The sequence below is a fragment of the Hyperolius riggenbachi genome, chromosome 1, assembly GCF_040937935.1.
Source record: "Hyperolius riggenbachi isolate aHypRig1 chromosome 1, aHypRig1.pri, whole genome shotgun sequence".
NCBI lineage: Eukaryota > Metazoa > Chordata > Amphibia > Anura > Hyperoliidae > Hyperolius > Hyperolius riggenbachi.
Window position 1 is genome coordinate 419,596,921 of NC_090646.1, and position 217,069 is coordinate 419,813,989.

The following is a 217,069-nucleotide window of genomic DNA, read 5'->3' on the forward strand; positions in this document are numbered from 1 at the left end:
AACAGAGTTATTAGACGGCGATATCGGTGTCTAACAGTCTCCTAGCGGTGGTCACCGCTGGGAGACTGATGACGGAGTGGAGCTCAGTCATCCAAGCAGAGATGTGCGCTCATTGGCACTCGCAATTTCCTGCAAAACACGCCCCCAGGACTGCACACCGATTGACGTTAGGCGGTCCTAGGGCTGCCACCATGTCCACGCCAATTGGCGTGGAGCTGTCCTAGAAAGGTTAAGTGGGATATCCTGGTGATGGAATAACAGTATTTTTGCCTATTGGATTCATGGATGATGCTCCTCTAGTTCTTCGTATGGTATATTGCACTTCAATAGGACACACCCCACTCAGGGCCGGGCCGAGGCATAGCCTGGAGAGGCTCCAGCCTCAGGGCGCAGTGTAGGAGGGGGCGCACAATTCATTCAGCTGTCATTCCTAATTGTGTTTGAAGCAGAAAGAAATAAGAAAAGGTGATACATAGCAGTGACTGCAAGCCAGATAACTAGATATTAAGGTGTTGGGGAGGTTGTGGGCCCTGTGGCACCTCTTAGTCTAATAGCAATCAGTGTGTGACGGCTGGGGTGGCAGAGATGGAGGGGCGCACTTTGGTGTCTCAGCCTTGGGTGCTGGAGGACCTTGTCCCGCCTCTGACTCCACTGTAAGAAGTTAGGGGTTAGAGCACTCTCTCCACTTTGTCTACAGATATATAAATTTGCAAATATTTTTGAAAATGTATGCAGCTTGAAAATTGACCAATCACATGCTTCTAGGATTGAATTGGCCCATTTATAAGCTGCAAAGGTTCTCATCATAATTATGATGCTTATGTATCAAATCTCAATTACAATCCCTACTGGCAAATGTGGAGCTTTTTTAAAAGTGACAGGCTAAGGGTTAAAAAATATTTTTTTCCTTGGAAGCCTTTTATATTTAAGTTTTTATTTACAATGCTAAGGTTCCTATTCGATTAACTTTTCTTCTGTGTTTTCTAAGGGCCTGTACACACTGCTGCGCTTGCGCTGCGCTTTTCAAATCGCATGCGCTTTTTAATCGCAAGGTCTTTTGAAAAATAATGAAAATCGTGGAGACCTGTACACACTGGTGTGATGCGCTTTTCCTACTCTCATGAAGGCTTGTGATTTAAAAATCGCATGCGATTTTAAAAGCGCAGCAGTGTGTACAGGCCCTATCAGGAGATGTGTTAACACCTTATTTATAAAATTCCTATTAAGCACCCAGCAAGCAAGGAAATAATCAAAATAAGTTTGATATGCTTCCCCTCTTTTTGGTTGAGTATAATAACAGAGCAAAGGAAAATTAAAAAAGCAGCAATGCACAATCCTTGTCAATTAACCTGCCTGGCGTTCTGATTCCCACGGCCTAGCGCTAGCTACATGATTCCCCCCTCCCTGCGGCGTCCCTCCCACCCCTCCGATCCCCGCCGGCGCAATCACCCATCCGGGATTTCCAGGAGGGCTTCCCCTGTCGCCATGACGACGCACGTCGTGACGTCATCGACGTCGTGACGTCACAGGGAGACCCGATCCACCCCTCAGCGCTGCCTGGCACTGATTGGCCAGGCAGCGCACGGGGTCTCGCCTGGGGGGGCCCTGCATCGCGCCGGGTAGCGGCGGATCTGCGGCGGGCGATCGGACACAACACGCAGCAAGCAAAGTGCTTGCTGCGTGTTTTAAAAAAAAAAATATTTAAATCGGCCCAGCGGGGCCTGAGCGGTGACCTCCGGCGTCTCTGGACGAGCCTAGCTCGTCCAGAATGCTAGGGAGGTTAATGCAGTGTATACGTACCAATTTTCTATCCCCTTTGAAGTATTATCTGTGGGAGAGACAAAGAGGCATCTTCCTAGTTGAGTGGTGTGTATAAATTCCATCCCCATAAAACCTCAAATACGTTGAAAAAGTCCCCAGTAACACTTGTATAAATTTGTTCCATTCAAGTTCACTATGTGGTCTTTTCTTCTTTTGACCATTCTTTGTCAATCCCCCCACACTTTCAACCTTCCCATCCATCTGCTAATTTCTCACTTGATGCTTATGTCAGTCACCTCACTCCACTCCCTCAGTGCTGTCTCACTTTATTACACTTTCTCATTCAAAAAGGGAAAAAATCCACACTATGCCTTAAAAGCAGAGCCACAACAGAGTTATCTGACATTTCAGACCTACACTGGACCTTAGTCATAGAGTAAGTCTGGCAAATGTCAGCTAAACTCAATATACAATGGACAATAACAACCCCAGCCTAGCAGAGGAACTTAACAACTTCTTTGCTAGATTTGAAAAAGACAACAATCGGCCTCCAGTCAACTTTGGGCCCACTACAGACTCACAGCCTTTAATCCTACACACACAATTGCAGCAAGCACTCACAAATATCAACACCAGGAAAGCTGCAGGTCCTGATAGTGTGCAAGGACGTGTGCTCCAGGCCTGTGCTAGTCAACTAGCGAAAATTTTTACACAAATCGTCAACCTCTCTCTGTTCTCGGGTGTAGTCTCCTCATGCCTTAAATCCACAACCATTGTGTCAGTTCCAAAAAATCCTAGGATAACCTGTCTTAATGATTACCAACTAGTTGCTCTAACCCCGGTCATCGCCAAGTGCTTTGAACGACTGGTAGCCACACACATCAAGGCCTCCATCCCAGCAACTTTAGATCAACACCAGTTTGCTTACCGAACAAATAGATCGACTGAGGATGCCATCTGTGTAGCTCTCCATGCTGCCCTCTCACACCTAGAAAAACCCAACTCCTATGTTAGGATGCTCTTTGTTGACTACAGCTCAGCATTTAACACCATCGTACCTAGCCAGCTGACCAACAAACTCCATGCACTTGGTTATTGGACTTCCTTACTAATCGCCCTCAAACTGCCAGACTAGGAAAACAGACATCGTCCACCCTTACCCTGAGCACTGGCGTGCCACAGGGCTGTGTATTAAGCCCTCTCCTCTATGCACTTTTCACCCATGACTGCCAGCCTATCCATAGCTCAAACATAATTGTTAAGTTTGCAGATGATACGACTGTCATTGGGCTTATATCAGACAATGAGGAAGCTGCATACAGAGAAGACGTTAGGAACCTGACAGCATGGTGCGACATTAACAACCTGTTATTAAATACAAAGAAGACCAAAGAAATTATTCTGGACTTTAGGACCACCAAAAAGACCACTCACCTACCGCTAATGATCAATGCAGAGGCTGTGGAGAGAGTTTCCAGCTTAAAATTTTTGGGAGTCACCATCGCAGAGAACCTGTCCTAGGCTGACAATGCTTTAGCTCTAACTGGCAAAGCACAACAACATCTCTACTTTTTGAGGAAACTAAGGAGCGCTAACCTCCCACAGAAGCTGCTGGTTAATTTCTACAGATGCACTATAGAAAGCGTTCTGACCAATTGCATGGCGGCCTGGTACAACAGCTGCACGAAGGCTACTAGAGAAGCCCTGCAGCGAGTTGTTAAAACAGCAGGAGCCATTATCGGCACTGAACTACCATTACTGGAACTTTTGTATAATACTCGCAGCGTGGGAAGGGCCAAAAACATTATCAAGGACAACACTCACCCTGGAAATGCCTTGTTTGAGCTCCTTCCATCAGGTAAACGTTTTAGATCAATCCGCACACACACAAACAGACTGAAAAACAGCTTTTTCCCATCCGCCATAAACTTGATGAACTCTGAATCCTCTCTGAAGTAATTAACACTGTGTACAAATTGTTAAAATATCTGTAGTACCTGGCATACTTGTATAATTTCTTCTCTTCCTTGTTACTATCACTATGCTCCCTATATGCACCGTGGGGTTGTCATGAAAAGTAATTTCGTTGTGTTACACAATGACAATAAAGTGCTTGAATTGAATTGAAATAAATTGCATTTTATAGGCATTGTGCGGATTTTTCCTTTTTTTGAATTAGTGCTCACAGATCAGCATAGCTGCTATTCAGCATTGTCTATCAAGGGGTCTAAGCAAAATATATTGTGTTCCTATCAACTTATTTCATCTCTTTAACCACTTAAGGACAAGCTGACTAATAAAAACGTCCTGCTACAGCTCTTAATGGCTCCAGGACGTTTTTACAAGTCAGACAGTGCTGCTGCCGCTGTGCATGTGCATGCGAAAATAGTGGAAAAAAAACCACCAAAGAAAAAATACACCTTTATTTCCAAATACTATATTGTCACCATACTTTGTACTAGGGACATAATTAAAATCTTGTGATAACCACAACAAATAGGCAGATAAAATGTGTGGGTTTTATGCACAGTAGCAGTGTTTATATTAAAACTATAAGGGATGAAATTGGAGAAATAGTATATTTTTTCATTTTCTCCTTGTTTTTCCCTTTAAAATGCATGGAAAATAAAGTAATTACTGAAAACAAATATCAACCTCAAAAAGCCCAATTGGTGGTTAAAAAAACAAGATATAGATCATTTCATTGTGATTAGTAGTGATTAAGCTATTGGCAAATGAAAGGGATGAGCACTGAAAGGTGAAAATCACTCTTGTCCGTTAGGGTAAAAACCCCTTTGGGGTGAAGTGGTTAATCTACTTGGGTTCCATCTATCCCCTTGCACTGTTACCCTAGAGCCTCAGCCCCCCCCCCCCCCCCCCACCCCACCCACACACACTTCCTTTCCTCCCATATGTCCCTGTCTCTCAAATTCATGCTGTGCACCATCACATTATCATTATGAAGCTGCCTGGAGGAAAGAAAGACGCATCAGGCCAGGCAATTGTTATTAGCAAATAATATATGTGTAATTTTTTTATTTTAGGTGTATTATCTACCCCACTGCTCCTATGTGAAATCATATAAACATCTGGCATTTCATACAGTAGGTACATTTTGTTAACTGTTTTTTTTTATTTTATAAACCCCATCATTGCTTATCTGATTTGTATGAGATTGGATGACTTAGGCCTGGTGCACACCGAGCGGTTGTTGAAGCGATCCGCAAACCGCTGCCACCTTGGAAAACGCTTGGCTTATGTATTTCAAAGGGCTGGTGCACACTGGCGGTTTGCAGTTTTTAGCAAACCGCAAACGTGGGTCCTGCAGCACTTTTGCGGTTTGCAGAAGCGTTCCTGCCTCAATGTAAAGTATAGCAAAACCTCAAACCGCTCTGGAAAACGCTAGATCAGAGCATTTTTCCAGGCGTTTTTGTTACAGAAGCTGTTCAGTAACTTTTACTGTAACAATATTTGTAATCTGCTACACAAAAACACTCCCAAAAACGCTAGGCATGTTTAGAAAACGTCTCTAAATGTGCCTAGAATGGCTCTGAAATCTGCTCCAAAAACCTCTAGCGTTTTGAGGATCTGTTAGCGGTTTTGGTGTGCACTGGGCCTTAGGTAGTATACCAGTCACTGTCCACTACTTAAGACACTTCGCTGTCTGATATTTGAAATAAATGGTATTCAACAAACTCACATTTAACACTGACAGTCATAACTAACTGTTGAAATAGATAAAAACCTGTATTTACCTCTAGAAATGTGGACTTTAGACCTGACATATACTGATTATTTACAAATCACAGTTCATTGTACAGATGAACTGAAAATCTTTGCATCCAAATACAGCATATGACAGGCAAGTAAGGTAGATAATAGCAATACTTAAATGCAAAACAACTTATTTTGAGTGAACTTTTCAGCATATTCTATGCAAAATGGAGTTGAAAAGGGTAGAGGCTTTTCTACAGTTTTTACTGCTGTTTGTGGCTGTGTTGTGCAGATTCTCACACTTCCTGTCTTGTGCTTAGGCATGTAACTAGCACAGGTATTAAAAAAAAACACTTCTCATGATGGCCTCACAGGAATTGTGCAAGTATGGGAAGTGGGGATGTTAGGGGCACATTTTTAATCTTAGGTGATTAAAAAAAACTACATTTTTGCCTGCATGAACTTTAACAAACTCACTAAAATTAAAACACAAGATCAAGACAGTCATGACTGTAGCTGTATTGTTTTTTATTTGAAGAAAAAACTGTAAACAATTTGCGCTAACCACTGTACAGCAGACTCAGAGTTACCAACAGTTTCAAATTAACAAAAAAGTGTGTGTGTGTGCGCGTGCGTGTGTGTGCACGTGCGTGCATGCGTGTGTGTGCGTGCCAGGAGGTGGGAAGGGGGGCTATCCACTTACACTTGCTGTGTGTGTGTGTGTGTGTGTGTGCGTGCGAGCGTGCATGCATGCGTGCGTGTGCGTGCGTGCGTGCGTGCGTGCAATGTTTTTCCTTATTTGACCTATATCAAAATCAATGGCATCACTATTCCTTTTGGGTTTTAATTCAACCATAGAACTAGACAGTATGAAAATAAAATATACTGCATATCTTACCATACTTGTCTCGTAAATATGTTATTCTAATATTTGTTTTCTAGAGCATAGTTTTAACAAATTTGACATATTTTATACAGCTTTGTATTTTCCTGATTATGCCTTTTTTTAAGATATCTTTTTTTACTGTTTAGTAACAGTGCAGTGCCGTAGTACTGACCAAGTCAACGGCGAGATAAGTACATTACTGCTTCCAAATTGATCCTAAACACTGATGTGTAATAACCATTCCATCGGAAAGCTTTAATGCCATATTTGTATGCACACAATACCTATGCAGAAACACATTGCTGGACTGTTCTCGTACGGAACCTGGTTCTTACACGGCAATGATTATTCTCCTCTGTGGTAAGCATAGGTCAGCATGAAGCCTGTAGATAAGTGCCACAGGGCATCTTAGAAGGCAGCATCTGTCCACAACAGTCTGTGCTCACCAAAGAGGTGAACAGGGGTCACCACACAAGTGCCAACATGTATCAAGCAGTGCCTAGGAAGATGTATTCAGCAATGTTTTTAAGAATCAAAGAAAAGCCATTTACAGTGCTGAGGTTATTAAATCACTAGCGCATTATAAAGAGGATTCCTTTTAATTCTTCCAAGCATTTATCTAAACATTGCAGAGACAAATATTTCAATGTAAAACATTTTTATTGTCTTTCTTAACTCCTTATTTTGTCTGAAAACGCTTGGATAGAACACATATTTTTAGTGTAATTTTAAAATTCTTGTTCTTGCTTCTATAACAACCACATAACTGTGCCTAGAGATAAGGAGTGGCTTCTACTGCTAGGAAGGCAGGAACTGATCCACTGGGGGATTCACTAAGGGTGATCTATGAAAGTAAAAATGTGAAATACAATGAGTTTCCCTTACACTGCTTCAAACATGTTCAGGTCAAATTTTTCCTTTCTTTTTAAATATGAAATAGATGTTTGGATTAAGCAGATAACGATGTTGCTGTCCTCTTTTGCATATCTGCATTAGTAGATTTCCGTTAAGATAAACTTAGGATAGGATTAGGGACACCTACTTAAAAGAGAACTCTATAAAGTGTAATTGGATGAAGCACTCAATAGAAAATCATTTTACATTTTGTCCTTATCTATTATGCTTACACTTTAAATAACAAATGTTTCTCTTGAACTTTTTTATTGGTTTTATGTTACTCCTTTCTCCATTAAAGCTACAACCCCAATCTACTTGGGATCTGGAAGAATAACCTTCTGCACACTTTATTTAAATGCATAGTCAACCCACTGTCCATAAACATGAATTGGATCATAGGTAGCTACCGCCACTGTATAAATATGGCTGAGTCACAGTATAAAAGATTGTCAAGAAGTCAAAAGACAGATGAAATTCTGGCTTCTGGATAGGGATGATTGAAACATTAACTAAACATTGCTATTTTGTTTCCACTGGGAGGGATTGGTGGTGCTAGCAAATCACTAACACATCTGATGGTCAACTGTATCAGCTGCTGGAAGCTTTGAATTGCTAATCCTAACTTCTGCCTCTTGGGTTTGAGGAGAGATCTTCTGTATGGCCTTGAACTGAGTATCCACTTCTGTAAAGATGCAGGCAAAGAACTTACAACTGAAAAATGTAATATTGCATTGTTCTGATAACTTAAGTATCTTTTGTGAATGGTTAATATAGGTGAATGCCCACCACTGATCTTAAATAAATATCAGAAATTCCTTCTTTCTTTGCTGGTGATGTAAGTTCTTCCACATTACACAAACTCACAGGCTGCAAGGATGAAATTATAGTTGGCCAGTAATGTTGTATTACAGTCTTGTGTCACATTCCACAATATCGACATCTACGTCTGTTTCTCCAAATTCAAACCCTAGGTTGACTCTCCCAGGTGAGAAGTTGTTCCTTTTCAAGTCTGTAGATAAAACAGATAAAACATTTTAGAAAAAAATTGTGTAATCATGAGAAATCTGATAAAGAATGAGAAGGTGTGTACGCAGCAGATTTAGATTGTTAGCAAAGCAATTATAGTTTTTACGTATTTCAGTATAATACCACAGTGCATGGAAGCCTGGGAATTCCATTACTGTACCATAAACTGATGCAAACAATACAAAAATAAACACTGATGCCGGGATCACATGACGCAATTTCCTGATCGACGGGAATCCGGCAATTATTTTCAACATGCCTGATCTGTTTTTGATTGAGAAAGGGATCGATTTTGTGAAGTTATTTTTCAGAAAATCAATTCCTTTATTGATCGGGAGCAGTTTGGACAGGTACACACTTACCATCTGATCACCTGTCAATCGGCCGCGAAATTGCATTGTGTGTTTCCAGCATTTCCACTAGGAGCTGTGGCTGTTTACGATTCAGCCTCTGCTCCCATTCATGGCTATAGGGATTAAGCTGTGTGCTGCAGAAATCTTCAGCATGCCATCCAGATTCACTGTACAATGCAATCTAGACAGCCAGTCACTTGTTGTGTTTCCCGCCCCACTCGTCTGCAGGGAAATGCTGCAGATTCAGGCCGGATTCGGGCGTGGTGGAAATAGGTTCTTATAGTTCTTTTTTGTTGTGTTACCTGGAGCATAGATACAGCACTGAGAAAGGATTAGGAAAGGACTCTGATTTACTAAGCTAAAAGTGAGCAATTTTGCAGGAGTTGCAATGCTCTGAATCAGCAACGCATGCAACTGTCCACTGGAATGAATAGGTAAAGAGTGCTTGCACATGAATGTTTCCCTATCCATCACAAGGACTCACACGGCCTAGAAGGCAGAACCTTGGCATCATTTATCAAATAAATTATGGGACACAAAATGCCCAGCAATCTCTACTATTTATGTTGCAGTTGCCTGCGTTTCACCTGTGCTTTGATGGACATAGATGATCGGTGATATCTCTGCAAACATCTAACTGATGGCCACTCTGACTATACTGTATATACCTAGTGAGAAGTGATTCTACCAAAACATCATTATTTATTGAGTAGGAGGAAATGAAATGTATATGAATTCTTGCCTGTGTAGCGAGCTAGGTGTAATCTACACATTTCAGGATCACTTTTTAATTTATTTTCAATAAAATTGTGATAGACCTTTCAATTGCTTTACCAATGAATTGTTATCTCACACAAGATTTGTATGAAACAATGAATTGCTAATAATTTATAATGCTAAAAGAATCCAATACGTGATTATGCTGCTTCATGCAGGTGACATACAACTATATCAGCAAATTGGAAGTTTGCTCAATACTGTATATGCAATAGTGGGGTGTACCAGGAGAGCTTAGTGTCCTGGACAGCTTTTTACCTTCCTTTTTGTTGTTTGCACCCACTTGATTGCAAATCTCTATTGCAATTGCTTAGTATTTTGCTAACTTTTGTAAATCAATTTTTAGAGTGATTTATCGGCGCTTTCAGGAGCAATTGTTTTCTTCTTTTCTAGTACTTGTCTTTGCAGATCTATGGCAAATAGTGATTTTTTTTTTTTTGCTCAAACACATCTCAAATAAAATAATCTCGACTAAAATGGTCCACACACAAAAAAAATCTCCCCATTAAGGCCTTAAAAATAAAAATTAAACTGAACCATAACATCAAATTTCATACCACATCAACCTGGAGCAAATGTTACATAATTAGATATACAACCCAGCAAGTTATGAGTTGGAAATCATAGCTAGATTTGTACAGGTATGAACAACAACAAAACAATTAGTAGTGCTTCCCTCCCATAAGACCCAAAGCGCATAAGGTTGTCTCAGATCGGTACAAAGTTGCGGTTTATGATGCATATTAATATCGAAATTCTGAGTAAAAAAAATAGGAATGGTGGTTTACTGAGCTGTAAGGTCATTTAGCCAAATTGTGGAAGGTTCCCTAATGTATTGTTTGGAACAACTTAAGGGTGATGAGAGCATTAACTGTGCGCATTTAGGGCAATTGGAAAGTTATTTTGTTCCAAGCCTGAAGACATTATTGGTAAAAAAGTAAATCTAAAAAATGAAGATACCCTCTTTAATTAATAGCAATCTCAAAATGTAAAATAGATGCAGAAACTCCTTTATAAGTGTCTATGCATGAACACAATAATGATGCACAAAGCATCTGCAAAAGCACCTAAATGATTCATTAGTTTACAGAACGTACTCATGAAAGAAGCAAGCTGATTAACCTCAACCTACTCAACTCTATTTAAAGCAACACATATTTTACAAATGATCCCACGAGGGCCACATTTCCATGCTGTATGAAACTCTGAACTGGTTTCATTGTTGTTTAAAATAGATATACCAGTAATTAGAACATCATCAACCAAGGCTTTGTATGCTGCACTTTCATCTTGACCAGAGCAGCAGATTTCTTAGAATCAAATATTACATCCAGTGAGCCAGCTACTCTAAGAATACATTACCCTGATTACATGGTTATTACATAAATACATTTTCTCAGCTGGAATAGAGTTCATATCACCACAGTAAAGTAAACATGTTATGACAACAAAAAGGGAACAATCACTACTCTTTTCAGAAGTTTCTAACTGTCTTTCCCACTCAGTAAAGCCATAGGTTAAGCCTAAAAGCCAGAAGAATGTTAGGCTCATTACACCTCTTGCTAGCAAACCATAGCTTTCTAGTTAGCTTAATTTAACAGTACTACATGAATACAGCTTTCAAAAATGCCCAGCACTACTTTTTGCTGAAAGTTATAAAATCACAGGGATTCTGGCATTAAAATTGTGGGTTTTTTATATAATACAAGTGATATCCACATCTGAAGGATACAATAATATGTGTGTGTATAGTTTGGTTTGAGAAGAAACTGAACTGGTACTTTAGAACATTACAGTCACCTATTCAACTAACTACATTATTTACCTACTCAGCCCCTTGATATCAATACTCAGTTGGACTCCTAATCAATTTCTTTGCAGTAGTCCACATTGGGTATCATTCATAAAAGTGTTGTCAGCAATGAGAATCAGCGCGGGAAAGTACCGCTGTTGGTATTTTAGACTTCTGTGTGATCATTCATGAAAAAGTGTACAGGTGCGATAGCACTGCGGTATTTTCCCGAACTAGGCTGTAGGTAGGCAGGCGCTAGGCTTGCGGAGACACAGGAAGTGGCCAAGTTGATACATTTCTCCGTGTTCCGCTCTTACTGCAGCTGCCTGGGAGGTCTGTCTCCATTAACTTAGCATGGTTATCGCCACATCCGAGGGAGCGGTATTTCCCGTCCTCATACCGCATGCGGAAATGCTTTATGAATGATACCCAAAGTGACCTTCTCTCACCCCCTTAAACCTTAGAATGCCAGCTACACACCAGTGTCAGCTACGTTTGAATTGTGTTAATTTAATGTCTTCCCCAACTCTACATGTACCAAAGTTCACATTATTCAGTAGGGATTGTCATTGAGATGCAAATACATTTGAGGTAATTGAGAATAATGCAAATTATCTTGATACAAAATTATGCTAATTATTATGAAAAACTAAAATCAAATTGGACTAATCAGATCTTGCAGTGAAAGTATTTGTTTGGTCCATGTTCAAGCTGCATAGATTTGCAGTAATAGTTGCATAATCAAACAAAGAATTATTTGCATATTCTACTAACAAATTAACTCAAGTCCCTTTTTATTTTTCTGCACTGCAGGTTATAAAAAACTAGAGCTGTTATCTACGCAAATGAGCTTGTCAAACAGCTTGTCAAGTATAGCTGGATAAGTAAATAAGACCTCATGAGTAAATAGAAGGAAATTTGGGGGTGGCACTAGCTACTTAAAGGACTTACGAGGCCAAGAATTTAGAAAAAAAATAAAAAAAGTTAGCTACCTGCATCAGCTTGTCAGGCACGGAGGACGCCGTCCGCGCCCTCCGTGCCGTTCTGCCGGATCCCCGCCACTCAATAGCCCCCCGAACGGTCCCCGACCACGCGGCCCGGGTCGGGCTCTCCAGCCTGTACAAAGATGGCGGCCGGAACTGGCCGCGCAGTACGCATAGCCGCGAGTGAGGCTGCGCAGCTCTAAGGCCAACCCCCCGATCCACGCTACTGTTATGTGGATCAGGGGGTTGGCCTTAGAGCTGCGCAGCCGCACTCGCGGCTATGCGTACTGCTCAGCCGCGGCCAGCTCTGGCCGCCATCTTTGTACAGGCTGGAGAGCCCGACCCGGGTCGCGCGGTTGGGGACCGTTCGGGGGGCTATTGAGCGGCGGGGACCCGGCGGAACAGCACGGAGGGCGCGGACGGCGTCCTCCGTGCCTGACAAGCTGACGCAGGTAGCTAACTTTTTTTTATTTTTTTTCTAAAATCTTGGCCTCGTAAGTCCTTTAAAGTAAATGTAAAGGCACTAGAAACCAAAAAGTCAAACACTTACCTATGGACAAGGAAGGCTCTGGATCCTATAGAGCCTTCCTTGTCCTGTCTTGTTCCCCTCGTTCCAATGCCCTCACCCCAGTTTAAATTTGCTGCCTCTGGAGGCTTTGGAAGCACTCAAGTCCAGAGTACCTCCAAAGACGGGTGGCTCCATACTGCACACCCGCGAACACGTGTGCTTCTGAAGCCTCCCAAGAGCTCACGGATGTGTATTTGATCAATTGGTCAAATACACATAGCATGGGTGACAATGCTGGAACGAGGGGAGCATGAGAAGACAGGGAAGGCTCTATAGGATCCCCAGCCTTCCCTGTCCATAGGTAGGTATCTGCCTTTTTTTATAGCTCACCTAACATTTATTTTAATACATTAATGTGATGCTTATATGAGAGCTCAGAGTCAAATATTACTCTCCGGGCAGCGAGCTTGATGGGTTAGTATTATTGTGGTGTCATGTACATTTATAACATGTATTGCCCTGGAAGAACAAAGAGGTGGTAGAAATGATAAGTTCTCTTTTTACTCATGTTGTTTGAGGAATCTTGACAAGCCACGAAAGACAAGGACAAGATAAAGTAGGATTTCAAAAACATTGCTTAACCACTTCGGGACCGGCCGCCTAACCCCCCTTAAGGACCAGGGCATTTTGCGGTGGAGGGGGGTGCGCGCGTTTGGGGGGGTCAGGCGGCCGGATCCCCTCTGTGGCTGGCTGGGCAGTGCCCCCCCCATGGTGGCAAGTGTCCCCCCTGTAGCTGGCAGCCATCACTTACCTTCCAGGCTCCAGGGGGCAGTAGCCCCCTTCTTCTCCGGCCGACATCTCCGTTCCAAATGATGCTCAGGTCGGGTCGCGGCTTGATGATGTCATCAAGCCGGGACCCGGCGCTGACGTCAGACGGAGCAGAGATGCCGGCCAGAGCAGAGGGGGGCGCTGATCGTCGCTGGAAGGGCAGGGAGGTGAGTGGATCCTCTTCTTTTCCCCCCCCCACCGTCAAAGTGATCACTATGATCTGACGGCGATCGTAGTGATCACGTGATCAGCAGCCATACGCAATGGCTGCTGATCACTAGGGGAGAAGCCAGCTGTCACATTACAGCTTAATCCCCCCCCCCCCCCGGGTGCGCACGATCACGTCGGGAGCGGTTCTTTAGCGCGGACGTTGAATCAACGTCCAGGCAGATGGTACCACCACCTGCCGGACGTTGATTCAACCTGCGGCGGTCCCCAATAGGTTAAATAAACAGAGATGGTTAAAAACAAACAAATAATTTTGAAATTTATTTAGATTTCATGAAAATTATATGCAACTTGAAACTCTATATCAAAAGGATGTTTTTTTGATTGGTCCTATTTCAAGCTGCATACAATTTATAGTATATAACATTTGAATGTAAGTCTACGTGACCTGCATCTCATTGTCAATCTCTGATGATCAATTTACTTCAAATAATACTGGTAGTTAATGACAGAATGGATTTCATATTACTTTAATTGCTTTTGAAAAAGCATTAGACTAAGTAAGTAGAAAATAAAAAAGTTACATAAGGAATATAGTATGCCAGTAGGGATCATACATCTAATTCAGAAAATGTTCAAAGCTTTGCATGTGAAGCTTTACATGAAGAAAAGCTCAGTAACCCATTCACTGTAAATTCAGAATTTCAACTGGGCTGCACTGTCTCACCAACTTTATTTCTGCTGCTGATCAGGTTATGAACAAAATGGCAAGTAAAAGAGGATTGCAATAGGGCTGGACTAGTGGCTCATAGATTTGCACTTGACATTGTTTTGCTTGCACAGTGTTTCGGACAGATATAAGAAAAGTTGCTAAATTAGAAGAAAAAAGCATCTGCCAGGGTCTTAAAGATTAACGACAGAAAGACAATAAATACATAAATGTAAATATAGATACTGTGAATACATATCCCTAACGGGAAAGGTCCCTTGGCACACTGAAGGTTAAAAATTAACTTTTCTTCAGTTCAATGCAGCGCAATATACATATGACATGACAGTGCTGTACATTCATGTCTTCAAGTATAATGACACACAATATATATCATATGTGAGCGAGGAGCTCGCAGGTGTTGTGTAAGCAAACCTGTTACCCTTCCTTTGTTGCAGGTGTCCACACAGGCCCAAAGCTGCCAGCATAACTGCCCCTGTCAGAATTCTGACAGGGGCTGTTATGCTGGCAGTTTTTTGATTTATGGTGGGGGTTTTTGTTATTTTTTACTAGATATCACTGTATATATGTATATTTTCTCCTGATGAAGCTCATTTTCTTTTACGGGTGAAACATGTTGATTTGTGTGCGGTGTAGAGGGTGATGCACCCATCTCACCTAACTGCCTGAAGTGTATGTGAGCATTTCTGGTGTCCCAGACAGGCTAGGTGTATTTACCCCTTTTGATAGGGAGTGGATAGTCTTGTATCCTCCCAGTGTGATATAGATTGGGCCTGTGTGGACACCTGCAACCAAGGAAGGGTAGCAGGTCTACTTACACAACACCTGCGTGCCTCTCGCTCACATATAATATATATTCATGAACACGTGAATGTACAGTACTGTCATGTTATATGTGTATTGCACTGCTATTTATATTTTAATTGAACTGAATAAAAGTTAATTATTGACCCTCAGTGCGCCAAGGGGCGTTTTCCTGCTAGGGATACGTATTCCTACCATATTTTCAAGAGTACTTTCATTCGTAATTGAAATACCTTGAAAAGGTCAGGAAGAAGATACAGAGTGTGAACTCCTTCACTTACTTGAGATGTAAGATAACCAAGACAGAAGGAGTTGAAAAAAATGTTCATGGTAGAATAACGAAAGCACTGTGAGTTATGCTATTTGCGTGACCTGTGGTACTTGGGAACCACAGGTGTTGCTATGGTAACATGTGTTACTACCCGAACTACAGCGATGGATGAGTGACAACTGGCTGAGACTAAATTCAGATAAAACTGAAGTCCTTATGATCGGAGGGCAGCGCATGACAACAAAACAACTTCACCTGCAGTCTTCACCACTGGGAATAGGAGGCACAGATCTACACAGCTCTGATCATGTGCGTAGCCTGGGAGTTCTAATTGATGGGTATTTAAACTTCAGAACTCACATCTCTGCTGTGGTGAAATCATCCCATTTCCACCTGAAGAACATCGCAAAAATCAAGCACCTCATTCCCCAGAAGATTTGCCAACCTTAGTCCATGCTTTCATTACATCCCGACTGGACTATTGTAATGCTCTCTACACCGGCCTTCCATAGAAAGGACATGTACCGCCTACAGCTGATAGAAAATACTGCTGCCAGATTGTTAACCAACCAACCCCGTCACTGCCACATAACACCAGAACTGCACTCCCTTCACTGGCTACCTATAAAATGGAGGATCCTATTCAAGATTGGCCTACTGACATTTAAATCACTACATAATCTGGGCCCTGGAAACATGAAAGAAATGTTGCAGCTGTGTAGCAGTCCCCGCAATCTCAGATCCACAGGTTCTAATGATCTAGTCATACCCAGAGTCCACCTGGAAACTTTTGGCCCCAGAGCCTTCTGTCATGCTGCTCCTACATTATGGAACTCTCTACCAAAGCAGATCAGGACAGCTCCATCTCTGGACATGTTTAAATTCAGACTGAAAACCCACCTGTTCAGTTTGGCATTTGCAGAAGTATAATTTTTGTTGTGTTAATACTTCATCATACAACCAATTTCTGAATCTGAGAAAACCTAAGTGCTTTGAGTCCTATGGGAGAAAAGCGCTATAGAAATGTTATTGTTACTAACAAGCATTACCATAGCAACACACACTACTCGAGTACTGCGTGTTGCGCTAAAAGCGTAACTTGCAGCACAATGTTGCCAGTAGTATTTATTTAAGTATTTATATAGCGCCGCCAAATTATGCAGTGCTGTACAGAGTATATTGTCGTCACTAACAATCCCTCAGAGGGGCTCTCCATCTAGTCCCTACCATAGTCATATGTCTATGTATGTATCGTGTAGTGCATGTATCACAGTCTAGGGCCAATTTAGGGGGAAGCCAATTAACTTACCTGTATGTTTTTGGGATGTGGGAGGAAACCAATGTGCCCAGAGGAAACCCACGCAGACACAGGGAGAACATATAAACTCTTTGCAGATGTTGACCTGGCTGAGATTCGAACCGGGGACCCAACACTGCAAGGCGAGAGCGCTAACCACTACGCCACCGTGCTACAGTAGTAAAGGTAATATTGATGTGTGCTGTGTGCACACAGCAATATTACTGCACTTTTATGCATGAACCCCGATATCCCTACTGAGCAACCTCTGGAGATGTTTTAGTAGATCAGGTCCTGTGAGTGGAAACCCCTCTATAAATGCTAACTGCTACATTTCCATTTCCATTTAAGTGCAGGAGAAAGCTTAGCTGGGTGTTTCTCTCCAGCACTTGGAAAGTGGCTTGCAATGCAGTTCTACCATCTGCTGTTTGTTGGGCAGATGGAACACTCATTAAATTGCTTTCTAAATGCTTAGGCAACAGCCTATCAAATGGCAAGATAAGCTATGGGTGTTTGATAAGCAGTTACCGCAAACATCATTGAGTACCCAGTCTAAAACTTACAGATTCAGTTTTGTACTTCCATAAATAGCTTGCACAATAGACCAGTTACCTAAACATATGTTTTTTTTTCCTACTCATTTTTAAGATGCACTCGTTTAGGCATACAATAAAACTAAATGGAACTATTGAATTTCACACAGTTGAATCTCAGACTGTATATAATTACTGTAAACAGAAATCTCATTTAGTTTGCACTAAGTGTACGCATTAATCACAGCTAACGAGAGAAAACTATTTCCTAATGACGAAATCTCTTCTCCAGCGAAAGGATGTATTTGTTTTCAAGGAAAGGCAGAATTGTTGCTTTTATCAGACTGTACAAGGCATGAGCAGCTCGTAATGAACGCTGCCCCTAGAACCATCTCTTCAGAGGATCATAACACAAAAGATAAAGCATAACAAAAACTAGATTTCTTAGACCCACTTCAAACAGTCTGCAATTACAAGAATGAAAACATACAGCAAACGCCCTTGAGGTTAACAAGCATCTCTGATGAAAAGGTGGGACTGCATGACTCTGGCTCGCAAAGATAAACGGAATATAGCATCCGAATGATCTTAGTAAAACTCCTGAGAGAAGCAGGGACTTAAAATAACAGACGGGGATAAGAGTTTAATAGTGGGATTGTTAACGCTGTGCGAGCCCTTCTGACACGGTAGGGGTCAGTTTAATATAATTTTGCGTTGCTTGGTTGGTTATGGCAGCACCGGTACTAGGCCTCTTCTTAGAAATGATTGACAGGCCAAGGACGGAGAGGTAGGCACACAGCAGCTGTACTTAATAGACTCAGCAGCAATGAAAGACTGTCTCATCATGTGCCTCATTTCATGTAAAAGTGTCAATGTTGTTTAATCTCCTCTCTGAGCGGCTCTTAAGTAAATCCCTTCCTAAACTCCTCACAGAATATTTTTATAATCTTGAAAGCAGAATGTCAGCACTGCACTGAAAATTAAGCAGAAGTTAAATATTTCAACAACATAATGAACGGGTTGGAAAAAGAAAAACGTTAATAAAAAAAAGTCAAACCATTCTGATATGTACCGGGAAGTTTGAGCTTCCTGCAGCAGGAATTGCAGCAGTGTTTGGAGACAAAGTTTGTGAGCGCATCTTCCCCTAAATTGGCTGGTCCAAACACCATGCCTCTTGACCTGTAGACAGAAATGTGAAGTGTTAGAAGAGTCAGCAAATCCCTTAGCAAGAAAGAGTGAAGTTTGTGTTCCTTCACTTCGGGCACTATATATAAGCTCTGAATCTGACAGGAAAGCTGAAAATCCCAGTTATGGTTAATGGGAGATTTTCTACAGGAGCTGAATGTATAAAAGTTACCAACAGTACCGCTTGACGGGCAGCCTGTAAAATATGCTGCTTGGCTTAAAGCGGACCTGAACTCAGAACTTCCTCTCTGTTCTAAAAGATAAGCAACAGCATAATGACCTTTAAAGAAAAACATTGCTTTGCTACAACTGATACAAATCCTGCAATAAATCTGCAGTGTGTCTACATCCTCCTTTCATGGAACCAGACATAGGGTTTACATCCTGTGTTTACCAGTTAGCTGCTATGCTGAGGCAGCCAACTGACACAGCTGAGAGATTAAATTACACTTGTGATTAGTCACAGGGAAGATTAGACAGGCTAAACTCAGAATACAAACAGGGTGGATTTCTCTCAGTTTTCCTTCTGTCCTGTGCAAGGGTTCAGGTCCCCTTTAAAGTGTAACTCTGAGAAAACTGTTGACTTGAATCACATTCATGTGCATAATGTAACCAAGATGTGATATCAGTCAGTCTTGTAATTCACACAACTCTGTAAGATTGCACAATGAGGATTATTCAGTATTACAGGTTCTTGTGTCACTGACCTTACATATGATATCACTTATATCAGTCATGTCTGTCCCTAGATCAGATTTGATAACAGATTCAGAGAACAGATGATGAGATTCAGATCAAAGATATAAACCTTTTGTCCAAGTTTTTTTTTTCAATGTTTTCATTATTTACCATTAAAATCATTTGACAGCCCTCAGCAAAGAAACAAGCACTTGAAATATGTTGTCCCAAATTAACTTAAAGAGAAACTCCAACCAAAAATTTAACTTTATCCCAATCAGTAGCTGATACCCCCTTTTACATGAGAAATCTATTCCTTTTCACAAACAGACCATCAGGGGGCGCTGTATGACAGATATTGTGGTGAAACCCCTCCCAAAAGAAACTCTGAGGACCATGGTACTCCTGGCAGTTTCCTGTCTGTGAACCTTGTTGCATTGTGGGAAATAGCTTGTGTTTACAGCTGTTTCCAACTGCCAAAAAAACATGCAGCAGCTACATCACCTGCCAACAGTAAAAATGTCACCATGTAATAAATGTCAGAATGTAAATCAGGGATTTAAAATATTTTACAGTGCGCAAACACTGACTAAATCATTTATACCTAATTATTGTAAAAATGAAGCACTCTTATTACATTATTTTCACTGGAGTTCCTCTTTGAGGTTGATAGTATGCTTTGTTAAATAGGGACTGTAGTGAAAATAACCTAATTAATAAAATTGTATTGTAGTGACTGTAGTGAAAATAACCTAATTAATAAAATTGTACAATATGTATTTATTAATTATTTAGTAAGTGTTTGGCCATTGCAAAATCTTTCCTTACCCTGTTTTACATTCTAAAATTTACCACAGGTGGCGACATCTCCTGTCAGGTGATCTCTGTGGAATATTTGGTTCTGAGAGTTCCAAAGCCAATGAAAATAATGTCTGTTCTCCCAAAATGATTTAGTAGGAGAATTATGCATAGCTAAACAGCCTAGGTTAAACTTCAAGGGAAAGGTGAGGCTGCATACCATTATACAGCAATAAATAGATATAGGAAGCGTTTCTAATGTTGAAACCAGGAAAATTACCATAAAAGTGGGTATCCTGAATAATTTACTCCATTCTACTATAAATACTACAGTGCCTCTTTAACTACTACACATTAACTTGAAGGAACTGGAGAGCCACCTGTTTTAATTTGTGCTACTAGACTAGGAGCCAGCAACAGACCACCACATAGACTTCTGCAAAATCATACACTGATTGCTGTCTCATGCACATATAAATTTTTATTACTGCCTTAGCTGCTTGATACTGAATCACCACACATTAAAATCACATACATTTAAAATCACTACCTGGCCAGGAGCGCTCTCAATTCATGTGTGGGACCAGACCCATGTATATATGTTGCGTCATCGCCCGGCCTAAGCCTATGCATAAAACGCTTAACACCACATGGGTCAATACGGTCCTCAGCCCACCACCGCTACACCCTGCACACTGTGCGCCGCTGATTCAAACACACTCGCTGCACGGGATATATATCCTCAAAAGGATGGCTCAATACGGAAGTCCGCCTCGGAGGGATTTGACTTGGTATACATATAGAGATCCACCTCGTGGAACACACTGGGGCCTGCTATCCATCTAATCTTGGCTGAACAAGTAGCGTCACAGAAAAGCTTGCGGTACTTGCGCGTTTAGAAGGCGGACTCCAGTCCGCTTGGCTTCCAGACTACAGTGCACTGAGTCACTTGTTCACGTAGATGTCTCCAATGTCACTCTCCTCAGAGGCTGATTATCTCCTGGTTCCTGGCTTATGTCTCTTGCTTGATACAGCTGGGGATCCCGGCGGTGTGGAGTATCGCTCAGCGTGCCGGCATTTGCACGTGGAAGGCCAGCGCGAGCACTCCTGCGGTAGCCACGCCTACCGACGCGTTTCGCCCCGCCCACGGGGCTTTTTCAAGGTAGCGGATAGCGGAAGGTCTAAGCCTCTCTCCTCTTATATTCATTGACTCAAAGCTCCACCTCCAGCTTCTCTTCTCCATGGCAACAAGTGCCTCCATTGATTCACATTTCCTGATAGCGGGGGTGGTAGCTAGCAACAAGGAGAGATATGCTATATCCATGCTCATTCATTATACTCCAATGTCTTTTTTTTGGGGATAGCTTCAGTGGCAATGATGTATAGCAATGATACTCTGATCATTATTTATATATTGATTTTCCAAATTTTTGACATTTCCGCATCAGCACAAAGAAGTGGATCATCACTGCTACAGGAAGTATGCCAGATTTAAATCAGTGTTCAAGCCTCTAGGTGTTAATGTTCCTAGACGATAAATCCAGGTTTGTTCAATCTTGCACAGATCCTTTTCGATATCGCCGCCTCTAAAGGGAATACGTTGTTTAATTATACCCTTAAATGTCAGGCCATCAGGTCTGCCATCATGGTAATCCTTAAAATGTTTCCCAAGGGGGCTGTCTAGGTCTTGATTGCGGATGTTTCCAATATGGTCACCAATAAGCTTGCTTAACCGATTTTTTGTTTTACCTATATATAGGAGATTGCAGGGGCATCTGATAATATAAATTGTAACTCAACCCGGGTCATTTATGCTATCACGTATGTCGAACGACATCGTAGCGTCATAATTGGTAAAGGTTTTTGTCCTCTCCACATACCTGCAATTAACACATGACCCACAGGGGAACATCCCCTCTCTCTCAGGATATCTATCCAACCATGTCGCAGGCTGTGAGGATTGGAACTCTGACCTCACCAAGCGATCTTTTAGATTTTTTGCTTTCCGTGCCGTCATGAAAGGTCTTTCACCCACACGGTTTTTTATTTCATTGTCTAGCATGAGGACATGCCAATGTTTTTGGAAGGATTTCTGTAGATCAAACCAATGAGGCCCAAAGTCTGACACAAACCTTATTACCTCATCCCTTGAACCAGGGATTTTTTTCTTTTTTATCTTTGCCTTAATCAGAGATTCCCTCTCCTTTTCTGCCAAGGCGCCAATTGCCTCTTCAATGATTGGTTCAGGGTATCCCCGCTCTAAGAATCGAGACCTAAGATCATCAGATTCTCTATTGTAATCTTCGCCCAATGAACAATTACGTTTAATTCGTGTGAACTGTCCCTTAGGTATAGCTCTTTTTTGTGAAGGGAGATGAAAACTAGAAAAGTGCAGCAAGGTATTTCCTGCAGTCGGTTTGCGATAAGTGCACGTTGTGAGCACCCCATCTTGTTTTTTAATCATCAAATCGAGGAAAGACAGGGACTCCTTATCATACTGGTAGGTCAGGTGTATATTCCTAGCATTACACTGCAATCTGTCCACAAACTCAGCTAGCTCAGATTCAGTACCTCGCCAGACCAGGAGCACGTCGTCTATGAACCTCAACCAGAGCACCACATGGCTCCGGAAGAGGTCCAGGGGGTACACGTCCTGCCGCTCCCAGAGCCCCAGATGTAAGCAGGCATAAGCTGGGGCACAGGACGCCCCCATCGACGTGCCCCTGATCTGGCGATAGAACCGACCATCAAAAGCGAAACAGTTTAGGCTCAACACCAAGTCTAGGGCATCACAAATAAATTGATTATGTTGGACTGACTCTGGGAAATGTTCTTTGAGAAAGAAGGCCGTGGCTGCAATTCCCACCTCGTTTGGAATAGAGGTGTAGAGAGATTCTACGTCAATACTTGCGATATAATCATTCTCGTGCACCTTAATCGAGCTTAATGCCCGCAGGGCATCACCAGTGTCCCTCACATATGATGGCAGCATTTCAACCATATTCTTAAGTTTGAGGTCTAGGTACTTCCCCAACCCTTCAAGAGGTCCCTCATTTCCAGAAACGATGGGGCGGCCGGGGGGGCGTGTGGAATTTGTATGTACCTTGGGTATCATATAAAACACCGGTATGCGGTAAGTATTCACCCAACAAAAATCATATTCATTTTTTGACACAACGCCCCGATCACGGCCATCATCCATTAATTGGTTTACCCTTAGCTTAATGGCCAGAAAAGGATCAGACCTCAACTTCAAATATGTATTCTCATCGCCCAGTAGCCTCAGGCACTCCTCAACATAGTACTCTGTAGTTAATAGAACAACATTTCCGCCCTTGTCACTGGGTTTGATTGTTACCTCAGGTACATTTCTCAAATATTCAAGAGCCTGCTCCTCCCCCTTAGTGAGATTTTTCTCACGACTGTTGGGGACCCAATGTAATTTGTGGAAATCTCTACAAACTAATTCCTTAAATGTGGATAAGCGATGTGATAGTTGTGGCATCAATTTAGACTTGATTTTAACATTGACTGGTAAAGGATTGAGGATCTCACCCCAGTCGAGGGTCTCAGAAGCCAATGGGCCTGCTTCATCAAATAAGCTTTCAAGGGCCATGAGTGCCTCTCTGTCGCCTATACTATCCAAGAGAGGGGGAACTTCTTCGGGAGTCTGTATTTCATTACCAGTGCCACCATATGTGAGGGAGAGCTGTACGCGTCTCAAAAAGAAACAAAGATCTTTATATACCTAAAAAGGGTCACTTTTTGTTGCTGGGGCAAAGGAGAGTCCACGTGACAGGAGAGAGTACACATCCGGGCTAAAGTCAAGAGAGGTGAGATTCATAACGTTATTTGACTCTATTTGTTTTGTTTCCTGACTGGTTGCACTCTCCTTTCTGTCGCCTCCTTCTTTTGTTTCCCTACCTCCTTCTGGGAGTCCTGCCTCAGAATCCCCTTCACCTTTCCCCTTGGGCTCCCTTCCTCTTCTCCCTGTACCGCGTCTTCCTCGTTTTCTATATCTGTGTCCTGATCTAAAAAAACCACCGTTGTTTTTCCTACAATATCAGCACCTTGGGAGCCAACGGACCCTGCACTTGGATCCCTTGGACGTCGTCTACTCATGGACCGATTTCTAGGTCTTCCTCGATCACACTTAAAAAAATTCCCCCTGATTCCAACTTGTTACGTCTTCCTGAAATTTGGTCTGTTTTTCTCTCTTAATCTTTTTCTGGCTTTTTTCTACCTCTATTTTTAACTGACTGTTTAGTTTCTCAAATTCTTTACATTCACTGAACGGTTCTAGTTTAAGTCTACTTGTTTCAATCTCTGCTTTTAGGTCTTCATTCTGTAGGCTCTCTTCTTCAACTATCATTTTCATTATAATTAATCCTCTCTCTATACATCCTTCTTTCCACACTGTCATGAATCTCTCCGTTCTCAAATGATCAGCCGGGATGATGCGCTCCCTGATGCCCCATGGAACCACCCGTGCCCTTATATAGGATTTCAAAGTGGCTATGTTCCACCTCCTCCGTAGTGATTTTAAAGTTAATCGCTTATGTTCCCTAAACAGGGGACCTAAATCTTTGTTTTTATCAGTACTAGTTCGGACCACTTCCTGTTTACTGTCAGGAATCTCTGCCTGGAAGGCTGAATCAATATCGACCTCAATATCCAGGAGATAATCATCCTCTGAGGAGAGCGACATTGGAGACATCTACGTGAACAAGTGACTCAGTGCACTGTAGTCTGGAAGCCAAGCGGACTGGAGTCCGCCTTCTAAACGCGCAAGTACCGCAAGCTTTTCTGTGACGCTACTTGTTCAGCCAAGATTAGATGGATAGCAGGCCCCAGTGTGTTCCACGAGGTGGATCTCTATATGTATACCAAGTCAAATCCCTCCGAGGCGGACTTCCGTATTGAGCCATCCTTTTGAGGATATATATCCCGTGCAGCGAGTGTGTTGTTTGAATCAGCGGCGCACAGTGTGCAGGGTGTAGCGGTGGTGGGCTGAGGACCATATTGACCCATGTGGTGTTAAGCGTTTTATGCATAGGCTTAGGCCGGGCGATGACGCAACATATATACATGGGTCTGGTCCCACACATGAATTGAGAGCGCTCCTGGCCAGGTAGTGATTTTAAATGTATGTGATTTTAATGTGAGGTGATTCAGTATCAAGCAGCTAAGGCAGTAATAAAAATTTATATGTGCATGAGACAGCAATCAGTGTATGATTTTGCAGATGCCTCTTTAACTACTTTGTCACTTGCTAAGTAGTGAGGTGGTATTTAGATACGATTGGCAAACATCTATAAGAAATCTTTGGAAAAGGTTCAGTTGTTTGGTAGGCAGAATGATCCTATACTAATCCATGGGATCCATTCACATTGCTACATTAGAACTGATCCGTTTGGCCCATTTGGCTAAATGTGCCGCAAGTTTGGGTCTGCAGCGATTTATACTGATCAACGCGTTCGTCTCATTGACCGTGAGCTAATGGAATGGAGGGTCACAGATGGAAAACTGATACCTTTTAACGCAAGTCTGAAGCCTTAATACAAAATAGATAGTCACCTAAGGAGAGGGAAGGCTCTGGGTTCCATAGAAACTTCCTGTCATAGTGTCCTTGTCTTCCTGCAGGCTCCTCCATTTGACTCCCCCACTGCAGGAGACTTCAGAAGCACTAGGGTTACCGAAGACCGGTGCCTCTGTACTGTGCATGTGGCAGTGCACCAGAGAGGGCCGTCGCATGTGTGCAGAAGCCCGAGTGCTTCCGAAGGCTCCGGAAGTCACCCCAACCCAGAAGTAAGCAGTCTACAACCCATGGATCGTAGACTGCCAACAAGGAAGCGGGGGAACATTTCACTTCAGACTTCCTTTAACCTTCTTGGCGGCACCCTCCGGGGTAAGCCGCCGGAGGGTGCCGCTCAGGCCCTGCTGGGCCGATTTGTTTAATTTTTTTTTTGCTGGACGCAGCTAGCACTTTGCTAGCTGCGCCAGCACCCCGATCGCCGCCGCGCGCCCGATCGCCGCTATGCGGTGCGGCGCGCGCCCCCCCCCCCCCAGACCCCGTGCGCTGCCTGGCCAATCAGTGCCAGGCAGCGCCGAGGGGTGGCCCGGGACTCCCAATGACGACCCGACGTCAGTGACGTCGGTGACGTCATCCCGCCCGTCGCCATGGCGACGGGGGAAGCCCTCCAGGAAATCCCGTTCTTTGAACGGGATTTCCTGATCGGAGATCGCCGAAGGCGATCGAAGAGGGCGGGGGGATGCCGCTGAGCAGCGGCTATCATGTAGCGAGCCCTGGGCTCGCTACATGATATAGAAAAAAAAAATTTAAAAAAAACTGCCGCGCTGCCTCCTGGCGTATTTTTTTATACCGCCAGGAGGGTTAAAGCGGTATAGTCATCATAAACATCAAATTTCAACAGCAACTGGTCTGAGTGTATTAAGTGATAAAGATGCTAATTCTGCATTTAAAAAACTTGCAAAACTTTTTTTGCTGTTATGTTTTGGAATTATCACATACTTTAGGAGCACTGGCCCTAGTGCCAAACAGTGCCAAAAAGTTGAATGCTGGGAGTTCTTTTGAATGCTGGGAGTTCTTTGTATCTATAATATATTCCTCCTCTTCCATTTATTTCCCTGCCTAGCTGATCACTTGTGTTTACAAGCAAGGCTGAGGTGACTCAGTGATTGGATGTGTAAATAAAAAAGACTCTGGGAGGAGGGCAGCTAATGAATACACAATGAGCAAGAGAAAGGAGGGGGGAAAACAAGAGACAGGGAGGATATGATGTCAGCATTAGCTTGGAAAGATGTGTGGATTTTCCACTTTTCCTTTGTAAAATTCACAGGAATCATTACGTGGATAGCACAATACATCTGTTATGTAAGTAGAAGTAGTATTTATCTACTTATATATGTGATTTTTATTTCTAGGTTTTAGCATGGGTGTCGCTTGTTCTTTAAAAACTGATTACATGGACCAATTTTTCATCAGTGCAAGTGTGAATCGGGTCTTAGAGGGATTGTTAATTCTGTGCAAGCTTCACACTGAGTACCAAGGGGGGGTGGGTGATCAATACTGGCTGCTCTGATTACCAAGATGATGCTGCACTTGAGGACCACAAGGTGTTAATGGCTGCAATACTAAAAGTGACACTGAAGCGAAAAAAAATGATGCTATAATGAATTGTATGTGTAGTACGGATAACAGGACATTAGTTGCGAAGAAAATATTCTCATATTTTTATTTTCAGTAATATAGTTTTTTCTATAACATTGCATCATTCTCTAATATTTGCAATTTACACACTACACTCAGCATTCTAAATGATTTCAAAGGAGCTTTACTCTGCAGAAAAAAAAATACAGTGACAGACAGTTGAGATAACAGAGCTCCCTGCGACTTTGAAAGTTGGGGAGCTCAGATAAGCATAGATAACAACTGGAGTTTCTTAACTCTTCCTGTACTGGAAACACTATTAGACTCATATCTCTGCTGCTAAAGTTTCTTAGCTGTACTGCACATACAAATCATTATATCATAAGTTTATTTTCACTTCAGATTCCCTTTAATGTAGTGTAGCCCTTAACCCCTCCTGGTTAGCAAGTGAAGTCATTAAGCCCTCCTGGTCCCCAAGTACAGTCAATGACACTCACGGTCCCCATTTGCAACCATTAACTTTCCTTCCTGGGCTGACTTATATTTGAGTCTAAAAAAATGGCACATTATATTTACAGTATATGACATAGAAACAAAATGTCCTGATTCACAAAGGAAACATTTTTACTCTTCTTTTCATGCTTGTTCAGTAAGGTGCTTATCACTGGCAATCCCACAAAGGTTACTTAGTAGCAGAAGGGCACGTGGGGAAACGTTCTCAGGAAGATCTAGCCCTGGAATCATGGCTGGCAAAATATCAAGCAACTAGTGGACTTGGCAAAAAAAGATACACGACTATTGATAGCAGACTTTTCTGCATCATGCAAGCAGGGAAAAGGAAAGGGAGGATGTGGGGGAATACTTTCCAATACTGCTAAAAGGTAAATGGCCAGGGCAACAGAACCAAAGTACACTTGGAGTTGAGCTTGCTCATTGCATACACAGGAGCTGCAGGAGAGACTAGACACCCCTGAAACGGTGTATTGTTTTAGCCATTAAAGGGGAACTGAAGAGAGAGGTGTATGGAGGCTGTCATGTTTATTTCCTTTTAAGCAATACCAGTTGCCTGGCAGCCCTGCTGATCCTCTGCCTCTAATACTATTAGCCATAGCCCCTGAATAAGCATACAGAAGATCAGGTGTTTCAGTGGTTTAGACTTTAAAGTCAGATCTGACAAGACTAGCTGCATGCTTGTTTCTGGTTTTATTCAGATCCTACTGCAGAGAAATAGACCAGCAGGGCTGCCAGGCAACTGGTATTGATTAAAAAGGAAATAAACATGACAGCCTCTATATACCTCTCTCTTCAGTTCCCCTTTAAAGCACATCTAAATATTCTGTGGAACACATTAACGCATATTGTTCTCCTTCCTTCTTATAAAAATGTCTAGTGGGGAAGAGAGAAGTGAAGTTATACTCATTCCTGACCTTTGATGCTGACAGGTTTTAGGGCAATAATGCCTGGAAATTCTCAGATTAAGTAGGAAACGGCAATTCCCCACTGAGGCTTGGATCACAATTCATCAGATTTCTGCCATTCTCGGTGACAGTGGATGTGCTGTCACTGTCCTTGGCACAGAACCCTGGTTACCAAAGACTGTTGTGTCCCATGCATTGGATGCTTGAATTACACGTCTGGTGTCTGGAATTATAGTGTACTGTACAACGGTGTGTTCCACTCACCACAATGGAGACAGCAGATCTGTTCACAATGGACATGTATGAAGCATAATCTAGAAGCCCGCTAACAAGGGCTTGATGATGGAGCTCGGCTGCACTGTGCAGGCACAGACAGCTTGTGCTTGTGCAGAAACACAGAGCCAAAGGGGCTTGGCTTTTTCCACCAAGCCCAAGAGGCGGCTCTGTATTACTGTACAGGTGTAAGCTGTTCTATGCCTGCACAGTGCGGCAGCACTCATTCATGTACGGGAGCATGGCCGCAAACTGCATGGGGTCCAACCACTAAATCAGGAAGGTGGAGGAGCACAAGAGAACAGGTATCTATATTTCTCGTCCTAGAAATGCACAGGTTTGCTTCCACAGCATCTGTACGCATGTCAGTCAATCAGCTGCTCTTGGATGCAGTAATTTTCTGTGTAGTGTAAATCAGGCCTAAAAGGATTACTGCAACAGTGAACACCCTTCTATCACTACTATAGAAGGGTACATTGGAAGTACAGGTCTCCAGGAAACAGATAAAAGCCTGAGTGTTGTTCAGCTTCCTAAGTATACTAAAAATCTGTTCATCCAGATATACTGATGCCTATAAGGTATCATAGATGAAGTTCAGTTCAAGCATGGGCATAGTCGTTTAATAAGGGTATTTCTTCTGCACCAATGCATTCGTCTTAAGATGCAAAACATCCATGTTCTACATGGGCAGACTGCTCAAAATTCATTTCTCCGCCCATTAGTACACAGATCAGTGAACCTATTTAAGTGCCTGTGATCAATGACCACTGGCAACAATGAGATGCCATCGTCATTGACAACCAAAAAGTAAAATCATTCACACATTACTTCCTGTTAGCGTACTAACACTATGCACAGGAAGATTAAGTGGGGGGACATGTAGTGGCCAAATAGTAAAAATACACCATACACACATTAAATTACACACTTATACATAAATATCCATTATACTCAAATTAACCCCTCATCTCCCCCACTCCCCCATAGTTACATCCCAAGATATATATATATAAAATGACATTTTAAAAAAACATAAATAGTTACCATAGGGACTCAACTTTTTTAAGGGCTTGAGGGACGCAAAACTAAAAAAATACACCTTTATTTCCAATTAAAATATTGTACTAGGGATATAAATTAAACATTGTAATAACTGGGACAAATAGGCAGCTTTTATCTACAGTAGCATGTATTTTTTAAAAACTATAATGGCCGAAAAATGAGAATTAATTTTTTAGATTTTTTTCTCATTATTCCCATTAAAATGTATTCAGAATAAAATAAACCTTTGCAAAATGTATCACCCAAAGAAAGCCTAATTAGTGGCAAAAAACCCCAAGATATAGATCATTTCATTGTGCTAAGTAGTGATAAAGTAATAGGCGAATGAATGGGAGGAGCGCTGAAAGGTGAAACTCGCTCTGGATAAAGGGAAAACCCCCTAAGTGGTGAACTGATTAAACAGCCAAGAAACAGAGTCGCACTTAGCAGAATCACATGCGTTTTCCCCATAGCACATAGTGGAAAATGCATGAGATTCTGCCAAGTGGGACCCTGGCCTGAGAGACAGCTTGAGATATGATTTTACTGCAGGTAATTTAGTTCTGCTTTGTTTTATAGCTTAAAAGACAGAGTGTGGTTTCTAAACTGCAAATATGACAGAATGATGCAATGTTATAAAAAAAAAAATCTATATATCTGTAAATAAAAATATGACTCTTCTTTGCCGCTAATGTTCTATTCATTATCTGTACTACACATACAATTCGTAATATACTTTTTTCCGCTTCAGGTTTGCTTTAAAATAACAATAACGCAATGTTATGAAATGTCTCAGTGCAGCCCAGTTGTGCTGTTTGGCTATGGTGATTGAATTTCTAAGCTTTATTAGTGCTACAAAGATTGAAGACACATTGACGCAATAACTGATACATACACTTCTGAACAATGCTGCAAGCTTATGAATGTGCTATTCTTTAGGCAGGATCTGGCACATGAAATGAAATTCTTCTTCTGCTGTCATTCATGTAATGTGCATTGTCTTTAGCTAGAAAGCGCAGACTCTCTGGGAATGTTGTGATTTCACGCAACACAAGTGGAAACTATTTAATTAGTACAGTAACAAAGTGGTATACACAACAACAGCTCATCTCCAGCTCAGAGGGGTCCCGGGGTGCAATCTCATCTCTCCCTCAGATACCAGATGAGAGTTCCCACGAGGCACTGCAATTCCGTTCACTGAGCACAACTTGCTTCTGCTCACAAATAAAACGACACTCATGAAATCAAACAATCTCCGATATAGCAGAATGTGTCTGCTACAGTGCTGGAAAAGAAAAATAACAGCAGTAATTTCACGGCTGCTGTACTAATTTGTGTGTGTGGCTGTGTTATTCTCCCATTCTATAATGTGCAAATATAGATGTTCTGGCTGATTACCCTTTCAATTGTTCCAATTACTCAAACTGGAAAACGCCTTTAAATATATTGGGCTTGTTTAACAATGGATTAAGACGTGCAGTCTCTGATGTGAAAGGCTGCAATCTGCAGAGAAAACCCAGCATGATGAGGACAGATGGACAGACAATCTCCTGAACGCTACATCGGCTTTTGTATTTTCAGAGGAGCAGCTTGTAAATAAGATTTAACTTACTGCTTGTCTTCCGGTTTAATAACAGATGGATCTGTAAGATTTTCCCCAACACCTGTAAGGAAAACCAAGGAAAATATACTCAGTTCATAAAAGTAAAAATCACTCGCTAGTCAGTGATCAATGCAGACCTGTCAATGAATGAAATGTACTGTGAGGCAGTGAAGGGCTCTCACTAGATGAGTACGATGAATATATAGAAGTCTATTTTTAAACCAATGATAAATACTAGCTTATATATTCATCCCTCGGCTGCTAAAAAAAAGTATTTGCAGCGCCACACTCTTTAGTTAAGACGGCTCAGCGCTGTGTGTTTTCACCACTGAAGTGACAGCCTAGCTCCATGCAGTCCAGATGTCAGCAAAAGCAGACAATCACTATTTAACTCACCCCTAAGCCTTAAACTCCCCAACCTTGGCAGTTTAAACTATTCCCACCTCCAAGCCTAACACTACCTTCCTTCCTCTGTCTCTAAATGCTATTCTCCTCCACTAAACCTTACACAACTCCCCGGTGCTTAATAATATTCTGCTCCCTCAGCCTAACTCCCCCCTCTCTGGCCATTGTATTCTCATCCCTATATCTAAAATATAATCTCTGCTCTCCCTGTTGGGTGGTGAAGTCAGTGAGAAGCAGTTTATGCTTATTTATGAACAGATACTGTCACTATCAAACAGTGCCTTTAAAACATAATATAGTGAAAATAGGAATGTAGAATTAATTACATATCTTATGAATTATTACTGGTTTATAAACAGGTAAAAGCAGCTCAAACTTTAAAAACAATTACAGATAACTAAAACAAATTGGGCCAGCCAATTACAAACTTTTTCTGGATTCAATGTATCCAAGACCTCATATGTCATGATACAATGTCCAGAGTGTTCGCTATCAATATAGTTGCAGCAAGGGCATAGCCAGGTGTGTCTGATGTCAGCAGACAGGAAGGAGAAGATACCGGCCGGTATAGCACCAACAAGCAGACCCGCGTCGCTGATTGCGTTGGGGATGGGACGTCGGAGCCACAGGAGAAAAGCAGACATCACTGGGCATTGATCTGATAGGTGCGTTTTTCACCTACATACATGAATGCACTGAAAAGCTTGGGCTGTTTAATCTGATTTTAACATTTTACGCTATGATGGATTTTATGTTTTTATCTTTGTACATGTGGATACTGGAATAAAGCATTGTTGTTCCCTTGGATTGGCAATCAGTTTGGATTACTGGTTAAAGCGCTAGACCCACCTGATGGGGTGGTTAACATCTGGTGAGCTGATACACTGAAGGGGACTAATAGCATGGAAGACACTGAGTGGAGCACATGTGAATCACTTGTCACTGGTGGTGTGCTGTGATTGCCTTGTTACAACAGTAATGCACCATGTGCAGTTATTTCTCCTAGAGGAACAGTGAAGTGGAGGAGCACTGTCATTCTTTATAACATTTAAAAACAATTAAAAAAGATTGTTAAAGCTGTTCTTTCCAAATGTATCATGGTGTTATATATAGGTTTAACTGAGTTAAACAAAAGACAAACTGGAGGACTGCAGCCAGTCTGCACCAAGAAGTCATTGGGCAGGATGGTGGGTGGTGTTCATTAAGCAAACAATAATTACAGTATAGAACAAAAACATATATAGATAAAAAAAAGATTGGAAAATAGACATGGATTCCGATACTCTATTTTAAAATTTTCTAAATATCAAGGGCGTTTAGGTCGCTAAAATATTTTTTTCCCACTGTGTGGGTGTCCTTTTTTAGACATTTAAAAGTACTGTCCACAGTATTAAAAGCCATGTACGATGGTACTGGCCTAAAAGTGGAGCCCCACACTCATTAGCTGTTGCCACCTTGCCACCCTCCCTGTTTGTATAATTAAGGGGTTAATGCGACTTGCAATTTGTAATAATAACAACATTTTAGGAATAAATAATTAAGTATTAATAACATATTTATTTCACATTGCATGGATGTTGCATTGATGTCTTCCAAGTATGTTACCCACCAAAACCATGTTACCAGCCAGATATTTGTTAGTGATCGCTGCAGCCATCGCCTGAAAAGTAATGCACTATAGCGATAGCTGAGCATTGCTTTGTGAATGCCTTGAAGAGGAACTGTAGTAAAAATGAAATGTACCAGGTCTCCCAGAATGCTCTAGGAAGAGAATTTCTAATAGCTAAAAAGCCTAGGCTAACATCACTGGGTTGAGTAGGAGTATAACCAATATACAGAAATAGGAAGTGTTTCTGATGCTGAAACCAGAAAACATTTATGTAAAAGTGCGTATTCAGAATAACTGTCTGCATTTTACTATATATCACTACAGTGCCTCTTTAACTCAGTGCTCGTTTTATGTCATTCCTCATTACACCTTATCCCTCTTTATGTGCCATATATTTCACTATTTTTCAGTCTGCTGTTCCTCATTATTTTCTGTACTACAACACCCATATCAGAAAAACCCCTCTGTGTATCCTTTGTCTCAGTGCACATGAGCCCTTCCTGCACATCATACTTCCTTATACTGCCGGTCTCTTTGAACCTTATACACTCCATCAATTCCCTAAAAACATGACCTCCAAAACAAGAACTCTGCCCCAATGGGCACTGATCTGCTAGATAATTATTATTTTTAATGTTCTGGATGTTGTGTAAGTGGCCAAAAAGAATTTCCATCCCTTTGCTCCCTCATTCAGCAAACTGTACTCAGATTGAAGTTGAGATCACTTTAATCTCATATTACACAATGATTTATTTGTGCACAACAATTGAACATGGAAAGTGTCATCCTCTCATATTGAAGAGAACTGAAGCTGAAGTGTGATATTAGAGCTGGATTATATCTTGGGGAATTCTAAGTGAAGTCTGCAAAGCTCACAAAATGCATTGCAAATGCTTTTAAACGCCAAATGGTGTTTTTGTTCTGATATGTACTTCAAACCATACAGACAATAGACAGCATATAGACGAAAGTCTGAACAGTGTATCATTGTAAAAAGCCACACTGGATTTAAATATGGAAAGCCAGATAAAGCTGCTGTGCTATAAAATCCTTTAAAGAGAGACAGAGACATCTGCTGTATATCTTGGGTACATCCAGTTTACAATTTCTCTTGAGAAAGAGAATATAGAAAAATGAACAGCTTTAAAGTAAACCTGCCACAATCCTTCATAACAGATACTGTACTTTTACATTACTAAATGATAAAAGTAGAAGCACATCAATAATCTCTTGTTCATTTGATCAATGATGTTGTTCAAATGATGAATACATGTATGGAGTATAAAAACACAGCATTCTAACACTTCATATACACAAGCATGCAATATGATCACTTAATTTATTTACAGTAAGTCCCAAAAAAGAGGCATACAGCAAATCAAACAAGGGAGCCAGTATAATTTGCTTGGCAAAAGTATTTATCACCCCTGTGGGCTTGATTCACAAAAGGGTGCTAACTTAGTTAGCACGCCTAAAAGCCCCTTAGCACGCCTAAAGCCCTTTAGGTTGTGCAAAGTTTAGCACTGCGCGCAATACGTCGCACCAAGTGTGATGAAAACGTTGCATTGGGTGCGCCTAAAAGTCACACTGGGTGTGCCCGAAACGTCGCACAGTGCCCGGTGCAACGTTTTAGGCGCACCCAGTGCAATGTTTTCATCGCACCCAGCGCGACGTATCGCACGCAGCGCTAAACTTTGCCCGCGATCGATAAAAGCTTTAGGCGTACTAACTGCTTAGCACCCTAGTTAGCATGGCCAAAGCTTTTAGGTGTGCTAACTGAGTTAGTGGCACCCTTTTGTGAATCGAGCCCAGTGTGTCTTGTATTGTCACATTATAGCCAGGAATGAAAATGAATTTTCAATTTGACTTTATGCAATTAACTTAATACAGTTCAAATTGCTGAAGTGGATAGTAAAATAAAATGCTATGTGTGTGTGCAGGGCAGTTTCTAGGCTAAATTGCACCCAGGAAGAGGGTGTAAAAATTGCGTCAGCCCATGGACTTGCGAACCTATACTCTTTAGGGACAATCACACAGCGACAGGTCACAAGCAGATCTGCCTACTTACTAGTGACCAGCTGCTCATTCAGGAGGAAACAGGGACCAGGAGAACACACAGGCGAAGAGAGCCCGAAAAGCCGACTCCCCCATGGGCACCTTGCACGGACAGCCTGCATGGGCACCGACAGCACTGACAGCCTGCAGTACCGCTACAGGACATCAGGGGCTCGATTCAATAAAGCGTGACGTGCAAAGGCTTTGCACGTGCAAACGTGCGTGTAAAGGCTTTGCACGTGCTAAGTATCATTATCACCTGCTAAGTATAATTATCATGTGCTGAGTATCATTATCACGTGAAGTTACTGCAGATCACGCGAACAGAATGTAGATCATGAATTATTACTGTATACAGTACATAAAGCGACGTGCATTAAACTTTGCGTGCGCCGTATTACATTAACACAAATGTTAATGTTAGCGCCATTGCTGATTTCATTACCAAACTCTATCTTCTGATCGTGGAAAGCATCGTAGTTTTCAATGGCATTCCGCACTTAGCGCGTGAAGCGTAACGCGATAAAATTTAACACGCGAACGGTGGAAACTGTTCCTGCGCACAATGCTTTGCACGCGCATTGGCATGTGCAAAGTCTTTACACGTGATAACTGAGTTATCACGCTTTAATGAATCAAGCCCATTGTGCAGGTGAACAGTTTCCACCATTCGCATGTTAAGTTTTATTGCGTAAACAGTGGTACGCTTCACGCAGTAAGTGCGGAATGCCATTAAAAACTACGACGCTTTGCACGATCAGAAGATAGAGTTTGGTAATGAAATCAGCAGTGGTGCTTACATTAACATGTGAGTTAATGTAATACGGTGCATGCAAACATTAACGTGCGTCGCTTTATGTACTGTATACAGTAATAATTCATGATCTACATTCCGTTCACATGATCTGCAGTGACTTCACGTGATAACGATACTTAGCACATGATATCACGTGCAAAGCGGCTTATCACTGTCGTGCTAAGTGTTAGCATGCTTTAGTGAATCGAGCCCCAGGTGTCATCACGTGGTGGTGACATGATGATGACTTGACGTCGGATGCAGGCAGCCACAGGACGCGCAGGAGAAGTCAAGGAAGGTGATCGCTCTGGTGGTGTTCTTTCTACTTCCATTCGGCAGCACCGCGCCTCACCGGCTCACTACCGCCTAGCGGTTATATCCTTCTGCCTGTGCCATCTTTTTCTACTTGCCGGTCTGCACCCAGGGCGGTCATCCCGCACACACTGCCTAATCCATTTATATTCTGTGAGCCTCCTGGTAAAGATTGGCTCATGATGAAACAGATGTACACAGCAATGGAGCACCATGTGGGGCACTGCTTCTTGGCTGGTCATAGCAGGCTGATGACCACCTTGGTGTGATTTTCTTTTGTTCTCTGATCAACATTCTGGTTCATATATTCTGGTGTAGGCAAGTACTTGGCTACACATGCTCCGATTTTGAGCTGTGCCCACTGTATCATGCAACAATCAACAAAAAACATGTATGATACACACATATTCTCCAAGAAAGGTGAGAAAGGTGAAATGAAACTGTTAACATGCTAACTAAACCTTTTTGCATCAGCCTAAAGGTGGCCACACACTATACAATAAAATTATCCGATTTTACAGCAATTCGATAAAAACGGTCGGATCTCCCGAAAAAAATCGAAAGCTTTTTTTTCCATTCGACTGAAAGATCCGATCGGATTTCCCATTTTTTTCAATTTTTATCTATCCGGAATGCCAGATATTTTTCTTCAATTTCTCTAAAGATTGTATGGTGTGTGTTAGATCAGTGTTTCTCAACATTTTATTAGTGTGTACCCCTTTTAAAACCCTGTACTCACCAAGTACCCCCTAGCATAGTAAACATGATCACAAGTACCCCTTGACAAATATATATTTAATCGTAGTAAATGATAATTGGTTCTAAACAATGTGCAAGCATTTATTATTGCTTTTAATTAGCTAAAATACTAATTTGGTGTTGTTTAAATAAGAATTATAATTTTCTAAATCTCTAAATTTGTTATTCTTGGTTAAGTATATCAAGCCCGAGTACCCCCTGGACCATCAGACGTACCCCCTGGGGTACGCGTACCGCATGTTGAGAACCTATGTGTTAGATTGTCAATTTATTAATATACACGCCCAAGCAATTTTCTCAGAGTTTCCAATCATTTTTATCATAATTGGGGAAAAATTTAACACAGGTGTGTGCTGCATTGGTCAGATTTTTGAAATGTTACAATCAGTCAGAAAAAAATTGATTGCAATTCTTGAATTGAACAGATATTTCAAAAAATTGTATGGTGTGTGGCCACCTTAAGCTAGAGAGTGATACATTCACGAATGCACAAATGTTTCACCTTACATTGTATTTGTTAGGGATCATATCCTGCCACTTTCTGCCTGTTGGTGGCAGTATTGACTCTGGCTGTCCTGGACCTCCATTGTCCTCCAGCAGGAGGCTCTATTCTGTATGGTGCATTCCTTGTGTTTTCATTGCCTGATGGTGTACATGCATCAGGGGTTGGGGGGTGGAAGCCATCTCTATTTAAGAGCTCTACAAGAACTCAACAGTGCCAGAACTTTGTATGCTGCTCACCCTGAATCTCTGGACAATCCTGATTTTTTATCTGCCCCTGTACTTGCTGATCTGTTGCTGAACCTTCCTGTTTTTCCTCGTTGCCTACGTCTGTACTGTACCTGGTTGTATACATTTCCTGTGCATATATTTAGTTAGTTAGTTAGTTGATAGATAGATAGATAGATAGATAGATAGATAGATAGATATATAGATAGAGAGATAGATAGATTTACTGTGCACACTGTATTGTCTTGCATTGCGCTTTCTTCGCATGCTTTTTGTGTATCGAGTGATTGTGCACACTTGTATTATGATTTCCTTGCATGCATGTTGTATGTTAAATGCCTTGCAATAAACATTGTTGCACAATCATGCTTGTTTCAGTCTCAAGCTGGCCACTAACGGTCCAATTTCTAGCGAAAAATCATTCAAGCGATCAGAAATTCTGATCGGATTGGTTGTAAATAATTTCCATTGGTGGACACAATCGATTATGAACGAGTGAAAAAAATGTCGTCCGAATGAATTTTCGTTGAACGAACATTTGGATTTTCTTGATGGTTGTGATAGATATGAAGCAAAGATTGGTTAGTTGATGGTGTAATGAACGATTTTTCGTCCGATCAGAATTTCTGATCGCTCGAACGATTTTTCGCTAGAAATTGGGCAGTTAGTGGCCACCTTCAGTATTTGCAACAAACTGTGATCATCTGCTGGACCTCTGTCAAGTTTTATAACAGTTGTATTTAAAATAGCTACACATTTATTGGTACACTAGGGGCTACATTTGGCATAATAATTTTCTTTTTAACATAACTCTAATTAATCAGCTAAATACACAGCTAAAATATATATTATAAAAGCTGGTTTATCTGACAAAAGATGTGTAACCTTTTCAGCTAATAGTGCAATTAGGAGATCCCTACTAAGAAGCACAACCAGCTCCCAGAACTCACTTTGTTCCACTGCAGATTGGCAGCTGGGTATAGGGCTTTCTATTGGGCAGCAGCGAAGCCTCCAGACCTAAAACTACCATTAGAAACAAACTTATATTTGTAAGCATCTATTTTTAAAGGACAAGACTTTTTTTTAATTTTAATACTGGATATTATAATTATTTTCATATACATGACAGCATATGGTTTTGTTTTATAAAAAATGGAAGTCATTGTGCTTTAAAATCAGATTCAATGCTTGTGTGGGTGGGTATTTGTATTGTACAACTGATGTCTATTTCTGAAGCACTTTAGATGAATCTTAAATGCAGAATTTGAATTCTGAATGGGATCTTATATGCCAATATAAAAAAAAATGTGTTTTAGTTGCACTTAATGTGTTTTGATTTGTGTTCCATGTTTCTGAACACAGCCCGTCTTTCTATCCTGATGTGTTTTGCGGACTGCATTGAATTAAATTTGTTGCTGTGACCAAGCACTATTCAGATGCAATAAAACATAACTTGAATGCAAATTAAACAGCTATTCAAGTGCAAAGTAGATACTACTCAGCCACAAATGAAATAATAATGTATTAATATTTTCTCTGGTACTGAAAAAGTGACAGGGAGCAAACTATTTTAAAAAGATAAACAAAAGGTTCAGGCCTTTCCAATAAAGACCTGCACTGCCTGCAATAAGCACAGAAAGCATCTGCAATGGTTAATTAGCATATTCCAGCAGTGATGCACTGGGAGAAATCTCGGAGCTCACTCCAACCTGAATTATCGCAAATTCTTTCTATTTTAAGAAAGCAAACGTTTGTTTTCAATAGCATTTTAGTGAGGGGACTTTTTGGACCATTGTAGCCCCTCACACACTCCATTGAGTTCTGGTTCACCAAGAGCTAGCTGGTTAGTCTCTACCTCTGGGTGTTTCAAGTCCTACTCCATAGAGACAATCCATGCCATACACTGATGAGGATCAATCAGTCTAAAACAGTCTATATGCATGTTGCATTATTTTGATTCTGTACAATTAACAAGCTGACACATCATTGCATTCCAGCGGATCTGGAGGTGTGTTTAGCTTCTCATGCAGGGAATACATGGCTTGATTCTGAGCTCATAAAATAGTTAGATAGATAATTTCTGACATGCCCAATCACCGTTTGATTGTTTTGCCGCTCGATTTGTCATTGAAGTAACTTGAAAAAATATAAGAAAAATGAGCGAAGATAAGAGAATCGAGTGTGCAAAACGATCGGACGCAGAATCGAGCTCCAAAATCTACCCGTGTATTCCCAGCATCAGGTCAACAATGGTTGATTTGCATATACTCAGCAGTGATGCACTGGGAGACATCTCAAGCTCACTCCCACCTGAATTATCGCAAATACTTTCTGTTTTAAGAAAGCAAACTGTAGTTTTCCTGGGCTAATAACAAACCAACGCCGCCATTGCCACAGAACACCGGATTCTTCACTCACTTCACTAAATGGAGAATCCTCTTCAAGATTGGCCTATTGACATTCAAATCTCTACACAATGGAAAACTGGAGGGTTTGTTGCAACTGCACCACACCTCCCACAATCTCAGATCAAAAGGATGCAATCATTTCCAGATCCAATGAATAGATAAAGCGGGAGCACCAACCTGAAGTTCCATATGCATTTACGGTCTTGTTAAAGATGTGGAAATACAACACAGCCAACGTTGTGATCAAGTGTCACTTTCAGAAAATGGAATAGCGGTTAGCTGTTCGGTGCCACTGTTATCTTCACCTACCTGCCTAGGTTTCTGGTTTTAGGCTGTGTTGCAGGTCCACATCTACTTTGACAAGACATTTGGAACTTCAGGTTGGTGCTCCTACTTCATCTATTCATTGGATCTCCACCACTTTCTTCATCCAACATCATGGTGAGCACACCTGTACTGGTGCAACATACAAATGATCTTCGGGAGATTCAACTATGAGATCTGCCTGCCATCAACCTGGCATTTGGATATCCCTTGAGTACCAGCATCCTCTCTCTCCTCGTATCTAGAGCTAATAACTTGGTCACCCCCAGAGTCTGCTTCTAAACCTTTGGAGCCTCCCCAAATTGCTGGAGGGATTGTGGTAGACAGGAGTCCCTGTTCTATATCCTATGGTAATGCCTTAAAATACTAACCCTGTTGAATGTTGATGAGGTCAAACAGTCTTTCCATCTAAGGTTTCTTATTAAGTATATATTGATTTCAACTAGAAAAACTTCATAATTAAATACTGGAATGCAAAAGAGTTTCTCCACTTAAATGAAATATTCCATAAATCTGAATATAGTTTATCAATGGAAAGGTACATGGCTGGTAGATCCAACTCCCTATCTAAATTCATGGCTAAATGCTCTAGTTGAACAAAACTACACACTCAAACAAGAGCAGTGCCTAATTAACAGTACTTTACTGGATCTGTTATTATATTATTAAGACCCAATAGAAACTACAGATAAACTAATTCAACATTTCACTGCTGAAAGGCTGACAGTCCTATACCCTAGTGATAATTATAGTGGGATACCTTTATGTGGGACAAAATATTATGTCACTACTTTTAAGTGTCCCTACATTGTTGAAGCCCGTCTGTGGCCATTGTAATAGTACGGTACATTATTTTTCCTTAGGAAAGCAAGCCTAAATTCTCTCTGAAGCGGATAGTAGGAACCACGCTCAGTTAATTGATTACTAGTAGAAATCATAGTATAAAATAAGTGCATAACTGCCAGATTTTCTCATTACCTTTACAACTGAGCTACATCAAACAAGAAATGTTAGATATAATTGCACATCTTTAGAGGTTTAGTTACCAAGCTTCAGGTACAGGTTAACGTTACTTTATAGGTTTTTATAAACTCTGGCTTGCCGCTATTTGTAAATGACAGGGTATTAAGTTCTCATGGTTGAAACTGTTGGTCTCTTAAAAATACAGTCATTAATACTTTTTTTTCCAACATGGCTCACTGTTTTGCTTTTTCTTACATCTAAACAAAGGTTGCTCTTGTTACATTTGAAAAGGTTTGCCCATTATATAACACAACACTGTAAATATTGTTAAAAAATAAAGCCAAAGGCTTCTGTCATGCTGCCCCTACATTTTGGAACTCCTTGCCACACTCCATTCCTGGAAGCATTTAAAGTGGACCTGAATACTTGCACAGGACTGAAGAAATACATAGAGAAATGCACCCTGTACGTATTTACAGAGTTTAGTCTGTTTAATTCCCCCCATTTGTGTCTAATCACAAGTTGTAGTCTGATATCCCCCCCTGTGTCACATGACTGCCTATAGCAGAGATGGCAGATAAAGCCACTTGAAAGCACAGGAAGTTAACAATATGTCTGCTTCAATGAATCAGGAAGTAGAGACACTGCAGATTTATTATAAAATATTATGAACAGCGCTAGGATGTAGGGACAGATGAGTCCTATTGTGTTTATAGTCTTAGGTCTTTAAAAACCACACATCAGTTCTATTATTTATAAAGTAAACAGTCTATCAGTGTCTGCGCTCTATTTAGGCTTCAGCAAGTTCCTTCTCAGAGTGTCTTATGTGTTGATAGACATCACACCGATTCTTGACCAATCTCGCAGTGGTCAAACAGGCCGGGTGAGTGTAACTCCTGTGGAGGGGTGTATTGAGACCAATGATAACAAAGCGGAGTGCTGTCTATCAACACATAAGAGACTGCAGATTTATTGCAGAATTTGTATCAGGTGTAACAAAGAAATGTTTTTTGTTTAAAGGTTATTATGCTGTTGCATATCTTTTAGAGCAGAGAGGACATTCTGAGTTCAGGTCCACTTTAAGACCAAACTGAAAAGCCACCTGTTTAGTCTGGCATTTATGAACACCTGACTATTTCCTCTTTAGCCCTGTCCACCCACCTGCAGCTATGTGTTGATCTGAAACATATCTATGTGCTTAGAGTCCTATAGGAGAAAAGCACTTAAAGAGAATCTGTATTGTTAAAATCGCACAAAAGTAAACATACCAGTGCGTTAGGGGACATTTCCTATTACCCTCTGACACAATTTTGCCGCTCCTCGCCGCATTAAAAGTGGTTAAAAACAGTTTTAAAAAGTTTGTTTATAAACAAACAAAATGGCCACCAAAACAGGAAGTAGGTTGATGTGCAGTATGTCTACACATAGAAAATACATCCATACACAAGCAGGCTGTATACAGCCTTCCTTTTGAATCTCAAGAGATCATTTGTGTGTTTCTTTTCTCCTGTTCTCATGCACTGAAGTTTCAGGCTGCTCGTTTCTTCCTGCAAACAGCTTTGCCCTTGTCTGTAATTCTTCAGTATGTGAAAGCCCAGCCAGCTCAGAGGACGATTTATCCAGCTTGTAAAAGATAAGAGAAGAGAGAAGCTGCTCTAATCCTAAATAACACACAGGCAGTGTGCATAGAGGGGCCGGGAAGGTGAAGTTCATAGCAGAACCACAACACTGAAGAACTTGGCAGCCTTCCAGACACAGGCCGACAAGTCTGACAGGGGAAAGATACATTGATTTATTACAGAGACTGTGATAGCAGAAAGTGCTGCAGTAAGCCAGAACACATTAGAATAGCTTTTTGAACTTGTAGGATGATAAAAAACAGGATGCAATTTTTGTTACGGAGTCTCTTTAACAAATCTTATTGTATTGTATTATATTCTTAGTTCAAATCTTCAAAGTCACAAGTTATAACTGTAATCCAAGTGCATAGATTGTAAACTCAGAAGGGCAGGGCTTTCTTACCCTTTTGTGTCTTGGAATTAATTATACATTTTATTCATTGTGTTACTTTTATCACTGTAATTACCAATTCTGTATTTAGTATTTATTCTGTATTTTGTATATTGGTGTATACCATTTGTCTGTATTATGTACCCCATATGTTTGTTTCTTAATTTGTCGAGTGCCACGTTATATATGTTGGTGCTTTATAAATTATTATTAATAATATTAATAATAATAATAAATCAAATTTGGTAAACATTTTGAATCCAATGAAAACCCATTAAAAAGGTGCACTTGATTGATGTTCAAATGTTTATTGATTGGGCATTTATTAAGCAAGGCCATTCTTACTGTGGCTGAGCAGGGAGGGAGCACAGGGTTGCCAAGGTGAGATCTGTGCGTGATTGACAGTTTCATTTCATAGCTTTTGGCTGCATTGAGACATACAATGCTAGCAGCAGCAGTGGTGTGATGGATATTAGATTATCTGACCTAGTATTATGTGGAACCAATTTTGTAAGCAGGTGAAAGATCCATACCAGAAAACCTCAATCATTTACCACTTCTAGTAGTGTTTGGCTACTAGACTAGCACTAAACATTTGAAAAAAAGCAATGCAATAACAAGAGTTCTCTATCTCCCTTTTAGTAAATGGCTCAACCCATGGCATTTACATTACTACAGTGAGCATGGTGACAGGCTGATTTTAGGACGCAGTCTCACAGCTATTACAAAACAAAGGCTTATAGTTGACCACTAACTATCCAGTCACACCAGTGGTCTTTTAAAATGACTGCCTCGGTGCTGCTGCATTTTCAGTAAGGCTGGACACAGATAGTGTTATTGAACTTCCCTGACTGCCTCACCCTCCTTTCACCAGAGGCTGTACCTTGACCCTCTCCTTTGGGCGCTCATTGCCATCAGTTATAGCAGTAACAATTGTGACACTAATTGTGATGCTATAGCACCACGTTATGGGACTGAGCAAGAATTGCAAACAATGCATGATACCTTCCTCTTTAGAGAGAAACATATTCAGGGAAGCAGAAGTGAATCTGCCAAACATTCTACATAATCACAATTTTATGTATATGGTAAGAAAAAAATGAGCACAGAAAGAGTGGTTTTGTGATGCAGATAAAATGTGTACCGGACTTGGGTAAAATTGAAGTCAAAGCCTGTTTTAGATCTCATGTGGTGCTTCCATCTTGTGCAGCCACCCATCTTTTCTGCTCAATAGAGCTGGAATTGATTGAATGACACCACACATAATCCGTCAGGGAGTGAACACATCCCTGCCAGTTCTGGTGTTGTAAATGGCATGCCCTAGTCATCAATGCAGCCTAAAAATATTCTTTGAAAAATGGCAGATACGGCTTTTGACTACTTCAACCACTTCCCCGATGCTAAGATAAACTTACGGAGCACATCATTGTTTAACCACAGGACCACTTTAATGGATTCTGATTACATTTGACCAAATATCATACAGCTTACATCACAACTGGCACATGGGTGGACGTCTGTTTCTGTGAATCATTTGATATATGGGCCTGAAGATTGTTTGTTCTCAGCACTGTCCTTTAAAGGAGTGCACTCCAGGATGGTAACATTAGTGCTTATGCAAGTTGTGCTCATATTCAGCTGGCCACAGTATATTTTATGGGTGAGCTGGTTTTAATAATGTCAGTTTATGCTATTTGTATGATATTTGGTCAATAAGTTAACACATTTCATTAATAGCTCCCACTTAGTTTCCTAGTATTCTATGAGCATTTCAATACAAGCTGAGACGAGCATAAAAATGGTTTTGGTTGATATCTTGTAGTTTCTATTCTATTGATATCTGATTACATTTATTTTTTTACAATATGCGCTCTCATATTTGCCCTTACTGTAACATTAAAAGCACTTCATTTGGAGTTTACGTGTGCCAGTTATGAATTTCTCTTACCTTGTAGGTCAAGGACAAGCAGCTCTCCTCTTGTATACTCATAGGTCCAGTGAGAAAAGGATAATAATGCCTCTTCCAGTAAAGTAGTGGGAGAAATTTCATCCCCATTGTTGTTGTTGTACTTGCGGAATTCTCCCGTCAGGTATTTTTCTATTGTCAGCCATTGGTTAGCAGAATGGCAATAGATAAGAAAGACTTCTAAGAACCTGTAACACCAATAAAGCTGATGAGGCGCAAGCAAGCTGCACAAGTGGCCTTCATGTTATACAATACACAATGTGTACAATGATTTTCATCAACCATTCTTATATACTCAGAGAAGCAAAATATTCTATAAGAGATGTGTTACTTTAATGTGTGGAATTCATTTTTAAAGTACAATCGTTCTGTAGAAATTTACAATAAATATATAAATGAATGTACAGTAACTTCACATGGCTTCTAAAGTCTGTTTCTCAATTGAGTTTGACGGCATGATGATCCTCTGCATCCAGCGTGCAAAGTCTTTAGAGTGTAGATCTAGACACGTAAATAGAACCACTTTCAGTGAACAGTACAGCTTTCAGTGTGGTTGTGCTGTAATCCAGGAGCCTATTATTACAATAAATTACCTTGCTTAGATACATTAGTTGTTGTTCTTTAGTGGAAATAAACTGATGATATAAATAATTGTGTATTCCCCAGTTTTATGAGATGTTTAAAAAATTGGAAAAGTAGATGTATTGTTTTGTCAATGCTCAATGACACAGTCTTCCCTGTCTCAAACCATTGACCTTTTTATCTATCCCTTTCACTCAGAAGTTGTTCTCTGCCATGCAAGAGTTTTATGGCTGTAATTCCTTATCAATGAGGGTTATGGTATAGCCCAACTGAGTGCTGATTGGACAGAAGCTGTAAGTTGCAAACCCGAATGGTTAACTCTTTCAGGCAGAAAAAGAAATGAGAAATACTGCCTAGTTATTTGAATGCTTGATACTGTATGTATACATGTCTGTCTCATCATGTTACTCAAGTTACACTTTAAACTTCTGCGTTACATGGCTACAATCCTATGTTATATTGCACAAGATAATCCAGATGGCTTCCTATAACCTAAGGTCTGTAGAGAGGATGGTATAGATGTAGACAATGCAGCTTTAACTTCAGCAGGTGAAGCTAAATCAAGATTATATATCCAAACAACTGGTACACCTCAGGGTATAGTCAAATTAATAGCAATTTTATTAAACTGTTCTTTATGTAAAAATCAGTAAACACTGTGCTAAACTTCACAATCCATGTTAAATAAGACAACAGACAAAAACCCACTTCAAATACATTGATTCTTTGCAATGTTTGCGACAGAACAAGTCAGTTTCGGATCAGAAAGGCCGTTTGTCAAGCAATTTTCATAAAAGCTCACGTCAGTGAACTGGCACTATTGAGCCTCACTGTTGTGATTATTTATGAAAACTGCTTTACAAAGGGTCTTTCTGACCTGAAACTGACTTGTTCCATTGCAAACATTGCAAGGAAACGATGTAACTGAATTGGCTTTTGTCTGTTGTTTTATTCACTATAGACTGAGGCGTCTGGCACTACGTTTACAATTTTTACATAAAGAACAGATCAATAAAATTGCTGGGTAAAAGGTGTACTACTAGTTCTTTGAATATATATACAAGCTGATGTGGTGATCATCAAGGTACTTTCTCCATCAAGAAAATTTGCCATTTCTTGTTTTAATACAGCTATATCAAGAATGACATTGGATTGTTTTAAAAATTTCAGTTAATGGTAAACTTTTTCTCTGCTTTAGTGAAGGTTCAACTGCAATTAACTTTTAACCAAATGATTCAGGTGGCTTTCTACACTCACCTAAAGGATTATTAGGAACACCTGTTCAATATCTCATTAATGCAGTTATCTAATCAACCAATCACATGGCAGTTGCTTCAATGCATTTAGGGGTGTGGTCCTGATCAAGACAATCTCCTAAACTGCATACTGAATGTCAGAATGGAAAAGAAAGGTAATTTAAGCAATTTTGAGCGTGGCATGGTTGTTGGTGCCAGACAGACCGGTCTGAATATTTCACAATCTGCTCAGTTACTGGGATTTTCACGCACAACCATTTCTAGGGTTTACAAAGAATGGTGTGAAAAGGGAAAATGTCCAGTATGCGGCAGTCCTGTGGGCGAAAATGCCTTGTTGATGCTAGAGGTCAGAGGAGAATGGGCCGACTGATCCAAGCTGATAGAAGAGCAACGTTGACTGAAATAACCACTCGTTGCAGCAAAGCATTTGTGAAGCCACAACACACACAACCTTGAGGCGGATGGGCTACAACAGCAGAAGACTCCACCGGGTACCACTCATCTCCACTACAAATGGTAAAAAGAGGTTACAATTTGCACGAGCTCACCAAAGTCAGTTGAAGACTGGAAAAATGTTGCCTGGTCTGATGAGTCTCAATAGAGTCAGAATTAGGTGTAAACAGAATGAGAACATGGATCCATCATGCCTTGTTACCACTGCGCAGGCTGCTGGGGGTGGTGTAATGGTGAGTGGGATTTTTTGGCACACTTTAGGGCCAATTGGGCATCATTTAAATGCCACGGACTACCTGAGCATTGTTTCTGACCATGTCCATCCCTTCATGACCACCATGTACCCTTCCTCTGATGGTTATTCCAGCAGGATAATGCACCATGTCACAAAGCTCAAATCATTTCAAATTGGTTTCTTGAACATGACAATTAGTTCACTGTACTAAAATGGCCCCCACAGTCACCAGATCTCAACCCAATAGAGCATCTTTGGGATGTAATGGAACAGGATCTTTGTGCCCTGGATGTGCATCCCACAAATCTCCATCAAATGCAAGATGCTATCCTATCAATATGGGTTAACATTTTTAAAGAATGAGGATAGTGAGAGAGGTGAAAAAGAATCCAAGGATCACCACCAATGCCATCCTGGTGAATCTAGGCTATGCTGGTGGCAATGTCCCAAGGCAGACAAACCAACAGACACTGCACACTGCTGGGTTCCACAGGTCCAAGAAGGACACCATTCTCCAGATAAGGCACACAAAAGCTCACTTGGCCTTTTTGAATGCACACCTGGACAAAGAAGAAGACTTTTGGTCTTTTGTGTTATGGTCATATGGAACAAACATTGAATTGTTTGGTCCAAATTATGTTTCCTTCATTTGGCGTAAAAAAGGAGACGCCTTCAACCCAAAGAACACCAATCCCACTGTCAAACATGGTGGTGGGAACCTAATGCTTTGGGGGTGTTTTTCAGCCAATGGACCAGGGAACCTAATCACAGAAAACGGCACCATGAAAAAAGAGAAATGCATGAGGATTTTCAATGACAACATCAAATAGTGTGCAGAGAAACTTGGCTTTGGACACCAGTGGAGATTTCAGCATGGCAATGACCCAAAACACACAGCAAAATTGGTGAAGAAATGGTTAGCAGACAACAATGTTTTGGAGTGCCCCAGCCAGAGTCCTGCCAGAACAATGGAGCTAGGTTGCAATGGAGCTAGATTGCTCTGAGCTTCTAATAACCGCCACAATAAACAGGACACAATGGTTGCTCGGTGCGACTGCAGCACTGAGCATTTGATGTCCAACACACTGAGTAAACAAGAACAGACAACAGACAGACAGAAGGAATGCTTGCCAAACTAATCGCTGCCTCAGCGATAGCAAGCATCTACACTGGCACGGACAAGACAAACAAGTAGGAGCGTAACTAATAGCAACCGCAGCTATAGTTATGTCCACAGGAACAGGACCAGCAGGAACAGACAGACATAAGAATTGTTTGCCAGTCTAATTGCTGCTCCAGCAATAGCAAACTTCTACACAGGTTCAAACAAGACAAACAGGAAGGAACGTATTTAATAGCAACCGCAGCTATAGTTACGTCCACAGGAACACCACTAGCAGAAATACTACCAGTCACCAACGTGGTGAAGGCAGTCTTCAAGCTATCAGGATCGGAAAGACTTCACTGTACCCCCGCGGGTGCAGTGAACGTCCAAGCAAGCAAGGCAAGTGTAATGATCCGCTCAGCTGTCTGCACAGGCAGACAGCTGTTTGACCATTCCTTAAGTCTGTGGGCTGCAGGTCTCCGGATAAGAGACCTGTCTTTGCTTTGCAAGTTTCAGACCTGCTCTGCTGCTGAGGAATTTGCATATACTTGTTATGCAAATTGCTTAGTTGCCTCCTCTGAAGGCTTGCAGTATAAATACCATGTTCTCCCAGAGTCCTTTGCTGGTCATGAAGGTTTGTTCCTGCAAACAGGGCTGGATTTGTGGGGAGGCCACATAGGCTGAGGACTAGGGCGGAGCCTAGGAAGGGGCGGGTTAACAGTGTCCCAATAGCTGTCCATGAGATCTCTCACAATAATGGCAATGTTTGTCAGTGGCCGCCCCATGCTTTGCTCTGCACACAAAGTTACATGCTTGTGTGTGCAGCAGCAGCTATAGACAAGGACAGAGTGAGCATCTTTGCTATTGTGACAGGAACAGTGTCTGCATCATTGCAGCCCTGCCTGCTGTCACTTAATAGTTCCTTCGGGTCCAGAAGCCTGGCTAATAGCAAAAGTGCAACCCATTGTATCCCGCCCTCCTCCTTGTTACTACCAATCGCAAATTCGGAGGGGGGGGGGGGGTACAGGAGATGGTTCACACATGCTTTTTAACCTCCGAAGCTGGTAGGAACTTAGGAAGTGAAAGCTGCAGAGAGGTATGGTCTGCCTAGATGCACGTTCTCTTGTGTCTGGAACAAGTCTGTAATGTGTTGCTACAAACACTCCCCTGCTTTTGTGTGTCTAGTCACACTGGAATTCCTCTTCTCCTGTTATTAACACTGGCAGCTGCACCCCAGCAGCACTTCCTCCTCAGTAATATTGGTGGGGGTGACAAATGGAATCCCAGGGCAGAGGTGCAGACCTCCGTGAAAGAAAAAGTTCCTATGTTTAATCTTCTGGGCAAGAGGGGAGGCTGACAGGACAGCACACTGCTCAGGTGCTGGTAAAAAGTTATATGTCTGCATTAACTTCTGTAAATGTTCTGTTTGATTTTATATATATATATATATATATATATATATATATATATATATATATATATATATATATATATATATATATATATATATATATATATATATATATATATATATATATATATATATTGCACACTACTAGTCCCTCACCACTTGTTAATAACTTTACACTGCCCAGGCTTTTTACTCTTTTTTTCTGAGCCTTTCGCATAACATGTACTGGGCACAAATGCCTTTGAAAACCAGTGTGTGACATGACACCCTCCACCACTGACACCCTCTCCCTACATCAGAATAGCACAGTGCAGCAAGGTATTTTATCTACTCCAGTGGCTGGTCAGATCTAAACTCTCCTGTTCTTCATTGTAGTGAGGCATTTTAATACTGTGTACTTCTGTGCAGCTTCTAGGTGTTCTTGCATGTCATGTGCCATAAAGAGGTATGCTGCAGCATAGCACCCCAGTGCAGTGAAGAGGAGAGGAGTGTGAACCTGACCCACCACTCAGTTATTGAAAATAGCACGCTCTGCCGTGCTACTCAGCAATTTTAACTGAGCTGCAGGGCGGCACTGGAAGAGGATTCCTTGGGATGGGTGAGAGAGGTAATGATCTGCCCCAAACGTTTTAGATAGTTGGACGGAGCAGAAGGAAGGGTTACAAAACAGGTATAATGTAACTATAGACAATAGCAGTGAAGACTAAGGCCCCGTTCACACTTGCGGTTGTTTGCCAAACGGACCGGATGACCTGACTGGATCCGGACCGGATCCGGATCGGAACCGTACGGTTCTGATCCGGATCCGATCCGGATCCGGTCAGGTTGCATCAGGTGTCCATCAGGATGCGATCCGGATCCGTTTGGCAAAAGTAACGTTAAAAACAAAAAAAATGTTGGGGTCTGGGAGGTCAGCAGAAGGGGGACCTGTGGAATCAGGCCCTCTGCTGTTTAGCACTCACCTCAACCTGCGACATGCTGCCAACATCTCCGGATCCGGATCCAGCTGTGCTGCTCCACTCCAAAATGCTTGCCCATGTGTCCCCATCCAATATCGCCGCAACAATCCCCATAGGAAGTGGGGTAGAACATCCGGATTTCTCAGCCAGTGTGTTGTGCGCTCTCCGGTTCCCATTGGTTTGTATTGGCCGGATGGTGCAGTCCGGCTCCGCCCCGGATACGGCTGCCGGAGGAGCCGGATGAAAAAATAGCGCATGTTGGAACGGAGGCCGGAGTCCGGATCCGGCCCGGATCCGGTTCGGCTCCGGTTCGGCAGAACGGACGCATGTGAACGGACGCATAGGCTTTCATTGCTATGCCGTGCGTCCGTTCCGTCCGTTCTGCAAGCGGTGCGGCTCCGGCACGGCGATTCCGGAGGGCCACCGCAAGTGTGAACCGGGCCTTATCTATGTATTTTGCCAGGAGCCCACTGCAAAAATCTAGATTAGCTCATTCACACCAGTGCGCTTCTGTCCGCTTTTTTTCAGCAACATGTATCTTAAAAAAAGCAGACAGAAGCGCACAAAGTGTGAATGAGTTAGCAGAGAAAGGGGGCGGTCGTTGATGCCAGTGGGCCTTGGGCGGTAAAAAGTACAAATCCGGCCCTGCCTGCAAACACTCCTAGAGTGTCAGCCTTGCTGTTGTTTGCAACAGGCTATGCATATGGATAGGTAGGATTTAGTTAGTGTTAGGTCCCCTCCCATGGAGGAAAGACTTCTTCGACAGTGGGAGGGACGAGTACCTAACAAATTGCATGCAAGGTGTTAGTGGAAACTAACATCCTCCAAGTGGTAGACAGGTTGTATGTGTGCTCATTGTGTATTTGTATCCCATGAGTGGGGTCTGCACTTTTTTGCAGGTAAGCATTCATCTGTTTTTAAGTAGCGCTGTTCATTTCTTTGCTATGTTTGATTTAATTCTGGTCAGCTGCTCCCACTTGTTAGTTTTTCTTTGGTGTATATGCAGAGCCTCTGTTTGGGTTCAAGGTGCGTTTGTAGTCTCTGGGGGGGATCAGCGCATCTCTGAGCTGAGGCCATTCAGAGGCGGCCTGGTGATGCGCTGATCCCACTTTTTCTGCGTATTATTTGTATTGCCTTGTTCTCCCTCTCTGTCTCAATTGCCTTGTCGACAGGGAATTGTTCTGTCTGTCTGGGAGTGTAGGCCAGAGCTGCGGTTGCTACTGGCTGCTCCATCTGTCTAGATTGCATTCTCCCTAGTGGTAGTGGCAGTGCTTCCTTCTGTGTTCTGCCTTAGGGGTGCTAGCCAGAGCTGCGGTTGCTACTGGTTACTCCTTCTGTCTGTCTTGCCGTGTGGATCACACTCGCTCTGGCGGAAAGAGCAGTGGATCCTGCTAGGCCTATTCCTGTACTCGAATCACACTTGCTCTGGTGGAAAAGAGCAGTGGATCCTGCTAGCTCTGTTTCAGTACCTGGATCACACTTGCTGTGGTGGAAAAGAGCTGTGGATCCTGCTAGCTCTGTTTCTGCACTTGGATCACATTTGCTCTGGCGGAAAAGAGCAGTGGATCCTGCTAGCTCTGTTTCTGTACTTGGTTCACACTCGCTCTGGCAGAAAGAGCAGTGGATCCTTCCTGTCCTGTCCCTGAATCCGGATCGCACTCGCTCTGGGGGAAGAGAGGTGGATCTTATCTGACCTATTCCTGTTTTCCGTTTGTCTGTCTGTCTGGAGCAAACGCTTGTGGTCATTCGTTAGTCAGGGTGGCCTGTTTGTCTCTGTTGCGCTTATCGTGTGGAGACCGCGCCGTAAACGCGCTTGTCGCTGATGCGCCTAACGCGCGGTGACCGCGTTTAGGTATTGCGTTTGTTATTTTCATTGACATTCTCATTGTATGATATGCTGTGCCTTTTGCTCTGCTCCTATGTTTAACCTTTACTCTGTCGTGTGTCACTGTTGGCAATCGCCACTCTTGCGATTGCGTTCACACTTTGGTTTTCGCTGTTGTATGTCGACTGTCGCCGGGCGGCGACTAGATTGGTAGACATACATACATTCTGTCTCTGTGCTCTCTCCCTCGAGAGAAACTATCCTGCTCCATTTTGCCCCATTACCTACAATCCTTATCTGGCATCTGTGGCTTTGCAGAGGATCTGTTCCTCTGCATTCCACAGCTCCATCTTCCGGTTGGAATTCCTCTCTATGGGTGCATCCGCACCATAGCTGGGTTCTCTTATCCAAACGTTTGTGGAGGATTTCCGTGGTGTCGGCGTGCAGGATATGTGCTGACCACGGAGATAATTCCACAATCGTTACAGCAAGGTAATGCAATACAATGCAAACTTCACATAAGGAACCTTTGTGCTTTGATCTTAAAGGGAAACTGAAGTGAGAAGATATTAAGGCTGCCATATTTCTTTCCTTTGAAACAATGCAGATTTACTGTCTGTCCTGCTGATCCTCTGTCTCTAATACTTTTAGCAATAGACCCTGAACAAGCATGCAGATCAGGTGTTTTTGACTACGTCTGACTAAATTTGCTGCATGCTTGTTTCAGGTGTGTGATTTAGACATTATTGCAGCCAAAAAGATCAGAACTGTCAGGCAACTGGCATTATTTAAAAGGAAATAAATATGGCAGCCTCCATATACCTCACTTAAAGGAATATTATCGATGTATGCATTTATTTTTAAATGCTGTATGTTGTAGCACACATTAGGACAAGTACTAGGAGCAATTTGATTCCTCACACAGCTGTTCCTCTCAGCTGTAAAATCCTCCGTCAGTTTTGGATACAAAATGTATCTAAATACTGACGGCTCCCAGAGGGCTAGACCATGCCTCTGCACAGGGGAGTTGCTATCAACTCCTCAGTTTATAGTGTAATTATCGCCTTGCTGAAAGAATCTTGTTGATATGGTGGTAAGGGGTTAAATATTCTAGCAATGTGTGTTTATTATCTTTGCTTCTCTTGATGCTAATTGTAAACAGTGGTCTGCCCCTCTCAGCAGCTTGTAAAGTGGATGCAGCCTGGAGTCAATCACCACAAGCAGGCAGCCAGGCAACCAGTCTGAGTGTAAACACAGACTAGTGTTATAGCTAGTTATATCCCAGCAATATTACAGCTCATTTAGTTACCTGTTACCACCTCAGATCAGCCTGTTTCTCCTCATGTCTCCTGCATGCTGTGAGTGACACAGTGAAATATATTTGTGAGCTGTGTGAGAAATGAATTTTTAAGCAGAAATAGAGGGAGAGAGACCTGGGTGAATAAATAAAGTGCCCCTAGCACTAGTGGTAATGTGTACACTAATATAGAGTATTAAAAAAAAGTTGTTTCAATCGATAGTATTCCTTTAAGTTTCCGGTTAAGATTTTTGGGTCCCTTAACTCATTCTGTATCTGGCCAAATTCAGGGAGAAAGCAACGGGAAGTCCATTCAATGTAAATAGCCGGTATATAGTATCTTATTATAATATTTTCTAAAGCAGTCTGTGATCACCAATGCTTCGGAGATAGCCTCCACCTAGTCTGATTTTAGATTGCACACACATACACACTAAATGGTAATGGTATAGAAAAACACAGAATAACTGTAAGCAGGTCATACTAAGTAGACAACTATCTAAATCTACACCGTGGCCGCAGCTCCTGTTACCTTATGAGCTGGCTGCCGCTTCCTCTTATATTCCCTGGTGGCTCCTCTCCTCTTTGCAGCATATTCTATAACTGCAGCGCGTCCCACGGCTGCTGAAAGGAAGGAAAGGAAGCGGGACAGCAGTTCCCATGGTAACAGTGATGTATATCGCCACTATAGGAAGCTGCTGTCCCGTTTCCTTCCTCTTTACAGAAGCCATGGGATGCGCTGCAGTTATAGAAGATGGTGCAAAGAGGAGAGGGGCCCAAAGGGAATATAAGAGAGGAAGCAGCCACCAGCTCATGAGGTAACAGGAGCTGCGGCCACGGGAGAAGGGGGCACTCAGAGCACCTATCCTAACTACACTTGGGTAACTACACTAGCTTTACTGGGGTAACTATACCAGCTTAATTGGGCTAACTATACTAGCTTTACTGGGCTTACTATAACTAGCTATACTGGGCTAACTATACTAGCTATACTGGGCTAACTATACTAGCTATACTGGGCTAACTATACTAGCTATAGTGGGCTAACTATACTAGCTTTACTGGGGTAACTATACTAGCTATACTGAGGTAACTATACTAGCTATACTGGGGTAACTATACTAGCTATACTGGGGTAACTATACTAGCTATACTGGGGTAACTATACTAGCTATACTGGGGTAACTATACTAGCTATACTGGGGTAACTATACTAGCTATACTGGGGTAACTATACTAGCTATAGTGGGCTAACTATACTAGCTTTACTGGGGTAACTATACTAGCTATACTGAGGTAACTATACTAGCTATACTGGGGTAACTATACTAGCTATACTGGGGTAACTATACTAGCTATACTGGGGTAACTATACTAGCTATACTGGGCTATCTATACTAGCTATACTGGGGTAACTATACTAGATATACTAGGGTAACTATACTAGCTACACTGGGGTAACTATACTAGGCTATACTGGGCTATCTATACTAGCTATACTGGGGTAACTATACTAGCTATACTGGGGTAACTATACTAGCTATAGTGGGCTAACTATACTAGCTTTACTGGGGTAACTATACTAGCTATACTGAGGTAACTATACTAGCTATACTGGGGTAACTATACTAGCTATACTGGGGTAACTATACTAGCTATACTGGGGTAACTATACTAGCTATACGGGGCTATCTATACTAGCTATACTGGGGTAACTATACTAGATATACTAGGGTAACTATACTAGCTACACTGGGGTAACTATACTAGGCTATACTGGGCTATCTATACTAGCTATACTGGGGTAACTATACTAGCTATACTGGGGTAACTATACTAGCTACACTGGGGTAACTATACTAGCTATACAGGGGTAACTATACTACCTATACTTGGGTAACTATACTGCCTAACTAACTATACTGGGGCAACTATACTCCTTACACAGGGGCAGCTGTATTAGCTACCTATATTGGGGACAACTATACCTAGATACCTACTTACCTATATAATACACTGCAAATCGGGGAAGGGGGGCTACCAACCACTAACCACGCCTTCCCTTCCCTGGTTTTTCAGTGGTCCCCAGGCTAAAAAAGGTTGGGGACCCCTGTCCTACAAGACATAAATTACCAAATTGTGCAATGCCAATTGTTATATTCTATGAGCAAATTTGTTATAAAGACTTCCAGTTGTAATGTTTGTATACTGAAGTTGTAGAGATTACAGTGAGTTCTGCTGTATGCATCTATTTTCTGTTACCTCAGATTGTAAGGAATACTGTGTGGCTTCGCTTGATTGAAGGTGTATATCAGCTTCTGTGCTGCTCTTTGCTGCTGGATTTCCTTTATGATATAAATTGGAAATGTTAAGCATATTAGTCAGTGAGTACAAACCTGTCAAAAACTAGTTCTGATAAAAAAATATAGGTGTACATTGTTACCATTATATTATGCTAAAATATTGGACTTTCTTGCTAAGAGACAGAGGCAGGCAGGGAGGTTCCGCCGGGCCACAGCGGGTCTGGCCTCTCGCCCCTCTAGGAAAGCAGGTAGGGAGTCCAAAATATCATCCGGAATCATATATAGGCGGCAGGGCAAGTAGCAGGGAAGTATATTAGGGTTTATGGGAAGAAGGTTAGGGAAGGAGGTCACACATACAGTTAGGCACCTGTAGACTAGTGTTGGGCGAACAGTGTTCGCCACTGTTCGGGTTCTGCAGAACATCACCCTGTTCGGGTGATGTTCGCGTTCGGGCCTTTTAAGTTCGGGTTCGCCCCGAACTACTAAATGGCTGCCGAACAGGGCCGAACAGGGCCCCTGTTCGGCCGAATACTGCCCCCCTATGGGGTCGCAGGCATAAGGGGGGAGCATGCCCCGATCGCGGGGGGGGGGTCGGAAATTCCCCCACCCCCTCCGCTAGCGCTCCCCCCTCTGCCCGCTTCCCCATACAAAAGTTTCAGGAAGTACCGGTCCGGTGGTAGTGGGTGGCTGGCAGTGGGCGGCACTGTGAAGTGAGTGACTGAGGAGGAGGAGGAGTCCGGAGAGTGACGCGTTGAGGGAGGCCGGGCAGCGGGCGGTTCAGCAGTAGTACCGTACTACTGCTGAACCGCCCGCTGCCCGGCCTCCCTCAACGCGTTTCAGAAATAAAATCTATTTTCTAAATTATAATAATAAATAGCAGCCTTTTTTCAGCTGCATGATGACAAATATAAAATATTTTACATTTATTGGAGGAATCCCTCCCTTTCTTTCAAATTGCCGGGACAAAATTCGGCAAACTGATGGAGTAAGTGGTGTCTGGCAATGGAGGAATTGCTAATGGCTGCCCCAGTATAACCCTAGTATTGCAAAGAGAAGGGTGAAAAGCATGCACTGAAATGATCATAGGTTTTAAGGAGTGTTTATTTATCTTTGTATGTGTCAGAGTGGTGCAATTAAATATTTGTAATTAAAAAAATGTTTTGGTTTGGGTCCGCTTTAATATGTACCGTAGCTTTATTCAGTTCATAGTTTCTAGGCTTTGTAATCATATATTTTTCCTTTAATTTAGCTAGAGAAAGCCCTGTGTGTGGAGGTGTGCATATGCAGCAATGTTTAGTAGCACAATTGTTGTCATCATGTGACTTGTGCAGAGCAATGCCTGTAGACACTCTGGTCAATGCTGTTCATGGAATAGTTAGAAATCAAAAGCGTGTGGATACTAATGGTGACCACATTGAGCACCTAATGTGATAATATGCATAATTCAAACATGACTTACAGCTACTCTTTGATTTTTTTTTTATATTAATCTAGTAATAATATTTGCATGCATATATTTCTAATATTAATGTTCATACATTTTGGGCATATATAGCATTACATCAAGTGTATGATTATTTAATTTATGAGGATTTTAATTGAAGAGTTAGCTTACTCTGAGGCAAAGCTGCAGTACTGTGTCACCATGGAAAACCTTTTGCCACATCTGTACCACTTCAGGAAGAAAGGACTTCACAATGAAAACTTCTCCTGGATCTAAAACATCTTGCTCAGACCATGTACAGACTACTTTTAGAGCTCTGCGCAGACCGCCATCCATCTCCTCAGGTGAGATAATCCGGAGCATTGCTGCCATCCCTCTCTGTGACCAAGAGGACTTGCTCCTGTCCAGGCTGGATGGAAAACTCTCTTCTAGGCGATATACTGTGACTTCCTCTCCAGCTGTAACACAAAGGCACACACAGGGATAGAAATACTTATAAGACATGAAGAAAGCCGCAATCATATTAGTAATAAGAATTCCTATTCTGCATCTATGACTTGGACCAGCTGTATTTTATAAAAAAAATATAAACTGCTATAATGTGTAGAAGTAGTTTGTCATAGTTTATGTTTATTTTCTAGCAAGCAAGTTACACTGGTAACAATAACATTTCTTTAAAGGATACCCGAGGTGAGAGGGATATGGGGGCTGCCATATTTATTACCTTGGCTTAAAGGGACTCCGAGCAGTGCAGAAACTATGGAAAGATGCATATCATTTTAAAGCTCTCTTTCTCCTCTTTCCGATGATATATAAACCGCCACCCTACGCCTTTTAGTTTTCGCTATTTTTGTGATTGAAATTACCGCGGCCGCGATTTTTTTTTTTTTTACTTTTTAAAGCTTTATTGAACAAAAGAAAATTACAATGCTACAACAATTGTCTTGTTTGCATACTTCAATAAAACAGGATATAACATGTACATTCTCCTTTCATTCTTAATATCAAATATAAGCATATTGTGCAAGCCTTGTTTTGTGTTTATCTTTGGCTAATGCTAAATAATCAGTAGGCTGACATCATCAAATATAGTATTCAATTTTAGGTCTCAAGAATAGTAGCAGATGTTAGAAAAAGCGCACGAGCGCTAAGCATGTTAACGATGTCTTTATTAAGGGACACAAGTAACTAAGTGTCTCGTTCAGGAATTACATTGTTGGTGTTAGTATTGGCGCCCTCCAGCTCACTTCACCCCCCCTCTCAGCAAGAGTAGTTCCCCCCCCGGGGAAGAGATTTTCAAATAGGCATTAAGGCTTTATATTCATCGGTATCTTTAAATACAATCCAACAGGCCCATGTTTCAACGTACTTATGGACCTGTTCTCTGGCTGTTAGTGCAATGTCTTCCATCTGTGAAAGGCCCTCAACCCTGGTTAGCCATTGTTGAATCGTAGGTGGGTCTGATTGTTTCCATAGTATTGGTATCGTTGCTTTAGCTGCATTGATTAAATGTACTAGGATACTTCTTTTGTATGTTTTTAGTGAGATATTATTGCTATGTAATAGGAATACTTCAGGAGCCCGTGGGATTTGTAAGCCAGAAATTTTCACACAGAGACTATGTACCTGTTTCCAGAACAAGGATAACTTTGTACAGGACCAAAACACATGCAATAAATCTGCCTGTGGAGCATCACATCGCCAGCAGGTATCTGTGACCCCCTTTACATATTTGCTCAGTATTGCTGGTGTTTTGTACCAATTTGTCAGAATTTTGAAGTTTTGCTCCTGTATTGTAACATTAGGGGACCCTTTGTGTGTCAGTACCCAAATTGTTTGCCAATGGTCTTCCGTTAAATCTTTTCCCAGTGTCTTTTCCCAAAATATCTGATATGGGAGTTTGCGGCCGCGATTTTAATCGCGAAAATAAAGAAAACTAAAAGGCGTAGGGCAACGATTTAGGTGTCGCCAGAAAGAGGAGAAAGAGAGCTTTAAAATGATATCCATCTTTCCATAGTTACATTGTATTACACAGGCCGACTTTTTCTGCTGAATGGAGCTGCTGACACTGGGGAAAGTGTCGTCCTGTGTAATACAAGTAACTATGGAAAGATGGATATCATTTTAAAGCTCTCTTTCTCCTCTTTCTAGTGACACCTAAATCGTCGCTCTACGCCTTTTAGTTTTCTTTATTTTCGCGATTGAAATCGTGGTCGCGGCAATTTCAATTGCAAAAATAGCGAAAACTAAAAGGTGTAGGGCGGTGATTTATATATCATTGGAAAGAGGAGAAAGAGAGCTTTAAAATGATTTGCATATTTCCATAGTTTCTGCACTGCTCGGAGTCCCTTTAATTTGCTACACGCTTGTTCAGTGTCTATAGCTACAAATATTAGAGAACTGGTTTTGTTTAAAAGGAAATAAATATGGCATCCTCCATATAACTCTCACTTCAGTTGTCCTTTAACTACACATTTTCAGGTTTTTTTTTATTTTACTTTCTGCAAAATATATATTGGCACAAAGGCTTGGGTTCACGATTCACAAATGAAGCAGAAAAAATTAAGACTGGTAATATTAATACCATAAAAGCATTGTGCAGTAAACTTTTGTTTCAGACTTTCCTTCCCCACGTTTGAGTTTTCAGACAAGTTTTTGGCAATGCGATATGATCAGCACGGACATTAGAAGTGAATATACCGCACTGTAATGTTTCCACCCATGCATTGCAATTCACAGTGAAATAGTAATGAAAAGTATATTATTACATATTCCAGATAGAGTATGACACTTACATTTTTTGCTTCAATACATATAGAATCAAAGGGTAACTTTACTTTGGGTCGAAAGTTGTTATTCTTTAAAGAATAACTTAATTATTCTTTAAAGGGTGCCTTAGCTAACATGTGACATGACATGTTAGTACAGGGCCAAACATAAAAATAACTAGGCTGTGATCCTTTTATTATTTTATGCCTGAAAAAGTTAAACATTCAGGTATCCAGTCTGAATCTAGTCATACTAGTAACTATCACTGATAAGGAATTACAGCCATGAAACTCTTTCCTGCAGAGAAAAACTTCTGAGTACAAGTGATAGATGAAAAAAGGTAAATAGTTTAGAGATTGTGGCTCTAAACTCTGAAAGGCAGTGTGAAAGATTGACATTTAGACAATGAAACATTAAACCAATTTTTTCAGCTTTTAAACAGAAAATAAAACTGATATGAAACAAAAAATGTCATTTTTAGAAGTAGTAGGGCAGATTATTTTCAGCTCAGGTTTATAAAACACACACACTGCCATGTAGTATAAGGGCCAATAGGTTTTGAATATTAAAGCTGGGTACACAAGATAAATCTTTGAAAAGTGAAAGATCAAAGATAAATCTGCAGATAATCTTTGTAAACAAAGTTCACAAAAGGCCTCCAAGCATCCAGACAAAATATTTTATTTATTTATTTTATTTATTTAAGTATTTATATAACGCTGAGATATTACGCAGCGCTGTACAGAGTATATTGTCTCGTAACTAAATGTCCCCCAGAGGTGCTCACAATCTAGTCCCTACCATAGTCATATGTCTATGTTTGTATAGTGTAGTGCATGTATCATAGTCTAGGGCAATTTTTAGGGGGAAGCCAATTAACTTATCTGTAGGTTTCTGGGATTTGGGAGGAAACTGGAGTGCCCAGGGGGAACCCACGCAGACAAGGGGAGAACATACAAACTCCTTGAAGATGTTCCTGAGGATCCAGCTCTGCAAGGCGAGAACGCTAACCACTATGCCACTGTGCTGCCCATTGAATACAAGTTTAAAGGCTTTTCTGTGTGTGTGTGTGTGTGTGTGTGTGTGTGTGTGTGTGTGTGTGTGTGTGTGTGTGTGTGTGTGTGTGTGTGTGTGTGTGTGTGTGTGTGTGTGTGTGTGTGTGTGTGTGTGTGTGTGTGTGTGTGTGTGTGTGTGTGTGTGTGTGTGTGTGTTAAATATGTATTTATTCTATCCTCCAAATCTTTATTGATCTAGGAAGAGAAATAAACTCATAAAGGCAGAGCTCGTCAATCAATAAAAAGCAGTTTGTTAGTTAACCAGCAACTGCTGTTTTTTATTGGCTATATTCCCACTTCTTTTGAAGTTAGTGGATACTTGCTTCTTATAATTATTTGTTTTTTTTTACTTTTTTACATTGCTCCCCGCTATGCCATTGTGCTGCCTCCATCTTTCAGATCCATTCTGGTGGATTTGATCTGCAGATGACTGTCCGTTAAACAAGGTGTGTATGGAATCTCCAGATATTGCAGGAACTGATCTTTTACAGATACTGTTTTGCATGTGTACAGCATCTTTAGAAAGATCAGTCTTTCAAACTTCCCTGACAAACCTTTGCGACAGATTCATTCCTCAGTTTGCAAATATTTGTCTCTGATGAGTGTACTCAGCTTAACAGAATAGACTGTGTAGAGTATGGCTCTCATCATACTACATGGAAGGGGGTAAAATTGGTCTGTGATCTTTCATTTTCCAAACGCTTTTATCTCATGTGTGTATCTAGCCTCAGACTATGGAGGAAGGGAAGGTTCTCTTTCATCCACATGCCAAATATTAACTAATACACAGTCATAACAACAACATGAGAGAGTAAGACCAGTTTAATACCACATAATTGCTATTGGCGCAAAAATTGATTTTTAACTAATTCCACAATGGCAATCTGTATTTATGGCTTACCTTTAAAACAACGGCACAACTATAATGCTGTTTTCCAGTTAAAAAGTTAGTACTGATAATATTGTTGAAAACTGAGCTTACCAAATAGATGTACAGGTGTAAATGGTATGGTTTGTGCAAGTCTCATCAGATTATTCCTTTCCACTGCTGCAAAAGAAATAGTATTGCTAATGGTATGATTTTTCACCTTTACAAAATAATCAAGTCTGTCTCGTTTTTCCTTTATAAATCATGTCAAATGCTACAGCAACACAGGTTCTACTTTATACAGCTTGAGTGTGTGTTTTCTGCCACTGGCCTTGTAAGGTTATTTAAATGTGTCACATTTAATTTTGTTCTTGTAGTGAGAAACTAAAAAACCTTCAACCTTTCTGTTATAGTGGCTCTTCAAAACCCTCTCCAGGTTAAACTTCGAAGGTCACAAAGAAATTATTTAGAATCACCTGAGTTATGTGGCCATGGATGCTTAGAGTACACAGTACACACTTCAGTCCATACTTCATGTTCATCCTGGAGCACAATGTAATCCTAATATTTCTACAGCAACATCTCTATTACCTGACTAAACCAATCTTTGGGGTTGCTATTCACCTACTCCCTGGCAGCTCCTTGGAAGGCATCACTGTCAAGAAATCAGCGATTCTAACTCAACACAGTTGATACCTTTGCTGACACTAATCCTCCTTATTGCCCTCCTTCTTCCAAAGCCTGTCTGTGATAACTACCCAAATAATCTTGACAGGTGTGGCACTGAAGTAGGTACCTAGATGCACATGTTCAAAGCAACCTTGATTAAAAATTAAAAATTCATGCACATCAAAATCTGTTTCCAAAACAGCAATAATAATAAATAATAATAATAATAAATACTTAACAACCCCTGGTACTGGTTAAGGGCTCTGCATTTGACTTGGGAGATCAGAGTTTGAATCCTGGCTAGGGTCCGTACCTACTCAGTAAGGAGTTCAAGGCAAGACTCCCTAACACTGCAGGGTGGCCCCTTGAGCTTAGTGGCTGCAGCTCGAGTGCTTTGAGTCCAACAAAAGAAAAAAGAGCTATACAAATGTTCGGATTATTATTATTATTATTATAATAAGCATGTTTCAAGTTTAGAATACAATCCCACATAGTTATGATGCATGACATGTCTGATTGCTATGTTATGCATGTTGCACGGTAGTGTAGGGACCATTCTGGCAGCGAATACCTTCAGATAAACAGGCTTCTGCAAAATCATGGATTTTTTTATGCAAGACGCAAGGATCTCCATTTTAAAGTGAACATAAGCAGAAGCTCGGGCACAAAATCAATACTTTCCCAAGAAGGGGGCAAAGCCTGCAAATTCTAATGAGGCTTCCCTCTGTGTGCTCTGGTCCCCTGACGCGGAGCACGGACCCTCCGAAGATTACTGACAAGGGATTGTTGGAAATCTGATCAAAGCTGTGCGCCTCTTCAAGCTCAAGGTTTGGGAGATCTTTAAAGCACACCTGAAGTTAAAAGTAATATGGTGGCTGACCTATTTCTTTCCTTTTAAACAATGCAAATTCCCTGGCTGTCTTGCCGATCCTGTGTCTCTAATACTTTAAGCCATAGACCCTGAACAAGCATGCAGATCAGGTGATCCGACTTAAGTCTGACTGGATTAGCTACATCTTTATTTCAGGTGTGCGATTCAAGCACTTCTACAGCCAAAGAGATCAGCTGGACTGCCAGGAAACTGGTGTTGTTTAAAAGGAAAGCAATATGTCAGCCCCTGTATCCCTCTCACCTAAGGTTTCCTTTAGCAACATCGATGTTTTTTATCCACGTCTCTCTGACAAGTAAATACGTGCATCACTTTTTGAGTGTAAAGGGTTAATATGTGTTGCTTGACTGGGCCACACCCCTTGAGCACCTGCCCTAGTCCAGTTTATTTAAAGTAGGCTGGTCAGCTTCAGAAAAGAACTTCCAGGAACAGTAAAGCTACTTCTGTGTATCTTTATTTAAAAAAAAAAAGAAGTTAACAAAAAATGTGCTTATTTTACTTGACTTAGGTAAAAGTAGTACGAAAGTTGTTTTCCATTCTGAGAGCATAGCATTCTCACTGAAATATACTGATTTCACTTTTTTTTAAATAACCTCTCTCTAACCTGTTGCCTGAAGCAGAAAGGTTCTAGCAAACAAGCTGTAAGACTGGTAATCCCCTTAGTGCCATCAAGTCAAGCTAAGTCTTGAAGACATATGTTAACTTGGCACATAGGCTGCAAAGAGATTTAACAGGAAACTTCTTCTAGCAAAACAACATTTCTCCTTCCTTTGACTTACCTGAGTAATGATTGTTTAAATCTTGAGAGGCTTTTAAAGAAGTAGACATTTCTGCAATAAAATGGATGAAAAGTCATTGTAATGGACTCATAATTTACGTATTGATTTACAGTGATAATGCCCTAGTGCTGTTCTCAGAACAAAATGAATAACTAACATTTCCAAGACAGACATCGAGCATTAAAATCTACTTTCCTGTGACAATTTTATCATCACTAATATTCCATTATCTCAGTGGCAATGGCAACAGAACACAATTATGCATTGTATCCCTTCCCATCCCCTGTAAGGTAATGGTGTTTAAGCCGTTTTTGCAATTAGCAGTAGTGGATGATAAAATAATCCTATGTATGGACATTTTGCTGCACCTCCCATTTGGCTGAAAATTATTTCAGGTCATTCAATGATGAATATATTTGTATGTGACACATTACTCCTTTGTCCTCTTTTAAACATAAAAAATGACATCTCCTTTAAATGGAGATTGTGTAGATAAGGATGCATGCTTGTAAAAACATGCTACAGCATGTATATCCATTGAAGGCATGAGAAAAAAAAATGGGTGACAGGTAATACCTATAGTAGAATATCAATATTTATACCAATATTCTACCAATCCCCTGTAACAGAATTCTCATGCAAACTCTCCCCTATCCCTATCTATGTCTAACACTAACCACCCCCTCCATTTACTCCTAACACTAAACTTAAGCCAGGCTGGTAATCCAATGGCCCCAAATTTGGCTACAATAGAGCAAAAATGGGGTGCACTACTGCTCCCAGTGAGCAGGTGTATAGTCACTCAACCCCCTGCAGCAACCCAGTAATTAAAAAGCCCAGAACTCAGCTACCATGTGGCCAAACTCTGGTGCACTACTGCTCCCAGTGAGCGGGTATATAGGATGACAGTTTGGGAAGCCCTGGCACCGCTCAGATGCATCACTAGGTAACGGCAGAGTGATACATCTGTCCAGCCTTGGGGCCACAAACTGTCACCTTAGAGATCGCATCTGCTACAGCCGCCATTCATAGTCAGAGGGGTGCACACATCTTAAGGCTCAGTACACGTGACATGAGCCTATTTGCAATTTTCTTCTGAGTTTTCTCTTAGGTAATATTTTCAATCCGTATCAATAAAATGCTAAAATGCCCTTTAAGTCACCAGCCAGCACACAAATACTCACAATAATTTTGATAGTACAGTACTTTCAGAACTATTTTTGGTACTTTTCCATTTGCAGGGTGCTGAAAAGTTATTTGAAACAGAAGATGAAAATTGGATAAAACTTAGGAGAAAAGTGAATTGAATAAGGACCATGGGCCTCAAAGCTAGGAAGAGGTTAACACCTAAAAAAAAACAAAAAAAAAACCCAGAAGAAACAACGCTGTATTTTTTACTCTGATGCGATCTTTGGTGGCAAGTAGCGACAGAACATAGATGGCAATTAGTAGTAGGAAATAGTGAGTGACTTAGTGGGTAACACGCAACAGTAAATAGCAGTGGATATTGCTGAGCAGTGGCAAGCAGTAGTGAGCGATGCGGCTGATGTTTCTCCATTGCATAAGTTGCAACGAATACAAAATATTTTTACTATGCTTTCAAGTTGAAATTACATACTTACTTTTTATGGTGTCTGAATTACTGAACCTGCAAGTAAAATATGTGTTTATTAAAATATAACAAAATTAATAATACAAGCAGATAGGTCCATACACTATATTTTTTATACATTTTCAAATAAACTAATATACATCATATTCGTAGCAGACCCTAAGTTAGAAAAAGAAAACCAAAAAACAACCAGTAACATGCAAAATTCCAGCGCAACTAATAAAAACTCAGACTGTTGGAAAAAGATTTCTGTTGCTATATGCAATACACAGCAAACAGTATTAAATGCAGTTGTATACCATGTAGCCACATTAGCCTACGGGCAATGAATTCACTAACAATAACCAGTGGTGCTCAAATACCCCTTTTTAAAATTCGAGTTTGGTCGAATTCGAATAGTAAATTATTCGAGGTCATTCGAATATTCGAGTCGAATAATTTTTACTATTCGATTCGACCTCGGACTTCGAGCTCACTATTCGAGTCGGTATTCGAGCTAACTATTCGAGCTGACTATTCGAATTGGCCTTAAATAGCTTCCAACACTTGTTTTGAGGGTGAATGATGCAAGAAACCTCTTTTTTTCCAAGTAACAACAGCAAGTGATTATGTGGGGATGTTCCTTTAAAAAAAAAAATGTGGAAAGAGAAGTCTTCTTCTTCTTCTCCTTCTCCTTCTCCTTCTCCTTCTCCTTCTCCTTCTCCTTCTCCTTCTCCTTCTCCTTCTCCTTCTCCTTCTCCTTCTCCTTCTCCTTCTCCTTCTCCTTCTCCTTCTCCTTCTCCTTCTTCTTCTCCTTCTTCTTCTTCTTCTTCTTCTTCTTCTTCTTCTTCTTCTTCTTCTTCTTCTTCTTCTTCTTCTTCTCCTTCCTTTTCAATATAGTCTTATTCTTCTTCACGTATTTCTCTTTTCAATTTTTTTTTAAAGAAATGCATCTATTTTTGAGCGTAACAAATAGCTGGTGGGCGCACGCATGTTGGAAGCGCCATTGTATGTGCTCCCTGGCAGTGGAAACACAAAGACAGCAGGAGGTAAATTCAGCAGCAGGAGGAGGAGGATGAGTGTGTGGCAGCAGGCAGTCAATGAGGCAGGCAGCTCGCTGTGACATAATAGCCCTGGTACCTAGCGGTGATACCAGGGCTGTAAATAAACACAACAGGAGGTCCCAGACAGCGGTCGTGCAGCCCACATTGTGTCCAATACACAACTGGGACAACACAGTTTTCAACCCGGGCACCTCAGAAAAATTAAACCTTTTTTTTTTTTTTTATGGTTTTTTGGTTTTTGGTTTTGCAACCAATATAGCTATTGTTTGACGTAATAGCTGGTGGCAGAGTGGCAGCAGAAGGTAAATCATCTGTGTACCCTGGCAGTGGGAAACACAGACAGACAGACAGCAGCAGCAGGAGGAGGAATGGAGGAGTAGGCGAGCAGCTATTGTTTGACGTAATAGCTGGTGGCAGAGTGGCAGCAGAAGGTAAATCATCTGTGTACCCTGGCAGTGGGAAACACAGACAGACAGCAGCAGCAGCAGGAGGAGGTATGGAGGAGCAGTGTGAGTGTGGCAGCAGGTAGGCAGCGTGACATAATAGCCCTGGTACCTAGCGGTGATACCAGGGCTGTAAATAAACACAACAGGAGGTCCCAGACAGCGGTCGTGCAGCCCACATTGTGTCCAATACACAACTGGGACAACACAGTTTTCAACCCGGGCACCTCAGAAAAATTAAACCTTTTTTTTTTTTTTTATGGTTTTTTGGTTTTTGGTTTTGCAACCAATATAGCTATTGTTTGACGTAATAGCTGGTGGCAGAGTGGCAGCAGAAGGTAAATCATCTGTGTACCCTGGCAGTGGGAAACACAGACAGACAGCAGAAGGGCAGTACACAGCAGCCCACTGTAGGTGTAAAATGTGTGGCTGCAGGCGACGTAATAGTCAAAGTGAACCAGGCTGGCTTAGTGAGCAGGAGCCAGGAGGTGGTAAAGGGTGGTAAGGCACATTAACGATGGTTCCGGCAGCCAGTTCATGTCCCCCTCTCGCCGACAACAGGGGCCAGGAACTCGCCTTCCACCCACGCCTGGTTCATCTTGAGAAACGTCAGTCTGTCCACAGACTTGTGAGACAGACGTGAGCGTTTCTCGGTGACCACGCCACCAGCTGCACTGAAGCAGCGCTCGGACAGCACGCTGGAAGGGGGGCAGGACAGCACTTCCAGGGCGTACTGCGCCAGCTCGCTCCAGATCTCCATGCGCTTGACCCAATACTCCATGGGATCAACAGGGGCATCGCTGTCAAGCCCGCTGTACGACCCCATGTAGTCAGCCACCATGCGGGTCAGGCGCTGGCTGTGACCGGAGGAGGATGCTGCTGCATGCATCTCCTCTCTAGTCACTGCTGCCGGAGCCTCTACAGTCCTGTAGAGCTCGTGGCTGAGAGACAGCAGGTCTGTGGGGCGCTTGCTGCTGCTGGATGCAGGCACCTGCTGCTGCCTCTGTGCTGGCTGCTGGACAGTGGGGGTGGAAGGCTGGGGGAAGGCTTCCTCCAAGCGCTCAACAAGGGCCTGCTGCAAGCTCCTTATTTGTTGCGCTGGGTCTCCTCCTGCAGGCGGCAGGAACTGGCTCAACTTCCCCTTGAGGCGTGGGTCCAACATCATGCTGATCCAGATGTCCTCCCTCTGCTTCATCTGGATCACCCTGGGGTCCCTGCGCAGGCACGTCAGCATGTGCGCTGCCATTGGGAAGAGGCGGGCCACGTCTGCTGGCACATCGACGTCAGTGCTGTCCTCATCCTCCTCCTCTGCTGCCTCATCCTCTCTCCACCCCCGCACCAACTCAGCTGCGCTGTGCTGATCCCCCTCATCAGCAGCCAGGTCAGGGACCTCCACCAAGTCCTCCTCCTCCTCCCCCTCAGAGGTGGACTGCGCAGCTGGTTGCCGCTCCTGCTGGTCCAAGGCTGCCGCTCCCTGTTCCAGCAAAGCATCGAGGGCCCTGTTCAGCAGAGAAACCAGGGGCACCCACTCGCAGACCATAGCATGGTCCCTGCTCACCATGTTTGTGGCCTGCAGGAAGGGAGCCAGCACTAAGCACACCTGCTGCATGTGCCTCCAGTCATCATCGGGGACGATGGACGGGAAGTTGCTGGTCTTGTCCCTTCTCAGAGCTGCGGAAACAGTGGCCAGGGCAAGGTACTGTTTGACAGCGTGCCTCTGTTCAACCAGACGCTCCAACATCGCCAGGGTGGAGTTCCAGCGAGTCGGAACGTCAAGGATCAGCCGATGGCGTGGCAGATCCAGCTCCTTTTGCACGTCTTCCAGGCTCGCACAGGCTGCAGCCGAGCGCCGGAAGTGACGCACAACGTTCCTTGCCGTTTCCAGCAGTTCGCCCATCCCCTGGTAGGTGCGCAAGAACTTCTGCACCACCAGGTTCAGCACGTGGGCAAGACAGGGGATGTGGGTCAGGTTTCCCCTGTCTATTGCGGCAACCAGATTGGCCCCATTGTCGGCCACCACCTCTCCGACTCTGAGGCCTCTGGGGGTCAGCCAAATCCTCTCCTGCTCCTGGAGTTTGGCCAACACATGGGTTGCCGTCAGCTTGGTCTTCCCAAGGCTGACCAAGTGCAGCAGCGCTTGGCAGTGGCGGGCCTTCACGCTGCTGCTGAGGCGGGGGGTTTGGCCAGGTGTGCCGGAGGATGGCAGAGGATCGGAGGAACCTGCTGCAGTTCCCCTGACCCTGCGGGGTGGCACCACCCACTGTGTTGCTGCTGCTGCTGTGCCCGCTGCTGCTCTCCCATCCTCACCCCCTTCCACCAAGCTGACCCAGTGGACAGTGAAGGACAGGTAGCGGCCTGTCCCGAAGCGGCTGCTCCAGGAGTCCATGGTGACGTGGACCCTTTCACCAACCGCGTGCTCCAGCCCTCGCTCCACATTGGCCATCACAAAGCGGTGCAGTGCAGGAATGGCCTTGCAGGAGAAAAAGTGTCTGCTGGGGAGCTGCCAGTCTGGGGCTGCGCAAGCAAGCAGCGCACGAATGTCGCTCCCCTCCTGCACGAGCGTGTACGGCAGGAGTTGGGAGCACATGGCCCGTGCCAGCAAGCCGTTCAGCTGCCGCACGCGACGGCTGCTGGGAGGCAGAGCCCTAACCACCCCCTGGAAGGACTCGCTCAAAAGGCTCTGGCGTGGCCTTTTGCTGACACGGGAATCAGCAGACACAGCGGAGGAGGCCACTGAGGACTGGCTGCCAGAACAGGCCTCAGTGTCGGCGGCAGGAGTTGCAGAGGGGGGTGGAGCAGTGCGTTTCCGCACTCCTGCTGGTGCTGCTGGAGGAGCAGGAGGGCGGGTGGCTGCTGTTGCTGCTGCTGAAGGCTGTGCAGTGATGGGTGTGGTGCCACTGCCAGCACCAGATGCCTTCAGCCTCTGGAACTCCTCATGCTGGTGGAAATGTTTAGCCGCAAGGTGGTTGATGAGCGAGCTGGTGCAGAACTTTAAGGGGTCTGCACCTCTGCTCAACTTCCGCTGACAGTGGTTGCAAGTGGCGTACTTGCTGTACACAGTGGGCATGGTGAAATATCGCCAGATTGGTGACTTAAACATCCCCCTACGGCATGGAAGCGCTGCTGCCTGTCTCCCTGTGGTGGTTGGGGGGGGGGCTTGGGTGCGGCTGGTGGTGGTACTGGCTGATGCTGCTGCTGCTGAGCCTGAGACACCAGCAGGGTGTGGGACGCTGCCAATGCTTGCAATGATGCGCCTCCTTGCAAGGCCCACAAGCGCATCCTCCTCCTCCTCCTCAGAGCTGCTGAGGACGACATCCCCTGGAGGTGGTGGCACCCAGTCTCTGTCTGTCACCGGGTCATCATCATCCTCCCCCTCCTGAAACATGTCCTGCTGGGATGAGGACCCCCCAAACTCCTCTCCTGATGCATGGATGGGCTGCTTGACTGTCGCCACAGTCTTGCTGTCCAATCCCTCATCCCCCAAAGTGCCCATCAGCATCTCCTCCTCAAGATCGCCAACAACAGCAGACAATTTACTCATGATGCCTGGGGTCAAAAGACTGCTGAATGACAGGTCGGCGAGTGACGGTGAACTGGCCTCCTCCCCAGACCCTGCTGGGCGGCTGCTGCGAACAGGGGTGGTGGTGGTGGTGAGGGTGGAGGCCTCGGATGCAGAGCTGATGGCGGGCTGCTCATCCTCCGTCATGAGTTGCACCACAGTGTCTGCATCCTTTTCCTCAATGGGACGTTTCCGACCCGGCTGGAGGAAAATGGGAGCAGGTGCTACACGCTGCTGCTGCTGTGTCTCTGCAGCGTGAGTTGCAGATGCTCCTGCTGGGCGGCGCCCAAGGCGTCCACGGCCAGTGGCTATGGGAGGAATGTTAGCCACTGACGCTGCTGCTGCGGAACTGTGCATGGTGGCGCGCCCGCGGCCGCGGCTTGCCACAATACTGCTCCCTCTCCTCCTGATTCCCTTGCTGCCCTTCCCCTTGCCCAAACCGCGCTGGCTGCCACTTCCAGACATCTTCAATGTTTTGGGCGTATAGACAAAAGTTTTTTAAAAGGGCGGGTGAAAAGTGGGGTACTTTAATGGAGTGGGTTGGTTGGTGAGGTGACTGAGTGAGTGTCCCCTAGTACAGTAAGTAAGTAGTAACAGTCAGGAAGTACAACTAGCAGTTACAATAATCAGTAGTAATCACAAGTAAATTTAGTGTGTGTACACTCAGACAGTGAGTGCCCGCACGCAGGAGCTAGTAGCCTATGAACACAGTGACTGAGTGTCCTAGACTCCTAGTACAGTAAGAGTAAGTAGTAACAGTAAGTAGAACTAACTAATTACAATAATCAATCAGCGATCAGAAGGAAATGGAGTGTGGGTGGTGTGTGTACACTCAGACAGTGAGTGCCCGCACGCAGGAGCTAGTAGCCTATGAACACAGTGACTGAGTGTCCTAGACTCCTAGTACAGTAAGAGTAAGTAGTAACAGTAAGTAGAACTAACTAATTACAATAATCAATCAGCGATCAGAAGGAAATGGAGTGTGGGTGGTGTGTGTACACTCAGACAGTGAGTGACCGCACGCAGGAGCTAGTAGCCTATGAACACACAGTGACTGAGTGTCCTAGACTCCTAGTACAGTAAGAGTAAGTAGTAACAGTAAGTAGAACTAACTAATTACAATAATCAATCAGCGATCAGAAGGAAATGGAGTGTGGGTGGTGTGTGTACACTCAGACAGTGAGTGCCCGCACGCAGGAGCTAGTAGCCTATGAACACAGTGACTGAGTGTCCTAGACTCCTAGTACAGTAAGAGTAAGTAGTAACAGTAAGTAGAACTAACTAATTACAATAATCAATCAGCGATCAGAAGGAAATGGAGTGTGGGTGGTGTGTGTACACTCAGACAGTGAGTGACCGCACGCAGGAGCTAGTAGCCTATGAACACACAGTGACTGAGTGTCCTAGACTCCTAGTACAGTAAGAGTAAGTAGTAACAGTAAGTAGAACTAACTAATTACAATAATCAATCAGCGATCAGAAGGAAATGGAGTGTGGGTGGTGTGTGTACACTCAGACAGTGAGTGACCGCACGCAGGAGCTAGTAGCCTATGAACACACAGTGACTGAGTGTCCTAGACTCCTAGTACAGTAAGAGTAAGTAGTAACAGTAAGTAGAACTAACTAATTACAATAATCAATCAGCGATCAGAAGGAAATGGAGTGTGGGTGGTGTGTGTACACTCAGACAGTGAGTGCCCGCACGCAGGAGCTAGTAGCCTATGAACACAGTGACTGAGTGTCCTAGACTCCTAGTACAGTAAGAGTAAGTAGTAACAGTAAGTAGAACTAACTAATTACAATAATCAATCAGCGATCAGAAGGAAATGGAGTGTGGGTGGTGTGTGTACACTCAGACAGTGAGTGACCGCACGCAGGAGCTAGTAGCCTATGAACACACAGTGACTGAGTGTCCTAGACTCCTAGTACAGTAAGAGTAAGTAGTAACAGTAAGTAGAACTAACTAATTACAATAATCAATCAGCGATCAGAAGGAAATGGAGTGTGGGTGGTGTGTGTACACTCAGACAGTGAGTGACCGCACGCAGGAGCTAGTAGCCTATGAACACACAGTGACTGAGTGTCCTAGACTCCTAGTACAGTAAGAGTAAGTAGTAACAGTAAGTAGAACTAACTAATTACAATAATCAATCAGCGATCAGAAGGAAATGGAGTGTGGGTGGTGTGTGTACACTCAGACAGTGAGTGACCGCACGCAGGAGCTAGTAGCCTATGAACACACAGTGACTGAGTGTCCTAGACTCCTAGTACAGTAAGAGTAAGTAGTAACAGTAAGTAGAACTAACTAATTACAATAATCAATCAGCGATCAGAAGGAAATGGAGTGTGGGTGGTGTGTGTACACTCAGACAGTGAGTGCCCGCACGCAGGAGCTAGTAGCCTATGAACACAGTGACTGAGTGTCCTAGACTCCTAGTACAGTAAGAGTAAGTAGTAACAGTAAGTAGAACTAACTAATTACAATAATCAATCAGCGATCAGAAGGAAATGGAGTGTGGGTGGTGTGTGTACACTCAGACAGTGAGTGACCGCACGCAGGAGCTAGTAGCCTATGAACACAGTGACTGAGTGTCCTAGACTCCTAGTACAGTAAGAGTAAGTAGTAACAGTAAGTAGAACTAACTAATTACAATAATCAATCAGCGATCAGAAGGAAATGGAGTGTGGGTGGTGTGTGTACACTCAGACAGTGAGTGACCGCACGCAGGAGCTAGTAGCCTATGAACACACAGTGACTGAGTGTCCTAGACTCCTAGTACAGTAAGAGTAAGTAGTAACAGTAAGTAGAACTAACTAATTACAATAATCAATCAGAGATCAGAAGGAAATGGAGTGTGGGTGGTGTGTGTACACTCAGACAGTGAGTGACCGCACGCAGGAGCTAGTAGCCTATGAACACAGTGACTGTCTGACTGAGTGTCCTAGACTCCTAGTACAGTAAGAGTAAGTAGTAACAGTAAGTACAACTAACTAACAATAATCTATCAGTAATCAGAAGGAAATAGAGTGTGTGTACACACAGACAGTGAGTGAGTGCACACACGCAGGAGCTAGCTAGTAGCCTATAAACAGTGACAGTCAGTGAGTGTCCTACTCCTAGTACAGTATAACTACAATACTATTAGTAAAGGACTGCAGAAATACTGGTATAGATGAGAGAAATAAACAGAGGACAGCTGCCCACAGAGGCAAGGCCCCCCTGAGGCCTAAACCTGTAAGCTTGCAGCAGCTGCCTGTCTCTAATGTAACACACAAGCTACTAACTAAAATACAATGTCTATCTAACTAACAACAATATAGGTGTATATGGCAGGTGTAGGTGAGCAAAAACGCTAGGTAAATGATCACAATAGAGCACTTGCTAAGCCAAAGCACAAAGGAGCAACTCTCTCTCTGTACAAGTCTCAGGCAAGCATGGAGAAACGGAACATGGCGGCCGCTATTTATAGGGTAGGGGCTGGCCAGGGTCCCCCTCTGTGATTGGCTGCCGTCAGAGGGCCTGGGAGCCCTCTGATTGGCTCTAAGGACATCAATCTGGGCTATGACGCTATTCGAGCTCGGTACCGAGCTCGAATAGCGCCGTTTGCTCGAATAGCTCGAATAGTGAATGGGCTATTCGAGTGTACTCGGATAGCCCATTCGAATAGCTACAGCTATTCGGAGCTCGAATACCGAGCTCGGATAGCTGAAAAAGAGCTCGAATATTCGAGCTACTCGAATATTCGAGCTCTGCTGAGCACCACTAACAATAACCACTGCTGCTGTTCCTTCTACATAAGTCATCACACCCCACTATAAATGCCATTCAGGTAAGGAATTTGAAAGTTACTAAGCATGAATGCAGTTTTGAAAAAGTTGAAAAAGACAGAAATTAAACTCAGCCTTGAAAGACTGACAACTAATATGTAAGAGTATAAACAGTACAAACATTCATAAATGTAAACATTATATGCTCCAAAGGATAGAATGCCCTCAAGGTGTTTGTCAGTTTATGGAAACTCGGATGCATGTCAATGCGTGATTCTATTTCAGGTAGAGTTATCATCCTAGGTACACCAAGAATAAGATACAGAGGGCTGCCTCCAGACACCTCTAGGGGTTACAGTGTACATTTTGGATACTATGTTCCAAAGTCAATATGAACAAATATCCTGTGTATCCTAAAAGGACATTTTATATTAAATCTGCACTGCCTGTACACTATGATATGCAATTTCATTGTGTCTTCACAGATGTTCTACACATGTGTCTGCAGTCTAAACGTTTTTTTTTTTCTTCTTTTGTGAAATCTATGCCTGTGGAGTGGTCAAGACTGAAAATTAATTCTTAGCGTGGCAAGTGACCTCCCCGCCTGTCAATGGTCTATCAGGCAGATTGCTATTATTATCTGCGTTCATGTATAAAGCACCGACACATCTTCTGCAGCACTTTAGACTGAATATTGAACAAAGCCAGAGCACACAGAGGAGACCTACGTCACTACAGGGAAAGCATAAAAACTCTGTGACTTGGGATCAGAGCCTGGACTTTAACATTACAAAGCATGGTAACCATGCTGTAAGGATCAATAAGCATAACAATGTGCAATAGACAGTATGTTTTCCTTTTCTGGTTATCAGTCAATTAATATCAATTAATGGCCATAAGTCAGTTATAGTATTATTACGTTAAACATGACCTGAAATAAATATTCCTACATTTTCCTACCATTACTACTTTTCTTCTAAACCCCTACCTATGTGGCTGTCTTCTGATTCCCAGTTTATAAGGCTATTGGTGCTCATTCATGGTACAATTTTTAGTGAACGATCGTTGTTTTAATCACATTATTCAGATCGTATTTCATGAAAACAGAAAAACTGATGGGGCAAATCAATCCTGAATGATCACATTATCAATTGTTTCCTAAAGAAATTATGGTAGCGCTTGGCATGTTTTTCATAGATATGATACTAACTGGTGGAGATATGATCAGATTTTGAATAAGATCATTAAAGCAGTAGGATCAGCCTGTTCCTGGTGGGGGCCATGTCTTTTGCCCACAGTTAAGGCTAACTCGTGATGTCATTTCTGCCCTTTACTTTTTTTCTTGTCTCCTCCAATCGCTGAGTCACCTCAGCCTTGCTTGTAAACACAAGTGAGTAGGGAATTAGGTTTCAGATAAGCAGCTGGCAGGGAAATAAAGGGAAGATGAGGAATAGATTATAGATAAAAAGAACCCCCAGCATGCAATTCTTTGGCAACGACTACTAAAGGGCCAGTTTTACTTAAAGTGAACCTAAAGGCAACAAAAAAAAATGAGATTAACTCACCCGGGGCTTCCCTCAGCCCCCTGCAGACGATCGGTGCCCTCGCAGCTCCGATCCGATGCTTCTGGACCCGCCGGCGACGACTTCCGGTTTAGCCGTCACCGGCCGTCAGGCATGGGAACGTGAGTGATTGTTCGCGTTCCCAGCCTGTATATCGCCCCCTATGCTGCTATTGCGGCCTCCTGGCCGCAATAGCAGCATAGGGGGCGATATACAGGCTGGGAACGCGAACAATCACTCGCGTTCCCATGCCTGTCGGCCGGTGACGGCCAAACCGGAAGTGTTCGCCGGCGGGTCCTGGGCCATCGGAGCGGAGTTGCGAGGGCACCGATCGTCTGCAGGGGGCTGAGGGAAGCCCCAGGTGAGTTAATCTCATTTTTTTTTACTTTAGGTTATCTTTACGTATGTGATAACTCCAAATCATAACAGCAGAAAAAGTTTTGAAAGTTTTAATGCAGGCTTAGCATCTTTATCACTTACTACACTCCGACCAGTTGCTGTTGAAATTTGATTTTTATGGTGACGATACCGCTTTAAGATTGAAAGAAAACATTGTATTGTATACAATGTGATAATTCAAAATAGTCCCAAAGAACAAAAGGAGGGCAGCATGTACCACATAATTGCCTTCGCACTTTGGGGATATCTCACCAGCTCAGCATGCACACCATTCTCTTCCACCTTCTTGACTGCTAAATTGATGTAGTACACAGCTACAGTGGCGTACCTACCGTCGAGCGGCAGGGGCGGCCCGCACCGGGTGTCTTCACAGTAGGGGGTGACACCCGGAGTCCTGTGTTGCCGTCCCTGCCGCTACCCTGTGTTGCAAAATTTTACACCCCCCCCCCCCCCCGCCGCAGCCGCCGCCCGCTGCCCCCCCCCCGCGGCCGTCCCCTCTGACCCCCCCTCCTCCGCCGTACTCGCTGACACCCGCCCAGCAGTCCGCGCTGCCAGGCAGGAGCAGCCAGCCCAACTTCAGACCTCCGACCAGCCGGCGACCACTATGCGGGCGCTAGGACCTAGCGGACACCGCACTGTTATGCGGAAGTGACATCACTTCCGCATATACAGCGTGGTGTACACCGAGATCGGTGCGCCCGCTCTAACTGGTCGCCGGCTGATACTGAGGTCTGAAGTTGGGCTGCTGGTGAGTTAAGGGCACCGGGGGTCCCTGCCGCTATCTAACCTGGGGTCCCTGCCGCTATCTAACCTGGGGCCCCTGTCACTATCTAACCTGGGGGTCGCTGTCTAACCTGGGGGGTCCCTGTCGCTATCTAACCTGGGGGTCACTATCTAACCTGGGGGGGGGTCCCTGTCACTGTCTAACCTGGGGGGTCCCTCCCTGTCACTATCTAACCTGGGGGTCACTATCTAACCAGGGGTCGCTGTCACTATCTAACCTGGGGGGCCCCTGTCACTAACCTGGGGGCACCTGTCGCTATCTAACCTGGGGGGCACCTGTCACTGTCTAACCTGGGGGGTCCCTGTCACTATCTAACCTGGGGGGCACCTGTCGCTATCTAACCAGGGGGGTCGCTGTCACTATCTAACCAGGGGGGTCGCTGTCACTATCTAACCTGGGGGGTCGCTGTCACTATCTAACCTGGGGGGTCGCTGTCACTATCTAACCTGGGGGGTCGCTGTCACTATCTAACCTGGGGGGTCGCTGTCACTATCTAACCTGGGGGGTCACTGTCACTATCTAACCTGGGGGTCGCTGTCGCTATCTAACCCGGAGGTGTCCCTGTCGCTATCTAACCTGGGGGGTCCCTGTCGCTATCTAACCTGGGGGGTCCCTGTCGCTATCTAACCTGGGTGTCACTATCTAACCTGGGGTCCCTGTCACTAACCTGGAGGGGTCACTATCTAACCTGGGGGGGGTCACTGTCTAACCTGGGGGGTCCCTGTCACTATCTAACCTGGGGGGTCGCTGTCACTATCTAACCTGGGGGGTCGCTGTCGCTATCTAACCTGGGGGGTCGCTGTCGCTATCTAACCTGGGGGGCACTATCTAACCTGGGGGTCCCTGTTGCTATCTAACCTGGGGGGTCGCTGTCACTATCTAACCTGGGGGGTTGCTGTCGGTATCTAACCTGGGGGGTTGCTGTCGCTATCTAACCTGGGGGGTTGCTGTCGCTATCTAACCTGGGGGGTCGCTGTCACTATCTAACCTGGGGGTCGCTGTCACTATCTAACCTGGGGGTCACTGTCACTATCTAACCTGGGGGGTCGCTGTCACTATCTAACCTGGGGGGTCGCTGTCACTATCTAACCTGGGGGTCGCTGTCGCTATCTAACCTGGGGGGTCCCTGTCGCTATCTAACCCGGAGGTGTCCCTGTCGCTATCTAACCTGGGGGGTCCCTGTCGCTATCTAACCTGGGGGGTCCCTGTCGCTATCTAACCTGGGTGTCACTATCTAACCTGGGGTCCCTGTCACTAACCTGGAGGGGTCACTATCTAACCTGGGGGGTCCCTGTCACTATCTAACCTGGGGGTCGCTGTCACTATCTAACCTGGGGGGTCGCTGTCGCTATCTAACCTGGGGGGCACTATCTAACCTGGGGGGTCGCTGTCACTATCTAACCTGGGGGGTCGCTGTCGGTATCTAACCTGGGGGGTTGCTGTCGCTATCTAACCTGGGGGGTTGCTGTCGCTATCTAACCTGGGGGGTTGCTGTCGCTATCTAACCTGGGGGGTTGCTGTCGCTATCTAACCTGGGGGGTTGCTGTCGCTATCTAACCTGGGGGTCGCTGTCGCTATCTAACCTGGGGGTCGCTGTCGCTATCTAACCTGGGGGTCGCTGTCACTATCTAACCTGGGGGTCGCTGTCACTATCTAACCTGGGGGTCGCTGTCACTATCTAACCTGGGGGTCGCTGTCACTATCTAACCTGGGGGTCGCTGTCACTATCTAACCTGGGGGTCGCTGTCACTATCTAACCTGGGGGTCACTATCTAACTGGGGGTCCCTGTCACTATCTAACCTGGGGGTCGCTGTCACTATCTAACCTGGGGGTCCTGTCACTATCTAACCTGGGGGTCGCTGTCACTATCTAACCTGGGGGTCGCTGTCACTATCTAACCTGGGGGTCGCTGTCACTATCTAACCTGGGGGTCGCTGTCACTATCTAACCTGGGGGTCACTATCTAACTGGGGGTCCCTGTCACTATCTAACTGGGGGTCCCTGTCACTATCTAACCTGGGGGTCGCTGTCACTATCTAACCTAGGGGTCACTATCTAACCGGGGGTCCCTGTCACTATCTAACCTGGGGGTCGCTGTCACTATCTAACCTGGGGGGTCGCTGTCACCATCTAACCTGGGGGTCGCTGTCACCATCTAACCTGGGGGGTCGCTGTCACTATCTAACCTGGGGGGTCGCTGTCACTATCTAACCTGGGGGGTCGCTGTCACTATCTAACCTGGGGGGTCGCTGTCACTATCTAACCTGGGGGGTCGCTGTCACTATCTAACCTGGGGGGTCGCTGTCACTATCTAACCTGGGGGGTCGCTGTCACTATCTAACCTGGGGGGCACTATCTGACCGGGGGTCCCTGTCGCTATCTAACCTGGGGGGCACCTGTCGCTATCTAACGTGGGGGGCACCTGTCGCTATCTAACCTGGGGGGTCCCTGTCACTATCTAAACTGGGGGTCCCTGTCACTATCTAAACTGGGGGTCGCTGTCACTATCTAACCTGGGGGTCGCTGTCACTATCTAACCTGGGGGTCGCTGTCACTATCTAACCTGGGGGTCGCTGTCACTATCTAACCTGGGGGTCGCTGTCACTATCTAACCTGGGGGTCGCTGTCACTATCTAACCTGGGGGTCACTATCTAACTGGGGGTCCCTGTCACTATCTAACCTGGGGGTCGCTGTCACTATCTAACCTGGGGGTCCTGTCACTATCTAACCTGGGGGTCGCTGTCACTATCTAACCTGGGGGTCGCTGTCACTATCTAACCTGGGGGTCGCTGTCACTATCTAACCTGGGGGTCGCTGTCACTATCTAACCTGGGGGTCGCTGTCACTATCTAACCTGGGGGTCGCTGTCACTATCTAACCTGGGGGTCACTATCTAACTGGGGGTCCCTGTCACTATCTAACTGGGGGTCCCTGTCACTATCTAACCTGGGGGTCGCTGTCACTATCTAACCTAGGGGTCACTATCTAACCGGGGGTCCCTGTCACTATCTAACCTGGGGGTCGCTGTCACCATCTAACCTGGGGGGTCGCTGTCACCATCTAACCTGGGGGTCGCTGTCACTATCTAACCTGGGGGTCGCTGTCACTATCTAACCGGGGGGTCGCTGTCACTATCTAACCTGGGGGGTCGCTGTCACTATCTAACCTGGGGGGTCGCTGTCACTATCTAACCTGGGGGGTCGCTGTCACTATCTAACCTGGGGGGTCGCTGTCACTATCTAACCTGGGGGGTCGCTGTCACTATCTAACCTGGGGGGTCGCTGTCACTATCTAACCTGGGGGGTCGCTGTCACTATCTAACCTGGGGGGCACTATCTGACCGGGGGTCCCTGTCGCTATCTAACCTGGGGGGCACCTGTCGCTATCTAACGTGGGGGGCACCTGTCGCTATCTAACCTGGGGGGCACCTGTCACTATCTAAACTGGGGGTCCCTGTCACTATCTAAACTGGGGGTCCCTGTCACTATCTAAACTGGGGGTCGCTGTCACTATCTAACCTGGGGGTCGCTAGTCACTAACTGAACTGGGAGCTCCTGTGACTACCTGAACTGGGGGGCACCTGTCACTACCTAAACTGGGGGGGCACCTGTCACTACATACACTGGGGGCTCCTGTCACTACCTAAACTGGGGGGTACCTGTCACTAACTGAACTGGGGGGCTCCAGTCACTAATTGAGCTGGGGGGCTCCTGTCACTACCTAAACTGGGGGGCTCCTGTCACTACCTAAACTGGGGGGCTCCTGTCACTACCTAAACTGGAGGGCTCCTGGCACTACCTAAACTAGGTGGCACCTCTCACTACCTAAACTATCTAGGCCAGCCAGCCCAACATAACCAACAGCCAACCTGCCCAGAATAACTGGCAAAAAGGCCACAGCATCACCACCAGTCAGGCTAGCATTTACTTCAACCAGCCAGCCCAGCCACAGCATCACCGCCAGCCAGCCCAGCCACAGCATCACCGCCAGCCAGGCCACAGCATCACTGTCAGGCCTTTCAGCCCACACATCATCCCCAATCCAGACAAAAATAGTATTGCCAGCCAGGCACAGCAGCCAGTAGAGGAGAATTCAGAAGCCAGGTGAGAGGTGTCTACCATATTAAGGGGGCATTCTGCCCATTTATGTGAAATGCTGTCTATTTATGTGCCTCATGACTGCTGAATTTGTCTTGTTGGGGGACTCATGGTTACTGGATTTGTCTTGTTGGTGGCCTCATGATTGCTGAATTTGTCTTGTTGGGGGCCTCATGATTTGTTGGGGGCCTCATGATTTGTTGGGGGCCTCAAGATTGCTGAATTTGTCTTGTTGGTGGCCTCATGATTGCTGAATTTGTCTTGTTGGTGGCCTCATGATTGCTGAATTTGACTTGTTGGGGGCCTCAAGATTGCTGAATTTGTCTTGTTGGGGGCCTCATGATTGCTAACTGCGAGACTATGGGAAAAGCTGAATCATCATCATATGAGACAATAGCATTAAACCTACTTTTTTTTTAGCTTTTTAAAACAGAAAATAAAACTGGGGGGTTCTAAAAAAAAAATACATTTTTCAGGAGTAGGATGGGTGAAATTGTTTATCTTCACAGTTTATTTTCAATTTGGATTTTCCATAATGTTCATGTATGAGTTCAAATGTTTGTATTTAGTTTAAATTGCTGTTGGCACTTTGCGATAGATAAGTGACTTTTCGCCACCACTGTCCAAATCTAATGTCCCACCATTGCTAAGTTCATGTAAACTTGTCTCCACCCGTGACCACACCCACATTTTGGTCTATGACCACACACATTTTGCGCGCAACGTAGCCCCAAGTATGGGGGGTGGGGGGGGGGGGGGGTGACTGTGGATGATCAGCACCGGGTGCCAAATACCCTAGGTACGCCACTGCACAGCTATTTACAATACCAATGAAGTGGAAAAAAATTAAATGTAAAATACATGTATATGCATACATATAAATTGTACATTTGTGCAAAATTAAATCTACTATGAATTGCTTTTTTTCCTGTGTTGCTGTCACTGAGGCTCGTTTCACATCTAACAACGCGTGCAGGAGCCGTTCTCCTGCACGCGTTGACTAGCCTGCGGCTGTCGTCAGGAATCTGTGGTGCTACGCTGAGTAGCGGCGGTAGTATCAATTAACCCTACGGGGAAACGCCGATTCCCGATGATAAAATGTGCCCGGGTGCATCGTACCGCAACGTAGCGAAATGCAGCGTCGGGTGTGAAAGGTAGAATGAAAGCCTATGGACTTTCCTTTTACCCTGGTTAACGCAAAGTATAGACTTTGCGTTAAAATGCTGAAAAAGGGCTCTGGTGTGAAAGAGCCTTACAGTACCTGGTAATAATTTGACAGCTCTAACAAGTTTTGGACTAGTTCAATCCCTTATGGTGCAGTCTCAGTAATTCCTTTATTTTCAAAAGCACTCCATAGATGGCTGTGGCACAATCCAATTGCCAGAACATGCCGGCCGCTATCTTTATATAGACCCTTGCTAGGGAACGTTTTTGAAAAGAAATAACAAAACTTTAAGACTCCCCCATTAAGAGATGTGCTAGTTAAAAACCTGTCCGAACTAGATCAATGATACCTACTGTAAGTGACAACTTCACAAGTCAAAAGTAAGTTATAGAGCACTTTACTCTGGGGCAAATTTAAAGTACCTTATGTGTTTTTTGTTTTTTGTTTTTTTTGTAATGGTGGTCCTTTATGGCCTGTTTCCACTACATGCAGTGCAATCATCGCACACAAACTGCAGTCAATGTTTGTCAATGGAACCATTTCCATTGACGCAAATTTTTGGTCGCAGTGTGGTGCAGCTAAATTTATGGATAGCATGCTGCAGTTTTTCACAGTTCACATCCGGGTCCCATAGGGGTTGTATTGAGCCGCATCACAACGGAAGTGCATGCGGGTGAGTGCGGTACGATGATTGGCCAGTGGAAGCGGGCCCTTAAGGTAATGTACTGAAGAATTTCCACTTATACTGTATGTGTTTTCTCCTTGCCCTGCACCATTTATTTCGTGCAATTTCCTTACCTGTTCACGGACCCTTTCAAGAAGTCGACTTTTGACTTAGAAACCTGTCAGGACTCTTTAAATGAATGTAATATTTGCAGCAGAAGAGTGTGATTTTCTAAAAATTGCCCGCTATATTAGTTTATGTAATATTTGTAACTTGTTATGAGATTGTGGTATACTATTTACATTCTGATGATGGATATTTTGTATACTTGTGCTTATATAGATGTGTTACACATTAACCCATTTTGTTCTCTTAGACCGGGTTTAATTATTTTTAAATAAAATGTTAATTTTACATATTTGCTTTGTCATCCTATACTTTGTTTTACTCCCTATTAAAGCATTACTCATTTGTAAGTAATTGCCCTGTAGTTTCTTGGCACCGTTTTCTGTCATTCATCTGCTTTCACACTTATGACTTATTAACACTTCTTCATAGTGAATTATATAAAATGTTAATTCAGTGTGAGCTCACACATTTTTATTATTATTAGTTAATTGATTAGTCATCAGATCAGCTTAGAATATTGTGGATAAACTAAAAAATAAATGGGAGAGTTTTAGAGGCTACTTTTGCCTCTGGCCGACCTAGAAGAAGGAATAAGTACAGTCAAGAAATCTTTAGCTATGGCCATTGGAAATTTGTTTTAGCTATAGCACCCAATTCAACTACTGTAGACCCTGTAAAGGTGGCCAGACACCATACAATTTTTAAATATCTTTTCAATTCAAGAATAGTAATCATTTTTTCTGACTGATTGTATCATTTCAAAAATTTGACCAATATACCACACACACATATGTACAATTTTTCCCCAGTTATGAAAAAAATGATTGACAACTCTGAGAAAATTGCTTAGGTGTATTGTAACGATTGGTGTAGCAAACAGAAGTCTGGTTATTGTGTGATCTGCAGTATCACCAATAAATCAGACACTATACCTGATTATATGGTGATCTGCAGAATCACCAATAATGCAAGTATAGCTAACAAGGTAATTGCAAGTGTACAGTGCTTGGTGCAACAGTAATACTGATTAGTTTTGGCAGAACCTCACCAGAGGAGCTGGTGGGTACTATCAGTAATGAACCTCACCAGTGACAAGGGCTCACTGGTGAGTGGAGTGGTCAGACAGATCGGTTCGGCAACAGACAGGAGGATACAGTACAAAATCGGCAGGCAGAAGGATAGAGATTATTCAGGCAGAGTCAGCACCAGGATCAGATGAGCGAAAGTACAGAATCGTTTAGCGTAAGAGTAGTCAGAAGAGAGCCAGAGTCATACACAGATAATCAAGCAATAATAACAGTAGTAATAATAATTTCTAGTCTTGTGTGAAATCCCTGGTTCCCTCCCAGATCAAAGCACACCGGAACTATCTAAGGTCTGAGTGCTCACACGAAGCATTCGCAACAGCAGACAGTTTGCAAGTGATTCATGGAGGCTTAAGAAGCGGAGAAGACCCCTTGGCCACGCCCACGCCCATCAGCCAATCAGAACTGCCGAGAGTCTCCTCTGACGTCAGCCGACCGGCAGGTCAGCTGACGCGCCTCCTCCCCGCATAAAGGTCCTGTCTGTGCGCGCGCGCGCGCGACAAAGCCACCCTATGAGCCACTGACAATCCCCTCCTCGGCGTGCTAGATGCCAGAGGGACAGGAGAAATGCCTGACAGGGAAACCGAAGCAGCTGCGGGGGCATCCTGACTGCCTGCAGCTGCATCTCCACAGAATGTTACATGTATATATTAATAAATTGACAATCTGCCACACACCATTCAATTTTCATAAAAATTGATCAATAAAATCCACCACTCCCGAGCGACTTATAGCAAATAAAAACGGGAAATGCGATCGGATTTCTAGCTCAAATAATAAAAAAAAACTTTCGATTTTTCGAAAAATAGGATAATTTTTATTGAATTGCTTTTGGCACTATCAGTTCCTAATAATCCTTATATAGGAGGTTAAACTAATATATGTAGAGTTATTGTGACAGGTTAAAGAAAGTTTTAAGATTAGACACATTTATATGGTTAGGTAAGACTGAGATTTAATTAGGGGTTAATGTTAGCTTTAGGAATAGTATTGAGGGTTATGCTTTGTGTTGAGCCTAGAGGAAAGGTGGAGGTCAAGGTTAAAGATTAAGGCTAATATTAGTGCTAATGTTAAGTTTATTGGGGCATTCATAGTAAATGAAAGGTTAAAGTTAGTGTTACGATGAGAGATTTATGGGGCTAAAAATGAGACTGGCTAATGTCTCTGTGCAAAAAAATGAGCTGCACTGAGTTTACAGCAATAAAAATCACCAGTACAAACGACAAGGGAAGATCCTAACGGGATTGTTTTTTATTAGCTATATTGCAAGTTTGTTGATGGAAATATGAGAAAAAAGTTGAATGAAAGCAAACTGCATTGTATGCTATGGTTACTAACGACACAATGTATGCTATGTGCTAACGACACAATGATACAGGATAAGCATAGTGTCCCTGACAGACATGTTTCGAGATGCACAGCAAATGTCGAATTACCTTACACATTTACTACAATACTGAATGATTGGGGAGGGAGGGGATGGAATAGATCCTTTCAAAATAGATTTAGTAGACTCTTTAGAAAGTAGCAGGATTCATTAATTACGCACAGATGCCATACTGGCTACTTGCTAAATGGTAGCTTAAAGTGTACCTGTACTTATTCTGCTTAGTTCCTTTTTTCAAGTAAGCAGGGTGTCAATAGGTAAAAAACATAAGCCATAGGAAAAATGGATACTTATCAAACATAAATTAATTATTTGGCTTTCTCTGGTTCTGAATACCAATGCTGCGCAGTGGCAAGCAGCCAGGTGCTGTGGTGCATGCCTCCCTACAGCCCCCCAGGGGTTCATGCATGTCAGGTGACGCGGGCAGCACAATGTCCAGCTGCTGTGAGGAGAACAGAGCAACCAGTGCCGGGACATGTAACATACTGTACTCCTTGTGCTACTCTTCAAATGGAGAGCCCTGCTGTCTTCCCTCCACTTTCAAATAGACAGTCATATTTCCATATGACACATAGTATACAACTCACAGAGACATAGCCAGTCATTCAGTCATGCTTTTTGTACTTACAAATAACTCTTCCTTGGCACTGTAGTAAAATTCTGCAAATCCTAAAGCAAAGACACAATACAGGTCATGTTCTCCAACTTGGATTAAAGTCAGGAAGTCATAACATAAAACACTCACCTTTCATGCTGATCATTAAACCTTATGTATCACTTGAAAAATGCCAATACTTTAATTGAATAGCTATACAACAGTGCTTTACTGTAGGGTGCATTAGTCAAATGTGCTTTTCTTGTCATACTTCTTTGCTGGGTTAATTATCACTTATAACAGCGAGAACTGTGCATAAAATAGCTCCAAGAAGGAAGGAACAAAACTATTAGTATTACCCTATTCTGATTGGATAACACTCTAACCTAATAACAGCTAGTTTCACACAGTGCAACTTGTGCATGCTGATTATGCTAGTCTTGCCAATAAGACAACAAAAAATATGGGAGATACATAGGGGTAGACGCACTAAAGTGCAGTAATATCGCTGTGCACACACAGAGAACTGCAATATCACCATTACTACCAGCAGCGCTGTACTGCAAGTTTCACTGTGAGCTTGACCCACGGCACTCAAGTGGCGCAAGCTCTGCTACAGTAACACGCTTTACTAATGGTAGTAACGCACATTACCATAGCAATGCTTGTGCTGATGTTTTGTGAATATAGTTTATAATCATTGAAACCTTATCTTATATTTAACATTCTGGCCAATGTGTTAACTACTATTCTGGCAGCTGGACTGAACTGCTCCTGTTTGGGGAGTGCATTTGAAAATAAAGGAGATAGACTAGTCCAAAACCAGCTAGAATTCTCTGTTTAGGATATGTGTACTATGATCATGTCTGGGCACCTGGTAGTGTGCATGGTGGAAGTCCTGATTGGTTTGTTTTCAAACTATGGATGTCAGCTTCCAACTGTGGGCTGATAGCTTAGCAGGATATTCTTGTGAGGATCTTGCCTCTATTAATATATGTGGTTAAAGCAATTGTTTCTTTTCATGTTGCTATGGTTTTTCTTTTATCTATTTTTTTTCTTGTACTGTACCTCAATTATTGTTTTTAATTTGTTCAATAAACACTTTTTCTGATTCAAAAAAGTATGTCCTGTTTAATGATACCTAATGTAAGTTACAGCTACTAAAAAAAGTGTATTTTACTCTAAGATAAACGTACATTTCCATATATACATAATCATATCATATAATATGCATTATAAAGTAACAATTTAGCACAATAGTGGTTTTTTTTCAGGGGGTCATGAGGGAATAAACCAAGAAGTTGAAAAATGTACATAGGTTTTAAAGTCCAACTTCTATCAAACCTTTATTTTAGCTCTGAATAGAATGAAAAGGAATTAGAGCCCTCTGTTGGTTTTATTGCTGTACTGAAGAGAGTTTCCGTCAAGTCTTTTACATGAAAACAAATGAAGACATACAGGCCCATATGCAATTCACTTTTTCTCCTGAGTTTTCTCCTAGGTGATATTTTTAAATTTGTCATATACAATGCCTTCTAAGCCCCCAGAAAGAAAGAAAATACTCAAAATGATTTTTATAGTACTTTTTCACCTACTTTTTAGTACTTTTTCAGTTTAAAGTGCTGGAAAGTTATTTTAACTAGAAGATGAAAAATGATCACCTAGGAGAAAAGTCAGGAGAAAAAGGGAATTGCATATGGGCCACAGTACCTAAAATAAATCATAAAATTAACGTGGAAAAGATAGAACTTATGCTCTTGCCTGGATGTCTATTTTGTATTCTTTGCATGTGGGGTTTGAATGTCTGGTATGGTGCAGGGTGCATCTACTGCACTCATCACGGTGGTTTTTCTATATTAGCAGGTGTTGGGTACACTCCCGTATTTTCTGGCAGTCAGATTATTTTCTGTTATACATTTAAATCTCTCTAGATTGTGGCTTCATATGGCCCACAGTTGGTAAGATAAGACTTTTTGAGTTACTGGCCGTTATATATCCTAATATGAGCATAGTTCTCAAATGCCTGACTCATACGGTTTATATTGTATGTTTTTTAACAGATGTTGTAAACAGTGTGCCTCGGAGGAAGCGGCTTTTTGGCCGTGAAACACGTCAGGCAATCTTGTATGTGATTTGGAATCCTGTATTGATGTCCATACGTATAGTCCACAACTTTGAAGACATTATTGATTGAAGAATAAATAGAGAACTTGTTCACATAAAACCCTGTCCTCTGTGTTTGGTGGAAATTGCTTACGACCATATTGTGGGGTGGAACAGAACTACTGATCTTATTGTGTACTTAGGGTCAGTACCTACTCAGTAAGGAGTTAAAGGCAAGACTCCCTACCACTGCAGGGTGGCCTCTTTAGCGCACCCCAGTGACTGCAGCTTTTGAGCACTTTGAGTCCAACAGGAGAAAAGCACTATACAAAAGTTTGGGTTATTATATATTATAATTATAAATGAGAGAACTTCTCCCCAATGAGCAAAAGGCAGCACCCTCATTTTCTGCTTTAGTATTACATTTTAACAGAAAGTTATCAGTTTTCGCAAGTACTCCTTTTATTCTTTTTGGTCTCACCTCTCTAGACTGCCTCAGGTATTCATTCGTTTTCATCAGATTTCTTTCAATCTCTTGAGTTTTTAGTTGCTGTCTTGCGTAACTGATATGTTCCAAATCTAAAGAAGAGAAAAAGTTTTAAGAGCGAGCAATACACAGATGGTTTAAGACACAACACAAGTAACTGTCATTTTAAATAGAATATCTCCTCCTTCTTATATATCCTGATCTAATGCTTGATCTAATTTTTTGGTTGATTGAAAGTCCTGAGGAAGTTGTTTGTGGTACTGAGTTGTTATTATTATTTAGTACTGTATTTATATAGCCCCCATCATTAACTGTAAAGCTTTACAGATTACATGTATTTATGCCACTAACTTTGAGATTGGCACCATTTCATAGAAGAAAAAAATTGTGTATTGTGAAAAAGTTAGTTGGATTGAAAGACATATCATGTAATAATCAACTTACAATCTTTTTGATTTTTAATATAAATACTTTTTTTAAATGATGGATTTTTCAATTGTAACATGTCTTCACATCTATCATATTATGCTATCATCATTCCATAACCACTAAATATTACATTGTTACTTAAAAAAGTAATTTAACACACATTTTCACATTACATACCATACAATTTCCATCTATTTTTTTTAATATACATTTTTAAACACACTTTCATAATTCCACCCTTTTTTCTGTTCATACAATCAATAAATAAAGTTTGGTATGTATTGAATAGATTACAAAGCATGCCACACCCTGGTAGGTGGGAGGAGCTACAGGAGGCCGGTCTCGCCCCCTTGCTAAAATATCACATGGCTCGGAACCTGATCCCCGCTACTGCGTTGACACGCTGGTTAAGTGTGGTAGATCAAAGATAACAGCTGCCGCTAACAGGACACTGCAGCTTGTAAGTAACCATAAGGACAGAGCCATTGCATACCTGTGGGGGAACGTAAAACACAGGGGCCTGATGATCCCCCAAGCAAGGTTTAGGATTGCGCTGTTTATGATTGCGCTGCTAATGACTTTATGCTCTGCTTGTGCTATGCAATATTCACTAACGCTATGCAAAGCCTGGTAACCACAACTTATACAAAGGGCTTTACCCAGCTGGTGATGTTGTGCTGTGTACATCAAGGTGGAAATGGCTTATTATTACGGCTAGACTGACTTGCTACCACCAGCTATTGCAAATCTACTATACTGTGGAAGTCATACATCTAAGACTTGGATACAAATGATTGATAATCGCCTGAAGCTATATGATTCTTCCTACTTATGTGTTTGCAACTACTGGAACTGTTAATATAGGTTCAGCCTTATATTGAGGACTGTTAGTGAGCCAATCCAATGAATTAACTATTGCAACACCCAGAGCTCTGTGGTATATCTCAATTGCATGCAATATTTTCCTGTGGAATGAATGTCGTGCATGTATGTATGGAGCAGGTGTGAAAGCGGGGATGTGCCGTGCCATTCCTGGGGTTCACATTAGCATGTTTTATGGAACACGGACATACGGATCAGGCCAGCTGGATCGAGTGAAAATGGTCCGTTTTACAGCCAGTGTGTTGTAAAACGTCTGTTTTCATTGGTTCCTATATGCTGCAAAATCCTCCGGTTCCGTTCCGCTGAGCAAAGTGGTCCGGAAAATTGGGTCCTGCAGCATTTTTTTGTCTGTTCAGCGGAACGGACCACGGATCCGTACGGCCGGTTCCGTTGGCAAACGCTAATGTGAACCGGGCCTAAGGCTGATTGTTCACAATAACGAATTTTTTGATAAGTGACAAGCAAGGCCTGGATTAACTTTTCTTTATAGTGGTTTTTGCAGATTCAAAGTATCTGAGTTTAAAGAGACTCTGTAACAAATTGTTTATCTTTATTTCTTCTATGCTATAAGTTCCTATGCCTTTTCTAATGTGGTCTGGCTTACTGCAGCTTTTCCTAATTGCACAGTAGCTGTGTTATCTCTGTTATATGATCTAATCTTCTCTCTATAGTCGGCACAGTCAGGCTGAGGCAGTCAGACTGGAATGTGCAGGGCTGCTTGTGATTAGCTAGAAGCTGTACACACCCCCTGCAGGCTCTGTGTGACTAACACACTCTGCTTAGCTGAGCCTATTAGAAGCTGGTTAGTTTGTTTGTAAACACTGCCTAAAACTGGCAATTACAAGCCAGGTTTGCAGCAGAGAATGGCAGAAACAGCACAGAGGGGACCAGGAGCACATAATGAATAGAATGGTATGCTTTTTATTGTAAGAATTTCAGAGTACAGATTCTCTTTAAGGAGCGCAGAAAACTGGTATATCTGCTCATGTAGTGCAGGTGACAGTCAGAGCAGTTGGATCTCCAATTGATTTGCCACTAGAAGACCAGTGTGTGGGGTTTTTTTTGTTTTGTTTTTTAATAGTTTACAAATAATATATTCAGGGTGAATACAATATGACAGTCTTTCAAACACCATACAATTATTGGTAAAGTTGGTCTGAATTTTACAACACATGCAACCTCCCAAAGAAAAAAAATTGAAAAAATTTGGGAAATTCGATCAGATCTCTAGGTTGAATAACATACCAAAAATACTTTTTCTGTACAACCGGTCATTTTTATCAATTGCGGTAAAATATAAAAGAAAAATTGTAACGTGTGGTCACCTTTAGTCTTTTGATTTCCCAAGCCTGACACCACTATTGCCTGTAGCAGATACAAGTATTACTACCCAAGCTCACAAGAAGGTAGCTATTGTGCTTGTACTTTAACCATTTAGGGACAATGTAACGCATTAAAACGTCATGTTCGCCGCTATTAATGGCAACAGGACGTTTTAATAAGTTACATTGTAACTCTGCTGCTGTGTGCGAGCGGGCGCGCTCCCGCTGCGCGCGCACGTCGGGTCCCGCGGCTTGGTGATTGGACCAGGGAATCACATGGTCCCTGGGCCAATCAAGTGCCAGTAACAAGGCAGATCATTGTTACAAGCCAGTAACAATGATCTGTCCTGTAGTGTCAGTAAACAAAGTTGCTTTCTCCCTCCCAGCTCATCTGTCACCTCAGACTGCTGTCAATCAGCATTCAGAGGTGACAGGAGCTGTGAGGGAGAAAGACTGTGTTTGTGGTAGGATTTTTATATTTTTAAATAAAATTTTATCCCCATACTTTTTTATTAACCCCTTATCCTCCCCCTCCTTTGCCATTTACTGGTTTTCTGTTTTATTTTAGTACTTTTTAGTACTTCTTAGTACTTTTCTGTACTTTTTCACCCCTCTTTTACCCTTACTCTGATATTTCTATCTATACTTTCTATCTATATTCTTTCTTTTCATCTTCATATAAAAACAAAAAAACAAAAAAACAAAAAAAATCTTTCTGTTATTGATCAATCGCTTGGTTGATCGATCGATCTGTCTGTCTGTCTGTCTATCCCATCCATCCCATCCATCCATCCATCCCATCCATCCATCCCATCCATCCATCCATCCATCCATCTATCTATCTATCTATCCCCTTTGCTTACTATGGCGAGGAGACTGTATTCTGTTGAGGAGGCAGCCGTCTACCTTCAGCAGAGCAGCAGCAGTGGGGACGATTCAGGGAGCGAATGGCACCCAACGAGCAGCAGCTCTGAGTCAGATTCTGACAGTTCAGAGAGCGTTGGGCAGCCGTCTCGCCGCTTCAGGAGGGATGATGAGTCCACTGTTCAGGGCCCTTCAGAATCCACCGCAGGGGGCTCGGTGGGTAGCACAGCTGCAGCTAGCAGCACAGGCCAGAGGGGAACCACTGTCCAGGGCCCTTCAGATGCCACCGCAGGGGGCTCAGTGGGTAGCACTACTGCAGCTAGCAGCAGAGGCCAAAGGGGAGCCAGGCAAAGGCAGGTACGCCCACCGGTACCTGAGGACATAATTCGGGGCACCTGGTCACCCGCTAACCTTGTAGCACCCAACATCCCGCCTTTTACAGGGGCAAGCGAAATATTAGTGCCCACTGACAACTTCGGGCCTGCTGACTTCTTCCAGCTCTTTGTGGGTGATGATTTGCTGCAGCACATTGTGGAGCAAACCAATTTGTTTGCACAGCAGTATATTGCCCAGAAGCCCACCTGCTACTTGGCTGAGAAATGGGAGCCCACCACCATACCTGAGCTAAAGGTGTTTCTGGCCCTAACACTACACATGGGCATACTCCAACAGCCAGAAATAAGACTGTACTGGTCTAAGGACTTTATGCACGCAACACCCCTGTTTCCAGCTTCCATGAGCAGGCAGCGCTATGAGGCTCTTATGAAGTGCCTGCACTTTGCCGACAATTCGGACAATGTCCCCAAAGGTGATCCTGGCCATGACAAGCTTTTTAAGCTGAGGCCCATACTCACCCACCTCAGTACAAAATTTAGCGAGGTGTACACCCCAGAGAGAGAGGTTGCAGTGGATGAATCCCTCCTACCCTTCCATGGCAGATTAGGGATAAAACAATATATCCCAAGTAAGGCTGCCAAGTATGGGATAAAATTTTATAAACTTTGTGAGAGCAGCACTGGCTACACCTATTCTTTTTTTCTGTATGAGGGCAAAGATAGCCATTTGCAACCAGCTGGGTGCCCACCATACATGCCAACCAGTGGGAAAATTGTGGTGGAACTAGCCAACCCACTCCTCCACCAAGGCTATCATCTGTACGTGGATAACTTCTACACCAGCATTCCCCTTTTCAAATTTTTATATTCTGCAGAGACTGGTGCCTGTGGGACAGTGAGGCCAAACCGCAAAGGCCTCCCACCACAGGTGGTTAATAAAAAATTATCGAAAGGGGAAACACACAGTCTCAGAAGTGGTGAGCTCCTGGCTATAAAATTCAGGGACAAGAGAGACGTCATGGTCCTGACTTCAATCCACACTGAAGAAGTGGTTCCTGTCACAACCTCCAGAGAGCGGATCGAGAAGCCAATGGCATTGGTCGACTACACAAAAAATATGGGTGCGGTGGATCTTGCGGACCAAATGCTCTCCTACTACTTTTTTTAAAAAAAAAAAAGAGGGCCTGGTACAAAAAAGTTTTTTTTTACCTCCTGCAGATGGCCATGCACAACGCATTTGTGCTTTATAAAAAGAAATGCCACGGTGACAGCTACCTCCCGTTTATGCGACAAGCTTTAAGATCGCTGATCAATGAAAGCGTACACCTTATGGAGGAATACAATCCAATGCAACTGGATGGAGCAGTTCGCCTAAGGGGAAAACATTTTCCTGCCCTGATCCCCCCGAACCCAATTAAGGCGAAGCCACAGAAGCGATGCCGGGTGTGCACCAAGCACAAGAGGCGGAAAGACAGCAGATACCACTGCCCAAAGTGCCCCTCACAGCCGGGACTCTGCGTTGCCGGCTGCTTTGAGGCATACCATACCCTCAGCAGCTATTAGACTTTATTTTTTATTTTATTTTTTTTTCTTCGTTACCCTAAATTTTCACTGGACTTTTTCCTCTCTACTTTTATTTGCCACTTACTGTCCCTCAAAGGAACTCACAATTACCACTAGTTAACATTACCACCTTTTTTGGGGGTGTGGGAGGAAACCCAGAAGCTTAGAGGAAACCCAAGACTCCTACAACCTGCAAATAGTTTTTTCCCATTTGGACTTGCTGCTGCAAGGCGAGAGTGTTTGCCACAGGACTTTACTCTGCAGACCACCCCCCATCTTCTGACCACTGGCTTTCCTTGGCGTATGACCTCTGGCCTTTCTCCATCCTGCTAGACCTGCAATGGTGAGTTCCAATGTATCTGTCATTCATGTTATGGATAGTGATTTAGGCCTCACCTAAATTATTCTATTTGCAACTGAGTAGGCCTGAGTCTCTAGTTTTCAGAATGGTAACATTTGTGTCTTTTATTGAATGGTCTTACACTCCTGGGGCTTTGAGAAGAAAGAATTACATTGTTGCATTTGGTAAAAAAAGGGCCTTAAAAAATACATTGGCGCTGCTCATGATTAACAGTGTATTATGTGGCCAAAACACTATCTGATGATGTGTATAGGGTATCATTTTAACCGTGACAAGCAAGAGAAAAGAATTTGGGGTGTTTGAGAGATTATGCATATGTCATTTGAATTGTTTTTTCATGCCAAAGTAAAGAAAACTGTAAAAAAAAAACATTTTCAAAGTTACGGTGCAATTTCATCAAAACCGCAAAAGTGCAAATGTTACTCAATATGTATATTTGGGTAGGTCTGGTTCTCTAGTTTTCAGAATGGTATAATTTATGACCTATATCCAATGTTCTGAGACACCAGGGGTTTTGCTAGGAAAGTATGACTGTATTGTTTCTGGTGCAAAAAATGGCCTTGAAAAATACATTGGCGCTGCTCATGATTAACAGTGTATTATGTGGCCAAAACATTATCTGATGATGTGTATAGGGTATCATTTTAACCGTGACAAGCAAGAGAAGAGAATTTGGGGTGTTTGAGAGATTATGCATATGTCATTTGAATTGTTTTTTCATGCCAAAGTAAAGAAAACTGTAAAAAAAAACATTTTTTAAGTTACGGTGCAATTTCATCAAAACCGCAAAAGTGCAAATGTTACAAAATATGTATATTTGGGTAGGTCTGGTTCTCTAGTTTTCAGAATGGTATAATTTATGACCTATATCCAATGTTCTGAGACACCAGGGGTTTTGCTGGGAAAGTATGACTGTATTGTTTCTGGTGCAAAAAATGGCCTTGAAAAATACATTGTGCTGCTCATGATTAACAGTGTATTATGTGGCCAAAACACTATCTGATGATGTGTATAGGGTATCATTTTAACCGTGACAAGCAAGAGAAGATAATTTGGGGTGTTTGAGAGATTATGCATATGTCATTTGATTTAGATTTTTTGGCAAACTGAATGAGAAGCAATAAAACTGTTATTTCCATATACTCTGTACCAAAATAAAACACTTGTAAAAAACACCAAAAGTGACAGAATTGAAAACCGAATGCATAAATAGTTACCTTAGGGACTCAGCTTTTAAAATATGTATGCTATGAGGGTGAACTACTGTTATATTTGCAAATAAGGGCTTGAATTCATTGGTAGTATGCAATGAGAAAACAAAAACACAACATAGGAAAAATACACCTTTATTTCCAAATAATATATTGTCACCATACTTTGCACTAGGGACATAATTTATATATTGTAATAACCAGGACAAATAGGCAGATAAAATGTGTGTGTTTTATGCACATTAGCAGTGTTTATTTTAAAACTATAGGGGATGAAAATGGAGAAATTGTGTATTTTTTCATTTTTTTCCTTGTTTTTCCCTTTAAAATGCATAAAAAGAAAAGGTATTACTGAAAATAAATATCGCCTCCAAAAAGCCTATTTAGTGGCAATAAAAACAAGGTATTGATCAATTTGCTGTGATAAGTAGTGAAAAAGTTATTGGTGAATGAAAGGGAGGAGCGCTGAAAGGTGAAAATTGCTCTGGTCCGTTAGGGTAAAAACCCTTGGGGGTGAACTGGTTAAAAGTACCAGTAATAAATCTTATGTGTGGCTAAGAAAACAACATCTGAGCGGAGGGAACAGATAAACAATGAAGGTGTCTGTATGGGAAATGAAAAATGTTATAGTGTACCTAAATTAACATGGGATATGATAAGATAAACATTTATACATGAGGTTAGTACCTATCCTGCTAAGAGCTTGCCTGTATAAAATTTCTATTTTTTATTTTGCAAGAGTTAAAAAACTGTGATTTTATCTATGAAAATGAGGCAGCTGAACTGCAGTTAGTGCAGTCGTGGGACTCTGAAAAAGTAGCCAGAAAGCAAACACTTTTCGCTGTCAACACATAGACTCCTAATAGGGATAGGGCATAATTACTAAATGCTGCTTAAAGTCCAATGCACATGTAGTGCACTGAAATTTTACAGGCTTTTGCGCAAATGATGTAGCACACATTGCACAAATAGTGCAAGTTGTGTTACCTAGGCCTAAGTAATGTACATTATGCTATTTGCATACTGCATGATATACTGGTAACACGGGTTGTGCATTTGCGTTATCTCAGTTACGTAAATATCGATAAAGTTGCCATGTGATGTGTGTGCATGGTAATTTTATATATACCCTATAGTGCTGACTTCAAATGGTATGATAAATTCTGCCGCCTGGGAACTAAATGAACCAAATTCTACACACTATAATGAAAGCAATTGAAAAAAAAGGTGCAAGAGTGCAGGAACATTTACCATTCCTGCTACGATTATCATCTCATTAATTTATTTTCAGTTCAGGTTTACTTAATGCTGGGAATACACCATACAATTTTATGTTAGAGTTTCTGTTAGATTTAGCTGCCAGATAGATAATTTCCAACATGTTGGAAATTATCTATCTAACCATCTATCTACTGAGCAATTAGGCATTGTTCTACTCGGCAGGAGATGACCAGAAGACAATGCACCTGACATAATAAACAGTCTCTACAGAAAATAATCTAATTACAGTAAAGAGGCCCATACACTCAGCCAATTAGTGGCCGATCGATCGATCAAAATCAATTGCCGATTGTTCGATTTGCGGCCAATTTCGATCGATTTCAATCGATCTGACATGCTAGAAAATCTAGGTCGATCTGTTGAGATTGCTTATCAATTTGCATTGGACCTAATGGAAATCTGATGGCAAAAAATGCCATCAGATTGATTTTCAATAGATTTCATAATGACATCTATTGAAAATCTGTTCCTAGTAAAAAATGTTCCTAAACACATCAGATAGATCAGAAAATCTATGTGATGATCTATCTGCTGCTAATCTAACGAGTGTATGGCCACCTTAAATCTAACAGAAAATCTAACAGAAAAATCTAACAGAAAATTGTATGGAGTATTTCCATCATTAAACAACTAAATTTTGAGTTTCATAAGAGCAGGTTTTAACCTTTAACACCAATATATGAATATGAGATGCCAGGAAATTCCCTTTTAAAATTAGGACTATAGATACAATTGTCTATGTTATTCTTATTTTCACTTCAGATTTGCTTTAAAAGCTGACTTAAACGGGCAATAAGCACATCCAAAATTCAGTATTTACATTGGAGGCAGCAAAACCTGTAAGAATAAAAACACAACTAATTTTCAGAGATGATAGGACTGTCTCGACAAAAGCTAGAGACATGATATACGATCACCCAAAAACTCATTCAAACAGGCACTGTTGTAAAAAAAAAAAATAATTATAAGCATTTTCTTTTCTGCAGTTCCACTTCAGTCTCTGAAAAGCCAAATTAGAAGAGTCATGTTTATTACTATCGCACCTGTAGTGCAGCTAGGGCAACCAAAACCACATCCTATCGCTGACACAGTAATCCTGCACTTATATGAGGAGCTTAATAAATGAAAAGGGAGTGGATCATATAGTTTTGCCTGAAGCAGGTGGCCACTTACTTAGCTGATTAAAACTGGATACAGTCAACCTGTTCTTGTTGCTTTCTTCCTCCTCACCCTCCCAGCTGCTGCAGCCTGCCGGTTCAGAGCTCATCTCAGTGTTTAGGGAACAACCATCGACGGTAATTACCTACAGGGGAAATCAGCCATAAATAAGGATATCTTGTTTAAGATAAAGAGAAACACTGGATCTCCTGTTCCGAACAGGTCAGCCTACAGCAATGTTTACACCTACCAGCAAAGTCACCTTGCCTAGAATAGCACTGCCGTATAGCAAACCCCCTTCTGCAATACATGTGTACACAAGCAAAAATGTGTTTGATGTCAGGTTCATTTATCTATAATAATCATTTCCAAGTTGTCTTCTGTATGTATATATGTATGTCCATCCGCCCGACACTAACCCCCTCCTGTCCCATGCTCCGTGCATATGGGGGCGGTTGCAATGTGTATCTAACTGGCTCACAGTTTTTTCAGCTGTTTGTCTTTTCAAATCAATAAAAATATGTGCAGTGTGCTAAAAACCAACTTGTTTAGCTTTATAAGTACTTAATTGCTTAAAGTGGATCCGAGATGAACTTTTATTCATTGCATAATTGTGTTCCTTGCATATAGTTTATAGGGCATTCCTCAAGCCAAATACTTTGTTTTGTTTTAATACTCTAATTCCCTATAAACTAAACAAGCCTTGCCCACAGCTTCTCCAAAATGCCAAGGCACTCAGACCCATGTAGCAAGGGCGTATGGGAGCTCAGTCTAGGCAGGAGGAGGAGGCTACTAGCCAGAGATTTCAGAGGCAGAGGGGAGGGGGGAGTAATTTTTCCCAGGCTGAGGGGTGGAGATGCAGTTGCAGATTACCTGTGTAATGATGACAAACAGAACATGGTCGCTTTCATTGTATCACAGGAATAAATGATCATATACTGTTGAAGCTTTAGATAAGATATATAAACAAGTTACTTGTTATAGTTAGTTTTTCATCTCAGATCCGCTTTAAAGGACAACCGAGGTGACATGTCACATGATGAGATAGACGTGTATTTACAGTGCCAAGCAAACAAATAACTTGTCTGTATTCATTTTTTTTCTTTCTCTGCCTGAAAGAGTTAAACATCAGGTATGCAAGGGACAGTTTCTGTAAGGGTCGGGACCGGGTCGGACTGGGTCAGACTATAGCATAACCCTCACTGATAAGTAATTACAGCCATAATACACTTTCCTCTAAGTAAATTGCTTCTGAGAGCAGGAAAGAGATGACAAGGGACATTAATTCATAATATATAGTAATATATTAATGTTTTATTGAGCAGAGACAATGAAACAGTAAAAACTTAAAAACTAGATTTAAATATTAAATAAAACTGTGAGATATCAAAAAAGTCATTTTAAGGAGAAGGAGGATAGATAAAATAGTTTTTCGCATTCGTTTATTTTCACCTCGGATGTCCTTTAAAGAGAACCTGAGACAAGAGGGGTAAAAGAATTCATTCCTCCAGCCCCATGACCACCGTTGCCTCCAACGCCGACCTCCCAAGTGCCTGCTTAAGCCCTGGTGATCCGTCTTCAGTCACATCGGTCAGGCTCTTTTGCGCATGCACGGCCCAGCATGTAGGAAGTCCCAGGTAAGTATGAATTTTTTTATCCCCCTGGTCTCTGGTTAGCTTAAAACAACGTTCCTGTATACTGTACATTCCTTTTCTTCCTCATATATTCATGGTTGTAGAGGTCTACATTCACTGGCCACTTTATTAGGTACACCTTGTTATTACAGAGTTGGACCCCTCTGCTTTAGAACTGCTTTACTTGTTTGTGGCATATTCAGGTGCTAGAAAAATATTAGTAAAATATTTCAGTCCATATTGACATGTGAGCACCATGCAGTTGTTGCAGATTTGTTGGCTGCACATCCATGATGCAAATCTGCCGCCATTCCACCACATACCAAGGAATCACAAGAAGAGGAGTACACTGTGGTCATAAAGTGACAGACATGGTCAGCAACATTACTCAGGTAAGCTGCAGCATGTTTTACAATGCTCAGTTGGTACTAAAAGGCCCATAGTGTGGAAAGAAAATGTCCTCCACACCATTACACCACCAAGGGCCGGTTTTCCCATGGCCGGTTTTAGTGACTATGCAGCCCCACTAACTTGGGGCCCCTATAAGTGGCATTAGGGAGGATAGGGTAAAGGCCCTTTTATTTCTGCCAAATCTTCTCCCCCCATGGACCCCAGATATTTTCCCAACTATATGGTGATTCCCGAAGCCCCTGAAGAATTTTTGGCCGTCGCTCTCCCCTATTCCTCCAAGTGCCCGGAGGCTTCCACTATGTGATTGTATTGAGACTTCCTATTGCCATCATATGAACTTTCTTGTGATTTTTATATTGAGACTTTCACTATGTGATTTTGGTATTGAGACTTCCTACTGGCATAAGAACTTCCCCATGTTTTTGTATTGAGACTTCCACGATATTATTTTTGTTTTGAGACTTCGTTAAAAAATATTGTTTGCCCTTATTATATCACGGGTGCCGCAAAAACCGCTAATGATATTGTGCTCTCGCTGCACCCTTTTTTAACTGCATAGAGCACCATATCATGAATCGAAGCAGGTAAAACGGGGTGCATCCGGCAAATATGCGCCCTTTTACCTGCTTGGATTTAGCATACCTTGGCTACAATGAATGGTTATTTGAACTGCATAAGCCACCCCCATACTGTAGCTATTATTTAACACCAGGATTCCCATTGTTACATAAACAGCTCTCTCATAACACCATAAAGGATAATACAATCTTTGGAAAAGTCTTACAGGCACTTGAAGTTGAGTCCGCTTCCTCTTTTCTCTAGAAGATCTTCGGAAGGTGTTTCGAAGTTTTTCCTTTGCCCTTTCTATCTGAGAGGTCTCTGAAGGTTTTGTTAACTCTGCAAACAAGTTAAATAATGCATTGATAAGATTGAACTACATAAGCAGAATTAATAAAGGGAAAATCTTTTTTGTTAGAAGATTGTAATAAACAAATGTTGATGATGTCTTAAGGTTACCACACATTTAGCGATGATGGGCAGATCCGACCGAGGGAGAAATCTCTCTCTTAATCAAATCTGATCGAATCAAATATACTTCCGGGATTCTCCATAGACGCGCGCCATGTGGAAATTGATGCCAAAGGGATATTATTGCTTTTTTTAACTAACAGATTAAATACCTCAGTGAAGCAACATAAAGGGATCAATTATCCTGTACACAATGCAAGCAAAAGTGTTTAGTGGTAGTAACGTGGCCACGTGTGTCACGCCTTATGTCACAAATGCACGCCCTTACTAGGCAACGTGGGGCTCGCATGTATGGACAGCAGTGTATTTGGAGCAGTGGAGGCCGCGGATAGGTAATGTATAAGTTGCACTGGGCACCGTGGGGACATTTAAAGGAATACTATCGATTCACATCTTTTTTTCAATTGACACAGGAATTGTTTGGGAAGTGCTGCTAAGTACTGGTGTATACATTTTAGTAGCAACTTCTTTGTTTACTGTTAGCAAAATACATTCAAAGTTTACTGACGCCAAAACTGATGGCTGACTGAGCCATGAGGAGAGGGGAAATTCCCCTCACACTTGATCAGTTAACTCTATAGGCTCGATTCACAAAGCGGTGCTAACCCAGTTAGAGACTTTGGGCTCGATTCACAAAGCGGTGCTAACCCAGTTAGAGACTTTAGGCATGATAACCATTGCACCACTCTGGTGAAAAGCCAGTTTAGGTGTGATAAGTTTAGGCATGATAAGTTTAGATAAGTTTAGATCGCTTGCAAAGTCCCGCACGCAAAGCAGCGCCATTAAACTTTATACGAAGTGCACCAGTCTTTGCTAGCGAAAAACTTTTGATCAGCTGTGCACTGCGGTGCTAACGCAGTTGGCGCTTAAACTTATCATGCCTAAACTTATCACACCTAGGGCTCAATTCACAAAGCGGTGCTAACCCAGTTAGAGACTTTAGGCATGATAACCATTGCACCATGCTGGTGAAAAGCCAGTTTAGGCATGATAAGTTTAGGTGTGATAAGTTTAGGTGTGATAAGTTTAGGCATGCTAAGTTTAGATAAGTGTAGATAGTGTGCAAAGTCCCGCACACAAAGCAGCGCCATTAAACTCTATGCGATGTGCACCAGACTTTGCTAGTGCAAAACTTTTGATCAGCTGTGCACTGCGGTGCTAACGCAGTTGGTGCTTAAACTTATCATGCCTAAACTTATCACACCTAAACTTATCATGCCTAAACTTATCACACCTAAACTTATCACACCTAAACTTATCATGCCTAAACTGAGTTTAGGCATGATAAAGGGCTTTTCACCAGCGTGCTAACTGTTAGCACCGCTTTGTGAATCAGGCCCCTAAACTTAGCATGCCTAAACTTATCACACCTAAACTTATCACACCTAAACTTATCATGCCTAAACTGAGTTTAGGCATGATAAAGGGCTTTTCACCAGGGTGCTAATTGTTAGCACCGCTTTGTGAATAACCATTTTTATCATGCCTAAACTCAGTTTAGGCATGATAAGTTTAGGCATGATAATTTTAGGCATAATAAGTTTAGGCATGCTAAGTTTAGGCATGCTAAGTTTAGATAAGTTTAGATCACATGCAAAGTCCCGCACGCAAAGCAGCACCATTAAACTCTATGCAAAGTGCACCAGACTTTGCTAGCGCAAAACTTTTGATCAGCTGTGCACTGCGGTGCTAACCCAGTTGGTGCTTAAACTTATCACGCCTAAAAACTTATCACACCTGGGGCCTGATTCACAAAGCGGTGCTAACAGTTAGCACGCTGGTGAAAAGCCCTTTATCACGCCTAAACTCAGTTTAGGCATGATAAGTTTAGGTGTGATAAGTTTAGGTGTGATAAGTTTAGGCATGATAAGTTTAAGCACCAACTGTGTTAGCACCGCAGTGCACAGCTGATCAAAAGTTTTACGCTAGCAAAGTCTGGTGCACTTCGTATAAAGTTTAATGGCGCTGCTTTGCGTGCGGGACTTTGCAAGCGATCTAAACTTATCTAAACTTAGCATGCCTAAACTTATCACACCTAAACTTATCACACCTAAACTTATCACGCCTAAACTGGCTTTTCACCAGCGTGGTGCAATGGTTATCATGCCTAAAGTCTCTAACTGGGTTAGCACCGCTTTGTGAATCGAGCCCCTAAACTTATGGGGCTTGATTCACCAAGCGGTGCAAAGTGTTTGCACGCTGGTGAAAAGGCCCTTATCACGCCTAGGGCTCGATTCACAAAGCGGTGCTAACCCAGTTAGAGACTTTAGGCGTGATAACCATTGCACCACGCTGGTGAAAAGCCAGTTTAGGCGTGATAAGTTTAGGTGTGAAAAGTTTAGGCATGATAAGTTTAGGCATGATAAGTTTAGATAAGTTTAGATCACGCGCAAAGTCCCACACGCAAAGCAGCACCATTAAACTCTATGCGAAGGGCACCAGACTTTGCTAGCACAACATTTTTGATCAGCTGTGCACTGCGGTGCTAACCCAGTTGGCACTTAAACTTATCATGCCTAAACTTATCACACCTAAACTTATCATGCCTAAACTTATCACACCTAAACTTATCACACCTAAACTTATCATGCCTAAACTGAGTTTAGGCATGATAAAGGGCTTTTCACCACGGTGCTAACTGTTAGCACCGCTTTGTGAATCAGGACCCTAAACTCACTTTAGGCATGATAAGAAGCAACTCGCGCGAAGTTACCGCGCGTACGCGCGTAGCACCCGACGCTTCGCGCGAAGCTCCCATTAAGCCCTATGGGACTTTGCGCGCGCTCTCACGCGCGTACGCGCGGTAACTTCGCGCGAAGAGCAAGAAAAAGCGGTGATAACTCAGTGGTGAAAAGGTTATCACGCCTAAAGTCTTTTAGGCGTGATAACTGGGTTATCACCGCTTTGTGAATTGAGGCCATCATGTCTAAACTTATCACACCTAAACTTATCATGCCTAAACAGAGTTTAGGCGTGATAAAGGGCTTTTCACCACGGTGCTAACTGTTAGCACCGCTTTATGAATCAGGCCCTATGTGTAACTCTGTGTGTGACAGAGAGAGACAGGACACAGGAGCTGCAGCTGTTGGGAGCTCTGTTTCTGACTGAAGTGTCTGAAGAGAGCAGAGGAAATGTAACTAATTCTCACAGCTTTTTCATATTGTTTTTGCTTTCAGAGTTTGATATATTTGATATTTGCTTTCTGTAGTCTGATATGCAACTCTGGCTGTGCATTGAAACAGACACCCCTTCTGCAATTGTTTTGTCCCAATATAGCTCATTCCTACCCTCAATAAATTACAGCTTTTGCCTCTGATATTTACCATGAAAAGTAGGAAAATGTTTACACAGCTACTTAGACATTATTTGTACATTGTCATTTTAGAACACTTGGGGATCGATAGAATTCCTTTAATATTAGGGAGGGACAGCGCCGGGGTTTCGTCCCGTTTGACGATCGTCCCAAAATTGCATGCCGTTACCGAACAAGTCGGCCCAACATCTTGCAGCATGTGCGATCGACTTTGTGACCAATTTCGGGACCGAAATTGGTCGCATTGTCGGTCGGGTATGCACTTTGCAACACCAGTTTTCATCCGATTTGATTATAATAATCAAATTGAATGGTTGATCGGCCGACAAGTCACCTGATGTATGGCTACATTTAGCCTATTTGCCATTCAATCTTATTAAAAACTAGGTGTCCTGGATTGATGTCTCTGTTTGTGTGATGCATTGTTAGTTGGTTTTTTTCGCTGTTTAAAAACCTGAGTGGTAGCAGTCCGACTAACATTTTTTCCTGCCTTTGTGTGAGCAACCAGACAGTACCATAAGCCACCATTTTATTAACTTTCTTTCTGGGATATATAGAGGTGGAGAAGAGTCCTTTGATCTTCAAAAGGAGGACAAGGGTGAGTTGCAAGGGGGAAGGATTTGCCACCAACACCTCTTCCCACTCTTGACAGCCATGTGGGTTTGTTGCATCTTCCTACTGGCCACAAAGCCTGCATGGCAGAGCGAGGGGAGATGACTATCTGTAGGAGAGCGATACAGGTTTTTTTCTCAGTATAGAAATGTGCAGTCACAAAGTTTGGCATTGCATCACTGGAGCCTGTTTAGATAAATAATGAGAGCGGCACGGTAGAGTGTTGCTCAGAGATATATAGGAAAATGTTCACACACATGCAATATTCCCTATTCATTTCAATGGAGCTGATCGCAGCGCCTGATGTGCAGATATCCATAGTAGTCTATATTCTCTGCGCATCATGGCAAAATTATAAGTTAAACAGAATGTGATTGTGTACACAGTGCTTTACTAAGAAGAGGTCTTGCTTTTTGTAATGGTGGCCACTAATGATCCAATCTTTTTCATCCAATCTTACCAAATCTATGTAGTATAAGGGTAAACTGATTGAATATACTGAATGGATACTTCAGGCAGTTACCTTATATTACATAGAAATGGTAAGATTGGATGAAAAAGATTGGATCATTAGTGGCCACCTTAAGGTTTGCAAATTCAAGCTCAGTGGATTAATCATAACTTCAGACCACAATTTTTTTACCTGCAGTCACTGGCAAGTTATAACTCTAAGAATTAATGTCTAAAAGCAAAACATGTTTGTGATTAGACTGTCATGGAAACCACTTAGCAACTCATTACAGTGTTGCTTCCAGGCCAGTGCAGCAACATGTGGTTACTGTGACAATATGAATAACTGGAATCAGGGCTGGGCTTCTTCTATCACAGTCTACTCTTGCAGATGGTTTCCTTTATGACCAGGTCCCTTTAAGAATCCTGCATGAAGAGAACTGAATCCAAACATTTCCCAAGCCTGGTAATAAATTCTATAGAGTCAAACCCTTCTTAATGTTATAAAAAAAACTTTATTGGAAATTGATGCCAAAGGGAATTTTTTTTTGTTTAACTAACAGATCAAATACTTCAGTGAAGCAACATAAAGGGATCAAGTATCCTGAACACAATGGGCTTGATTCACAAACCTGTGCTAACTATTATCACGTGAAGTGCCACTCGCGGACTTTTGCGCATGCAAAGTCCTGCGATCCCGCATTGACTTTTTTGTAATAATGATTGAGGCCTGCCAAACCTGTGTAGATTAAATGTGCGTCACCAAACATTTTTGCTTGCATGGGACTTGATTCACAAACCTGTGCTAACGGTTAGCACAGGAGTGCTAAACAGTTATCACGTGAAGTACCACTCGCAGACTTTTGTGCGCACAAAGTCCCGCGAGCGGCACTTCACGTACTAACTGTTTAGCACGGGTTTGTGAATCAAGCCCCATGCAAGCAATAGTGTTTGGTGAGGCATATTCAATCTACACAGGTTTGGCAGGCCTCAATCAATATTGCCAAAATGTCAATGGGCGTGATTCACAAAGCTTTTTCACCTGTTTTCCTCTGTTTTTACCTTATCTATGTTACATTTTTTAACTCCCAAAGAGCAAAAACATACTATAATTAAAGCGGTTTAAAACTCTGACAAAATTTTCAACAAAAATGAGTTTTCCTACTTTTTATAACCCATACAATTATAATATTTGCTTTTGTGCACAAGTATTATTATTTATTTAGACATTATAACTTCCCAAAGTTCAGTTTAATTTATTTTTAAAGCTGCTGGTGCATTTTATTCATAACTGTTGTAATTCTGTTGTGAATGCAGCCACCAGGGATTTCTGACCCGAGTTTCACCCCAGGAATCATCAGCTGAAGTCCTGCACAGCCAGAGAATGTTTACATAAATGTATCAAGTAAAGAATGTGTACACAAGATAAGCTTAACAGCAGTTCGGATGCGGTTCTCCCTGCAGAAGAGAGTCAACCCTGTGATGTAACCCTTTGAATGCGGTTTTACTAAAAAAAAAAAAACATTGTGTTAGTATATTATATGCTGTAAATAATCGTTTAGAGCAAAGAAGAAATTCTGGGTTATATTCTGCTTTAAGGTAAAAAAAAGGAATATTGAAATGAAGTTAATCAGGAACAACTTATTTTGAGTGATTCTTTTGCTTGTAAATGTGCTGAAAGGTTATTTTCATCACTTAGGTGATAAATAAGTCATTTATGAGAAGTTTTGTGAATAGAGCCCATTGTACTTATACTTAAAGAGGAACTGTACTAAAACAAAAGGTAATAAATAAAATGGCTTATTTTTTACAATATTCATTTATTAGTCAGTGCAGTGTTTGCCCATTGTAAAATTTTTCCTCAACGTTTCCTCCCTCTGATTTACATTTTTATTTATCACGGGTGGTGACATCTTTGGTGCTGCCAGGTGCATTTCTGCAAAATGTTTGTATACTCAGCGTTCCAAAGCCAGTAGAAAAAAAACTCATGGACTCCTAGGAGGATAATTCCGCATAACTAAACAACCTAGGTTGTAACATCACTTGGAAGGCAGGGCTTCATACTAATATACAGCAATATACTGTACATAGATATAGGACGTGTTTCTGATGCTGTAACCACGACAATTAATGTAAAAATGGGTATCCTGAAACATTTACTACATTCTATTATATGTCATTACAGTGCCTCTTAAAGTATGCTTAAAATTAAATAAATACCAGCTCATCACTGCTGTTTACAAAAAAAAATATCACCAATCAGTGTTTGTTGATGCTGTTAGCACTTCAGTAGATGTGTGGTGACGAGTGTAGGGAAACATTTTACAGCTATGAAAGCACTGGAACGGTTTCAAAGTAAACATTTCAGACAGGAATCAGCACACACTGTGGGTTGTTCACTATCCAGGTAACAACTTATACTGTACAAACTGTAGTTAGAATAATGAATGGAATTATACTGCATTATTGATTAGAGCACCATTTCATAATAATATAATAACCATTGTTATTATATGTGACAGGATATACAGCGTTTTTATTTAAGGTCACAGGTCTAACATTCTCACATTCCAGCTATGATACTTTTGGAGACCCCAAAAATGAACATCGTAAAGTCAAACTCTTAAAGAATACGCTAGTTTAGGAATGCAGGCACCTATCGTTATGTCTACCTGTCCAGCTATATATTAAATCCTATTCTAAATCCTGTGTAGTTTTAAAACACACAAAAATGGACCATTTTCCACTTGTGTAGCTTTGCATTGCACCTAAATAAGACAGATATATAGATTTTTGACAATATATTACAAGTTAAAATTAGAAGAAAACACCACCGCAGTACACAGGCAGCGAGCAAAAATGGAATGCATAGTATCACCTTTTACGGAACCTGTCTTCCCTTCTTTATTATCCTTGTGCTTTTTGAAATTGGGTTTCTGGAAAGTCCAGTTCATCTGTAGAGAGTTGATCCAGAATGATGCCCTCTGATCTGTGCTCTCATTATTTTCCCCAGCTTTCTCAGAGTCAGCAGGAGAAGGATATGCTTCAATGCTACAGACTTTACGGTCAATGTTATTTACACACTGGCAGTCTTCACAGTGGCTGGGGTGAATGCAGACCTGTTGACTCTTTCCACCATGAAACACTCCAATTTCACCCTCTTCTGAAAAAGCCCAGTTCACATAACCTCCCACAGGTTTATTAGTTGTGCCGTCAGGAGGCATTTCAGCTACAATTGTTGGTGCTTCATGTGGTGTATCTTCCTCCACATCCAATGATTTCTCTTGGAATTCGTCTATGCTTATCACAGGCAGCTCTAAGTCACTCTTCACTGCCCTCTCTCCTTCTTGCTCCTCTCTCTGCTGGTTGCCGTCATCTTCATTAACATTTGTGACAGAATCATAATCTTTGGTTTTATTTGTTTTGGAAGTTGCTTCAAGATCACAACTCTGTTCTGCACCTGCCAGACTCAAAAAAGGTTTATCTGAGCACGGTGATCCAAAAGGACTTGAAGGAACATCAAGAAAGTTTCCATACCGTGATGCTGACTTGCTTTCCAACGATTCTCCTAAAGTTATCATGTAATCTTCTGTCTCAAGTCCTTCTGTGTCATCGTTATTCAAATAAAGGAATGTTTGCTCGGTGGGGCTTTGACACTCTGAAGTCCACTGACTTCTTACCAATGTCCTTAAAAGTGAGGGTGGCATACTATAATAGTTATATTGTTTGTTATGCTGGGAATACGGGGCAATACTCCAGCTATGTGGTATCTTCTTAGATGTGAGACTCTTCTGATCTACTATTATGGCTTCTTCCATTTGCAAAGTGTCCACTGCGGAAATCACTTTTAATGTATCTACCGTTAAAGCAGAGAGATCCTGTAGGTGCCCTAATTGACCGTCCAGTGAAGTCAAGGAATCCTTGATGAAGAAAACTTTCTCATTCATCTCCTTAAGTTGCATGAACATTTCTTCAGTTCTACAGAAAAAAGGACAGATCATTTAAGCCATGTTTTGTAAAAATCACATACTGTGATTAAAAAGAGAGATTGAATTATAGGTAGTTCCCGACTTACAAATGCCCATGTTATGAATGACCCATTCATATAAACGACCCAAAAATTCAAAATTTGATTCTGTGGGAACAAGTCAAAACATTCTTTTTTTTTCAATTAGACCCTGTAGTTTATGAGAAAATTGATTGTAAAAAAATTCAAAGGAAAAATGTTTTCTAATCTTGGTAAAATTACATGTTGCTGCAGTATACTATACTATATAGCAAGTTCTGAGCTCTGCATACACATTTTATACATGTTAAAGTAAACCTGTGATCCAGCCCTGGATCCATCTGGAAATTTGTGTGGATTAGGTGAAATCAATTCAATTACACAATTGTAATTACATATAATCGTAATTGTGAAATTTTCTGCAACAATTTGCTTAAGCGAAATTAGCACATTAAGATCATCACTAGAAAAGAAGGCGGCACAAAGGGGGACAGAAGGAGGTACAAAGGGGGATGGGGGGGCAGAGGCACAGAGGGGGACACATTTGCTGTCCATGCTAGGCCTGAAAGATAAATTGAATTCAAACCCGAAATCGCGATCACCAAGATCACAATTTTGGAATCATCAAAGCAGTGATTTCCACGATCACGTCATTTCCGCATGGGGGAAGTTTGAAGAAGCAGCTTCAAACTTTCCCAAAGTCCCGATGCGTGCAGCCCCCAGCATCGGCAGCGTTGGCCATGCCTTCCACTGTCCGTCCTCTATCGCCGTCTGCTGGCTCTTGTGCATGGCAAAACTCTGGGTTCCTGTATGTCACATGACATACAGGAAGTATGCCGTGCATTAAAGCCTGCAGGAGGCGAAGTGGATAGATGTGTATTGCTGGACTCGTGCTGGAAGGTATGTCCAGCACTGATGAGACACAGAGTGGGTACAGAGAGAGCAGGCACAGAGAGACACAGGAGAGACCGAGGTGGCACAAAGAGAGACAGAGGTGGCACAAAGAGAGACAGAGGGGGCACAAAAGGAGACTTTGGGCTGGTGCAAACCAGAGCAGTTCTGGAGCATTTTTTAAAACGCTTGCAGAGGGAAAACTGCTTGGCTAATGTAAGTGAATGGGACGGCGCACACCAGAGCGGTTCATTTTTCTCCACAAACGCTAACTTGGGGGCTGCAGCATTTTTTAGATTTCTGAGGCGTTTCTGCCTCTATGTTAAATGAAAATGGAAAACCGCTCTAAAAAACGCTAGATCAGAGCGGTTTTCCAGGCGTTTTTGTTACAGAAGCAGTTCAGTAACAGCTTTACTGTAACAGTATTTGAAATCTGCTACACAAAAACACTCCAAAAAATGCTGGGCATGTTTAGAAAACATGCCTAGAATCGCTCTGAAATCTGCTTCAAAAACCTCTAGCGTTTTGCAGATCTGCTAGAGGTTTTTGGTGTGCACTGGGCTACAGAGAGAAACAGAGTGGGCACAGAGAGACACAAAGGGGGCAAGATAGAGACCCAGAGGAGGCATAAAGAGTCAAAGGGGCACAAAGAGAAACAGGGGAACAGAGGGGGAACAAACAGGCACAGAGGGGGAAAAAAGCTTGATTTGAAGGAAATTGTGAATCAGATTGAAATTGCTATTTTGGACAGAAATTGCTCAATTCAATTTTTTCCTAAAATCATTCAGGCCTAGTCCACGTCTCTAAAAATGCATGGCAGTGGGCTTAGCGAGAACTGCCCTGTATTGGATAAGCTCTTAACACTAGCAATAGTTCTTACTTTGCAACCCCACTGTCTTTTAAATCATGCAAAGAGAACATTTAGTTGAACCCGTCTTCATTTTCTTTGAACAAACCATTTCCTGGATAAATAAGATCCTTCCCAGACATGATCTAAAATACATTTCAGCCTCTGGAGGAGCTTTTCTGTAAAGATGTTATACATTTTTACCTTTCAGTTGTAGCACGAATTCTTTCAGTTTCACTTGAGTGCAAGCTTTTATATTTCTCATGAAAATATGACTCCACACATTCCTCCTCAAAGTCATGGAGCTTCCTTAGCTCCTCATCACTCAGGCAAAGTTCTGCACAAATAAAGAGAGCAAACCACATTACAAAATGTAACTATAACATGTTAGCAAAGTGAATATACACAGCACATGTGCATTCAACCAAATATATGCATTTTAAATTGAGCACATTTCAGGACAACCAACTTGACTTGTGATGAAGTCATACAGAATCAGTACTTCACATCAAGATTTTTAGTGTTTAGGTGACAGTTATTGCTGATAACTGAGTGCAACAGTAGGAGGCTACGCACAAATAAACGGGGTATGGGTAAAAGATTGTAGGATGAACACTGGGGGGTAACTTGGGGGGGGGGGGGGTTGTAGGTAGAGGACAGATTCTACCTCCTGCCAAGCATCTCTTTCGCAATGTTAAAGAGAACCTGAACTGAAAATAAAAAGTCAAAATAAACATACACATAATTACCTCCCATGTAGTCTGCACATCGATCTCTTTCTCCTCTCCTGCGTCCTGTTTGTTCACTGTGATCAATGGAATTATTAGTCTTCCATTTTGAAAATGGCCATTACCCCATAACAGCTTCCTTGTCAGCACACGGTTAAACTGTTATATCGCCAACTTGAGCCATAGGGAAACATGGACACAACTGAAACATTCAAGTAGTAACTGACAGCAGCTGATATATAACTGACAGCAACTGGTATATTTCAGTTCTGACAAAATATGATGGCAAGGCAAGTATGTAATATTAATTTGCAGCTACATAATGTGTTTATTTTAAATAATTTTACTCAGTTCAGACTCCCTTTAAGGGCAAGGAGATTTATCTCAGTTCAGATGCTTGGGAGAGAAAGAGTGGGCGTAATAATATGGGTGCTACTTGGTCACTCTTTTCTCAAGAGATCACATACTCCATCTAGGTAGATGATGTAATGTATTACTCCCCAACCCATTTATCATCAAGAGTTAAACCTAAAATAAAAAACACTCAATAAAAGATCAAGTTGTTTGGAACTGTGTCTCCTAAAACAAACAAACAAAGAAATTATATAGATTAAACTGCCTTATTTTTCTGTCATATGATATAGTTACTTTAGACATATCGTCTAAACTGTATTTAAAGGGAACCTGAACTGAGTAAAATTATTTAAAATAAACACATGATGTAGATACAAATGAATATTACATACTTACCTCACCGTCAGTTCTTCTCAGTAGCTCACTATTTTCTTCTTACAGTGATTCCTTCCAGTTCTGACAATATTTTCTCAGAACTGAAATAAACTGGTTACTGTCAGTTATATGTCAGCTGCTGTCAGGTACAACTGAATTTGCAAGGTAATGTCCATGTTTCCCTATGGCTCAAGTGGGCGATATTACAGTTTAACCGTGTGCTGAGCAGGAAGCTGTTATGGGGTAATGGCCATTTTCAAAATGGAGGACAGAGAATTCCATTGATCACAGTGGACAAACCAGACGCAGGAGAGGAGATAGAGATTGATGAGTTGACTACATGGGAGGTAAGTATGACATGTTTATGTTTATTATGACTTTTTATTTTTTTTACTTCAGTTTCTCTTTAAACTGTATTTCTAGAGAGATGTGGGGAAAGAGGTGGTTTTTCAGATAACCAAGGAATGATTTGAAGATTAAGGGGGGACCACCAGACTACCAAGGCCTACCTTAAAGCAGAAGGGGGGACCACTAGACTACACGTGAACAATAGATGAAGGAGTGGGGCTCACAAGTCCCCATGGAAAGCTTTGCTAGACCTCAGGGAAAGATATAAAGGAGAGGGGGGCTATTACTTTAAAAATACCACTTTGCCACATCTTATTGGCCCGTTCACTTTTAAAAACCACACCCCCTGAATATAAAACAACTAATTCTGTTTTCTATAAACCTTTTATTCCCCTTGTTTACTTTAAGGCATACTACAGAAAAATATACCTTTATTACAAAATTATAAATATCTTCGCCATAAATTGTAGCAGGAACAAAATTTAAGTGTTTTAATAAATAGCCAAATTTAATTAGGGTTTATTATCTACAGTAGCACTTTTTTATTTTAAAATTATAATAGGTGAAACCTGAGAAACAGTATTTTTGTTCCTTTAACCACTTGAGGACCGTGGGCTTTATCCCCCTTAAGGACCGGCCACTTTTTTTCCATTCAGACCACTGCAGCTTTCACGGTTTATTGCTCGCTCATACAACCTACTACCTAAATGAATTTTAACTCCTTTTTTTGTCACTAATAAAGCTTTCTGTTGGTGCTATTTGATGGCTGCTGCGATTAGAGTTGAGCTGAAATTTTCGTAATTTCGCATTACTAAAATTACGCATGCGAAATTTGCGATTACGATGCGAAATTACAGTAGCGTAATTGCCATTAAAATCGTAATTGAAAATACCGTAAGCGTAATTTTCAATGCGTAATTTCGCGTTTTTCGTTCATGCCGTAATTTCGCATTAAACGCTACCGTAATTTCGCGTTAAACCGTAACGCTCCGTATAGTATAAAAAAGCCGCCGACTTTAAGGGTTAATAGCAAAGCCCCCTTAAATGCTAAGAGCCTCAAATTTGGAGAATATATTAAGGAGATCAGGAGGAATAAGAGGAAAAGAGCCTCAAATTTGGAGAATATATTAAGGAGATCAGGAGGAATAAGAGCTATATAGCTCAGAGCTCTGTCGGGTCCGTGCAGGACGCTAAGTCCCCGCAGGCTCCGCTGCCCTCCCCGCCTCTCCCACATGTCACCCACATGTCACTCACATGTGGGTGACATGTGGGTGACAGATGTGGGCGGGGTGGACAGCGGGAGCTGCGGGGACTTAGCGTCCTGCACGGACCCGACAGAGCTCTGAGCTATATAGCTCAGAGCTCTGAGAAACATCTTTGTATTTGGGCTCCAAGGAGCCCCATTGGTCCTTAGCAGACCAATGGGGTTCCTTTTGATTTGAAGGAACCCCATTGGTCTGCTAAGGACCAATGGGGCTCCTTGGAGCCAAAATACAAAGATGCTTCTCAGAGCTCTGAGCTATATAGCTCAGAGCTCTGTCGGGAATGTGTGCAGCGCAGACGTGTATGCGGCGGCGGCGAGTGACGTCGGGTGCGGCGTAGTTACAATGTAACAAAGTTGTTACATTGTAATAACTTTGTTACATTGTAACTGATAGAACATTTCCGAGGCTATTTCGAGGGATCATTTATTTAAAGGGACAGGTAAGTATTAATGGTTAATTAAGAATATTAAAGGACTTTTTTCGTGGTTATCTTTTTTGTTCAATTAAAATACTTTTTCTAAGTGTTTGTGTGTTTATTTACTTTTAACTCTTAAAGGAAATGGGTAAGGGGTACAAGTACCTCTACACTCATTTCTCCTGGGAGGGGGGGTGGGCATCTGGGGGACCCCTTTTTAAAGGGGACTCCCAGATTCCACCATGAACCTCCCCCCCAGGAAATCGCGGCCTCCACCTCCACCGCCCATCGGAGGTGGAGAAGAGCCCCTTGTCCTTGGATTGGACAAGGGCTCGGAGGGGGAGGGGAAAGCTTGGCTGCCCCTCCCCTTCCGAGACCCCCCAATCCATGGACCATGCGGGCTGGTATAGTCAGGGTGCGGAGCCCCACGCGGCCGGTGCTCCGCATTGTGGCTATCCCAGCCTGCATGGGGGACAAGGGGTTAAAGAGGTCTGGGAGGGGGGACCCCACGTCGTTTTTTTTTAATATTTCCCACACTCAGAACGAAGTAAGTAAAACTCTTCCCACTTGGGGGAATCTATGAAAATAATACACTATTGTTACCTGTGCAAAAAAAAACTGACATTTTCTGCATTTAAAAGACATTTTCGCCCTTGAAACTTAAAAATCGATTTTCTCAAAAACTATAAGGTCTTTTTGAAAAAAAAAATTTTCCTCTTATTCCCACTGTTCCCCTTAATATACCCTGGGAATTTGGTGTTCCTAAACTTTAAGCAGGCTTTGCTATTAACCGTTAAAGTCGGCGGGTTTTTAAATGTTTACATTTTTCCTTTGAAACTTTAACATCGATTTTCTCAAAAACTATAAGGTCTTTTTGAAAAAAAAATTTTCCTCTTATTCCTCCTGATCTCTTTAATATATTCTCCAAATTTGAGGCTCTTAGCATTTAAGGGGGCTTTGCTATTAACCCTTAAAGTCGGCGGCTACCTAACATTGATACATGCGTCAACTTTTCCGCTTCGGGAGCATGACCATACGCATTCATTTCGTAATAGCCGGTGCAATGCGAAAATTCCGCGAAAAATTACGCTTACGCGAAATTTCGCGAAATCCTTCTTCATTACGATTATGTACTTACGGCCATAAACGTAATTACACTAATTACGCGAAATTTCGCGAAATCGTAATTACTCCATTACGCTCATCTCTAGCTGCGATTTTTACTTTTTATTATATTCATCAAAAGAGACATGAATTTTGGCAAAAAAATGATTTTTTTAACTTTCTGTGCTGACATTTTTCAAATAAAGTAAAATTTCTGTATACATGCAGCGCGAAAAATGTGGACAAACATGTTTTTGATAAAAAAAAAACCCATTCAGTGTATATTTATTGGTTTGGGTAAAACTATGGTGCAAAAAGTGAATTTTCCCATTTTCAAGCATCTATGACTTTTCTTACCCCCTGTCATGTTTCATGAGTGGCTAGAATTCCAGGATAGTATAAATACCCCCCAAATGACCCCATTTTGGAAAGAAGACATCCCAAAGTATTCACTGAGAGGCATAGTGAGTTCATAGAAGATATTATTTTTTGTCACAAGTAAGCGGAAAATGACACTTTGTGACAAAAAAAAAGGTTTCCATTTCTTCTAACTTGCGACAAAAAAATAAAATAAAATCAGCCACGGACTCACCATGCCCCTCTCTTAATACCTTGAAGTGTCTACTTTCCAAAATGGGGTCATTTGTGGGGTGTGTTTACTGTCCTGGCATTTTGGGGGGTGCCTAATTGTAAGCACCCCTGTAAAGCCTAAAGGTGCTCATTGGACTTTGGACCCCTTAGCGCAGTTAGGCTGCAAAAAAGTGCCACACATGTGGTATTGCCGTACTCAGGAGACGTAGTACAATGTGTTTTGAGGTGTATTTTTACACATACCCATGCTGGGTGGGAGAAATATCTCTGTAAATGACAATTTTTTGATTGTTTTTACACACAATTGTCCATTTACAGAGAGATTTCTCCCACCCAGCATGGGTATGTGTAAAAATACACCCCAAAACACATTGTACTACTTCTCCCGAGTACGGCGATACCACATGTGTGGCACTTTTTTGCACCCTAACTGTGCTAAGGGGCCCAAAGTCCAATGAGTACCTTTAGGATTTCACAGGTCATTTTGCGGAATTTGATTTCCAGACTACTCCTCACGGTTTAGGGCCCCTAAAATGCCAGGGCAGTATAGGAACCCTGAAAATGACCCCATTTTAGAAAGAAGACACCCCAAGGTATTCCGTTAGGAGTATGGTGAGTTCATAGAAGATTTTATTTTTTGTCACAAGTTAGCGGAAATTGATTTGGTATTTTTTTTTCACAAAGTGTCACTTTCCGCTAACTTGTGACAAAAAATAAAATCTTCTATGAACTCACCATAGTCCTAACAGAATACCTTGGGGTGTCTTCTTTCTAAAATGGGGTCATTTGTGGGGTTCCTATACTGCCCTGGAATTTTAGGGGCCCTAAACCATGAGGAGTAGTCTGGAAATCAAATGCCGCAAAATGACCTGTGAAATCGTAAAGGTACTCATTCGACTTTGGGCCCCTTAGCACAGTTAGGGTGCAAAAAAGTGCCACACATGTGGTATCGCCGTACTCAGGAGAAGTAGTATAATGTGTTTTGGGGTGTATTTTTACACATACCCATGATGGGTGGGAGAAATATCTCTGTAAATGACAATCTTTTGATTTTTTTTTACACACAATTGTCCATTTACAGAGATATTTCTCCCACCCAGCATGGGTATGTGTAAAAATACACCCCAAAACACATTATAATACTTGTCCTGAGTACGGCGATACCACATGTGTGACACTTTTTTGCAGCCTAGGTGCGCTAAGGGGCCCAACGTCCTATTCACAGGTCATTTCGAGGCATTTGTTTTGTAGACTACTCCTCACGGTTTAGGGCCCCTAAAATGCCAGGGCAGTATAGGAACCCCACAAGTGACCCCATTTTAGAAAGAAGACACCCCAAGGTATTCCGTTAGGAGTATGGTGAGTTCATAGACGATTTTATTTTTTGTCACAAGTTAGTGAAAAATGACACTTTGTGAAAAAAAACAATAAAAATCAATTTCCGCTAACTTTTGACAAAAAATAAAATCTTCTATGAACTCGTCATACACCTAACAGAATACCTTGGGGTGTCTTTTTTTCTAAAATGGGGTCACTTGTGGGGTTCCTATACCGCCCTGGCATTTTACGGGCCCAAAACCGTGAGTAGTCTGGAAACCAAATGTCTCAAAATTACTGTTCAGGGGTATAAGCATCTGAAAATTTTGATGACAGGTGGTCTATGAGGGGGCGAATTTTGTGGAACCGGTCATAAGCAGGGTGGCCTTTTAGATGACAGGTTGTATTGGGCCTGATCTGATGGATAGGAGTGCTAGGGGGTGACAGGAGGTGATTGATGGGTGTCTCAGGGGGTGGTATGAGGGGAAAATAGATGCAATGAATGCACTGGGGAGGTGATCGGAAGGGGGTCTGAGGGGGATCTGAGGGTTTGGCCGAGTGATCAGGAGCCCACACGGGGCAAATTAGGGCCTGATCTGATGGGTAGGTGTGCTAGGGGGTGACAGGAGGTGATTGATGGGTATCTCAAGGTGTGATTAGAGGGGGGAATAGATGCAAGCAATGCACTGGCGAGGTGATCAGGGCTGGGGTCTGAGGGCATTCTGAGGGTATGGGCGGGTGATTGAGTGCCCTAGGGGCAGATAGGGGTCTAATCTGATGGGTAGCAGTGACAGGGGGTGATTGATAGGTAATTAGTGGGTGTTTGGAGGAGAGAACAGATGTAAACACTGCACTTGGGAGGTGATCTGATGTCGGATCTGCGGGTGATCTATTGGTGTGGGTGGGTGATCAGATTGCCCGCAAGGGGCAGGTTAGGGGCTGATTGATGGGTGGCAGTGACAGGGGGTGATTGATGGGTGGCAGTGACAGGGGGTGATTGATGTGTGATTGACAGGTGATTGACAGGTGATCAGTGGGTTATTACAGGGAAGGACAGATGTAAATAATGCCCTGGCGAATTGATAAGGGGGGGTCTGAGGGCAATCTGAGCGTGTAGGCGGGTGATTGGGTGCCCGCAAGGGGCAGATTAGGGTCTGATCTGATGGGTAACAGTGACAGGTGGTGATAGGGGGTGATTGATGGGTAATTAGTGGGTGTTTAGAGGAGAGAATAGATGTAAACACTGCGTTTGGGTGGTGATCTGATGTCGGATCTGCGGGCGATCTATTGGTGTGGGTGGGTGATCAGATTGCCCGCAAGGGGCAGGTTAGGGGCTGATTGATGGGTGGCAGTGACAGGGGGTGATTGACAGGTGATTGACAGGTGATTGACAGGTGATCAGGGGGGATAGATGCATACAGTACATGGGGGGGGGGGGGTCTGGGGAGAATCTGAGGGGTGGGGGGGTGATCAGGAGGGAGCAGGGGGCAGGGGGGGATAAAAAAAAATAGCGTTGACAGATAGTGACAGGGAGTGATTGATGGGTGATTAGGGGGGTGATTGGGTGTAAACATGGGTCTGGGGGTGGGCAGGGGGGGTCTGAGGGGTGCTGTGGGCGATCAGGGGGCAGGGGGGGGGGGAAATCAGTGTGCTTGGTGCAGACTAGGGTGGCTGCAGCCTGCCCTGGTGGTCCCTCGGACACTGGGACCACCAGGGCAGGAGGCAGCCTGTATAATACACTTTGTAAACATTACAAAGTGTATTATACACTTTGTATGCGGCGATCGTCGGTTTAACATCCCGCCGGCGCATCCGTATAGCCGGCGGGATGTTGCGGCGGGTGAGCGGCGTTAGGAGCTCCGCTCATGCCCTTACAAGGACCGCCGCCTCTGTGGGTGAGCCGGTCCTTGCAGGGTACACTTCCCGGCCGCCGCTGTGCGTTAGGCGGTCGGGAAGTGGTTAAAATGCATACAAAATAAAATAATTCCTTAGAAAAAAATGCACCTAGAAAAAGTCTATTTTCTCAAAAAAAAACTCTATAGATTACTGAGGTGTCATAAGAAGTGAAAGTTATTGCTGATTAAATAGGGGCATAGCTAAAACATCAGAACTGCTCCAGTCCATAAGGGGAAGTGAGGCGCGAACAGATTAAAAATGTTAACAAAAACGAAAAAATATAGAAACCGCCAAGCCATATACTTAATGTATTAGTCAAATAAAAAAAAATTGCACTAGCATCAAGAGTGCTAAATTGACAAATTAATTAACCTATAAACTGTGTGCAATTCAGTGGGATAGGAAATGTACTCTGTTAACCGCTTACAGACGGCAGTGATAGAAATCTACTCCCTGTTTGGGAGCTGTTAATTCCTTCCAGGGTCTAGATTCCAATCACTCTTGCCGCGTGGTCTGCTAGCTCTCGCCATTCACACCACTCGCTCTCACCATTAACGCCGCTCTGGCGTTGCTGCAGCCTGACAGCAGAGCTCCGTGTGCCAGTTAGGAGCCGATTTCATTGGCTTCTGACCCTGTGATCACGGTAAGCCAATCACAGTGATCATAGCTCGGCTTTTGGGGGGAAAAAAGGTCTCTAGTCCTTAAGGGGCCAGACTTTTACAACGAAAATGGTTAAGAATGTTGGTAAGATTAGGTGCTGGATGGACAAAAGAGGACTGAAAAGCAGAGCCAAGGATTTGAGGAGTTGATATCTTCTTATAGTTGGTTAAGAAAGTGTGTAGCTGTGCATAAGTGGGTGCAAATGAGAAAATACAAATATGGTTTGAGAGAGAGACAGACAGACCGAGACAGAGAGCACAATTGCTTGAACTTTCAGTATACAAAATGCTATTAAACTGCTATTAAAATCAGGTCAATATAATATAATATATCCACCAACATAATTCTCATTTCAAATGCCAGATTAAAGACATATCTACACCCTGTAAATAATATTCTTTATCCTTCAATTTTAATATGCAGTCTATGCTAAAGTCATATTTACAGACCTGTAGTTATGAAACTTGGCCACATGATGGCAATAGAGATCTGTCTTGAGTACAAAGAAACCCCATAAAAAAGATATTCGAAAGAAGAATTTTGTTCAATATTTTAACAACAATGTGAGTCCCAGTGGTATATTAACAGTGATTCTCTGAACATCCACATTGTACAATAATGTCAGCAAGGAGCTGGATTTAATTAGGCAATTTAAAAGGATGAAAACAAAGCTGAACTGTGAGCGGCAAGTGTGTTAATCACATGGAAAATACAGTTTTTATGTAGCTCGCTGCAGAAAAATCAAGCCTTAAAGCCCTGTAATATAGAGTCTGTGATTAAACACAGCAGGGAACTAGGTGCCTCTATATTTTACACTGGCTGTTTAACCTATAATGTCTTGTCCACCAACCGGTAGGGTCATTTGAGTTAATAGAGCAGCAGCAGTATAAGAAAGAGAATAGCTAAGCATGAAAACGCTTTGTAGAAGACAATGCTCACACAACAGGCACCCAGCAACCAGTTTACAAGCACACTTAAGCATGAGGAGCAGCTGCTGAGGAGCTCTCCCACAACTTTGCGTTTAGGATAGTATTTTGACTTGCTGCTCATAAGAGAAGAATACCACCCCCCTTTTTTTCTGAAAGGGGGATCCACATTCAGATTGTTCCTGTTAAAGCGAACCCGAGGTGTGTTTAAAGAAGGTTATCTGCATAGAGAGGCTGGATCTGCCTATACAGCCCAGCCTCTGTTGCTATCCCAAACCCCCCTAAGGTCCCCCTGCACTCTGCAATCCCCCATAAATCACAGCCGTGCTGTGAGGCTGTGTTTACATCTGTAGTGTCAGTCTCGGCTGCTCCCCCGCCTCCTGCATAGCTCCGGTCACTGCCCCATCCCTTCCCTTCAATCAGCAGGGAGGGAAGGGATGCAGGCGGGGATCGGAGTTCTGCAGGAGGCGGGGAGAGCAGCAGACTGACACTATAGAGATAAACACAGCCAGCTCTGACAAGCTGTTTGTCAGCAGCGTGGCTGTGATTTATGAGGGATTGCAGAGTGCAGGGGGACCTTAGGTGGGTTTGGGATAGCAACAGAGGCTGGGCTGTATAGGCAGATCCAGCCTCTGTATGCAGATAACATTCTTCAAACCCACCTCGGGTTCTCTTTAAAGCCAAACTCTCTCTTCTGCTTGGAAAACAATAAAACCCAAAAGACTTTGTACCGTAATACTTTTCCAAGCTGAGCAAGACTAAAATGTTTTTTTATTTATCATTATTAGAATTATTATTATGCTGAATTTTAACTGGCATTGGGCTTGAAGGAAAAATGTAAAAAACAAAACAAAACATGAAAACATAGTTTAGAGATAGCTTTATCTTTAAACTAAATGTTATCCATCTGATATCCCCAAATCAAAATGACCCACTTTTAATTCAGCAATGGATCTTCTTTTTTAAAGTAATCAAAAAAATGCACCATTTAAATTTTTAGCAACCTAGATGCAGCTTAACTTGGTGTACTTGAACTGACACCGGAGACTTGAAAATATTAACAGGGATACTTATTGTATGTCAGACTCACCTTGCCTCGCTCCTGCCGGGTCATCAGCGCACTATAGCACACGCACGCGACAGTCACGCAACCTTTATGCGCAATAAGGGGAATGGGGACGCACGGAGGTAACCTCGCGTAAAGTTTTACGGATGTATACATAAAATACATTGTTTGTGCACGCGCATAGGTTAGCGTGCAAAACCATGCATGTGCAGCATTCAAAAATGCGCACAGAGCTAGTTAGATGTGCACTATAAAAGGCAGCTTGCGCTGAACTCAAGTGTGGATTCCTCTGTCAGCTTTGGTGTGTGTCGCTAAGCATTACACCTGCTATCCTGATTGACCTCTGATCCTGACCCGGCTTGTTTTGACTACTCTCGATCTGTGCTACTTCAGTTTGACCCTTGGCCTGTCTTTACATTCCTGATTTCGCCCGCCCCGACCCGGATTGTTTATCACTCAAGATTGTTTGCCACCTGGACCGACCCGGCCTGTTTCTCGTTATGATTATTGCCGCCTGCCCTGACATTGAATTTCTCTCAACTACGCTTCTTCTCCTCAATGTGGAGTCGCCTATTCTCTCCAACACTGTTAGAGTTCCCCTTGAGTGCGACCTGGTGGGCACTAGGCAGCAAAGTCCAACGTTCCTTGTGGAGCGAGCTAGTGAAGACCCGTGGTCACTTAGCCTCCGCACTCTTGGTCATTCTCACCTCAGTGGGACAGTCAACAGGTGGCTACCAAATGTAACAAACATAACAGTATACTGGTCCTACTAGTAACTTTTCTAAGATCCAAACGTAACAATAGCCCCTGTGACCCTCATGATCGCACCAGGGGGAGAGGCTATCAGGGCCTGTTCCTCCTTCTTGCCCCCTTGCAAAGCACAGTCGAGCTGTGTAAATATATGTTATACTGCTTTCATCATGTCGGGTCTTCTCTTCCTCACAGGAGCGATTCGCTCTATGCTGCCCCAGCTGGTTCCCGATGCATCGGAGCCGGGAAGTGAGTGACTTCTGGGAGGAAGAGATGACCCGAGGGAATGAGAGCAGGTAAATATATTTATATAGCTCTGCTGTGCTCTGCAAGGGGGAAGGGAGGAAGAGTGGGCCCCCATGGCCCCTGAGCTCCAAGGAAAGAGCAAAGTGCTGCAGGGATATATGATTGTTGTGTTTGCTGAGGGGCCTGGAAGGTTACGGTTATGCCCTCGCTGAAATCCTTTTTTATTTCTTCACAACTTTATTTAAGTGATTATATCATTAGAAATGAGACAGTACTATGCAGCCACAGCTATTCTGACAACAGGACAGGACTATAAAGTTCAAGCAGCTATTATTTATTTTGCTTTGCAGCTGAATGAAGCAGAGCATATGCCATTGCCACACTGCACTGGCTGCTGTAGGATTCAATCCTAAAGTTGAAAGTGCAATTTGCCATTAGCATTGCATATACAGTACAATTAACTATCTCTAAATGTATATTCAGTTCAGGTTCATTTAAATGCAGGTACAACCTGAATACGCTATGCACGAGATTTAAGATCAGTTGTAAATTGGACGTTTGTGAACAATCTTTTCAGAGCACCCGGATATATATATATATATATATATATATATATATATATATATATATATATATATATATATATATATATATACACTCCCAACTGCTGCATTTTAAAAGATAACATTCTTGCAGGATGCTCCCCATGTTAAAACAGTATTAATTTATTGACCCTTTGTTGCACACTTAACTTTGGGTTTCGCACTGCAGCATTAAAATTCGCAGGTGACAGAAAATGAATCAGTAAGGTCTCCAATCATGACTGTGATTAGCAATCCGCAGAGAAATTTGTGGGATTATACTCCCAAAACTAAACTTTCAGTAACTAATCTTGTTACATAAAAGAACACATGAAAGCATTCCTAAGTATTCCCTGTGTATAAATTAATTTATTTTCACTGCAGAGAGCAGTAGAAGCTTACTTATCTCCCCTCCTTTCTATTCAGCAGAGGGTGTCCATTTATGTAACTAAGAGTATTTACTGAAATGTTAGTTTTGGGAGTATAATGCCACTTACCCTTTGTCTATTTCAGCTGAAGAAACAGGAGTGTGGAGTAGTGTATGAGACTGATCTACCACTTTAAAAAAAATGTTTTGAAGGATTTTTCATTGAAACTAAATACCAGAAATTCTGAAATACTTACTTAGTCCAAAAACGCCTTCGTCCTGGTCACTCTCGTCCTGAGACCAATGGCAGCACAAGCGGTGAATAAGCAAATAGATATGGCTCAATAAGATCAGAGGAGGAGGCAGCCATGGCTTCTCATGGTATGTCATGATGTAACGGTAGCGGTTATATTTCCAGAGCTTTTGAGAAATAGATTTCATCTCTATGTACACATTACTAAATGAAAAGACATAAACCGCTGTATAAGTAGATAAAGAAAACACTTTAACATGTTTATAAATAATGCTTTCTAATACTAAAACCCTCACTCAGTATGTTCAGTGAAGAATAATTACTGTATTAATAGAGACAAGGACTATTATTTAGTAACCATGCACCTGGTCTTATGTATTGCCATTCTGAAAGAATTGAGGAGAGGTGACTACACTTACAGGTCCCTTGGGGATTGTGTAGGGAAAGCTCATATATCACAGTGACACTCAGATCCCTGTGTCTGCTTCCTGCAGATGTCCTGATATATAACCAGTCACACCTCTCTACAACTGATAAAGAGCTGTGGTGATAGACTGTGCAGAAGACATAATTTACTGCGGGATCCAGGAAATACTCCTGTCACCTCCACATATTGGAAAACGAACACAGCTGCACTACAGTATCACACTGGAACTGTAACTCATTTGATAAGAATGTCTTTCCACTTTAAACTAACAGGATTGTGCCTTTAAAGTGAAAATCCGCCTTTGCTTAGAATACAATAAGGTTTATTGCACAGATATAACGGGTTGGCCTTTAAAAATGGCCATGTAGAGCAGTAAAATAACTTCCTGGCAGGAAGTGACAACTGGATTGAGTTAATCAGCTCATATGTGCACGCTTATTCCCTGTATCAATGGTTCCATGCAATAAATCTAGAGACAATGAGATGCCTGAAAATGTACTTCTGGGTATGTCCTGAACCAATTGCACAGAGAGATGAGCATTCTGGTAATCATATGATGTTGTTTTATACAATCTTAGTTTAAAATGTTTATTAGTACAGGTACATGCACAGTATACCAGCTGCAATCTGATATGCAAAGGTCATTTTTAATAACATTAAATTACAAAAGGGTTTATGTAACAACTAGGGACCTTAGCCCGTTTAATAACGGGCTCTAGGTCCATCACCGCCGCCACCTGTCAGCCCACACGCAAGCACACCCGTCTGTCCGCCCGCCTGGCCACCCTCCTGTCTGTACTGCTCCCGTCCGAACAACGGCTGTCCCTGCGGCACATGCGCAGTAGCGCAAAGCAGGGACACACACAGACATGGGACGCAGAGACACAGGGGTTTTATTAGGTAGGATGGGGTTGATGCATATAACTGTGCACGGCAACATTACCGCGGACAGCACACAGCAATAGTACCGTTACTACCACCAGTAGGTTAAAGCGATTTGGGGGCCCCATGGTACTCAAGTTATGTGAGTGTTGCTACGGTAAAAGTGTTACTAATGTGCATTACCGTAGCAATGCTCACAGTATTCAAGTACAGTGATTGCGCTAATAGCATAACTTGCCGTAACATGCTAGCGACAGTAACGGTAATATTGCTGTGCGCTGTCTGCACACAGCAATATTACAGCAATTATGTACATCAACCCCATTGATATATATTTCATATATATGTCTGTATGTGTGTGTCAAGTGTATGTATATGTGAGATACATGAGTATTTTTATTTATTTATTTTTAACACAAATATCTGTTAATTGTAAAGAAACGATTGTATGGAATACAGTTATGCTCAGTTACAGCTTGAATAACTTGTCCAGGATAACTGCACTGATCTCAGTTTAGTGATTAAACCAAACGTCATGTGAAATATTATATTATTTGACCAGACCTGGCATTGTGGCTATTTTCATTGCTTTTTAATATCCTGAATTAAAGAGAACCCGAGGTGGTGCGAGGGGGGGCAGATGGGACACAGAGGCATGTTCTCTGCCTCATGACATGCCTCTGTGACCCCCCCCCCCCCCCCCACCGCTCTATGCCCCTCTCCCCAGTCCCCACCACCGTGCTATAGCCCCCCAAATTAGCGATAATGATTGTTGCTATTTCGGAGAGTAATGGGAGGAGAGATTCCCTGCTCAAAACGACCACTAGGGGCGTTCCTGCAGACTTTCCCCAGCTGTCATATGGCAGCTCTCTCCTGCGCCCACTGCTGCTCCCCCGCCTCTCTGCATGCTGGGAGAGAATCTCTCTCTACTTCCAGCTCCGTAACCCCAATAGAGCCCAGTGTTAGTTTCACAGAACAGACCACAACGGAAAAACAGACATGCTCATGGATCCTATGTTAAACCCAGGATCTGCTCTGAAAGGTAACAATTTGCCCATTCTCAAATGCAAAGTTCGACCTACATGATTTTTACCTCAGGCAATGTTATTACGACATGTCCCATGAAATGGACAGTCTAAACAAGTGTTTGTCTCCATGGCACAATCCTGTTGTAGTGTGTCCCCCACCACACCCCTAATTGTAGCATTCTATACTGAACAAGCAATGTGGTCAGATGTCTTCTTTCTTGTTTGAAATGAAATTTCTGAAGCTAGAAATCCTGTTTTAGCCTGAGGGCTACCACAGCAGGCCCTGAGGAGAGGGGCTGCCGCTATACTTGGCTCAGCATCATCATAATCTGTAGACTGCAAAGAAAGACTAAACGGTGTGTTTCAAATTTGTGTTTTTATGCAAATTTTTGCACTTTTTTTTTTTATCGCACCTAATGAAAGTCAATGTGAATTTGCATGGGATGTGTGAATTTATACTACAAGATGTATTTTTTTTGATGCGTGTGAAAACAAGAACGCATTTCTGCAAATTTTAGCAAAAGTATGAATCTCTTTTTACTTTCATTAGATGTGCGACAAATGCCTTTTTGCACATTCACGCACAAATTTTAACACAGGTGAACCCTGCCCAAGGCAAATTCATAAAAACAATGCAATTGTGGAGCAACCAATCTATAAAAAAAAAAAAGATTGCCTAAGGAACAGATGATTTTTCAGACAGGTTTCCTGATAATGTAGTTCTTGCAGTGTTACAGCATTGAGCTGATACATTAAATGGCACATTAAACTCTGTACAGCTCTGAGTAATATGTTGGCGCTATAAAAATTCTTTAAAGGGGAACTTCAGCCTAAACAAACATACTGTCATTAAGTTACATTAGTTATGGTAATTAGAATAGATAGGTAATATATAACAACATCAGAAATCCCATCATGCTTTGCACAGCATCAGGGGAAAAATGCCTGGGCAGTTTTCTTCTGTGCAGCTAAAAATGAGGCTTGTATAAGAGAAACAAAGTTCTGATGCTGTGAAACTGTTAAAGAAACACCAGGCCTTTTCAGTGCTGCTGAGTCGATTTTTAGTCTGGAGGGTCACTTTAAATAAATAAATAATAAATAACACTGTTCAGTCAATCAGTATAGATTGCAGCTCATTTAACATCAGTGCAAACAGAGTAGCAGTTTATACTTTACATACTGGGGTTGACATGCCTATATTTAAAAACATAGAATAAAATAAATAATGCAAGTACTTTGCATTATAGAACAAGGCCTCATTTTAAGTATCTTTAAATACACTTCAAGTTTACCTGAGACGATAGACGTATAAGCATGTATACTTACCTGGGGTTTCCTCCCTGTAGGCCGTGGGCTCCCTCGCTGTCCTCCTAGGCCACTCTGTTCTCCTGCAGTCTTCTGTAGTTGCAGTCAGTTGTGCTCCACTGCACATGTGCGGTCCCAGCCCCGCTCCCTACAATCACGCTCCCATGGCCTGGAGCATTCTGCTCGTTTGCTAAGATTGTAACTGCACAGATGCAGAATGCTCCAGGCCACAGGAGCACAACCAAGGACGCACACACCCAAGGCCACGTATACGCAGTAGTCAGCATCTCTTGCAGCTGACTACGGAAGAAGGAAGCAGCTCGGGAGGACGGCGAGGGAGGCCTACAGGGGTCTGGAGGAAGTCCCAGGTAAGTAAGAATGCGTATACTTTTATCATCTCCGGTACAATAAGGGACCTTTTTATACAGGTGGAGATATAATTTATCATCAAAATAATGATTAGTGATTAAAAAAAACAAAAAACTATTTACTGTACTGTCTTATGAATAATACAACAATATGCATAAAATGTAAAAGTATTGCTATTTGTCATCTCATCCATATGTTGCTAGAAGTACTTAATTTCAATTTACATATGGTCAACATATTAATTTGTTCATTATTTTAAAACAGAAAATAACACTGACTTTATGTTGCCTTGCATGGAGGGTGGTCTTTCGGTGTATCATAACATCAAATGTTTTATTTTTTGGTAATTATGTCCAGTTTGCTTGAAAAGATCTCTACATTACTTAAAAACCCTATAAAATACTGCCCACACATTAGAATAACCATTGTAATAAATACAAGTGGAAATTATAAAGAATGATTGTTTCACAAATATCTTTTTTTTTTTTAACAGGCCCCTAATAAGAATTTACAGCTAGGTGACTTGAGCCAAGAACGTAATAAGACGTTCAGGTGTAGAATATTTAGTATCTAAGGCCCCTTTTACACTTAATCAGTTGCTTTCAGTTAAAACTGAAAGAAAACTGATTTTCAAAGTAATGCCCATGTTTTCCTATGGCACCTTTCACACTTAACGTTTTAACTGATATCTTCTTCCCAATGCACTGCTATGGAAAAATGCATACCAACACGCACTAACGCATACCAACTGATTAAGTGTAAACGGGGCCTATGGCTCCTATCACACTGTACACATCATTGTACACATTTCGTTGAGATTGTAATGCAACGGAGCCGAAAAGTCGCATCCCGCCTTAGCAGTACAACCATACAGTGAGGTATACATTATAATGAAAGTGCGCCTCACTGCTACTCTAAACAAGCATGTTGCCCTGTAAATGTACTAAATGCTCTGCATTACCCCTACAAAATATGCTGCTCCACAATCAATGTAATAGTCCTATAGGAATATTATTACTTCGTATTGTGATGTGATGATATTGTACATTGCAACGCAACACAATGGCCATAGTGTGAGAGGACCATAATGAAGTAGTTCATGCTGGACAGTGTGGGACAATTCAATAGTTCACCAAGTATTTTCCTGACATATTCAAATACACTTCCTCCGTACTTACAAAAAAATGGAAATGAGCAGGTTGACCATGATGATGTACTGCACAAAGAGGTAGACCGCTTCAAGGAATGGCGTAAGGAATGACCCAGGTGGACAGTCTGGATCTGTTTCACAAACTTAAATAAAACAGTTAAAAAATGTGTTTAAGACAAACCACATTATGACAGGCTTGATTACCTAACATACATGAGAATTTACATCAAAATGGGCTAGACTAATTGACGTTACATGATAATAGGCTAAACTAATTGACATCAAAATGATCTAAAATGATATATGCCATTTTATGGCGAAAAAAATGTCTGGAGCATAAAGTGAAATACATTTTTGCTCCAAAACATTAAAGGGGAACTGAAGAGAGAGCTATATGGAGGCTGCCATGTTTATTTCCTTTTAATCAATACCAGTTGCCTGGCATCCCTGCTGGTCTATTTCTCTGCAGTAGTATCTGAATAAAACCAGAAACAAGCATGCAGCTAGTCTTGTCAGATCTGACTTTAAAGTCTGAACCACTGAAACACCTGATCTGCTGAATGCTTGTTCAGGGGCTATGGTTAATAATATTAGAGTCATAGGATCAGCAGGGCTGCCAGGCAACTGGTATTGCTTAAAAGGAAATAAACATGACAGCCTCCATATACCTCACTCTTCAGTTCCCTTTTAAACACAGTGAAAAAAATTCTAAATGAAACAATATAAGACTGTTCTGAAATTTCACTGGAGCTAATTGACAACATTGCAGGCTGCAGGAAAAATTACCAGATTGACTTGCAATTAAGTAATTACTGAGCAAATAAAGGAGAGAAAATTCTATGCTTTCCTACAGAATACAGCAGAAGTGTTTCTGCACTGTTTACACAGCTTAGTACACTTCAACATCTGATATTATTGGCCCACACCAGCAAGCTTATCAATAAGCAGCTAAATGAGCATGAAATGTTTATGGCAGGGAACACACGCTAGAATCATGCAGATTTTGCTGCACAAAGCAAAATCCACAGTTCCGAAGAGCCAACAATGGCCTGCTTGGAAATCGCACATTGTTAGCGCTCATTTGAGTTTTGCTTTAGCTTTTTTTGCAAATCGCAAATCATTTTTATTTTTCCGCACGCTGCACTTACTTCTAAATTTCAAACATAGCCCCTTAATCTGAAAATAGCAAATGATCGTGGCAAATCGTAGGAGTAAAAACATGATCGCAAAAGCAGGATGAATGCAGAGCAATGCAAACCCCTGGAATTGCCCACAAAATCACCAATTCAAGTGTGTTCCCAGTATTAACCCTTCCAGCAACTTGGAAAGCAGTCATGTGTTTTTAGCTAAATCAGAGCATTCATTAAAATATATGCACTAGAAATATTCTCTACGGTAATCCTCCAAAAGATTCGCCCTGAAAGGAGCAGCATAAACTCAGTAGGTATGAGTAATGTGGCATCCAACAGAGCCTGAAGGTCCCTTAGTGGTTACTCTACTGAATATATATATATATATATATATATATATATATATATATATATATATATATATATATATATATATATACACACACATTCATTTAGCATTCATTTTGTTGCAATGTTTGTTAAAAAATACTCTTTGCTAGTACTGTAACTCGGATTGCTGAAAAGAAGTAGAAAAAACTATGTATATTGCACACTACAATAAACTAGTATATATATCATACCATCTATGGTTGGAGCATAGACTTCACCAAATATCATCCAGTATGGTTCAAACACAATATCCCGAGCCAGCATCCAAGAAGGAGGCTCTGTTGGGGAAAGAATTGCTTTCCTTGCCACACCAAAGGAAAGTAGTACAATGGCCATAATAATCACAATGAAAAACATTTTTGATGTCTAAAAATGAAAGATAAAGATAAAAGTTATTAGGACAGATAATGTTGACTATACAATTACATTAAAGTAATGTTCATTCTAATTACATGGATCAAAAAAAAAGTTCATGATTTGTAAAACCAGTGACCACTTTCAGTATATCACTAAAATGTTATGGACATGCCACATATATTCCTCAATCTATAGTTAGTTCTTGGCTATTTTACATTTACTACTACTACCCATAGGTCCCGAAAATTAGATACTTAAAGGGACACTTAAGTCAAACAAAAAAAAAATGAGTTTTACTCACCTAGGGCTTCCAATAGCCCCCTGCAGCTGTCTGGTGCCCTCGCCATCTCCCTCCGATCCTTCTGGCCCCGCCAGCAACCACTTCCGGTTTTGGTCACCGAAACAGGAAGTTGCTGCCGGCGGGGCCAGGACGATCGGTGGGAGCTGGTGAGGGCACCGGACAGCTGCAGTGGGATATTGGAAGCCCCAGGTGAGTAAAACTCATTTTTTTTGTTTGACTTAAGTGTCCCTTCAAAAGTATCCCTGACCTCACTTTTTAATTAAAATGTTTTTAATGCGTTATTTATTTGCTGTGCTGTGACATAGGAGTCATAGCACCATCCTCCTCTTTTAGCTCCCCCCCTGTCCCCCGCTGTGCTCAGCTGTAATGCAGTGCTCGATGAGGAGCTGGGAGGAATTGTTAGTACTTCCTGCCTGTCTTCAGGAACGCCCCCTCCACTCACCGCTAATAGTTCCTATCTGCACAGCACGCTGGGGAGCTGCGCTGTGTGAGGTCTTGAGGTAATTTAGCTCAGAATGATAGTGTGCTAAAAGCTGTATTAGTACACTATCTTTCTGAGCTAAATTACCTAAAGATAGCACACAGCGGAGCTCCCCAGCGTGCTGTGCATATAGGAACTATTAGCTGATGTGAAGATGAAGTAAGCTGATGTATAGATGAAGTCAAAAGCCTGTGGACTCTAGTTGTAAAACAGATTATATATATATATATAATATATATATGTATTGTTATTTGTGTCAGCATGTTTGAAAAGTCTGCATTGGGGCATTTTTAGGCATAGGCATTCCAAACCACTGCCATTAGTGCTACTAGTCCTGGGGGGCACCATGATTAAGCCCTACCCCTGAACTAAGCCCTGCCCCAACTAAGCCATCTAAGCCATGCTTCCTGAATGAAGCCACGCCTCCCACAGGTCCTTTTGTGCCTTCTTCTGTTCCCTTAAGCCTCCTTCTGCCCCCCTGTGCTGTGACCCTTTGTCTCCCCTTTTGCTTCCTTTTGTCCCTCCTTCTGTCTACTTGTGCTACCTTCAGTCCCCCTGTGCCACCCCTGCCACATGTGAATCCAGGGAAGGATGAAGGTGAAATAGTGCCCTAGGCAAGCAACGACTTTGGGCCCACCCTTGAATGCCACCTAGCTTTTTTGGGGCAAGATTTGTTGGTGGCTAGCATAAACTGGGTCCCTAGACTCTCTCCAGGCTCTAAGCACCTACCTAAGTTGCCTTGTGGTTGATCCACCCTGTGTGCATCCCTCTGTCCCTCCCTCTGTCCCACTGTGTCCCTTTCTGTCCCCTTATTCCCACTATCTGTTCCCGTCTCCCTCCTGCGCTCCCCCAGTCCAGTGTGAAAAGGCAGCGTATATCACAGTAGAAGCTGTGCTCTAACCTTCTGGAGTCCAATGCTGTGCCGGTGTGACCACCTTGTATGTTTTCTGCTCACTCTAGTGCTGGCACCCACGCTCCTCATGTAGTGTGTAATCATGCTACATGCAGTGGGAAATGCTGGGCACTAGGGCAAGTGGTGAGCGGACAGGCGGACGCACAGCACTGAACTCCAGCAGAGAGGTGAGAGCACAGCTTCTGCTGCGCTATACTCTGCTGTTGTATTGTTTATTTTGCATTGTTATACCTTGCATGCTGTTGTACAGTGCCATGGAAGATGCTGGCTCTATACAAATCAATAATAATAATAATAATTTACACACTAAGCTGGGGTAGTGCAAGAAAGGGGTTGTGCCACAAAATGTGACAGGATTGGCGGGTTGTTTGAATCCCAGGGACTCCCAGTATTATGCATCCACCTTATACACCACATGGTTCATATTCCCTAGTGTGTGGGAGTGTGGATTTTGGTTTGTTTGTTTTTTTGAGGGGGAGGGGGGTGCGACACAGGCCATCTTGCCTGGAGTGACAAAAAGGTTAGAAACGTCCCTGGTGTGCATACATGGCTGCTTACTTTACAGATCATAAACACTAAGTTATATATGCTATAGTCGGCAATGTTAACCCATCAGTACCTAATTTCTAAAGATGTAGCCGAGCAAGTGCCCTAGTTAAAGGTCTACACAAACTGCTCTGATAACAGTTTGTACCCGATTACAAATGCCAGCATTTATAAATGTATCCTGCATGGCAAATGGCAATATCAGAGAAGTGTAAAGTATCTGAGTGTTACAATAGTTGTGTAATTGTATGACCTATGTATACTAGTTATCAGTTACTTAACCCTTACCATCTTCCCAATCATAGTTACGTAAGGTCCAGCCTGTTGGTTTGCTGCAAAGAAATCTAGAAGTCGTATGTACCAAAATATGATATCCAGACAGTAGATAAGCCTCCCCGTTATTTGCAGAGGTGGGTCAGCCCAACGCAAGGCGAAGCCAATCACAAAAAAGAATATTCCTATAGTGTCAGTCAGATTCCAGTATTCACTAAGCCAGACTTTGACCTTCTGACTGAATTTTTCAGGTTCAGACATTAAAACCTAAAAAGAAAAATAGTACATTAAAACTACAGTGCACTTCATACAGTATTTCAGTGAATAAAAGTGCTGAACTATAAGTTGTTATAAAGGTTTTACTTGGCACAAATTATAAGGTGTATAAATAACTGTCTTTGGATTGATGGCAGCCAGCATCCCTGTCCCCAGCATAAACCACGGGATTATCTTAATACATATGAAAAGCATTGTGCAAGCAACTCAAATGCAACATACAATTAACCAATGCTTTGTTTAATAGTCCCCTATGCAAAAATATGCAAAATTATTTCTTTTTGCTGGAAATGTATATGTTCCACACAATTTTTGCAATTTAATGTCATCGCAAAGTATCCTTCCATTTCAACTTGCACTAAACTATGAACTAGAGTTCATAGTTTGGTGCAAGTTGAAATGGAAGGATACTTTGCGATGACATTAAATTTCAAAAATTGTGTGGAACACATTCACACATTAACACATTCATTGGTTGACAGCAAACATTTACAAAAGAATCCCATGATATAACGGTTTTACATAAACAAAGCTGAAATAAGGCTTTCCTTGTCTTTATTCAGTTTAGTGCATCAAGGCCATTTGTCAGATAAAATAGGAACATTATGCTTTGCAGTGTTTAGGGGTTATGCTGCAGTTGGTAGTCCATCCGAAGTCCATCCGAAGCTGCCAGCACTGAAGTTTCAAGTCCTTGGCACGCTTAATTACATGAGAGTAAGATGCGCTGCAGGACCTCAGGTGTGATATTGCAGCTCCTGTGGTGTGCACTCGTGAAAAGACAAAGTCCAATACCATCAATAGAGTAGGTGAGGCATCAATCCACTTTGCTCAGGAGTGTTTTATTTTGCAACCATCACCAGCACAGACTGTCGTGTATATGGTCTGAGGAAGCAGAAGTAGCCGCCACCCCCATGCTTATGCTCTCATGTCTGTCTGTGCTGGTGATGGTTGCAAAATAAAACACTCCTGAGCAAAGTGGATTGGTGCCTCACCTACTCTATTGATGCTATATGATTTCTATATTAGCAGCTGCCTGCAGGTAGTATGATCATGCAGTTCAGCCTGACATAAACCTGGTTGGACTCGATGGACGTATGTCTTTTTTCAACCAAAATAACTATGTAACTATAAATGCTTTTTTTTTGCACGTTTCTTTAGTGCTATATGTTGTTTTACTGAATAGCAGGAGGCTGTCTGTCTACTTGGCAAGCTTCAAATGCTTCAAAGTAGAGGCCTGCGTGGGTCTAATTTTTCAGACCCACACCCAACCCGCAGCCGACTTGCAAATTGATTTCTGGTGAATCTGGTACCCGCACCCGACCCTCGGGCCTCCAGACGCACAACTCGAGCTGCTTTTTCCATTTTATTTTAAAATATACATTGGTAGTCTCACTGGAAGGCTGTAAAGTAAGTGAAACCTATTTTTATACACAAACCAAAGCCAAAGATGTGCTTAAGATCTTTTTTTTTTTACTTTTGACTAAAATATGACTAAACTATCTCATGCTTGCTTGCTTTCACTATCCGCGACCCAATCTGCACCCGCAGGCCACTACCCGCAACCCGATTAGAATCAAAATGGGAACCCAAACCCCACCTGCAATTCAGGTAACCCACGGGTACCTGAAGAAAAAGGTTTTTGAGGTATAAAGCGCCACATCCATTTTTGTCCAAAACACTATTTTTATTGCACAAGAATTTGGGACACGTGTGCTATCACACACCCGAGTAACCAGCATTCAAATAATTCCTAAAATCAATAACATTCACACTATTAAAAACCTGAGGTTGCCACCGGGGTCATTAATCCATATCCTTAGTATCACAATAGGCTCAATGATTATATACGCTTTTGGATTAATCTCCCTGTTTCCATGGATTGCGTATTGCCACACTGTCCACTTATGTGGCAAATATGCCTGATTAGCATGCAGTTAGTAGCCAAGCGAATAAACAGGCTGCAAAGATATAAGCAGCATTCTTCATTGCTAGTTAAGCGTGGTCTGGCTTGTATTTGTAGTCCACCCTGTATGTGGCATACAAGACGAGAGGAAGAGATTCCTTTCAGTGCATACAGACCGCCGTGCTCCGACTGCTCCGGCGTCTGCCCGCACACTCTGCCAGGATCCAAGCCTCACACTTTACTGCAGCAAAGTCCGCACGCTAACTCCGGCATCCCAGGGAGCAGGATCGCATGGCCGGCCGGTGGCTCCTCCCACCTACGCGTTTCACGTCATGAGACGTTTCATCAGGGCGTGGCTTGTGTCCGTGTTAGCCCCAGTTAAATAGGCTGAGCAGCTCTAAGATTTTTTTGGTTCACCATTGCCATCTAGTGTTCACTCTTGGTATTATTTCTGTATTTTCATTTACATTTGCTTGATACTAGTTATATCCTATTTCTCCAGACTCTTTCCAGATACATCTTACTGCAGCCTTTGTTCATATAGATTATTAGCATTTTTTCAACTTTTTATCTTTTGTTTCATGGAGTACAGCTCATATTCTTTTATTTAATCCCCCTTTGCAGGTACAGATAATTGTAGTCCATACTGCCTAATTTTCTAAAGTACAACCCCCGCTGTCAGTCATACCCCCAATGCAGTATGCAATCTTCATCTGTTATATGTCATCTGTCTAAGGAAAGGGGCGAGATCGAATTCCGTATTAAATCCAGCAGGCACCAGTGTGTTCAAACGATATATCCACATGGTTTCTTTGCCCAGCAGGATGTCCTCGAAATCACCCCTTCGCTCAGACAGATTTAGTCTGTATATGACCTTCACTTTTGTTCCTTTCAAGGATGTATTATGTACTTCCCTATAGTGTTCATAAAGTGGGGTTACAAGATCTCCATCTTCGATCTCTATACAATGCTCCAATTTTCTCGATTTTAGATCACGTTTTGCTTTCCACACATAAATTTTATTGCATGGACATTCGATCACGTAAATGACTCTCTGTATTACAATTCATAAATCTGTTTATTTTGAAGCTTTTCTTACCTTCACTATCACTGAAGGTTTTTGTTTTATCTACCAGGGGGCACATTTTGCACTTCCACACCTATACATACCCCTACCTGCACTGCTCCGCAGCCAGCTACACCCCTGTGCAGACGGCTGATACTCGCTCCGCACTAATTTATCACGTAGGTTTGGGGCTCTTTTTGAGGTTAGCAATGGTTTTGGGCCTACTATGGCTTTAATTTCAGGGCTTGCGCATAGTATCCCCCAGTGTTTTGCCAACAGGTCATTTAGATCATTCCAGTGCATAACAGTGCATAACTCTCAGAAATTTATTTTGTTCCATTCTCTTTTCTGATTTTCTTGTCCTAGATGTGAGGAGACCGACACGTCTGTTTCCCCATGCCTTTTTTAGGGCTGCTCGCAGCAACCTGTGCGAGTAGCCTCTCTCACGGAATCTAATATACATTTCCCTCGACTCTACTTTGAAATGTTCATCAGTCGAGCAGTTTCTACGAGCTCGCAGAAACTGACTATATGGTATAGACTTTAATAGAGCTGGAGGATGGTGGCTGGCAGCGTGGAGCAGGCCATTTCCTGCTGTAGGTTTTCGAAATGTTGAGGTCACTATCTCTGTTTCCTTTACAGCTAACTTTAAGTCCAGAAACAATATTTCTGTCTCACTTATTGTGTATGTGAGACGTATATTTCGTTGATTATCGTTCAACTCATTAATAAATTGGTCCAATTCCTCACGTGATCCCATCCATACCGCCAGCACATCATCTATAAATCTCAGCCAGAGGGCGACGTGTGCCCCGAACTGGGGCCTCTGGTAGACATCCTGTCTTTCCCAGAGGCCCAAGTGCAAACATGCATATGCCGGGGCACACGCCGCCCCCATCGAAGTCCCTCTTATCTGTCTGTAGTACCGTCCCGAGAACTTAAAGCAGTTCAACTTCAGGACCATACTAAAGCTCCGTATGATCATCTCATTGTGGTCATTAGCAGTTGGATATGCTTCATTCAAGTAAAAGTCTGCTGCCCTGAGCCCCTCCTTGTGTGGAATCGACGTGTATAATGATTCTGCATCGATGCCCACAAGGAGGGACCCAGGGGGACATCTGAAGCCACGGGTACCTGACCCGATGCAGGCCCTTACTTCAAAAGCTCCATGTGTAGTGAGCACCGAACACTTTAAAAGTATAACAAAAGATATACCTTTACACTGACGGGTAATAATCCTCCCTACAATAATGTGCCAGTGATTATGCAGAACTGAGAGGTCACTTAATTCTAATAAGGTAAAATGTACCATATAAAATACTATACATATGGTTTATCCAGTATATGTTATTCCAGCTAAAGGCATACATTGATAGATGGCTTGGAAATCATCTTTTCCTGTGTTGTTGGCAGATACATGGTTTTGGTTTTACCTGGAATTTGTAACTTCTCTTTTCATGAATAAAAAAAAAATGAATCGTATTATATGTAATTAAAAGGCTACGTATTTCAGAAAACTGTACCTCTCTGACTTTCTCAATAGCGTTCGTAAACATGTAAGAAATGACCAGCCACTCCTGGGTACTGGGTACCGGCTCCATCTTCACCAGTACTACATATGTAAAAAGCATGAGGAAAACTAGGTATGCCATCTGAAAAAAAAACAAGCCCAAACTCATCACAGACAGATAAAAATATGACTTTAATGGTGGCTATACATGGTACAATAAAAACGTTTCGATTATCCCGTTTATTCGATCTAAATGATCGAATGAAAGTTGAAAATATTTTTTTTTTTATCAAAAAATTCGAACGATTATCCCGCCTTTTCGAGAAAAATCAGATCGGACATGCTGGAAAAATCTGTATATTCGATCTTACGGAATAATCGAACTAAATTATCTAAAGGTGGCCACACACACCATACAATTTTTTAAATATCCATTCAATTTAAGAATTGCAATACATTTTTCTGACTGATTGTAACATTTCAAAAATATGACCAATTTACCACAAATTTTTTTCCCCAATTATGATAAAAATGATTAGAAACTCTGAGAAAATGGCTAGGGTGTGTATATTAATAAATTGGCAATCTACCACACACACCATACAATCTTTAGAAAGATTGAAGAAAAATATCTGGCATTCCAAATCGATAAAAAACGAAGAAAACGGGAAATCCGATCGGATTTTTCAGTCGAATTAAAAAAAAGCTTTCAAATTTTTCGGGAGATCCGATCATTTTTATTCGAATTGTTGTAAAATCGGATCATTTTATTGGATCGTGTGTGTCCACCTTAAGCAAGATCACCTACAGATTCCTTAAGCTAAAACTTTGTCCATATGTTAACTACTTCTCAGGGCTCAGGCAGGCATTCGGGGCAGCTTCTGTTGAGAGTCTAGCATGTACTGTATATAACCACAATAACCTCAGATGCGCCCCTTCACCTCCCTTCATAGCAACAGGATGTGTCACTAGCCTACAGATAGAGTAAGAAGAAATCTGCTCAAAGAGGGATCTACTTCTGCTTCACACTGCGAATAGATATTAAATTTCGATTTCATCTTGAAATCTATTAAAAAAATTCTATGGCATCGCTGCAGAGGAGCCGGCTGATGGGTCCCCCAGGTCTAATAGTGATCCCCCTGGGGCCCCTGCAGGGTGCTCACTGAGGAGTGCACCCACCTGTCCTCTGGCACGCTCCCTACTGTGTTATTCCACTGGTGTACCTGTTCTCTGTGACCTGATGGCATGTACAAAGTTGCGTAAAAATGCCACAGGGTTGCAGAGAACAGGTAGCCAATGGGAATGGAGTTGAAAGGACATAGGATGCCTGCAGACTGGTGAACGAGCTTCACTGCGAACACTTTGCCAGGGCCCCAGGGGATTACTATTAGATGGTGGGAGACCCGGGGGCCTCATCAGTTGGATGTCAATGTACCGCCATTACCGCTGCACCCAAAACTTTCTGTCCAGTGCGATAGATAGCTTCAATTCATTTCAACCAAATTTTGATCGACATTACAATAAAGTGGCTATGTTGGGGCATCGATCTATAGCAGATGCGATGAAAGTGATCTATCTTCTAAGAAATGTGATTACCTTAACCACCCTGGCGTTCTATTAAGATCGCCAGGGCGGCTGCGGGAGGGTTTTTTTTAAATAAAAAAAAAACTATTTCATGCAGCCAACTGAAAGTTGGCTGCATGAAAGCCCACTAGAGGGTGCTCCGGAGGTGTTCTTCCGATCGCCTCCGGCGCCCAGAATAAACAAGGAAGGCCGCAATGAGCGGCCTTCCTTGTTTTGCTTACATCGTCGCCATAGCGACGAGCGGAGTGACGTCATGGACGTCAGCCGACGTCCTGACGTCAGCCGCCTCCGATCCAGCCCTTAGCGCTGGCCGGAACTTTTTGTTCCGGCTACGCTGGGCTCAGGCGGCTGGGGGGACCCTCTTTCGCCGCTGCTCGAGGCGGATCGCCGCAGAGCGGCGGCGATCGGGCAGCACACGCGGCTGGCAAAGTGCCGGCTGCGTGTGCTGCTCTTTATTTGATGAAAATCGGCCCAGCAGGGCCTGAGCGGCAGCCTCCGGCGGTGATGGACGAGCTGAGCTCGTCCATACCGCCCGGCTGGTTAAGAGCATACAAAGGCCCCCAGAGATAATGCCTATCCGTGTCAGAATCTTGTGAAGCAATACCAAACAACTAAGCTCTAGTGATAGCTATCTCTTCCTCCCAACCCCAATAATTCTGAATACAGTAGTACAGAAATATAAAGTGCTTGTGCTATACAAATATTTACAAAAACAGAACAAGTCTTGCCCCATTAATTGGAGCTTCATCAGGGTTGTAGTATAAAGTGCATATCAAAAAAACACAGACCTTATCAAAAGTGATACTCAAGCTAGCTCAGACATGCAGGGTGCGGTCTCAAAAGTGGGTGTAGTTATAGAGGGTGGCTAAACAATATTTTGGTTTTTTTTATAGTGCCCGCTTTCTTATAGCTTGCCTCGATGATCTAATTGTTTCCTATCTTATTATAGCTTTCCCTGGGGACTGGGGAAAGGACATACACACGTAATTATAGCCAGTATGTTGATCAAAAACCTCCAGCATTTCTATCGAGAAAGAGATTAATTTTGAACTTGGGAAATATAATCTAAAGTAAAAATTGCATGGTGTATACCAACCTTAAATAAAGTCTGAGCCTTTTAAAAGAACAAAGGAAAGGAACACACATTTAGTCTTGGGACTGTACATACACATATTCCTCCCATCTTGTCACATGTCAGTTCAATGTTTATGCAATTACCCCTGAGAGTTTTACAATGAAATGGCAAGCATAATATCGATCACATGTACTTTCTGGAGTCAACCAGAGACAGAGCAAATTGGACCCCATTTAACCACTTGATGACCCACCCTTTACCCCCCCTTAAGGACCAGCGTGGTTATTAGTGATCTGTGCTGGGTGGGCTCTACAGCCCCCAGCACAGATCAGGGTGCAGGCAGAGAGATCAGATTGCCCCCCTTTTTTCCCCCCTATGGGGATGATGTGCAGGGGGGGTCTGATCTCTTCTGCCTGCGTGTGGCTGGCGGGGGGGGGCACCTCAAAGCCCCCCTCCGCGGCGAAATTCCCCCCTCCCTCTCCTACCTGTCCCCTCCCTGGTGATCTGGGCTGCACAGGACGCTATCCGTCCTGTGCAGCCAGTGACAGGACGTCCCCTGTCACATGGCGGCGATCCCCGGCCGCTGATTGGCCGGGGATCGCCGATCTGCCTTACGGCAGCAGCGCCGTACAAATGTAAACAAAGCGGATTATTTCCGCTTGTGTTTACATTTAGCCTGCGAGCCACCATCGGCGGCCCGCAGGCTATTCACGGAGCCCCCCGCCGTGATTTGACAGGAAGCAGCCGCTCGCGCGAGCGGCTGCTTCCTGATTAATCAGCCTGCAGCTGGCGACGCAGTACTGCGTCGCTGGTCCTGCAGCTGCCACTTTGCCGACGCACGGTATAAGCATGCGGTCGGCAAAAGGTTAATTATCCTAAGTGATATTTTCACATCTTATCAATAAAATGCCTTTTAACTATTTGACATTCCTGGACGTGAAACTCACGTCCAGGAAGCCATGTGCACTCCTGTGCGCTCCCGTGGCCGAATGCGCACGTACACGCGCGCTCCCGGCCCACGGTTTGTTAGCTAGCGAATCAGTGAATCGGGCAACGGTGCCCGATCACCGATTCCTCTCCCCCGCAGAAAAAGCGACAGCTTCTCTCGGAAGCTATGTTTTTTCTGCTTCCTTGGTTCCCCTACGTCGCTCTAAGCGTACGTGTTACGCTTAAACAAACTCATGGCTGCCATCTTGTGGCCAAAAAGTAAACTACAACTAAATGTTAAATGAAAATAAAAATACACATATTTACAAAAAAAAAAATACAATTTAAATCCCACCCTCCCAAATATACTCACATAAAATGTTTAATTTAAAAAAAAAAAAACATTACAATAAAAAAAAAAAAAACACAAATATTTACCTAAGGGTCTAAACTTTTTAAATATCTATGTAAAGATGAAATATTTCAAATTTTTTTTTTTTTATTATAAGCTTGTAAACAGTGGTGAATGCAAAACGGAAAAAATGCATTTTATTTCCAAATAAAATATTGTCGCCATACATTATGATAGGGACATAATTTAAACTATGTAATAACCGGGACAAATGGGCATATACAATACGTGAGTTTTAATTATGGAGGCATGTATTATTTTAAAACTATAATTGCCGAAAAGTGAGAAATAATGATTTTTTTCCGTTTTTTTTCTTATTCTTCCTTTTAAAATGCATTTACAGTAAAGTGGCTCTTAGTAAAATGTACCCCCAAAGAAAGCCTAATTAGTGGCGGAAAAAAGAAGATATAGATCAGTTCATTGTGATAAGTAGTAATAAAGTTATAGGCTAATGAATGGGAGGTGAACATAGCTCGGATGCATAAAGTGAAAAACGACTGAATGCGAACTGGTTAAGTCACCAACAAGCGAGAAAATACTCAAAATAATTTTACAGAACTTTGTGGTACTTTTTCAGTTGCAGAGTGATGAAAACTTTTTTAAACAGAAGATAAAAAATGAGCTCCTAGGAGAAAACGTTATGTCACAGATATATTTACACTTGTTTTGGGTGCCTGGGATTCTTTAGACTCAAGTAGTACCCCTGTGGTTAAAGGGGTTCTTTCGCAAAAAAAGTAGACAGCATTTCCTGAACAACAGTTTAACTGCCAAAATAGCAAGATACTAGCCGGCCTCCCTAATCACTTGCACACTATTATGTCAGTTAAATTTTGCAACTGTTGTTCAGAAAATGCTGTTGAAAACAAAGAAAGCCCTGAGAATCCCCCTTAGGGTGACCACTAATGATCCAATCTTTTTCATCCAATCTTACCATTTATATGTAATATAAGGTAACTGCCTGAGGTATCCATTCAGTATATTCACTTAGTTTACCCTTATACTACATAGATTTGGTAAGATTGGATGAAAAAGATTGGATCATTAGTGGCCACCATAAAAGATGGACTGGCCCAAAACCTGTCATCTGTCACATTTTTTAACTGCCTACTTTTTTCGCGAAAGAACTCCTTTAAGCTACCTTCTTACAACTATCCACAGCATTGCCTATTCCTTATTTTCTGCAACAATATTCAAACCAACAGTCAAATAATGTAAAACCGCTACAGATCTTTAAAAAATGTAACTGATAATAACCATAAACTTTTTCTGTGTAACATTTTTAACAGTCATATTTCAATAATTGAACTTACAGTGTGGGACCAGAACTTGACAATTGGTGTGCGATAGAACTCACAGACTTTCCTGTTCATAGGAAGGTTACCTCGTGTTTTTGTAATCTTATTATCTTCAGTTGCCTCAATAGAACATTCTACTACTTCATTGTTTTGCTGATAAGGAAAAAGGGAAAATAAATGGTTTACTTTGTATTCGCAGAAATAGGCATATGGAGGCTGTCATCTTTATTCAATAAAAAAAAAAAAAAGACTACTAATTGCCTGAATGTTGTATTAATAATTTGCCTGTCAATACTTCCGCAGATCCAAGATCAATATGCAGATCAAGTGTTCTGACTTGTAGCAAGTTTGTTATAAGTGTGCAACACAAACACTAAAGAAGACAACCTATTAATTATTAATCCCTGTAAGGTTCCTGCCCAAAGGAGGTGAATTTTAATGACATATGCTTAAAAATTTACAAACAAAATTAGCTGTATTTCTTAATTAAAATGGGGTTGATTGCCATAACATTCAACATTACATTCAATGCTTGTATATTTCTATTGGGGGATAATCCCAAGAAGGCAAAATATCCTATCCATAGATCCGTTCAACATGTAGTCTGTAATGGGAAATGTGTCCTCGCTGTATTTCCAGCATCTTCATCTTTGACTTTTTAACAGGTACCATGCTGGCAGAACATTTGACCGCAAAACTTTAGGACTACATGGGGGATTTTACAACACCTGGGATTATTGGATACTGCGGCTGGAGAAGAATAGTCTTAACTATGCCCTCCATACCTTTTAATTTTCACACTCAGACTACTACTTCTTCTGGTGATATTCTCCGGTGTTATTATTCCTACATAATTGATTGAAAATCATGCAAATCCGTTTCTTATTGTTTCTTATGTTAGTCGTTTTTACTTACTTTGATATATCACTATTTGACTCCCCTGCATGGGAAATGTACTGCTATTGATGTTTTCCATTTCACTTCAATACAATTTTTAAATCTAAAATGGGGTTTATTCACAAAACTTTGCTCACAAATTATCTCTCCATATCTAATTGTTAAAGCACTTACAGTAATACACAAAAACTAGTAAATAACTATAAGTAAAGTGAAAGAAGTAATGCTGAAGTGCTAATGTTAAACCAATCAAGAACAGTTTGCTTTTGATTGGAAAGTGCTAGGTTATTTTATAGATGAGGTGAGAAATAAGCAAGGAGAGGTAATGTGAATCAACCTGATAATGTGACTCAACCTCCAACTGTGAACACAGTTTTCTTTTTTCTTTTTTTTACATGAAAGTTAAATTTAAAATGTAATGCTGTTGGAATGGGAAACCAAGATATTCTCCCACCCATGTGGCACTAAGGCTGTGGGTTCATATACCGTACATTCTGCTGTAAGCCACTCTGTGACTGCTGCGCTTTAAACACTGCGGATAAGCGGTCAAATAATCTTAATGGAAAAAAATATTCACAGCAGTCATCTAACAAGAACCATGGCTTTATTTAAACATCCACTAGATGGCATCATCCTGCATTTTATACAGTATATAGCAAAAGTTACAGAGCAATACAGTACACACCATGTGCATACAGAATCACACCAGATGTCACAGGCCATGTTAATCAATGGGCTGATTCACATTAAAGTGTGGTTCCTGCTTTCAGAAATAACTTGCTGCATACAGCATAAGATTATATACCGCGTGCAATTCCTTTGCTTACAATCAGCTGACTGTGAATGATGTGCACATAAAACACATTTAAAAATAAAAGTTGTGTTTCCATGGACCAAGCCTGAACCTTCCCTGTAAGGATTTATTAACTTTTGTTATGTCTCTCTGACAATGTCATAACACAACAATAGCATATTGTATTAGACTGATAGGTGTAAAATAAAATAGGAATGGTTATACATACCTAACACACCACGCGCACACAACCGCACACAACACTCAAACACATACTTTACTGTTCCTAATTAAAAGAGTGTTAGTGATGATGGAAGGTCATACTTACAGTTCCCTCCTCCAGCCTTGTGTTTGGAGCAGGGACATCTGCATAAAACTTAACAAACTGATGGAAGTCTTGAGACTGAGGCACATGAGACATCTCTGCCTTGGTTTTAAACTCCAATATCAAGATAAATGGTGGCAGCAAAATCCCCAAAATAACCTGTAGAAGAAGATTTAAAGAGCAGTTAGAAGATTGATTGAAATATAATCTGCATGGATATTTTGGGCACATCACTTTCAACATCAAGGAGAGTTATACAGTAAATACACAGAAGATGCTGGCACTAGATGCAGGGCTGGGTGCTCAAAAAGCCTGAATTACAATACCAGCGCTCACGGTGAAGGAGAAATCTAGATAAGTCAGGGAAAAAGCCAGGCTCACAGGTTCCGAAATGGTTTCTCTCTGGTCTATCAAGTAGAGTTTAAGCCCAAAAAAGTAATACGCTACTTGATGTAAATAACTTGACCTAAACCTCACCTAACTCAGAAGGTTCAAATTAACATGACAACCTAACTGTTGGGGATAAACTGCTAAAAAAAAGTGCAAAACATGCCTTATTTCCATACTACTAACTATTATGCCACAGAATCTTGCGTAAATTGGCAAGATGGGAAGGTGTGCCAAATTACGCCACAGTGGCATGAAATAAAACGTGGTGGATCACACTGATACGGGCTTCCCTGCACCCTACACTCATACCTCTGATGATGCGGGTATCTCCTGTGAAACAGCTGTAAGGTAGGGGGGGGGAGCAGTGCCTATCAGGGGGCTCCTCTGCATCTGTCTGCTCACCTAAAATACTTGTTTTACTTTTTAATACAAGCAGAGAAAGCTCAAGCCACAGACTGGTAAATCCCAGGCAGACACAAATTTACTTCCTATAATGAGGAAAGTCTGACATAAAAGTCTAGTTAAATACAGCTAATCCCATCTACATATTACAATCTCTGAATAACAAGATTGAATGTGTTGTTTTATACAGTACATTAGAAATGCACGTCTGCATAAAGCTTACTTTACCTCACCACTCACCAGGTATATTTCTGAATATTCTAAAGGAAATGTATAAAGCCCATGTACTGCTCCAGAACATGTTCATTGTACCAAACATTCACCATATATCAGCACTACAATTCATGTCATGGTCATGTATACGATTGTAGATTGCTTTACAAAAAACAACATTTGTGATCAACTAGCTTGATGGAACAAAGAGTTGGCTAAATGATATAGTAATAAAATGTCTTCTGATATAACACTCATACACAAAATTGTCCAGATATCTCACTAAACAGTAAAGTCACCTTGAGCCAGGAGTTTTTCCTCATTTTCAAACAGCCCATCCACATATCAGTGAGCAGCATCTGTGTGCAAGTGTGAGACACGAAGGATCGCAGAGCTGATGACACGGACAGTTTCAGGCATGTGGAGTTGCTCCAGTTTTTTAACTCATATGTCAGAAGCTTCATGGCCATTTGCTCATTCCGTTTAAAGGCATTCTCCAGAAGGTCCAGGGCCAGCTGGCCAAATTCTCTAAGGAAAGTACACAAGTCATTAAAGTTCAACTTTTACAAAAAAAATGCTATAAACCCACATCAGTGATCTTATCTTTTTGGCATCCCACATCTTTTTGTAATTTGAGGTCATTAAAATTGACCCGTTACAATTTGTAGCCAGCTAAGAATTTCTAAACAGCACCATAACCACAAACTAGAGCCAGAAATCTGTACTCCGATAACAGTACAGACTGCCCATGTATGTCCACCTTTTCACATACATAGTTAGCAACGCAGAACATAAACATATTTTCCACACCTACACTCAGTGTTGAATTGCTATGTCTTTGTAAGCAAAAACAAGGTAAGCAAGCTGAAATCATGTTTGCGAGTAATCCTAGCAATGTGTACAGATGCACTGGAGAGGCTGCTTACTTCTAAGCAAAAGACAAATTTCACTTCTATACTAACACTTTTGTTGGAGCACAGGCTGTGTCAGGATATACATGCAGGAGAAGAAGGCTAAGTTGAGCACCAAACATTTGTTTGCGTTTTTGGAAGAATGTTCAAACCTTTCTACAGTATTTCTTACTTCTAACCATTGATATAAAAACAAATAGCTACAGCATTAAAAACCAAAAGAAGTTTGGAAACAACGAAACATTTGAAACATTCTCACACTTTCAAAACAAACAAAATAAAACAAAAACCTTTGTCTGAAGCCCCACTTTAAAGCAGAACTGAAAATTGGTATAAAACAAAGTGTTTCACCTACCTGTGGCTTCTGCCAGCCCTATGTAGCCTTGCTAATAGCACAGGACGCTATTGCCGGCTGGAATGCGGAAAAAGAGACGCGTGGCTCGGGGCGCACAGGTGCAGTTGCCGTCGACTTACAACTTGGCGGTAACAAAAGTATCTGGCGGCGGGAGTACGGAGGATTGTGGAGGACCGGCGCGGGAAAGGAAGGCTGCACGGGGCTGGCTGAAGCCCCAGGTAAGTGAAACACTTTGTTTTATACCAATTTTCAGTTCTGCTTTAAGATCTGCATACTTATGTGTATTTTAACCTTCCTGCGGTAACCCCGAACATAGTTCGGGGTAAGCCGCGCAGGAGGTTTTCTCAGGCCCTGCTCGGCCGATTTTCTTAATTTTTTTTTTTTTGCTGGACGCAGCTAGCACTTTGCTAGCTGCGCCAGCACACCGATCGCCGCCGCCCCGCGCCCGATTGCCGATATCCGTCGCGGCGCGCGGCCCCCCCCCAGACCCCGTGCACTGCCTGGCCAATCAGTGCCAGGCAGCGCCGAGTGGTGGATTGGGACTCCCAATGACGTCACGACGTCGCTGATGTCGCTTCTTTGAACGGGATTTCCTGATCGAAGCGGGTGGGGGGATACCGCTGAGCAGCGGCTATCATGGGCTCGCTACATGATTTAACAAAAAAAAATAACTGCTGCGCTGCCTCCTGGCGGAATTTTTCATACCGCCAGGAGGGTTAAGCAGGGGTCACACTTGTTGAAATCACTGGCGTTATGCCACGATCCAAAATCGTATGCAAAAACACAAGTAATGCTTTCCTGGGCTGCTGTTTTTTCAGAAGCCATCTGTGATACTGTATAGCGTTTAAATGAAAAATACAACCTGCACTTTTCCGAACAACACATGCAATTCTCCATTGAAATTCACAGGCTACTGTAAAAAAATCAGACTTCACAACGTAGTAACCCACGGTGGACAGCACCTCAGTATTAATACTGCCGGTAATGCCGGTGCCTTGCCTCAACAGGATTGCTTTGACGGTTCTAGTGCAGTCAAACATACAAAAGAGGCAGCACACCAATGGCTGCAAAATGTTGCTTGTTTTGCGGAACAGTGACACTACATTTTACGGACACGCAGGTCCTTCATTAGGTGTTTAACACCTGATGAAGGACCTGTGTGTCCGTAGCATGTAGTGTCACTGTTCCGCAATACAAGCAACATTTTGTAGCCATTGGTGTGCCGCCTCTTTTGTATGTTTGACTGCACTAGAACCGTCAGAGCAATCCTGTTGAGGCAAGGCACCGGCATTGTATGTTTGACTACTGTAAAAATGCCTAGGTTCAATCACAGACAAATGCACATATTGTGCAGAAAAACACTTGTGAGGAATCTTCTCCCACAGACACAAGTGTGCTCCCTCCCAAAGTAATTTCTGTGTTTGTGTGTGTTGTGTATGTGATATACATGTGGTATAACTATATGTGAGTGTCTACTGTCGTATGTGTTTTTGCGGTGGTATTTAGGTCTTTGGTTGTAATTGTATAGGTTTTGCAGTCGCTGTGGTATGTGTGTACCTGTGCTTCTATATGTGCCTGTGTATGGGCATGAGACTGTGTGTGTGTCCGTGTGTTCTCTCAGTATACAGTATATATGTAAACACAAGGCACTTACATGGAGTATTTCTTTAATTCTTCAGAAGTGTCATCCACAACATTACTTTGCTTTGCATCATGTCCCATGGCTTGGTACAATCTGCAGGCAACTACTGCCTTCACCATGGCCTCTTCTCCATGTTGCCAAAAGAACATGGACATTTTCTGTCTCTTCATCAGTACTGCCCAGACCAAGAGATCATTATATGGATAGTCAAATCCACCCAATTCATTCTCCTCAGAGGAGGGTAGCTCATCTTTTGATTTATTCTTTGACCTTTGGCTTCCTGTCATCTTTTCCTGTTAATTAAAAAGAACAATATTTAAACCAAGCAATGTACATGGAAAACTCCTATTGATAAGTTTCACTTGAGCAGCAGAATTAAAAGAAAATGGATCCATCTTAGGGGAGATTTCACAGCACACAATACCCTGGCAGCAGGGGCGTAGCAATAGGTGTTGCAGAGGTTGCGACCGCATCGGGGCCCTTGGGCCAGAGGGGCCCCGAAGGGCCTTCCTTCAACTGCAGTATTAGCTCTGTATTGGTCATGTGCTCATAATAATCACTTCTATAGATACTTTGAATAGTAGCAATCATTAACAAACTGTTCCCCATCCCCTTCTTGTACCTCTGACACTGCAGTTGCCACTGGCAGGTTTTGGTGCGCTGTATCAATTGTTATGTATAGAGTGCTTGTGGGGGCCCAATGTAAAACTTGCACCGGGCCCACAGCTCCTTAGCTACGCCACTGACTGGCTGTAATGATGAGTAAAAAGTACTAATGTGCAAATGCTCACTGATCATGGAGTACAAGGGGGCAGGACTCCAATGAAATGCTCTAGCTGCCGGTCAATCAAGTGTCAGGAAATGTCTTCCTTTTTTGGGGGTCAGTGGAGATTTCTATATTATGAGTTTCTGTTAGTCTTAGATGGCTGAAGCAAGACAAATGTACCAAACATTTTTCAGCCACTTATCTGTGTTCACTTATATATTAACTACTTTGGCCTCCTGGACGTACTAGCTACGCCCAGGAGGCCATGTGCGCTGCCGCGTGCCCCCGCGGCCGATCGCGCGCGTGCACGCGCACTCCCGGCCCGCGGTTCACTAGCCAGGCAATCAGTGAATCGGGCTATGGTGCCCGATCACTGATTGCTCTCCCCCCGAGAAAAACCGCCAGCTTCGCACGGAAGCTGAAGTTTTTCTGTTCCTATTTCCCCCGACGTCACTCTAAGCGTCCGTGTTATGCTTAGAGTGATGTCATTGTAAACAAACTCATGGCTGCCATCTTGTGGCCAAAAAGCTAACTGCATGAAAATGCAAAAAAATAAAATAAAAAATATACCAATATGTACAAAAAAATTTGATTTGCATCCCACCCTCCCAAAAATACCCACATCAAATGTTTAATAATAAAAAAAAAAACATTACAATTAAAAAAAACAAAAAACACATAAATATTTACCTAAGTGTCTAAACTTTTTAAATATCTATGTAAACATGAAATATTTCTATTTTTTTTTTAATTATAAGCTTGTAAATAGTGATGGATGCAAAACGGAAAAAATGCACTTTTATTTCCAAGTAAAATATTGTCGCCATACATTGTGATAGGGACATAATTTAAACGGTGTAATAACCGGGAGAAATGGGCACATACAATACGTGAGTTTTAATTGTGGAGGCATGTATTATTTTAAAACTATAATGGCCGAAAACTGAGAAATAATGCATTTTTTCCGTTTTTTCCTTATTCTTCCTGTTAAAATGCATTTACAGTAAAGTGGCTCTTAGCAAAATGTACCCCCCAAAGAAAGCCTAATTGGTGGCGGAAAAAACGAGACATAGATCAGTTCATTGTGATAAGTAGTGATAAAGTTATAGGCTAATGAATGGGAGGTGAACATTGCTCGGATGCATAAAGTGAAAACGACTGAAGGCTGAAGTGGTTAATAAAGTAAATATTAGAAAATAAACATTTTAAGTACCTCGCAAGGTACAGGAGGTTTGTAACTATCCCTATGGTTTAAACATGCTATTATAATTTCATATACTTATGCCAGTGATTTTAATAATGATAAAACACAGGGATTGTTATAGCCAGCCTGGGGTGTCTGTGTGTGTTCAGTAAAAAATCATGTAGGGTAGCAAACCTGATCAATTATGACCACATTAGCATACAAATGTGCATTTGGTGATATTTGTACCGGTTATAAAAATGATTATTTCTAATCAAATAAACATTGTATGGTTGTCTTAAAACGGAATATAACCCTGCATTTCAACTTTGCTCTAAAACATTATTTACAGTATATTATATGCAACCAGCATTTTTTTTTTTACTAGACCAGCATTGGAAGGGTTACACAGGGCTTTAAAGTCCCTAGAGATTTCTGCAGACGCATCCTAACTTGAGTTAGATACTTTTTGTTTACAAATATGTATCTAAGTGTTTATTGTGACTCATCTCTCTCAGTTGGAGGACAGCCAAAGAGTGTGTAACATTTTCTAAATATATACATATAACTAAATAGAATGTAACTATCTGAACGTCTGCACGAACTTAAAACCTCTGTGTTTAACCCTTCCAATGCTGGTCTAGTAAAAAAAAATGCTTTTTGCATATAATATGCTGTAAATAATGTTTTAGAGCAAAGTTGAAATGCAGGGTTATATTCCGCTTTAAGACCTAACTTTTTTAAAAGACAAAGACTTATATAGAGCTTTTCTCCTGGCAGACTCAAAGCGCCAGAGCTGCAGCCACTAGGACGCGCTCTATAGGCAGTAGCAGTGTTAGGGAGACTTGCCTAAGGTCTTCTGCAGAATAGGTGCTGGCTTACTGAACAGGCAGAGCCGAGATTTGAACCCTGGTCTCCCGTGTCAGAGGCAGAGCCCTTAACCATTACACCATCCACCATTTAAATAGCTCTGGTTCTGGGGTAAAAATGACTGAGACTGCAGACTGGTAATGAATATTTCTATTACAAAATGCAATCACTCTATGCCCATACCTGCCAATCTGTGTACTCTCTGTAAACTCTTTTTGGCAGCAGAAGACATACTGGCAATGGACAACTGGTCTGTGAAATTATTGTTTGCCTATGTTTTCTGAATGTCAAGGAGGAAATATGTTCTCCATTTGTTCCTGCACCTCGCTATTTCTAGTCAAAAGCGGAGTATCTGGTAACACAAATAATTACATAAATTGTAACACAGCTTTCTGCCTCAGCTATAATGTTTACTCACTGCAACAGTTTCTTCCCTGAACTGCTCCCATAAGTAGCACTGTATGTGCATACTGGAGATTAGAAACCTGATGCTGGCAGATGGTTTTCAATTAAATTGGATAGAAAACTTGGAAGGATCACCTTGTGCTTATAAGGCTGGGCTGTTCGGAAGAACTGGGAATGCAAGGTATTCTCAGGTGAGGGAAGATTGCTGCTCATCTGGCTGTGCTGGTTTATGGAAAGATGAGACCGGCTCCGTGCTAGACTTGACGTAGAACTGTGGGTGGTTCTCTGGTAAAAACAAAATAACACAATTAGATTTTACCGTACATATTAACTGAATATTCCAGGTATAAGCTGCTAAAAATAATATTTAATCTTGTGACATGAAAGTGACTGTGACATCACCAGTCATGGAAGATGATATTCTGTGCTAACACTTTGCTTATCAGACAAGACACGTAAGCATTCATGCTATAGTTCTAATCAGTGTCACAGAAGCTATACGTAATGGGGCAGATTCACTAAACCATACAGTATTAGTAAAACATGTGTGTGCACGCACAGTACACGGAAAGTTTATTGGCTTTTCCGCAAAGCGCCTAACGGGCTTTGCACAAATAGTCCTACTCCGGTTACATGGAGTAGGATAAAACAGAGGCGCCAGGAAGATTAAAACGCACTAACTAACAGTTTAAAAATGGGAGGTAGTGGTGGACTTGAAGACTCGAATTGTTTAATTCAGGAAAATTTTATTGTATACTCCACAAAACAGTGCGACGAGTTTTCGCAGGTATTACACCAACTTCTTCAGGCAATTACTGTAACAGGAGTAACTAGGAGGGTTAAATTACTCCACTACCTCCCATGTTTAAAGTGGAACTCCAGTGAAAATAATGTAATAAAAAAGTGCTTCATTTTTACAATAATTATGTATAAATGATTTAGCCAGTGTTTGCCCATTGTAAAATTTTTAAATCCCTGATTTACATTATGAAATTTATTACATCTAGACATTTTTACTGTTGGCAGGGGATGTAGCTGCTGCATGCTTTTTTTGGCAGTTGGAAACAGCTGCAAACAGCTATTTCCCACAATGCAACAAGGTTCACAGACCGGAAACTGCCAGGAGCACCATGGTCCTCAGAGTTTCTTGTGGGAGGGGTTTCACCACATTATCAGTCATACAGCTCCCCCTGATGGTCTGTTTGTGAAAAGGAATAGATTTCTCATGTAAAAGTGGGTATCAGCTACTGATTGGGATAAAGTTCAATTGTTGGTCGGAGTTTCTCTTTAAACTACTGTATTTTTAGTGTATTTTAATCTTCCTGTTGCCTCTGTTTTATCCTATTACCTATCAATTTGTCCACCCTTGGTGGAGGAATGTTCCCCCAGTTTTCCGATCTACAGAGAGCAATTTCTAAATCCGAATGGGTTCGGGTGTAATTTCACCACCTGCCTGTACAGTGGTTGCCTTAGCGGTAACCCTTCCTTTTGAGTATTCATTCACACTGATGTTATCCTATGCAACGTGACATTATCATACTACACTATTGTGGGCTCTTAGTTTTCTTTTTGTTTTTACAAGTACTCCTGTTATATACACACTTTCACATTGCTTGTACAATGTATACTACTGACGTTGTACAAGCAATGTCTATTTCACGTGAGTTGTGCTATTTGCACAACAGCAGTTAAGCACTTTGCGAAAACACTGGTGAACTTTACAGGAGTTGTGTGTACAAGTAAATGTTATTGCTGTTGAGTTGTTCTGACCCAATGTTACAACGTTGTAGCATATAACATAGAAACAGGACATGAAATGAAAAGACACCACTATGAATTTTTCCCTTTAGGGGCTAATTGGACCATGCCTTGTAAGGGTTTTTTCGCCTTCCTCTGGATCAACAGGGATATGTGAGGGAGCAGGCTGGAGTTGTACTTTATACTGGTTGAACTCGATGGACGTATGTCTTTTTTCAACCAAAATAACTATGTAACTATGATAATTATTTTGGTTTATGTAGCCCTAGTGTCTTCCATGGCACTTTACCATAGACAACACATAGTACAGACTGTTGCAAGGCAATGGGTTACAAATAAACAATAAATGGACTGGTCAACAATAAATCATACCAAGGAGGAAATATGTAACATATTACACAGCTGTAATAGCACATAAGAGGGAAAAAAAATGCCCAAGTGGGCTTACAGTTTAAGGGGTAGAATGACAGGTAAGGAAAAGTGGTGTACAAGGAGGTGGTTGGTGGTTATGTAAGACTGTGCTTGCCTGAAGAGGTGAGTTTTCAGGTTCCGTCTAAAGATAGCCATTGAGAAAAAAGACAGATATTATAAACAACCGGTCAATCTATCAATTTTTCACCTACGTGTATGAAAATACATAGTTTACATGTTCAACGAAACTGTGTTCTGCAAAGGAAGATTACTCCTTACAACCCTGGGACTCTTTGTACCCTTTGTATGCTGGATATAGTTTCACACCACACTATGGAAAAGTAACTAAATGTGGTTGTGACAACATTAGGCATGTTTCTGATGCAAAGCACGCTGTGGCACAAAGGGCACCAAAATGCATGCGCATGTTTCTTGTTCGCTTTGTGACACCCACAACTGCAGTTCTCTGGCAATTTCCATTATGCAAGTTCTTGGGTAATTTAAAAGATCTTAAAGAAATTCTTGCTGTTTGTGGGCAACAGCAAGCTACTGCAAATGCACATCTGTTAATTTACTAACCTTTCAGCCATAATTTCTACTGTCTAACACGACCCAAGAGAGACATGCATGCTTTTGCCACATATTAGTTAAAGACTGTTACAAAAAATAATGCTGGGGTTTAAGGATATATCATATTTATTTCATTAAAGAAAAAGTTGCTCACAACTTATTACAACTAAATGAGTATGATCCAGACACACAGTGGCTTGCAAAAGTATTCGGCCCCCTTGAAGTTTTCCACATTTTGTTATATTACTGCCACAAACATTCATCAATTTTATTGGAATTCCACATGAAAGACCAATACAAAGTGGTGTATACATGAGAAGTGGAACGAAAATCATACAGGATTCCAAACATTTTTTACAAATACATAACTGCAAAGTGGGGTGTGCGTAATTATTCAGCCCCCTTTGGTCTGAGTGCAGTCAGTTGCCCATAGACATTGCCTAATGTCAGTACAAATACAGCTGCTCTGTGATGGCCTCAGAGGTTGTCTAAGAGAATATTGGGAGCAACAACACCATGAAGTCCAAAGAACACACCAGACAGGTCAGGGATAAAGTTTTTGAGAAATTTAAAGCAAGCTTAGGCTACAAAAAGATTTCCAAAGCCTTGAACATCCCACGGAGCACTGTTCAAGCGATCATTCAGAAATGGAAGGAGTATGGCACAACTGTTATCTTACCAAGACAAGGCCGTCCACCTAAGCTCACAGGTCGAACAAGGAGAGCGCTGATCAGAAATGCAGTCAAGAGGCCCATGGTGACTCTGGACGAGCTGCAGAGATCTACAGCTCAGGTGGGGGAATCTGTCCATAGGACAACTATTAGTCATGCACTGCACAAAGTTGGCTTTTATGGAAGAGTGGCAAGAAGAAAGCCATTGTTAACAGAAAAGCATAAGAAGTCCTGTTTGCAGTTTGCCACAAGCCATGTGGGGACACAGCAAACATGTGGAAGAAGGTGTTCTGGTCAGATGAGACCAAAACTGAACTTTTTGGCCAAAATGCAAAACGCTATGTGTGGCGGAAAACTAACATTGCACATTACTCAGAATGCACCATCTACACCAGAGGTCTCAAACTTGCGGCCCGCGGGCCATTTGCGGCCCTCGATACAATATTCTGTGGCCCGCGCCGGCAAAAGCTTCCTTATAGTTCGCTTCAGTGCTCCCAAGTAATCCGCCGCATCCCCGCCGCTAAACGAGGGTTGCAGAGCCCCCAAATCGCCCGGGGGGCAACCCGCCGGCATTTCCTGGAAGGGGCAGAGCGTTCAGCTTCAGCTCTGCCCCTCCTGACGTCAATTGCGGTGCATCGCCGCCTCTGCTCGCCCCTCTCACTCTTCCTTCACAGAGAGGGGCGAGGAGAGGCGGCGATGCACCGTGATTGACGTCAGGAGGGGCAGAGCTGAAGCCGAAAGCTCTGCCCCTTCCAGGAAATGCCGGCGGATTGCCCCTGGGTGATTTGGGGGCTCTGCAGCCCTCGTTTTGCGGCGGGGACGTGGCGGATTACTTGTAATGGGAGCACTGAAGCGAACTATAAGGTAAAATAGGCAAAATAGTTCGCTTCAGTGTGATTTTGATTTTGAAATAAAAAGCAAAGCAATGGGCGGAGGGGGGGGGGGGGGTTAGGTGGATGGTGGTGGGAGCTGCTGATTGACTTTTTTTGTGAAATCCCTTATGCGGCCCAGCCTCATCCTGACTTTGCCTCCTGCGGCCCTCAGGTAAATTGAGTTTGAGACCCCTGATCTACACTGTCAAATATGGTGGTGGCAGCATCATGCTCTGGGGGTGCTTCGCTTCAGCAGGGGCAGGGAAGCTGGTCAGAGTTGATAGGAAGATGGATGGAGCCAAATACAGGGCAATCGTGGAAGAAAACCTCTTGGAGTCTTCAAAAGACTTGAGACTGGGGCGGAGGTTCACCTTCCAGTAGGACAATGACCCTAAACATAAAGCCAGGGCAACAATGGAATGGTTTAAAACAAAAAATATCTATGTGTTAGAATGGCCCAGTCAAAGTCCAGATCTAAATCCAATCAAGAATTTGTGGCAAGATCTGAAAACTGCTGTTCACAAACGCTGTCCATCTAATCTGACTGAGCTGGAGCACTTTTGCAAAGAAAAATGGGCAAATATTTCAGTCTCTAGATGTGCAAAGCTGGTAGAGACATACCCTAAAAGACTGGCAGCTGTAATTGCACAAAAAATATTTGGAATCATGTAGGATTTTCGTTCCACTTCTCACGTGTACACCACTTTATATTGGTCTTTCACGTGGAATTCCAATAAAATTGATTCATGTTTGTGGCGGTAATGTGACAAAATGTGGAAAACTTCAAGGGGGCCGAATACTTTTGCAAGCCACTGTATATCTATGTATAAAACATTAAAGGTGTCTGTCCTTAATGTTTTATACGTAGAGATTATATATATATATATATATATATATATATATATATATATATATATATATATATATATATATATATATATATATATATATATATATATGTAGAGAGAGAGAGAGAGAGAGAGAGAGAGAGAGTGAGAGAGTGTGTGTCTGTGCGTCTGCGCGTGTGTGTGTGTGTGTGTGTGTGTGTGTGTGTATGTGTGTGTGTGTGTGTGTGTATGTGTGTGTGTGTGTATGTGTGTGTGTGTGTATGTGTGTATGTGTGTGTGTGTGTGTGTGTATATGTGTGTGTGTATGTGTGTGTGTGTGTGTGTGTGTGTGTGTGTGTGTGTGTGTAAGTGTATGTGTGTAAGTGCTGAGCAGGTAGACAAGATCAGGAGTTATCAATTTAAAGCAGAACAATATTCCAGGCAGATATGATGAAAAAAATATCAAATGTGCTTACTTTGCAAATTAACATGACAGTCCTTTCAGGTGGGTAAAAGTGTATTATCACAGTCTTTTCAGAGTGCAGATTCAGTTTATTACATACATCTGTTTCTGCTTAGAGAAAAAGTACCTTGTTCTTTCTGTAAAGACTATTGTACAGGGCTCGAAAACTCTTCCTTGTGTAACTGCTTCGATAAGCTCCACCAATCAGGTACTCGATGACCAGTCCCACATCAATTAGGGTAATTTTGTAGTCTGGTGCAAGATTGCTCTGTATATAAATGTATGTAAATGTTGTTTAATCTTGCCATCATATGTTAGACAACCACATATTAGCCCACAGCAATCCAGAGCAGAACAATAATCAATTTGTGATTGGTTACTATTAAAAAATGAACACTAACCATACATATACACTCACCTAAAGGATTATTAATGTTCAATTTCTCATTAATGCAGTTATCTAATCAACCAATCACATGGCAGTTGCTTCAATGCATTTAGGGGTGTGGTCCTGGTCAAGACAATCTCCTGAACTCCAAACTGAATGTCAGAATGGGAAAGAAATGTGATTTAAGCAATTTTGAGCGTGGCATGGTTGTTGGTGCCAGACAGGCCGGTCTGAGTATTTCACAATCTGCTCAGTTACTGGGATTTTCATGCACAACCGTTTCTACGATTTACAAAGAATGGTGTGAAAAGGGAAAAACATCCAGTATGCGGCAGCCCTGTGGGCGAAAATGCCTTGTTGATGCTAGAGGTCAGAGGAGAATGGGCCGACTGGTTCAAGCTGATAGAAGAGCAACGATGACTAAAATAACCACTTGTTACAACCCAGGTATGCAACAAAGCATTTGTGAAGCCACAACACACACAATCTTGAGGCGGATGGGCTACAACAGCAGAAGACCCCACCGGGTACCACTCATCTCTACTACAAATAGGAAAAAGAGGCTACAATTTGCACAAGCTCACCAAAATTGGACAGTTGAAGACTGGAAAAATGTTGCCTGGTCTGACCAGTCTCAATAGAGTCAAAATTTGGCATAAACAGAATGAGAACATAGATCCATCATGCCTTGTTACCACTGTGCAGGCTGGTGGTGGTGGTGTAATGGTGTGGGGAATGTTTTCTTGGAACACTTTAGGCCCCTTAGTGCCAATTGGGCATTGTTTAAATGCCACGGGCTACCTGAGCATTGTTTCTGACCATGTCCATCCCTTCATGACCACCATGTACCCATCCTCTGATGGCTACTTCCAGCAGGATAATGCACCATGTCACAAAGCTTGAATCATTTCAAACTGGTTTCTTGAACATGACAATGAGTTTACTGTACTAAAATGGCCTCCACAGTCACCAGATCTCAACCCAATAGAGCATCTTTGGGATGTGATGGAACGGGAGCTTTGTGCCCTGGATGTGCATCCCACAAATCTCCATCAACTGCAAGATGCTAGCCTATCAATATGGGCCAACATTTCTAAAGAATGCTTTCAGCACCTTGTTGAATCAATGCCATGTAGAATTAAGGCAGTTCTGAAGGCAAAAGGGGGTCAAAAACACTGTATTAGTATGGTGTTCCTAATAATCCTTTAGGTGAGTATATATAATACTATACCTTGCCATACTAATGCACTTAAAGAGACTCTGAAGTCTCTTTTTTTACCTGCTTTTGTCATATAATCCTCTTCAGCATGATTGCCCAAGTAGAATCGCTGCATCCCAGCGGCAGATTAATTATTTATTACAGAGAAATAGCCCTGCAAAGCTCCAGGGTTCGCAGGGCTTTACTTCCTTGAAGAGGCAGAGCTTTAGGCTGTAGCTCTGCCTCCTCCGCAGTCAATCTCTGCTGATCACCGCCTCTCCCCGCCTCTCTTAGTCTTCTTTCACTGAGAGGGGCGGGGAGGAGGCTGAGATCTGTTGAGATTGATTCTGGAGAGGCAGAGCTACAGCTCAAAGCTCTGCCTCTCCAGAGCAGCAGAATCTGCGACTTGCAAAGTCGTGGAACTTTGCAGGTTGATTTCTCTGTAATAAATCATTCATCTGCTGCGGTGATGCTGCGTTTCTACTTGGGCAATCATGGTGAAGAGGATTATATGACAAAAGCAGGTTAAAAAAAGAGACTTCAGAGTCTCTTTGAGGGCTCAGCCACACTATAAGCGCTTTTCTGAGCGCTTTGTGATTGATTAGCGTTTTATAAACATTTCTCCCATTCACTTTCATTAAAATCTCTGTAAAAATCACTGTAAAATTGCTGCGGTTTTTCGCGTACACGATCGCGTAGATTTTACCACAGTTTTTACCACAATTTTAATGAAAGTGAATGGGGACATTTTTAAAAAGAGCTCAGAAAGTGCTTATCAATCACAAAGCGCTCAGAAAAGCGCTTATAGTGTGTGTCTCCTATAAGTGTTTAAATTAAAAACAAACTTTAGAAACACAGAACACTGTAGTGAAAATGACCTCTTATTAAACTAAGCTTAGTTAGGATTCCACAGGAGATTAAGATGACATTGCAGTACATCTTCAGAGGGATTAATAAAGAGTGACAGTAATATTATTTGTGTAGAAGTAAATAAATCATACATTATTATCATAACTAAAGATCAAAAGCGAGATCAAAGCATAAAATATAATACAATCAATGTGACATGCGGATTAGAAAACGATTTAATATTGTGGACACAATTAGAAGTTGCAGTAATAAGACTGCTGGTAAAGAGGAAAAATACATATAAGAGAGAAAAGAGACACTGCCAGATAGTGATTGAAATATCACAAAATAAGCTAAAAGGAATAAGGTTGTGCCACAGTCAGTCATTCATGCCTAGGTATTATCAACTAATCTCTAGCTCTGACTTTGTTTTGGCCTGTTAGCCAAAGGGATCTTTCAAAAATCTCCTCAGGAATGTATACTAAAGCTGGCCATACATCATACAATATTGATTGTACAATCTTGCCTAATGTTGCAAGTAAGGGGGATATGGCAGCTGTCGTGTTAATCCTCTTCCTCTAATACTTATAGCCATGGACTCTGAGCAAGCAGGCAGATTAGATATTTGAAGTTTGACTGGATTTGCAGCATGCTTGTTTCAGGTGGGCGATTCAGACACTACTGCTGCGCGAATAATCAGCAGACCGCCAGGCAACTAGTATTACAAGGAAATAACTATGGCTGCTTCTATCTCTCTCTCACTTCAAGTGTCCTTTAATCAAAGCAATCCATTAATGTATTTGCAATCTATTGGCCCACATGCTGCATAGATGTGGCAAAAATGAACAAGTTTGTACAATCCAGACTGATTATGTCCAGCTGGATATACTTAAGGTGCTCATACACATTTAGATTGCCACCCAATGTGGCAAACAGATAAATCCCTCTCTGATCAGAGAAGGATCAAATCCCCCATACACTGCACACAGATTTTCAATAAACTTCACCATGACAAGAGTGATACTACAACAAAGGGATTGAAAACCTTGTAAAAAAAAGACATTGTAAATGCTTAAATAAAGCAGGTAGTTATGTGGAGAAACAATCAGAAATTACAGTGGCCCATAGGCATTTTAGTTTTTTCTGCTGAGTTTTCTCCTAGGCCAGTGATGGCTAACCTTGGCACTCCAGCTGTGACAAAACTACAAATCCCATCATGCATCTGCCTCCCCGAGTTATGCTTAGAGCTGTCAGAGTATTTGCAATGCCTCATGGGACTTGTAGTTCCACAGCAGCTGGAGTGCCAAGGTTAGCCATCACTGTCCTAGGTGATATTTTTACACCACCTCATAAAATTCCTTTTAAACCAGCAACAAGTAGGAAAATACTCATAATAATTTTGAGAGTACTTTTCACCTGGAGCTAGTAAAAAAGGGCGCACAGGGATAGTGGACAAAAAGGGCGCCGCCATAGACTGTAATGCAAAATATCGGCTATTCGGCGCCCAACAGGAAAAAAGGGCGCCCAAGAAATAGCGGTTACAGGGATCGTGTTAACCAAAGTTTTCGTTTACAAGATAAGGTTTATAACAAATATCGTTTACAAGTTTGTTTTGACTTTGTGTTGTACTTATTTTTTCGTTTTTAAATTTCGCTTTTAGGAGTTTTACCTATTTTTTTTGTTTTAAAATTTCGCTTACAAAACTATAACAACTAAATTTTCGTTTACACTTCTTTTATCATTTAAAATTCGTTTTCATATGTATAATGCTTAAATACCGTTTGTCAACCTGATTGTATTAGAAATACATTGCTTTTGGTCTTACTTTTTACACTTATAATGCGTTGATTATAGTTACTAAAATATCGCTTTTAATATTACTGTTATTTTAAGATTTCCAATGCATACGTGATTGTAAGGCTTTCTATTGTATTGTGTATATACATACACACACATATATATATATATACACACACACACACACACACCTTTTTCTACTTATAATATTATTAATGTATACGTGATTTTAAGGCTAGTTATTCTATTACAAATATATAAATTATCATATTCATATTATTTGTAGTGAAGTTTTTTAAGGATTAATTATTGTTTATATGTGTTTAGCGTGTTTGTGCGGTGGGGATGGTTAGGTTTAGGCATTACCAGGGGGGGTCTAGGGGTTAGGGATAGGTACAGGGAGGGTTAGGTATAGTTACAGTGCAATATACACCACCAGGGGGGTGGTTAGGTTTAGCCACCACCAGGGGGGGACTTAGGTTTAGGCACCACCAGGGGGGTCTTAGGTTTAGGCACCACCAGGGGGGGTCTTAGGTTTAGGCACCACTAGGGGGGGTCTTAGGTTTAGGCATCACCAGGGGGGGGGTCTTAGGTTTAGGCACCACCAGGGGGGGGGGTCTTAGGTTTAGGCACCACCAGGGGAGTCTTAGGTTTAGGCACCACCAGGGGGGTCTTAGGTTTAGGCACCACCAGGGGGGTCTTAGGTTTAGGCACCACCAGGGGGGTCTTAGGTTTAGGCGCCACCAGGGGGGTCTAGGTGTTAGGGATAAGTACAGGGAGGGCTCTGTATGAGAGTAAGGTTAGCTATAGTTACAGTACAATTTATGTAATATATACAATTTATTACATAAAGTGTATTTACACAAAGGGGGGGTCTAGGTGTTAGGGATAGGGATAAGGAGAGATATCTGTGACCCTAAAGTTAGGTATAATTGCAGTAAAATACCTGTAAAATCTACCATTCTATTACTATGCTTAATACAAGTGTAAATATCGTTTTAGGCGCTATTTGACGTTTCATTACAGAATTCGTTTGCTGTTATAGACGGTATTTTGCCATTTCATTTCCGTTTATTTAACCTATTTAGCACTACATTATCGTTTATAACCTCTTAAACGAAAAATATGGTTTTGCATTCAAACTTACAATTTCGGCTATACCCCGCGCCCTTTTTTCCAGGCGCCCTTTTTTGATACACGCCTTTTCATCTACTTTTGGGTACCTTTTCAATTGTAAAACGCTGAAACATTTAAGAGAATATGAAAACTATCTCCTAGGTCCTAGTTGATAACTCAGGAGAAAAAAATGAACTGCATATGGGCCCGAGTCTCTTACAAAAAAATACATAAAATGTTTCCTTAATCACACATCTTACTTTCCAGGTGACCCTCGTATAAACTTTGGGGACATGCTGACTCTATATTGGGGAGCATGACTAATTATGCAAATTCGGAGACGTGCTGCCTAATTATGTTAGTTGGTAGTCTTGTATATGCCGATTTCCCTGTATGTCTGACCACATTTTTATCCTCATTTTTCATAATTTACTTCAACTTGGCAAATATTTTGCAGCGTAGATGCCCCAACCCCCCAGCTTGTTGCTTACGCAAGCATAATCCAAATGTACAGTCATTTATCAGAGACATGAAGTAAAGCATGTGGCAATGGATTTGTTTGGTATTAAATATCCCCCTGCAGGGACATATACCACGATAAAACCTAAAACCTAGATACAACTTAAAACCTAAAAACAGTATTTAATGAATTTAAATACATTCAAATATAATTTACCTGCTTTACATCTGCAATAAGATGATGAAGGAGTAGATTTGCTGGTCCTTGTTTCTTGAATGTAAAAAATAAAGAAAACATTTAGTGAAAATCTGTAGTCCACAAAAAAAGCATTCAGGACCTCGGTCCAGGCCCCCTTAAAATACAGACTTGGGGGTCCAGTAATGTAACAGTGTCCACAAAAATTTTGGAAGCAACAAGGAATTGTGAGGAAAATTCTCCTAACCTGTTAATTTTCACTGATCCAGAAAGAGGAAAAATTAACTTTGACAATAAAAGCCAGCATCTGGCAAATGTTAACTTGTCAGCTGATTAGTTTAACAGCAGTTGATACCTTGATTGATAATTTTTCCCTGGCCAGTAGAGATTTCCGTGTAAGAAAAATTCTTCCTTTTAGCTAGCTCATCACAAATAACAGTAGTTTCTAGACGTTACCAAACTTGCACGCATATATAGTTTCAAGCTGATTGCAGACATTTATTGATGATCCTAAGCCATTCTCATGTGCAGTTATAAAAGGCATAATGATTATATCAGTAATACTGCGATACTTCCATTAGATATTCTTAGAAAGTCCAGATAAAAAAATAACTATAAAAAGACAGTGGTGGCATGGTGAACCGCAAGCCATTACATATAACCTATTCAAGTGCCAACACTCCCTTATTAAAGACAGGTGACTAATTGATTGAAAAATAAAAGTAAGTGTTGAATTCTTATAGAATTCATAGGGGCAATATATTCATTTGAATGGCACTGTGATTCTTTTTGATTTAGCCACCACTGTCTTTTTGCATTTTTTACACTTGTGCATTTGAGTTAAAGCATTGCTGATGCCCTTCATTACCATACAGAAGTTGACTTCCCAACAAGGTTGGTTGGTACATGGAAAAAGCATGGCTGGTTAGTAGATGGCATGTATTCCTTCACTTTGGAGTAAACATACTTTAAATGAAATCTCTCTGTACAGGCATGTAGGCTTACAGTGGTTCACTCTGCATGTTCCTCTATATGGACTGCAGGATGAGACCTCGGGCTATAGTGAAGTACAGAAGACCACTTGATGCAGTCAGACATTTGGCTTGGTTTAATGTAACAGCTGTCATGTTCCCTTTTAAAATTAAGATATAATGCAGTGTTGGTTCATAGCAGAAACAAACAACATTTGGAGTGAGCTTCAAGAAGTCAAACTAACCATTACTACTACCACTGTCAAATAATCATGCTATTGGGACAAAAGTAATTGTACAGAAATATGTATTGGTAGAAATAATATTGGTTAATAAAGATACCCACGGAGTTGTAAAGCTCTTCCAGTCTGGTTATTGTCAGAAATCGGTGCATATTTACTCCATATTCAATCAGTAACTCCACAAAGTCCACTCGATCCATTATTAGGGCATCCTGCATTGCTTGTTCCAAAGATCCAACCTTCCAGAAGAAAAGAAAAGTAAACATTTAAAACTAGCTATGTCCATGTACTAAAAAAGAAAACCTTTTTGCATATGAATATTTGTATAATATACATATTTGATAATATGAGCATTAGGTGCCAATGACCCTGTTGCCAGTTCACTGCTTGTCCTTCCTTTGACCACTTATGGTAGCTGCATATTAGGAACATCCCACAAGGCCTACCATTTTGTTGGCACTCCAGTCCAAATGACCAGTCATTTAGATCAGAAGCTTTCATGCCGGGGCAGATATGTAATAAAAATGTTTAATCGCTGTGAACTACGCTCTCTATATAGTGGTTTTCAACAGATTATAGTTAGAAAACAAATTCTACTATCGACAAATGATAATATAATCAAAGGAAGGTGTCACTGTAGCAAGTTCCATCTATGACATAATAAGGCTAAAATCAGTACATAAGCAACCCTAAAAAGAGCAGCCAAAAAATAAAACCCCAGTTCAAACTATAAAATGAAAGTTGATTGTTACACTGAAAATAACTAAAAGAATACTCAAACTGCAAAATGGAAACAAAATAAGAGAAATAGGGGACTGTCAAGAGTTTTTATCAAAGAGTAATTTATTTTTATTTCTATATAAAAAGTGAATGCCACTAAAAGAAATGTTGGCCTATTAGCTCCATAGTAAAGACCACAATATTAAAGTTGACAGCAGACTGTGATGTGAAGAAACCTGCTGTCATCTGTGGCTCTGGCGATATTCAGGACACTAGCAACCAGTAAAAAGATTGAGAGAGACAGTGGCTGAACCATTATATCAGAAAGCAGAAGCTGATTGGTGAACTATTTCTAGCAAATACATAACAGACCAATTAGAATAAACCAGTGTCGGCTCCAGGAAATTTTTTTAGGGGGTGCTATGCAGGTGCTGGACCAATTTCCGGGGGAGCTGACGACCTGTGGCAAAAAATGGGTGTGGCTACAACCTGCGGCGCGCAAAGCGCGCCGCGCCGAAAAAGATGGGCGTGGTCATGACCGGATGAGGGCGGGGCTAACTGTAATTTAAAGTGAACCCAGGGTGAGAGTGATATGGTGGCTGCCATATTTATTTCCTTTTAAACAATACTAGTTGCCTGGCAGCCCTGCTGATCTATTTGGCTGTAGTAGTGAACTGAATTACACCAGAAACAAGCCATGCAGCTAATCTTGTCAGTTCTGACAATATTGTCAGAAACCCCTGACCTGCTGCATGCTTGTTCAGGGTCTATGGTTGAAAGAATAAGAGGCAGAGGACCAGCACGGCAGCCAGGCAACTGGTATTGCTTAAAGGGAGATAAATATGGCAGCCTCAATATTATTCTCACCTCGGGTTCCCTTTAAAAGTGCAACGACAGAGGGCCCAAGTTTTGGTGACCCTTTTCCCAGAAAATTCACATAATTGTGCAGGTTTTCTCAAGAAAATACACGTAATGTGAGCAGATTTTAACAAAAAACACGTCCAATGACCCCAATATGCACAATCGTTATCAGATATGGCTCCAATATGCACAATCGGTAGCAGATATGACCCCAATATGCACAATCGGTAGCAGATATGACCCCAATATGCACAATCGGTAGCAGATATGGCCCCAATATGCACAATCGGTAGCAGATATGGTCCCAATATGCACAATCTGTGGCAGATATGGTCCCAATATGCACAATCGGTGGCAGATATGGTCCCAATATGCACAATCGTTATCAGATATGGCCCCAATATGCACAATCGGTAGCAGATATGACCCCAATATGCACAATCGGTAGCAGATATGACCCCAATATGCACAATCGGTAGCAGATATGACCCCAATATGCACAATCGGTAGCAGATATGACCCCAATATGCACAATCGGTAGCAGATATGACTCCAATATGCACAATCCGTAGCAGATATGACCCCAATATGCACAATCGGTAGCAGAAATGACCCCAATATGCACAATCGGTAGCAGATATGACTCCAATATGCACAATCCGTAGCAGATATGACCCCAATATGCACAATCGGTAGCAGATATGACCCCAATATGCACAATCCGTAGCAGATATGACCCCAATATGCACAATCGGTAGCAGATATGACTCCAATATGCACAATCCGTAGCAGATATGACCCCAATATGCACAATCCGTAGCAGATATGACCCCAATATGCACAATCCGTAGCAGATATGACCCCAATATGCACAATCCGTAGCAGATATGACCCCAATATGCACAATCAGCATCACCTGAAAAAGAAAAGAAGAACCCATTTACTCACCTACAGCCAGAAGACCTTCTTTCCCGACCTCCTGTCCCGAGTCCCGACCTCATTGTGGCGCGCAGCGCCCACGCGCCCACGATCCTCTTCCTTCCCAACGTCACGACGAGACTTCCTGCCTGCATGCAGAGAGCAGGGCTACGGGAAAATGGCCGCCCGAAGCCATGCACTGCAGACTCAAAGTCTGCAGAACAGGGCTCCGGGCGGCCATCTTACCGTAGCCCTGCCTGCTGCTCCGTGCTGCCGCTGTGTGAACTGACTTGGCGTCTTTTAGACGCCTGAAGTCAGTTCACTCCAGGGGGTGCTTTGGGGGTGCTTGGACAATTCTAGGGGGTGCTCGAGCACCCCCTTGCACCCCCCTGGCGCCGCCCCTGGAATAAACACAGTCTGGTAAGGAGACAAAGAATGGAGTTGTATATAAGCTTTCATCCAGGAACTTATCACCAGGCAAAGAGATTTACTGTATATACTGTGTTTCCCCGAAAATAAGAAAGTGTCTTATATTTATTTTGCCCCAAAAGATGAGCTAGGGCTTATTTTTTGGGGGATGTCTTATATTTATATCAGGAAGTGTCTCTCAGCAGAACATTTTCTGTTCCTTTGTACTGTGCTGATCCTGGATTTTAAGGTATGCTTCTGTACTGATTAGAGTTGGGCCGAACCTCCGATTTTAGGTTCGCGAACTTCCGCGGAAGGTTCGGTTCGCGTTAAAGTTCGCGAACCGCAATAGACTTCAATGGGGATGCGAACTTTGAAAAAAAAATAATTATGCTGGCCACAAAAGTGATGGAAAAGATGTTTCAAGGGGTCTAACATCTGGAGGGGGGCATGGCGGAGTGGGATACATGCCAAAAGTCCCCGGGAAAAATCTGGATTTGACGAAAAGCAGCGTTTTAAGGGCAGAAATCACATTGAATGCTAAATGACAGGCCTAAAGTGCTTTAAAACATCTTGCATGTGTATACATCAATCAGGTAGTGTAATTAAGGTACTGCTTCACACTGACACACCAAACTCCACTGAACAGAACAGGTATGCAGTGGCGGGTTTACTAAACAGGTATACAGTGGCGGGTCCACTGAACAGAACAGGTATGCAGTGGCGGGTTCACTGAACAGGTATGCAGTGGTGGGTTCACAGAACAGGTATGCAGTGGCAGGATCACTGAACAGGTATGCAGTGGTGGTGGGTGGGTTCACAGAACAAGTATGCAGTGGCAGGATCACTGAACAGGTATGCAGTGGTGGGTGGGTTCACAGAACAGGTATGCAGTGGCAGCAGGATCACTGAACAGGTATGCAGTGGTGGGTGGGTTCACAGAACAGGTATGCAGTGGTGGGTTCACAGAACAGGTATGCAGTGGCAGGATCACTGAACAGGTATGCAGTGGTGGTGGGTGGGTTCACAGAACAAGTATGCAGTGGCAGGATCACTGAACAGGTATGCAGTGGTGGTGGGTGGGTTCACAGAACAAGTATGCAGTGGCAGGATCACTGAACAGGTATGCAGTGGTGGTGGGTGGGTTCACAGAACAAGTATGCAGTGGCAGGATCACTGAACAGGTATGCAGTGGTGGGTGGGTTCACAGAACAGGTATGCAGTGGCAGCAGGATCACTGAACAGGTATGCAGTGGTGGGTGGGTTCACAGAACAGGTATGCAGTGGTGGGTTCACAGAACAGGTATGCAGTGGCAGGATCACTGAACAGGTATGCAGTGGTGGTGGGTGGGTTCACAGAACAAGTATGCAGTGGCAGGATCACTGAACAGGTATGCAGTGGTGGTGGGTGGGTTCACAGAACAAGTATGCAGTGGCAGGATCACTGAACAGGTATGGAGTGGTGGGTTCACAGAACAGGTATGCAGTGGCAGCAGGATCACTGAACAGGTATGCAGTGGTGGGTGGGTTCACAGAACAGGTATGCAGTGGCAGGATCACTGAACAGGTATGCAGTGGTGGTGGGTGGGTTCACAGAACAGGTATGCAGTGGCAGGATCACTGAACAGGTATGCAGTGGCAGGATCACAGTACAGGTATGCAGTGGGCTGAGGGCTCACTGAACAGAACAGGTATGCAGCCAGGAAGAAGTTAAGCCTAACTAATCTTTCCCTATATGAGAGACTGCAGCAGCTCGCCCTACTCTCACTAATGCAGGCACACGAGTGGCCGTAATGGCCGCCGCTGCCTGCCTTATATAAGGGGGGGTGGGGCTCCAGGGGCTAGTGTAGCCTAATTGGCTACACTGGGCCTGCTGACTGTGATGTAGAGGGTCAAAGTTGACCCTCAGTGCATTATGGGGCGAACCGAACTTCTTCCGCAAAAGGTTCGCGTGCGGTACCCGCACGCGAACCACCTACGTTCGCGCGAACCATGTTCGCCGGCGAACCGTTCGGCCCAACTCTAGTACTGATCAGGCACCTGTCCAGTCATCCCTGCACACAGCTGATAACCTTGCTGTGTGCTGGGATGACAGGACTGGAGCCTGATCAGCACTGCACCGCTGTGTCACTGCTTACTGTCCACCTCTTCCTTCTCTTAACTTACACTAGGGCTTATTTTTGGGGTAGGGCTTATATTTCAAGCATGCTCAAAATTCCAGCTAGGGCTTATTTTCAGGGTAGGTCTTATTTTCAGGGAAAGAGGGTACCTTGCACAACCAAATGTAAACAAATTCAATGGCTAAGTTACAAGCATAGAATTAACCCATTTTTTTTTTTACAAATGTTACTATAGCACAATGCAGCAAATGTTTCAGCGGAGAGCTCTTCCACTAATTTGAGGAAGGGCTGACATAATAATGTTGAAAAATAAAACTGTTAATCACACACTCCTATAAAGAGGATGAATGGGTTGATTCAGTCTAGATGCCACTTTTTTTCATCAAAATATCAGAACTGGATGGCTCAATTCTTAGTAGCGCTGTAAAAATAGTGTGTCACATTGAACTTTGGGAAACTCTAAAGCAAATCAACAACCAATTGCCTGAATAATACATTAAAGCATAGTTAAAGCAAATTCCTAAAATACAATGAAGGGAACTTTTCCTCTAGAAGGCCACAGCTTGAGTAACTGCTAACTGGACAAGCATCAGTGAAAAACGCAATTAGCTCCAATACCTGGGGGTATGATCCAGAGCCTGATTAGAAAGTACTGTTCCCACAAATAATGTGTTTTAAAAGGGAAGCTATAAAGTTATCTATTCCTCTAGGCATCTGGAATTGGTAATTGAGGGGCTGTTCATCCAAGTGGAAAATAGGAGTTCACACATATCTGATCAGGTGTAACGCACAACAGGTAGAAGCCAGTTTAAGACAAGTCAAGAAGAAAAGAAAGTTGTTTAACGGGACAAAGGCACTCAACCTAATGAAAACAAAAGTGTGTGAAGGCCTTATATAACCAGTGCAGTATTTAGGAAATGGCAGAACTGTTTGCAACCAGAACGGTTCTGGCTTACAGACTTAGGCGTAAAACCCTATTACCCTAGTTAACAGCAGACACAAAAATCACTGAAGATCTACAGTCTATGACAAATAAGCAGGCTATCAGACCACAGTTGCTGCTTTGTGAGGTTCGTAGTATGCATCAATTGTTAACAGCAGATATTCATCAAACTTTACTAAAGAAATTGAAATACAAAAGATTTCTAGTTGGCCTTAGTTTTACCAGAAAAAGAAAAAACAACAACAATGAGATCCATTGGAATTTAGCAGCTATGCCTCACAAATGTTTACTGTCGGATATGGTTTGTACACATGGGCCCATATGCAATTCACTTCTCCTGAGTTTTCTCCTAGGAGATATTTTCACACCTTTTTATAAAATGCCTTTTAAACAATCAGCGAGCAAGTAAATACTTAAAATAATTTTGATAGCACTTTTTCGCCAAGTTTTGGGTAATTTTCCAGGTGTAAAATAAAATGCTTAACAGTTATTTTAAAGAGAATATGAAAATTATCTCCTACAAGATAACTCAGGAAAAAAAATGGCCCCATATGCAACTGAGCTTTTCTCCCAAGTTTTCTCCTACGTGATATTTTCACACCTTGCCAATGAAATGCATTTTAACCCACTAGCAAACAAGAAAACAGTCAAAATTATTTTGGTAGTACCTTCACCCTATTTTTTGGAACTTTTTTCAACTGCAAAGTGCTGAAAAGTTATTTGAAAGAAAATATGAAAATGTATCTCCTAAGGGAAAAATCAAACTATCAAAACTACATACGGGCCATGGTGCTGTGGGTTCAGGTAAGTTGTGATAACTAAAATATTCAATGATACTGGTACTACTAATTGCCATAATACAAACTTTCCAGTGCTGTCCATACACTAGTATGTGCTTCTTAGCAATGTCGACTCTGTTCCAAGTCAGTGCCAAGCTTAGCTGGTCTGGAGCAGACATGTTGGTGCCTACAAGAAAAAGGGTTTTGATAAACACATTTTTGCACAATTTTGTTCTGGACCGTAAACATCCTATACAATAAGATGCAAGTGTCCCTGCGTCATCAACTGAATGGTTGTGTGTCCCTGGCTTTTTTGTACTGAGCATGTGCGCAGCCAGGGCAGTTAGGACACAGGGCCGGATCTGACAGTTTGTGGTCTGTGGTTCACAGAGGTTCTCATTGCATTGTGGGAAATAACAGCTTTTTCCAACCGCCAAGCAAACAGCTCCCGGTGTGCATATACTTCAGACAGTGGTGGGGAGCGAGCAAGCGGGACGCATATGTGCGCGCATTGCAGGGGGTAGCGGCTGTGATCTAGTGCCGTATTTTAACAGGAGGGCCTTTCTACTAGTTTCTTATAATCTTATAACAGCACATGTATTACAAGTACTTAAAACCACAGTTTTTTCTGTCTTACTCCACCTACCATGTAAAGAGAGTGAGTCCATCCTTACCCTAAGCAGACTACTCTACTCTCTTTACCCGTCTGACTTTCTGAATCCAGATACATTCACACCCCTGGTCAAACTAAGTGGCAGACCAGATCAACCCACTTCCACAATTCCTCATATTTCATTCCAGTAAGCCATATGCCAAATCCACTAATGCCATGCCATTCCACCCCACTCCCCTTTCTCCCACTGTAACACTCCATACCTAAGCCAAACCCGCCAATTATTAGGTAAATAGAATGTTCATAATATTGAGGGTTGGCAATGAGTCATAAGTGCACCACAACTTCTCCCAGAAGACAATGTTAGGGATTATGCTGCAGCCCTCCTCCAAATACCATCAGGATTACAACTGGAAGCCACAGAACGATGTGATGTTCGGAACTTCTATACTGGAACTACAGTTTCCGATAGTTCTAACCCTAGTTAGTTCTAACTTCAACTTTGCCACCTACTGATAATGCACTGGAGAAGTTAATCTATCAAACAGCAAAGGTAACTTTACTATGCCTAGAAATCTTTTTTTGGTGTACCTTTCCTAACCACCTCAATATAAGGGACCCAGTTCAACTATGTGAAGTACAAAATCATTATTTAAGCCGGGGGGGGTTGCAAAGGAAACCTGAAAGTGATCAGGTACCAGCCCTGCAAAGTACAATATAGTTGTATTTCCAGAGACCTAAGATAAGATGGATATACATAATGCAATTGTTATTCCATTCTGAAAAATGACAATTGGGTGACTATTTTGTTAATATTTTGGCATTGGTAGTGCTCCAGTCACACACCTGCAACAAGTCTGCAACTAGTGGAGTCTTATTGGAGTCCGAAACATCAGATTTACAAGCTTGTTTTGGTTCAGTGTTTCATAAGGTGCCATAGTCACTGCATTAGCATAACTGCAGGTAAGTGGGATTTTTCTAAACAATGAAAGCAAAGCCATCCTTAAAATGTCTTTAAAAGTACTGTTTGCTTTCACTTAACATATAAGGATCTGCATGTATCAATTCGTATCACTGGGCAGATACATTAGAATAATTTATTTAGGCCCATGAAGGTCAAGTATGCATCCAGAACCTCTACTCTATTAGTCAGGCTACCTGGCCATCATCAATACTAGGTATTGAATTATATAATATTGCATAGGGTTGTGGAAGTAGTGGTCTAGGTACCCGCTTAAGACATGGAGAACCACCATGGCTTCTGGCAGCAATACAATGTATTGCTTGAGGATGGCAAGTCGACTCTATGAAGATCTGTTCAAGGAAAAGTGAAGCCGCCTTATAGCCGTTTCACGCTGGTGCGCTTCTACAGAGGCTGCCTCTGTAGAAGTGCACCAGCGCGAAACGGTCGTAAGGCTCTTCATCCCCTGCACCCACCGCACTTTTCCGCAGTGAATCCGGTATGAGTCTCATAACTTTAAACATGTATGCTTGTATGCAACGTTATTAAGATTTTCTATGAAGATTCAATAAAGAAACTGACAGCAGTGCTGTCAGTATATAGTTATAGTTTTTTAGCCTCAGGTACCCCTCCTTTACCTTCACAATCATTTGTGCAGTTACCAGGAAATTTTGAGCTGCTGAAAGATGATCAAGTCAAAACATAACATGCAGAGGTCAGTGGCCATCTTCCAATATGCTAAATAATGTTTCTCCAATAGCAGTGATGGTATAATGTACACCAGTATGATAGGGCAAGAAAGAGTTACAGTTATCATGCTAGGTAGTTCAACAGTCATTCCATGTGCTTGTTTGTTCTAACAACATACTGTACCTATGTTAAGATCTATAGTCTCCCTTGCAGCTATTACCTTTTAAAAGAGCTGTGAGGATGGCCACATCAATGTCTTGCTGTTCTTCAGATTCCGCTTCAAATATAGTTATCTAACAGAGGAAAAAGCCAATGTAAAACATCAGCTTGATGCAACAGTCCCAAGCTTTTAAGTGTCTTTATGCAGGAAAAAGCACCAGGATTATTGACATTTAAAACTACTTTATCCGTACTCCCTTTGAGGAGGATGTGATCATATGTGCCCTTAGTGAGCTTGCTGTTGTGGACTAATCCTATAATAAGCTCTTGACTCATTCATATTTATGATATGAGTATTGAGGAGTGGCCATGTAATATAAGCAACCTTGTCTGTTCTTTCTTCTTCTTTCTCTTTCTTCCTCTCTTCTTTTCTTTTTGCACTTAGGGTCTTCAACCAAGACCTTCCTTTCCTATACTTGTTTTCCTCTGTTATTTTTCTTTCCTCTTACTCTTTCTGTCTGTCTTCCTTCACTATCGTCTCTTTTCTTAGTCATCAGTCTTTTTAATAGCTATTGAGTCAACATATTGCACTAAATTTATAAGTGAATTGGAAGCAATATTTGTAAGTTCTTTATGCATGCACTTATAACGTCCTATAAGAAATATTGCAGACAATTAGTCCATTACATTATGGACGATAGATGTTTCTAGACTTTGTCTATATGTTTACCTGTTTATTTCTGTTTGGAAAAAATTTTCAATAAAAAGTTTTATTACAAAAAAAAACTACTTTATCCTACGTTCCAAGAATAAAAAGTTGCAAAATGCACCTTTATGAAGAGACATCTGGATTATGTTAATAGTTGGGATGTTGACTTGTAGACGCCTGCCCCTAGTGGAAAAAAAAGCCCTAACTACTGCTAACTTTCTCAGAAAAGCATAGGACCTGTAAGGAGCTTATAACCTCTTCCAATGTAGGTTTGATCCATTTAAGCTAATTTTAGGAAGGTTCATCTAGTGGCCATAAGGTTTAAATAAACAATTTTGTGTAGAACTACACACTTTTTTAAATATTATTGTTTCCCTTTTCAGCTCACTGTATTAAGGCAAGAGAAAAATGTTTTGGCATGGTAAGAGCAATCAGACAGAACAAAAACCTTTAAAAAATGTTTACTGCATTATGTATGCAAAATGATAGGCTTTCATTATGTAGGCAAAATTATAGGCTTATGGATTTTTGTATGCAGCTAGTATAAGTCTATGCCGTTGCCACCAGTAATTCCTCATATACTCTAACACTAGAAGAGGAAGGTACAGCCTTGTAAGCCGTAGTAGTAGTAGAAGACAAAAAACACAGGGGTCCGGGAGCCCAATCTGGTGTAGCACGTTAATATGTACGAAATAAATTTCGCAAAAGTAGTAATTATTATACTCACAAGAGTGGGTTGCAACCACTCGTTTTCACTGGTGGGGAAATACCGTCCCCACTCGGCCTTTGATCCTCTCTTGGTCGCTCTCCAAAAAGGCAGATCCGTCAGAGAGTCTCCGACGTTGATCTTCCCCTAAGGTTAAGGGGTACTAAACGTTTTGAGGTACTATAGGAGGCGCCCGGTAGGAAAAATGGAATTTATGTGGTTCTAAATGGTAGGTACAGCATTATATAGACAAAATGGTGTGATCCTACCTTCTAGATGTCCCTTGGGGGAAATATATAGATCAAGACGTATACTTGTATAATCGAGTTTAATTTGGGGCACAGACAACGCGTTGTCTGTGCCCCAAATAAAACTCGATTATACAAGTATACGTCTTGATCTATATATTTTCCCCAAGGGACATCTAGAAGGTAGGATCACACCATTTTGTCTTTATAATGCTGTACCTACCATTTAGAACCACATAAATTCCATGTTTCCTACCGGGCGCCTCCTATAGTACCTCAAGGCCTTGTAAGCCAGCTATGGACTGGACAACCTAGCCTATAGCCTTAGGGTCAATGTCCAGTGTCTTGCATGCGATTTGAGTATGGTTGCGGACATGCGGTTTTAAATTGAAGTTTTGAAGACATGTGCATTTTAAATGCAAATGTTCACATCCGATTTTTAATCTCCACAGCAACATGACATCACTGTGAATACACAATAACAGGAAGAAGCATATTGAAGGAAATGTTAGATGAAAAAAAATCACATTTGCATTAATCTTGATTCTCATGTGGTGCAATGCATGGTGCAGAAATCTGCAGCATGCAGTCCATAAATTACACATTTGGAAAAACACATTCAATGAAAATGGACATTGAAATGCCTTGGTTTCAGCATTGACGTGAACATTTTCATTGCAATTTTGTACTCAGTGAAATTCCGCCTTAACTTACAAAAAAGACTTACAAAGCCTAACTGGCATGTACTAAAAGGATTCTAGCTGTACTGTGTAGCTGGTCAGTTTATGTGATGGAATAAGCTAGGCAGACAGTTCACATATTGTATTTCAGTTGTCCATGTAGTAGTTAGTAAAGAATAAGACATCTTACAGAGTCACGGTACTCCATACATTCCAGAAGAATATACAAGACGTGATTAGCTTGTCTGTGGCCAAGATTAAATGTCTTCTCAATCATCTGCAATATCTCATCCTTTAGCTGCGCAGAGATTTCTCTGAGGGAAACACAATTAAACAGCTGTGATTATTTCATACCAAAGTCCATTAGTTTGATCTGATCTGCTTATTCCCCGGAATTGTAAAGACTAGAGAGGTTGGAAGCATTTACAGTAAAGGCTCTTTCACACAAAAAAGGCTTTCAAAATCTAAACATTTTCTTAGGTATCAAATTACATGGCACACTAGCTGTGCATAACTGACAATGCAACAGTCCACATAAACCCTTTTCAAGCTGCTCATGTAATTCTATACACAATTATGTTTTATAATGAAGAGGCTCCAAAAAGTCAGCTCCCGACTAGGTAAATAGGTAAAACAGAACACTTTTCTCCTGCTATATATTAATAATAAATGATTTTACAAGAAAAAGCACTTATTGAATATTTTATTTAAGTAATAAATACATAAAGTCTCCTTTTTCCATCTGTGCTCTTCCACACTGAGTGGCCAAAAAATTAGAGACACCCTCTAACAACTAGTTGGTCCACCTTTAGCTCTAATCACAGCCGATATTCTTCTTAGCATGGACTCAACAAGATGCTGATACCGTTGCTGAAGAATGTTGGCCCACGCTGACATAATGGCAGCTCTAAGTTTGGTCAGATTGGATGGTGGCGTTTCCAAGCTTTGAAGTGATCTTTCAACTTTGTCCCACAGACGCTCAATAGGATTTAGGTCAGGTGACTGAGCTGGCCATAGAAGCAGATTGAACTGTGATTGATGTTCCTCAAACCTATTTGAGACCCATTGAGCACGGTGGCAAGGGACAGGCGTCTTTTCCCTTTTTTCTGTGATACTAAAGGCACTCTCAATGGTCTGCTGCTAAAGCCTATACTTTGCAAAGTCCATATTGTTGTGCATTGGGATATACTTTGTGATACATTTGCAATGAATTCAGCTGTAATTTGCTGTATTGTTGCCCTTCTGTTGCTGCAGAATGTGTGTGATACTCACCTTTCACATCTCTCATTCACCAGCTTTTTCTGACCAGAAAAGTCCTCATCTCTTGAAGTTTTTTTTCTCAACTGCCACTCTCTGAACACCCGAGATAATATTGGGTGGGAAGATCCTGAAAGAGTTGTCATTTCACAGATGCTAGCACCCGCTTTTCTTGCACCTCAATCATCCCTCATTCAAAGTTACTTAAATCTTTTGTCTTACACATTTTGACACAACTACGTCATCCGAAGCTGAGCATTCCTTATATAAGCAATATTGCATTGTTACATCACTCTAAGTCACTGTTGGACTGGTTTATTTTCCAATAAGGGGTGTCTCTAATGTTTTTGGCCAGTGTATTTTTATCTGTATCCTTCATTCGTCTGTTTTATACTTCATTTTTCACGTGTGAAACCTTCTTCCTTCCACTGTATAAATTCTATGATTTTCTGTTTACTTCTGTCTCTTGCATCACTTCTGTAAACTTCTTTCTTCTGTTTCTATTTGTCATGTCCTATTCTTCTGCTTCCTTTCTATTCATGTCCTTCTATTCTTCTGTTATGTAAACTCCCCATCACTGCCACAACCTGTTACAATGTTGATCAGGAACCCCATCTATTTAAAATTTCCTTCTGTAGCTTACTACTGCTGTATGCTGTGGACCATTAGATATTTAGTGGACTGCAAGAATACAGGGACAGATGACAAAAAAGAAGAAAGAGGTATACAGATCAAAATAGCAGAAGACAGAAGTATAGGGAAGGGGAAAGGAGGGTAAACATATAAAGAAAGAAGTATACAGTAAAAGAAATAAGGATACAGGTAAAAAAAAAGTGTACAGATAAAAAAGGATTTGAATTTATTATAGTTAATAAAATATTAAACAGACTTCTTATTTAAAAAAACAGTGATGAAGAACGCTGAACAGATTATACTAAGAGTTCCCCCAAGATCTAGCCACACATTGGACTAGTTACAGCCATCTCCCGAAGCACACGGTGGGGATGAGTCAATTGTCTTTAATAATGGACATGGGCAACCTACAAAGGAGGGAAGACGCTGCCGAAATTCTTTTGTAGATTTCCCCCCACAATATTATGAATCATGTGAGGTGGTACCGCTCAGACGGTGAACTTCTGCAGGGGGGGTGCAAGGGCTAATGGGACCTGGGAGCAGAGGAACATGCTCTTTTTTTTTCAGTTCGCTATCTGGCAAGTGTGATAGCTGACAATGTATAGGGAATTGTGCATGCGCATGACTCCTTTCCCTATTCATTTCAGTGGTGTTGTGCAGTAGCAATCTACCATGGTTCTGAACGTTCAAAAGCTCTAACACTTGAGCATCTGCTGCTCAGGCAGTTGTGGCAGTGCTAAAATGAGACAGATATAGCACTAACTGAGGGACTGCAATGGGGAATTCCTGACCTCAGTACTTAGGTGTGAACCTAAGAGAACCTCTTAAAGAGAACCTGAACTGAAAATAAAAAGTCAAAATAACCATACACAGGTCATACCTACCTCTGGCATAGTCTACTCCTCAATCTCTTTCTCCTCTCCTGCGTCCCATTTGTCCACTGTGATCAATGGAATTTTCCGTCCTCCTCTGTTAAACTGTAATATCGCCCACATGAGCCATAGGGAAACATGGACATTACCTTGCACATTCAGTTGTAACTGACAGCTGCTGATATATAACTGACAGCAACTGGTATATTTCAGTTCTGACAAAATCTTGTCAGAACTTGAAGGGATCACTTTAAGAAGCAAATAGTGAGCTTCTAGGAGGAACTGACGGTGAGGTAAGTATGTCATATTCATTTGCAGCTACATCATGTGTTTATTTTAAATAATTGTACTCACTTCAGGTTCCCTTTAAAGCACTGGATTCAAACTTAAGGCCCACGGGCCTAATCTGGCTATTCTCACCATTTTATGTGGACCTCGAGAGCTTTAAGTGTGCATCATTGTCAGAAGTAAACATTCTGCATGCTCTATGCCCCCCCTCCTCCCATGGTCACTATAGTTACACCATTTGGTTTGCAACAGCTCAATAAATGTTAAATCTTGATGATTTGGCCTGCAACTTAGACTAGGTTTTAGGTTTTGGCACCTTACGCAAATTGAGTTTGACACCTCTGCCTTAAAGAGAAACTCCAACCAAGAATTGAACTTTATCCCAATCAGTAGCTTATACCCCTTTTACATGAGAAATCTATTCCTTTTCACAAACAGACCATCAGGGGGCGCTGCATGACTGAGGACCGAGGTACTCCTGGCAGTTTCCTGTCTGTGAATCTTGTTGCATTGTGGGAAATAGCGGTTTACAGCTGTTTCCAACTGCCAAAAAAGCATGCAGCAGCTACATCACCAGCCAACAGTAAAAATGTCACCATGTAATAAATGCCAGGATGTAAATCAGGGGTTTAAAAGATTTTACAATGGGCAAACACTGACTAAATCATTTATACATAATTATTGTAAAAATTAAACACTTTTTATTACATTATTTTCACTGGAGTTCCTCTTTAAAGTTAAAAAACAAACAAAAACAAAACACAAAACTGTAAAAACTGATCTGGCAAACGATATTGTTTAGTATGTTAGCTGAAGTAATTAAGTACACAACAGATTATGGTTCAACATTAAGTAATAATACACTTCACATTTTTCCTTTTTCTGCCATGGATATAGATATACATGTGTTTAGAGAGTTTATATTGCAAGCTTTCATATTGATTTAACTACTAAGACCCCAGTACTGCACTTATATTAGATTGGTATAAGTATCAACCTGTGATTTCCATGCCATTTGATTGTTTACACTAGCATGTGTACTAGTCTATGAAATGAAAGATTAAACAACAAAACAAAGAATTAAGCTTTGAATCAATCTGTATAATTAAGCTTTGAAAAGCCAATGCAGAAGATATAATATATTTTTTGTAATATTTTCAATGAAAAATAGTCAATAATAGTAAATGATTATTACAACAGGGTTACCCTCCATCAGTAGTGTGCTTGTGAGTAAAAGCCAATATGTCAGCTACTCTCCCAGTCCCCTCACAGACTACTACCGGAACTGACGGTGTACTTCTGACATATTCCCAAACTACGGGGATCACATCTGGGCCACCTTCAACAACCAGTCCAACCACTGGTACTCTCTGTCCCAATCCTGCAAGCAAATGATATAAATAAGCAAGCTGCTCAATAACATAAATACTTACATACATACATACTGGTATATAATGTTTAAAGGGAACGTTAACCAAGCCGGAAAAAAGTTTCACTTACTTGGGGCTTTCATCAGTCTCCTGCAGACGTCCTGTGCCTGAACCGTCACTCACTGGTCAGTCGCCGAGCTGGTACAGCTGCACAGATCTGACCGTGCGACCTCGATCGCGCTCCTGTCCCTGAGGCTGTCCTGTGCAAGCGCAATGGCTTGGCAACTGGCCAGTCGCTGAAAACAAAACTGAACCGCAGTGGGGAACCAGATGATCATGAGTGACGGCGCAGGCACAGGACGTCAGCAAGGAGCTGGTGAAAGCCCCAGGTAAGGTTTCCTTGAAGTTAAATTCCAGCCTTTTTCCTATTTCCTAGATTACGGTCGGGGAGTTTTACCTTTAAATCTAGATCTCGTGATCACCTATTACAAGACAGCACTGTAAGGAACAGAGGCAGGACTTCATAAAGGTAAGATTAGCAGTGTCTGATTTCTGTAAAGGCCACAAAGGCCTCAGCTTAGTTAAAACTATATTTATGACACACACACACACACACACACACACATATATATAATGTTATTAAAAAATATATAAAAACAGGTTCCCCCACAGGCAACCAGCACCTCTCAAACATACTGGCCTATGACTCCCACTGTGGACACAAAAATTGTCCTCCAAACAATTCATTTATCAGTAATCAGAAAGACAAGGTGATTGCATCCATTCCTCAATGTATCGTTACTCTTTATGCATTGTATACACAAAGGTATCCAAGTTCAGAAACTTCAACAGAGCACTGAACCCAATCGCAGTTCAGGCTCTGAACGTAACAAATTTAGCTGAATAAAGTAGAACAGTTAATGTATAATATATGTACTCCGCAAGTACAATTATGCACTAGGGTCCAGCTACATCCTCCTATAGTGAACGTAAAGGCATTGCCAGCAATTTAACAATGATGGGCTCTCTCATCAGCTAATTATGGCAAACCAAGTCCACTGTGCAAGATGGGTTTCAGCACAAAGCCCAATGTCAGCGTTGTCTGCTCGTATGTGGTGACTGCTGAGAAACATGCAAAGTCATGGCTGTTGTGTAATAACTTAGATGCTATAGCTATATGTAAAATTGAGAAAGTAGCCTTGCGCTCCACCACCACCTTCAGAGGATGACCTCTCTTACTAACAGTATACAAACCTAGGTCGCTTCACGCAATAATAAAATCAAGTAAAATTTCAATAAAAGATAAGTGCTCTACGGGAATCCTACCTAATAAAATACAAGTGTCCCTGCGTCCCATGTCCCTGTGTCAGTGTCAAACGCTACTGCGTTTGTCCTGCACTGACACAGCCATTGGGACTGGACGCAGGATGGGCCAGCTAAGCGGGTGGGCTGTCGTATGTGCGTGTGGCGGGCATGTGTGTGTGCGGCGGGTGGGTGCGCACTGTACTGGCGGTGACAGACCTAGAGCCCGTTTTTAAACGGGCTTAGGTCACTAGTATATATTAAAGTTCAATCAAAATTGTTTAGCATAAGCAATGTCTCTCTTCATATCCTATACATCACCCCAAGTCTCTGTAGGACCAGAGAGCCAGTCACTTCTCCCCACTCCTTGGGTTCTGAAGTCTCAAGTCTCAAGTTCTTAAAGGAAGAAACAGAGAAGAAGAAAAAAATAGTGTAACTGACAATACCCAGTTCCACCTTCTCAGGTTCAACACTCATCTGTGTCCGCATGCAGCCCAATAACACAGATTGCGCTCACCGAATCATATGGCTGACCGAATCACAGACCAGCTTAAACAGCTTAATGACGGGATATCAACCCTCTTCTCATGATTTTAGCAGCAATCCTCCGCGTCATATATAGATAAAACACATGCATATAGCGTGGGTACTGCTATCTCACTTACAATCGCATTGAGCAATTCTATATACTCAGCAACCCAGCAGAAACAATCCCTCCTTTAAAAACTCAAAACAAAAATCTTCATAGCATACCATTTATTCCATAAAAGAGATAAAAGGTAATCCACTTACAAAGTTTCCAGTAAAATGTGCATTGAAAATCTCCACACGTGTGTACAGCATCTCTCTCTCTTTCGTGTCCCAAGCTCTATATGTATTAGGGCCCTTTTCCACTAGCAATCGCAATCACAAATAATAAACGCCAGCAATTGCGATTTTTCTTTAATTGTTATGCGATTGCAATTTTTCATTTGCATTGCATTATCCCTCTAAAAATCGCTCCAGAAAGTGATTGCGATTTGCAAATTGAATCACTGTAGTGGAAAATACTTCTCATGATTTCTGTGATAAAGTAACAACCCTAGCGATTTAAAAATCACTTGCGATTAGCTATTTTGCGATTCAGCTGTGCTGTGGAAAAAGGACCTTAGGGGAGATCTTACCCATAGTTGTTGCTCACTCACCCGCAGTTGTTGCTCATTGTTGTTATGGCATAGCGTAAAGATCTTCCACCACTGCATAGGTGGTGGTGCTCCATGGTGCATGTAAACTTGGATATATTTGTTGATCTGATGCATAAAGAATAACATTACATTGGAGAATGGATACAATGACCTTGTCGTTCTAATTATTGATATATGGATTCATTGTTTGGAGGACAATTTACGTGTCCACAGCTGGGGTCATAGGCCAGTATGTTTGAGAGGTGCAGGTTGCCTGTGCATGCAGGTTTGCTAGGTGTTTTTTATATACCGTGTGTTGTTCACAATATTGAGTTTTTAAGATTGTCTGCTAGGGCGCCTTGTGACCCCGCTTCCTGGCGACGCCATATGATCATATGATGTAAGCATTCACATTGTCACAAGGCACCCTAACGGAGATACTGCGCATGCGCAACACAGTATGTCTGGCACTGACCAGGAAGAGGAGGAATTGGATTATTACTAGAGAATGGAGGGAGATCCCGGGGCAAGGAAAGTGTGGTAAGGATCTGCACAGCGCTTCACACACACATTAGGCATCCTTTTTGAATTTAAGTTGGCGCTAAATTAACCTTAAAAGATAGCTGAAGGACGTTTTTCTACCACTATTTTTGTTGAATTACATTCTTATTTGTTGTCCCCTAACAGAACAAGAAGTCTAATGAGGTCTATTTAGTACAAAGTGTGATGCTTGTAACTATGTAACTATGTATTATTTTACAATAACACTTTACTGAGCTGGATTCTATGCCTTACTGACATGGTGGATGACATATGCATTGTACTTTATAGTAATTCATATTTTACAAGCTTAATATTTCAAGGCACACCAAGTATGCTTATGCAAATCAGAAATAAACTAAACAACTTACTGGTGTGTATTTTTTGAAGAGATATGTATTCTTCTAAATTCCTTCTAAGTTTCATCTCATTACCAAACTTCCCAACTGTTCCATCATCCACCATGATGAAGTGAGAGTGCATACTGTTCAAGGTGCTCAGCTTACTAAGCGGGTTCAACAGAGTTTGGTAAGGACAAACTGCCTAGAATAAAAGAACAGACATCTTCATGACCAAAGATGCTGCTTAGTGGTTGTGATTTCAAATACAGACATTTACAAGAAAATATCTTCAACACAAAATGATGCTTGCTAAGACATTTTGAAGCAAACCTACATTTTGATTTATTATCTAAGGCCACTGCTAGGTAGTAATATATTTAAAGTGGACCCAAACTCTAGCACAGAACACAATGAAAAGTCTTCATTCCATATATAGTTCCTCAAAAGTCTTCATTCCACCTATGTGATTCACTGCTGCAGTGATATTTGTTTGTTTAGCCAAATCAAACTGCCTTATCAGTAGCTGTGAAAACAAAAGGAAGAGCTATGCCAGGATCTTTGACCACTGTCTCATCATTTATAAACACTGAGGCTTAACCTCCCTGCCGTTATAAAAAATTGCTGCGCACGGCAGGGAGGGTGTTTTTTGGCATTTTTTTTTTTTAGCATGTAGCTAGCCTAGCGCTAGCTACATGCTTCCCCCCTCCCTGCGGCGTCCCCCCGAATGCGCCGATCGCCACCGGTGCATATACCCATCCGGAAATCCCGTTCTGAACGGGATTTCCAGGAGGGCTCCCCCCGTCGCCATGGCGACGGGCGCGATGACGTCACCGACGTCATGACGTCAGAGGGAGTCCCGAACCACCCCTCGACGCTGCCTGGCACTGATTGGCCAGGCAGCGCACGGGTCTCGGGAGGGGGGGGGCACCCGCTGATGCGGCGGGTTGCGGCGAATCGGCGGCGCGGAGCGGCGGCGATCGTAAGTTACACGCAGCTAGCAAAGTGCTAGCTGCGTGTAACAAAAAAAAAATTATGCAAATCGGCCCAGAAGGGCCTGAGGAATCCTCAGCGGCAGGTTACCCCGAGCTGAGCTCAGGATAACCAGCAGGGAGGTTAACCCTTTCAGTGCCCCTACAAAGTGAATCCAAGTTAAAGTTTCATGGTTTCTTTAGGATTTCCATAAATCGTAATGAAGAGATATTTTTTCCATACAAGTTATCTTGCTGATTTAGAACAGAGGAGAAGTTCTGAGTTTTGTTCCACTTTAACAGTATACTAAGCCTCATAACAAAACACTACTCCTATGTTTAAATTAGGTATTTTCCTGTCTTAGAACAGTATAAAGGGCACTGTCTTTGCTATGTGTTCAGCTTCCTTGTTTATAAAGACGTATTGTAAAAAAGGTGACTTCTTTGGTTGCTGACCTGCACGGAGGAAAGTAGTGGGTGGGGCTTCCAGCAGCCTTGATTTATATTAGTCTTACTGCCTGTTAGGCACAATATTGGTTGCTGACCAGCAGGGATGAAAGTGGTTGGGGCTCCCTGCATCTTTGACTGATGTTAGTCCCCCTTGCCTGTTAGGCACAATATCTTAGGCATAATCATTTTGACGGTAGAGATTTTTCCTCTATAATTGCCAAAAGCAGACTCAGAAAGTTAATTATTTATTAATTAAGCTGCCAGAAAGATGATTCTTTAGTTTCTGAGACTGAATAGCTTTGGTTAATTCTGGCTCCTACAAAGCCAATAACTCACATAAACTTTAAGCGTATCTCTGATTACCAGAAACCTAGCCAGAGGTTTCAGTTTCTACCATAAAATGTAAATAGAATGTCTGAATAAAATATTGGTAACAACTGCTGTCTATTAATGATCAATGCAAAGTTCAGTTCCTGAGGAGAGGTTTACTTTAATCAGAAAGGCACATAACTAGAAAAAACAAATCAAAACATAACAAAAGAAGCAATTCTAAGTAAAAGAAACTGAAATGTTGTTATGTTTGAAATATTACCCACAGTGGTAACTGTATGTATAAATGTTCAGTAGTGTTGATAGGCTTGAGCAGATAAAATAAGTCAAAGTGGCAGTGAGAGCCAAGCAAGAGGAGCTCCTGAGCATCGTTGTTGGTCAGTGAAGCCATGCATCACATTAAAGAGAAACCATAACCAAGGATTGAACTTCATGCCAAACAGTAGCTGATATCCCGTTTCCCATGAGAAATCTTCACCTTTTCTCAAACGGATAATCAGGGGGCTCTGTATGGCTGATATTGTGGTGAAACCCCTCCCACAGTGTGATGCCCGCGCCTCACAACACTGAGGTACTAACATCACACTATAGGAGCCTTGTTGCATTGTGGTAAATAATAGCTGTTTCCAACTGCCAAAAATGCAAGCAGCATCTCCTTTCAGTGACATCACCTGCCAGAAGTAAAAATGTCACGATGTGATACTTTTCAGAATGTAAATCTGGGAAAGTAAAGATTTTACAGTGAGCAAACACTGACTAAATCATTTATGCATAATCATTGTAAAAATCAAGCACTTTTTTTTTATTCCATGTTATTCACTGGAGTTCTTCTTTAAGTAAACCAACAGAGGTATGAAAGGTCAAAGGTGAGAGATGACCTCCTGACACTGGAGTATTTACTCCTCATGTTCTTACAAACAGATATCATTTTCATAATATTCTCCTAGATAAGGGTTGGACAAAAAATGTTGTGTCTTCCAGCTTTCAGAAAAGTGACCTAATTTATTTCATGAGTTCAGCTAACATTGTTCCAGTATTCTTCAGGGTCATATTAGGTATGCAATAAAAAGGAAATAAAAAGGCATAGAAAGCTCACATCTTTTCCTATGAGATCTTTCTGATGCTCAATAATTCCCCAGGGTGGGATTCCGATTGTGCATACTCTTCTTAGGTGCTGGGAAGCATGCTCTTTCAGGGCATCACCAACATGTTTAGAGATTCCTGGAGGTCAAAACAACATGTTTTATAAAGCTAAAATCAAATGATCAATCTTTAGTCCAGTTATTAAAAATGGCATGTGTAAGAATGTAACTGGATTAGAAAACATACTGATCATAAGAACACCAGTTATTCAAAGTCAACATAAAACAAAACAAAGTCAGTAAACCACGTGTGTGCCTATAACAAGCCATACTGCTGGGAAAAACTCTTGTGCTTGAGGCTGGCAATTCAATTTCTGAAAGCGGTACGTTTTGGTAGCTGTATTTTATTTGATATATGCAGTGGCATAGGAACAGGGGATGCATAGGAACAGGGGATGCAGAGGCTGTGACCACACCAGAGCCCATGGATCTGAGGGGCTTACATCAGGCCCTCCCCCAATCACTGAATTCGCTTTATTGGTATTGTGGCAACCTATGCTGTGAATAGTGGTAATTATTAACTAACCACTGGTATTCTTTTTCCTCTGCTTACAAATCCCTCACTGTAGCTGTATCTGTGCTTACAAAGCCAATTTTGATGGTGTGTGTGTATTATGCAATTATTATACATAAGCAATAGCAATACTTAGCAATTGAAAATATACCAAAAAGTATCTAGAAACGTTCTTACTTGCTGATAATTTAAAAGGCATTCTATTGACAAGTTTGAAAATATCACCAAGGAGAAATAGTTAATTGCATATGGCATATAGTCCCTTGCACAATTAACTTTTTCTCCTGAGTTTTCCCTAGGAGCTACATTGTCATCTTCTTTTTAATATAACTTTTTAGCACTTTTCAGTTGAAAAAGTACCAAAAAAAAATGAAAAAGTACTGTCAAAATTATTTTCAGTATTTTCTTGCTTGCTGGTGGTCCAAAAGGCATTTTACTGACAAGATGTGAAAATACCACCTAGCATAAAACTCAGGAGAAAAAGTGTATTGCATATGGCACATATTTATAGTGTTGGGTTCAGGTAAGGGTTGGTGAACCTATGGCTCTGTACCTATGCCTAGAAATATATGCAAATAAAAATAGAAAAACGTGATTGTCACCTATAACTGTTTGTTTTATATTTACCTAAGATCAAACGTCAACTGAATGTTTTAACCACTTGAATACTGCAGGTTATTCTTCTGTTAATAGGCCACTGCAGCTTTAAGGCTTCGCTGCAGGGCCGCACAACTCAGCACACAAGTGATCCCCCCCCCCCCCCCCCCCTTTTCTCCTCACCAACAGAGCTTTCTGTTGGTGGGATCTGATCATTCCCCCAGTGTTTGTTTGTTTGTTTTTTATAAAAATATTTTTTGCATTAATTTACAAATATATTTCTTTATTTCTTAAAAAAAAAAATTCAAACTCCCTCCCTCCCCAGCCAGCCAATAGCGGCGATCTACTGTTATAGGCTTCAGCCTATGAGAGTCGATCGCTCTCCTGTGTCCCAGGGGGACAGCCATGTCACATGGCTGTCCCCAGTACAGTGGTGCCGTACATCGCAGCGATGTACTATGCTAATAGATGGCGGTTTCACCGTCTTACAGTCTTCGAGCGGCACTAGGAGACTGAAGACGGAGCGGAGATGTGCGCACATCGGCGTGCGCAATCTAATGCAAAAGCCAGCCCCAGGACTTGACGCCAATTGGCATTATGTGGTCCTGGGGCTGCCGCCGCGGTCATGCCCATCGGCGTGACACGGTCGTTAAGTAGTTAAATAATAATACAAATGAAAATGTAATGTACAAAAATGATGATATAATGCCTAAGGTAATATTTAGTTGCACAAGCTTTAAAAGCAATCACTGTGAACAAGCTGTGTCAGGTTTTCCAAATATGTTTGAGATTGTTAAAATCAAGGTTCATTCTTGAATGCTGTAAGCTGTGTGTTGTCAGCAATTACCCTGTTGGTAGATTCACGGCCTGCAACTGAACAATCTTTTTTGACACTGGGCAGTACATTTTGCTCCATAATGTCTTAATAGTATAGAGATATTGAACCTTGCACATACTCAAGGCACTCCAACCCCAAATGCAGCCCCAATAGATAATGAACCTCCACCATGTTTCTCAGTAAGTATTCTTTTTTTTGAAAGATATACAACTTCCTCTGTGGAAATGTAAGAAAGATCTAACTTCATCTTATCTGTGCAAGGGACATTTTTCAAGAAGCACCGTTTCTTACCAAGACACATTTGCAACTAAAAGGATCCATCTTTCTTTCATTCTCAAAGGAATTTAAAGGGAACAAAATATGGTAAATGGAACACATCTAAAGCAATGACCACAATCTACAATGAAAGGGTATGGTTTAATATTTTTGGTAAATTTGATTTACAGGTTCTCATCTTGGAACCCCAGTGTAAACGGAGAATGCCTTCTATAAAGATAAGGGACAGAATGAAAATGTAGCCAATACAATGACAGATAGTGGAGATTTCAGAATGTATCCGACTTTCTTCTACCCCATTTCACAACATGCTAAAGTATTAGGGCCTGTTTCCACTACACGCAGATTTGATGCAGATTGGATGCAGAATGGATGCAGAACGGATGCAGAAAAACTGACTCCAATGAATTCCTATGGGCCTGTTTCCACTAAACGCGATTATTCTGATGCAGATTTTCCCATAGGCTTTCATTGGAGTCAGTTTTTCTGCATCCATTCTGCATCCAATCTGCATAAAATCTGCGTGTAGTGGAAACAGGCCCTTACAGACTCCAATGAATACCTATGGGAAAATCTGCATCAGAAAAATCGCGTTTAGTGGAAACAGGCCTATAGGCATTCATTGGAGTCAGTTTTTTGGCATCTATTCTGCATCCAATCTGCATGTAGTGGAAACAGGCCATAAGGCTGTGTTCCCACTTGAGCTGAGAACGGACATTTTTTGTCTGTTCTGTGCTCATTGCTAAGCTGACAGTTGTCAGCCTGCAACTGATCTGTTGAATCCATTGTAATAAGCAGTCCGCAGTTCTGTGCAGTCCCTGATAATCCCGGACGAGTGGATGCATTCCCCTTTTAGCCTATGGTGGTAACACATCCGCCCCAGGCTCCAGCTGGACCACAGCAGACAGTACACTGTGCACTTCAGCTGCACGTGGTCCAGGGACAGATGGGAACCAAGCCTTAGAGCTAATACGCTGTAATAAGAGGTTGTCTACAACATAATCATTTGGAAATACATTCCATAGCTATGCCTCAGTAGACATGCTAAAGGCCCACAGCCTAGTAAAGCAAATCTGTCATCCTGAGATCTAGAGTAAAATAAGTACATCAAACACCCCAAAAGTAAACTATAGCCTTTAATGCCTTTCTGTTGATTTGTGAAGGCACCACTTATGTGTACTTCTATTACTCTGGTTGGGTAGTTGTTGACATATGAGTCTTTTCTGCATATTGCATGGGATAAAGGTAACAGATATGCAGATAAGATAATCTCTTCTGGGCAGTGTTCTGAATCATTTGTATCTCTATGCTGTGTAAATGTTAAAATTGTGTAATAGGTAAAATGAATTGCAGACATGTCCATTGACACTGTACTAATTGATAGCTTTAGACTTGAAAATGCTGCACAATTCAAGCAGTTGCCTGGCTATTAGACTCTGAAGAGCATGTTGTGCTAAAGTGATGCTTATGAAATGCTAAAACACTGTATTATGCTTTTTTCTCCTGTCAGACTCAAAGTACTTCAGAAGCGCACCCCTCAGGCCACACCCTGAAGGCTACCCTGGATTGTTAGGGACTCTTGCTGGCTCCAAGCAGGATTTAAACCTTGGTCTTCAACACCAAAGGAGTTATGCCTCAGACCCAAGAAAACAGGCAGTATACAACCTGTCCTGGTGGACTAGATTTTTAGCTTTTCTGTTTTGATATTGAAAGATCTTTCTTTTTATTTTAGCCAAGCAAAGTGACAAGTCTATAGTCACCTAAAAAAAAAATGTTGGTGCCAAGTACTGTGCAATAACAATACAATGCCATATTTAGGAACAGGACAAGGTCACTAGCACCAAAGGCTGTGCCACTACAGTGTGCCCCTCACATGTTTTATTAGGCATGAGAATAAAAAAGTCTAGCCAAATAGTGAAAGTACAAGGGGTGCAAATTTGTAGCATGGGTAAACGATCAACATCTGGATGATATCAATTGCATACCTGATCTACAAACACCATTAAGCTGGCCATACGCCACACATGTATCTCTATTTTCTGACAGGTTCAATCACTGGTGAGATCTTCTAGTGATCCATATTTCTTCACCATTCAGAATCAGAATAAGAATCCGAATCTTCCTGGCCCCCTATAACAATTGTGGCTAGCATATCTATGCCCCTCACCCAAATTACTCACACTGACCAAACCTAAACACCTATCATGTTTACATATATAACCAAGTCTGTACAAAGAAAAATGTCACCTGTGAGGTAGTCTGCAGATGGAAGGTTTACCATCTGTACACTACTCTATGGGAAATAATTTGCTTGGTTCACCCTGAATTCCAAGAACCGTCTGTATACCTCTGTCAGAAAATACAATCATTAATACTGCAGTCACGGATGTACGATGTTCATTGCAAGCTAAGCAAGAATTTGTACTATGGCCTGCACATGTCTCGTGCTTAGTTACAACTATAGGGATAGGCCTGCTTTTAAGTCAAGTAATTGCTTAACTTCTAGTTTTAAAAGCACAACGTAGTAGATGGGAACAAGATTATATTCAAGTTCACACTTCTACACTGAAAATAAAACCTGTCCTTTCAGAGGGGCTCACAATGTAATATCCTTACCATAGTCTAGAGATAGTTTTTGGACACAAAGTCATTTAACCTATCAGTGATTGGAGTTATGAAGGTAGCTGGAACACCCAGAAAAAACCCTCACAAAGACAGGCAGAACATACAGCGTACGAAATAATTATTTGATCTACTAAAATTTTTGAGTTTTCCCACTTACAAAGAAATAAAATTAATTAAACATTAACCAAACCACTTCACCCCAAAGATGTTTTTACCCTAACGGACAAGAGCGTTTTTCACCTTTCAGTGCTCATCCCTTTCATTTGCCAATAGCTTAATCACTACTAAAACACAATTAAAAGCTCTATATCTTGTTTTTTTTTTCCACCACCAATTGGGCTTTTTGGGGTTGATATTTGTTTTCAGTAATTGCTTTATTTTCAATGCATTTTAAAGGAAAAAACAAGGAACAAATGAAAAAATACAGTTTTAGTATTAACACTGCTACTGTGCATAAAACCCACACATTTTATCTGCCTATTTGTCCTGGATATCACAAGATTTTAATTATGTCCCTAGTACAAAGTATGGTGACAATATAGTATTTGGAAATAAAGGTGTATTTTTTTCTTTGTTTTTTTTTTTTAAACTATCTTCACGTGCACGGGAATGCACGTGCACGCGTGGGGGCACGCACGTGCACGCGCACAGCGGCAGCAGCACTGTGACTTATAAAAACGTCCTGGAGCCATTAAGAGGCTCTAGCAGGATGTTTTTATAAGTCAACTTGTCATGAAGTGGTTAAATAAAACATAAAATGCCGCAAAGTAATGTGTACTACGTACCTGTATTAATACCCTCTGTAAAGATCCATGCCCCTGTTGTCTCTGCAGCCTTCACCAAGCCTTTACCGAAAACCTGTCCAACTTTAGGAGGAAGCTTAAAATTTTCAATGCCTCCATGAACAGAAATAACAAGCTTGGGAAACTCCATCTGCCATTCCTTTATCATGAGATGCATCAACTGGTCCAGGGCCGTGTCATAGGACACTCTTATGTACTGAAAAAAAAATAACTACTCTATAATAACAGGGACTTATTTCTGAAACTATAATAACAAACATGAAGAGTTATAGAAGCTAACCCCAGGCATAAATGTCTCCTAGTCACATGCATGTATTTAGCGGAAGTGCTTATTTAAAGCTGCCCATTCATGATACAATCATGATCTTACCACTTCTATGTAGTATCACGGACTGCATGAAGTATCCATTCAAAATATAGTCACTCATTTTACCCTTCTACTACATAGATTTGGTAAGATTGTACAATCAAGATTGTAAAATTGATTGGCACCTTTAAGCAAACCAGAACTAACATTTCCTTCATCAAATGTTTTTATTCACTTGTGCTGGTTGTCAGTTAAACTCTGATGTCATGCACCTTAAACATATTTATAAACGAGATAAACAGAGGAACACCAAGAGCCCCAATAGTGTAGTATGTATTGACAAAGGGGGTAATGACAAAGAGTAATAGCTGTTATACTCACAAACATGGGTCACCAATAGGCAACCACTGAAAAGGCAGGTGGGGAGATTATCCTGACCCCACTCAGGAATAAGAAGTCGCTCTCTGTAGATAGTAGAAAGGGTCGCAACCCTCCACCAAGGGTGGATACAATATTATATAAGAGAGAACAGAGGCGCCAAAAGGATAAAAGGGGTTTTAAAGGAGCTTAAAAGCCAAAACTTGGTAATTAGAGGAGGCGGTGGTGGACTTACCCCCTCCAAGCAGACACAACACGACTGTACATTCGGTCTATTTATTAACGAACTCCAGATAAAACAAAGCAACGCGTTTCACGGGTCAGCGCCCGCTTCCTCAGGCAATAGAAAAAGGAGTTACAGCATCTAGCAAAACAAACAACACTCAGCGCCTCTGCCTCTGTAGTCAGAGGCGCTGAGTGTCGTTTGTTTTGCTAGATGCTGTAACTCCTTTTTCTATTGCCTGAGGAAGCGGGCGCTGACCCGTGAAACGCGTTGCTTTGTTTTATCTGGAGTTCGTTAATAAATAGACTGAATGTACAGTCGTGTTGTGTCTGCTTGGAGGGGGTAAGTCCACCACTGCCTCCTCTAATTACCAAGTTTTGGCTTTTAAGCTCCTTTTCCTTTAAAACCCCTTTTATCCTTTTGGCGCCTCTGTTCTCTCTTATATATTAAACATATTTATTATTACCATCATTAATGTTTGGTCCAAACTTGAGGGACAAATGTGAATTTTACAGATTGGACATTAGCGGAGGAACGGACACGCAAATTGTGTTAAGGAACATTGATCACTTTAACTAGTCTGTTCATTCCAATTAGCTTACTGCAGATTAGCGCCTGTGATTCTATCAAGTGCCTCCACGCGCCCAAAATTTCCCTGCCTTGCCTCAAATAGCGGCTTTTAGAATGGGCGCCTATGGCAGCGCCCTTTTTTCAGCAAGGGCTCCTGTGCCCCGTTTTTGCAAATGTCTGCTTTAAAAAACTCCTGTAAACCCCAGTCATAAATGTTATCAATGCATATTACTCCTTACAGTGTAACTATTAGTTATATTTTGTTATATTACTGTAGTCAGCTGTTATTAACAGTATCAAATTATACAAATGTATGCTGCTTGAAAATAGACAAATCGAATGCCACCTCGGCTTCATAAAAGAATTTTGCATAAAAAAAATTTGTATCACCATGCATTACCTCAGAATCATTTGCATCTCAATTGTCATCCCTGATTAACAGGTATTGATAAAGGATATGAAAACACATGTCAGCATAAAACTGTTCACTATATTAGATTATAAAAAATATGTCCCACCTTTGCATGATATGTATGATGACTGTCCTGGAAATCTATTGTGCCAAATGCATCTGTGGGACTGGACTTTGTATGTGTCTGGACCGACCATTCTTCATCACATCCCTCCTGTGGAGGAGAACTACCTGGCCATTCATAATCCAAGCCAGGGTGATCTACAAACAGTCTCCCACAGCAGCATCTAAAACATGGTATAACATTCCTGCATGAGAGCAGCTTCACTCTGATAATACCATCAAAAGAAATCCTTAGGTTTACATTTTAATAACTGCAATTGTACGGATCGATACTCTACAATGTTACAGCCAGCCACGTTATGAACACTTTACACTGTTAGTGTGCTTACACTGAAAATGTAAACAACTTCAAAGTCAATAAAATAAACATAGCATATAATAAAGTTCTTCTTGATTTACTTCCATCCTCTCTGTTTTGCTATTACGCATGCATCATTTTTGTCCCATCCTTAGCCATGCTTTGTACACAATTATCTTAGAGCTGGTTCACACAGGCGTCTGCCCCACGTTTACCGCCAGCATTCGGGACTTGGCGTTGAATGCTCCCATTGAAGTGAATGGGAGCATTTGTACCAGGCTTCTACTGGAGTTTACGCGAACGCAGCGTTCGGATCCCGATTTTACCTGCCGTTCGAGGTGACCCTGGACTCTACATGTAGCATCCTGGGGCGGTTAACCACCATGGGTAATGTCCACCTATGGGGAAGAAAAACGCAGACCGCAACCGAAAGCCACGGAAAGCCGCTGAAAGTCTGAACGTGTCGCCGCCGCAGCTCTGCCAAACACAACGCCGCCAAAAGCTGGGCAGATGCCTGTGTGAACCAGTGAACATGTGCAATTAGATGCAGTACATGCGCAATAGGAGGTCCTGATTGTATATGAAATGAAAGAACCGTGCACAAGTGTTCACAGCACTTTGGCCACTGCAGTAACCTAGGCGCAATGGCAAGATCATAGCCATTTCTACCATTAAGGGAAATACAGTACATTTGAGAGCTGCCTGTATGAAGATGGATGTGTAGATCTCCCCAATATCAAGAGATATTTACATGTAGTTTAAGAGGTAGAACTTTAAGAGGCCAGACTGCTGCAGAGGCTGGACTACTGCAGCTAATGGGTTCTGAATGGAAGCCTTAGTGTGACTATCTCTGGAACTTTCAAGGGCCCCAGTGAGTATTGGGGGGGGGGCAGTAGAAGGGAATTGGGGAAGGTCTAAAAATGTAAAAAAAAAAAAAAAAAAAAAAAGAGTACGTAGGCTCTAAATATACACAAAACTGTAGAAAAAAGGCTTATATATGATCCTTTGTGATGTTAGAGACATTTATTTTCTGCCCACAAAACACAAAAGCTTTATTACATACTATAGATATTTTTTATGATTGTTTTGGGTGACAGTTTAGGAATGATCTTAGTATAGACATGCCATTGGGCACCTTCTGAGCAGCCTGTTATATATTATGGAGGGGGAGAGAGGAAGGGTAAGCAGGAAGAATCCCACAGCAGGGACTACCATGGATGTAGGGTGAGTATTATCCAACTCTTCTGAAGAAGAATAAAGAGCAAATGTCAGGGCAAAACCTGTATTCATGCTATATTGTCACCCCAAACAATCACCGTTTACTTACAATCTAGCATGTGCACAATGCTTTGCAAATGGGGCATTTAAAAATGAAATCCTTCGCTTGTATTAAAAAAAATATTTGTACCCATAGCTACCTTCCTAGTGGTGAACACAACCTGAGTCAAAGGTAACTGCCTTGTTCCAAATGGTGGGCACAAGCCTCTCCCACTCAAGTGCTGACATTTTGGACAGCCAACTCTAACTACTGCTTCTATCAGGGGCACATTATTATCTTGCTTTCTCAAGGGCAGCTAATTTGCATGATGGTTTAAACACCATGGCCCATATGCAATTAACTTTTTCTCCTGAGTTTTCTGAAAAGTGAATTGAATATGGCCCCATATAACCAAAATCAGCTATCCAAAGGGGTCAACAGTATTAGGAGGACTACTGCTGCATATTACAGTAGTACTTTAGATTATAAATAGACTTTATAACAAATAGGTCAAAGCATATATTAAATACTGTATATGAATTCTTTGTCCTGCCTAAGGACCAGTCAAATACATAGAGAACAGTGATAGAAAAGCACCATGGATGAAAGTCTATCTATCCAGTGTTTGCACCGAATTACATATTTATCAGAGTTAAAAACTCTTGCACTGGACAGAATGAAAACATAGAGAAATGCACCCTGTATGTATTTAGAGAGTTTAGCCTGACTAATCCCCCCTCATCTGTGACTAAGAAAAAGTTGTATTTTGATCCCTCAGCTGTGCCAGCTGGTGGCCATAGCAGAGAGTTAATTTGTAAACACAGGATGTTAACTCTATGTCTGCTTCCATGAAAGCAGGAAGTAGACACACTGCATATTTATTGCAGAATTTGTATCAACTCTTACGCTGCTACTGCCAATAGAGAGCGCGCCCTATTAGCTGCAGCTCTGGCGCTTTGAGTCCACCAGGAGATAAGTACAATATAATGTTCTCTGTCTTGTCTAAGGAGAGGAAAGCCATTGATTCCTAGTGAGCATTCCCACGGTGTCCTCTGGTCCTCCGCAGCTGTCCAGCTGATTGTGACCTTCCTCTGGCACAAGTGCGGCAATAGCACAGAGCCTCTCATGCACAAGCGGCTCTGGCTTACTGAGCAGGTGCAGCCATACTCGTGCTTGAAGAGGAGTGCGGCTTTGATAAGATTCCTGACAACCCCTCGATGGTAATGTTTGGAGGGTCCGCAAGCAGCAATGGTGTACCAGAGAAAGCTGTGTGAAGCCGCATTATCCAGAGGCTTCCCTTTTCTTAGGCAAGTATGCGTTTTGTACCCAAGCTTCGGCTTGGATACACTTTAATCTTGAGAAACAGAAAGAGAGCAGCATCCAATTGTTACAGTTATTGCTGAAATTGTTCATGCTGCCATTTACTTACACAAGTAATTACAACTTGCATCACATGTATTATAAAAGGCAACTGTTGCACCAACATAAACTGGTTTGTCTTCCACTGATCAGATTAACTGGCATTTTATTACAGAAGCAAACACACAAGCTTACTGATTGAAGAAGCATGGTGCCAAACAATGTACACCGGCCAGATCCATAGTTTATGTCAGATGAAATCAAATGTAAAACTCTGTTCAAATACCTACTTGGACAAGCCTTGAAAACAGTGTCACAGTAAACAACTACAAACATATGACTCTTTGTTTTAGGACAAAGGCATTTTTTTCTCTTAAGCCTTCCTAAATGGCTCACTACAGCACATACAACTCTATTGCCATACATCACCTGATTAGGTTCTGGCAGACCTGACATACCCCACTGCATCTGCAAAAGAAAGAAAAAACACAGCGGGTGTTATCACAAATATAATACCCAGTCATATAGATGTGTAGGATGAAAGATGGAAGTGTTCATAGACTACATAAGCACATTTACACTACTTTCCTGATACTATCCGAATGGCAATTACTATGGCAGGCCACCTACTTATAAATCCAGAAATCACAAGAGGCTACTAAGACTTCTGCTCTATTTGTTTAAGACAAGGGTGTCAAACTCGAACACACAGTGGGCCGAAATAAAAAACTGGGACAAAGTCGATGAACAGACATCTTGCAGCATGCCCAATTGATACGTGTGACAAATTTCATCCTGAAATTGGTTGCATCGTTGATCGGGCATGCTCCTGGCGGCACCAATTTCTATTTGATAATAATTCATAGGATGGTGAATTGGCTACTAAGGCCTTGATTCACTAACTGGCGCTAATCCGGTTAGTGTGCCTTATCTGAGGTTAGGGTGCCTTATCTGAGGTTAGTGTGCATTATCTGAGGTTAGTGTGCCTTATCTGAACTTAGTGCCCCTTAAGTAGCTTTGTGCACACTAAAAGATGCACAAAGCTACATCGCGCACTGCACCGCGCACAGCGTAATGCGCCGATCTCTGCGCGTGGTGCGACGATAACATCAGAACACGCTATACTGTACATGATGCGACCATAAGGTTGCATAGGATGCGACAATAATGGTGCACTGATGCGCCGTTTAGGTGGCATCCTCTGCGACCTCATGGTCATATCATATACAGTATAGCGGGTGCGATGTTATCTTTGCACCGTGCGCAAAGATCGGCGCATTACGCTGTGCGCGGTGCAGTGCGCGATGTAGCTTTGTGCATCTTTTAGTGTGCACAAAGCTACTTAAGGGGCACGAAGTTCAGATAAGGCACACTAACCTCAGATAAGGCACACAAACCTCAGATAAGGCACACAAACCTCAGATAAGGTTAGCGCTGTAGTTTGTGCCCATTGATAGGCACTGTGCCCAGTGATAAGGCACACTAACCGGCTTAGCGCCGGTTAGTGAATCAAGGCCTAAGTCAATATATGTATGACCACCTTAACCCTTTCTCTCCCAGTGCAAGCTCATAGATCATCCCTACTCAACACCCTACAATCTATCAATTGTCCATTACAATTGGCTCTATCTCACCAGTCGATCTGATTGAAAATTGTACCGTGTGTATGAGGCTTTACAAAAAGAATTTCACACATACAGTTCTTGCAAATCTGAAGCCTCTACGTTTCATGTTTCATCATTCATCGTTTCATTGTTCAGACCCTATGAGTGTCTGTGAAAGAATTTCCAAACAGCAAGCTTGCAGCCCTCCTACAACTGAGACAACAGTCTCTGCAGCTCTGCCCACCTAGGGAAGATTACACTGTGGAATAAAACAACAATTCTGTTAAGGTGGCCATACATCTATAGACTTTGCAGCCAATTGACCATCAGATTCCATGATTATTATAGAATCTGATGAAAATCAGTGCCACCAAGAGCGCATCTGATCGACAATTCAACCAATTTCAGGCCGAAATCAGTCGCATGTATCGACCGGATGTGTTGGAAAATCTCGGGACGACATGCATGATCAGGTGTGCGGCGGTGACGGCGTTTGAGGATCGTGAATGACGAATGCAACAGAAACCATCAGCCTCTGTCTCTCCAATGTATTATGTACGCCCAGCACCCCCCCACCCCCCCCCACCCCCCCCGGTGCTCATGCAGGAGGAGAGGGGGACATCCAGCATTAGAGGGACAGCTTCCAGGGGGAGGGGGGTCAAAGCAGCAATAGAAGGACGATTTACAAGAGATTCCAAGCTGAAATCGATCGGGGGTCGGCTTGTAGTTTATGGCGCCCAACAGATCTCTTTCTGATCAGATTCAATCAGAGAGAGATCTGTCTCTTTGTTGATCGGCCACCAAAATCGCTAGCTGTATGGCCACCCATGCCATATAAAGACAATGGCAGAGATTGGCTCGAATGGTAAAAACATTAGCCGGGGTTGTTAATACAGAAGTCTGTGGTTTACGCCATGCATCATCATCCTTTTCCAAGAATTAATCTAATATCTAATAATCTAATATCTTTATGTTCTATATGAATATGAGGCTTGGCGCAGCAGTAGAGAATGTGGTATAGCTGAGTGCTTGTGTGCAACATATGTGGAGGTAAAACATGGCAAGCTCTACATCAGGAAGGACATGCACAGGTTCAGCAATGACACAAGCAAACTGATGTTCCAGCAGAGGTACATTTCTGAAGCCAGGGACATATCATTAGTTTTAGATTTACACTTGTTTTTCTGTGGGTTTTCTGCATAGGAAAACTGAGAACCAATGTTTATCAATGGGCTAGTTCACACTTGAATGCATTTTTCACATGCAGAAAAACAACGACAGCAATGCAGCACTGTCAGAAAACTCAAGCAGAAAAACTGATAGTCAAGTGAGAATCCAACTTACCGACCCCTATACTTTTATATAGTGAGTCAGACATAAATTTCTAGACTTATACTCAAGTATATACAGTAACTCTACTTATAGACTACTTCAAATCACAGAGAAATACAGAGATGTGCAGGTAAAATAAATTTAAAAACAGACAATATAAGATACACCTAGGTTTAGAGGGCAAAATGCAATCAGGGAAAAGAAAAATTCTAAACCTGGTGCATCTATGGTGCTGGGGCGTCTTATGGATCTCTTTAACCCGAAACTGTCTATCTTAGCTACGCTGCCCAGCTACAATAACTGCACTGCCTACTCTCCCAGCTACTCTCACTACACTACCAGCTACACCGACTACACTACCATTTACAGTGACTACACTCACATCTACACTTACTACACTGCCATCTACACCGACTACACTACCATATACACTGACTACACTCACAGCTACACTTACTACACTGCCATCTACACCGACTACACTACCATATACTCTGACTACACTCACAGCTACACTTACTACACTGCCATCTACACCGACTACACTCACAGCTAACTGCATGCTTTTACCTATCCAGTGACCCGCTCAGAGTCCTCTGTCCATCTCCTCCGTCCCTCTCAGCCACTGTATACAGAAGATACCTATGCTGTATACACTCGTCCTCCAAGCCTTTGTACTTCTGGGATCACTGGTGCCCTCTGGATGTGCAAGTTTTATGTGACCTGACTGTGCAAGTGTGTCGTGCACAGCTAGAGGGCACCAGTGAACCGGAAGGTTGGAATCCACAGAGGAGGAATGCAATCTTCTGTATACAGTGGACAAGACAGGCGAAGGAGACAGGATGCATTGCTGAATCAGTAAGATAGGGGGGAAGGCACCTGGCCACACCTTTGGAATATAAGACTTGAGCATCTTATATTATGAAAATTACAGTAACTCACTAAAGGGAAGCCTCTGGATGACCCAGAGACTTCTTCGATCATCCTACAGCCTGCCAATTCCCCCAGGGACCCTCTTTTTTTTCACGGCCACGCTCCTGTCCAGTAGGAGTACGGATGCAGTGTGCAGGTGCACAGAGCCACGCATGCATAGAGGAAAAAGCCGCACTATGCTACTGATCAGGCATAAGTTGTGCTACATAGTATGGTGTTGTCAGAATTGCAGGAAAAGCGGTCATATGTGTATGTTTTAAGTTTTAATGTTCTATGCAAAATTTCATTGTAAATTGTAAAAGTTAGAGCACTTTTTTAAAATATTGCTCTAGGACATCTCAGCATGTTCCAGGTAGTGAAACTCATAATTATTATATTATTTTAGTTACAGAAGCTAAAACATTTTTGTTTTTTACAAGCATTTTTCAAATGTCAAGGTAATAGATAAGCGTACTGTGTGAAGACTTGAAAGAAGTTAAAAGTCACATTACTGCAGCAATAATATTATATATATACACACAGTATATATATATATATATATATATATATATATATATATATATATATATATATATATATATATATATATATATATATATATATATACATATATACATATATATATATACATATATATATATATATATATATATATATATATATATATATATATATATATTTGCTCAGTTATTACATATAAATATTAATAATCAACACAGTTCTTCTAATGAAAGAATTGTTATTCCCTATAATTAATTACATTACATACACAAGTGATTTTCTTGGGAAACTTTCTGCTATTGACATGACTAATGTTAATGATATAATTTTGGTGACTTGGGACATATCCAGCCTGTATGCGTCTATCCCACAAAGAGAAGGTATACAGGCTGCTATGGACCTTATACGGGAGAGTGATACCTACGATGATGGTCAATTGATGTTTTTTGAGGAACTGTTTCATTTTGTTTTAGATAACGACTATTTTCGTGTTCAGGACAAGTTTTACCTTCAACGGAGGGGAACAGCCATGGGGTCCAATGTCGCTCCGTCATTCGCAGGAGCATTTATGAACAAGTTGGAAGTTTCTTCCATTTTTTCCAATGTGGCGTTCGCCACACATTGTGTGGCGTGGTGGCGCTACATTGACGATATATTTGCGATATGGCGGGGCGACATTGGTTCCCTCATGGCTTTTCAAGATTATCTGAATACGATTCATGAATCTATTACATTCAATATTGAACATGATGCTAAAAAAGTTTCCTTTTTGGACACTACTATCCATTTTTCTGATAATAAGTTTTGGTCAGATCTTTTTTCCAAACCTACTGATCGAAACCGACTTTTGAGGTTTGACAGCTACCATTACCCCAGGGTTTTTGGATCTATCGTTCGCAGTCAGCTCGAGAGGGTCGATCGTATTGTTGGCCCGACCGAGCTTGCTGTGCAACGAAAAGAGGAAATGTGTAAAAAGTTTTTTGATCGGGGTTACCCCAAGGAGTTTGTTGCTGAATGTAGGGATAGGTCCATAGTGGATCGGTCTGCTGCTAGATGACTTCCGTTTGTTTGCCAATTACATTCTTTTTCATATAGGGTCTTTGCGATCCTTAAAAAACATTGGCATCTGCTTGCAAATGCCTATACTCACATTGAGGAGTTTTCTACACCTCCATTGCAGGCATTTCGTAGGAATCCCACGATAGGGAACCGGATAGTCAGGGCGGATGCCAAGCGTTCACCAGTAGTGGATGTGGCCCCTATAACTGGACGTAAGGGCTGTTTTCCTTGCCTTTCATGCTCTGAATGCACTAACATTATTAGAACTACTACTTTTGAGAATTCAGCAGGTACTAGAATGTATAATATATGCCATTTTTTAACTTGTCAGACAAAGTTTGTCATTTATCTGATTCGCTGTCCCTGCGGTCTCTTATATGTGGGTGAGACAACTCAGAGGGTGAGGAACAGGATTTCTCAACATAGGACCACAGTGAGGTCTGGTACTATGGAGTTACCTATCCCTAGTGTCCTTATCCTTGTGCTGCTGACCCTTGGAGTTATATTTAAACTGAGGAGTGCCACTAGCAAGTTGCTGCAGTATTGCAGCTTATGTGATTATTATCTGACCTGTTCCTGCTTATGTTGATTCTGACCTGTACCCGTTCTGTAGCTGACCTCTGCTATGTCTGACTACCCGAATTGTTACCGACCTTTGCCCATCTGAGAACCCTATTGGTTGCCGATTTCTGGACTATCTGACTACCCGTTGTGTAACCGATTTCAGCCTGCACGCCTACCTGCTCTGTTGCTTTATCTTGGCTTGCTGTTCTTGGCTGTGTGTTCCATCACTGTCACAAGTATCTCCTGTCCAAACGACCCACCAGCCTGCCAACTGGTTTTTGACCCATCAGTCTTTCTACCTGCTACTGGATTGACCTCCTACCAGATTCCCTCATCTGCATTTCTGCCCTTTGCTAATCAGCGTGCACCTCGACAAGAGACTCTTCTGTTGCTCCATCCCTCTCCAGCCACATCGGCCGAATCAGAAGGCGAGGCTCCCACTCATTTGAGCTAAGCGCGTCAGTCTGCAGTGATGGGGGATCTTCTGGAAGGTGAGCTGGAAAAAATACAGCACACTCCTGCTCCACAGCTTCCCAGAGGAATGAGTCTTCAGCAACACACATGCAGCAAGCAGTGCACTTGTCCCCTCTGTACTACAAGAGTTGCACTGCTGCTGCCACGAGGGAGAGAGGCTCTGTCATGGACATGTGCCTGACAGTCTACAGCTCTAGCTCTGCACAATGTAAGTACTCCATCCTCATCACATACATGGGAGGTGGGAAAGTTGACAGGTCTGTACAGTGAGCTGGGAGGCTTGTTGCTGCTCACTCTGCACAGAGGAGGGGGGTGTCACGGAAGAGCCATGAGAAAAGAAAACGTCATCACAATTGGTTTGCTGCACCGATTGTCGTTGACGTGCCAGATCAAAATCTTATGTTTAAGTACAGCAGACTTTGAGCCTGGGGTCTCTGGCTTTCACAGCTGCTAGCAGAACTCTTTTCATGAAGTACGTTTGTTGACCAGTGAAGTTAATGTTTGTGTAATTAACTTGTTCAAAAGAACAAATCGGCGGACTGATAAGGCTGTTTCTGAACGATCCGCCCGGCGGATCACTCAGAAACAGCCTTATCAGTGAGCCGACAGTGCGTACACACGCACTATTGTTGCCTGAAGGTCCGCCCAGCGGGAGGGTCTGACGGACCCATAGTTGGCGGCCGTAGTGCGTGTGTACGCACCTTAAGTGTGATTCAGTACCATTTGACCTAAACTACTTTAGAATGCAGGGAGCCCAGAAGACCTTTTCACACGTACCTATAACAACTCAGACCAGGTAATTAACCTCATCACAATTACCTGTGAACAACAGCATACACAGGAATAATCAGGAAACACAGCAGGGGGCCCTATTCAGAAACTACAGTCCCATAGACAGCCCCGCAGCGACACAGCATGACTTCGTAGTATGGACAGCACAAAGTGAAAATATAGCCAGTCATTTTTGGTAAGATTGCAGCAGAATGCCAATGACTATCTCTACGAAAATAACCCAGTTGAAATTGTGCTTGTTTTAACCACTTTACCCCCGCGCGTACGGATTTCTCCGCCCCTTTTTCCATCCTTTCACCCCCAGGGACGGAGAAATCCGTACTTTGCGCACTCCCGCCGCTGTCCGCGTTCCCGCTCGTAAACACGCCGCCCGCCGCTAGTAAACACGCCGCCGCCCGCTCGCCCAGAGATCAACGAACGGGAAAATCCATTCCCGTTCGTTGATCTAAGCCCCGCAATGACCTGCTGCCGCTCGGCTGAGCAGCGCGATCATTGTGAAAAAATAACAAAGTCCCAGCCTCTTTCTACTTCCTGCAAGAGTCCGGAAGGACGCTTGCAGGTAGCATGAAACAAATTGGTAATGTTGCCATCTTGTGGCCAAATAGTAAAACTACACCCTAACCATTTTCTACACACAAATAAACTTGTTTTACACAAAAAATTAACTCCTTACCTCCCACACTCCCCAATTTATTTATTTTTGTAATTAAAAAAAAAAAAAAAAATTTACAATAAAAAAAAAACAACATAAATAGTTACCTTAGGGACTGAACTTTTTAAATATTTATGTCAAGAGGGTATAACACTGTTACTTTATAAACTATGGGCTTATAATTAGGGATGGACGCAAAACTGAAAAAATGCACCTTTATTTCCAACTAAAATATTGGCGGCAAACATTGTGATAGGGACATAATTTAAACGGTTTTATAACCGGGATAAATAGGCATATACATTTAATGGGTTTTAATTACAGTAGCATGCATTATTTAAAAACTATAAAGGGCGAAAACTGAAATATAATGATTTTTTTCCCACATTTTTTCCTATTTTCCCATTAAAACACATTTAGAATAAAATTATTCTTGGCATAATGTCCCACCTAAAGAAAGCCTAATTGGTGGCGAAAAAAACAAGATATAGTTCATTTCATTGCGATAAGTAATGATAAAATTATAGACGAATGAATGGAAGGAGCGCTGAAAGGTGAAAATTGCTCTGGTGGTCAGGGGGTAAAACCCCTCAGTTGGGAAGTGGTTAAGATATCGTGGGAGTTTTTAGCTCATTCCTAAGCTGAGTTATTAATTTTGGTGCAACCACTTGGGCTAGACTCGGGATTCTTGGTCCCTGTATGATTCCCCGGATCAACTGTGTATTAATCTGTTATCAGCGCAAATGTGTCATTTATCGTTTTTGAATTATAGCGTTTTATAAGTTTAAACCTAAATCTCTCTCCAAGGACTTGAACTGTGATTGGTTTGTCAACCAGAGGGGAGGGCTTGGTCCCACCCCAAAACTAGCTTCCGTAAAACCAAGCTTCAGGCAGAGAGGAGGTGTCCTCCAAATTCCATCTTCATGCAGGCATGCTGCTGTCTCTAGAATTGTTGATTTTAATGATTTTCTGTATATATTAATTATTTATATTGCATTTATAACAAAAGACTTCTAAAAGTCATTTATCTTTCGGCTACACATGCTATTTAGACACACACAGAAAGAATCCTAGCGTTCCGAAGAGTCACTACTACTGTTGATAGCTAGATAAAATAGAGTGTGTTTAACCGTTTTATTTGCAGGTATTAGTATCAGCGAGATAAGGTCTCCTGCCCTTCTGCAGGATGGTGACAGTTTCCTACCCTGAAATAGTGTGTAATTTGTGTTACCGTAACTCACAAGCTCCCTTCTAGTCGGCCTGCTGTCAAATTCCAGTGGTTTCTGTGCACCGATTGTGACCACAGATTGCTTGGTCTGTGTGCTGAAACCGATTGGAAGGCAGTGTGCTGTCTGGCCACTAGGGGGCGTGTGACAGGGGGGAGGGGATCTCTGTTCCATCTGAGTACAGGCATGAAGAGCTTCCCCAGACAGCCTGTAGCAGCCAGTGATCTGGTTATCTGTCTTTTTTGCCTGCCTCTTCTCTTCTTGGTCTTCTGTTACTTTTCTTTCTCTCTCCCCAGAGGTCTCCCTACCGCTTGGCTGTCTCTCTCTTTTAGCTATGGATCTCAGCTGTCTCTCTGCCTTTTTGCTGTCTCCTTGCATCACCACTATCTCCACGCCCCTCCGCTGTCTCTCTGCGTCTCAGCTGTCTCTCTGCGTCTCCGCTGTCTCTCTGCGCCTCCGCTGTCTCTCTGCGCCTCCGCTGTCTCTCTGCGCCTCCGCTGTCTCTCTGCGCCTCCGCTGTCTCTCTGCGCCTCCGCTGTCTCTCTGCGCCTCCCCTGTCTCTCTGCGCCTCCCCTGTCTCTCTGCGCCTCCCCTGTCTCTCTGCGCCTCCCGTCTCTCTGCGCCTCCCCTGTCTCTCTGCGCCTCCCCTGTCTCTCTGCGCCTCCCCTGTCTCTCTGTGTCTCTGCTGTCTCCATGCCTCTCTGCTGTCTCCCTGTGAGCTATGCCTTTCTGCTGTCTCTCTGCGCCTGTCTCCCTGCATCTCCACTGTCTCCCTGAGTCTCCACTGTCTCTCTGCGTCTCCACTGTCTCTCTGCCCCTCCGCTGTCTCTCTGCCCTTCCGCTGTCTCTCTGCCCTTCCGCTGTCTCTCTGCCCTTCCGCTGTCTCTCTGCCCTTCCGCTGTCTCTCTGCCCTTCCGCTGTCTCTCTGCCCTTCCGCTGTCTCTCTGCCCTTCCGCTGTCTCTCTGGCCCTCAGCTGTCTCTCTGGCCCTCAGCTGTCTCTCTGCGCCTCCACTGTCTCTGCGCCTCCACTGTCTCTCTGCTGTCTCTCTGCCCCTCCGCTGTCTCTCTGCGCCTCCGCTGTCTCTCTGCGCCTCCGCTGTCTCTCTGCGCCTCCCCTGTCTCTCTGCGCCTCCCCTGTCTCTCTGCGCCTCCCCTGTCTCTCTGTGTCTCTGCTGTCTCCATGCCTCTCTGCTGTCTCCCTGTGAGCTATGCCTTTCTGCTGTCTCTCTGCGCCTGTCTCCCTGCATCTCCACTGTCTCCCTGAGTCTCCACTGTCTCTCTGCGTCTCCACTGTCTCTCTGCCCCTCCGCTGTCTCTCTGCCCTTCCGCTGTCTCTCTGCCCTTCCGCTGTCTCTCTGCCCTTCCGCTGTCTCTCTGCCCTTCCGCTGTCTCTCTGCCCTTCCGCTGTCTCTCTGCCCTTCCGCTGTCTCTCTGCCCTTCCGCTGTCTCTCTGCCCTTCCGCTGTCTCTCTGGCCCTCAGCTGTCTCTCTGGCCCTCAGCTGTCTCTCTGGCCCTCAGCTGTCTCTCTGCGCCTCCACTGTCTCTGCGCCTCCACTGTCTCTCTGCTGTCTCTCTGCCCCTCCGCTGTCTCTCTGCGCCTCCGCTGTCTCTCTGCGCCTCCGCTGTCTCTCTGCGCCTCCGCTGTCTCTCTGCGCCTCCGCTGTCTCTCTGCGCCTCCGCTGTCTCTCTGGCCCTCTGCTCTCTCTGCCCCTCCGCTGTCTCTCTGCCCCTCCGCTCTCTCTGCGCCTCCACTGTCTCTCTGCGTCTTCGCTGTCTCTCTGCCTCTCTTCTGTCTCTCTGCCCCTCCACTGTCTCTCTGCGCCTCCGCTGTCTCTCTGCGCCTTTGCTGTCTCTCTGCGCCTTTGCTGTCTCTCTGCGCCTTTGCTGTCTCTCTGCGCCTTTGCTGTCTCTCTGCTCCTTTGCTGTCTCTCTGCATCTCCGCTGTCTCCACACCTCTCTGCTGTCTCCCTGTGAGCTATGCCTTTCTGTTGTCTCTCTGCCTCTTTGCTGTCTTCACGCCTCTCCACTGTCTCTCTGCGCCTCCGCTGTCTCTCTGCACCTGCCTCCCTGCATCCCTGCTGTCTTCCTGTATCTCCGCTGTCTCCCTGCCCCTGGACTGTCTCTCTGCGCCTTTGCTGTCTCTCTGCCTCTGCTGTCTCTCTGCCTCTGCTGTCTCTCTGCATATTCGCTGTCTCCATGCCTCTCCGCTGTCTCCACACCTCTCCACTGTCTCCCTGTGAGCTATGCCTTTCTGCTGTCTCTCTGCCTCTCTGCTGTCTCCACTGTCTCTCTGCGCCTCCGCTGTCTCTCTGCGCCTGTCTCCCTGCATCACTGCTGTCTTCCTGCATCTCCTCTGTCTCCCTGCATCTCCACTGTCTCAGTGTTTCCGCTGTCTCCCTGCATCTCTGCTGCCTGGCTACCTATACTGGGAGCACCTATACCAGGCTACCTATACTGGTGGCCCAGCTGCTGAGTTAATTTGGCCCTGCCCATGACCCGTCCATGTGCTAGTCTAATGTCCCACCATTGCTTAGTTTATGTAAATTTTGCTCCACCTGAGACCACAACCACATCCCTGGTCCATGACCACGCCCATTGTTTGGCGCACCATTTTTGCCCCCCCCCCCCTCCCCCCCCGGACAATTTTCTGCGGACGCCCATGCCTAAAGTCTGCATTAACGGATAAGAATACAACAAAATAATACTTAATTTTCCAAACAGAGATATTCATAAAAACACAGTTACATACCTGTGGGGTTCTTTGGATGCTGGTATAATCTTTGCACATTCTCTTTTGCAGAAAATTCCTTCAATCCAATATTTTTGGGACTAACGAACAAAAGCAGAACACAAGGAAAGGACATTAAGAAAAATGGAGAAATAACTAGCATTCAGACTTTCTTTGAGGACATATTACACTTTGTCATGCATGAAAACCTTCACCTAGCAAAAAGCAACATATTAATAAAACATAAATATAGGTTATTGACCCTGTATGTATTAAAATGATCCTGAAGTGCACTTAAGGTTAGATACTTACCTATGTACAGGGAAGGCTCTGTATACCAGAGCAGGGTGTCAAACCCAATCGCATAAGTGGCTAAAATCTAAAACATAGTCTACACCGCGGGCCAATTTGTTTATTAAAATGTAGCATTTATTGAACAGCCTCAAACTATTTGGTGTAACTATAGCGACCGTGGGTGCCCACTCCTCCCCCTTTTGCAGAGTAGAGCAGAGTAGCAATGTAATATTTACCTGCTCCAGTACTGCTTCGAGTTTCCTATGATAGCCACAAGCTCTATGAGGCATGTCACATGATCAGGAGAAAGAAGTATGAGAGCACAGAGTGTGACTGCCAGGAAGAACAGAAAAGATGCAACGCATCGCTGTAGCAGAGAAATATTTCCCTGCTCCACTGTGCTACTGTTATGTGATGGTGTTGGTGGTGGGGTAGGGGGTTCCCAGTAGTGGGCCCCATGCTAATTTCATAGGGGGGTCCTGTGGGTTGTTGGTGCACCCAGGCTCAAACTGACAATATTTCATTTAGGATTACTGTCACCAGTGTGCTCCTCTGGATAGGAAGACAGTGTGCTGTCATACTTTTACTGCTTACAATGATGCACATTTGAAGCTCTTTAGGGCCACATCATATGGCAAAGAGGGCCGCGTTCGGCCTGCGGGCCTTGTGTTTGACACCTGTGCCAGAGTCTTCCTGGTCCTCAGCCTGTCCAGCACTGTGCCCCTTCTAGGTTCGAATATATCTTCAGCCCTCCTCAAGCAGCCTTCATAAGTACTTTCAAAGACTTTGCACGTGCGATACTGGGCTGGCATTCATGTAGTATGGATGCTCCATCTTCAGAAGCACTCAGAGACACAATTACTTCCGAAGGCTGCCCGAGGAGTATCGAAGACAGAGCCATTTGCATGACTTCATCAGGGGATGGTCCTAGAATGACAAGACGGATTGAGAACTGAGAAGGTTTTATAGTATCCAGAGCCTTCCCTCTAAATAGGTATTTATCTAACCTGAAAGTCAGTATTCTCACTTCAGGTTTTTAATACAGTTCTTAACTACTTAACGACCGCCCCACGCCAATGGGCGTGGTCGCAGCGGCAGCCCCAGGACCGCCTAACGCCAATTGGCATCAAGTCCTGGGGCTGCATTTTGCAGATCGAGCACAGGCTACGCACGCATCTCCTGCTCGGGGGGCGGGGCTCTGCCCCCTCTTCAGTTTCCGGGAGACTGTTAGACGGCGTGATCGCCGTCTATTTACATGTACAGCGCTGCGATCGGCAGCAGTGCTGTACTGGGGACAGCCCTGTGACACGGCTGTCCCCCTGGGGGACAAGAGAGCGATCGGCTCTCATAGGCAGAAGCCTATGACAGCCGATCACTGTGATTGGCTGACGGGGGGTGGGCGGCAAAGACAGGGGGAAAAATATAAGAAAATACACTTTTTTAATAAAAATAAATAGAGAAAAATATTTGTAAAAGAAAAAACAAACAACTGCAGGGCGATCAGACCCCACCAACAGAGAGCTCTGTAGGTGGGGAGAAAAGGGGGGGGGGGATCACTCGTGTGTTGTGTTGTGCGGCCCTGCAGCTTGGCCTTAAAGCTGCAGTGGCCAATTATGCAAAACACAGCCTGGTCTTTAGGGGGGTTACCACTGTGGTCCTCAAGTGGTTAAAGTGACACTCAAGTGAAAAAAAAAATATGATGTAATGATTTGTACTGTGTAGTACTGATAATTAATAGAATATTAGTAGCAAAGAAAAGAGAGTCTAATATTTTATTTTTTAGATATATAGCTTTTTATAACATTGCATACTTCTGTCATATTTGCAATTACAAGCCACACTATGTATTTTAAACTATAAAACAAGCAGAGCTAATGCCCCTTTCAACTTCCCTGCAGTAACATTCTTATATAAATCTGTCTCTGACTGTTTCTTTGATGTACAAGGAGTGCAGAATTATTAGGCAAGTGGTATTTTTGAGGAATAATTTTATTATTGAAGAACAACCATGTTCTCAATGAAACCAAAAAACTCATTAATATCAAAGCTGAATATTTTTGAAAGTAGTTTTTAGGTTTAGCTATTTTAGGGGGATATCTGTGTGTGCAGATGACTATTACTGTGCATAATTATTAAGCAACTTAACAAAAAACAAATATATACCCATTTCAATTATTTATTTTTACCAGTGAAACCAATATAACATCTCAACATTCACAAATATACATTTCTGACATTCAAAAACAAAACAAAAACAAATCAGTGACCAATATAGCCACCTTTCTTTGCAAGGACACTCAAAAACCTGCCATCCATGGATTCTGTCAGTGTTTTGATCTGTCCACCATCAACATTGCGTGCTGCAGCAACCACAGCCTCCCAAACACTGTTAAGAGAGGTGTACTGTTTTCCCTCCTTGTAAATCTCACATTTTATGATGGACCACAGGTTCTCAATGGGGTTCAGATCAGGTGAACAAGGAGGCCATGTCATTAGTTTTTCTTCTTTTATACCCTTTCTTGCCAGCCACGCTGTGGAGTACTTGGACGCGTGTGATGGAGCATTGTCCTGCATGAAAATCATGTTTTGAAGGATGCAGACTTCTTCCTGTACCACTGCTTGAAGAAGGTGTCTTCCAGAAACTGGCAGTAGGACTGGGAGTTGAGCTTGACTCCATCCTCAACCCAAAAAGGCCCCACAAGCTCATCTTTGATGATACCAGCCCAAACCAGTACTTCACCTCCACCTTGCTGGCGTCTGAGTCAGACTGGAGCTCTCTGCCCTTTACCAATCCAGCTACGGACCCATCCATCTGGCCCATCAAGACTCACTCTCATTTCATCAGTCCATAAAACCTTAGAAAAATCTGAGATATTCCTTGGCCCAGTCTTGACGTTTCAGCTTGTGTGTCTTGTTCAGTGGTGGTCGTCTTTCAGCCTTTCTTACCTTGGCCATGTCTCTGAGTATTGCACACCTTGTGCTTTTGGACACTCCAGTAATGTTGCAGCTCTGAAATATGGCCAAACTGGTGGCAAGTGGCATCTTGGCAGCTGCACCCCTGAACAGTCATTTTGAGACATTTGGTTTCCAGACTACTCACGGTTTTGGGCCCGTAAAATGCCAGGGCGGTATAGGAACCCCAGAAACGGACCCCATTTTAGAAAAAAGACACCCCAATGTATTCTGTTAGGTGTATGACAAGTTCATAGAAGATTTTATTTTTTGTCAAAAGTTAGCGGAAATTGATTTTTGTTTTTTTTTCACAAAGTGTCATTTTTCACTAACTTGTGACAAAAAATAAAATCTTCTATGAACTCGCCATACACCTAACGGAATACCTTGGGGTGTCTTCTTTCTAAAATGGGGTCACTTGTGGGGTTCCTATACTGCCCTGGCATTTTAGGGGCCCTAAACCGTGAGGAGTAGTCTAGAAAACAAATGCCTCAAAATGACCTGTGATTAGGACGTTGGGCCCCTTAGCGCACCTAGGCTGCATAAAAGAGGCACATGTGGTATCGCTGTACTCAGGAGAAGTAGTATAATGTGTTTTGGGGTGTATTTTTACACATACCCATGCTGGGTGGGAGAAATCTCTCTGTAAATGGACAATTGTGTGTACTACATCTCCCGAGTACGGCGATACCACATGATTGGCACTTTTTTGCAGCCTAACTGCGCTAAGGGGCCCAAAGTCCAATGAGTACCTTTAGGATTTCACAGGTCATTAGCGCAGTTAGGCTGCAAAAAAGTGCCAATCATGTGGTATCGCCGTACTCGGGAGATGTAGTATAATGTGTTTTGGGGTGTATTTTTACACATATCCATGCTGGGTGGAAAAATACCTCTGTAAATGACAATTGTTTGATTTTTTTTACACACAATTGTCCATTTACAGAGTTATTTCTCCCACCCAGCATGGGTATGTGTAAAAATACACCCCAAAACACATTGTACTACTTCTCCCGAGTACGGCGATACCACATGTGTGGCACTTTTTTGCACCCTAACTGCGCTAAGGGGCCCAAAGTCCAATGAGTACCTTTAGGATTTCACAGGTCATTTTAAGAAATTTTGTTTCAAGACTACTCCTCACGGTTTAGGGCCCCTAAAATGCCAGGACAGTATAGGAACCCCACAAATGACTCCATTTTAGAAAGAAGAC

General features: G+C 42.2%; 2 protein-coding genes across 2 annotated transcripts; both read right to left on the reverse strand.

The window, feature by feature from the left end:
• Nucleotides 1-5,959: 5,959 nt before the first annotated feature.
• Nucleotides 5,960-200,670, reverse strand: TRPM6 (transient receptor potential cation channel subfamily M member 6). The gene is made up of 37 exons (XM_068242291.1): nucleotides 200,537-200,670; nucleotides 197,816-197,996; nucleotides 195,802-196,015; nucleotides 190,121-190,245; nucleotides 187,307-187,478; nucleotides 183,767-183,941; nucleotides 179,701-179,824; nucleotides 177,229-177,301; nucleotides 174,831-174,931; nucleotides 168,100-168,234; nucleotides 166,804-166,857; nucleotides 160,907-161,047; nucleotides 155,343-155,492; nucleotides 151,996-152,276; nucleotides 149,375-149,603; nucleotides 148,074-148,229; nucleotides 146,071-146,208; nucleotides 140,776-140,904; nucleotides 136,023-136,274; nucleotides 133,328-133,502; nucleotides 131,645-131,759; nucleotides 126,460-126,659; nucleotides 113,418-113,550; nucleotides 110,348-111,447; nucleotides 102,850-102,962; nucleotides 100,036-100,165; nucleotides 90,609-90,706; nucleotides 88,058-88,098; nucleotides 67,353-67,378; nucleotides 65,731-65,781; nucleotides 63,508-63,573; nucleotides 58,873-59,159; nucleotides 57,217-57,299; nucleotides 45,814-46,019; nucleotides 31,505-31,556; nucleotides 18,401-18,507; nucleotides 5,960-8,267 (listed from the first exon to the last, which is right to left on the reverse strand). The coding sequence occupies exons 1-37, from the start codon at nucleotides 200,668-200,670 to the stop codon at nucleotides 8,164-8,166; spliced, it is 6,051 nt and encodes a 2,016-aa protein (XP_068098392.1). The 3' UTR covers nucleotides 5,960-8,163.
• Nucleotides 200,671-211,399: 10,729 nt separating this feature from the next.
• On the reverse strand, nucleotides 211,400-212,083 carry LOC137522319 (octapeptide-repeat protein T2-like). The gene has a single exon (XM_068242387.1). The coding sequence runs from the start codon at nucleotides 212,081-212,083 to the stop codon at nucleotides 211,400-211,402; it is 684 nt and encodes a 227-aa protein (XP_068098488.1).
• Between the last annotated feature and the right edge of the window lie 4,986 nt (nucleotides 212,084-217,069).

Excerpts from the sequence above, each read along its gene's own strand:
- TRPM6 (XM_068242291.1), bottom strand. The coding sequence starts at position 200,670 with ATGCGGCTTCACACAGCTTTCTCTGGTACACCATTGCTGCTTGCGGAC. Across the intron at positions 197,997-200,536 it reads AGTATGGCTGCACCTGCTCA|ATGCTGCTGTGGGAGACTGT; the intron begins GTAAGCCAGAGC and ends ACCATGTTTTAG. Across the intron at positions 183,942-187,306 it reads TCTTCAAAAAATACACACCA|GATTGGGACAGAGAGTACCA; the intron begins GTAAGTTGTTTA and ends ATTTGCTTGCAG.
- LOC137522319 (XM_068242387.1), bottom strand. The coding sequence starts at position 212,083 with ATGGAGACAGCGAATATGCAGAGAGACAGCAGAGGCAGAGAGACAGCA.